The 286,241-nt window shown below is 37.4% G+C and overlaps 30 protein-coding genes and 1 non-coding gene across 37 annotated transcripts; 15 read left to right on the forward strand and 16 right to left on the reverse strand.

Moving 5' to 3' along the window:
• Positions 1-551: 551 nt before the first annotated feature.
• On the reverse strand, positions 552-3,092 carry LOC141901378 (E3 ubiquitin-protein ligase TRIM71-like). The gene has a single exon (XM_074788584.1). It carries the CDS (start codon positions 3,090-3,092, stop codon positions 780-782), a length of 2,313 nt encoding a protein of 770 aa, XP_074644685.1. The 3' UTR covers positions 552-779.
• Positions 3,093-3,926: 834 nt separating this feature from the next.
• Positions 3,927-7,652, reverse strand: LOC141901034 (coiled-coil domain-containing protein 102A-like). The gene is made up of 8 exons (XM_074788105.1): positions 7,598-7,652; positions 6,328-7,371; positions 5,891-5,999; positions 5,704-5,820; positions 5,399-5,602; positions 5,144-5,314; positions 4,833-4,936; positions 3,927-4,751 (listed from the first exon to the last, which is right to left on the reverse strand). Exons 2-8 carry the CDS (start codon positions 7,347-7,349, stop codon positions 4,640-4,642), a joined length of 1,839 nt encoding a protein of 612 aa, XP_074644206.1. The 5' UTR covers positions 7,350-7,371; positions 7,598-7,652; the 3' UTR covers positions 3,927-4,639.
• A 25-nt stretch (positions 7,653-7,677) lies between these two features.
• On the forward strand, positions 7,678-14,393 carry LOC141901033 (uncharacterized). 3 transcript variants are annotated; one of them, XM_074788102.1, is made up of 7 exons: positions 7,678-7,699; positions 8,418-8,694; positions 9,085-9,222; positions 9,524-9,717; positions 10,089-10,278; positions 10,528-10,709; positions 12,807-14,393. In XM_074788102.1, exons 2-7 carry the CDS (start codon positions 8,442-8,444, stop codon positions 14,094-14,096), a joined length of 2,247 nt encoding a protein of 748 aa, XP_074644203.1. In that variant the 5' UTR covers positions 7,678-7,699; positions 8,418-8,441; the 3' UTR covers positions 14,097-14,393. The 3 variants fall into 3 exon arrangements, with proteins under 3 accessions (XP_074644203.1, XP_074644205.1, XP_074644204.1); XM_074788104.1 differs by lacking the exon at positions 12,807-14,393 and adding an exon at positions 11,228-12,254; XM_074788103.1 differs by lacking the exon at positions 7,678-7,699 and adding an exon at positions 7,732-7,784.
• A 7-nt stretch (positions 14,394-14,400) lies between these two features.
• LOC141901149 (uncharacterized) lies at positions 14,401-18,475 on the reverse strand. Its single transcript, XM_074788248.1, has 18 exons — positions 18,354-18,475; positions 18,084-18,223; positions 17,876-17,968; positions 17,628-17,766; positions 17,492-17,532; positions 17,350-17,419; positions 16,946-16,982; positions 16,802-16,865; positions 16,580-16,720; positions 15,954-16,077; positions 15,708-15,847; positions 15,494-15,586; positions 15,280-15,418; positions 15,157-15,197; positions 15,002-15,071; positions 14,875-14,911; positions 14,732-14,795; positions 14,401-14,650 (listed from the first exon to the last, which is right to left on the reverse strand). Exons 1-18 carry the CDS (start codon positions 18,388-18,390, stop codon positions 14,492-14,494), a joined length of 1,629 nt encoding a protein of 542 aa, XP_074644349.1. The 5' UTR covers positions 18,391-18,475; the 3' UTR covers positions 14,401-14,491.
• Positions 18,476-19,244: 769 nt separating this feature from the next.
• LOC141901032 (cleavage and polyadenylation specificity factor subunit 1-like) lies at positions 19,245-65,010 on the reverse strand. Its single transcript, XM_074788101.1, is given in 36 exon segments — positions 19,245-19,397; positions 19,488-19,626; positions 19,707-19,836; positions 20,071-20,232; positions 20,320-20,367; positions 20,459-20,525; positions 20,609-20,785; positions 20,870-20,953; positions 21,032-21,100; positions 21,181-21,322; positions 21,553-21,728; positions 21,962-22,231; positions 22,574-22,795; positions 22,878-22,986; positions 23,049-23,155; positions 23,244-23,313; positions 23,404-23,496; positions 23,579-23,739; positions 23,937-24,109; positions 24,393-24,534; positions 24,635-24,808; positions 25,366-25,464; positions 28,266-28,421; positions 61,426-61,520; positions 61,751-61,802; positions 61,880-61,990; positions 62,260-62,441; positions 62,570-62,680; positions 62,766-62,905; positions 62,985-63,128; positions 63,201-63,352; positions 63,434-63,514; positions 63,872-64,005; positions 64,093-64,111; positions 64,203-64,380; positions 64,990-65,010. Coding segments are annotated over 35 exon segments (4,383 nt in total). The 5' UTR covers positions 64,347-64,380; positions 64,990-65,010; the 3' UTR covers positions 19,245-19,349.
• LOC141901049 (FMRFamide receptor-like) lies at positions 44,308-45,476 on the forward strand. Its single transcript, XM_074788124.1, has one exon. The coding sequence runs from the start codon at positions 44,308-44,310 to the stop codon at positions 45,448-45,450; it is 1,143 nt and encodes a 380-aa protein (XP_074644225.1). The 3' UTR covers positions 45,451-45,476.
• A 179-nt stretch (positions 65,011-65,189) lies between the features above and the next one.
• Positions 65,190-66,788, forward strand: LOC141901036 (putative peptidyl-prolyl cis-trans isomerase). Its single transcript, XM_074788106.1, has 4 exons — positions 65,190-65,273; positions 65,617-65,818; positions 65,913-66,032; positions 66,126-66,788. Exons 1-4 carry the CDS (start codon positions 65,229-65,231, stop codon positions 66,359-66,361), a joined length of 603 nt encoding a protein of 200 aa, XP_074644207.1. The 5' UTR covers positions 65,190-65,228; the 3' UTR covers positions 66,362-66,788.
• A 562-nt stretch (positions 66,789-67,350) lies between these two features.
• Positions 67,351-69,441, reverse strand: LOC141902700 (uncharacterized). Its single transcript, XM_074790541.1, has 4 exons — positions 69,058-69,441; positions 68,511-68,705; positions 67,803-67,934; positions 67,351-67,658 (listed from the first exon to the last, which is right to left on the reverse strand). The coding sequence occupies exons 1-4, from the start codon at positions 69,352-69,354 to the stop codon at positions 67,515-67,517; spliced, it is 768 nt and encodes a 255-aa protein (XP_074646642.1). The 5' UTR covers positions 69,355-69,441; the 3' UTR covers positions 67,351-67,514.
• A 607-nt stretch (positions 69,442-70,048) lies between these two features.
• On the reverse strand, positions 70,049-73,017 carry LOC141901365 (actin-related protein 2/3 complex subunit 4). The gene is made up of 6 exons (XM_074788559.1): positions 72,930-73,017; positions 72,153-72,271; positions 71,636-71,747; positions 71,460-71,555; positions 71,190-71,372; positions 70,049-71,004 (listed from the first exon to the last, which is right to left on the reverse strand). The coding sequence occupies exons 1-5, from the start codon at positions 72,930-72,932 to the stop codon at positions 71,196-71,198; spliced, it is 507 nt and encodes a 168-aa protein (XP_074644660.1). The 5' UTR covers positions 72,933-73,017; the 3' UTR covers positions 70,049-71,004; positions 71,190-71,195.
• An 81-nt stretch (positions 73,018-73,098) lies between these two features.
• On the forward strand, positions 73,099-73,172 carry Trnai-aau (transfer RNA isoleucine (anticodon AAU)). Its single transcript has one exon. It is a non-coding gene; the product is annotated as a tRNA-Ile (tRNA).
• Positions 73,173-73,459: 287 nt separating this feature from the next.
• On the reverse strand, positions 73,460-80,720 carry LOC141902494 (uncharacterized). The gene is made up of 12 exons (XM_074790252.1): positions 80,655-80,720; positions 80,173-80,277; positions 78,429-79,881; positions 78,041-78,132; positions 77,827-77,936; positions 77,699-77,751; positions 77,508-77,614; positions 77,317-77,425; positions 76,961-77,079; positions 76,399-76,762; positions 76,092-76,157; positions 73,460-75,731 (listed from the first exon to the last, which is right to left on the reverse strand). The coding sequence occupies exons 1-12, from the start codon at positions 80,670-80,672 to the stop codon at positions 75,538-75,540; spliced, it is 2,790 nt and encodes a 929-aa protein (XP_074646353.1). The 5' UTR covers positions 80,673-80,720; the 3' UTR covers positions 73,460-75,537.
• Positions 80,721-81,495: 775 nt separating this feature from the next.
• On the forward strand, positions 81,496-86,509 carry LOC141901151 (cilia- and flagella-associated protein 54-like). Its single transcript, XM_074788254.1, has 16 exons — positions 81,496-81,689; positions 81,841-81,946; positions 82,123-82,266; positions 82,350-82,521; positions 82,601-82,659; positions 82,864-83,007; positions 83,085-83,198; positions 83,296-83,397; positions 83,696-83,897; positions 84,181-84,404; positions 84,492-84,669; positions 85,093-85,313; positions 85,389-85,566; positions 85,885-86,075; positions 86,164-86,365; positions 86,442-86,509. Exons 1-16 carry the CDS (start codon positions 81,496-81,498, stop codon positions 86,507-86,509), a joined length of 2,499 nt encoding a protein of 832 aa, XP_074644355.1.
• Positions 86,510-86,611: 102 nt separating this feature from the next.
• Positions 86,612-103,623, forward strand: LOC141900958 (cilia- and flagella-associated protein 54-like). Its single transcript, XM_074787988.1, has 45 exons — positions 86,612-86,711; positions 86,790-86,972; positions 87,049-87,141; positions 87,231-87,413; positions 87,682-87,972; positions 88,056-88,211; positions 88,300-88,422; positions 88,499-88,603; positions 89,023-89,227; positions 89,299-89,391; positions 89,466-89,592; positions 89,683-89,806; positions 89,993-90,022; positions 90,965-91,069; positions 91,145-91,242; positions 91,322-91,539; positions 91,615-91,814; positions 91,891-92,124; positions 92,348-92,574; positions 92,790-93,043; positions 93,448-93,603; positions 95,716-95,907; positions 96,279-96,366; positions 96,453-96,818; positions 96,973-97,197; positions 97,513-97,633; positions 97,809-97,960; positions 98,050-98,180; positions 98,251-98,421; positions 98,509-98,701; positions 98,925-99,115; positions 99,197-99,372; positions 99,458-99,637; positions 99,720-99,904; positions 99,983-100,107; positions 100,185-100,293; positions 100,381-100,540; positions 100,787-101,030; positions 101,213-101,338; positions 101,546-101,787; positions 101,968-102,145; positions 102,424-102,688; positions 102,775-102,943; positions 103,105-103,221; positions 103,301-103,623. Exons 1-45 carry the CDS (start codon positions 86,646-86,648, stop codon positions 103,427-103,429), a joined length of 7,506 nt encoding a protein of 2,501 aa, XP_074644089.1. The 5' UTR covers positions 86,612-86,645; the 3' UTR covers positions 103,430-103,623.
• LOC141900959 (N-acyl-phosphatidylethanolamine-hydrolyzing phospholipase D-like) lies at positions 93,752-95,407 on the forward strand. The gene has a single exon (XM_074787989.1). It carries the CDS (start codon positions 93,833-93,835, stop codon positions 94,880-94,882), a length of 1,050 nt encoding a protein of 349 aa, XP_074644090.1. The 5' UTR covers positions 93,752-93,832; the 3' UTR covers positions 94,883-95,407.
• Positions 103,624-111,919: 8,296 nt separating the features above from the next.
• LOC141902543 (uncharacterized) lies at positions 111,920-129,516 on the forward strand. The gene is made up of 6 exons (XM_074790322.1): positions 111,920-112,054; positions 123,003-123,051; positions 125,015-125,183; positions 125,628-125,770; positions 125,897-126,041; positions 127,953-129,516. The coding sequence occupies exons 2-6, from the start codon at positions 123,015-123,017 to the stop codon at positions 128,212-128,214; spliced, it is 756 nt and encodes a 251-aa protein (XP_074646423.1). The 5' UTR covers positions 111,920-112,054; positions 123,003-123,014; the 3' UTR covers positions 128,215-129,516.
• A 2,779-nt stretch (positions 129,517-132,295) lies between these two features.
• On the forward strand, positions 132,296-142,948 carry LOC141902387 (uncharacterized). 2 transcript variants are annotated; one of them, XM_074790088.1, is made up of 6 exons: positions 132,296-132,688; positions 139,977-140,036; positions 141,216-141,405; positions 141,530-141,672; positions 141,745-141,871; positions 141,980-142,948. In XM_074790088.1, exons 2-6 carry the CDS (start codon positions 140,000-140,002, stop codon positions 142,389-142,391), a joined length of 909 nt encoding a protein of 302 aa, XP_074646189.1. In that variant the 5' UTR covers positions 132,296-132,688; positions 139,977-139,999; the 3' UTR covers positions 142,392-142,948. The 2 variants fall into 2 exon arrangements, with proteins under 2 accessions (XP_074646189.1, XP_074646190.1); XM_074790089.1 differs by lacking the exon at positions 132,296-132,688 and adding an exon at positions 137,295-137,369.
• A 2,572-nt stretch (positions 142,949-145,520) lies between these two features.
• Positions 145,521-147,489, reverse strand: LOC141901152 (uncharacterized). The gene is made up of 2 exons (XM_074788255.1): positions 147,387-147,489; positions 145,521-147,312 (listed from the first exon to the last, which is right to left on the reverse strand). The coding sequence occupies exons 1-2, from the start codon at positions 147,442-147,444 to the stop codon at positions 145,529-145,531; spliced, it is 1,842 nt and encodes a 613-aa protein (XP_074644356.1). The 5' UTR covers positions 147,445-147,489; the 3' UTR covers positions 145,521-145,528.
• A 1,462-nt stretch (positions 147,490-148,951) lies between these two features.
• LOC141901153 (C-type lectin lectoxin-Phi1-like) lies at positions 148,952-150,870 on the reverse strand. The gene is made up of 3 exons (XM_074788256.1): positions 150,636-150,870; positions 149,843-150,025; positions 148,952-149,166 (listed from the first exon to the last, which is right to left on the reverse strand). The coding sequence occupies exons 1-3, from the start codon at positions 150,868-150,870 to the stop codon at positions 148,952-148,954; spliced, it is 633 nt and encodes a 210-aa protein (XP_074644357.1).
• Positions 150,871-155,477: 4,607 nt separating this feature from the next.
• Positions 155,478-159,647, forward strand: LOC141901044 (dihydrolipoyl dehydrogenase, mitochondrial-like). Its single transcript, XM_074788119.1, has 12 exons — positions 155,478-155,612; positions 155,790-155,850; positions 155,950-156,026; positions 156,396-156,534; positions 156,755-156,855; positions 156,938-157,081; positions 157,395-157,718; positions 157,867-158,003; positions 158,148-158,209; positions 158,448-158,713; positions 158,944-159,033; positions 159,111-159,647. Exons 1-12 carry the CDS (start codon positions 155,568-155,570, stop codon positions 159,174-159,176), a joined length of 1,512 nt encoding a protein of 503 aa, XP_074644220.1. The 5' UTR covers positions 155,478-155,567; the 3' UTR covers positions 159,177-159,647.
• Positions 159,648-159,770: 123 nt separating this feature from the next.
• Positions 159,771-163,260, reverse strand: LOC141901602 (slowpoke-binding protein-like). The gene is made up of 13 exons (XM_074788943.1): positions 163,065-163,260; positions 162,826-162,896; positions 162,635-162,732; positions 162,481-162,558; positions 162,251-162,399; positions 162,068-162,178; positions 161,315-161,496; positions 161,128-161,234; positions 160,954-161,051; positions 160,820-160,873; positions 160,670-160,735; positions 160,426-160,553; positions 159,771-160,344 (listed from the first exon to the last, which is right to left on the reverse strand). The coding sequence occupies exons 1-13, from the start codon at positions 163,098-163,100 to the stop codon at positions 160,080-160,082; spliced, it is 1,443 nt and encodes a 480-aa protein (XP_074645044.1). The 5' UTR covers positions 163,101-163,260; the 3' UTR covers positions 159,771-160,079.
• A 274-nt stretch (positions 163,261-163,534) lies between these two features.
• Positions 163,535-168,497, forward strand: LOC141901384 (bromodomain-containing protein 7-like). The gene is made up of 15 exons (XM_074788591.1): positions 163,535-163,744; positions 163,874-164,073; positions 164,181-164,416; positions 164,625-164,769; positions 164,847-164,957; positions 165,078-165,238; positions 165,883-166,073; positions 166,342-166,452; positions 166,544-166,679; positions 166,761-166,872; positions 166,961-167,032; positions 167,126-167,216; positions 167,387-167,554; positions 167,642-167,682; positions 167,983-168,497. The coding sequence occupies exons 1-15, from the start codon at positions 163,651-163,653 to the stop codon at positions 168,325-168,327; spliced, it is 2,214 nt and encodes a 737-aa protein (XP_074644692.1). The 5' UTR covers positions 163,535-163,650; the 3' UTR covers positions 168,328-168,497.
• Positions 168,498-168,661: 164 nt separating this feature from the next.
• On the reverse strand, positions 168,662-171,059 carry LOC141902451 (E3 ubiquitin-protein ligase RNF212B-like). Of its 2 annotated transcripts, none has more exons than XM_074790182.1 (11): positions 170,860-171,059; positions 170,663-170,727; positions 170,460-170,534; positions 170,293-170,349; positions 170,023-170,099; positions 169,880-169,940; positions 169,759-169,781; positions 169,596-169,662; positions 169,227-169,336; positions 169,006-169,140; positions 168,662-168,810 (listed from the first exon to the last, which is right to left on the reverse strand). In XM_074790182.1, the coding sequence occupies exons 1-11, from the start codon at positions 170,966-170,968 to the stop codon at positions 168,798-168,800; spliced, it is 792 nt and encodes a 263-aa protein (XP_074646283.1). In that variant the 5' UTR covers positions 170,969-171,059; the 3' UTR covers positions 168,662-168,797. The 2 variants fall into 2 exon arrangements, with proteins under 2 accessions (XP_074646283.1, XP_074646282.1); XM_074790181.1 differs by having other exon boundaries at positions 168,670-168,810; positions 168,987-169,140.
• Positions 171,060-171,571: 512 nt separating this feature from the next.
• LOC141902639 (high choriolytic enzyme 1-like) lies at positions 171,572-173,841 on the forward strand. Its single transcript, XM_074790461.1, has 10 exons — positions 171,572-171,917; positions 172,033-172,063; positions 172,167-172,231; positions 172,323-172,392; positions 172,635-172,761; positions 172,842-173,020; positions 173,101-173,194; positions 173,313-173,425; positions 173,513-173,641; positions 173,777-173,841. The coding sequence occupies exons 1-10, from the start codon at positions 171,867-171,869 to the stop codon at positions 173,794-173,796; spliced, it is 879 nt and encodes a 292-aa protein (XP_074646562.1). The 5' UTR covers positions 171,572-171,866; the 3' UTR covers positions 173,797-173,841.
• Positions 173,842-175,135: 1,294 nt separating this feature from the next.
• LOC141901414 (mitochondrial inner membrane protease subunit 2-like) lies at positions 175,136-202,117 on the forward strand. The gene is made up of 6 exons (XM_074788628.1): positions 175,136-175,193; positions 175,818-175,952; positions 176,188-176,306; positions 201,049-201,114; positions 201,312-201,414; positions 201,531-202,117. The coding sequence occupies exons 2-6, from the start codon at positions 175,833-175,835 to the stop codon at positions 201,708-201,710; spliced, it is 588 nt and encodes a 195-aa protein (XP_074644729.1). The 5' UTR covers positions 175,136-175,193; positions 175,818-175,832; the 3' UTR covers positions 201,711-202,117.
• Positions 177,317-180,445, reverse strand: LOC141901050 (leucine-rich repeat neuronal protein 1-like). Its single transcript, XM_074788125.1, has one exon. The coding sequence runs from the start codon at positions 180,206-180,208 to the stop codon at positions 178,097-178,099; it is 2,112 nt and encodes a 703-aa protein (XP_074644226.1). The 5' UTR covers positions 180,209-180,445; the 3' UTR covers positions 177,317-178,096.
• A 549-nt stretch (positions 202,118-202,666) lies between the features above and the next one.
• LOC141901154 (uncharacterized) lies at positions 202,667-206,777 on the forward strand. Its single transcript, XM_074788257.1, has 5 exons — positions 202,667-202,753; positions 203,295-203,539; positions 205,244-205,564; positions 205,646-205,731; positions 205,810-206,777. Exons 1-5 carry the CDS (start codon positions 202,667-202,669, stop codon positions 206,775-206,777), a joined length of 1,707 nt encoding a protein of 568 aa, XP_074644358.1.
• A 288-nt stretch (positions 206,778-207,065) lies between these two features.
• On the forward strand, positions 207,066-211,121 carry LOC141901455 (sodium/myo-inositol cotransporter-like). 3 transcript variants are annotated; one of them, XR_012618832.1, is made up of 16 exons: positions 207,066-207,226; positions 207,339-207,410; positions 207,498-207,602; positions 207,680-207,739; positions 207,953-208,054; positions 208,203-208,308; positions 208,389-208,469; positions 208,554-208,762; positions 208,847-208,982; positions 209,382-209,489; positions 209,638-209,788; positions 209,865-210,037; positions 210,123-210,169; positions 210,259-210,334; positions 210,421-210,553; positions 210,793-210,925. XR_012618832.1 is itself a non-coding variant. In XM_074788693.1 (15 exons), exons 1-15 carry the CDS (start codon positions 207,149-207,151, stop codon positions 211,008-211,010), a joined length of 1,944 nt encoding a protein of 647 aa, XP_074644794.1. In that variant the 5' UTR covers positions 207,066-207,148; the 3' UTR covers positions 211,011-211,121. The 3 variants fall into 3 exon arrangements, 2 of the variants coding, with proteins under 2 accessions (XP_074644794.1, XP_074644795.1); XM_074788693.1 differs by having other exon boundaries at positions 210,123-210,334; positions 210,793-211,121; XM_074788694.1 differs by lacking the exon at positions 207,066-207,226 and having other exon boundaries at positions 207,368-207,410; positions 207,521-207,602; positions 210,123-210,334; positions 210,793-211,121.
• On the reverse strand, positions 211,091-213,331 carry LOC141901456 (high choriolytic enzyme 1-like). Its single transcript, XM_074788696.1, has 9 exons — positions 213,247-213,331; positions 213,134-213,167; positions 212,975-213,030; positions 212,818-212,890; positions 212,602-212,728; positions 212,124-212,302; positions 211,687-211,780; positions 211,492-211,601; positions 211,091-211,378 (listed from the first exon to the last, which is right to left on the reverse strand). The coding sequence occupies exons 1-9, from the start codon at positions 213,301-213,303 to the stop codon at positions 211,260-211,262; spliced, it is 849 nt and encodes a 282-aa protein (XP_074644797.1). The 5' UTR covers positions 213,304-213,331; the 3' UTR covers positions 211,091-211,259.
• A 1,021-nt stretch (positions 213,332-214,352) lies between these two features.
• On the reverse strand, positions 214,353-219,213 carry LOC141901155 (guanylate cyclase soluble subunit beta-2-like). The gene is made up of 12 exons (XM_074788259.1): positions 219,205-219,213; positions 218,831-218,904; positions 218,564-218,664; positions 218,087-218,270; positions 217,918-217,994; positions 217,190-217,717; positions 216,130-216,304; positions 215,718-215,863; positions 215,314-215,462; positions 215,094-215,240; positions 214,857-215,011; positions 214,353-214,774 (listed from the first exon to the last, which is right to left on the reverse strand). Exons 1-12 carry the CDS (start codon positions 219,211-219,213, stop codon positions 214,399-214,401), a joined length of 2,121 nt encoding a protein of 706 aa, XP_074644360.1. The 3' UTR covers positions 214,353-214,398.
• Positions 219,214-221,991: 2,778 nt separating this feature from the next.
• LOC141901107 (glutamate receptor ionotropic, kainate 2-like) lies at positions 221,992-228,973 on the reverse strand. The gene is made up of 15 exons (XM_074788190.1): positions 228,413-228,973; positions 227,897-228,055; positions 227,460-227,714; positions 227,139-227,353; positions 226,908-226,961; positions 226,663-226,815; positions 226,315-226,458; positions 226,070-226,165; positions 225,875-225,976; positions 225,590-225,796; positions 225,118-225,460; positions 224,824-225,041; positions 223,151-223,382; positions 222,813-223,075; positions 221,992-222,283 (listed from the first exon to the last, which is right to left on the reverse strand). Exons 1-15 carry the CDS (start codon positions 228,483-228,485, stop codon positions 222,155-222,157), a joined length of 2,643 nt encoding a protein of 880 aa, XP_074644291.1. The 5' UTR covers positions 228,486-228,973; the 3' UTR covers positions 221,992-222,154.
• A 602-nt stretch (positions 228,974-229,575) lies between these two features.
• Positions 229,576-232,877, reverse strand: LOC141901157 (glutamate receptor ionotropic, kainate 2-like). Its single transcript, XM_074788261.1, has 9 exons — positions 232,734-232,877; positions 232,192-232,284; positions 231,946-232,050; positions 231,652-231,861; positions 231,187-231,529; positions 230,894-231,111; positions 230,580-230,802; positions 229,933-230,195; positions 229,576-229,703 (listed from the first exon to the last, which is right to left on the reverse strand). Exons 1-9 carry the CDS (start codon positions 232,875-232,877, stop codon positions 229,587-229,589), a joined length of 1,716 nt encoding a protein of 571 aa, XP_074644362.1. The 3' UTR covers positions 229,576-229,586.
• Positions 232,878-286,241: the final 53,364 nt, after the last annotated feature.

A 286,241-nucleotide genomic window follows, 5' to 3' on the forward strand; every position in this document is an offset into this window, starting at 1 on the left:
TTATACACTTTTTTTAAACCACCGGTAATAATCGAATATCCAAGCAATCAAATTACGATACACAATAATATCTACACATTATCTCAGGTCACGTAAAAACATCCCAACACCTTCGCTGACACCATAAACAAGCCAGGTCACAAATATAGAAAAGAGACAACTTTTGAAACCGGGTATCGTTAAAAACTGCATTTCTAAGGGTTAAACCCAAAAATACTACAACAGGAAAATGCCCAGAATAATTAATCGGTAAAGAATCTAATCTATCCTGCAGGATCAACACGTGTCCATATAAAGCAATTATCTGATATAATGCAGCGTTTTTTCCTCCTCCATAATCTAAAATTAACTAATTTTGCACCGGCTCTAGTCACATCATAGATTCAATAAAATAGTGTTCAAATTGGCAACGTAAACTAGCGCAATGACAAACCAACGAAATATTTGATAGATTACTGGCATAGTGATAAGCGTAACAAAATCGTCAACAAATATACACGATATATGTATATGTATATATATATATATAAGGCTATTGATTATTAGAGTAATGTCATGGTAAATGTCGAGAAATTAAAAACAAACGAAAAAACGCGACTGATCAGCGAATCAATCATTTAGAATCAGTATAGGCCTAACTGATTTACTACGAGGTTAATATGTAACGATAATATACCTATCCCCCCTTCTCTCTTTCACTATCTCTCCGTCTTCAACCGACATTTTAACCTATCCCTGAGTATAATACCTGAGCAAAATCATCACGAGCACTAACTTGTCTAAAACAGATGCACGCGGTTATTACCGAAATCAACAACCGCGATCAGTCCGTCCGGCGTAACGCAGATACCCGACGGACGATCCAGTTGTCCGCTGCCGGGACCGTGATTTCCAAACCTGCACAAAAAGTTGCCGTTCGGATTAATTATCTGAATACGATAATTCCTCGAATCAGCGACGATGATATTACCTTCGTGATCGATAGCGACGCCCTGCGGTCGCATGAATTGAACGTTACCCGAACCCTCCGTGCCGAGAAAACGGGCTCCTTGGAAATCCGGTTGCAGAACCAACAATCGATGATTGTTAAAATCGGTAATAATCGCCTGGCCCGAATTATTAAAACAGACGCCTCTCGGAGAATCAAAATGTCTCCACATCGGGCCTTCGAATCCGAATTTGTTTAGAAATTGACCGTCGGTCGTGAATAGTTGTACTCGATGATTGCGAGTATCGGATACGAGTATCTGACCCTCGCTGTTAGTCGCCACATCCCACGGATAGTTAAACTGTCCGTTTTTGTTGCCTTTCTCGCCGAATTTCGACAGAAAAATACCGTCAAAGTTGAATATCTGGATGCGATGGTTATCCTTATCGGCGACTATAATACGGTGTAAGTGGTCGATTTCGACTCCCGCAGGTCGATCGAATTGACCGTTACGCGAACCGGGCGTGCCGAATTTGCGCAGAAACACGCCTTCAGCGTTGAATATCTGCACGCGATTATTACTACGATCGGCGATTACTAAATGACCTTCTTTCGTGCAGGCGACGCCCCACGGACGACACAGCTTTCCGTCATCTTCTCCTTCGCCGCCGAACGTTAGAACTGGATTTAATCCGATGTTGCCGTAGTTTCGGCCGCAGCGAACGTTCACGCTGAACGGACTGTCGCAGATATGCTTGCCGCGGATCGTCACGGAAAGAACGTGTACGCCCTCGGTTTGAGGTCGATAGCTCACTCCGTACGTGCCATTTTGGCGATCGACGATTTCGGCGTGATAAAGGACTCCTTCGGGACTCTCGACTACCGCGCCGACCGGATCACCGCCGATCATACGATTGTCGCCCGTGTGATCTTTAGCGTGTACGATTATACAGGCGGCTTTGCCTTTCAGCGCCCTCTTTATGCCGTCGCCGGACGCGACCGAGAGCGGAGCGTACGCGCTGCTCGATACAAAACCCATCTGACAAATAGCGACGTGTAACGCAGCGTCGGGAGGCGTGAATAAAATAAAATCATCTTCATGAGGTTGGAGGTAGTTTCGCAGATGACGAATGTTTTGCATTTCGGTTACGATTTTGTCTTGAGTTTTAAGTATTTCGACGTCGCTACCCGTATCGATAACAGTTTCACAATGTTCAACAGTTTGAGAGAGACTCGCTAGTCCCTGTTTTAACTCTTCCATTTGCAAATGAAGAGTTTTTCCTTTGGCCTGACGTATTTTCTCGACCTGTCGTAACAAGTCGTGTTCCCTGGCTTCGAGAGCGGCCATGTGACGATGCGTTATCTGACGGATCTCGGACGCGACCCCCTGCGAACGCATCTCGACATGTTCAGCCGTTACCTGAGACAAAGATATGCTCTCCTCCAACGCTTTCATCCCTGATTTAGCGTCGGACAGAAGCTTCATCGTTATTGCCTTTGAATTCTCGACCGCGTCTTGTAAATAAATGAAGTTGTGTCGTTGATGAAGATTCATCGTACATTCCCTGCAGATCGGCTTCGTACACGTATCGCAGTACAGCCGTAAAACTTCAAATTCGTGCATTTCGCAATAATTACACGGACGATCGATACCGTTATTGATGTTGAACTGGTGAAGATTATTCAAAGCGATTATCGAACTGTTGTGATTTCGCCCGTCGAATCGGATGATCTCATGATCCCGGGTCAGACGTACTCTTTGATGGGCGTGTACGCACTTATCGCATAAGTACTCCTTACAGTTGCGACATTGAGAGGTAGCTTTATTTCCGTCATCGCACGAGTTACAGCTCTGAATCGCCGTATCGTCGAGACCGTCGTCGTTATTACGCAACGGTTCGTATTCTTCTTCCTGAGTTACGACTACGTCCAAAATATTCGAGATAAACGAATTCGACGGTAAACTTTCCAAACCGTCGTCGCCTAACTGGACCTTGTGGCCGCACGTCGGACATCGTAAGATACTCTCACCACATAGTTCCCGAGTTAAACACGGCCTACAAAACGTATGCAGGCAAGGCAGAACTTTCGGATCATCTAACTGATCAAAACACAGCGGGCACGAGGGCTGGTGGTTTCCTATCGGAGTTGGATACGCCGCCATCTCATCATTTAAACATGGACCACACTGCATCAGATAATCGGTTATTTACATTTATTAGAAGAACGGAATTACTCACAGCTGATTTATGTAACCCGCTGACTGTCACTGCTGACACTGTTGTTGTGGAGCTGCACTAGGATTGTCCACAACTTTTTGAACCATCGGAATTACACCACTGATTACAGGATACCTCACTCGTTTTAGCGCACCAATCCTAGGCAGTCATCTTATCTATGAGGTAGATAGGTTAAAATGATATGAATCTCTCGCTTTTAGTCCATTACATCCATCGTTTGCGAGCGCTTCTCGTGAAAAATGCATCTTGTGAAAGGGGCGCCATCTTACTATAAACATGGGCGGAGTTTACTCGTTCAGCCAATCACAACGCGCAGAAATGGCTCAGTAATTTTTATCAATCAACTCTACGTAGTATCGTCAACTGCCAACGCAGTTAATAGATGGCGGTATGATCTGCGATGCTGGTTCATGTAAAAGCCGATAGGTGGGGAATGCATCGTGGCTTCTCGCTTAACCTATTCTGCGTATCTGTCAAAATTTATAATTGATAGATTTTTTTAATTACGGACTATGATTTTCTAAATTACGGACCAACTCCAGTTATAGTCCGAGTCAACTCAAAAGAAATCAAGACTTTTATTTTACGCCAAGAACCTCAGACTTGTGTCTGATGTACCACTAGGATCGTAGAGTGACGGAGATCACTGTGTGGGGGGAGGTTAACTTTTTCACAAATAATAACAATAAAATCAACATTATTAGTTTAAAACATAACTATATATTTTTCCATGATAATTTAACATATGATCATGTGTATAATCAATTGAAAAAAAAAAGAATTTGTGCAAATGTGGCATTAATGACACCATATAAAAATAAACAGGCGAAAATCAAACTGACTATATTAATTGTAGCGACCAAATGTAGGAAGACAAATCATTTCATCCTTGTTCCCTTCGATTCAGAATTTCAGAAACGCTAAACAGAGATTCTAACTATTCTTTACAAGATATCATTAAAGTATCACAGTTCTAAACAGAATATCACTTGGCAAAGAATCTTCAATACTTTCCTTCAAATAAGAAACAAGAAAACGTTCTAGCTTACATAATACAACGGGTATCCTATGATGATTTATAATGAAGGGACCACAATTTCAAGAAGATATGTTTGAATAATGGCAGCATACAGGAATAAATAAAAAAATAAAATGGGACATATCATTAATTATATAACAATTATACATTGTTTGCAGATAAATATATATCAAGACTATGTGTGAAGGACTCACAATAAACTGAAAATTCGTCAGTAATTGGAAACTACAATGCAAGCTATCCGGCCAGATAACGTGATGAGTTCTCAGTCGAAAATTGTCAATAATCGATTTGTGAAAAAGTTCATTTGCTCAATTGAAATGAAGAATAAATTGAGCTTGGATGAATGAGTACAAACTACTATTAACACCTTGTAGATCCTTGCATGCCATAAGTGGAAACGTCCACAGCAGCGTTTGAGGTTCCCGATTATCAGATCTGTTCCTCATCAGTCTCCGGTTCAGTACCGGATACTTCGATATCAATCATATCAAATGATTTCATACTCGATGAACGAGGTAAGTTTCCTTCAGCACGACGTAACCTATAAAACACAACAAAAATATTCAAATATCACATCATCAAATATCTTAGTGCTTCAATTTTTAAGTATTTCAAAATCTACCTCGATTTAGCGTGTTCGAATTGCACTTGTATTCCTTCCAATTGTTCTTGTAGTTCATCATTTGAACGTTGAATTCTACGCGCGTTGTTAGTTTGATTATCCACCTGGGGAAAAGAACAAAAAAAAGTTTTGGAATTAACATTTTGGTTGTTTTGCTGTTGACGAGTGCCTCAAGGAACTCCCCATATATGGAAGGATATCTAATAATCTCATCAAGCAATCTTTAGTAAAGGGTTAGGAAAATATCAGGGAATTTTTAATTCCACGATCCATCAGAGCCCTGTATCTATTGGGAAGCACATGCCACTCACTTCATCCTCGGCATTAGCCAGGTCTTTACGCAATTCTTCAATTCGTGCGCGTAGTTTTTTCACGTCGATCTCGTACTGTTCAGCACGTCGGCGAGCGTGTTCTAATTCTGTAGTTCGTTCTTGTAGCAGCTTTTTACACTTATTATGACTATGTTTCAGATCTGATAACTCCTGAAAATGACGAGTCAAATTGAAAATTGAGACATACGACGGATAAATTGTCAATAGATAAAATGTAGCAAATTACAATAATACCTTATTCTTATCATGTAAATCCTGTTGTATAATTTTCATATCATTATCCATTAGAGTCATTTTGTTACGTTTGCCTAAATTCTCCTCCATTTCCGATATCGAATGACGTAGTTTTTTGTTTTCTCTTTCTAGAGCTATTTTTTCAGTTTCTAACCGTTCTCGTTTGCCCCATTCAGCCGCATTCTCCGCCTGAAGACGTTCCAACTATCAGAAAACAATTGAAAAGAACAGCTCTTACCACATCTTCGAGTTATAGACTTCAGACAAAATTAAGACTCATTCTTTCAGGTTCTCAACTAACATACCTCTTTCCTAAGATCAGAAAGCGTTTTATCCATGTTGAATCTTGAACAGGTTTCATCTTCTAATTCTTGTGTCATTCTACCCAACTCGTGCTCATGTTCATCGCGTAATTTGGTCAGCTACAAAATATTTCAACACGAATTGGAGAAAATTCTATCAAGTTGTAGTTTACTCAATCAATCGCCCTACCTCTAATAGATTATCTTGATTTGAAAGTTTCAGGTCGTCATACTTAATTTTCATCGTAGAAAGTTCTCTTTGTAGTTCGTCCATCTGTTTGGTAATTTGAGTTTTTTCGCTGAAAACCGAAAAGAAATAAGCTTGAACTAGCGCACGGCCAGAGCGAGCAACCACCACAACCATTATCAATCAATCGACTTCAAAATAGATTGTTAGGCTCGCAAATGCATACATAATCACAGGACTGATGAAATATGGATTAAATTAATTTTTCTATTCAGTGACTTATTTCCATTGTATTATTCAAGAGAAAACCTCATTTGAATCCAACTGAAATGTAGGAGAAATTGAAGGCGGAAGACGAAGCCACTACTGGTGACACCTGGTGGATCCTCGCCTGCCCTGTAATCAAGAACTGCAAAAGTAGAATCCCTATCTATACTCACTCTCTTTCTGCTTTGATTGTTTTTTGAGCTTCGTCGAGTTTCAGAGAAACTGCTGCGATCTTCTGTTCGACTAATAATGTATTGTCTATAATTAAGTCATCTTTGCCCTGAGATAGATTACTAGCGCTACTAACTGCATCGATATTATCAACCGAATCAACCGCTGAATTAGTCACTTTATTTTCATCTATTTCTGATTGTGATAGTTCTGTATTTGAAGCTTGTGTTTCGCTACAAGCTTCCTGCACAGTTTTTTCTTGTTCCGCCGTCGTTCGACTGTTGTCCGTATCGATATCTTGTTCCGCGGGAACGATTTGAATCTGATGTTTTAATTCTCCGATTTTCGACTCCAGTTCGGATTTCTCGCGTTTCACGGCGCCGATCTCGTTCAACGCGGCTTCTAATTTCAAACGTAAATGCCGACAATCTTCGCGCGCTTTGTTGCGTTCGTTTCGAACCTTGCTCCATTTTTCGCGCCAGTTCGCCGTGCAGTCCGACCACCAGCGCATTGTTTTTTCCATCTGAGCGGCTCGTGCTCGCGCCTCATCGAGTTCTCGCTGACGGATTTCCTCACGAGCGTCCCAGTCATTATCCATACCCATATTATGTTGCGGGGCCGGTGGGTATGACACGGGGCGTTGGTCCCATAATTTTTCCGCTTGGTGCTGATTTGACGAATGATGCGATACCGGGGTCGATATGAGAGATGAATGAGTAACGTGCGGAACGACGGGAGTGTGCGTAGGTGTTGAGATTAATCCTAGATGAACGACAGGTGTTCGTCCGCCGTGAGACATTTCGAACGGTCCCGGAGTATCCATACTACACAACGATTGAGAATCATAATCGTAATGAACTGGAGTAGCTCTAGGGGTGTGAGGAACCGGACTAGCTGCTACCGATCCTTGAGGTGTCGGATTATTAGATTTCGAAGTGACGCCGACGTACGAGACATCACCCCCTCCTCCTCTATCTCCTCCTTTACGATGATGATGTTTCTCGGGTTTTGACGACGGGTTCATCGCGTTAAATTTCCTCCATTTTCTGAATTAAATGAATAGTAGATGATCAAACTTGGTCTGGGGAAAAAATATAGACCTCCAAATGAAATGGGCTGAATAAAATGAAATTGTATTAGATTGAATTTTGAAAGGCCCCGCAAAATGAACAGTACGAGTTTAAACTGTTGAATGCACCAGAAACTATTCATCTTATATTCTATAGAACGCTTTAGATTTATCTCATGAATCAGTTTGATTGATAAACTCACCTTTAAGCGGAAAATAGTGAAAAATTCCATTAAATGATCAAGCCGGAAGTCGATCGAACGGCCCACAATGCACCGTTAGGCTTGGGTTTGATTGAAAAAAAGGTTTGAATTTCAGTCAGTTTTTACTCATTTTTCGTATTCAACAGGATTGAATTATTGATTGTCTGTTTAAACCGGTTGATCGGAGGTATTTTTAGCGTGTCTATTTTTAATCAGATTCACGCGTTTTATTCAAACAGAACGAAAACGACAAATACTGATAAATCAATCCAATTCAATCAACTTAATTGATTTAACATAGACCTAATGGGGAGTTGTTACTATGCAATAATTTCTAACCTAAGATTTTTGGAAGAAAATGAACATCAATTTTGAGAAGGTTTTTATAAAAAAAAGGCCTGTTGTGCTGTTTCCTTTTTTAAGTAGATTTTTATAAGAGCGAGGCTTAAAAAGGGCTAACGTTGAAGTGTTAGGCGTTTCCACCAGTTGAGTGGGTGTGAGCGCATCTATCTACTTACACTAGTCTAGTATCTAGCTGTTATTCCTCACCGTAACAATGTCTGGTACCGGTATTCAGACCTCTACACACTCATCATCAGCCATCCTCCCTCCTCGTAGTCTTAGCAGGGATTTGAACCTGGCTGCTGATTGCGTCGTTAGACTGTGTCGTGGCTTGAATCACCGTAGGCGTAAGGTACACACCTGTACACTTGGGCTAATCATACCACGCGTAGAGTCTCGCAGTGTCATCAGGTTCAAATCCTTCTTGGGACTGCTGTAAAAAGGAGATTGCGTAATACTTTCACGGTAATACTTTCAGGAGCGTGTGTAAGATATTATAGTCATGGACGTGAGCACGTCAGAAGAAACAGTTATACTGATTGACAGTCAAGATTCACATCAGAATATTGAAGACAATTCTGGTAATACAGCAGTAGCAGCTGCAGCTACTGCAGGTACTGCTACTAGTGTTGAACAACCACAGTACGTAACGCTACAGTTAGAAGATGGAACTGAAACTCTAGGACAAGTTGTTCATGTATCTGAAGATGGTCAAGCAACTGTCACATTTGTACAAGAAATCAATGCCCCACCAGGTTAGTCACTTTTATACCTAACCCAGACTTTCTTTTATTCATTATTCACTCTCATCAATGAAAGCAGTATAATGATGATTTATTACTTTAAAAGGGCTTTACATTATGAATTCTCACAGCTCTACAAAATATAGAGAAGTATTTAAAAACTATTCCTGAACTAATTAATCAATGAAAAGCTTCTCTGAATGAAAAATCTTTTAACTTTTCAAAGCTGGAAAGGAATCAATATTTTGTATTTGACTCGTTTTTGGTTCAGGGCTTTGATTTTAAGTAAAGCCCGATGGTTAGCACTACATATCCCTTGTAAACATAGCATTGATCATTCATTTATGGTTTACAAGATATGAAAATATTTATGCTAACTTTCATTTTTCATTTTCTGTGCAGGTGAGCTGAACATTTCACAGGAACAGCAACCAATCGCTGATACATCATTAAAAACCTTCGATGAAAAGACGTCAACCCCGGTGTTGGATGTTTATCCACCATATAGTGTCGTTGAGCCGAAAGAAGTTAATTTTCCAGGTACCGCGCGACTATGAAATCAAATATTTGCTTGTTGTTTGTCTAATTTATTCGATTGTACAGTCGAATTCCAGTAAACCAACACTTCGAAAGAAAGACTAATTGAGACTCCCAACAAGATAGAAAGTAGAGCCAGCACAGCTCAAGCCAGTTTGAGCCATGACATAAAATTCAACAATAAGGAGGAAAATAATAATATAATATAATTTGATGTTTGGACTTAACTAATTCTAATAGTCACCTTCAGGAATGGACTGAAAATGATTTTTGATTGTAATCGTTAAGCTGATTGTTTTTTTAGAAGATGAGGAGGAAAACTTTGAAGGAAGTCCACTTCACAAGGTTCCGGAGAAACGTACCCCCGGCGGTGCTGTGATAATCAGAGCTGAGGATTTAGATTTGGATTCTAACGATGTCGGAAATACTGATATAGACCAACATACAACCACTCAGATCGTCCGACAAGCAGTTAAAACTTACAGAGATGGCGATACGGTATGTAACCAATAAAATTGTGCTCTTCCAGATGTGGAATTATCTTTTTTCCCTTTCGATTGCTACGTTTGAAAATTGCATTATCTCTGAAACAGATATCTCCTATTGGGAGAAGAATGATTGGTCCACCTGAAGAGAGCACAATCAAAAAGGGCCTTGTAGCTTAATGAATTGATTTCAAACTTTCAATGCACATTCAAGTCGTCGAAGCTAGGATGACCATTATATTGACAAACTATCCAAAAGACGACTTAGTAAAATATATTGGAACTACAAATTGAGACTCAAAATAGTGACGATTAAAGTAGTTTGACGACTTATCCAATGGCGGCTTAAACAAAATCACTGTAGCGTTGCTCTATCGTTTGCAGGAATTTTCAAAAACGTATCTCAGAGATTATCAAAGTCTCATAAACTTAGTTCAGAAATGTAAAGAACCACAATGTGGCTGTCATAAATATCACTGTCCGATGTGTGATGTCCAGCGATTTAAGCCAGCATTTATGCATAAACTAACAAGACATTTGAAAGTACATTGGGAAAATCGGATTAGCTATAAGGGTAAGTGGTATGTACCGCATGTATGCAATATGAGCATCTACATCTTCGTGGTTCAGAGTGATTGGAAAATGTGAAATATTGATGTCTGCTTAAAAATTGTGAAAACCTGTGAAATCATCAAAATGTGTAACAAAAATCTATGAAAAATGTCTGTAATAATATTTTTACAGTTCATCAATCTGACATCTACATTACTAATGAACTCTTTTCGACAATTTTTTTGTTGAAATGTGAAATTTGTATTTGCAGATGGAGGTATTCTAAGATGTTCCAGATCTTGTATCGAAGACCTACGAGGTGTGATCCACTACCACTGTCCCGAGTGTCCTCGACTATTCAAGAAACGCAAGAACATAGTCATCCATCTTGTGAGAGTGCACGAAGCTCCTCCATCTATTCTACGCAGTCAATCTCAGGATGAACCGACGAAGGTAATTCAATTGAAAGTCATTCATATCTGGATTTTTAACAGGCTAGCTGCTAGGCCCTGATCAATGTTCTCCATATGCCAGGATTTCAGAGGGGCTTCATTGATTCTGCTGAAGTAACTAAGCTTCTGGTCTCCCAAAAAATGTTAAAAATTATGCATAATTTTGGAAAGATCTGCTATTTTTGCAGTAACTCATCACTTACCGGTAAATTTGTTGAGTACATGTATTCAAAGAATTTACATCAAATTTATATGTAGTAGAGGCATAGAAGATATTTAAAAGGTGGTGGCTGATTTTCAGAGAGGTGGCCGCCCCTTTAAAACCCCTTGTGGAGAACATTGAGTTTGACACTTAGAATCAGAAAGTCTGTTACTGATAACAATAATATAACCAGTCGTCTGTAGAGTTTGATGTGGAGTGATTTGAAATTGTTTGAACTACTTGATATTCATTCATATTGCGTAATATTCATCTTAATTACAAAACGGCTGTTTATTTTATTTTGTTCTTGGTCATAGACAACGACGAAGTCACCTGCAGGAAACTCCACCGGATTGCTCTCTAACCCTATCAGTTTCGGGAATGAAAATGGTCGAGGAGGGAAATCGGCGAAAGTCAGCAGCGTTCCGTCGGCTAAAGTTGTGTCAAATCCAAAAATAGTTATTGGTGAGGACGGGATCGCGAGAATAGTGTCACTGGGATCATCTTCGAGTAACGCCATCGTTAAAAATCTCAATACACTCGAGGCATCCGCGTCCGGTAGTTCAATTATTGAAAAGAAAGGTAGTTACCTTCTATTGCCGGTACCTAAAAAATCCGGCAATAGTAAACAACAACTTACAAATCTCTCGGTACCACTGCACGGCGAATTCGGATTAGAAAGCGTCATCAGCAGTGAAGGAGATTTGTCATCGGAGACCGAACTTTCTTTACCGCGAAAACGTAAATTAAGCGAGAAAGATTCTTCTGATTTCGCGGCGAAGCTAATTTGTAAAGAATCGATGATTGATGAAGCCGAGGACTTGTTGAACGCGGTTTCAGACGAAAACAGCGGCGCCACCTTCGAGAATATCAAATCGAATATAAACGATATTTTAGCCGATTCGGGACTCGACGATATTACAACCGATATGTTGTACGACGCTATCGAGAAACCGATCAATACTTTAAACAAACGTATTCAGAGTTTAGAAAAGAATCTCAACATCGCCGTCGAACGTCTGAAAAAGATCGAACATCAGTGAAAGATTGATGATTTATAACAGTCAAACTGCGCTGACTCATCATTGGATAAGTGGTCACATTGAGTCCTAATTTGTATTTGCAATTCATTTTCAAATGTCGTGTTAGTTATCAACGCGACTATCGTCCCAGCTATGACTGTATAGTCAAACTCAAGCCCTCAAGTAAGTCATGTAATTGTGACAACTTACCCTATGACTAAAGCAAGTTTGACCATATATTATGTGTAATTGTTGATTTGTTATAATTGTATATATATATATATATATTAATTACATCATTATGTTCAAATAAACTTTTAGATGCGATGTCGATATTTTACAGTTGGTTTGTAAATAGTTCATTATCTCAGCTCTAAGATACCAGTTTAGACATCGACCAATTTAAATATTTGGAAGGGGTTTGTTCATTTTTGGTAAACGAATCAATCTTCTATTTGTAACTTGCTTTTATATTAGATATCGCCGACATCATGAATTTGTTTTCACACATCATCTCAGTGCATTTATAAATAAAACGATTATTGTATTAAAATAGTACTCAATTTATCTCTCATTTAATTGTCGATTGTGGTGCTTGTGGATGCTTTTTCAAGATAAAATCCATTCCTCAAAATTGTAGCCTGTTAAGATCCAGGGGCCAGTTGCATAGTCATGGCTTAGACTTAAGACCAGTCTAAGACCAACTTAGTTCTATAGCTAATCTAACAACTTAAGACCAGTCTTAAGATTTAAGACCACTTTTGGACTTAAGTCATGACTATGCAACTGGCCCCAGATACTATACATATTTCCAAATGTGAACATGTGAAGTTCATGAACCGCGGTATCTATTTTATCATTTGTTTACTTGTAGGTATTTCATACTGTAACGGCTACTATTCTACAGACAGTACTTGATTATATCGATGAAAAGGCTACGGATCTGATAGACTTCATTCAGCAGCATTACAACGTAACAGTTTCTCATATCGATGATAAATACATTCTAGAAGGAAACTTTGATAGTATTACGCAAGCGCATACATATATAAACGACAAATTAATGAAAAAGGTTGCGGCTAAAGATTTGGAATTGTTAAAAGAGATGGAAGAGGAAGATGAAGATGATAGTAAACAAACTGAATCGAAGTTTCGGTATAAATACACGCGAGCGCGAAGTCGTTTTACTTTACCGGTTCAAATAGAACCTGATTCAAACATAGAACAATCTAAAAACAACGATGAACAAAGCTCTAATGACGTGTTCGTTGAAATCGTTAAAGATGATATTTCCAGTGCCGTAGATGAGGAAAATTCAGCTGAGAAATCGTCAAAGGGCGGTTATCAACTGAAAGATCGAACGTGTAACATGTGCGGTGAAACGTTCCACGGTTTGAGACGATATTCGAAACACATTCGTGAAGTCCATAACGTCAAACGAGCTCCGTCGGAAATGGTCACGTGCGAATTATGCGGAAAATCGTTACGTAAAAAACATTTGAAACAGCACGTGTTAAACGTTCACAAAAAACAGCGTCCGCACGTGTGTCAAATCTGTAATCGAGGTTTCACCACTAATTCATATTTGCAGTATCATTTAACGACGCACAAAGACGCCGACGAACGAACCAGGCCGTATTTATGTCCACACTGCGGCCGAGGATTCTACCGAAATACACAATTACAAGATCATATAAACGGACATACGGGTAATAAACCGTATACATGTAAACTATGCGATAAATCATTCCCGTATCGTTCCGCGTTACATAAACATTATTCGGTCCACGAAGAGAAACTGTTTCGGTGTTCGCGGTGTTCAAAAACGTTCAAGAATAACGAACACTTAGAGGATCACATGCGTTCACACGAAACCGATTGTTATCCGTGTTTGCAGTGTGGAGAAATGTATGACGACAAACAATCATTAACGATTCATACACAGAATCATTGTACAAATAGTATAACAGCATCGCAGCAAGATTCCAATCAACCTCAGTATATGTGCGGATATTGTCAGAATATATTCCCAGATCTGTCAACTGTTCAGGAACATTTGATCGAGCATGTCTCCGAGTCTTTACAACCCACACAGACATTACTGCAGTCATTAGCTACTTCATTTGATGAAAGTTTAATCAAACAGCCAATAAATCAATCGTAGTTGAGCGATGGACATTTGTTGCCTTCGTACCAGACAATTCATTTCTTACTACAGTAGACTATGCTCGAGTCAGATATGGTGAATTCATATAAATGTTTAACTCATATGTTTGTTGAAATATCTTTCTGAACCTGACATAAATTTTTACGGTTTATAACTGAACAGATTTATACAGTCCAAAGATCTGACTGAAGCGGAGTCTACTGTAGAAGGTGAATCAGAGTAGAATACCCGGTAGTTAAAATCCAGTACTCGGTGAAAAATCAGGCAAAAACGAATGAAATGTTTAAAACAATTATCAGCCAAACAGTTTAATAAATTCTACAAAATTATATGTTAAATCATTAATGATTTGTTTAGCTCATGGAGTCCATATATTATCATAAGGAATAGTTTTATCTCGGACAAAGAGCATGTCTGCCACCATCAATAGGAATTGAAGCACCAGTAATAAATGACGCAGCATCAGAGGCTAGAAAGGTAATAGTTTTTGCTACTTCTTCCACCTCCCCTGGTCGTCCGAGCGCGTGAGTTGTCTTACAATGCTCCAAAAACTGAAATCAAATCAAATATATCAATGATCAGCTGTGAGTGATCGCGATGTAACGACATAATTATGAATGTACGGTTCTTACATTTTTGTATGCCTCCTCATCCATGCCTCCACGTTTGTGGATTTCTGTTTTCACAACGCCAGGACTGAAATAAGTTGCATCATTTCAGATAAGTTGCATGAAAAAGAATATCACCATGTTTTCAATTAGTGGCTTTAACTTACTTCACAGAATTCACCCTCACTTGTTTAGAGGCAAGTTCTGTAAACAGAATAAACATTCGATTAATGATTATTCGAATAATTGAAATGGTTTTCATTTGTAAAGGAAACAATAGCAACTTGAAATTACCAATAGCGGAACATCGAACAAACTGATCGACAGCTGCTTTAGACATACAGTATCCGAGAACATTAGGAAACTGCAATGAAATAGCATACATAGATACAGCAGACAGTACAAGAGGATTCTACCACATTTATTCCTCAATAGATTATTATACATACCGATCTTATACCATTCACACTTGAAACTACTACTATATTCCCTATTGATAGAAATGAAGCATTTATTAGAAGTTAGTTCAAGACTTACAGAAATCAAGGCTTTTGTGTCAATAAATTAATAACCTTTCACTTTAGTGAGGTAAGGAGTTGCTAAGTGTGATAAATAGACTACAGCGCGAGTGTTAACTCGAAATTGCTCATCATATTCATCCATAGATAAATTCTCGATGGAGCCTTTATGAAGTAAACCTGCATTATTCACCTGAAAGAGGAAATGAAATCAAAATGTACGCCATATATCTGAGAAAGGGAGGAGACACCTGGGTGAAATACTTACAAGCACATCAATCTGACTGAATTTAGCCACACATTCATTAATAATCTCCTTCAAGTCTTCATCTTTACCCATTTCAGCCTGAACCATCAAAACCTTTAAAATAACAGTGAAAAATAGTTAGGCCGGTGTGTCCTTGGAAATATTCCTCCATAACTCATCACTTGTCAAGTTTTAGAATGATCTGAATCTGATTGCTTTATCTCTTCTAGGCTACCTCCGATTCTTTCAAGCCCTCTGCAATGCAGGAGTCGAAGGTCTTTTTCAAATTTTCCATATTGCGACCACATATGACTAGTTTACTTCCAAGTTTAGCAAATTCAATTGCTGTTTGACATCCAATACCTGAACTGGCACCTGGAATTTAAAAAAAAACAAATCATGGCAGATGCAGCCCCACTATCATTTTTATTTGAATATAATCTCAATAATGAACTATACACTTTCATTTTTAAACGCTTACCAGTAATGACAACAACCTTTCCTTTTAACGATGCCATTATTTTCAATGAGAGTTGCACAGTAAACGCCAATTTACCACTTGAGAAACCAGGAAGTTGTGGGTGGTGAGCGGTGAGCAGTAGTGACTTTTTAAAAAAGTTGTTTGATGGTAATGTAACAAATTGACCCTGAGGTTTCGAATCCCGATCTCAAGTAGAAAATAAATAGCGGAGTACTCCGCCTATCCTCGCTTGCCAGGGGTCCGGTATCGCTATTATTTATCCGCTCCCCGAACTCACTTAGCGTAGTGGGTTCGAATCCCTAGACGGGTGGAACCAAATAAGCCCTTAATATTCCGTTCTCACAAAAACTACGGCGAATTGTTGAGACTCAGTACGAAGCCATTTGGGTCAAATTGATCAAAACAAAACGAATACCGGTATTGTTTGTCATTAGAATTTAATAAACGAGAATCTGGCCCGCCCCAGGCAGAGTGAAAATGTTAGAATGTTAAATCATTTTTATTACCATAACATAACGTTGAATCCCTGATAACCTTTTGCACATCAAGTCTATATTATGAGGAATAAATAAACTTTTGGTGAAATCTAAATCTTCGCTATTTGTGCTTCATCGTGGACAAGAAGCATGTCTACCACCATCAATAGGAATTGAAGCACCAGTAATAAATGATGCAGTATCAGAGGCTAGGAATGTAATAGTTTTTGACACTTCTTCTAATTCTCCTGGTCGTCCCAGCGGATGAGTGGTCTTACAGTGCACCAAATACTGAAATTAAATTGCACACATGATCGGCATCAGTATATTAATGAACATGTATAATAATATCTGGCTGATCCCGGTACTTACATTTCTATACGTCGCTTCATCCATGCCTGAACGTTTATGAATCTCTGTTTCTACCACCCCAGGACTGAAGTAAAGAAAAAGCGCAATTAACTCTCAGATATTGGGTGAATGATTAACTCGTCAAACCATTCGATTTTCGCTTACTTCACTGAATTCACCCTTACTTGTTTCGATGCTAATTCTGTAAAGAGAATGAAGATGGTTGAACGGCTGTTGATTTGAAAAAAAAGACAATTTACATATTGAATTATATACCAATAATAAGTTAAAAACCCACTATCTACAGATTAAAAGAATTTTAAAACCAAGAATTTATCTATTCGAACAATCTAAAATATATAGAATATACGACGTTTCGATCTCACCCTAGAGATCATCGTCAGGTGGATCATCGTCACCTGACGATGATCTCTAGGATCGAAACGTCGTGTATTTCATATATTTTAGATTGTTCGAATAAATAAATTCTTGGTTTTAATCTGTAGATAGTGGGTTTTTATCTTATTATTCGTTGCACCACGTTTGAGTGTGGTTATAGTTCTATATACCAATAGCTGAACATCGAACAAACTGATCGACCGCTGCTTTAGACATACAGTATCCAAGAATACCGGCGAACTGCAAGATGAAATACAGCAGGGTAAAAACATTATTACTCAGTCTTAAAAGAACAAGAATTATCATACATACCGATCTTAAAGCGGACACACTGGAAACAACAACTATATTCCCTATTACCGGGTAATAGAAAATTTAAACCAGTTAAAAAATTCAGTAGATCTGCAGAGCAATCAAGACTTTTGTTTTAATGAACTATATGAATTACCTTTTACTTTAGTGAGGTATGGAGTTGCTAAGTGTGATAAATAGACTACAGCGCGAGTATTAACTCGAAATAACTCATCATATTCATCCATAGATATCGACTCAACAGAATTGTAGCGAAGTAAACCGGCATTATTTATCTGAAGAAAAAATGACTGAATTTATAGCTCGAAAGGATCGTTCCAAAGATCGTCTGGTGCCAACTCGAAAACTGACTCTGTGAGATACTTGGATGAATGAAATACTTACAAGTACATCAATCTGACCGAATTTAGCCACACATTCATCAATGATCTTCTTCAAGTCTTCATCTTTACCCATTTCAGCCTGAACCATCAAAACCTTTAAACATACCAGTGAATAAACAATTAGGCCGGTGTGTCCTTGGAAGTATCCCTCAATAACTCATAATTTCTTGAGTTGATTAAGAACGATCTGGTTGGTGAATCTATACTACCTCAGATTCTTTCAAGCCCTCTGCAATGCAGGAATCGAAGGTCTTTCTCAAATTTTCCATATTACGACCACATATGACTAGTTTACTTCCAAGTTTAGCAAATTCAATTGCTGTTTGACAACCAATACCTGAACTGGCACCTGGAATAAAGACATATGAAGTCTGAGATTTTCTGGAATGTTTAAGTCCAAATACATTTAGTATCCTCACAAGCTATGCTACTTCATGCAGGGCGGAAAATCATGATTACGAATTAAGAAATGACCTTACCAGTAATGATGACAACCTTTCCTTTTAACGAAGCCATTATTCTGAACTTAAGTTCTATGTTCTAAGACAAAGAACTGGCCTGCGTTATACAGCAAGGAACTTTGGCCCCTATCGGCTATGCTTTTCTATGCTTATCTTATCATCTCTATGCCAACAAATGAGAAAAATGACAGTAATAGAAGTAGAATTGTTTGATGAAAGAAAGTGTAAGTCTTCGGAGGTGTTAACAACGAAATCATATCCTTGACCCATCTTTAATTTAAACTAAAACAGAATAAGGAAGTATTTCCATATTGGATTATATTATCCTACGTACACCTTCTTGCACCTTCCTTGGATCTCAGGGGACCAATAAATTTCTTTCTTTTCTTTCTCCTTTAATAATTATTGAAAATCTGTAAATTGAATAGCTTGTTTTTTCTCTCTCATCTCTGCATGACAAAATTTGCACTCGAACCTTGATTTTCTGAAGTACTAAATAATTATCCGGCATAGCGACTGTCAAAACCAACGATTATCCGTCCAATGAGATCTATCACATTCACAAAATTGATGATTATTTAGAATGGCTACCTGGCCTCACACAACAGGACTACAGGACTGTTGTAGTAATTTTAGGGTTTCAAAGGTAGTGACTTGAAGTCCAATGCTTGGAAGGCAGGGTGTATCCTTTCTTCTTATTAATACATTTGATAAGAAGAGATCTTTTTGTGGAATAAAGAATTAATTGTCTTTGAGAATCCCTGTCTTCGAGTTGCCCTTCTTTTTGTCAATTCAAGGCTAAATTGTTTTCGAATCCTCCACTTAATTCCAGCTACTGCAGTGTTTCCTCGAAACATCGAAAGAAAAAACACAAAGAGCGTTTAAGAAATTTACAAATTTATTTGATGATCACATATACGGTATATACACATGTATGGTTGTTTTTTACAACAGTTAAATGATTGATTAATGAACTATTTGTTGAGATGGTTGTCACTCATGATAGCATTAACTTTAGAAATGAGCGGTGACACGGTTGACTTCGATTAGATCTTCATAAATCTGGTAAAGAAGAAAAAGAACCCAAAATGAATATACCGCGGTACATGAATATCTTCATCTGTTTTACACCTTTAACAAATCAGTTATTACCTGTTCTTGCGAAGTACCAATTTTCTTAGCCAATTCTACTCGATCCATAACTGGTAAATTGATATACTTCCACAGTAAGTCACCATCTAGTATATTCTTCTGTGCATTAACCAGCATTTTGAAATCATGTTTCACGGCCCTTTAAAAACGAATTTCATAGTACATTTAGCCCGTTTGTTCATATATTAGACAACCTGATCAGCAAGTTCCACTACTAACCTATAAGCTTTTGGATTTAGTCCAGCTGCATGAGAAAGTTGGCTAGTGAGGAAATTCTGCAACATTTGTAGACGCCTGTACACCTTTTCACTTATAGGCAATAGAAATCCAATTCCACCATCTAACGTAGCTGTAACATGAACAATGTCATAGTTAGAAAACTTTCAATCCATTTCATGAGAAAGAAATGTCAGTTTGTTGTTAGAACAACTGACTTTCAGAGACATTGTTTATATCAAAAGCCGGAATCGCTACTGATCCAGAAAAGGTAGCAGAACTCCACAGTTTTCTAGGTTTTACAAACAACTACAGGTAACAGCTGTTCCATAGCTGAGTCAGAAAATAGATAAATAGTGATATTTACCGAAATAAGTAACGTGTCTGTTGATGAGATGAGGTGCCGGTTTGACACCAGGATTCGATGGGTCGTTCATATTACAGTGAATACGGAAGAATGTGTTGATATTACTACCTGCGTTGAAATCAGCACGACGTAACAACTTCTGTCCTCCGTGACTCTCGCGCACTGTCGAAACAAACAAACAAACAAACATCATCAAGACTAGAATTCTAGATTCGGTTTTGTCTATGGACGATGAATAAATATACTTACATTCTGGCAGATAGTTGTAGACTAGAATATTCTTATCTCTGTCGGAAACTGCAATAAACCGTAAAAACATGTAGTCAGCATTAGAATATTCATATATACATAATACAATCCAATGATTAATGGAAAGAAAAATATTTACCAATGAATCCCAATTGTTTATTGTCTACTAGGTATTCACAGGAGTAAACTTCCAGGGGACGAGCATCCTTCAAAATCATAACATTTCAAACATTCATAAAGGTTTTATGGTTTGATGAAAAATTCATTGATATCGTTATGTGTAACTTACTTTACTAACAAAGGAAAGAACTCGTACATCTTCCTGGAATCGCAGCAGTGATATACTCTTCATGATATCAGCAGCTAATATCAATCCTTTCACATTCGTTAAACAATGGATGTACACTTGTGTGTCAATAAATGCAATACCACTCAGATCACTGTCTTTCAGTGACCAGATATAAATCTGTATAAAGAAAGAGATTAGAAATTCTGTAACATAGAAATCAACAAATACTGATCACTTATCATAACTAAGTAAAGCTCATACCTTTTGCCCAATAGCTGATACGAGATATCCATTCACATGGCACATTGCAGTAACTGGCCCCTTCTGTTCTTGATCATAGATCACCTATTTTCACATGAAACATTGAATTATTGTAAATTCTGGTTTCATTCAGCAGAGACCAATGACTCAATGTACAGTTACCTTTATCTTATTTTTTGTCAGCGGTTGACCTGGTTCGGGCACAACTTCAATGATATCCAAAATCAAAATCTGAAATGATCAATGATACATACAGGTAGATGTTTGACATCACTAGGTGTATTTATTATATCATTTGCGAATTTACTCACCCTGCCTCGAGCGGTCACCTCTTCCCCATAAGCTACTGTCGTTCCTAGTGCAAAATAACCTTTTAACCCGCTGACGGTTTCCTCTGATTTCAGTAATACGTGTGTCAGACATGTTATATGTTCCCAGTCTTCCATATCAATTCTTAATGAGAACAAATAATCATCATATATAACAGAATAATACTATTCATATTCTCAACATCTCAGTATATAACATTTTACTTCATTTCAAAATCAGTTAAGTCGTCATCAGAAAAGAGGTTATATTATTTGAGACTTCATCACAATTGAAGTGTAAATTATCATTTGAATAAGTCGTCGATAATGACAGTTCTGTCTATCACGAGTTAAGTGAGTTTGATAGTATCATACTTCGTATTAGGAATCGGTTCCCAGTTGACTGGCGAGAAAAGCTGGACGGAAAATTTCTGCATCTGTGGCAGCAGAAATCTGTCGTCTTTCTCGTGCGTCTCAATTTCTCTTTCATCGCCATGAAGTCGAGCGACGCGGTTCGTAGTTTCAAGAGAATTACTCGCAATGCCATACGTCTAAAATAACATACAATCAATAAATTCATTTCATAGCATTCCTAGTGAAAATTGGTTACTTTTCATTGCAATTTCAATTAGATTTTTATGCTTCTAAATCCGAATACTATCAAACAAGTCATCAAATAGAATAGATATGAGATTGACTTTCTCACTGAGTGTATGGTATAGATATCACTGAAAATTGATTTAATAATTAGAAAAGTTGTTAAAAAAGATTTAGATTTTCTCACCTTGCTATCGGGATGATAGGCAATAAAACTCGGGGTGCATCTCAGAGGTATTTTACGCACAGGCCAATGAGAATCGTATGTTAAATGCGTCGGAAGGGCACAAATTCGTAGTTGTCCAGCCTTATTGAAATATAGAAATCCTCGTGGACAGTTGATATTGTGGAATGCAGCAAATGAAGTCACCGAACCGTCAATACACATTGGATGTAAGCGAAGTTCTCCACGTGATGTCATGAATATCCAGTGTGGATAGGGACCACATACAAACACCTTCAAAAATAACAAATTCTCTTTAACATATATGCTGCCGACTATGAGATATCTTGTAGTTTCGGATCGGTCATCATTGACACTACGAGTTATCTCGTAGCTGATCCTTCTTATTCACTGTCTGATATTTGAACTTTGGCACATGGGAACGACACAGTTCCTGATTGGCTGGCAATTTGAACAAACTCAGCTTCATTCTTTTCTCAATGCCCAACGGTAAATTTTGAACAATTGCAAACGTTATCTCGTAGCAGCAACTGGGGGCAGCACTGTATAATCAGGGTGGTATTGAACGATAAGAAACTGTTCATCATGGCCTTCATATAAAACAAATCAACTTACGCCGGAGTAACCAGCAACATCAGAAAAATAACGAAGCATTTTCACTTGAGTTGGTTTTCCATCCAATTCTTCATCCTTTTTTTGAGATTTTGTCGCGTTTTGACGTAGAATCAATGGATGCGCAATACGCTTGAATCTAAGCCTCAGATTGTTGTCATTAACCGTCATCGTTTGGTGGAAAGTAAAAGCTTCGTAAATTAAAAGATCTTCATCCACTTGCGCCTGAATTATTCGAAATAGATAGATTAGTACCAGGTATGAAGTCATGGGAAATGACACTAGAATCAGCAGAACTACAACTTACCATGAGGAACGGTCTTCTGTTCTTATTGCCTAACCCTACCAATAGAACCTCCTTCAACAGTGGCATTTCACTAGGTTTTTCAGATCTGAAATAAAGTTACATCCATGTACTGACCATTACGATAATCACCTGCGATTACATATTCAATGAGTTAAATTGAATTGCATATACCCTTTAGTAGTAATATCCTTCATATGACCGCTATCAACCAGTACTTTGTTTCCCATTGGGAAATTCTTCACCAGGAAACATAACGAAAAATCCGGAATACTGAAAATCTAAATGAAAATACAAATATAAATAAACACCATGAATGGTGAATAAGAACAAGTGGTATTCATTCATCGTGAATTCTAGGGTTTTTACCTCAAGAACACCATTTTCTCTCGCTAAAGCGCACCAATACGTCGGTTTTATCTCTTTATCACTTTCAGCTCTGAATTTTCAATCGTAAGCAGTTGAAATATAGATGAGAATGAACATATTTACTTTAATGGAAATTAATTCAATAGAAGAAATAACTTACGATTGTGTCGGTTCATCAGTCTTGAAACTGTTATCAAATACAGATATGTCACTGACTCCGTATAATAATTCATCTTCATCATCAATAGTCACACTTAAATATAAACCAGGCATAAACGATTGATTGATTAACAGCTGAATTTCTAAGAATTATTTTTCCAGTAGTCTTAACTTACTCTTTATCGAATTCAACATTGATTTTGAGCGATTCAGCGTTATCAGATTCTGCTGGTGCAGTAGATGGCGCCTTTGTAGTGTCTTCATCTTTGTGAACAGCTGCCGTTGTAAACATACCACTGACGTCTTTATAAACGCAATACGTCAACACTTTCGACTTCTGAAATAAATTAAAACGTGTTGTTCTCTAACATTCCATTCCCAGAAATATTCATATCTATAATCAATAATTACTGATTTTAGGCTGTAATTAACAGAGTTGTGTATATCACGGTCGTCAACTTAATCAACACCGACCCTATAACACCTTATTGATAATCATTACTTGTGACTCAAATAATACTATTAAATACAAACCTGAGTCAAGTTTGGTTTAGTAACGGACAGTCTTGGACCTAAATCTTGTTCTTCAACCAAAGTTAACATCATGACGGTTCCTTGCTGGCTCATTATGACGATATAAGGATCCGCGACGGAACACTGAGTTATGGGTGAACCTACATCTATCGGAATATGCTGAATCTGTTTGACTGAAAATAAGCATAACAAGACATTTGTTCATTGACACATTGAAAATAACAAATTTTGATTCGGGCCTGATCTGCGCCGATTTGGCCCGGGCCAACTCGTATGCGTGTGATGGCGTCTGTATAGTAACAATGAATGAAAACATGTTTGTAACCATTTTAACGGTGTCAAAAATATCTCCATTGGAACAACACTACTGCACTGCCTTCTAGGTTTGATTGGGTGAGTCAAGGGACCAGGCCTGTTTCTGAATGATAACAGTTCGTTTAAAAGAATGAAACGCACCTCCATCTAAAAGTCGTATCCCCATAGGAGAAACCTGTAGTATATACTGTTTACTACCGATATTTCCAGCGAACACTGTTGGTGCTTGAGTACTAAAACCGCTGTGATCGAGTTCCATTATTTCTTGTCCCGTCTCGAGAACCTGCGACGGAATGAATAGAAAATCAATCGAGCACATCCAGCAGTGACTCTTAAAACGGGGGCAAGTACTTTTCAATAAAACGTCTAACGACAACACTTACCATACTGGAATCATCTCTACTGAGAATCAGAAAATCATGAGCATTCTTCGGATCAATCAAAACGGATTCTTCCTCTTCATCATCGAGCTTCTCACCTTCCTCTAATTCGGCCTCCGCCTTTTCGCGTTTCTTCCTTTTTTCTTCAATACGTTCATTTCGTTCTCTCTCTATCTCCTTTAATTACGTAACAATTCAACAGGTAACAATTATTCCGATTTTCACATACATATATATTATTGGATTAGCTGGTGGAAATATTTTCTATAATCCTGATTCATTGAAATAAACTTCCAATGATATACCATGAGACTGTGATCTTTAAGCTTTTTTTATGATCATGGCATTAACCTATTCGATGAATGATTATATACAAGAAGGATAGTACTTAATAGGTTAACTAGTTCATTTGAAGTACAAGCTTTCGCTACTAGTGTATATAGTGAAAGCTCGCACTTCAAATAAAGTAGTTAACCTATAAAGTACTATCCATCTCGTCGTCGTATTCAGGACTCCTCTACAAATCTTCTCATGATGAATAATTATCAAATTATCTATTTATGATCATGAAGGGTATATTTATATTAGTTTCAGTCAACAACATCTGACATAAATGTCAATAGAAGATGCATCCATCAAAAAGCGATTTACTAATAAGATGAATCAATGCCAGGACACGTTTGTTAAATTCAAAATGTTCGATATTCATAACCGTAGCATTCCGCATAATTTACCTCATCTGACTTCGGAGGACCTTTAACGGTCCACATATCGTAACAGCCGACCAGCTCACCGGCATCAAACGTCGTGACAACCTGAGGTCTGATACTTCTCTAAAAAACATCAACATTTTCAAAATCAGCAGAGATATCGAGGTAGATGCACGCGATATGACTAACTCTGACAGCGGGATACGAAATAACTATTTAACCACTGCCAATTTGCCAGTAAGATTTCGTGTTCAAAGGTAAAGGTAAACCAGACCCGAATAACAATAAATCAGAGAACCATCTATTATCGGAGCAATATAGCAGCCCATTAGCTAACAATAGGGTGAATGGAGAACATGCAAGACTGCACCGATGCGGTTACTTTCTATAATTATCTCTTGGCGTTAATTTCCGGGTATTTTTATAGAATCACGTTATAAACGAGACTCTGGAGCTGTTGTCGATTCTTTCTAACACTTCATTTTCAATTTGCAGCTGTTCAATCACGTTACGTGGATCCGCCGGTGAGAGAACCAAACAATAAATTAGCAACATGAAATTCGATTGATATTCTAGTAATTGAAAACTTTCATCTTAGAAGAAAATGAACGAATCTCCTGCGTGGAAACAACTGTGCAGACATTTCAACTCGAGGCAATGAAAGGAAATGGTCATCAAATAGATTTTCTGCTTCCTCAACATTTGAGGTTTTGATGTTAAATGACCGCTTCATAATTATTGATAGTGTCAAATAAGGGATTGAGGTCGAATTCTAATCGTTGGACGCGGATTATCTGATATCAACAATTTGCTCAATCATTTCATAAAGATTCATTCATTCAGCACTTTTCAAAGACCTAAAACAAAACCCGAATTCAATTCCAATAAAAGGTTTTGATAGAACTGTAAAATTTTGCGAGATCCTCTTCGAAACCCTTTAAGCCATTTTCATTGACAAGACTTTAATTTCCTGTACGATGAAGCTTTCGATACAGAATTACTCAAAAGGTTAAACCATCAAGCGCAGCACGTCTTAAACTGTAGTGGAGATGAACAAATGATCTAAAGGATCAACCAAAAGGCTCTTTGCAAAAAATTGTATCAATATATTTCAGCTAGGAGGCTGGTAGATGATGCAAGTCAGATTCCTGTTGTATGGTTGTCACATTTACACGGAATGTGATATAAGAGTGAATTGACAAATTGATGACGATTCTGGTTTTATAAACCATACGAATCCCTATACATAATTCAAATGGCTATAAATCATAGGGTTGCGTGACAGGTTTCCTTCTGAGATACATTCATCAAATCCCGAACTGAATATATCTCATAATAAGAGCAGGCAGTCACACAGAACAGCTGTTTACACCCTAAATAGATTTCAGATTTGTGTGAAAAGCCATAACGTGGATCACTGTATTCGCGTGAAAAGCTTTCAGTAAACGTAAATCTTTGAAGCGATTTCAAATTTTGACCAAAGTTTGTTCGTCGCTGTCTCTTGCACTTCGTTAGTTTAACTGACATCTGATCAACTGCTTTCAAATTGCCAGAATTGATAAAGCACTCGTAAGCTGAAGGGTGAATCATAAGGCTCGAATTTGAATAATAGAAGACCTTAGCAGAATGATGGATGAACTGCGACCAGTAAATCAAAGATAAAATTGTCCGGTATCTCAGCTGATCAGTCAAAATCATTGATTACTCTTAAAATGTACTACTTAATTAGACCGCATTTGGAGAGAGAGAGAGAAGAGAGGAGAGAAGAGAGGAGAGACAAGAGAGCTGTTCAAGATCGCACTATCCAATATTGTCTGAGAATTCTATGATGAAAATATTGATATTCAACGTTTGTCAATTATTACAGCGATTAATATGCAAATTACAACTAGTAGTGTATTTCTCGCTTCCATTATTACAGGTATTAAATTAATGCCCATTTTCTCGCAGCAGTAGCCGCGTATCCCGTAGCCCCTTGGGGCTCCTGCGCGTTACAGCGATGGGTATAGAGTCTATAATCAATCATGAGGTACAGGTGCTAGCGCCGAGAGTGATATTCATGTGAAAAGCTCTGATTCGATCTCGTAACAGATGAATGATTTAATCAATCGTAACAAAAACGCAATGGATCTAAACACCTGTGAGATCGGTATGCAACGACCGAATGAAAAGAAAAAAACTAATTATTAATTATTAATTTCATTAAACTGCTATTCATTAACTCATTGGGAAATGCACTTTTTTCATCCTTTATCAACCTTTAAGAGCTTGATAGGAAGCAGGTGCGGATCCAGCCAGCAAAGTGAGCCTTGTACAACACCCTCAAATGTTTTGAGTTGCCTTTTTGGGAATGAGCTCTTTAACTTTTTACTGTATTATTTGTACTTGATCTTATAAACTTCGCTTGTAATTGATAGGATAAGGCAAGCTTTCTAATTGGAAATTCTGTAAAATGTATCAAACTCATCAAAAATTTTCAAATGCAAGACCTTAGTTGCTAATACGCCTCCAACTATGCCTTTTCAATGATCAAAAATGCCATTTATAAGTCACAAGACCTTAAAAGTAGCCCTTGAATCAGCCCCTGGGTAGAGACCCCCTCCCTAATAACATGGGCTAGCTAATCATAGCAAAGAATTGCAGGACACAGCACAAGTTAATATGGGGAAACAGCCCTGTTTCCCTCATATTGACAGCAATTGATAGCATTTTTCAGATTCTGGTCACCGATGTAATGCCTTTAAACTTAAGCGTCTATCTAGTAATACGTGCAACAAGTGTAAAAAGAGCATGATTAAATTGAATTAGCAATCGAGTACTAGTGAATGATGAGACAATAATTCAATCAATGTTCGTTGCTGCTTAAATCGCCTGCTTCATTAGAAAACCTGTCAGAACCGAACAAAACTAGATAAATCATTTACCTGTAACACGGATAATGCACCATTTTTAGCATAACCAGAAGTTGTCACCAGCTCCAAGTCGGGTTCGTCTGGATGACTCAACTCATCTGACAGAAATGCAGGCTCACCCATTTTCATCTGGCCGCAAGGTGCGATATTGATGAGACTATCGGCTACCTGAAAATACATAGATAAAACTAATGATATCATCATCACCATCATCAATTGAGAGGGGACTGTTTTGACGGTCATTCATTCTGTTCCGACAGATATTCTAGACGTTTACCCTGAGTAGTGGCTTTCGTTCCAGGCCCGTAGCGCGACTAATTTTATTAAAATGAAGACATTTTTGATGGACAGCCTGGATTCTACATCTCCCATGGGAATAAATTCCATTTGTTGACTATAATGTTAGTATAAATTCATTTGAAAAATGATATTCGATCGTGATTTTCAAAATAGAAGGGGTAGGTGTGAGAGGTTCCTATCAGAACATCAAATCGAAAGCATTGACAAAATACCCAACAAATAACTAGGTGTATTTTATTCATAAGTACGGAAATAGCCGTGCCATGGTGAACACCATACGGGCAATAGTTGTGAATCCATCATCGTTAGTTGCCAATCTCACCGGAAAAACCTGCCATAAAGCACAGGTTTTTTTTGTCGAGCTTATCGGAATGAAGAGACCGACGCTCAACGCTCGACGATACATCAACACATGGCTTTGATTTCATACGAAAACGAAGATATCCCGTCACCTTGAACACACAGTAGTTTGCTCGTATAAACTATAGGTTTAACGTGACAGTGATGATCGTCCGATCAAACAATAAATACACATAACAGCCGCGTAGGGGTGGACGGTTTACACGGAAGTGAGGGTCACTAAACAAGAGAAATAAATACACATCATGGTCGGAATAAGAATTACTGCAGTCACGACTTTCCCGAATAGACAGAACCCGAGTGGTCTCGGTAACTCGCTAGGATAAGGTGTGATGCTCAGTGACAAGCGGGTTCAAGTCCTGTCTGGCTGCTGCCGGTTAAATAAACAATCCAAAAGGGTCGGGAAAGGAAAGGTTCGATTCAGGGAAAGCAAGATCCGAATGACGCATAACAACCCGGAAATATCAGACAAAAACCGTAAACATGAACAACAAGTATGTATACGTGCTAATAGCATGTCAGTGAAATTTGATGGCTACAGAGATCGAGGCAGTGGTATTTTTCAGTTGGCAATCAGAAACAATTATCTCAATTATGATGGGGAAGTGAGGAACGGCAGTTTCGCTTCAGATGAGAGATTGTGTCAGTTGTGATCTGAAACAAAATGAGAGCCTCGCTGAGAGTCATTGTCACGACGACAATGTTCATAATTATTCGACGTCGCGGAAAAATCAAATTTTCTACTCGGTGAAAAATGCACGGAGAAATATGGACAAAATAGAATCATCGGAATCTAATGATGTTTGATTACTAGATCTCATTATCAAAAACAAAGAGCTTTTCGAGTCTAAACGTGGTCATATTTCGTGAGTAATTTGCAGAATTCTCTTTAAATCATCGAGATGGAACAACTCAAGTTCGTCGATCACCTTCGTTCGTTCGTTCGTTCGTTCGTTTGTGCGAGTGGAAAATTCTTCATGATTATCTACAGAATCACCTGCGACTTTAATGATTCAAAAAAAAATACCACCTGAGATACATAGCAGCTACATGATACGAGGAACGAATGAGGTCACCATGCGGGCAATAAACTTACAATATTTTAAAAAAAATTTCGAAGGTCTTTCCATTCTCGCTGACAACAATACACGATTTAGAGAAGGAACCAAGTTGGTCGTGCTTCGAGACACTTTTGTAACAAAACAGGATCTAATTCTACAGTTCAAACTTAAACTCAGTACCGCGGTCCTGGTAACACTTACAGTCGCAACATCGCAACATTCCCATTTTTCATTATTAACGTAGGATTTTTCATGTGTCATCGACCTACGCACACTAGTAACTAGAACTTAAACGAGTCAAAAACTTCTGGTTCGTCCAGAAGTCAGTTTGGGTCAAACCGGCTACGGTTGTTTAGAGTCTATTCAGAACCTTTACAGATTCATATGAAAAAGGTTTCTACAGGTTGATATAAATGGCCACCTAATGAAGACCTAATGAACGAATGAAGACCTAATGAATACTTGTAGCTCTCTGGAAAACTTGTCAAAACCTACACTTAAATCTACATCCAGACTCATTAGCGCTAATTGTCAACTTATAATGATGTCTAGGTACATATGAACTACTACATAAAACAATACAATCTACCTCCATATATATATATATATATATATATATATATATATATATATATACATACATACTTATCAACAGAAACGGAAAAAACTGAACAGGATTTTTAATTTACCTCAAATTACTTTGTCACATCGACAACAATTTTCGTATAATTAATGTTCTAAATGAAAGCAACTATTGACGGCAGGTAATATCGGTGTGTGTTTGTGTGTGATTGTCAGTAGACAGACATTCCCCAAATAACACATCAGTATTGGCAAATACAACCTGCCATTAAGGGAGACAATGATGATGGGCACAAATACTTCCATCTTCCATCCCGCTTCAGGCATTGATATATAGTAAGTAGACTCGCAGGAGTTTCATTCCCGGGACTAATGGTCACTCACGGGCACACCTCAATAAAACACTGTAATCCCCTTTAAGAATAACACTAAAAAGCGTCGCAATCTTTCATCTTCAGCTATCAGTGGTATTATCAAAAGGCCAAAAACTTGTCGGAAAATCATAAACATGTTGCCCAATGTTTCATGCACGTATAATAAGATACATGTGACAACTGAAGATGTCGAACAGCCACAAAACACAAAACGAGTATCGTGACTAAGCTGCATCATGGCTAAGCTCAAACATATCATATACATATACTGTTTGTAGCATTTGATATTCATCTACTCAAATCCAGACCAAAATATCTAAACTTTCATGGCTACTAAATGAAGCTATATGTTCACTAAGGCAGAAATGAAAGTTTATGAAAATAAATACAAGGTATTCGTTACAAAAACCACAAGGAAAAATTATTCAGATCATATTTTCAAAAATTCTGAAGCTTTTACAACAACTGAAATTTCAAGCTATGAAAAAATAATTAATAATTTCCATAACTTTTCCAGGATTGTACGAATCCTAACATATTCATCATAGCTGTGAGACCCTGACTGGAAGTGAATCAATCAAAATATCTAGTTTTCATCTCAAAGGTGAACACAGAGTTCAGGTAGAGAGCGAGTTGTGTGAGTGATTAATTTAGAATCTGTCACAGTGAATCCTATAACCATTCATTATACATTGAAAAAATACATGATTTAATCTAACAATGGTTTAATCAATGGCTTCTGATATATGCACAAATGTGCTGATTTATTGAACAGTGATGAGCCGCGATCGCGAGTAGATGATTTGGAACGGGTCAAACTGGGCCAGTCAGACCCGAGCCAAATTTTGCCAGTGCCTAATTTGAAGGCGCTTTCACACATAAATCACTCACTAGTTACTAAAACGTTATCAAAATGTTCCTGTTGCAAGTGAAGTCACTTCCTGAACCAAGTTAACATTCACAAGCAATAATTTGACTAGGCTAAAATTTGTTAAACAGACCTGGTCGAACAGTTGGTCAGGTAGGGCCCTGGTTGGTACTAGTATGAATGGTGGGAACACTCGTATGATTACAGCTATGTTCTAATGTTCACAGGACACAGGAAAAAGATAGGTGAAAGTTAACTCAGAAACAACTCAAGTTCTACGATTTATCGACTTAACCCACCGACCTCTGACAAGAGATATAAACAAGAGGAAAAACATGAATTTGATATCATGCAACTAGAAATAACAACCTATAAATATTAGTCCATTTCCTTATTGTTTTACAATATAATCGCGTGACGACATGTTGCAGTATGGCTCGTGGCGAAAATAAATTGCTTTATAAAAAACCAATTTAGCCAATAACACACTTTGTCCAATCACTAACAGAAAATTGAGTTATGTCACCGCATGACGGGAGTCTTACTATAACATGTTACACGCACAGTTCCTGCTCAGCCTGAAAATATCTAGAAAAATACTTCAAAGTAAACATCTTCCCGAGGGGCGAAGCTAATTTCATTTTTTTCTGACTAACTGCTATACTTTTTTTTTCGGAACTTCAAGTTTCGTAACATGTTCGGATTTAACGACGTTAGAAGATATTTAATCATGTTTAAGAGTAGTCAGAAGAAATTAATATTTCATCCATCAATTTCACAACGCCTTAAATCAAAATATACATAAGAACCGGACTCTGGTGGTTATCCTTATGGATTTAGAGAAATACATGTTTCTTCGACACCAGAGACTGCGACGATGAGAATTCATTCCGAGCTGTGTTCACTCTTCCTTCAGCCATCTCAATGATTCTAATAGAATAATCGAATTATCTTCCGAGCTCAAAATCTAATTTTCTCTAATGAATCACTGGTATTCGTCTTTAAAAATTACGAATATAATATCACAAATCTCTAAACGCATCCGTGAATCAATTCTAACCTACGGAAAACATGTACTGCACGTATTTGCCTTCTGATGCCATCGAATGTCGTAGATTTATAGTCGTAATAATAAATGGAAATTAGTAACAAGAGGGATAATGATACAAGGTCAGCATCTAGGCAACTTAATTAATGCTGTGACTTGATGCTAATTAATGTATTAAGCAATAAGAAATTGTGTCTACAGCACCTCGTTCAATACATGCCTTCAAATATTTGCTGAACGTCACACTACGTTCTTTAGAACGATCTAAATTCGGCCCGTTAAAATTCAGTATGGACCAAGTGTTCGCACTAGGAAAAAGTCCTTTCTAAATTGGTCAGCCTTCAAGACTGATCTAGGCCCATTCCAAATTTTGGCCCGTTGCAGGTGCGTACCTATTTGGAAAGGTTTAACTGCGTGAATGAGGCATTCATCTCTACACATCGCTGTTAATTTCAATCGTAAATAGAAAAATGTTTTCAGACTATCGAACGTAATCCCTCTTTTCTTTGACTAGGCTTAGGCTTAAAATCATTTCGCGCAGTCATAAAGATTGTTAATCTTAGCGATGTCTTAGTTGAAATGTTCGTTGTATCGATGTGAATCAAGCAGCTCCTCTTCGGCGGTTAATCCTCTCTAACGCATTCATTTGCTCATCCATCTATATCTATTACAAATTAAAAGTTTTCTGATCTCGTCTCGACTGAAACAGTTGACTAGACGCCGACCGTCATTTCCAGGCATGTAACGAGTCATAAGTTAATTGCGTATAATTACTATGAATGTATGTATGTATAAAAGAGACTGATTGGTCTCGCTTCAATGAACAGCTGGAGACAATTTTACCTGGAACAGACCTCAGTCAAATTTGGCCCACGCTTAATAAGAGGAGCTCATTCACATGAAAATCATTCACTCATTACTATCAAAATGCTATAGACGGACATTTTTGTGTTGATTGACATCAGGAGTAACGAACTAATTTCAAAATCATTCTCATAGGCTTCCATTAGCGAATACAAGGCAGTAAAAGAAGTCAGACCCAGGAAGACCTCCCTGGTTGGACATATCCAAGTAATTACAACTATGCGATGAGCAGTCCAGGCAGGTGGATAAATTAACACAAATTATGATCCCTAGACGCAGGCTTATTAACCTATGGTTCCTTAGTGTTTGAAGCAGTCACTCGAATAAATTCAAATCCTCATTTCACAAATATCGTTTCTTCAAACTAAAAGCTAGATGTATGAATATTGATGTAAGAACCTAGATGAGCTGAGTAGGTATAGATCAGGGGAATGTACGGGATATGAGAACGTGCAGTGAATTGTGAGCAGAAATAAGCAATCAACGCGAATACACTATAATCATCCACCACAAATGGAAAATTACAAAAAGTTGCCGGGATAAATCGTATGACACTGTTTTTGTCAAGCACTGAGCCTTAACAGTGTTGATTTATATACGGTCGGTTGCTGCTGCTGATGAATCTAAGATGATAATCCTCTCATCAGTCTAAAAACATTGCCACACAAATAAGTGCTTTATCTTTTTCAGATATAGGATTAATACCAGTCAGTCGTTAGCGAATGACTTTTCTTCCGTACAATCTTACAATCTTACAATACGACGACCTTTTTAAAGCCTAAATCATGTCATCGATTTCCATGGCCGAAGATATAACAGGGTTCTCTATAGCAGTGGTCGCACGGAGCTCAGGTCAAACTGGCCTGGACCAGAACTGAATCAAATTCAGCCCGTGCTTAAGTAGAGAACGCATTCGCACGCAAACCACTCACTCGTTACTAAAATTCTATCAAAATGATGCTGTGACAAGTGAAGTGAGTCACTTTCAGAACCAATTAGCATTCACACGCAATTATTTGACTTGAACCACAATTTGGTATGGGACTGGTGCGATATTTTTGGTCGGAACAAATTTGCCCCTTGTGAAAAAGGTATGGAACCATCTGACACCGAATATGAAAATTGCTCGGTGTGATCACGGCTTATAAACGATGACTGAAGGATTGTGATGGTTTTTGAATACTATCGTCTTAAGAAGAGATGAAGAAATCTCAGTTGTAGTAAATTCTGATTTAACAATGACTTCATGACGCACGAATCCTATAAATATCAATGTTATACGTGATAAAGATACAGATGAATGATGAACGGTAAAAGGATGACCTGAGCTATCGCGTTATACTTATTCATACCTCTCCGTTTACGCGTGAAAATTATTTGTTTGAGGATAAGAAACTTTATTTTCAAAAGCGAAAACTATTGAAATAAGAAGATTAGTTCAAGAGTTCCTACATTAACGTAGGTTTTAATTAAAGGACAGCTGTTATTTCCTTCTATATCATTAATGCCTCAATGATGAGTTTCTAGTTCAATGAATAATGGAGAAATATATTCATATCTCATGTTATAAGCTGTAATAAATGCGATGAAACTGTAGTGATAGCAGCAGGTTGCATATTGATGAACCCAACAATTTGTACATGGCTCAAATTTTTCAGAATGAAATACCAGGATTTTTCACACTTTCTTACATAATATACTTTTTCTAGATTTTTCATATTTTTCACTTCAAGGTAGAGGAACATAAGCAGTTTCTGATCCCAACCTGAACTCATCGAATTAGAATTTCTCAAAACTTTAACACAGCTTGTAAATAAACTCTGAGCTTTGTGGTTTTACGGCTTAAAAAGGGCAACTCGAAAGACAACTCATTTTGAATTGTCCACACATTCTCGATGGTTTTTCACAGATTTCTCTAATTTTTCACATCAATCTGACCGCCTTTATAGTAGAATATGATATTCAGTATCTAGTAATCGGAGCTGCAATAAAAGTGAATTCATACGATGAATGAAAGAATCATTTAGAAGATAGCGTTGACAGTGAAACTGTCAGTTGTTGTGATTTATTATTAGGCAATGAGATCAGATGTCAATGGTATCAGTAAACAAATATGGCTACTACTCAGTGTAATCAGTCAACTACAGTTTTCTTGACGTCGTAAAAACCATTACAATAATGTTTATATACATTGATATGTGTTATAAAGGGGTTCTGTGTGAGTCGATGTGCACTACGTCATCAATATTGGCGTTTCAAAATAACAATTACAATTGTGAATTTTTTCATTTACTTTGAAAATGCTACTATGCATTATTTAAGTGGTTCTGTGTGAGTCGATGTGCACTACGTCATCAATATTGGCCTTTCAAAATAACAATTACAATTATAAATTTTTGCATCAAATATATTTCATAATCCTTATCTTATTTTTGATAAATTCTATTCATTATTTTCTGAGAGGATCAATATATCAATATATACATCATCAATATATCAGGGTAAGACTGGTTGCCGGTCTTCTATTCAATTCAATTATTGATTTAATCCAAAATAACTTCATCGATCCTTAATCTATATCACATTATTCATTGTCCACAACATCAAGCGATATATCTGCTATTTTTCAAGGCGTTAATAAACTTTTAAGTTAGTTTTCTTGTATAAATTTTGCGAATGAAAAAGTATCATACTTTTTTTTTAAAGATTAAAGATTATTGAGACATAGTACATGCAGTTCATGGGAATGGCCATTCATAGCACATCGAATTCAATAATCTGCCTGAATCTAGTCATCATAAAATCAATGGATTTAAATTATCACGCTAATGGAACATTTAAAACGTGACTAGCATTACGACTGACTGAGTTCTAATGAATAGCTGTGAATGAAGCTGGTAACAGTGTAATTGTCTTACAAACACCCATCCCTTATACCGCAGTCTTATTAGCAGAAATAAAGACTTGTAACCGGTAGAAAACTATTCATCAGAAAATGATCTATTTCCTGACCACCTAGGCAGAATAATCAACTATCAAATGATCATTAAATGTTGTCTTAAGTTGCCTCAAATTGTCTTGTTGTTTCGTTAAAAATAGCTAAAACCATGTTTCTAACATCGCTGGTTTAGTTTACCATATAGAATTCTCTCTTTGAGAGAAAAACATTTTCATTTCATGATACATTCATAAAGCCGAACGTATAATTAAGCAGAAGAATTTTTAAGCTTTGATGAAAGAAAGTGAAATTTATAGCTTTGTACTAACGTCACACGGCACAGCCAGCTGATTGGATACTAGCATCCCCCTGTAGTCAGATAGCAGTACTAACTACAACCAACCAGCTCGCTCTAACTGTTCACAGAATGTGAAAGTTACTGGTCTGAATAACCAGCAAAACTCCTGCAAACAGTTTAATGAGACAGGATTTAAAAATGTAGAAGACAATTTGCGAAATTAGATGGAAATTGTGATATAACTAACTAAAGGTAAGATAAATTTGTCATTGTGTAATGATGGATTAAGTCGCTTATCGATAAAACCACGTCTAATAGTTGGAAGTCACGAGCTTAAGTTGTCAAATAAAAAAGAATCAGAGCCAAAATATTGCATTCACCAATTCATCGCGACGAGATCAATTTACGTAGTAAAATAATATTGATAAAATGGCTTATTACCGTTTAGGATATTGTTGAAAAGCCTTAAAAATCCGATGTATTTGTGCAGCGAAAAAGACTCGCAGTATGCGAAATATAAGTGTTTATTTTAGAGTATCTGTTTACAAACGAGGGAACGTATTTAAAATGCAATTATCTCGCTATTAGTGCGGATTGCGTGCAGTATTAATCACTCTCTAAATCAAACAATTCAATCTACATCAAAATCGTGAAGGAGATAAAACTAATGAAATTCATGCGTATTCCGACGGTAACAAACGACACAAAAGCAAAGATAAAATTGCTTTCAAAACGCGACAGTAATATCAATTCTATCTTTCGAAATGATGAAACATTTTTGCTTTTATCATCATGCCAGAATAGCTCGACATTTCATCGGACTCATCATCCACAGGATAATTACTGTGAAGATATCACTGGAAAAATACCACAAACGCGACTTCAATTGTGTCCTCGATTATCGCGTTATATTTGTTAAAAACCTAAAACAAATACGAAGATTAGATTCGGCATCTGACGAGTGACTCATTTTAAACTGGCAAATATTTTCAAAATGATAATACCGTTTGATTTTGATAAGGGAGGCAAATACGTTTATTTTGACGGAAAACATTTTCGGTTTTTTCCCGAACAACAACGCGTTTCTTGTTACATACAGCCAGAAGTCACCAGTTTCATGATAACACATCGAGCCTTACAATTATTACGAATTTATGCCGTTGCTTTCAACTTCAAACTACTGACTTTTATGACGTTGATATTTCAAGACTTTCATCGCAGGTACATAATTATTCGCGTTAATGAGTAAACCTTTGTAGAAATGAACACTCATTAAGCCACTCTCGAGAGAAACATAATATCAAGCCTTCAGTCAGACGTACAGTGGCATCATTTTTTACAAACCAGATAAAAAACACTTCTCTCCACATGAAAGGAAACGTTTATAAGAATATTTGGCTAAATTAGTGGATGTCACGACGAGGTGGTGGCTTTTTCATTCGGTCATACTCGCGTAATTATATAAATGGATCTGTGACAACTTTTTGGAAAGGATCCAATCTAAAGACCGTCGAGTCAGTCGGTTGATTAGTCGACTGCCTCCAGTCAGTGACTGAATATCACGACTATCGTTCCAACGATGAAAACACCAACTATGAGATGTTGTAGCCGCGCATCTTTGCAAATTGTCACAACTTTGACTGCGACGACGACGGAGCTGGTTTCTAGTGTCTGGTGTATGTGTTCAGTCACTACTGCGGCGAAGATGACACAAAACACAGCCAGAAAATATGTGACGAGGAAAAATATTCACAGTGGCTTCTCGAATGCCGTCAATTATACTGACTCGAAAATAACCAGCACAATTTGGCAGAAGTGCGCAATAAATGATCTGAAATCACAAATAATTGTTATTGCCATATTTCATCATCCTAAAAGTTTACACTACTAGAGATTGTGGAAACAAAACTCCTTTATTTCTGCAAACCGCTGTAGTTTGAAATCCTCTGTTCCCTCTCTGCAATAGACAATGGTAAACAAAGTATCGAAAAACGGTGACGCTCGATTGAGCTCGGAATTGATCGATTTCGAGACAGCGGGATAATTTATTGAAATCGATATCGTCCTATATGTCTGGTGTCTCTTATTGACATATATCTACCCATAAACTACGCAATAAGAACCACCACGCTCGGTCAAGTATGAAAGTGAGCAGTTTCTAGAAATGATAATAGATAGGACAGGAAGAAGAATTCTACCCGGTACGTGCTCTCCTGGTGCTCTAATTCTGAACTAATACTAGATATCAAAGTAAAGCTAGAAACTACTGTCAAGACGCGATAGTCATTATCTTCTCTGCTAGTGATTGCCTTTACTTAGGTATGATAGGAATTATCGGGTAGTCCATTGAGATGTTGTTTGAGGATGAAATGATAAATCACTTCAAAAACGAACTAATCGCAAAGTCGGCTAATTTCAGTTGTAACAGCACTAGAGAGAAACCTGTAAATAGTGTAGTATTTTGTATCATCAATCACCGTTACATAACAGATACAATCACAAACATCAGACAAAAACAATTTGAACAATGTTCAACATGAAGTTAACGCCTTAGAGATTGAACGGATGTACACGAGCAGTTTATGAAACCTTCTAATGTATCCTGTTCTACTGAGGATCAGAAATTGTCCACACCTACATTGAAATACAAGGAAAAATTAATCGAAATGATACCAGGACTCTAAGAGTGCCAGTGTAACAAGACTGCAGTTGACGGCATTCAGATCTCAATGGTCACTGGTAAGCTGCTACATATATCGACGAATTAATTTAATTTGATTTGATTTAATTGAAGACAGCCTGTGTCTAGCCCGAATTTTGATGATACATAATGCGCACATCCACTCATTAATCAAACTACACAAATGTTATTGTTATATTCAAAGGCCAATTTTGACGATGTAGCGCATATCGACTATACCCCTTAAGTGACGAATAGTAGTTATCAATATTTTTAATGGTCTTTTGGCGTCAAAGATCTAGACGAATTTTTTTCCTGAACAAGTAATCAACGAAGGCTCCTGAAGGCCAGTGTAACAATAAGTTAGAGGAATGAATGATAAGTGTACTGCATCCTTCCTGATTCAGAACTCATTTTGAATTTACTTATCAATCTACTTATCAATCTATCTAATCAGAATTTAACAAAAACTACTTCATGTGTGTGATGCGGCTGATAAAATTATAATCTAAGGTTATTCACATCTCAAAGGAATTAAACTTCTCCATCTCAGAGGGAAAAAGTTCCGCAAAATTAACCGCGCAACATTCTCAATAGAGATCACACAGCACTATAGAATGTGAAGATATTTCCCTTCGGATTTGGTATTAGAAGCATTCGAAACAAACAATGAACTCCAGTACAAAACATGCATTCAACTAATTAATCAAATGTACATTCATGTTTTTAAAACTTGAATATTTCCGAGTTCAGACGTTTTTTAAACCAATTCCAAAGTATCGTATACAGACATAAATTGGATTGGACTTTTTGACAGGGACCAAATTTGGTACGACTTACGATGTCAGATGCCAAATTTGACTCGTATCTGATCCTGGCCAGTTTGACCCGGGGCAAATCTTTGTCGCGACAAATGTCACTGTTTTTTCAAAAATTCAATTCGTTTGGAAACTTTGTACAAAGTACATTATACAAAGAAATGTATTTCGAAAAAAACCTAACATCTACAAAATATGTAACGATGAGTTTTGAATTGTGAGTTTCACGTCGATGTAGCTGAAACATATGAGTGATTATCATGAAATGACCAGGTACGGGTTTAAGCTGCTACGATGAGCCGTATATTTGATTTGGCGCCGACATTGATCGATGTAATATAAAACTAGGTGTTAGTGAGACTGGAGACATTGATGAAGATGAAGACAACATCCGTTTGAATTAATAGAGGATTTCGGCAAACAGATTATTGTTTGATGATTTTAGTTTGCGCCGAGCGCGCTCGTGTCTCTGGTCTGTATAGCATAAAAAACAACGATAAGAACTGGTAAAAAATATAAGTTGCACGCAGGAACTCCTGACACTAAGCTGCTGCTCACGAATGCAGATTTTTCACGATAGGAAATTGTCTTAACAACCAGCAAGCCGGTGATGTAAATGTTTAAACGAAAAGTCAGGATATTAGGCGCACTCAAATTTCTGAGAAAACACTGGTTTTCGTGATCTGAATTAAATGTGAGCCATCAGGAAAATCATACACTTTAACACAAAATCCATACAGATATTATGAAGAGTCCATCTAAACGTTTAACCGCTGCTTCATCGCAAAACTCACTACGTTAAAGAATTGAGAATGATACATCGTACCACGAAGCATGTGAAAATTGATACGAAGCGAAAAGTGGTCGCCGTTTCTCTCCAAGAAATCACCTCAACTATAATAAAAGTTATGCACCAAAATGCTATTCACATCTAGACCGTTGTCACAGATGTCGATACTTTTTGCGTGATTTATATGCGAGAATGAGTACATTTCTATTGATATTCGCTAAGAAATACTCAATACACCATCATCAAACTGGCGTTATCATCTAAATAATAAAACAGAGACCACTTGTACTGTGCACTCATAGACACTAATCAAATACTGGTATAAATGTCCTCAGTGATACGTCCACTGGCTACTGTCGTAACTAATGCAATAAACTTAAAATATCAACTTGTATGTGGTTAGTTCGGAACGACCGCACGACTCGTTGAGACTCGTAATGGTGAAATGACATGTTGGGAGGATTAGTAAAAATCTCTCCGAACAAACTTGTGTTTATAATTCCAGGGATTATTTGACAAGTTGTGACCATCTTTTAACGTCATACGCGGTCACTCAACAACCATGAATCTATTGACAGATCACTTTATATTCTGTAGAAAACATATTGAATAAGCAGTCAACAAACCACTCGTGGTAGCCGTCTACGGAAATGGTTTACTATGACTTCGCCGCGGCAAGTACTGAAAACGGGCATAAGACGAGGTGCGAGCGATGACTTTCACACGACGACGCAGTCGAGTTATCCGCAATATACTTGACTAAAACACATGACAAGTCGACTAGGGTACGTTATTAATGAAATACCTCATATTTATTCCATACAAACCTCGCCCTCGCAGTTCTCACTGATGTGTTCTTCACACTGAAGTAATTTATACATTGGAATTTTATGCACATCTGATTCCATGTATTCATATTTTGCGACATCAGTTCATATTTTGGGACTGGAATTAGATTCATACATACATACACACATCGTCGTGAGTGATGCTAATAATTATGATTTGTATTGTAAGATCCAAATACATCATCAATCAAACAATATACATCGTGTACATACATCACTGAGACACACGAGGAATATGAGAAACCAATAGAATAAACCATGGACAGTTAACTTGATTGGGACGGTGCCGATGGAAAGAAGATCTAATCGTGTTGGTTGGCAGAACACGTCTAACTGACTACCTACACGTTCATTATACAACATATGTGGGAAAGGAACCACTGATCAGTCATCCAATAACCATTAGCCTTGCAACTCCTGCTACTCCCAGCAATCGGCTGGATTTCTCATAGCTTACACGATTCCATTTGAAAATCTTTCGGTTACGATCGCGCGAGCCATCACCGATTCATCACCGATTCGTCTCCGCGCGATTGCGGCTTATATTACAATTTTATTTCGGATGAAATGAGTAAAGCCAATAGCACTTCATCTTCAGGTAATGTCGTTAGGTACATGAACACGCACACACCATTAATTCTATAACGGAACTTTTATTATCGAATTACTCGCAACTACTTCCTAGATATGGGATGACCCGTGAAATAAGGCTAGTGGACGGGCGAGGTGCGGGCGACGTAAGTTCATTAAAGCACCGCACTGGCTACCAGTCAACCCATTATCTTGGATTAGAATAGACAGTGTAATTTAAGCGTGAGGAAGCAGGGAATCGAGGAATCTAATGATGCAGTACTGTGTTTATACGTTGACCGTTCACTTCTCTCACATTATGAAACGCCATCTTTTCATTAAGTCGCAGTAATACGTGGTCGGAATTCTACCGACGATCAAACGGTCATTTCTAAAGATTATACTCTTCTCGACCCCATCAGTGAAAACCAATGGTCATAACAGTGTAACGAGGGTCTGGGGAGACAGTGCGCGCAACACAATTCATTCAAATGCGAGAGAATCAAATTCATCTCGCGATCAGAAATTCAGTTCCCCTGATGAACGTACAACAGAATCATCAATTAAAGCCATCTTGATTGTGATGTCGCTAATTTCTGGATCTGGTGTTGAGTCTATAAACAAATCATTTCATTAACAGTTGTATGAATTGATTCATATATTTATATTCATGTTCTGAAGTTCAAGCAATTTAAAAGTCTAGACGCAAATTACATCATGATATGGAGGATTCTCTAAGGTTTCATATATAAATGAATCAAATGAAACCAAATGGAAGCTGTGTTGTCAATTCATTAGTTTGTCCTGATATTAGGATACAATCATTTCACTGGTTACATTAATGCATGATGGAATAACATTGAAGATAGAACTGGTTGACATGATGAATATCACAGATTAAACTGATCAAATTACATTGATTGATTTCTTCACACCGTTTCCCTTCATCAGTGCAGATAGTTATCATCATGAATAATATTCATACACATATCTGTTTTAGTAAAAAATTGTAGTTTTGGTTTGAGCAAATATAAAAGCTGATTCAATATACTTAAACAGTTCATTAAGTTCACTGTAGTACAAACATATTTATATCATATTCAAGCACAGCGTTTATAAGTTTCAAGGTGTCACCAATTGAAGTTAGAAAAGACAACTCATTATATACTTCAACTTAAGCATTTTTTGTTGGAATTCATCATCAGCAACTTTTATTGGGAACGAATAATCCAAACACATAATCATAGTTTATTGACAACGGTAGCATTGCCTTTAGCTTAAAGGAAAACACAGGAAAACTCTAGACCACGGCAGGTGCTCATGACAGGTTTTCACCATGATATAATGTTTAATTTTAGCGAGCGCTCGGAAGTCTTCAATGATGCATAATGCATCCATTTCAAAAAGCCGCTATATTGAATATTCAGTAGAATCTGTAAATTGTGCGCTTGTCTATTTCAGATAACCGTGAAAAGGTCAATCGTTGATTTAGAGAAGTTGGATAGAGCGAACTGAAGCGAGATGGAGGTTCCGAGAAATCTCGAAACAACCGACGATGTCAACTATCGGCGCAACACGACTTCATTCTCTATAACTATATCGGCATAATACACAGGACGAACACGATGTGACCGTAAAATACCAAACAGATAAACATGGCGTATTCAAATTACGATTATTCGAATTCAACTGTGGAATTAAATGTTAATGTCAGTAACCACACAGAAGCATCTGTCGGCGACGCAGGATTTCATTTACCAAAGTGGTTCCCGTTGTGTAGTTTTCTCATAGATGTTGTCATCGTCGGAGTGCTTATACTCATAGGATTCATCGGTAATACGCTTTCATTTATAGTTCTTCATAAAGACAAGAACTGGTCAACGACGCATTTTCTACTACAATGTTTGTCAATCGCCGATACTCTGTTTCTCGTCGGGTGTTTGTTGCTGCAAACATTTCATTCCATTTACCCGTACACGAAAACGTTCGAAATCTACAACAACAACATATTTCCGCGTATGTTCAAATATCTGTGGCCGTGCGGATTAACGGTGCAAACGGCTCGTAACTGGATTACCGTAACGGTCACCGTCGATCGGTACATCGCCGTACGGTTTCCATTACGAGCGAACAGAGTGTGCACCGTCAAAAACATGCGCATCGTCATTTTCTTCGTGCTTTGTTTCGCGATATTATTCAACGTGCCGAGATATTTCGAAACGACGTCGGTCGAGTTTCTCGACGCGGAGACTAATATCACGACCGTACAAATCAGACAAACATCGCTTCACGTTAACGATGTATATAGCACCGTTTATGGAATAGTATTATATTTTATATTCATCGCTATCGGGCCGTTGTTGATGCTCAGCGTATTAAACATCAATTTGATGATAATCGTACGCAAGTCGAATTTGGAACGAGCGCGCATGGCGCAATGTCGTAACCAACAACAGAAAACGGACGTAAATCGAATGCTTCTGTCTGTAATAAGTGTATTCATAATCTGTGAAACCCCTGCCGTTGTCTACCAAATATTACTTATGTCTAAAGAACCGATAGCCAGCGCTATAATGCCCTTCACGAACATGCTAGTTACACTTAATTCATCCGTGAATTTCTTTATATACTGCCTCGCCGGGCAGAAGTTCCGCAAAATATTGCGTAACATCTGCTGCGGGCATCGTCGCCGTCGGCGATGGGAGAAACTTAGTAGAAACGGCGAACTGGAAAAAAACCCGTCAACCACGATCAGTCTGATGTCGACAACAAGATCGCACAGCGCAAAGGTATGGTAATACAGAGCTACCGTGCGAAACGTTGTGAAACATTAACCACACGGGTATGACACCCCGCTGATCGGTTATTAAATCTTGTTGTCATTTTAATGGTATGAGTTCGATGGTAAATGACGGTGTGCGAGATATGAACTGTATGTAATGGTCAAACTCCGTCGTTATTGGATAAGTCGTCCCGACACTTAAGTTGTCACTACGATAGTACTTATTTGTATTTCCAATTCAATTTATGAAGCTTATGTCGACTCATAATTACGATGCCAGCTACGACGACTAACGCCCAATGAACACGAAACAGTGAAACATGGAAACAGGAGACAGAAACATGTGTCTGAATGTTTCCCTATGTTGCGTGCATTGGGCTTTAATGCGAGTTTGACTCGGACCTAACGTTGTGAACATGTCTTTGGACCTATCAGTATCCTCTTCCTATCTGTCATTTCTTTCAAACAAATCTTCGGATATCTATCATAAAACTACAACAACTAATGATTTGAAATGGTACTGTATTTTTCTTCAGTTTTGACTATTTTATCGAGCACACCAGTATGAGTAGTATGTACCTTTCAACCAAGCTCCATTCGATTTAATTTGTGCGTATCGAATTCGAAAGCGCATTAGAAGAATAGATCAGAATTAGCTTGGTTGTCGGGTAATTTATGTGTTGTTTTGCACATAAGTGGTTTGATCTTATCTCTTTTACGTCGGCTGATCGTGAGAATGAAACTAATATTCAAATTATTCTGTGTAATATTGTTGATGATATTTTTTGTATAAAAAAAGGTGTTTCTACGTACAATAAACCAGGCTTCTCTAAGGCCTACGGTAAACCATACATATAAGAGTAACATCCAGTTTTATCAAGTGCAAAAATTTGAGAGGTTTTGTTCGCAGAGAAGATAGATATATTCAATAATACGAATTTAAATGATTTCATCTCGGTTACCAGAAAAAATCTCAAACGACACGTATTAAGGCAGGCATAGGTCGAGCACAAAGGATCGGTTGCAACTGGTCACAAATGGGCGTAAACAGTGTGTGAGTACGGTGTATGTCTTGCAAATGAAAGGAATGGTCATCACGTGTTTCAATTCACGTGCGTCTCATTACGGTTAGCCTCACTGTCACCTCGCAGGTCTTTCCAATGAAATCATGGCTGGTGGTTTCAGGGAACCAGTTTCTGGCAGCCGCAACGCTGACCTATGCCTGCCTAGACGCGGTCTTTTTTTGTAGAAAACTTGAAGAACAACTATGTAGTTCGTTCGGTCCACCAGGGTTTACAGAGGGATTCAAAACCTGTGAATAGATTCCGATAGACAGGCCTCTAGCGTAATGTGACAAATTCAATAACTCACGGCAAATGAGTTTTAAATTTTAGGCTATCAGCGTCTCTTAAATGGAAATGTGCTTTTAGGTTTCTTTTCATCTGGAGTCAAAAGCGATTCTCGATGGTTTCCCAATATTCACCGTATAAGTTCTTTATGGCAATCGTATCCGATAATTGAATTTCCCTTCCGGCAAAAAGCCAGATTTCAGATGATTGAAACAGGTAGATCTCTAAATAAATTCTACAATATACAGTATTTTAACGTCGTTACGAATGACGTTACCCTCCTAAACTATCAAAACGCCGCGAAACTAATTCGTGAGAATTTCTCCTGCTGCGAGCATCTGCCCGGGATATGATTGAGACTCCTCAGGTATGTCTCGTTCGAACCTGTCAATATAAACCAACAAACGTCAACTGACAAAGAAACTGCTATTCAATTTTGCCGTTCGATGTATTTATGGAATGCGCCACCTCGAGATTTTTTTCTATTAAATCTGAATCTAACGATGACTGTAAAAGTTACGTACTTTAACAAAATAATGTTAAATCGATCTCTCTGTTAAAAGTTTTGTTAACTATAAACGGAATAAAGTATGTTGAAAGTTGTTGTAAGATTCTGATTGTTGTTTCATTCAGAGATTGATTGGCATTTGACCCAGAACGTAACACCCGAGAAAAACTGTTTTTAATAAGCTAATCGTTAAGATTCGCTCGGCGAGGAAACAGTTGTCAGATTCGGTGGCAAATTCTTCGCATATCGACGTCACTGATTATTACATCAAAAATACATCAAAGATGTCTTTGAGCTATTGATGTACATCAGAATTTAGACACGTTTCAAGGCAGACTTTGAAGTGGCGAAGTCAAGGAATCAACTCGACGTATTAACGCGTTGTGGAAGGCTAAATTTTTACGTACAAATCAAAGGCAGTTATAAAACGTCTGTATCTTCAGAGATCGGCTTAAAAACATCAAAAACAATATTTAATTCGGTCTATACTAATGATTTAAGAGGAATTAAAGAGATTAAAACTAGCGATTCAAGTTCACGTTCAAAGCTTTTATAATATCAAACAAAATCAGCGTAACCGGCTTAAACTAATGATTCATACAAGAATTCCTCACAACTCCACATTTACATAACATATTCATACGGTTGGTTTTCTATCTACCGGGTTAAAATATTCCTCACTACATTCACTGGCTTTATAGGGTTTCACATCAATAATTCATATTTCTTTGAAATCACAATAAAGAGAAATAAGGAGAGTGATGAGTGAGGCTGTAGTGTGGTCAATGAGTTTGAATTATGGAACGAAGCCAAGCGTGATCCAGACATTTTTTGAACATCATCAATCGAGCAGTTGCGATTCAGAACCGCGTCGCTTCAAAGAACCGCTTACGATTCTCTGATTCTCTGTACGAAAAAAAAATCCGATCCAGTGAAAGCGCTGTTTATTCAGACACTGCTACATCAATATACCATGACAATCGTACAATAAAGATTGTCCGATTTCTAATCTCGCTAATAAGATGGAAACGATCTGGGAAATTGAGAAAGTTCTAGTCGGACGTTATCTTATAAGGGTGTTCGCTCGACCATTCTGTCAATACTTATCTTTATAATGGTTTCATATGAAATACACAGGAAACTGCGCAGGATATGACGCACAACAGAAGGAAATTAACATAACCAACGTGTCGTTCAATCGACTGCAACATCGAACAAATAGTCGATAATTCGATACATTTTTCCGACGCGCGTTCAATTATCAAGTGGTTGATTTTCATGCTTCCGCAAACCAGCCACAATCCGACTGTCGCTGAAATGCAATTATATCTGCGCGATACGAAACTCTGCGACAATCCGGTGGCGTAAATTCGGCCTCGGAGGCCGATATTTCACCGACTAAATCATTTCCACGATTCTTCAGTGACTACTAATGATTCTCAGTTAGTTTCGGTCAATAATTGCGCAGCGCGATCCGTCGTTCAAATTTCACCGTATGCCCGACACACCACAGCGCCGGTATACCGGTTTAAAGATATCACGGTTCTTACGGGTTTCAGTAATTTCATTTTACATAACTTTTTCATACCTGGATTATGAATTTTCCATGCCCCTAAGCCACCGTAGAATAGGCAATGTAAGCCTGTTCAAAATAAATAAGTTTTAATTATCAATATTACCAAAAATTCATAAAGAACTTTTTTTTATATCAATGAAAAAGTGTTTTCACATAAAGTTTGTAATCAATAATGTGTACATTTAGGCCTATAGCCTAAAATTCAAAAAAGGAAAATTTCATTTCTAGGCCATTTTCTGATTTTCCATACCTTTCCATAGCTACAGAGAAAAAAAAACAAAACTTTCATAGTTTTTCAAGGGCCTGGAAAGAGATTCAAATTTTCTAAAAATTTGGAAAACTTTCCGAAACCTGTAGAATCCTGGCTAGCAATTAAGGACGAAACTTTGAGCGCAGGCGTTATCACGCTGAAGCACTATAATTACGAGTTAATTTAAGTTAGGGGTTTGAATGATCTATAAGAGTGAAAGCTTTCATGTAGCCTAATAAAAGAAAAAAAAAACATTTCCTTCTTAAAGAAGAAATAATGTCACAGGATATTAACACACGCAACATACAGCGAACAATTCACAATTGATCATAGGAAAATATTAGGGAACGTTTATCCTGCACAAGCATTGACTTCGAAATCATACTTCCTTCCGGTGTTAATGGTATAGACACAATATCATACGTTTATTCCCGAAAGATCGCGTGAAAATGTGTCGGTAACACAAGAAAGCTTTTATAACGTCACAAATAATAAATATAATGACACACGCAGTCAGTGAAACTGGACACAATTACATCATATCGGACTGAGAGTCATGAAAAATGTGAAAAGAGTTTCATCGAAAGACCTAGCACCTGATACAATCACGATAATGAGTGTAGAACGATTTCTTTTGAAGGGTCTGTATCGATCAACCAATGTGTGCCTTCGATGAGGACCACGCAATCATACTGTCACAATCAAAGACTCCACTTATGGCCACCAGGTGCCACTGGTCATTTGATGGTCATCTGCACTTCAATTTCTTCTACACTACGAATCAAGTCAATCGATTATCCATGGAAACTAGATGAAACACAAAAACTTAGATAATTGAATGTTATATCCTCTAGGCGACTTGTAAGGCATTTGGAATCGGGAGCCTAAAAATTCAGTTGAAGATAATTGAATATGAATTATTCTTAAAAAATGTATGACCAAATTTTTTCTTTGTTGAGGTAGTCAAAATTGGAACCTGGATTCATCGTCCTTGGCACTAAGTACCGACACGAGATCCAGCATCCAACTGAAAATCTCATCTACTCGCGAATTCTTAGTTCTTACTTCGACCAAACAAAACAATTTCACCGACAATACTGCCATCAGATATATCCACCACACAAACACTATGAGTTCTTCCGGGAATTTTGACCTGTGTTGATTTCTCTACAACTTTGAAGCTGTGTTTATCGAATTGCGATGTCGCTGATGTGCCGCGTACATGACTTCTTCCATTCATACTTACCTCAAAGGTAAGACAAAATGAGATTAGCGATTCTACTACAACGCGAAATCGACGTCTGCATACGAATTGTGACAACACTGTTAGCAATCAATCTGCATCAATTACCGGCTAAATCTAAAAATCGCTAAAGTCATGACCTTAATCAAAAAGTCGTTAAAATCTCGTAATCTAATAACGCTCAAAGTTGCAGTTTACTCTCGAGGTATTTCATGACTTAATGGTGAATTAATAATTGCTAGTTTGCTACGAGGAATACGAACTACGTGAAGGAATGAGCGAAGGTGAATTCAATGTTGTTCTCGAGCAACAACACGTGAAAGTTGATGACGAAACTCGAGCATCGCAAAGTCTCAGGAGAACAATCTCGAGTAAAATTAAACTCATAAACCCCGAGCGAATAATCGTATCATCAAGATTTATGCTTATGATCAATTTTATGATAATGCAAGTGTCCTTTGCTGCTTCCTCAGTTCCTGATCATCTTATTAAGTAGACAACTTGAAAATAGAAATTCCGACAACAGCCCGACATTGTTCATTAAACAGTCGGCTTCCGGGAGAAGTCGTAAATTGATCTACAGCTGATTGTAAATATGAAAGCATGGGATGATCTGAGATTTCCAACAGCAGCACATAGCTGCATCCTAAAACTTTGTGCTACAATCCATCAGAGCGTCCAAGGTTAAAGCCAATCACGCCTGCGTAGTTAGACCCGACCAGGAATAATGTTAATCACTGCGGTATCAGAAACAATTTGACGGAGGTTAAAAAATAAGTGTCTCGCATATACGCGGAAATTGAATGAGGGTGTCTGAAAGAACCAGTGTTAAGCCAGGCACTTAAATCTCAATCAGTGACATGGAAACCGACAAACTCGATATAGCCCACACATCATTCAATTTCTCAAAATTGCCTACGACGGAATCATATTTGCCGAATGCCTGGAAATCGTAGCTTTGTGATCTAATATTCATACATTTTTGGTCATCTGTAGTCAATAGATGTATCACACGTATGCAGTGCGTGATGACAAAAAAATTTGTCACAGACATTCCTCTGGCGGTACCGGACATTAATCATAGCAAATGAGCGAGCTTTACGTTGTCATCGGTGTATCGAAATGCAGGTCTATTTAATGCCTCGGTGATTTTCACTGATCACTGAAAAACGCATGCAATTTCTACTAACGAGTGTAACTCCAAACTGGGATCTCTATGATCTCAAACTGGGGAGCCAATTTTATTTGACTAACTTTCTCCCTGACTATTCCCTGGCATGCGCGTTGTTTTCTCTGACTTCATCTATTAAGGATCCAATCAATTAACACAGTCAAATACATAAAACATAGACACTGTTTGATTTCATGCACATCTAGCAATTTCATCAAATTTCCCTGATTCGAAAGCTTTATAACAAAATTCCCCGTATATTCACTGAAGAGATGTCCCTGATTTCCAGGTAAGTGCCCCCCCCCCCCCGTGTCAAGTGAGGAGAGTAACTTCCAGAAACAATTAGTATTCATGCAGAATTATTTGACCAGTGCTTAATTTGGCACAGACCTGGTCGGACGTATGAGGTCTGGCCAAATTTAGCCCGCGTCAAACAGGGAAAGACCCATTTGAAACCGGTGTTAAGTGGCCCGTGTGAAAAGCCTTTGTGTGTTCATGTTTTATAGAATCTCCAGACTACAAATGAAATTTTATGATGATGAACAAACTTGATTAAATTCATTCGTTCATTCGACAAACCTTTAGTACATAAACAGTAAAACACATGTACACTATGAAAACATCTCAAAAGATGCTTTCCGTCAACTCGACATGACTCGATCATCTGAAAAAGGGCACATTCTCATTGACAGCCTGAAAGTGGTCATGAATAATACTACCGACCGCACAGTGAATTCATTCTCTACATATTGCTACATATGAAAATTATTAGTCGCACAAGTATCTTGACAAGTGAAATGTTGACGGCAGCCGCTCCGACCAGAGACCATTGTCCACTTCCTTATATACTACGCAAAATGTCATGAAAATGACGAGTAATAGGCAGGAAATTGACCAGATAAACCGACGCATGAAAAACATGACCACAAAGGTGAGAGGGGATGAATATAGCGCTATCAAACACATCATGTGAATGACAAGGGTAAGAGTTGTTTGGAAGCCAAACAGGAAATGGCAAGGTGAGGCGCTATATGAAACAGAGAGAGAAAGTTGATCTCGTAATAACACTCCAAAGAAGAACATCTTTTAAGATGTTTTCTCCAAAAATATGTTTGTCAAGTCCCCTGTTGAATCCATGGAAGGCTTTGCACGGTTTAGTCTGTCTAGTGTGAAAACACTGTTTTATCTCAAACTACTCATTGTAATGTTCATTATTGTATACGAACACCACTGGAAAGTGGCGTATTTTTAAACATGCCAGAAACCTTTAAGAGAGTCTAACAAATCTAACCAATTTCTTCAACGGGGAAAACAAGATTTTCTGACTGATTTTCACGGCAAAGCCGTAATTTTCTACGCATATCAGCGGAAAACGCATATCAATTTCGAAAGGCTTCACGTCCTTGGATCTTGAAATTTGAGATATTCTAATTCATTTTGTATTTAGGTAAATTGTATAAGAAATCCGACAAGTTCATGGCAAGAAAAGGAACACCTTGCCGCGAACACTCCCTTAACACTGCTGAAAATAACATCACCGGATGAAACATTACAAGCATACGCAGCTAACCAAATTAAGGATACCCACAGGAAAAAGCATTTTAGCGGGTCGCGCGGCCGACCTGATCACGAATGATGAATCCACGCAAGCTATCAATTGAAGCTCAATCAAGTCTGCGATACCGAAGAATAGGGCTAATACCGATTGAACAATCAAAATGTCTTGCGAGCAAATATTGAAAAAAAATTGCAGAAATAATGAATGGGGAACTTACGTTAGATATCGAGTTGCTTTAGTAATATAAGCTGTTAATTGTAGGAATATTGGTTTTTATGTGCTCAACCTCAATAGATTTTTAAAGATGAAAATATTTCATCAAGCACAACATTAAATATTCTAAGGAACAGCTTTTGTGTCATAAAGCAAATACAAACATTTGATGAATAGTATAACATTTCTATATACGTCAGTAATATGAGAAATGTATTTTTCCTTCGGCTTTTATCGCAGTAATTGCAAATCAACTTTCCTGTTGATTTTCTTGTGTCCAGAGACAAGTTTCCGAACAAACCATCGCCATATCTCATAGCCACGGTTTGTTCAAACAGATCCGGTGTTCTTCGGGCAAAATAAATACTTTAGCCAAAGAAATCATTATCTGTGTAAAGAGGTTACGCTGTACGTTTGTTAGGTTCAATAATCATCTTAGAAATACGAACCCTTCAGCATTAAATGACCTTATACGGCATTGACCTCATCAATCGAAGCAAACAAATTCACGATTTCAAACGAAAGACATCGGAAACGTTTTATTAATGAATTGGTCAGCGTCGTAGTCGAAAATGACGATGTACTGGAAAGTTCTGTCCTGTAAGTCTCTGCGGTAATCGCATTACCCTAACAAAGACGACGCGCTTTTTCTACCTTTAGCCGCTATCTGACAAACTATTGTGATGGTAAACACAGCAGCAACCAGAGATGAATACATAGTCTGTAGGAGAAAGTGCAGGGGCGGATCCAACTTCAATTTCCAAGTACTGATCAGTCAAGTATAACGGCACCACTATGGGGGGTCCTCCTCGGAAAATCTTTAAATTCTACAGCCTCCAAAAACAATCTGAGCATTTGCGGGACGTGAAAACTTAGCCTTCCAAACCTACCTCCAAAATAAGTGGATTGTATATTAGATTTTCGTTGATCGATGTGGACCACTGAAGTGGTAACCGCAGCGCGCTGGATCCGTCCCTGGAGAGCGACTCCCATACATTTCTGTATTACTAGACAAGAAGCTTTTTGTTTTTTCTGATCTCACGGTGGCTGGATTCGTAATACATGACAATCTCGATCAACCGGCCATTTGCAGCAATTACACGGGGCCACGCGTCCGTCCGAGCATTAAGAGAGGATCATAAACGCAATAGATAAGAGTGTTCAATCTGCCAGCAACGAGACGAGCGAATTATTCACATTCCACCATACACACAATCCATTATTAACCATGATCACAGTCAAACTGGTCTGGACCAGACCCCGAGTCAAATTTTAACTGATCAGGGATGCTCCGCACTAACGAGTTCAGTCACTTCCACACCATTCACGCGCAATAATTCAACCAATGCCAAAATTTGGCATGGCCTGGTTTGTTTTGGGCAAAATTTGAACTGATATGGACTCGTTTGGCACCGGTGCGAATGGTTGGCTGCGGCATAATCTGGCCCGGGAATACTTTAGCCCGGGTCAAAGATGCTAATCGTGGCTTATATGAAAGATCGCTGTTCGGGAATGATAGCGAGAACCGCTGACGATCGATCCACGGGAATGATTCTCCATCGAAATCTGATCTATATCTACCTCTACTTCATCATAGGCTACAATTACAAATAAGTGTATAGATTTCACGCGTGTAAGATCTCATGGAGATCATCATGTGGAAATTGATAATCAGCGTTTTACAAAACACAAGCCGATTATTTTTCTGCGTTTTGTTGCGGCCTATTTTGAACATTTCCATATGCGTCGTGTGACTAATGACTGGAGCAATGATAAGATCACACCACGTGATTTATATTCGAATTAAATTGAACGTTCGTTGATATGTTCACGGTTACGAAGTCGCGCTTAAAATACCATCAAAATCTCATAATTTACCCCGCAGCCTGACAACTGAATATGAAATATAGCCCCGTGAGAATACCGGCTATAGAGAACTTGTACCCATCACGGTCACCCTCATTGTTTTATAGATGATTTCATTAGACGCCGGTATTTCTGATTAGAATTAACGATAGTAAATTAGTTCCGTTTAAATCGGCAAAGTTTTCACATGAGCAACTTAGAAAAAAAGGTATTCAAAATATCTATACGTTAACAGGGTGAACGCTTTCCGCTCTTTTACAAATTTCCAGATTTTCCATGTTTTAACTCCACTTCCCATAGGAATTCTAGTTTTAAATTGTTACAATTTATTCATTTTTCACGAATCACATATCGATAAAGAAATACGTGGTTAAAAGCATTTCCAATTTCCCCGAGTTTTCCAGGTTCTTAGAAAAACCTGTGAAATTCCCCGAGTTTCCTCTGATTCTTTTTCTAGATTTTTTTTTGATTATCCAGGTCAGTGGCTAATTACAACTGATGTTTTCAGCATTGTTTACTTCGATACCGATAAATAGATACAGATTTCTGCTAGAACGAAACGTTCTATATTTTCGCGTTTACTATAACCACATTTCATTTGTGTCAAAAAAATTTCTTTTAAATCGTGGGAAACTTCACGAGAGCGCATTTAAAACCGTCGTTGCTCGATACAAAACGGCAACCGTCTCAACCGTGTTTAAGAGCGGGCAATTTTTGAGAAGAATTGAGAGATGACTCGTATTTGATAGCTCCCTCGATGCAGGTTTTACAGCAATTTTACCTGTCATAAGCAATTATTTATGGTATCGCCGGCAAAAGGAAATAAACTGATTTACACGACTTTTACAAATCCCGAAGGATTTCTGGTAAACGAAACTGCCTCCGTATTACACATCGGTTTAGCTTCACAGTATGTTCTATAAGGGTTGTAAAGATATACGCTATTTCATACATTCTTACCCATTATCTGTACTATAATGAATTACTATACGAGCAATAAAGTTTATAAACAGCGATGGTGAAAGATCAGATATTAAAATGGTCACGATACTGATTACTGATTTGCCAGATTGTTTCTGAAATCCTAGTCAAAAATATTTTTCCAACTTATAAAATCCTATTCTAGTTTAGCCCAAAAAATGGTCCTTTCATGGATTAAAAACCCCCATTAATTGAAGTATGATAAGAAACCTTTGTAACCAAAGATATAATGCATTGTTAGTGAACGAAGTATTCGACAAGCCTGACTAGTCACCACACCAGACTGGTCACCACGCTGGCCATTATTAATCTCTAGGACACAAACTTTCCAACTGATTCAATCACCTTGACTTGGTGGTCTAGTGGTTAGCACACTGGGTTTGAATTGTGGAGGCCCAGGTTCCAATCCTGGTGGGGTTTAGGGCAAAGGGGTGAGGGAGAAGTGGAAATGAATGATTTTTTCCTTTTTTTATTATGTTGAAACATGATTTTCTCAATTTTCCTGGCAGCAATTCAAGCAGAAACTTAAATATCATTTAATGAGATACTTACCAAAATATTCTTTCCTCATTCAAATTATTTCAGTTTTGCCTTGATAAATGCTTTTTGGTGGAAACGGCTTTCCATTTTTCAGTTGAAAATATGCATCTTTTCATATGGACTTTTAACATTAATTCACTTTATACATTTGATACCGAGTTGAGAAGACCATATGAAACAATACCAAACGTTCCACTTGGAAAATGTAATTTCATAAATTTGAGAATAGTTGGGATTAAATGTTGGTCTGAGTAAGGTGAGTTTTCTACTTCCAAAATCCAGTTTAGAGACAGAATTTATTCGGAAAATGAATGATAAAATTCCAGACCTCATTATTCCCTCCGATAATGCGATGTAGACCGATCAATTTTACACGGTATTATTATCAGGCGCAATTTTTTATAAATTCAATTATCTCTGGGCATTATTCTCGTACACAATCACAGCAGCAAAATACAGTATGATAAATAAGCGAGATGTGTGTGTGTGTGTGTGTGTGTGTGAGTGTATCGGGGCAGTCTTAGTAATAGATCCGACCCTCGAGACCAACGTATCACATATCAAATAATATACAACGCTTGATATGTCACTCTCAACCGTTAGACATGGCACATTAACAGCCAATTATACCAACACTGCTGAATACTAAAGCTTTGCCGGACCATTCGGCAAAATAATCGCAAATTGTACGCCACACTGAAAAAATTTCAGCGACAGGCTTAATTACGTATCACCCGACGGTCAGTGAGAGCAATACGGTACGTTCTGCTTACGACTAGTGGGAAATCATATCATACTTTTTAGATTAATCAGTTTGTTCTTCACCAGATGCTCACCGAACAATTGGAAATATATGAAATGTTTACTTAGTATTTGTGTCGGATTTTTGCTTATTCCTCGTGGTACAAATTCCTAGCATATTTGTCCGGTTCACTTGAAAACGCTGTAGTGTTTACATGTTGAAACGGTTGCGTCTTAATATTTTTTGTGATTCGCACAAGCAACAAATAACGAAAAATTTATAAATGTTTAATACAATCAGGAACCGGTGTCACAGTTCTCCATTAAGACTCTGCTTGAGGTTTATGACGTTTGAAATGAACTGATTTTAGTAACATCGGATGAAATGATAATTTAAACCTACTCGTCAGAATTCCATCACACCTGATGACGGTCTCTATTGAAGTTTTTGATTTTGATCTTATAAAACGTGTTTTAAAAGTTTTCAATTTATATAGGCTATAGTGGATTTGACGCGAATGCCACCATCATAGAAACAATGAGAAACCATGGTAATAACTGAAAAATTCCCAGGGATTATTTTGATGTATCTACATCATCTCTGAAACTCAGCGCTAGAATTTTTCTAGAATTGAAAAAACAAACAATCGCGTAACGATTCAATTGACTTTAATTCTAAATTCAATTCATTTGAAGCCGTAATGAAACAAGAAATCTGTTTATGGATCAGTTTATCTGCAGGGTATAGAACAGTGAACTGTTGCAGCTGTTTATATTGAAATCAATTCAACACAGATGTAACGCTTCGGCTTCAAATCCAAGAATTAAAATAATTCTTCCGCAAGGAAAAAACGAGGTAGTGACTGATGAGGGAAGCGCTTCTCTGACAACTCGCGAGTGAAACAATCGGACAATTCAATACTCAACTCGTCGGACATGCCGTAGAACTGTTGGGGGTAGATTTAATTAAACATCTCATATAGTCTCGGCTGTACTTCTATGAGTCTCATTATCCATAAACGAGACAGATTCTTGTAAAAAAAAAACCATGAAAACAATATTGATCTCCTAACGATGAAACAACATCTACTGCACGATAATGATGAAAATTAATGAAATATCTGAAATATAATATTCACTACCCTACAAACCCATCCCAACAGCAAAAATGCGATGAAATGTGAAAAGATTAGATGATTTTAGTAATCTGAAGTCTGTAATTCTGCACGGAAATAGTTTCAAAGTTAGAATTCATTAATTTGTTGATTGTTTAACAAAACGCAGTCGATTGTTTGCCGACAACCGCCAAACAAGTTCCCGATGATTGCGAAATCTTAGTTGAGAGCTTGTAGACTTTCAAATTACTAGATTTCAGCGCAAGTGAATCCTATGATTTCCCTCATTGACCGTTAGCATTGTGAGAACCACCTGACTTACATTTTTCCAAATCGCTGAATATTTTAACCACAAAATCAATGAATACAGGTCTCTCTAACCAACGATATCACTAAAATTAATCAACTCGTACATGTATAGCTTCGTTCTAAAGCGATCTATTTCAAGTTCAGTAGGTACAGTACATTTCAGTTGTTCATTTTAAAAAGAACATCACTTGTTTAACAACACAGAGAAGGGTGTTTATCAGTTCTAGTGAAATAACGCTGTACAAACACTTTATTTCCTACACAATTTATCCAAGTGTTCTACAGGATGAAATATTTCCTAATCAGTAAGTTACGAGGGTCTCTTTCTGCGGGTCTCCTAGTCTGCGTGTACTGGCTATAGCGGTATACTGTATTGTTTCGTTAGAACGACAGGTGAATTCTTCATCGATTCATTTCAATGCTATTACTTTAAGTCCTCTCAAAACCGCTATAAATCCATCACTGGGAACTGAATAAGCTACCATCTCGCTTCGGAAAAAAATGTGCAACTCCTGAGGCTAAATCCATTCGATTTAAAAGCCTGACACTTTTGAAATTTCTATGGTAAAAGTGATAGGATACATTACTTACAGCACTTTATCATATTCTAAACAGGCCAAATCTGCCCTTAATAAACGAAGTATCACGATGCTGAGTGAATGTGTCTCGGAACAAAATGGAATTGAAACCCATCGGAGCAAGACATAAATAATAATGGAAGGACTTTGATAATTAATTCTACCCTGGAGAGATTTGATACAGGCTCAAAATGGATTTTCATATTCTTCAGTCTGTTTTATACACATACGAAGCACTTATTGTATATAATACAGCTTTGTAGACTGTATTGATCTTTACCTTATCTAATGAACAAATACTTTTTAAAAATATTTGTCAATAAGTGACAACTTGTTACCAGATTTGACAATCTTGAATGGAATTTCCTCTTGTTTGGAAAACTACTTTTCTACCAGTGGTTTAGATTTTTTATATTCCTCATCGACACCACTACGAGCATTATTTGGCAGGTTTGATATTTTTCCCCGATAAAAGAGGTTCTGACCCACGGACCTAATATTGATGAGAAGAAAATTAAAACTACTCAACTACTTCTCTCTAAATCGTCTCTTTCCAAACAGATATAAAAGATTTTAGTGCTGACGGATAAAAAAGATATCACGCTAATTAATGTTCACAGTTCGATGAATTTCCAACTTGACAAATCTTCAACGCGACGTTGTTTGAATTAAAACAGCTAAATTACTGCAGTAGAGTGAATAAACACAAACCAAGATGTAACATTCGACACGCGACTTGGACCAGAGGTATCATACAGTCAGTCAGACTTTACGCACAGATAGAACCGGTATCAATTTTTGTCACATTAGTGAAATTGTAAATTGTATCAAAATAAAGGTTACAGTTAAAAAATGTATACTCCAGTGTTCAGTGCGTATTTAACTTTGTTAACTTTTCTGCAAGAAACAGTTTACAGATTCATATCGTAATTGACTGTTTTACGTAGAACATATGCTTATGGTATAATTTGTATTCGATCGAAAAACAATTAATTTCTAAATTGATGATGTATGAATTTGTTGTCTAATGAGTCGTAATTGATGCGAATAAATACAACATCTAATTGAATTAAACTGTTACATCATCATTCCTCATCATGGCTGACATCTCAACAAATAAATACTCTTCCATTCTTCAATCCGATATTCCCTTTAATTCAGAGTAAAGTTTGAAAATCTTTCTCTATTTTGTAAAGAGCTTTGAGGATTTAACAACGCAAAGCGCTTTTAAGTAATAAATTATTTTCATCATTATCGAATATGACTCAATCTGGGAGAAATCCGTAAGCCAGTTTCCAATTTTCACATCAAAGAAGCTTAGTTTTTTTTTTGAGTACCTTCACGACAGGATTCATTTGTTTGCATGACATAATTCACAATCATCTCGAACAGTTCCTGATAACAAATCCCAGAATATGCACACAAAACTATAACATATCAAACGGCAAATAATCGGACTAGGATTTATAGCCACTGTGCGACAGTACATGAGACAAAACAAATGATTTTTACTGAATAGCCGTGGATCGTACTGATATAATGCCGGTTTATTTCTGACATGTAACGCCGAAGGGATATCGATTCAGTGTGACCTCCCTCACAAAGCTGAATATTGTTTATTACCGACGTTGTGCAACAAATTTTGACGCCGACTACTGAGGAAATTTCTTCCTTATTTCGTACAATGAGCGTTTGAAATAAAATCTACCCGAATTAACTTTCACATTTTGACATCGATGAATAAAATCCTCCAAGGTTTCTCGATGGCTGTGAAAAAAGCTCCGCGAAACAGGCTGAAGTGGAACAACTCAAAACACGTTTTCAGCGGAAATTGATTTCCGATAAATGATGAATAGAATGCAGTGTTTCTCACTAGCCATCGAAATAAAACAACTATTGAATTTCAGGTTACGCAGGTATATATTAAACACAGACGAATAGAAACTTCCTGAAACTAGAGACAAACACACATACAATACTTATAAATAAATACCTCAAATGTATAAGATGTTATTTGAGTTCCTGTTTGTGCCTCACTTCCATAAACCTCCAATTCATCCATTTCATCCATTTTTGATATATCAGATGCTGTTGATGAGAATTTAAAAGTTTACTTACAATGTTCACAAAAGTTTAATGCGGTTAATTTTGATACAATCCAAATATTATTTACTCTCATCTGTATATATAGTCAAAAATTCATTGTAGTTGAGACGATCATTATATTGATTTGACTTACGCATAGTAAAATTAGTGATGACTTAAGCGAGTTTGACTATAGATATATACGGGTTAGATAATCGGATCTCAGAACTTACCCATCCAATCACCTAATGTATCCAAACGTTTCTTTTTACTCGGAGGTTCCTCCTAAAATATCGACCAATGATGTTATGAACATGGAACTATAATTCGAGCCCTTTTCGATGAGGTTTACATTAACCTACCTGTGTCTGGATACCAGTAACAGGATCGCTATCTTTCTGAGTGTATTTCAGCAATAGCGAATTGCCAACCCGAGAACCTAGGAAAATATAGCCATTTTCACAGTCGCACATCTGTAAAATTTTAATAAATGATACTGGAGTTTTTTTCTTTTCATGACTGCTGAGCAACATTCAGGGTACTATTAGCGGGTTCAACAAGGAGATGAGGCCAGAGAATGAGTATGACATAGTATCAATGAGAAAACATGGCCCGTATAAGCTGTAACCCGAGGCCTAACTAAATTCATTATTCATTTGAGTTTATTACATGTAGTTAATACCGGTCTAATGTGAATGAATTAAATATAGATGACCTAAGAATAACAATATTGTATATTTACACATGTAGTTATGACACTGGAAGCTGCTTTATCGAGGTTTAAATTTCGCACACTTCTCATTCCATCGACCAATAATGTGACTACGTAGATATCGCCATCTTTCAGCGAAAACACCAACCGATCGTGACTAAGGAATGTAGCTTGAGCGCAGTCTAAACTCAGTTTCACTCCTTCTTGCATTTCTGAATAACCGAAATGGAATTAGATCATAAGATAATAAGATACGGGTATACAACTGGTAGACTGATATTTATCTTTTGCTTGTATGTTAATTGTCATTCTATGATAGAAATTGATGAAAGAAACGTACTCAATGGGAATGATGTCGAAGCTTCGGCGATGCTGTTCAAAGACACTCCGTACGGCGGGAAACTTTGGTTTAAATATAACATCGAGTTTACAGCACAAACTAAGACTCCACCTATCGGAAATATAACAATGAATCAATCAGAGAATTCTAGAATTGTTAGCAAAAAGCATTTCGATAATAACAATGTTCCACAAACCTATAGGTTTAGGGACTGGTAGTGCTTGTGTACAATCAAAGGGAAGGTTTCCGAGGGACCAGATTATCGGATGAACTCGTTCTTGGATATTCAATGATATGGCAACGATACTTTTGTTATCCTGTCGGACTGCGACTCGACTACAAAAACAAATACAACATAATATTGATTTCTAGAAATTGGAAATATCGAATTACACATCAACACATGTACACGTACCCGGGCCATGTTCGTAGTGGTTCATACAATATAAATAGAGTAGGTTCGAAATATCCATGAAGAAACTGTATATCGACGATATTATCAATTTTCTCATCAAGTTGATGCATGTCTATTGTATACGATGATAGTATTGGTGATTGCCTGAAAAACAAATTCAAAACGTCAATCACAAAATTTCCGATTACAGATGACGCCGATAACAATCACGCTTACATATTTGTTCCTAATTTTTCGAAATCATCGCTGATTCCTTCTTTACGAAACGGCAAAACAACCAAATGTTCGCCGTATATCAAAGAGACGGCACATCGGTTCTCCGGGTCAACTCGTACAATAGGTAGAAACGGATGCTGTACCCGACCAGCCTAGAAGAAGCATTTCAAATATATCATTGTCATCTTTCGAACCACAAAATACATTTATACCTGTGACAATGTGCGACATACCTTGAGATTTTCTTCTTCGAAATAATGAAGCGACGAAGTCTTCAAATCATGAGTCCCAGGATCATATTCGACAAGAGATACCTAAAATAATTCGCAAAACGACAATTTTCAGAAATTTAATGACTCATCGGACATGATATTAAGCAATAAAAGAATCAATACAAACTTACCTTAGCATAAATGAAGAAATCCCACACTTCGAATTTAAAATTATACGATCAAATTTATTATTACGAAACCACAACGTTTCGGCTGTTGACTAACAGCCATCATCAGGTGTTTTTCTGGTCATTCCACCTGATGATGGCTGTTAGTCAACAGCCGAAACGTTGTGGTTTCTTTATAATAAATTTGATCGTATAATTTCAAATTCGAAGTGTGGGATTTCTTCATTTATCTACAGTTTACACGGATTATAGTGTTTATTCGACAACTTACCTTAGCATCTTTGAAACTAAGAAGCAATGCATCACGATTAGCTCCAGAAAGTCTGACAGACTGAACTGAAGCACAATTACCAAAGAATGAAAATACGCCTAAACATTCCAATTTTTTCTTCTTAACTTTAAGTTCTGAAATTGAGAATAGATTTTTATAAATGTATTATATGTTTTCAATAAGTCTACTTTAATAAAGAATATAAAGTCTACTACGCTCACCTGCATTGATGTCTTTGCTCTGAAAATGGTACGAAATGAAGATAGAGATTACACATGAACAAATTCAGTAAATATAGAAATCTTTTCATGGCATTTACGAACTGTTTTACCTCAACTTCTGAATTCAGTCTGTAAACACTGAGCTGCGATGAACCAACTATCACTAAATTCTTTTCTTGTGTCGAGAAGAAATGACAGTATAAACAGTGTTCTACTGCAGTAGGGGGGTGAAGCTGTCGGTATATTGCGTACATTATTCACAACTTCACACAAGATTTCTGTGAAATTCTAGAAAGACAAGACAATAAAAGGGTCCAGATCAGTCATTCTTGGATTTAGAGTTTTCAAGGAGAAAATTTCAAATTTCTAGAAAGCGTCCCCATCACTGAAGTTGAAGTTAAACTTACAACCAATGATTCTAATGTAACGGGCCCAAAAATGTGTCGCAAACCTGACCAACTTGAACCTACCCTCCTCTTTTTATGCACCAACATCAAACAACAAGAGGTTTTAGGCCTACTTTAACTTTTTTAGTTAGGCTTTTTAGTAGGCCTACTACAGCCTAATTCATTCTTCCTAGGCCTTTCACAGAAAAATAGCAACTCAAGTTATGCAACTTGGTATTATTATAGGAAAAGACTTAGAAGGCGCCAAATCTTGATTTTGATGCACCTTTACCGTAATTTAATTTAATTTGAATTTGGATGGAAGTAATTCTTTGGAAGCTATTTCTACAAGTTTCGCAGTCAATAAGTGAATGCCAGTATTATCAAATAGAACAAACTGTATTCATGTTTTAGAGATAAACTGTATAGAGGCTGTCAGATAACGTACAAACGCGTTTGAAGCGCCAAAACATCAAGAAAAAGCAAGAATTTTAAAAATTGGGTCACTTACCCGGCTCCACAATTTACGACATTAACACCGACCGTTCAACAATGAGAATGAAAATAAATATAATATCCTCAAATCTAAATTCTTCTTTGCAGTATTTAATATCGAATTCAAGAAAATAAATATTTTGCTTTTGTACCCTTATTCATTTTCATCAATCGTATTTTTGTTAGTTTTTACGACTATATTTTTCGTCGTCGTGGCAGAAAACAGTTTACGGCAAGATCTGACACGAAACGAAGATGAATCTCCTCGCAGTATTTCCACTTATCGTCGGTTTTTGTCTGGTAAGTTAACTTTATTAAACATCTGAAACCGTCAATTTATTGGATTCAATCTCGAGAGTATTTAGATTATAGTTGTCATGACTTTTTATTCGAAAATATCATGTTTGAACTGCTTGAAAAGTTTAGCTCTATCGAGCACTGGCACGCGAGAGCGGTGGCAGCACTAGTCGGTCGTGAGTTAGCGCGAATAGCGGGCCGGCTGTATGTACGCTATAATTTTGTAAATTTATTTATTTCTTTCTCTTTTTTTTGATTGTTTGACTTGTAATAATGTAACGCTCTCCTGTGAAAATAAATTGAAATTGTAAAATGTAACTAGATTGTTCGTATTCTTATCTTTTAGGCCAGTGAAACTACCGTCACGAAAAAAGTCTATTTAGATATGAAAATTGGTGATGAGAAAATTGGACGCATTGTGATTGGCTTATTTGGAAATGTAGTTCCAAAAACATCGGCAAACTTTGCACAGCTAGCAGCTGGGACTCCAGGCTACGGTTACACTGGCAGCAAATTTCACCGCGTCATCAAGCAATTTATGCTTCAAGGTAAAGTATTTTAACTTTTCAATCTTTTTTGCATCGATTAAGAAAGAAAGTGAATTTTGAAACAAATAACATTTTGCTGTTATCATATTTTTAGGTGGAGACTTCAGTGAAGGAGATGGTTCCGGAAGTCAAAGTATTTATGGAAAATATTTCCCTGATGAGAACTTCAATCTTGATCATTACGGCGCTGGATGGGTTAGCATGGCTAATGCAGGTCAGAATTTCAGCAGCAGTGATAACAAAATGCATTTGATTCATTAAAAAGACCTCGAATATTCATTTGAAATTCGGTCTTTAATCGTTTCAGGCAAAGATACAAATGGTTCGCAGTTTTTCATAACGACAGTCGCTACTCCGTGGTTGAATGGTCATCATACAGTATTTGGTAAAGTACTGGAAGGAATGGATGTCATAAAACAGATTGAAAATACCCGCACCGATGAAAAAGACAAACCGCTACAAGATGTTGTCATCGCTGATAGTGGAGTCATCGAAGTAGATACACCTTTTCAAGTAGATAAATTAGGCGTAAATGAATTATAATTATGTCCTGAAATATGTCGAGTTTGAGACTTTTTAGATAGACGAGTTTGAGACTATTCGATATACCTACCCGTTTGAGATTATTAATATCTGTGGTTATTTTGAGATGAGATTAAAAAGTCTTTCAAAATCCATCCATCGGAACTTAGTACATAATGCTATCAAAATACTAGTTGTTTGATTCTGATTTTGTAGTCGATATATAATAAAGTTTAGCTATAGAAACATGGTGCTATATAAACCTGCATTTAAGATTATCCATTGCCTTCTTATCAATGTTTATTATTCTTTGCTTAAATGTTGATGTTATTCATATTTCGCTGTATACGGCATTTTCATTGTATTGTTTTATATGATCTTTTTGTTTTATTACAAAATTTGTACAGATTTTATATGAAATTTGCAACGGAATAAAATGATAATCACTGAAAGGCAACCTCGGTATATGTATATATTTTATTGATTTATCTGCTCATTTGGAGGATATCTTCACAAATACATGAGATCATATCAACTTGTATCCAAATATATAAATCCTTTATGGACAACTCTGAAAAAAGTTTTCACACAGAACTTGTGCGTGGTTTGTGTGATGAATGACAATAAATATAGTTATGTATATCTGCATTCCTCGCATGCTACAGAAGAATAACTAGGCTCCGTAAAAGATCTTAGCCGTTCAGTGATGTCGAATAACGATAGTGGAATTTCTTTTAGGGGATGATATTCTAATTTTACCTGAAACTTAAGCGCTAGGAATTCAGCGCTAGGTCCATCAGTGGGTTCTTGTATCCTTTTGATAAATCAATAAGAATGTTCCGACTTAGCTTAACACGCTCTTAGCCAAGGTTTTCATTCGTGCCAATGATTCATTTTACGGATAATACGAGTTGAGGAACTTTTGGGGAGGGTTTGTGACAAAAATATAAAAGTATAACATCGATATTTATGTATCAAAATTTGAATCTAAAATGATACGATGTTTCGGACTTTCAATGACGATAATGTCAGTTTAAGAAATAACATTTCACACAAATCAAATCGACGTTACGTGGTTTGCTTGCAAAAAGTCTGACCAGCAAACCGAAGCTAATACAATATACAATACAACGTGCTGCCATTTGGAAGAGTTCTGTAAATTTGGAAATAAAATTCAGACGTTTTCGACGTTTTGAAGTCGCTCGAGTCTCTCCAGTTCTTGCAGTCGGAATCGTCTGAATTGACTCGATCCGCGCCACCGTCTGTAACCATTAAACGCGGACGCCGCGCACATGCACATACACACGTAGCCCAATACCTGCAAAAAAAGTTTTTCCTTTTTCAAAACGAACGTCTCGATATTTATTCTAAGATGCAAACCCCGAAGAAATGCTATAAATTATCAGCCCGCTGCTTTTATCAAATAACCGATAAGAATGCTTTTCTTCATGAGTTAACGTACCGTGGCAACGATTAACTGTTGTATGATAGACTGTCGAATTATTCCATCTCGTTGATACGATACGACAGCACCGGCGATCAAAGAGGCAGCTACTAGATACATGAAGGTGAACCATGAAAAAACAGCGAGGTCCTGTCAAAAATGAAATATATCAATTAGCGTACTGCGCAATTATCATTGATGTAGAACAACATCAGTTATACATTGGTATCATTGAGATAAACCCACAATCTACTTTCCTAAACGACTGTTAATGTTTTTTTTCTTAAGTTTCGAGCGGAATCACTTTCTTCCAACCACTTTCAGAGTTTATTTGAAAATGAGATTTTGAAATTTTCTAAAATTTTCAAATGGAAAAAATGAAAATTTCAAATAAACTCTGAAGATTTCGAAGAAACGTAAGAAACTCTCAAGAAACGTAATTAAAAAAAAAAACATGCAATGAACAGTTATGTGAATTGATACTGTGGGTTTCTCTAGATGATAATCATCAAGACTTCGAAATAGTGAAACCAATTATTTACATCCAGCAGACCTTATGAAAAAAATGTTGATTAAGCGGTACTAGCGTTCTCTAATTTAGTCACACTATCAATTACTTTTTATTTCATCGAAATTATAGACACTCTTCATTATCTGCTATTTAAAAAGTTGGTAGGCACGAAACTTCATACTTAGACATTCACACATTGATGCTTAGAAACTTACCACGAAATGCCAATTAAACTGGAACATTTTAATAAGTCCTGTTGTCTGTAGCAGCAAGAGAACGATACATGTCATAAAACAGGAAACGGTGACGAATACATACATGCGCATGTGTGAATCCATCGGTAATAAAAGATAAGCACCCGGGAAATCACCGACACATGTCACAAATCCTAATCCAATAATGGAAGTTACCTAAATACAAATTGGAGAAAATAGATTCATGTTGGATACGTTATTGACAAAATATTGTTCTAGAGAGTTTTTGTTCAATCAGAAAATGATTTTAGCCATTTTATGTTTTCGTTTTTCGATTGCTTGGTTTGAATTGTTATTTTTTCAGACTTTGCTAGAATAAATTTTCTGCAGCTGTTTAAACCAAACGGGCGGCTCAGTCACGTACACATTGCAATTGTTACAATGACTAAATGAAAATATCATCATAATCTAATCTATACGAACATATGATTAAAAAAGAGTACGAATATGATATTCAATCTTCCAAAATACATGCATCTCAGAAATCTTGTCGATGCAGAACACTCACAGCGAGAAGGAATTTAACAATCCCAGGTCCAGTGCGTAGATATCTATCATCAAACTTCACAATGACTTTATATTCTAAATTCTCATCGGAAAGATGGTTTTCCATCGCTGCAGAATTGCGATCTTGTGTAACGACTCGATTAGGGTCGGTTTTATTAACGTGTCGTCGTTCTAAAGATTGTACGTCGTCTGCCATCTTGGTTTCGTGTCGCAGCTGCTGCTGCTGCTGCTGCTGTCTCTCGGAATAATCATCTAACAGCATCACGCGTATCTCGTTCAATAGCGGCGTTTGATGCATTATCCAGAGCTCTCTGTCCGCGAAACAGTCACGTTCGCACTGCAGTTCCTCAGTACAGGTTTCATACAGGGTCGATAGCGCCGACAGCTAGTAGCTGTCATGTGAAAACACTGGAGAGTTTCTTATTTACACAAAATAACTGGTATTTTCAGTATTACATATAGCATAGCATGGTTTAAAAGTAGTAAGTAAGCACTTCTTTGGTGCGAAAAAAGTAATCATTAGCGCATTAGCGATTGCGGCCGGCCTAGTGTCTTGTGAAACCACCTGGACAGACTGACCCTGAACACGAATTATTCTCTTTCTAACAAAAATCAAACAAATCATTTCTATTGAAGATTCGGTTTTAAAACTTATTAGAATAATTCCATTAAATGAAGCATTTGTATTGATGGAATCGGTGATAGAAACAATTCGCCCACCGCGGTAAAAATAGCGAGATCAGCACTTAAACGTCTAGTGCTGCCTCGCTATTCCACTGTGGCATGCGAGGATATTTTTGTAAGTCAAGTTTCGTTTTTTTTTTATTTACTACATGTACAAACCTATGAGGTTTCCTCCTGGTTTGAATGAAATAAACGCTTTCCAATTCTACTTAAATCGAATCGAGTGCGAAAAATGGCACTCCATGCAATTGCAACTATGAGCTTTCAAGCCTCAGAAAACGAATGAAACGAAAGAGTTTTTATTTACACAATTGTCTTGTTTTATTTTGTCCTGTTGTATATAAAAATTACTTAATCACTGCATTAATGGTTTTGTTAAGTTTATATTTACAATGTTAACACAAAAACCGTTACTACTACAATATAATATTGCCTTCATAAACAGTAGTTCAATTCTACCTTTTAGTCATCATCGATCTATGGTTGAAATCCTTCAGGAGAGCTCAGTTCTGCAGGCGTTTAAATTGATATTTAGGGCATGGCTTTGAATATTTGTTAATCCTATCGCTTTTAGCTTGACTACAACATCGAGGATTATATTGATTCTAAAATGCAGATTCACTTAAGCTTCCACAACAAACTAGGGACGACTGACTAATAGGTAGAGATCTAATTACATGTCTCTCTAGTAGAAATCAAACTGCTAGATTTAAAGTAAACTGAAGGTGCATCAATTGACTTCGTAATAAGAATATTAATAATATAAATATACTTTTAACCGATGAAGATAGTAAATATCTTTTTAAATCATATAATAATTAAACAATTTAACATGTGTCGAAGAAAGATTTTGAAGCGATTGTAAATTCAATGAACCACCTGCTTAAACCAGAGAAACATAATTCAGTTATTAAACAATCAAACTCAAAATTTATGACGAAAACGTAATAATAATCAACTGAATCAGTGATGAAATAATGTGACCAAATAAATGTGTACGTAAAATAAATTTGAAATAATGTTGTTATGAATTTCGCGGTGCAAAAATTTCTGCTTTACTTTCCTGATTAATAATTATTAACCACCATTTTATATTGAAAGCTGTTGATCATTGATTAAATGAATATCCATTCAGAATGGATTCATACAGGTGCGACACGTCTTAAAAAGTTTATTTCAACGAGAAAGCACCCTTTATTTTATCCACACTTTTATAACAGCAACGCCTTATTTTCAGATGTCATTTTTTTCGTTTTTCAAGATTCTAAAATGCGAAAGAGAATATGTTTAATTTCATCCGAGTCAATTCAAAATGAGTCATGACCCCATTTCATGAAAAAGTTTAACTCATATTTTGTTACTTCTTTTCGATGAGGACAACAATTCAAACTTAACAGTTTTAAGCTTAAACTTTTCCGTAAAACTGGACCCGGGTTCCAAAATACTAACGTCTATTTAGAAGTGTTTGAGAAATTCTTCGGCTGATATTCTTGCTCTTGCATTGATTGCTAGTTTCATGTTGCTGATTTCTTTATCTATTTCTTCCATGAAATTGATAATAAAATCGACCAACTTGTGTTTATACATTTGTTCAGTGTGGAAATTTGTTATTAGAAAACTAATGTCGTAGCCCTGTCGAAAAGAAACAAGATTGGATTAATTGAAAATTTGCATCAACTTCTATTTCATCACAATCACTACTGGTAATCAGTGATTTACCTCTATTGGTTTTCGTCTCAGTACAACAAAGCTTTCAGCTCGCATCATCATAAATCGCATAAACTTTTTGCATAAAATTCTTTCAAGTTCGTCGGCCTAAGAAATAAATGAAAGAAATAATCTTTAAGACTGTAGATTTTGCAGTGCAGTAAACCCAGCAGATCGGTAATACATACCTGTTTGATGGCAATACTTATTCTAAGGGAATTTATTGATCCTTCAATTAAAACCTTTTCTTTTTCATTTCTACTAATCATAACGGGAGTTAATAGCAATTCTTTACTACTCCTAAAATATATGTAAACAACATGGTATATTGCAATTGGAATAAAGTAAGGACAATCAGAATTGACGGGGCCCAGTTCTCAAAAGCTGGTTAGAGTTGAACAATGAAGTTTTAATTGTCATTTTCTAAACTCTCCACTGGCCAACTTCATTCGGATCTGACCCAAATGGATTACGCCGACCTTTGAAGTGTTGCCAGCATGCTGTAAGCAGCTTCCAGCAGGAATTGAACAGAACCCATCACACCCATCACGCTGAACTACAGAGGTGAACTTCAACCAACGTTTGAGTAACTGACCCGAAGTTCCAGTTCACAGTTAAGTTTAAATCATTAAAGATAATCTGATTTTAACTCTTAACATAAAGTCAAAGCTGTGTCCTGTATTCAGCAGTTTATCACAGACGCACCTAACTTCAACCTCTGGTTTGTTGTGTCGTTCGACTACTTGAGATGAAAAGTTTTCTAGACACATCGCTGCTGTTAGAGTGTGTCTGACTGCATTCAGGTATGGTTTAAGGGTAGCAGCCTGAAAATAAAATCACATCAATAATGTTTTTTGCATAGGCCCAATCACCAAAACTATTATGACACCCCAGTTATTTATTAAGAAGTGGATATTTTGCAGACACAACATTATTTTAGAAACCGCTATGGGTTAGGTTGAGAGCTATGTAGTTAAAACATTCGAATGCATCAACGGGCTAGATAATTTGGTGGAAAGACTCTTTTCTCAACTCTTGTTGCTTCCCTGAATTTGGTAAGTCGCCCGCTTTGACATGCACGGCGTTAATCAGCCAAACAGAACGAGATATTAGCAATTATAATACTGCATCTCCAAATCGGCTGCCTGGCTATGAATGATATAGGGCTAAGCACAGCCTACTCGTCTCAGGAAATGAGTAACCAAATGAATGTGACCAGAGAAAACATAGTGATTGATTAACATGGTCAACCTGGTTCAAACTAAATATGAAAGCAACATCAAAACGTCAATAAATAAGGTAGCCCACTCCTCGTCAGTCCACTCCTTGCCTACAGATCAGGAGTCTGAGAGAAATAAACTCAGACTATCAAATCAGAGATTTCACTCGTTTCAGGGTTTTTGCTGTTTAAAGCAAGTTTTAAACACGATCGAAATATTAATTACTGATTTAACTTTAATAAACAGTTAAAGTCATACGTACCATTTTGTATTTCGGGGCTCAAACTAACAAAAATTAACCAGGAAATACAGGAATGATTAACCGGGCACCTTGCAACCCGGAAGTAAATGGACCTATTGTAGTGTGGCTCCGCCTGCTGTCAGTCAATGCGATGATTTATATAAATACACACTTTCCCACTTTACCAACTGGCCGGTTAGCTCAGTCGGTTAGAGCGTCGTGCTAATAACGCGAATGTCGTGGGTTCGACCCCCACACTGGCCAATGGTTTTACCAATCTTTAACTTTTGGTTTTTCTTTAGCCAGTGACCTCTTCCTCAACAAGAGTTGCAACACCAACTTCATTGAACCTTATTTGAGAACTTCTTGGCACCAGAAAATTTGCGTTTTATTCGTTGTATCCAGTCTGTATGAAATTTTCTTGGGACGAAATTCTGTATTTGTTATATCCGATGAATCGTTGTAACGACGTTCCACTGTATGCATCATGATATACCAAGTCAAACAAGCCATTTTTTTATAATAATAATTTTATTAATGAATTTATCAACATATCCGTTGTATATTCACAACAGGAATGCAGACCAGCGGCGAGAGGTGACAAGCAGCGTTTAAACTCGGGAGCTGGAAATGATGACAGATGTTTATTTCATACATAGTGACTAGGTCATTATTGATTACAACTAACTAAAATTACAGTGAATTGTCTTTTACATATATCTTACAAATGTAATCTATCTATTCACGATATTAGTCATTTAGTTCAATCTAATATTTATACATCTGCCTGTTTTCAATTCTCCTAGTCCTCTTTTCAACAGATCCATAGTTGAACAAAACATTGATTTTCAAGAAATACAATTTTAAGGTCCATGAAAAATGAAGGACCCGGAACCTGTTTCATCAGTCATCATTCAGTGAAATTGGCTGATTATTGAAATTTTTATCCACCAAGGTCCAGGATCATGAAAAAGTTAAACTCAATTTTTTTGTTCGATCACTTCGTAGTTACTTCCATGTTTTCAATGAGGAAAACTATTCGAACTTAACCGTTTTTCAGCTCAAACAGGACCCTTGGGTCGATCTATCATTTCTGGATAGAACTAAGATTAACTGCAAGCCAGGGCCAATCTCACGCGATGCAAGTAACACTGGATTATAATTAGAGCAAGCTAGAAATTTCTATGTACAATTCTTTGGAAAAAAATGCAATAAATGATATTTTGCACATAATACACACATGTAGTCAACTCGAGTACGAATGACACATTTATGTAAACAGTGTAAATTCCACAAGCCTGAAAAACCAAACCCTAAATATTGGCCACATTCTGCCCATATATATAAATATACAATGTAAACAAATATCAATCTGTTATTACAAACTAAATATTTGCTCAAGATTTCCAGGACACATCTACGAATAACTTAAATAGATGTTACAATCATATTTGTATGTATTCACCTGCAGGATTCTTACATTCTTCCAGAATCACATCAAGATCACATCAAGTTTATTGATCCAGCACTTATCACTTACGGTACACAGAAAGTTTGGGCCCAGTTCCCGAGTTCTGAGTTTAGATTTCACTTCGAGTTATCTCATTGAAAATGAACTCATTTAAACTCAAGACTAACTCACAACTGAATCGAGTTCATTCGATTGATTACAATAAAACTCTCTATCAATTATGAAACACACATTGCTTCTTCAAATCTTTTCCAGAGAAGCTACACAAAATACGTTAACTTTTAAATCATCGAAATCAATTGATTCAACACTTTTATTTCTATCTTTAAATAGACATAGCTCATCAGTCCATGGATGAGACAAGGTCTTCTTATAGACTGTTCATTTTCGTGCATTACGAAATGGCCAACTCAACTTATTCAACAGAATGACACCCCCTGCACACCTGTGTGTGTGTGAGTGTGTCATATAATATATCACATTTATTCAAGCACATACGATGTACATTTCATTTTACCGGTTTAATCAAAATCTATTTAACGGTAATTTAGTGGTAAAAATGCACGTTTAAATCTTTACCCCATCTAAACACTCATGATTGTACATTTTAGTTGATGATGAATTAAGAGGAAACACTTCATCAATTTACTAGAAAAATAAGTAAAATGTCGCTAATTCACAATTTCTCTTGATCTTTCATCATATCACTTCAAACACACTACGATTATCCTATTAATACTGCATCGTCATCATCATCATCATCATGATAAATCTATATATCTCTGACCTTCGGTTAAAACGGCAGTAAGTTTACAAAACCAACGGTTGCGTCAGTAATATCAGGACATATAGTTTGTCTCTAATGTCTCTATATATAATAGAGCAAGAATATTTTCAACGATTCGGTGGCAATATACTCGACACTAAGTAATTATTCCCTTCAAACTCACAGCACAATCAACATTCAAATCGATTTTCCCATTTTTGAAATGGCGAAAAAGTTCAGTTTAGTGTTTTATTCTGCTCTCCTAATTCCATTCAATCAATAGTGAAACGAAGATCTTCATTCGAACGCGATAATATACACACATATCTACACAACACTGACTCGAATCTGTGGCGTAGGAAAATATTCGCGTTTATTTCTAGACAACGTATCTAACTAGTGAGTAGGTCACAGCGTCTGTAGTAGAGTAAATACGGTACACGTCCTGTGAACGGTTTTAGAACTTGAGACAGCGGTATCGAATGAACCATGCTGTCGTCGATGTGAACCCATCCCTGAATTCCGGGATGATAAACATCCACCGTGTAGTGACCACCGGCTGCATTACGGCCGTGGTGATATTCCGCTAAAAAATAAAGAAATCAAAATTATTACGATATCGTGACCCCTCCGCGGAGAAAATAACATAGGGTGGCCATGACTTTTATTCAACTTGATTTTTCCCTTGGGATTACTCCCCGAAATGCACGTTGTTTTCCATGACTTGATCAGCTAAGAATCAAATCACGTAACACAGTCATATATGTACAACTGAGATGAAAAATTTTCGATTTTAAGCGCAATTAAGCAATCTCAGCAAAGTTCCCCGATTTTCAGCTCATAAATTCCCTGATTTTTTTAAAGAAAAGAAACACCCTCCACTTTTCCTGATTTCCGGGTAAAGTGGCCGGTTCCCTTTAACAGTGCATGGAGATTTCTCACTTACCAGCAAATAACTTATACGACCTTTGGGTCTGGGTTAATTTAGATTTTGTGCTAGGAGACAGCAAATCTGTAAAACAAGAATGTGATTTTCACAATAGTTGCTCCGAGGCTTCATACAAACCCACATTTTGGGACCTAAAGTGAACCCTCGATGCCCGGTTGTTTTCAGATAATAATAACATTCTAATATACAGCTTGTTAAATGGAGAAAGAAATTGTGAAAGGTTGGAACAATTAGAGAATTTCGACACTATTGTATTTTCCCTCCATTGAAAATTCATATTGAAAAAATTCATTTTCGCTCTCACCTTTGTTAATCTCTAAATCAACAGGATAGTCGATTCTTTTCAGAAGTTTTTGACAACCTCCATCTTTATTGAAAATGAAATACTTCAAATGCAGGATCAAAACAGGAGGCAACACTTCCAGCATCATACGTCGAGAGGCTTCGACTTCGGTTTTAGTTTTCGAGCAGGTGTAGCCCTGGACGCTTTCACGTGTTAGTAGACCTTCCAACGCATCTTTAACCGACATCACTCTCTCTGATTGTATATCGAGCTGGAGCGTGAAGAACGGCTGAAGAGTCGCCGATTCTCGCGAGCCTGGTTGATGCAGAACCGAACGCATCTGACCGCAGAATATAGCGGAGATCGCGGAGGGTGTAAATTCGGCCTGAAATATCGAATAGTTTGCAATTACACGAATGAAATTCGAAGTATCAGTTCCAAGTTCATGCGTCTAATGGAAACAATTGAAATTCAATGCATAATAACTTAAGCAGGCTGGCCACTTATATTTCATAGGCTTTTTCCTTGATATTTCCCCGACTCTAAAAACAAGGCATCTTTCGTAATTTTTTTTGTCACATACCACTCTAGTAATCATGCTTTTCTTTTTAGGTCCGACTTGCTCCCAGCTTTCATCTTCTTCATTCTCATCTGCAGACTCTGCTGAGCTGCCGTAACCATTTGCAACCTCCGTTTGGTTTTCTATGCATCGAATAAATAAAATAACATCCGAAATCAAAACGTTCTTAAATTTACAGAGAAAACATTAAAGGGATTATTAATAGATTATCTCTATTTCGACACCCCTCCTTTCTGTATGCAGAGATCACTTTTTTCATTACCCTTGTGTACTGTGTATGTATTGTCTTACTACTGAATTTCAGGTATCAACCCATCCACCTCTTTACGGAGTTGCATCGATCCTAAAAGACAATTTACCTTTAGGCGCCGATTTGTCAGACAATGCTTTCTCCGCTGTTAACATTTCTTCATGGATTCCATTTAACAAATACGACAAAAATTCCTCGGCATCTTCCTGCTTTCCATGCTGCAAGTATAAATCATACGCAAGAAAATTTAGCCACGTGATATAAATATCAACACAGCTGAAATGATGAAGAAATGTATACCTTGAACACATCAGATTTGCTCTGTAACATTTGATAAACATAAACTGGTTCAAAACATGGACCGCAACTTATGTCTTGACGAATGTTGTCTTTCTTTCCCTTCGATCCTGTAACATCAAGCATAAGACTCATTAAACCACGAACTTTGGTAAAAATTCCTTTTAATGAAACAATGGCGATGAATTTGTTACCTGAATGGTAGGATGGGAATTTCATAGCTATAAACTCATTGACGAATTCAACACTGCAAAATGAGGATCAATATATCATGAATTAATATTTGATTGATAAAATTCGAAGATATTTCGAACATACTTACATGCTGTCGATGACTGGTGTTGAACTGGGTCCTTTTATTAATGCAGGATACGATGGCAGGGATTTAATCAAATGGTAAAATGGGGGGCAGGCTAATAAAGCTTGAAGAGTCTGAATATTCATCGGTAAAAGAAAACAAAGTCGATTTTCCAACAATCGTATCAAAAAATATTAACATTCAAAGTGCAATAATCATTATTCATTTAAAAGGATACAGCATTTACATAGCACCAATTTCCGCGATTAGAAAGTCCTCTCGGTTGAAGACTGATTGGACGGTGGTTCAATTGTAGGTTGAGCAACAAATCTGGAGATTAACAAATTATTTAGAAAATATACTATATGCATTATTAAAGATGAAATAGATCTCCATTTACCAACTTTAACAATTTTACCAACTCAAGTATGATGATGAGTCTTTCGTTACACGCAGTTCTCCATGTATACACTGGGAGTTTTTAAGAAGGGCTGTACTCATTTTTTGAGTACCCTTGTTGACAAAAACAGTAATTACTAATAACATCAATACACCGCAGTGCAGTGTACTAGCAAAGCCATCACTATTTATACTATTTAAGGTAAATATCTCATGGAAGTACTTACTTCCGAGCTGCTTTGTAGCAGTGATTTCGTTAATGTTCTTATTCTCTTCCTGTTTATCACTATTCTGAAAGTCAGCCGGTTGTTTCTGATCGTTGTCACCGGACATGTTACTAATAATATCACTCGTCGCCAGGTTCGTCATCGTCGTACGTGACGAAGCGCCATCTTTCTTTTTAAACAGCGACGCCCACGAGAACGACGCGATTGAACTCGATTTCGGTTTCTCGATATTCACGTATTCAACATCGTTCGTAGATTCCTCGGTGTAATTAGTCCGAAGCGAAGCGGTGTCTTCGGATATATTTACAATTTCACCGACCGCAGGAGAAGCAGCAGCAGCAGGAGCAGCAGCAGCAGCATCGGGGAATACTGTTAATACAGTAGTGCAGTCATCAGTGTTTAATACGTCGGGACAACTGGAATCAGTATTTACAATATCTATACAATTAACATCGATATTTGCTACATCGTTATCTTGTAAGAATTCTATTGTTAAACCGTTCGTTCTGTCGATATCGCAATCTTCAACTGCTCCGATTATATTTCGCGTTGTCGTATCACAGTTAATTCTATTGTCATTGTTTATCGCGCGATTATTTTCTCCGACGTCTGGTTGAAGAACCACGATATCTTTATCCACAGTCGCTTTATCGTAATTATACAAACCGACCGGTTTGCTCAAATCCAGACCCTCGATTCGCCCTAGATCTGAACCTCGCGCCGTTTTGAACGAATGGTCATTTTCGACGAATAACTTTTCGTTATTAGTTCGAATATCGACACTGTCAGGGGGGGATGTACGAATATCGACGCAGTCAGGGGGAGATGTACGAAATTCCGTATGATTCGGAATAATGCATTGCGATTGCGAAATTGCGCCGCGTTCATTAATCAAAACATTCGCGCAATATTTGCTAGTTACACCGTTATCGCTAACGAGCGTTTCCGATGTAGGATTGTTGTAAACAGCGTCATAGTAACCGGGTGGTCGCTTTTTTTTATTCCGTCTTTCGTACGGTTTACGATCGTTTGAAAGTCGACGCTCACCGGACAAGGAATATTCCGAGGCATCGGGTTTTTTATTTTCTAATTCGAGCGGTTTTTCATTATTATACCACACTAGCTCTCCCCCGGCTGAAGAGGCACACGCTTTCTCTCCTCCAACTGAAAAGGAAGACACCTCCATTCCCCTGACTGAGGAGGCACACGCTTCCTCTCTCCCTGCCAAGGAACACGCCTGTCCCGCGGCTGATGAGGAACAGGTTGCTGATGAAACAATGTCACATTCCATGTCGATAACTACAGGTGAATCTCTTTGCGAAATACCGCTGGTTGCAGTGGTCACATGACTAACGACACTCTGCTGTATACGAACTCCAGCGAAACTCTCCGCTATTTCTGTAATTCGATCGACTCCAAAACTTAAACGAAATTCTTCCTCAGACCACGGAAACTGTAAATAGACAAGTCACTATTACAATCATCAGCATAAAAAATCTGGGTGGCCAATTTTTTACTTGCTTTTCCCCTGACTATTTATTCCCTGACATATCTGTAAAACCGTTTTTATCTAAAATGGCTTTAAGTGAAATTACATAATTACAGATTACATAAATAAATTGCAAGTAAATCAGTCTCATCAATTCACAGGAACAACTAGAGAAGGCTTCAGCAGTGAAATGGGGAATAGGGTTAGGGGTACATTTCATTCTTATCTTTCATATATCACGTAGATAATACAAACCTCAGGTCCATTTGGAGGCTGTGCCTCCTTCGGTCTCAATAGTATAGTTTTAACGCGCTGATTCTCTTCAGGGGTGAGACCACTGAAGTCACCAAATGACAGGCCCTAAAAATTAAAGTCAGAAGCCCAGATCATATATTTGGTTTTCATTTTCTTAAGAAGATACAGGAGCTGATCAAATCGATTGTTGAAAAACACAAGTTCAATCCATGAAGTAAAACCAAAATTTCCTATTTCTTTAAAGAATAACGTTGGCATTGCAATTATAAGTATAAGTTTATTTATTGGCAAAATTATCGAATACGAATACGAATCTTAAATAAAATGTGCCGCCATCTAGCGGTAGTAGAGATGATTTGCAGAATCTGGTGCAAGGTTCGGCGGCTATTTTATCGTATGTAACGCGTAAATAACCATGGCAATAGATCAATTCGATGCCCAGATATGTGGACTCGTCATAAAACATGAGAAATCTAAATTACCGTGAAGGAGAAATCCATGATTTAGATTTTAGATAACATCATGCCCGCCGACAAACATATTCGTAGGTGAAGGAAGTGGATTTTGACGCATGCGCAGATCCCATGTCGGGCACCGGTTTCGGAAATGTTCCACTTGAACTTGAAGTTTAATTTTATTGCTCCATATAATATACAAGTTACATAGGAAATGACATGCAATAAAATATTAACATCAAAACACAGGAAAAACAGTACAAAAGTGGACGTACATTTAATAACATAGGAATAGAAAATATTTGCAGATAAAATGTGTAATCCACTTATTCTGTGACTGTATGTAGTGCAATTTGGGTACCGCTGGAAGGAAGTTTAAAAGTCTAAAAGATGATTTATCTGGACTGCACAACTCTACTGATTCGATTTAGACCTATTTGAGCTATGCACACTCAGAATTAAGCGAAATATCCCAAAAAGATCGTGGACAATCAAAAATAAATTTCACAAATTTCACAGATACACAATTTCAAAAACATTGTTGGCTATTTTTATTTTCCATACATATTCCATTAATTCATATCACAATTTAATGGGAGATCCTGTAAGGAATAAGAGAGAGAAAAGTGCAAGAGGAAATTAAAAAAATAAACGATGTTCCGTAAATAGGACTCGAACCCCGGCCGGAGTTGCGACTCACACACGACCTTGAATTGCCATAGCAACGAGCTGTTTAAACATGGCGGCGCCCGTGATAAACTTGAAATGATTATTTTTTAGTTGAAAATTATCACTTATCTGATAGAAAGGAACTGCACATGAATATTCTCATATCACTTTCTAATAAATCACGCTCTGAAGCATCATTATGGCGACTATTTTAAGAGGAGCAGCCGCAAATGTCATCAATAAAGGGCCTCCGAGTTCGTTTTATGACAGTCCCGGAAAACCAAACCCTGTATTTCAGGCTCTAGATCAAGAAATCAAATCATACAATGCTTATATGAAGAAACGGTCATTACAGGGTTACATACCTCAACAAGATGAAGCTCACTCGCGGCCGTATGTATAAATCTGCAGCCTACCACTAACTACTATTTCATTCACATGTCACGTATTCAAATCAATCATTTAGACTATTAGAATTATTCAGTTCAGAAAAGCAAGATGATAGTAAGCCTATGACTATAAATAATGTTGTGATTGTTTGTAGGGCTGATACTTTATTTGATTTATGGAACAAGTATGAACCTAGATTGCCTTCACTTTATTATGAAGAAAAGCTATTGGAAATGGGTGATAACCTTGTCGCTCTAAAGGTAGAGTCAATTTAAGTTTCTGAAACTGCCATACTTATGCCACTATTGATTTTTAGAACTTTCTGCGGTTTCAATTTAGTGGAGCTAAGTGCGATCTCCCTATTTCTACCACGGTGTAATACATAAGGTATAAGTCTCTATTTTTTGAAATTCATAGACATATCATGCTGTTTTAGGAATATAATCTAGCGTTGTGGCAATGTTACGTTCGTTATCTGAAACGTTTCGGTGATGTGAATGTAGAGGAGATTGTCGATGTGGAAAAGTTCAAAGAAACGTATTTTCCCGATGGCTTTGAAATGGAAAATGCTGGATTGACTGTGAGTAATAAATATCAGGTTTCAGATATAACAATGATTTTCACTTAAAACATAATCATTTATATGACAATTTGATTTTCCAGTTTCGAGCGTTGATGGGTAAAAGTATTTGTCAGTATCAAGTGATTCGTTTGTCCGATCCTAAACTACAGAATAAAGAATCTATTGATGATAGCATTCGGTTGTTATCCTTCCTACGTCTGGTAACACAGGTCGTTTTGCCTCAGGAGAAACTTTGTTGGCTTGTCTTCAACGGTACAAATCTTCCCTTCTTTGTCTATTGCGAATGTCTGTAAAAATATCAAGTCAATTTGATTTTTTAATCTAATTTCAGGAACTGTCCATATCTATAGCGTTTCCAGGCATCTCATGTCTTTAGGTCATTCATCTAAAGTGAGTATTGCTCTGGGCCCAGTTTCACGAAAAAGTTTAAGCCTAAAACGGTTAAGTTTGAATTGTTGTCCTCATTGAAAATGTGAAGTAACTAATAGCGATTACAACAAAAATTCCAGTTTAACTTTTTTGTGAAACTGGGCCCTGATCCATTTCTCATTAGCTCATTTCTGATGTGTTATAGTGAATACATCATTTCTGTAGGTACTTGAGTATCTGTTATGGGCTTGTATGTGTATGGAAACTTCAGTTCCGTTGTTAGCTGTTCACTATCTGCAGTGGCGTTCTACCCTCTATACAGCTGTATGTCAATGCTACTTTGACTGTAAACAAGGCCAGCATGCTGAGGTAAGAATGAATTTTACAGATTTTCATGAATTTATAAACAAAACAAGAAATTACTCTACATGGAATTTCTCATTCAGGCTTTCGCTCGTCGCGGATTATCGAAGATAAATGAGCTCAGTCAATTAGAATGTGTCAGCAGTTCAAAGGAAGATGTTAATACTGAGCTCAGCTTTCGACAAGCTACAATCAGGGTAAGGGGCTGAATGTAACCATATCATGATTATCAAGTACTTTGAAAATACTCATATAAAATACTAATATGAAATTCTTGTCATTATTCTCGTACAGATGGCGGTTATGATGTTCAAGAGATCCGCTTTTGAAACCAGGAAAAAACCGAAGGGTATACTCCGTCCAAAACAACGAGCTAACTTAAAGGATGCACAGGGTGTAAGTAACAGTAAAAACCACAGTTTTATCCGGCACATTATTCACTCATTGCTGCTAGTGTTACTGTAAATGAATGAATATTCCAGGGTCAGGGTACTCATAGAGATTGGAGAGTGAGTAATGCCTGGTGTTGTCTGCTATTGGATTCATGATGTGCTTCGTTTTTATCTCTGTTTTCAGTGTCCTTCTATTTTAAATGTCTGATCGCATTCATTTGCACTTATTTCAGGGTTTTGAGAGTTAAAAAGAAATAATTAAATTTTCGAATCGTTGTAATGTTATTGTATTATGTACACAGTTACCCTGGCCGCGAACCCCCAGTGAGAAAATGTTGGCAGAAATGTTTGAAGGAAGCGCGTCACAGTTTCTGTGTATAATTGAAACGCTAACGGACAGCAATCGTAGAACACTAGTAACATCACCTCCGGCTCCTGACAGTGAAGTCGAAATTCTCGATGTTTTTGCCGAATTATTTCTGGCTGCTCAAGAAATCCTCGCTGGTTCGTGTTCATCAAACACAGGGTTCTCCTCGCAGATCAGGAAAATCATGGATTCCTGATTTATTTTTTCCTTCAGGGAATTCTGATTTTTTCTTGAAAGTCAGGGAATTTGAACTTTTTTTGTCTCGTTATTCTTGCTCGTGATGAGTGGCACAGGGAATTTTTGGCTATGGGTCTGGGAAATATTGGATATCCTGATCTGTAAGAACCCGGTAAACATCTCCATTGGAAATGTTTGTTTGCTTCGATATGATTTTTTGATAATGTTCACTTTTCATTAAAGGCGGAGGAGGTAATACTCAACAGACAGTGATACAGCAGGGCAATTCGATCAATACAAATCGTTTATCTGCAGTTATAGAAGGAAGGAGTTTAATTCAAATGGCCACGCAAGGTGAAGATGGAGTTCCGATCGGTGCTGTTGTCAAACTGATCAAGTTAGCTTATTGCTATGAGCATTGGGAGCTGTATGATGTAATTATTGATCCCGTTCTGTATCAACTGAAGGTACGTTGTCGTCCGTAAAAACTACCGATTGTGGTCATAATCATCGTAGCGTATTAAAGTCTGGCCTTTTTTTCGCCCTTTTACTAGGAAATTGGAGAGGAGAAATATGGACCGGATATCAAAGCTTTAGAGTTAATCCTCGCCATGGAGAAAGTGAATCCGAATCGTAAACATTGTAAACGAATCGTTCAAGATGATTCGAATTTTGTGGAAAAAGAACCGAAGACAGCAGGAATAGAATCGTATGAGAAAGATGACAAACAAGGTACCTACAGGGGCGGAGCTAGGGGGTAAATCTGAGGGTCTTCTCAGAATTCTAGGGGCATATCTCAAAGAAAAGGGCAACATACTGTTGACACTGCTTCCCGCTGATAAATTTTGAGATTCCAGCAGTGATTTGAAGCCATTTACAGAACTAAAAAGTTAGAAAAAGATAACCTCCACCCTTCACCCGGCTCATGCCCCCGACTAAAAACTCATCGATGTATAGTATAAGACAAATAATTTTTTTCAGAAAAACTTTAAAAAAAATGTTTGCAGGCAAAATTGTTTGAGGGCACTTAAAAATTTTGGGGGTCCTCCAGAAGACCTGTAAGAACCCCTCGATCCGCGCCTGACCTATTGTATAAACAAACTGCATTCATATGGATGAGGAAGATATCTATACATTTATATCTATAACTGTTAGGGAGTATCAAGTCTCAACCACTGGGAGATGACCTTTTGAATCTGGGAGAAGTTCTGCTGTCTATCACCAATGGTCCGTACTCACAGGAATTGATCGACATGGATATGATGATGGATGCTGTGCTATTTTTGTGGAATAAATGCAAGGCAGTTTTCCAGAAATATCAAACCGGATCCATTGATAATACGCGCTTCTTGCAACGCATGGAAAATCCATCCAAGGTATGAATATGACTATAGATTGTGGTCGAATAGAGGTAAATACAGGTCAGTTATTTGTATTTCATTTGATTCCAGTGGGTGTCAATTTTACACACCGTCCATCAAGTTTTGGGTTGGTGTGAGATGAATATCATTGATCCAGCATTGACGGCTGAAGTAGCGCTTCGTTTAGCATTAGTTATTGAAAGTTCTGCTCTTGATAAAGGAAAGAAAAAAGGACGGAGAACAGTTCCAGAAGTTGACTTTGAAGAGGGTGAGGAAATATTTCGGTCTTATCTTAAATGCAAAAACCGTTGATTAGAATATGCTACAAAACAATGTCATCATTTCAGAATGGCCTGTACTCTCAGATGTGAACAAAATATAAGATTAAAACTCACCTATACAAATTTAAAAGATTAGAAACGAAATTTATTTATCTAGAATTTAAATCATAATTTAAAAACCACAACGTTTTGGAATCTCTTTAGAGACCATTATCACCTTGATGAATAAATTTCGTTTTCAAATTATTCTCTAATCTCCTTTAATTTGTATGAGTTTTAATCTTAATGTTATAATTTTCCTACAGATACAGCTCGTGATGCTGCGGCGAGTATTTCAGGTCAAAACATCAACATTACAATTCTAAATCGCACTGAACTGGAATTATTAGTCGAAGCTCGTGATATATTGGAGTTAGGACTCTTTAATGTTTCAATCGCACGAGAAGCTACTGCTCTTACTGATGGTAAATCTATTGCGGATATTGAATGGGTTCAGGTAAGTTTGAATATTCGACGTTGAATAGTATGAATCATTTGGCAGGGAGTATTCGTTAATAATTTGTACAATGTACTTTGTTTTACAGGATTTAAATGCTGATTTATTCAAACCAATGACCGATGACGACGAATCGCACGAAAACTTAGATAATTTAGATTTAGCTGCTCAGAATGAGAGATTGAAACAATCTGACGCAACAGCTGTCTGGAACACAGTCAAAGATTTACACCTGGAACTAATATTCATCTATCACAGAGTCTGCCTGAAACTCTCACAGCTAGGGGAAGGTATTTCTTTGCAACCACAATTTTATTACAATGTATTTCTTGGTTTTTTTTTCAATATCCAAATATCTTTTTACAGATTCTAATTCGAAGAAACACACTCAATTAAAGAGACGCAAGAGACCGCAGGTAAGGACAATCTTATGACATGAATGTAGCACCTTTATCTTGAAATGTTCATATTTAATTTGTTATTTGTGCTTTCTAGGATTATCCGATTGTATCATTTGATGAGCTGGTTTTACAGTGTAACAAAAGTTTGATATCTAAAGCATTGCTGAATATGCAGAGAGCTTTGATGTTAGGAAGTGATAAAAATGTAACCAAAGAACAATCAGCTCTTCTCGGGGTGAGTCCTATTCATTAGGTTAATTAATGTATGATTGTATTTTGATTCATTAGCTAATTATTGCTATTATAATAAAAGGATGCGTTGAATATGATCGTGAAAACTGAAACCAGTGAACGGAATTTATACATCGAGAATATGATCGACATCGACAAAAAGTTGGATCCGAAATCGAAGGTACCACCGTCTCCGATTCTACTGTCGAGAACTGATACAAAGATGGTATTTAAACCCGGACCGTTTGAACCGGTCAATCAGAAGGTATGTCGATTCACTTTTTCACCTGATATTCGAAGTCTATCTATATTCTGCTAATCGAATGAATTGATACTTGCAGGTGGCTTGGTATCGTCTATTTGGAAGACCGTCGCGTGGTAGCAATATTAAAGTCAGACTGAATGATTATTTCTTGCCCGGGACTGGCCAACAGGTGCGACAATTTCACATCAAATAAAAGTGAATCCCGATATCTTTGTTTGTTTCTACGTCATGATATGCGATGTTTATTTATAATTTTAGATACCCTCATTCCGATGTGAATTGTCTGTTTCTGGTCTACAACCCGGAGAGCAGTATGTGTTTGCAGTCGCTGCTTACACGGCTGAGGGTAAACTGATCGGAGAATCTATCGGTGAAACTAGTAAACCGATCCTAGCATCGCATCCTCTACCAGTTCTTATGACTTGGGCTTATTTAAGTCAGGTGAGTGCCGTGAACGCAAACTGAATGAGAAAGGGTCCTACGATTCCTTAAAAACTCCTTCTGAATGGAAAATGCTTTTGAAACTCCTTAAATTTGTACTGATTTAGGAGGAGTCTACTATAATTGGGATATGAAAGTGATGCAATTTTCTCCTATAAAACACCTTGAAAACTCCTTATATCCAGGAATTGGCTGATCTGTAAGGACCCTGCGATAAATCTTCGGTAGAGAGTTGAAATATTCATATTGTTGATAATAATGTTTGCAGGTTGGATATCAAGTAGGTTGTAATGATATTGCGCAGAGAGCGTGTGAAGTATTGTGGAATCATTTTGTCGGTGTACGCCCTCCACCTGATGCAGATATATACATCACCAGTAAAGACGTCGATACTAGTTTGACTTTGTATAAACTGAATAAACGCGTAATCAGTTTAGCTTCACCGGTTTTATTGAGACAGTTTCTCACCAGTATATTCATTAATGTTGATATTGATGTCAGACAAGGACTGCTATTCTGCGACACACTTTGCGACCAGGGACCGCTACACAACGGTCAGGTATGTGTGTACATCATGTATACGATAGCTAGGATACTGTTCAGCTCTCTTATTACATTTAGATGTTCTATTATTGTTTGTAGATGTCCAGATTGAGAGAATGTGAAAGAATGTTAGTAGCGATAGAATTAGCTGGCTGGTTGAACGAGGCAAACTTGGCCTTACAAGCTATTGTACAATGTTATGGCCTGACAGCTCCACTAATTCAGTTCAAGATTCCATCACTAGCTGTGATTCAGGTAGATCAAGGAAAATGTTCAGGAATACATAACAAAACATTACATCGATATAACGTGGCTATAAACTATTGTTCGTTGATGATTTTAGATATTGCAATACTGTCTCGCTGTGTTATTGGAGATTCCCGTAGCGCTACGTCAAAGACGTCAGGCCAGTATATCTGAGAGTTTGCATCATATGACTGCCTGTATGACCTACCATATGGCAAAGGTAAGAAGGCTGATACGTACATGTATGCTAAATTAGTAAATGGTGCCAATATTTCATGCGTTTTGGATGATTACAGGTTTTGAGGACCTGGGGACAGAGGCAGCTAGCGAATCATATGAATGACAATGGACGTCGTTTACTTGCCATCGAGTCTACGGATTCTTCGCCTCAGAAACAGAGTGTAAGTATTGGTGGTAGTCTGAAACAGCGACGAGCCAGTAAAATACCACCGATTGCCACTGCAGAGTCAAATACTGAGGATAAACCATCAGATCAATTAGAAGAGTCTGTAAGTCTATGAATTGAATTGATTAAATGTCTGGTTGTGGGCGCACCTCGGGTTATGTAAGTTTTAGAGAAGAACTTAGAATAATCTACCTGCAATGTTTGTTATAAGCGCACAAATTGATACTAATCAATGTCTGTGAATCAATGGTAACTGATGAAGTATACTAACTACATGTAGTTCTAATATCTGCAGTGATGAATCAGCTAATGAAGTAAAGATAAAGAAAGATCTTAAAAACCATATAATCAATTGTAGAGATTACGCGCTGGTAATTGAATCAGTGACTGGCATGGAAGTTTATTCGTTTTCAGGATAAACCAGTTCAAGCTAATGCGACACCAGCTGAAGAGAACGCGGAAGAAACTGCCCCTCCGGAGATTGGTGCTTTGACTCTCGCCGGTCTGAAGAAAAGAAAAGGCCGCAATAAGATATTCGGTGGCAAAGACGATGCCGATGGTCCAAACAATGAGGAACTCAAAGCTCTTGAAGCTCATATATTGAGGCTTTCGAGACAAGGTATAATTGTTTTTTTGCTGTACAATTCTCAGAGCTGTCCAAAGATTAATCGTTATGTTAATGTGTTTTAGCTCAAAGTGAACATGAATTGATTGGTAATGAAGACCCAAGCATACTCTACGCCTACATAGCTTATCTTCCCAGTAGAATCGCTTATAAGGAAGGTCAGTCTCATTTCTACGCAAAGTTTATTCAAAATATTCAACACACTACTGAGTAAAATTGACTATTTTTTCAGTTGTTAAATTCAAGCGCCGAGCTCGCTATATTGAATTCTTTGTGCAAGTAGCTGTGAAAGCCCTAGCTGAAGGTTTAGCATCCAGTGCTCTAGACTGGTGTGAAGAGACTGCTCAATGGCTCAATAAGTGAGTAGTAGCATCGATCATATTTTGTGTACACAGGCATCAGTCAACTGCCTGCCTTCAATATGAAATATCTCTCTACTCAATTTTTAGACGCAATGATCAAATTATTGGACCGAAAGTAGTCATCAACAAACAACCAGGGGCTGTTACAGTTGGAGCCACCGATGATGCGAAGAAGTATGCTGTAACAATGGTGGAATTCAATAAAGAAAAGGTATGATTTTTACATCCAAATATTTCATTTTTTCTTTTTAGCTTACCGGGGTAAGTATCATTGCCTCGCCTGAAACAAATACCCCTCGAGCTGCGTTTTATGACATCCTCATAAATTTTACCAAAATATCCGCTAGAAAGTTTGCTTCCCGTGTTCAAGAATGTCATTTTATCTCCCATTGATTAGAAAACTTTGCCTGTACATCCAAAACGTGAAGTAAGTTGACTGATGAATGTACCGTACCTGCATAATCTCATTAATCGATCCATCATATTACCATATAATTCACACACAGTCACAGTCTGATATAACATACACCGCATACGCATTAGATATCCCGTGAAATCCTTTTGCTTATCATTGCTCTCCCTTGCAACCCTTCTAACTGCAACTAGCTTTCATATAGGACAATTTATTGCAGCCTCAAGGAGACGTCACTCCAAAAGCTAAACCATCAAAAACTAAAAATAAACCGAAAAATGCTAAAACAGATCAACATGTCAAGGTAAAATAGTCGTCTGATTTTCCGACGGTTTATTGTACTTTACTATTTCTCATGTTGCTTTTATTTTAAATTGGTTGTTGGGAAGTAAATATAGACATAGATAAATAGAGCAATTGTTAAGACTTTTCAATGAAATGTTAATATTTGCTTATGTTGCCTAAAACAGAAGAAAAAGGGAAAAAATGAAATTCTGACGGTAATATCTGCATGTTTCCTCGGCGTTTCACCCTGTTTTTAAATGTGACACATTTTTAATGAATCATTCCCACAACATGTTTGTGTTTTCACTTGACGATATTTGTTATTTTGTTGTAATACAACGATTAATTTCAAACTGCATGACGTTTAATACTTGCTAGTTATATGTATATTGTAAATAATGCACACGTGTTCATACACATATCATGCTTATCAAGCCAAACGCTTTTTATACTTTAATTGCATTCCCTTCAATCTAACAGCTATGGAAATCTATAATAAGTCAAACAGTGTTACCTACTCCAGAACAAGAAGAAACAATACATAGAGTAAGTACATGTATAGTGATCTACTGTGGGTTATGTAGGTGTTTTATTTTTTCTTTAGTACAACAGTTTGATGTCGTTGCCTCTCAGGGATAGAAGCTCATTTCATTTGTTTGGTAATTTCTATAGGCAATGGAGGTACTGACTAATTACCTGCCTGATATAGTTCACAGCTATTTACGACGTAAGAAATTGAGAAAGGTTTGCGTTGATGAGATGCCATGGAGAGCACAGGTAACTGATATTAGTCACTCTATAGTGATGACTCTTAGGTTTCGACCAATACTGATTGTATTTTTGTTGTTGCAGTTGAATAATCTTCAAGGTTTGAGCCAATTTGGAGTCTTCATGCAGAAACTGGAACTGATGGAGAAAATGGGTGGCAATATGAACAGCAATTCCTACAGGTCAGGAATGGATACATTTTGATAAACAGTACATCAAATAGTGAATCATGTTCGTTACATGTGTTAAATGTATTTCTAGGACATCGTTCCTTGATTTGGAATGGTTTACTCTGGAAACAACTGGAACATTAATTGTTGGTTGGGATGGTGGTCCCTCGCGACAAGCTACAAAAATGGATCTATACACTGATGATGTTCCTCATATTATTCCGAAGAAAACAAAGGGCTCCGTTGGAAAGTTGAGTGATGGTCCAGTCAAAATGTCTGCCGTAGAGAGGGCAGCTGCAATTTCTACTGGTATGTGTAAACCAGCATTATCCTAGCTTACCACGATTTCTGGTATAATTCATGATTTCTGGTTTTATATTCTAGGAATCTTGCCACCAGCAGCATTCCCGGTCATCGAGGAGGGAGAGGAGACACCTAGGACTTACCGATCAGAGGAGACTGTTAGCATGCCTCGTTCGCGGAAAGCTGATCCTAAAATCGACATGGATGCCATCAACATATTGACACCAAAATCAGCTGAAACGATGCTTAAAAAGACATTCAACTTCTTCCAGAGGTCTATTGTAAGTTTAAAAGAAGTGATATAATAAACCCCGCATTAGAATGAATGAAAGGATTAAAGAATTTCTTTTTCTTAAGGTTCTCGCACATCGTGGAAAGCATTGGACATCGCTACAAAATGCATGTCGTGGTTTATGGAATTGTGCTCACAATGCTCTACTGCGTACAGCTCAGTCATCTCAAAATCCAACCGGTCTACTGACATTCCAAGCACTTCGTTTGATCGTTTTACCAGCATTTTATACTGCTGCCGATTGCTTGCTGGAAATGTTAGTCACATTACAGAACGACATGGAAGAGGAAGCTGCCAAGGTTTGTATTAGGATAGAAATCAGATAATCTTCAACTTTTCACTCTCTCATTGTTGATATCATCACTGTCATTATCATAATTTTTAATCTTTATGTACTTCATTTTACTGGGCTCCTCGACTTCAGCCTTCTGGCTTGTCCATTGTCCTTTCCCTTTTTGATATGAATTCTACTACCAGTATTGATTTTATTATCAATTTGACAATGAGTTTTCTCAATTACAGCCGCGGAATAGAAGGAGGTCGGTTGTAGTGATTGAAACATGGATGGGAGGTATCGCCGATGAGAAAGGTGGCGCCAGTTTGAAATTCGAAAAACAACTCGATGATATAAGTATCGTTGATACTCGTTGGGTGAGAAGAATTGTATTAAGAGTTTTGGAGTTGTTATCGTTTGAACGAAAATGGGAGAAACTTGTTGATTTAGCTCTGAGATTCAACGCTGTTACATAGTAAGTACAAGAGACTACAGTTGTAAAGAGACAATTATCTGGTGTGACACCAGGTTTGACACCTGACAATGTTGTCTGCAGTCTAGAGAAAGTTCAAACTGTCACCGTCTTTTAATTTTTGATGAGTAAATTTCTTTTTTTTAATTCTTTTTCTATCTTTTGAATTGTTACATAGTGGGTTTTGATATTATTGTGAATTATTATCTATCTTTCAGTGATCGTTATGCGACACAAGTTTGTCCATTGCTCATTCATGCTCAACATAAGTTGATTGATCAAGTGAATACGTATGGCGGTGAGGAACCTCCTCAATCTCATTATCAGTACGTTGAAACTCAGATCAACGGTCCGGTCACAAGCCGAAATTATCAGGATATACAACTGAAGGCTTCCTGCGTCTTAGAGAAACTTTCATTCAGTCTCGATCCGGGAGCTCAACTCGATCCCGATAATTATGACTTATACGACGGTAAGACCATCGTGTAGATAGTAAATACGTCACATTGATGAAAATGGACAGAATACAGGCTCTTGTCAAAAAGTATAGAACACTGTGAACAGTGGATTGAATGAGTGATAACTGGAAACATGATTATATAGCTTTAATCAGTAGAAAACAATTGAGCTTTATAAAACGTCAAATTGATATTGACGTAGAAACAACATTGTTTTAACTTGTTTAATCGTATTCTCAAATCTGATTTCACTCCTAGGTAAAAAGCTTGACTTTCAGGGTTGATTGCGGGGTGGGGGGTATCCCTGTAGCGGGTTCCCATCCAGCAGCACAAACTTCTCCACGTCTGATAGTCCAGAAGAATTTATTTCTATCTTCCCAAGAATTCTTTTTCTGAATTTATTTGATTGTTGTTTAAGGCGCTGTAAGCGCGAAGAAGAATATTCGTGTTCCTCTGGATATTGACGGAAGCTTGAATGAACTCTGCACAGCGTTAGACAAATCTCAGTACACTGCAAGAGCACTTCAGCACAGTCGCAAGTTACTAGTTCTGTACTTAGCGGGTCAACAAAATGGTAAGTCTATTGACTTCATATAAGAAATGATAACATTTGAAAAAATAAATTGTAGCGCGCGGATAAATAAATCAGGATTCGAACCTTTAGCTCCATGTTTCTCAACGTTTTATATACTTTGAATCATGCCATCTAAACCTAACAAATGGGGAAAACCAACTAGCGTAACATTTTTACTTCCTGATCGTGATTTTACGTACTTTCTGAACTCAAAACTGACTATTTAACGATGGATTCTACCGAGGAAGTTGATATACTCGACGGTCATCATCCTAAAAAATCTCAAACATTTCCATGGAGTTCGTTTAGATTCAGTAATCCGTGGAAAACATGGAAATTCCCGACGGCTCTGAACGCTTTATGGTGGAAAATGTCGACAGTAGGTCGAGTAGATATCGGTATTCCATCGGATAAAACTGAATTAGATTCTAAATTACCGGTAATAAAACCTGATTGGGTTGAGTTGGATGGCGGTGTGAGAGTAACGTGGTTAGGACACGCGTGCGTATTGGTTCAGTTAGACGGGTTCACGGTTCTGACCGACCCGGTGTTCAGCGAACGCTGTTCCCCGATCGGATTCATCGGCCCCAAACGATATCGCGATTCTCCGTGCGAAATCGACGAACTGCCGAGGATCGACGCGGTCGTCATCAGTCACAATCATTACGATCATCTCGATTTGAACAGCGTGAAACTGTTAAACGCGCGTTTCGGGAAAAAGTTGCAGTGGTTCGTTCCGTTAGGTCTCGCCTCGTGGATGCATGACTGCAACGTCGATAAAGAGAATGTTACAGAGATGTGTTGGTGGGAGGAAAACTCATCCGTTTTTCCGAACAGGATGAAATTTATTTTTACCCCGGCACAACATTGGTGCCGACGCGGTGCCGCCGATACTAATAAAGTTCTCTGGGGCAGCTGGTGTCTGAAAGGTCCGAAGCATTCGTTCTTTTTCGCGGGCGATACCGGAAAATGCCCGGTGTTCGAAGTGATCGGGAAGAAATTCGGGCCGTTCGATTTAGCGGCAATTCCGATCGGGGCGTACGAGCCGCGCTGGATGATGAAAGCTCAACACGTCGATCCCGAGGAAGCCGTCGAGATTCATCGCGAAATCAACGCTCGATTCTCGGTCGGTATTCACTGGGGTACGTTCGTACTAACCGACGAGCATTATTTAGAACCGCCGAAAAAACTGGAAGAAGCCGCGAAACAAGCGAAATTAAGCGACGGGGAATTTTTCATTCTCGATCACGGTGAATCGAAACATTTACTTGACGACTAAAGACTGGTTTCTATTGATATTTCTTGAACTGTGACGATTACTATGCTTGAATGCTTGAATACTTGAGTAAGGAATGCGCAGTGATCTGCTATTGAATATAAACTGACTTACTATGAATAACACAATTTCGAATGTGTTTGTGTAAACTAAATGGGCACAGAGTGATTATATATTTAGATATAATAATTGATCGTTTAAATGTTTTATAGTATAATAATTATAGTATAACTTTAATATGAATATACCACTTTATTTATGGATAGTTGAGACTATTTCCATTCTTGATGGATATCGTTAAGAGAAACCCACAATATCAATTGAAACAACTTCAATTGTTTTTTTCTTGCATTTCGGGTAGAATCCTTCCAGCCATCTTCAGAGTTAATTCGAAAACCTGAAACATAAGAAAAAAACAGTAACAGTTTGATTGATATTGTTGGTTTTTCTCGATGATATACCGCTGCATGTATGTTATTTTAGCCGCACGTTTATGAAATATTTTTATGTATTTGTTACGCAAAAATATATGAATGTATTTTAACAAATTTTACGGATGTTTGTCTTGAATTCGTCTTCATCATTATAATCAAACGTATCGTGGATGTGAAGTCTGATAGAACGATAACCACACTCAAACGTGGTGAACGGATAATAATCTAAAATATATAGAATCTAAATAAATAGATAGAATCTCTAGGGTGAGATCGAAATGTCGTGTATTCTATATATTTTAGATTGAATAAATAAATTCTTGTTTTTAAATTCTTTTTATCTGTAGATAGCGGGTTTTTATCTTATTGCGAAGTCTGACATTTCTATTGATCCTCTTACAGCGAATCAGGATTATGATCTACCTCGAGAAGTATCTAAGGTAGATTTCGCCGTGCCGGTCACCGCTCAGCCTCAGTTGACGATGCCTCCCGATTTAAAGGTTGAAGATTTTATGAAGATGGACGACGTACAAAATGCCCCGCTTCCAAAAACACAGATCGGTGTTGTGGTTGCGTCGTATATTAAGACTATAGGTACGTGAACTAAATTTGATCATCTCCCTCTTTATGAATGACCCCTAAAGCCTTACACACATGGCAAGGAAAAAACGCTTGAACAACTGAATATCCAATCAGGGAGCATCACTGCATCACATGACATGACAAAATTGATGTGAATAACTGAGTTCATTATTGCACCATGGACCATAGCGCAACATCTGTTATCTATGTGTATTTGTTATGCCGTGTTCGTTGAACGTTTTCTAATTTGCGGGTAAAACTTTTACTCAAAACATTTTATGAAAAAGGTGTTTTCTGTTTCGATGAAACTAATGTTTTGCCATGTGCGTTGGGCTTAAGTATTGCTGTGCGCAATGAGTAACCTTAATTCCTGTATCATATAGAACTTCTGAAAGCTAAGAATCAGAAGAGTGTCGCAGCTCAAGCGATGCATGAATTGGCTAATCTTTATTACCACGCCGGTAATATCAAGTAAGATAAACTTCATTGTGTTATTCATAGATTGATCGAGAATATTAAGACATACTCGTAAGATTCATCTGTTTCATTTTTCTCAGGGGCGCGTATCAGTGGTGGTCCGATTCCTTGGATATTATCATGAACATAACTGATTCACTTCACAAATGGCGTGATTTAGTAACTGGCGACAAGAATAAAGATATCAGCACAATTCTTCAGGAGAGATATGGACTGTGGGGATGTCTGTTGGCAGGTGTCTTATCGTCTAAGATAGCTCAATATGTTTTAACATCAGATCTCGGTTTACGTATGGAGACGTGTTTTCTATCTGGCTACTGTTTTAAAGCTCTGTTCCGTGCGTCCTTACCGCATCCAATAGCTGACCGAGACTACGCTCTTTATGATATCGGAGAAGGCTGTGAAGTGACGAATCTTGTGCCCGGAATTGATCTATTTTCAGATAGGTTAGTACCGGTATATCATTTACCCATCAGGGTCCAGTTCCAAAGTTATGAGTTAGTTAAAATTAGTTCATTTTCAATGTGTTAACCATCTTTAATGGTGTTGAAAATGAATTATTATCCCTGAAACTTTTATCTCTTTATTCTGTGTACATAGGTTTCGGTGTGATGGTCGAACTGTAGTGGCAGCGTTAAGATGGGTAACTGAAGAACTCGCTCGCGGTCGACACAATCTGTTCGTTTTACCACTGCTCAGTTTGAATCAATATTTCACCACATTCGTGTGCCGTGATTTACAAAGAAGCGTCGATGGTCGAATACTGAAAGTACGAGTTCTTACCGATCTCGGTCTTTTCACCGAAGCATTCATCATTCTTATGAGGTGAGCAGATTGTGATTTATAACCAAATCAGATTAATAACAATTGATCAGACGCTCTGTCAGTGTTGTTACAATGATATTAAATCCTACACAAAATGGTTCCTTTAGCTTGTGGTTTACTCAACGTTTCGACTTTATCCTAATAGTATATTCCTGAAGATGAATGACTTATAGGATAAAGTCGAAATGTTGAATTTACTACTTGCTCAAGGAAACATTTTTGACTTTTCATTCTTAGTGTGAGATGTTATATTTAATCAAATCAATTGATTATTGTTATTGAAAGTTTAAACTGTGATATTGATTTCTGTGATAGATTACTTCACGGTGAACGCCTGCCTCAAACAGTTGACAGTAACTTCCGTCAAATGGAATCAAAGATGAGTCACAATACATTCTGCACCAGTAAACCAGTTTTGGATCCCAAAAATCTCCAGGTAATTTCATCCAATATTGCGATGTCTTTGAATACTGTCATCGAGGATTGGATTTGACATTCGTAGTGAGTTGAAATCAGTTCATTTTCAATGAGTCATCTCTTCATTGAGTGAAATCCGAACTCAAAACTGTGGATCTGCGTCCTGTATCTTACTGATTTGTTATATTCGGCAGGTATTAGAGAATGCTATTGATAAGCGTTTGTCTTCGAATCTCGGAACGTTGTATGGACCTCATCTGACGTGTCGTTTGTCTATAGTTCAAGCTCATTTACTGAACGCAGTCGCTCAAACAATTCCTGTTATACCAGACTTCACTGCGGTTGTGTAAGTTTATCAGTTTCATTGAAGATCAATGAAAAGGATAAATACAGTAGACTCATGATTTCACAATCAATTTCTAATTGTTTCCATAGACTTCCGAGTGGACCGACAGTGAAAGGCACCAGTGTTAGTATGGATTCAGTGGGTGTGCGTTTTGGTAGTAAACGTTCAAAACCTGCTACTGTCACTTCACAAAAACCAAAGAAAGATGATGCAGTTATAGGTATGATATCCTCTGCTATCCCCGAGACACTATTATTCACATTCTAATGTATTAATGTTATATTGAGCAGTGAAAGGAGACAGCGATTCTGATGATTCTAAAGAAGGAACTGAAAAACGGTTTTCTCCTCGAGACAAGAAACTATCAATGGAGTATGTTAAAGGTACATTGTTGGGTGCTGCTGATAAAATGATGACTGCAATATCTGAGATCATCCTCGAAAGCGCGGAAATGGATCAAGGTATGAAATTTATTCCCAATTTCGCAATTTTTTTCTTTTCATTTCAACGATATGGACCTGATTTTAATAAACCTTAAATTTGATCAGGTACTGAAAATATCCCGGCAGCTGAACTGGAGTTGGTCGTTCTGGCTAAGCTCGAATTAGCCAACGTTGCACGTCAGCGCCATCACGCCTCAATGGCTGCTAGATGTGTCCTAGCTGCGATGAAACTTCTACAGAATTCAGAAGTTTACAGAGAAAAATCCGAAATAGGGAGATTTGATACAGTAGCAGCAAGGTAATGCATCTCATAGCTGTTCCATATGTATCCTCATAAACTAACTGAGAAACACAATATATTCACAGTGCTTTGTTGTCTTCTCTCCTAATTCCTAATGTTTTACCTCATACTCAGTGGCAGTCTTAGTGCTATAGTGTACATTGTTTAAATCGATCTGTAATACGGTACATACTCAAGTGATGAATAAATCATCGATACAAAAAATGCATGAATTTTTCAGGAATTCATCGCTGAAAGGAGGTCGTACTGAAAAGACTTCTAAAGTTCAAATAAAGGAGACTGAAACGACGATGTTCCAATATCAGAATTTCCAGAGTCGCGCTCGTTTGGACACTCGATTGTGGCTCGATTGTCGACTCTCATTAGTTGAAAGTTTAATGTGTGAATTACGAGGAATGGGAGAAATTAAAGGTAGTGAAAATTACGTTTCATCCACTTTTTGTCAATTGTAGATGAACCGTCGAAAATATTGAAATATTTTTTCTTTTCAAGGGCCAGAAAGGGCAGTGAAAGTAGAGCTAGCAGATTGTCGTCTATATTGCGCAGAAGGGGTAGCAGAGGCTGAAGCTGTCGGTGATACTGAAATGTTAGCCGAGTTCCTCATGCAAGCAGCTTTATTAGACATAATGGAAGGAAAATCTATTGCCAGCACAGAAGAAATACTACAGGTTACAACGATGTTTAAAGCGGTGAAATTTTGAAATATCGATGAATTGAATCTTCTAATGATCTATTTCACTTTTAATCAAACAGGAAATATTAAAGATATTGTCCGGTGTGTTGTGGTTATCTCCGAGTGGACAGTTACTGCGTGTCACCGCTATGATTCAGTTAATCGATTTAGTCGCCGCCGGAAAATCATCCTCTGATGAACCGATTACCGAGAAAACATTACTCGATTATCTCAATGCTCAGAAATTGTTACTCGACCAGGTATAATCATAAATTAACAAATTTTATCATCACTTCGGTTTTGAAATCGTATAATCACAGTTTATGGTGCGTTTATTTTTAGTTCCATTTGTTCGGAGAGAAGGTTGAGCATCATAACGCGATCGGGCGCCAGATACGAAGTCAACGAGATGGTCCGGTTAGTCCGATGCAGAATATCTATCTACGACACGTCGCGCTGTTAATTCAAGTGAAACTGCGTATAGGGCACGCGATGGCTAGAAACGTGACGAGATATTCTAAAAAACAGTGAGTTTATCGTTGATCACTCGAATCTTTCCATCGCTTATTGAACTTATTAAACTTTTGAAATGATATTTTGAATAGCGGAAGTGCTGATGCTGCTGAAAGATGGACCGAAGTTCTCGGAGTTTTGAGTTCCGCTTTAGAATTGAACAAAATATCGGCAAGGAGAACTGCTCACTTAGAGGCTGTGATACTACTAAATATCGGTGAGTTTATTTTACGCCACAAATTCCTGTAAAAAATTACTGTATTGAGAATGAATTCAATGAAATTGTAATTACAGGCAAAGTCCAGCGTCAACTCTGTAGTTTAGGCAGCTATAAACATCGCGCTGTTGCCAGTACTTTCCTCGAGGCTATCAAAATAAGTCATGCTGGATCACATGATCTCGGGTATGTACCCGGTAATTGTCTCCGTAGTTTAGTTATACTGTCAGATATACCTAATAAGTGTACACATATGGTAATTTCTTCATTCAGTTTGATAAGACAAGCTTATCTGGAAATTGCGTTGGTGTATTTGTCGAATACCGGAATGATGGGGCGGGATGGTTCACCTGATCCAACGTCCGGGGCAGAAAGTGAAACTGATGCCGGTTCAACAAGTCCTACTCTAAAGAGGAGAGGAAAACGACCAACTGTAAGTATTACTTTGATGAATGTAGCTAGTCATTGTAAATACGTATGAGCTGGTGTGTGTAGCATGGGTGAGTGGGCCTTATTAATATAACTTTGCGTGTTCAAGACCCTTTCACTTGTATGGTAGCATGAATATCATACTCTTAATTGTATCCTTTATACTTTAAATTGTACAATCTTGGGAAAATAAAGTTATCATTCAAGGACTAGGGATGTAACTGATAAATTATGCGATTGTTTTGTACAGAGACGATCCAAACAGAAACCGAAAGAAGAAAGTGAAATGGATAAAGAGAAGCGAGCGGCGTGGTTGAGTATCCGATGTGCTGCAGCTGTCGGTCAGTCGATGAGATCACAATCTGTTTTAACCGGAGATGTCACCGTTTCGAGCGTTTTAGTCGATGCTAATTCGCAATCGACGATGCCCGAATTCGCTGTGCTCGATCTCATCAGTTCTTATGTTCTCGGCGAGAAAAAGATAGTATTCAAAAGTGAGTGAATTTTCTAATCGATTCGTAAATAAGTACAGTTAATCCATGCGTGAGTCAGATGTTTTTGCACTGGAGGGTTTTCAATCTCTTTAACGAAAACTGCAGCTTAATGAAATGGGAAAGTTCTGACTTTATCCAAGTTACACAGTGTTTACTGGAGTTTATTGGTGATATATTTGTAGATGAGATTGAAGAAGAGTTGTCTACAATGCCTGAAGCCCAGGATCCGAAAATAATTGAGAGTTATGAAGAACAAGTTCAAAGAACACGTGAATCAGCAGCTGATATCAGTTGGGTTCATTTGTTAGGTAGATATTCATTCTGTGATTTTATAAAGGTGTATTGATATTAAAGTGAAACCCACTTTGAAGGACCTATGAACTCCATCTGGTTTATGCAAATTACCGTTTAAAGCCTCATATTTAACATGCCTCTGTGATCGGTGAAACACAGATATTTTGAGTAGAAAAAGCTGTATTTTCTCTTAATTCAAATAATACGAATTTCTATTTTAGGATACCAGTCGTTATTACAACGGATTTGTAGCACGGCGACGGTATCACTATCGAACAACCACGTCGGCGATGTCCAAAAACCGGCGAGTGACGATAATGCGGAACAATTCGATCTGGGATTCGTCGTTCATTCGGACACTGAATATACACCAAACCACGACGTCGTACGCATTCCACTTCACAGCGATACATGGGCTATTAGACTGAATCATATGCATCGATATTTTACTGAGAATCTTCCGGTAAGTTTACCAATCCAAACTTTATCATTCTTAGGCATCTTCCCAGTTAAAACGGACTTCTTACTTGGTACCGGTGAAATCGTGAATTTCTCTTTCATATTTGGATGAAATATTTTCGAAAAGAATTCAACTCGTTTCTGATAAACTTCTAACTACAAAGTATCTGTGATATTGTTTCAGGTGTATAAAGCGACATGTGTAGCTGTGTATCCGCCTGCTGGTCTGATATTACCTCTGATTGACTCCACCGCGACTGCGACCACCGAGCTACCGATATTTATACGAAAATATCCAGACAATATGTTGACTCTTGAACTTCAACCCGATGGATCATTCCCGGAACAGCCCCTTCCTCCTGGTCAGTATTCTCAGAAAAAGGGTGAATCAGAAACTCTTAATAGAATTACAGTAGACTCCATTTACCCAAGACTCGAATGCCTCAGATCATTGTGGTACAACAGACAATATATCTGATTCATCGTAATAATGACTGCCCCGGAATTTTGTCACCTCAGAGAGCTGAGGTGGGCAGAGTCTACTGTAGGGAACTTTCATTTCTACCGTAGAGAACTTTGATTCAGATATTAACTCCATTTCAAGTTTTTGAAAAGAACCCTTTAATTATATTTTCAACAGGTTTGAATCCAGAGCCTCATAAACCTAGTGACAAGGAAATTACAACGCCTTCGAAAAGCGACTTGATCGTTCAGTGGTATCAGCCCGTCATGCAAGAACTAGAAGTCTTTAACACCGAGTTGAACAGAGCAGAACAGAAACTGATGATGTTTTACAGTGTGAATAAGAAAAACCCGAGGAGTAGTTCAAACCTAGCTGAAACAGTTCAACTGAGCTGTAACATGATGTGGATATCACTATCGCAAATCTTAGAATTACACGATAGGTAAATTATACGAAATTAACTTGAAAATTGCAACCGAATTTTTACATAAATAACATTATATTCAATGATTGATCGATTAAATTCAGACTGACTCTACTGGCTCAACGCGCTGAAATATCACTCGCTGATCCACCGTCGAAGCAAACAAAACCACGTCCGGATTCGGTTCAATCTGTAACCGGTCAACCGAGAACGAGGAAAGGGCAGCGTATTAAAGCTTTATCAGCTACTGAAAAGAAGGATGATCAATTAGAGGTAAATTGATTCTCACTAAATCTGAAGATCCATAAACTGATTGCTGCATTCTTATAGATCTTCAAATATGTGAAGTCTCTACCAAAAGTCATACCAAATCATTAACAATACCATTAGTATGCTCTTATTATGTTGTGCTCTTATTATGATTGAAATTGCAGGCGTTTCTAAGGCAGTGTTTAACTGATATACAAACTTTGTTCGGGGTCGTGTTAGAGAAATCTGAACCGGAAGATGTCGCTTCACAAACAGCATTATCTGAAGAAGGTCCGCCATCGGTAAGTGTACAAATTACATCCCCGACTTGTCTTGCACCAATCTGCGAACAACTGATTAATCATTCATTGTTTTTTTCAGATACCTTTTGAAATGACAAAAAGCAACGTTTGCAGTATCGAGAAACTCTTCAATCCTAACTATGGATTCATTCTGAATAATAGAGATATGTTTAAATGGTTCTCGATGATATTCACGAATATATCTTAGACTTATCGTCGCTGATATTTCAATAAAATGATAAATATTGCTTGGTATTGACTGTTGAATATCAGATTTCATCCGTCCTATGAATTATAGTTTATTATGATTATAACATTTTGATTTTATCTATGTTAATGTTGCACCACAGTGTGTGTCTTATATTTACTACGAGTTGTTAAAGTGTGAATATTTATGTCTGATTTTCGTCCATTATTTATACTTATAAACAAATACTTATATTTGATTAGTTTAAATGAAATAAATGCTGTTATCATTATCGCATGTTTAATTGTTTCGTTCAATGTTGGTCATAAGAGGACATGTTCCAATCATCGACAGCTCCAAAAAATCCCTGAATGACTCTGAATCCGTGTCGAACTCTAGACATCGTTCTTTAATCTGTATCTGAAGACATTAAATTCTATCAATGGTTCAGTGCAATCTTGGCTATTGTCGATTCCGGAAATTTGATAGTTCAGCTAGATTCCAATAGACAGCGAAGATGTCGCAATAGGAGGAACTTTTCCCCCCAATGTAATATCACGCATCCATTGAACATTTTAAACACTAGTCTGAACATTTCCTTCCTGATTTCTGTTCATATCTCAAAATGCTTATGATTATTTTGAATAAACGCTCTTATTTTTGTCGCGTATTTAATTGTTTTTTGTTCAATGTTTGCAGAGAAGAGTTTCATCCACGACCACGATCCTTTAACTGTGATCATCAAAGTTGGAATCCAACCCCTGCTACCTTTCAATTCAATAAAAGTTTCTAAACCCATTGGAATTCACTTTGACACCAAACAAAAGATTCGCCCTTATTGGACTAAGAACATAACACCGGTGGAGATATCTATTGGGTGAAATTGATCTAGCTATTTCCTGTTTGATCTTTTTCGATTGTTAACTTAAAATAGAGACGAAAAAGCCGCACGTATTAAGTCTGTTACTCGTCTGATCATTTTTATCTGTTTTTGGATCGACTATCTTCTTAGATGTTTCGTTTTCTAATAGAGGGGAATTATCTGGTCTGTAGTGTGTGTGAAAACTGCAGCTTGATTGAACGAGTATATCGCCGACAGTGAGCCAGTGGTTATTTTGCGTTCACCTATTGACAATGCAATTAAGCCCGAAGGAAACAATTTGAATCAATTATCCAGATTCCATATGAACACTACTGTTTCCTGCTGGGACATCGCTATCGGAAAACGAAGTGTCTATCAGAAGAAAATTCTATAAAGGCCAAACTAGTTTTAAAATTCGTTTTTTCCTCTCGCGCAAAGCTCTCATTTAATCAAACCGAAATCAAATTTAACGCAGCTCATTTTCCGATGCGGTAGAATTCCTCATGGTTTGGAATTGTAACAAATATGCTCGTATATCCGACGAGCGCATGGACATCCTCGGCAATCTAAATTGGGATGCTGACTATACATGTCAATAAAATCTGCCACAGGGTGGTTTACATGTATGTTTGGTATGTATGTTGTCAGGAAACCTTTTCGATTTTAGCTCCAAGAAAATCGACTGCACGGATCATGAACGGATGTTATACCGGTTCTCGGCTTCGTATGAAACGCAAATATTGCGAAAATGGAAAAATGTCCAAAAACGTATCAGCGGCGTTCTACGAAGAGAAGTCGCGTGAGAACTATTTGCCGATTGTTCGTGGCCTAATTGTGGCTACAGCTGCTTCGGAGACGATGAGCAATTTTGAATAAATATTGAACGCGACGTTGATTCGACGATAAATACCCGGATAAAAATTCATATCGGACACATGTTGCATATAGCGTGTATAAAGCTGAAATAACCGACTTAACGGATATTGTAAAAGCCCTAACATCTTCCTTTATGTAATATTTATGAACAAACGGAACTGTGTGTGCAGTCTGTGGGGGATATTTTATCTGACGATTGTCAAGTCTGAGTTATAGCGTTCTATCTAGTAGTAATGTCATAATTAAAGTTGTCAATAGCAAACCCCGTAACCAGAAGGACAATTGTTCGTTTTGCTTCACATCGTTCTGTTTTTGGTTTGCCATAGTCTATGATCCTAGGGATGACGCCGGACGGGCTTTCAAGTATTTCCTCGAACCTGAGAACTCCATTGTCGAAAGTCAATATGGTTACCACAACGCAATGAAGTACGTCGTCTCTGGATGCCCGAGATCACTGTGGGCCTATCATTCCCTGAATATAAGCGTTCAATAAGCGGGCCCGTTGCGAAAAACGTCTAACTGTTAGACTTCATTAATATATCATAATATATATCGGATGGAATGTCACCAGAAATTCCAAAGTTGCAACCTCTGAAAATTGGAAAAGATATATTACGTAGCCTGTAAATAAACTGGCAGCAAGTGCATGCGATGGCTGAGGAAATCGTCTTCCGAGAGAAGATCGAACTGGGAATCGAATTAACGTTCCTATACGTCAAATATTGTTACAGATCTGTCAAGAATGGATGAAATAGATCGAACCAGTTCGCAAAAACACACGACCCGACCGCGGTTTATTGCATAAAGCTCAGAGCATTCGATGTAAGCTTATTAACGTCGTATGTACAGTTTTCAATGAATTTATGGAGGAAGATGGAAATTGGAAAAAGGTTTGAAATCATTTCCCCTCAAGTATTTAAACTTACTTGGAGCTCGCAAACTCCATTTTCTATATGTACCCGAAAGACGCACTCAGTCCGTGCGGCATTCATCTCTTTAAGTACGTCCATTACATTTACTCTTACGTCAAACTCAACTAGCCACGTCATGATCTGCGGTTTATTGGATTGGTTCCGTATCAAAGGCACGTATCATCAGATATTTTAACCCAGTAAAAGTCACTCTCTCTTTCTCTCTCTTCCAAAAAACCATAACTCATAACCCGAATCCCGACGTGCCTTTAGTTCGCTCTTTGAGTTGGGTTATTAAATTTCCTTTGGGACTCTTAGCAAGCCATCGAGAGTAGTAGATAGTCGGCTATTAGTGTCAGAGATGGTGGAGAAGCTCCAGTGTGAGCTAATATAAGCTGATTCGAGCTGACACTGTGATGAATGGACGGATGAGATTTTGTTATAGACGGGATTCAACCGATTTTCTTCACCACTGGCGCATGTTAGAAACGAAGATGTCACTGTATTTGATACCACGCAGTGATGAGAAGATACGTGCGGTTGATGCAGTCGCCTGGCATCAGTTTGCTACTGATACCACGTCACATTTTGTCGTTATCCTTTTTATGTGTCAGGAGCCGTGATTGATCAATCAGAGAAATGACGTCACCATTGCTACAGCGCCAGATAACAGCAAACCTGATGAAATTGGACGCGGATAGCTGAAAATGTAAAAATATGTTAAAGAAATTGAAAATAACAGGCAGGAAATATCCTGGCAGTTGAAATAATGTAAATGTCTTCATTCTACATGCTTTTAACACTCTCCCTATAGACCTTGCTTATCTATCATTCATAGAAAATTGTCGTCTAGTCTTTTATTTGGAACGTTATTTGAAGGTGACCGTTTGAACTACACGAATTCAACTGGGATTCGGATGCAGTGGAAATACCCTCTCATTGAAGACTAGAAAAATCTGAGAAGCATCAATACAGTCACTATAGATAGTCTAGTCTAGTTACTGTATATGTTTATATTACATCAGGATAGTTATCAGTCAATTTAGGCAGATGCAGTATGAAATTATGTCATCATTTTCTAATGTAACATTGATTATTCTAGCTAATTTGTGGACCGGGCGGCTTGATTAACATGATGACAATGATGACCGTTTTATATGGTTTATTTATCATCGATGGTTGAATTTCCAGATTGGCGATTTGATTGGCCACTTCGTCCGTAAATGTATTAACTTATTACTCTATTATAGCAAAAATAAATGATTATGGTAAATAGTTTATGATTGATGCATTGGTTTAATGAGAAAATGCATCCCCCATCCCCAGCGGGGTTATTCTTTCAAAATCAATTTTTATTTCAACTGAATTCATTTGTAAATTGAAATGTATCCGTTCTCACTTTCCATCCTTTCTGTAAGCCACGCATTAATAGATAAACTATATAGTCGGTGGAATCCTGATTTATTTTATCGACGGAATCCGTATCGTCTCTGTCGATCGGAACCGCATCAAATAGCTGCTACTTTCAGTTGGATCTGCTGCAATTTGTTATTGGTTTGCTGATGACCATCCCGGCCTATTTAGCACACTTTACCGTTAATACGATACGATACGCTCTTCTACTTTATCGTTGACCGATCACAAATCTACCGCCGTCGCTCGTCAATTATCCGCGGTAAAAATGAGCAAAACGCCCCGCAAAAACCAGTCAGTTCGTAGGCTTCATTACCCGATACATTTACACCAATTCTGCCCGACAGCACTCCGGGGACACTTAGCAAAGAAGAGCACACTATTAATCAATGTATACGTCATCGTATATCGATAAAACACGCAGAAATTGATGTCTAAACGTTTCTGGAAAACTGACAAATATTGAACAGTGAACTTGTTGTTTATGAGTAAAACTCGGAAAACGTAAGAATTTCTTATAGATTTAAACACGCGCTGATTCAGTTGTACATGTTATAGTTTGATTCGGTATAAACTCGTAGTTCCATCAATTTTTCTTCATTTGATAAACTGTAAATCCCTTCACGCGCCTGGGTCGCTGTATATCAAGAGAGTATACTGTAAAATGCATGGGATTTTAATCTCTCAGATTTTCTACAGATCGTCTGTTCGCCGCGTTATTTCTACAGTGACGAATTTATCGTTTGTCATTTTTGAAAAGGCGATTCTGTAACGAGTTTATTTGTTTATTATGACAAATAAGATTTTTCCATTATAAATTGTCAATAAAATGATGTTGAATATCGATCCAAAAAGACTGATTGGAAACTGTTGCAATAGTGAAGATAAACTGCTCTCAAATTAAAATGAACCTAGTTGTTACTTTTGAGAAGACAGTCATCAATACTTATCGGTTATTGATCATCATTTCATATACTGCGCAGTATTCGAAAAGTATCATAATAAAATGAATTATGCTTTTTTTATAGTTTTGTAGGACTATTTCCTATCGAAATCACTCGATATAAATTCTGATTCATTTCGTTGAGCGCCACAGCGAAGCGCAAATAACTCTGATTAAACCACAACGATTTTACTCTGATTAGATTTATCGAAAGGCAGAAAAACGAAATATCATCAACATCATCAATTTATTGATAAATTCAAGTAAATTAAAATGCTGGTATCACTGCACTGTCTCTTCCGGCCCCAGTGGGTATTATAGTAATTGGTGTTAATGGCATAAATGAACGTTTCCAAGGAATATATTAACAGTCTGAAAAGTGCCAAAATATCAAACAAGGTGCTAAAATCTGACAGGAAAATGTAGGCTATTACGGCCAGTTTGACATTTATCAACAATATGTCATTTATCAAAATTCATGTTCAAAGGAAAATTCATAAAAATCGTAGACGGTAGTTTCTAAATTTGGGTAATGTTTAGTCTCGTCTTACGACAGTCACATGGCTTCACATTTTTATTCATTGGCTTACCAAACAACACTCTCTAGACATTTCTGAATAATAATTTCAGAACAACAGGACATCAATATGGCCATGGTTAATTGGGCCACGTCCTTTTGATTTATATCATCGATCACGATCTCACGATACCCAAACACCTTTTTTAAATGATATATAAAATCTTTGGAAGCTTATAATAATTCCCAAGAAGCTGCAGAAAAATCGAATTGAAAAGACATAAATGATAATCCGCGAGGTTTTGATGGACATCCACCTCGAGTGTTAATTCGTCGGGAAAATGGCCACGGCATAAATAGAAAAAGAGAATTATGTGGTCTGATCTTTGAAAAAAAACTACGCGGTTTCTCACATAATCTCGGATCTAAAAGTGGAGAAATAATTACCAATCTTCATACGTGCTGCATACATGTGCGCAATTTCCACGAAAACTTGGGTAAGTAATAAAGGGAAATGTTGCTAATGGCGTCGTGAAGAGGACAAAAGGCCTAGTTCTGTCAACACTCATCTGGATAATCCAGCCTTGCGTCCTACAGTATTAATAAAACCAATAATCCTCGCACCAAAAACTACTAAACGTTGAAAGAGAAAAAAACATTGGCATTGATGCAGCTGAAAAACTAGCTATATATATTTTTCCTTTGATGGTTATAGTGTCGTTGACATGGTTAAAATTCATACGATTTGTCTTCACTTGGAGTACGGTTTAAAGACAGACAGTTAAGGTATCATGTCGACCAAATATTCACTTTCATCGCCATTTATTTTTGTGTCTTTTGAAATAATCTTCAAAGTTTTCAACGTCAAAATACTTTAAAAAACTCTTCGATCGATTCTGTCTCCCTCGACATCAAACCATTATCAATTAATGAGTAAATTGGTACCAAAATAGTAAAATTGAATAGCCCAGGGCCGTTTTTCGTTCGTCGATAACTACTATAACGTACTTCAATTATCAGGGGCGTGCCTAAATTAACAACAGAAAATCTTATTTTCTATTTACTTCTTTTCATTTCGCTTATTCTTTGAATTGCCATATTATTTCATTGTTTTGATCACGGAAAAAGTAATGCCAGACAATAATAAGATTACTTACAACTAGGGTTCTAGTCTGGCCGAATATGGTGTACACAGTCAATTTCGAGGCCTATAGAGCAGCGATGGAAATATATCGATGATTGCGGCCGCGGTATTTAGACTAGACCGATCTTTATTAACGGATATATAGCTAGTTTCTTTTGTAGCACTGCTAAGATCAATTTATCAGCGAGGAGAGGGAACTCTCATGCGAAGAGTAGGCTAACGATAGAAAGTACGTATTACTTGACTTGTCATCGCCGTCGTCGTAGAGTTTCCCGCTCAGCCTCTCTGTATGAAACGACTGAGGCCTCGAACACGATGCGCAAAGCTCTTTTTATAATGAAGATTTATGGAAGATTATTTACGATAATTAAACATCATAAGATTGGCTTATGATTCCGAGTGCTTTAACGTTTGACAATTGACAGATTGTCAAATAATATTTCCGCATCAGGAAGCAACTGCACAATATCGGAATCGGAGAGGAGGATTATCAACAGTTATAAAATCAGTGCTTCCTGCGCAATTCTTTTTTTGGCATAAAACAAAATTAACATTAAGTTTAGAACTAGAATTCACCAACGATAAAAACATTTACATACAAGGGTTTTAAATCTCGCGGCCAACAATTTCATCTGCCGGTGTTAACTTTAGTAGAGTTAACACCATAAAACCGGCCCCTGAATTTCTATGCATATTTTTGTCTCTGAATGTTGGATATATGAACCTACGTTTCCAGAGAAACTTATTGATAATCTGATTGTAGAAGGATCTATATATATGATTGGAAATCGGCAAAATTGTATTTGATTCTTGTTAGTTTTCTATCGGAGGTGTGCAATACGATACGCGATAAGTGTCGTACGAAACCATTAAGATGAAAGTAGCTCGTCGCTTGTTATTTCTCACAAATCAATGTAAAATTGACATTCGCTCGTGTCCTGTAATAACCGCACGATAAAAGAAACCTCGCGAAAAACGGTCATTATCAAGATCAATTATTAAATCGTATAAACCGAATAAAACGGCTCCCGATGCGAACAGAATATTGCTTACATTTCTAGAAGTGATAACGCACATAACCATATCATTCATAAACACAGTATATAGCTATTCGGGGAGGTCTTTCTGATTTATTGCATAATCTATACAGTAACAAGTAGTAAATGTAAATAAGAGTTGTATAATGTTTTGTAGATATGACTACCATTTCCCAGTCCACTGAGGCAGTTTACCCACCAGTGGTATATTTCAGCTAAGCGTCCACTTGAATTTCTGATGCCGTAGTGATTCTTAAGGTGTCATTAAACTTTCAGATAGTTTTGTTTTGTTATTCTACGCAAGCTTGCCACCCGTGAAGTGCTAAAACAGCAATGTAATGATGCTTATTCGCCACTTGATTGCGTTGTATTGCAAAAAGTATATTGCATTTGCATCCAAGTTATCATAGAATATATCTGTTTATTCTTTCATTGTATCGCTGATGCAATTCATAAATAATTCAGCGGACCTATTTTTTTGAAATTATCTATGAAAACCAACAAAGGACAAAATCGATTCGGAGTAATATCACCGTACAAACGGTTCTCTAAAACGAGTAATACGACAAAAAGTTCGAATGGGATTTCCATGTTGGGATTTAGCCGATGAAGTCTGATAAGCGTTCACCGTTGTTAAGATGCAGCATCAACCCGACAAGTGAAACTAGTGAACATTTTTTCCAAACTCTTCTATCAGTTTATCCGGGAGCTTTCGTAGCGGCGGCGAAATAACCCGGATGTAATCGGCATACTCGCGGTGTACATAAACGGACGCGAGCCAGTAAGAGTAGTAACTCATCACTGCAACACGCGCGCTGATGACACCCAGTGGAACATGACGCTTTCAGTTTTGTCCTTTTGTGCACGGGATTAATTTCGAGACGAACACACAAAACATTTCGTCGATTTCACTCGAATTTTTCCAATAATTCTGGTTTATTAGGTAAGTTAAACCGCTTTTAACTCCGAAAGTCGATTTATTTACGAATTGTTTAATGATGGTGAAACTGCTTTCATCAAAAACGCATATGATGAATTTATGCAGAACGGTGAAAGCATTTATCAGTTTAGATTCTCCGGCGATGCTTCGTGGTGACATTCCCCAGCTCAACTTGAAACATGAGCTGCGTGTTTTTTCTACTTCATCCATTTTCTTAAGAAATGCGAGTTTTATTTTCTGTAAATTGCTATAGCATTAGAACTGTACCTAACGTATACTCAAATACTGATCTTAAACCGAAATATCTTTCATGAATGTTGGGTATATGTACTTCAGTACTTTCAACACTTTACGAAGTTAGTCTTTATCGAAAATGAAGACGCTTAAAAGGTAAAGGAATAGGCCTCTTCATTAGGCAACTAAAAAGAAACGGAATTCATTAATCATTCGTGTTACTCGCAAACGAAAAATATGATGATTAAAATAAGGCTAACTAAAACGATGATCAAATGTTCCGTGTTTGCTTTGATCATATTAGGTTTTATCTGTGAACCTCACGTCACAGTCTGAGAGAGAACTTCTAAAATACACGGTCGAAACGATGACGAATATCTGAAATCCTTACGCATCAACCACAACTCGGTGGGCGCTGGTTCTTTAACACAGCGCAGATAAAAGGGTTCTCCGCCGTTCACCGTCTTATTTTGACTTAGGAACTATCGGGCAATAGCTGACAATGTAAAGATAATATAGACCACGATATATTCATCTTCAGCAGTAATTGGCAGCCATAGTCGAGTCGAATGTTTGATGATGTTGATGAGGCAGTTTGTATTTGAGTAGTATATGTCGCAGACCGATGAGAGCGGAAACGAGTATGTCAAATATAACATCCGTTCACCTGTGACTACACGCCGTCGACGATAAGTCAACACTCATCGATCGCTCAAAGAAACTTATCAGTTTTGTCATGGTTAGAATCGATCGTTCGACCAGAACAGCGTAAAACCAATTTCGCATGCAAAACCACTCGCGGGACCGCTCCATGAGAATTGGTATTAATTTAAATGGGTTCATTAATGATAGCAATGTTGAAATAGGCTACAGACACTGAACGCCTGAATAAAACAACAATTGATTCCGAAGCATTCTTTGAAATGGTTTATGAATTTGCTGAAACATTTTGGTGTTTCCACGGCTGCGCAAGACTATTCTATTCATATCTACTGTATTATGGGTTTATCGATATGTAAATTGAGAAGCAATGCGCAAATCAATTAGATTGGTTGCGTTCATTACAGTTCACACCGAGATTGAGACGAGTTTTTTTGTAACCTGTACACAACAAACAACAACGAACATGTTTAGAGCGATGGAGAATTTTACACTGGTCCCAGTCGGGTACATCTAAAATCTGACATTGATTACTCTCACGGGGCTCATATACTATAAACAGTTTCACCGCTGTAGTACTAGACGATGAGAGCTTCACACACGCCGTTAATTTCTCCCGCCAAAATCAAGTTACGATCAGTGCTCGACGCATAAAAAAATCTAAGACTTTTTTTTCAAACGAATGCAATATTTATGTGTAATTCGTCTCTACCCTGGAAAAATTCATTCACGCGTTTAAGTTGTACACTGGCGATATTCATTTGATAATCTTGTATATAAATCATCAGTTGGTTGCTATAGACAACGATATAAAGATAGTGTCCGATGACTAATCAACTGAATAAATATGAACTTTTAGAATAAATTATTTCGATCGTCGAAAGGAATGAGTATAATAGACAAGAGTTAATCAGTATTTATGTGGCTGCACGTGGCGCCGCGGTTCTATCAGTGAAATTGATATTTCATATTTCGGTCGGATCTCTGTTAGACGCACCTATGAAATTACGATTCCATATTCTTTGAAATATTGCGTTGCTCGAAATTTAATAGCGGCATGTGGCGACAAAGTTATCGATCAATTTATTCCATCCTTGCAGGAATTGGCGAATTGACTCCGCCAGCCTCATTTAAGACAAAAGTTTGTCGGTTTCTATGGCAGTACGCGTTTCCCTTTTTTTCCAAACTGAAAAAAACCCCAGCAGATAATCTTTTCATGCGACTGTTTTTCACACGAGATCTGGAAAAATAATCGAAATCCGTAACTAAATCTAATCTGAAATGATCAACAGCGCGATACAAAACAATAACCCATCAGATTCACGGTTTGTTAGGTACCGCAGACGTTTCCGTGTATGTATTTATTTCGTGTTGTTCCAGTTGGTTGGAAGTAAACGTCTGGCTCATTTGATATCGTATTTTCTTGGCATTTCTTCTTGTCTCTTTTCGAATGTCGTCGCGTTGTAAAATGTCACGCATTCTGACACGACGCTCTCTGCGTGCATACGGTTAGAAATGCGATGCCGGGGCTACACGGGGTTAGATATGAATCTCTCACTGGCTCGTCCCGGATCGAAATTTAAAGACGTTTATTCCAATCAATCGCAATGAGACCTAATACGATAATCCCGTGACGGTGCATCGAAACGGATAAATCTAACTCGGCTAAGATACTTACAAGACACCGTCTCTATATTGACAATGAGTGTGCCATATACGCCAGGGAAAACAGGCGAAATTGATTTATCAGCCAGTCGACCGAATTGGTCCAAATATGATCCCCAAGAGTAGAGTAAATGCCGGATATGTGGTTATTTCTATTAGCGAGGAAGCGAGGTCCCACATGCGCTAACAGCCGTCAAATGGCCGTCTGACAATCACAGAACGACGGTCAATATGCCCCAGGACTCCGCATCTATATATCCATCGAGTATTTTGTTAGTTGGGCGTTTTTGTAATAGTCGGATACTCTCATATATTATGAATAGATATGAATATTCCTACTGAAGTTTCTCAGTATCCTTGTGGTGTACATTGCACGCAAAGATACTAACTACTACAAATGAAAATTCTGTATTTATAGAAATCGAATCATTTTTTACTTTTCCATTACATCGAGAGTGTGTTATCTAAAATGACAATCTTGAGAGCCTCAAATAATAGGAAAAACAAGTTCTCTTTGTGATGGCCGCATCAAGATTCCGTGAAGCAATGTGATCGCAACTGATGCACTTTCCACGAGGATTTACGACAAAATGCATTTAGAAAGACAAAATCCGGTGTTTGATTACTTCGTCTGAATCTTATATCATTGTAAACCTAACAGAAGACCACAATCAATGACATCATGAATGCTGGAAGAATAAATGATTCGGATTCAGCTTGACCCTTCATCACATTTTATTGTCGGCTGCTGTTGGTAAAGCATCGATTAAAAGGTTTCGCCGGTTTTTCATTAGAATCAAGTATACGGGTATACATCTAGGGCAGTGTACGTCTCCGTTCATTTTGCCCAATTAACACGTTGCTTCCTTTAAAGATGAAAATCAAAACTTTACACGTCAATCGGTTTTTTCGATCCGGCCAGGTCGCGCCATCATCCGTTATCGAAAAATCAATGCTTAATGCTGAAATCTGATAGCAGTTTTTGAGGCTGCACTTTCATCGTTGATCGAAAAAAAGTTTACTCCGCGCTATTTTTATTACTAAATTGAGCCACGTTCCCGATATTGAAAACCTATATCTATCTACCCACGCTTCTGTCGCGATCTTGTCCTTTTATTACGTAGGCCTACGAGATCTTCAACTGGTTGGCTCGATCAAACATGGTCCTCTTCTCGTCAAGATTCTACATTTTTGAGAGCGAGAGATATTGGAACAATATCGATAAACTAATAAAACCATATCTCATTATTTAAGGCGAAAGGAAGTCGTAAATTTTAGTACCGGCGCAGTTTTCGATTTTTCATTCACGCACAGGAAATATTCACTTTATTTTCTAACCATTGATTCACACAAAATTGACAGATACATGCGCGTGCGCGTATATAGAAATACACATGTGATGGTATCTAGTTTGATGATCGATGTCGACCGATAAGTCTCGTCTTATTAAAGTTTTAATGGTTAAAGTATTGAACCGTTGTCGTCGTAAGTTTGATTATAGGTAAGGATATTCATCGTACAAGTATTAAACGATAGTCGTTGGTGTTGGCTTCATATTACATTAATCGCGGATGAAGTTAAACCGCGATGATAATAATTATTGTCATATACACGTCGATTGTACACATTCTTCAATTAGTAACGTAACCTCATATTCGCAATTGAGTTTCGCCACGACAACCTTGGCTGCCTAGGAGTCCTAATATCAAATGAAAGTCAATAATCATTGGCACCCCGACTGGAATAATTACTTTGATCGGTTTAATCGCCTGCAGTTATCCGCCTCTGATATAACTAGTACTGTTAGTATCGGAATTTAGTTTGTATGTCGAGTGTGGGTCGGATGACAGGGTCGGCAAATTTTCGCATATTTCTAGCCCGGGGTTATTGACTGGGTGAATTACTGAAGTGGTCTATACAACCGGGTCATATCAAATTTAGTCATCTTGAAACATCTGTGTACTGTGTTTATCATACGGCCAGTTGCACTCACAGCTTCTCTACTTCAGGGTACTGAAAGTCAATTACATAACTCGGTTGTCACATACCATTCAAATGTATTCGATAAAGAAGTTAATCCAATAGTGGAGACAGCCTCATGCATTCTACACAATAATTCTAACGGGAAATATGTATGATCGATATACGATATTTGAGAATCTTCGAATTCTTTGATAATAATAATGATAGTTTGTTTTCTCAATAAATTACAACAGGTCATAAAGAGATATGCGGAATTATACAAAATATGTGACATTTTGATAAAACGTGGAGCAGATTATACACTTTGTGTATATGTTATGTAGAAAATGTATTTTCTATTTTCTAACGTTGAAAAATTTGAATTCCAGCGAAAAATTCGACGCGCATATCGATGCACTTTTTGAAACTGCGACTCGGGGATTTGTGGCGTATCTTCATCGATTTATACGCAATTATATCATCTGTTCAAAGATAATCAATTGACCGCGCACTCACCGCTGCCGCTGCTGCTTCTGCTGTTATACATTTTCACCGGTTTTCAGGCGAACGTCGCGCGATTATTATTGACGAAAAAAAAACACTTATCCATCACGAGCGAACGTCAAAGTTTGCAAGAGATAGGATCCAGTCCGGCCTGAAGCTATTCACACGGTATACAGGTCGATGAGCCTGCTTCCATTTTGAAAAGAAAACCGAAATAAATTGACTGGAAATTCTGGTAATAAGAAATATCAACATAAGCTTGAGACTCGTCAAGCGAAATGGATAAACGTCTCAGGGGCATAGTTTTTATACGTAATGAACACAGTATCAGGCTGACAGTTCATTTTCGTGTCGGGACTATTCATCTTGAAAAAAGTTCATCGATAAAACAAACATCTATCAATCAATGTATCGATTGATGAAGTTTTGGACCCGTGAATACTTGTTTGCACCATCCAATCCTCCTAAGCTAAGCAGAAAACTACTAGGATATACCTACAATTCAAAACTTCGTCAGAATTTCGAAGATGGTTGTATTTTTTCAAAACAAACATATATTCTCTGAATATGTAGAATAATGTATAGTATTAATGGAAACATGGAGTCTACGAGTGTTGAGATAATTGCTCGTAGATGGAGTGTAACCAACTGAGATGGTTATACCGTGGTAAGCGGTGACCTCCGCAATAAAACGCTGTCCTTAGAGAGACGATATGAATGGCTTCTATAATAGCCTTATCCATGACTGAGGTAGACTTAATAATTAACGTAGTCAGACATCTATTTGAAGTATTTATCAGCCAGACTGATGCATAGAAATCTAACTTGGTAAACTAATCGTGATCCAATATACCGCCATGTCCGCCATGGAGAGCAACCATCATTTTACAAAATGGATATCTTCTTATATGCAATTAACTGGGTAAATAAATACGGCTGGTTTGACGTTGGAACGGGTGGGTAATTGATGGATGTTACGTTCAGAGGTGTTTCAGCCCAGTCAAGCGTGTAGAAATGCAGTTTCCGATGCGTCCAAGCATCCTCTCTCGCTTTCATCATTCAGATGGTCCGTTACAGCATATAGATCACACAGTATTATTGATTAAGTTATTTTACCCAAGTGGGGCTAGAACCGCGTGATCTTTTAGTGCTCTCTCGATGCCCGCGAACCACCAAATGATCACATTTATGCTCGTATTTTTAATACGACTATTTAGGTAAAAAGTAGAAAAGCTCTATAAATATTCATGTAAACGTAAAATTAAAAAGCTTCCCCGTCGGTGATATAATTTATATGTAATATCAGTGCTGTCTTAGTCTCTTCTAAATGAGAAACTCATGCATATTTTACATGTATTTCTATGGCTGGTGTTTTATGTGAGACTGTCAATAGGTTGTTCCACTTGACGTGCGGTCGTCGGAATTATGTTTCAATTAAGAGACGATCGAGATGACTTACAGAAAACTACCATTTGATGAACCCTAGAGCGCTACTAATCTTTTAAATGATTCCAGTTAATTTCCCTCGGCGAAATGTGACGGTGATGGTTGATATGTGTACCGAAGGTTTTCAGTAGGTAAAAGTCACTTAATTCACAGGAGGGTCTGTGGTGTTTTATACTCGGTTACGTTCGAATACTGTGTTTTTAGCACCCTTCATTTCCACTACTATGGATTCACGCGAGCACTCTTTATTGCAATTCATAAAACGCATCAAATTGACAGTCATGTGAACTCATGCTTCTATTAGCAGCTTGCCTATTGACGGCCAATGTGACGTACTGTGACGTCAAGTGAATATACCAGTCTTTACTTGTTCATATAGGTCGCAGGTCGACATAAATCACCCGTTACATGTCTTGTGTGGGTAAAAATGCCTTGGCCGATCCCCGAGTCTTTGGTGCCTGCTTCCCGCAGCACCTAAAAAACCAAATCTGACCAATAAAGTAAACATCAGAAGACCCGATAAAGCGCTGTCGGCTAGGTTCGCGCTACCATAAAGTCAATTATGTTATCATCATGTTCTGGTGCCGTTGATTTGATCACGGATGGTCCTTATGCACTTGCCGAGCCTGTCATCTGAACGTGATCGTTGTTCGCTGCCCATATAGCCGCCCGGTAACTTGATTTATAGCGTCGGGTCATTTGTTTATGAACACCAAAATCACCATTTGTCAGAAATTCAATTCCAGCAAAATCATAAATCAAGCTGTATATATGTATATAATTTATATATCATTTCGAGTTTCGTTTACTTTTCATATTTTGGTCGTCATTATTAAATCACGTGATTCAGTTCGGGCAACATTACGTAAATTGACGTCGCGACAGGAAAAAAGAACTTTTACTTTTTAATATCTGTAACATTTCTGGGTAAACGCGTGAACGCTTAGGATGTGGTTTTTAAAACTAAAACGAACCCGTTTTCTCCATTATCAGAGCATATCGACGTAATTACGAGATGAGGTGACTAATTCACAATTTTACTCTCGTTTACTCTTACAATATACACAGTTTCCATTAACTATCGCTAACTGTAATTCGACGGGGTAATGTTTTAAAAACGTTCGTCATCGAATACGCCGACACAGAATCTCTTTATTCATTTGTTAATTCTCGATATAACGTATTTCCTATGAATCATTCCCGTGCGACAGGGACCTAAACGACAGTCGGTTAGTTCAACCTAGCACACATATTCTACACGTCCATTTCTGATGTGATATAGATATATCATACCGCGGAAAAAAACCGCTAGCCTCGGTCATTATTTAAATATCGTAGAAGTCGGCCACCGTATAAGCGATATTTGCGCTGTCCATCATTCCGTTAACGGCTCAGCCATCTCATAATGGATACCGAATAATAACATCATCTGTGGAATAAATACCATCAAAAATTTACCAACGATCTATAGTCCGTACGTCAGTCACTTCCAATAACGTCGTTGTTCGGACAGTGGCTCGAATTAGTCAAATCATTTATTAGATGCTCTCGTTTGTGGCGGAAAGAAAACAATTTCCATCGATTTCAATTCGAGCAAAAACGAACGGGGTTTGACAGAGATGAACCTGAATTGTCAGCTTGGTTCATATTTCACGATCAATTATCGACACGATGTGGCACTCAACACCAATAGATTTTCGTAGCATTTATTTCCATGTCGATAGTTGACCCTCGTTGGTGAACCACATATTTGTCAGGGTTTTTGCTTTTTTCTACATCTCGACGCAGTTTCTACATTCAGTAGGTCAGCAAGTAGATCGTAGTCGTCGCGAAACCCGACCCTGGATTTTGTCTACAATCAATTTGACGTCCTAGCAATTTTTAGATTTAGAAAAGAAAATCATTTCATTTTCATTTCATTAAACCAATGGAGAACATTTAATTTACATATCTAGTAATACATTTGTTGGTATACAGTATATGGTCCAAACATCTGCTTACTGTTTTTATAGATACAATGTGTGAATCGCTTCTTCGCTACAGAACATTCATTTTCTCTGTGACAAATGTCACCATCTCATAAATTGAAGTTTGCCGTAATCAAGCAATTGACCGATTTATCGAGGCATTCTTGTGTCAAATCGATTCTCACCCAATATCCAGTATTCGCATCTCTATTCTCATAAGTGCCTGTCTTTTAAGTTTAACACATAAAACGATGTTGTCAGATCATGAAAGCGATGACACTCGTTCCTGATAACATCAACGAAGCCTCCAAACAGTAATTTCCACTATCTGCAGTTCCGAGTCTTATTGCGGTGGTTTACACAATTAGTTAAGAACCGAAAAAATGTGAACAAATGTTAATTGACATCATATCTACAGCCAAAACGGACAGCCCTAAGATTTAGTTTCAAAATACTGTCATTGAAAATACCTTTTAATGAAATAAACCGCACACAGTAATATGGAAATTCAATTAAAAAGCAGTTTACTTGTAAAATATAGAAATAAGTGACGCGCTGCAACAATGTACCTAGAAGTGGGTAGATTTTGACGTTTGTTCGATGTACAAGAGCTGTATTACACGTTCTTCATTATCTCCAATGGTTTAAATGATAAACGAATAAGAGAGAGCAGACAATACTGTAGAGAATTGAAGCTTAAGTGCCGTAAAGATAGGACAAAAATAAAATCGAACGAACTCCATTTGCACTACGTGTATCAGATCGTTCTACCTCAGATATGTTTATCAAAAAAGGCGCGCATGAAATGACGAACCTTGGAATATTTTTGGACTATTTATGGGCACATGTGAATAGTCACGTAATAGTCAGGTCGTTTCAACTATATTGTGAGCAAAACGAATGAATCGCTAACTTGGAGTAAATAGTTGTCGCTTCCACAAATACCAAATTGCGATATATATATATATATATATATAAACTCAATCTGAGACAGTGTAACGCGATAAACAACACATTGGACGAAATAACATCAATAAACTGGCGCCGTTTTCTCAGTCTACATCATTCTGATTGCAAAATCGAACACAATATATTTCATTTTCTCGACAACGTTTATTTTGTCTTTGGGTCGTTTTCACAATTGACAGTTTTTGCGATATCCGCATGAAAATAACTAATACGTGAACATGACAATTTTATCTTTTTCGCGTGAATAAGAAAAGTCTCCGCTTGATAACAATTGGTCTCAGCGGGATGTGCGTCTGTGACTTACATGAAAACTCGTCAAAATTAATGAGCTCAACTATAACTGACGACACTTACAGCTTTACTAGAAACAACTTATAATGTCACTGATATATCATTTTAATCTTATCTGTCGGATAAGCTTTTATCTAGTTGCACGTTTTATTTAATTATCAATCTTTTCATAATTTGCATATTCAATATACATATATATTAAACCGTTCTAGTTCAAATCATAAGCACTCGGCCGAAATATGTCTGTATTCAATCATACTTCTAAGGCTAGCATTATATTTCATATAAAACCAATTGGAAAAAATGGTTGCTGGAAAACGTGATAACAATAATTTATTTTTCATTTAACTTACATTCACATGGACAAAGATAACGGAGAAAAGATAAAATAGTTCAATAAAGATAGCAGTGAGAGCCTAAGGGCTGTACAGGTCATTGTGAATTTTACTGCGTTTAATATTGAGCTGTGGTTTAGAGTTAGCTTTCGTGGCTCATTCTTTAAATATTCAAAAATTTATTCTACTCGTTCACGCCCGCTATGTAAGCAAACATGATATCAGAATTTATGATGGAAGAAATAGATTAAATACACAACGAAAACAGGCAATCAATAGAAACAATATTGTCCCAGTTGGCTGAAAAGTCGAGGCAATTATTTAACACCAGCTTGCAGGTATTGCGGCAATAAACCGTTATCTGCTGGAAGCTTGATTGCACGAATTTCAGTCAATTTATAACGCTTTAGTTGTTCCAATTAGAACAAGCCTGTGAAATCAGTTGACGGAAATTGGCTTTTTACCGGTTTGATTTTTGAGATTCTCTCGACACGGCTGGTGCGGCTATAGTTGTTCATCATAATGGGTTGCAATAGCTTTTCAATAGCGATCTTCATTAGACGACTGAATGACGATCACTCGTCGTAAACCACGCGCATTATTGTTATATCATTCATGTCACTGTTCTCTGTAATACTGTCACTAGAAAAAACCGATGAAAAAAGTATTCTCACAAAACAATCGTAAACTTTCAGGTGATGTATGTCTTATTCGACAGAGAGTATCCGCGAGATACGCTGTCGTCGAATCCAGCAATTTAATCAACAAATCATTTCCTTGTATCTATTTTTACCTTTAAAAACAAGATATGAATTCGTATCATGTTTTTTATTGTCTATTTATACCAAAAACAATACGCCCTATTCTTGACTGTCCATGTCGTAAGGGTTTGATCATTTTTTTCTCTTTCTATTTCAGTTTTGATCCATTATGAATCAGTTACTATTCTACACACTCTCACTGCTAGGTGAGTATCACAGGCGGCCGTTTCACAGACGACTACTTGAAGCTTCCTTAAAGTTCCATTTGTATCGTGTTATCAGGACTAATAGAACGTTTTCGTTTCGACGAAGCGGCCCCCATTTTCACAGATAGGAAGAACCAATGTATCTCTGTGAATGTTTTTAACTTTATCCAAAGAGTGAACGAACTGTTGAGTGGAAACTGGTCTTTCTGGCTGGAAACTGGATTCAACAACTGATGAGCTAAATCCCTGTCTGTTCGGGGAAATACTGTAACTGAATCGTCACCATTATCACCATATTATATTCACCTGTAAACGAAAGTATGGTCATTGATGAAAGCGAAAAAAAACATTCCACTAGACAATTCATCATTCAGTCGGATTTAAGCTATAGTTTACTGAATAATTCAACGCGCACACGTGCGCTGAATAGTGACAAAAGTGTCCTTAATATCACATTCAAAAACACCGTTCAAAATAGATTTGTAAAACGTCCTTCAGTTTTGCGATACGCGATGAATATAACGCTTTTTCAATAATGAATCGTTTTAAAATAACTACACCGGATATTCATATGTAAACCAATAGGTGTCCATGTATCGTCGACAGAAATCTACACCAGTACCTGGTGTTACATAATAACGATTTTTATTCGACGCAGAGACTTACATCAATGAACCGCAGCCCAAAAATACGCGCAATTATGTAGTTATTTATTGCGAAATTTTTAATAATGACAAATGACGAAAGCGCGAGTGAGTAGTGAATATGTAATTTTGATGCGCACGGTGTTTAGTCTGCGCGAAGACTGTCGGTTTGATATAATATACTTGACAAGTTTTGACAATCATGCCATCCGAATAACTGAATAGTGATAGTAATTAGTTGAACATGGCAGGCACGAAAAGGAAGAAACGATGCCAATTGCCCGTATTCAGACTTATTTATACACTCATTGTGCGCCTAATTATCCTCACAATCAACTGACAAAAAGCAATAAGCCATCGACAAAAGAATCTACCAAGGCGGAAGATTGTTAGACCGTATCACCGGCACGTCAAGAGGCCCTTCTTCGGCGACAGCTCCGATGATATATGAGTTGCTTATTAATGAGTCATTTTAATATTTGACGATATAACAGTTTCTTTGCTTTCTGATAGTTAGGAAATTAAGCTGCCGTTTTCTGTAACGAAGAGGCCAGACTTTCGCTTGTGAATGTTTGAATGTGCGCTATCGTTAGTTGACGTAAAGGTCCATCCATCAATGTCTTTTTCGAAAACGGTCAGAAGACCATTTATCTCAGCAGTCGAGGTTTAAGTCCGGCCGATTTACAGACGATGAACCGTGCTGCCGAATTTACATGCATTTACATTTGGAAGCGATCGAATGCTGGGAAATTGATCATCTCACTACGAAAGGATGCGAAATAAACCGTCCTGGAATTTCCGTGCAATTAAACGAAATAGTTTGGAATGTCGCGTCCCTCAATAAAAATATCACATCAATGGCATCGATAAAGTAAATCTTCCTCTATACTATACTCATTGGCGATTTCTCCCGTTTCTATGGGGATCTATAAGGATTATATACTGTATTGGGAGGTTAGCTCATATTACTGGTTCCTAAATCTCTATTTCAGTTTTAAGCCCACCAAGTTATGACAAGATTGCTAAGATGACCTTTTAAAGGCACCGCAGTGAATTTCAGGGAAATTCATATCAAAAATTCATATTAATCAGCCGAGTATTTGAAAAAAGGCATTACATCGCGATTGAACAGTCTTAAACGAGTCCATGGCGAGCACTTCTTATATCGACATGCATTCTTACTAATTAATTATTGAAACTATCAAGGAAACCAATGGGATTTGAACCGCTCTAAAATAACTATTGTTCATTTAACTGCGACCTGTGCTTCACATTTATTTCCGATAGTATAAAAACTTCATACGTATATACATTTTCAGCGTTAATCCCGATGTGTATTTCAAGTGGATCTTGCCCACCGAAAATGGTTCGGAAAATGATGTCATGTTTGGAGATTCTACCTAAAGTGAGCGGAGACGCCTCATTTTCTCGATCAGATGTACCGGTTATTGGTAACGCCGACCCGGAGGAAGTCGAGCGTCAATGCAGGTATCTCATCTCCAGAAGTGTTATACATCTTCGAAGATGTTTATTAGTGAATTTACACTTCGTGTAGGATAAGTGTTTACAATCACGGTTGCTATTATTGATCGCCTATCGACGGTTTTGAATTTATCATCAATATACAGATTGTTCTCTGTTTCTGAAGCATATTATTACATGTAGAATTCGTTGGATTTAATGACAACCTTTCCGGGAAATATCGCGACTATCTGAGCTAATTTATGTTTCCGGAGTTGCATGAATGATGTAGATTATGAGAATGATGAAATCCCGACCACTGCTCAACCCTATCCTCATATTGTATCGATCTATAATTAACTACGGTTATACAGTCGTCTAGAGACCTCTTAAAATTTGCACCCGAACAAAAGTCATATCGGTGCGGATTGTTAATTTTTGTATCGTAAATTATATTTTTTGTTGTTGTAGAGACGGTTCTTATATAGCTGCAGTCGAGTGTATAGAGAACGCTATATCATCTTGTTCGAAACAAATTCTCGGAATGATAAGCGAACTGATTGATACATCACAACTACAGAATATGATCAATGAATTCTGCCAAAATACTAACGGTAAGACATCTGTGTGCATGCGCGGGTTGTATCATCCCCGCGCATACACCGGGAAATATCGATGCACAAACAGCGATCCCGAAAATTAATTAATGATATAATGATGTGATGCGTTTTTATATAAAGTCTATAGATGGGGATCGCCGTGTTTGAGAAGAAACAAAGAAGGTCTACAGAACTGCTCGAGAAAACAGTTGGAGATGCAGGACCAAGCGACTACAAGCTCTAAAGACAAAAAGGACATCAATAAGATGCTAGACGCCATCTGCGGGCAAGTCCAATTGATTAACTTTTTTGTTGTTTATCCAGTTTTCAAATTTGATTCAAAACTGCCGTCACTGGAAAAGCCGCAGAGCTTTATGGAAGATATCAAAGCTTCTTGCGAACTAAACAGCAGAATTCATCATCAAGACTAAGCCATGTTACAGTAAAGATCAAAATGTTTGTAAGCAAATGCGATGAGTTGGGTAATACATTTAAATTTTAAAAATGCCTTTCATATCGCGAACAAGCGACATGGCGGAACAAGTTGTTATCTCAGTCAACAACTGAGCGTTTGCTTTTGTCACAAATTTTAATTAGACTCGTAACGTGTCGGTTCATCGTCTCATCTCAAATAGAACAGCTACACTGGAAACACTAGAAACGCTAGACCCTTCTTTATACTTGTCTTGTTAGTTGTGGATGACGTTAATGATAAACGATGCATACGATCGCTTTTTAGCTGAAGGTGATATTTTTTTTTCGCTTCGGCTCGTAGAATAACCTCTACAGAGATTGGATATCGTCAAATTCGGGACCACACTCAATCCAAAATGGTTTTGAATCATAAGACTGGAAATCAATCGTTTATAGAACTGTAGATTTTGCTGTTTGATATTAGCCTTGACTGTGCAATTGGCCTCGCGTCATCTTTCCTAAATTTAAAAGCACTTGATGAATATTACATTTTCGGAATCTTAACGGAAACTGTAACGATAGAGAGATAGCTCATATTGTCACCGCACAGTTTTGCTGCTGTTATCGAATCTGATTCATAATATTTGCATAATATTTGAATGTTAATGATAAGATACGGGTGAAAATTGTCCTCGTGAGAGATTTTTATATCACTATTCCATGTTTTCTAGTCTAAATACGGCGCGCGCACGCGCGATCGCTCAATAAATCCTTCCATTTTTCAACACCACGTGATTCGGTTGTGCTGTTTATTTGATACGCATCTCTAGGTTTCACAGGATCTATATCAGACACGCGTTTTGATCATACCGACGTATATATATATATATATATATATATATATATATATATATATATATATATATATATATATATATATATATATATATATATATATATATATATATATATATATATATATATATATATATATATATATATATATATATATATATATATATATATATATATATATATATATATATATATATATATATATATATATATATATATATATATATATATATATATATATATATATATATATATATATATATATATATATATATATATATATATATATATATATATATATATATATATATATATATATATATATATATATATATATATATATATATATATATATATATATACTTTTAGTTTGCCATTAATAAAATCCTTCGTGACGCCGTTTAAAAGCGATCGAAACAAAATTTTAGCGGCAGTGACGATACGGTTGACTATAAAATCTGACAGTTTTACATCCTTAAGCTATCTGTTTCTATGTGACGAGCATCATCAACTAATGGACAAACATTTACTCCGGCTAATATCGACCGGGAATGAAATTATAAAAACCAGTCACGGATCGCGAACGAAAATGGCAGTCGAATAAAATCTGAATAACAATCCTCACAAATGTGAATAGCATGAGAAACATTTGTTTGCGTCTGATGTCGAATGTCGAATGTCGAAGTCGAGCAGACGGCAGTGTCACTTTTTCCTTTCCTTTAAATCAAAAGGGAATGATTAATCAATATATCATTGACAACGAGACAATTTTAAAAGTATATTTCCAAGTTCGACTGGACAACTTTCAATTTAAAAGCGATTACTGCATTTTATTTTTTTTATATCAGTTTTCATCGAAATGATTCCTAAATTTTCTTTGTGATTTCCACTTTAAAGATTTTTTACCTCTTATTTATTGTTTTTGTAGCGCTAACGCGTTTGGGATGGAATGTACGTATTCGGTGCTGGTGAAGAACTGTGGATCGCCGATTGCTAACTTACTTCAGCACCTATCGAAGGCGCCGTTGTCTCCGAGATGTAACAAGGTCTATGACCAGTTCGTCTCACGAAACGAAAAAAGTCAACAACTATCCTCTCCTAAAAGTCATTCACCCACAATCACGTATAACAGAGCCTTATGGACGACAGTAGCCTTGATCGCCGTTCTGAGCTCGATATTTCAGTCGTAGCAGAAATCGGCCCATTAATTTTTGATATTGTAAATAATTCAGTTTGTTTGCGTTTCCCATAGAAAAATTATCGTTAATCTTAATAATAGATATGCGAAGCTATACGAATATGTTCTAGCTTCTAGTTCATATCCCTAATTCGTTTTTTTTGTTTCCTTGCTACGAGATGTGTTCAACCGGGTCCTGCAGCGATGTTTGCAGCGATATATAACATGATATGTGCTTAAGTCGTGTATCAAATCTCTCATTAATTGAAATTACAGATCACAAAAACTGTTAGAGTATATTTTATGAAATGGCTCGCTCGTTATGATGGCCGTGTATATAAACTACAATATCTATATACACGATTTTTGTTAAGTTTTGTATAAAGCGTATTTAACAGAGTATCTGTGTGATATATATATGAATTGATGATATTGGAAATATCAGTGCCTACAGTATAAACTGAATATGTTTACGAATAAGTTATGTTTATCATTTTAAATAGTAATTCATTGAAACACTTTCGCCCTTTATTATTTCGTGATTTAAGCAATTTGAATGCGTGAAAGTGTCACAACAGCAATAATCTTGCATTTCGATTACTCGAAATCCATCTGCGTTATTTCAGAATCAAATGAGTTGAGAAATTTGTATCATGTCGTTGCTTGTATGATATTTTTGTACCGTGCAATCCACGGATGAAGCTATTTGTGATAGAAGAATTCCAATCATTATTGTATGCATATACCACAATCTCCTAGAATAATCAACATAGCCATCTGAATTTATACAGCTATCCTCAGATTCGCTGGTTGTTATTGGCGATTCAGTATGTATCTTTTCGGATGACTTGTATTATATAGTTTAAGTAATTATAAATCGCATCCGAGATGGCGGCTAGATTTTGGTGCACGTTCAAATTATTTCAACCTTTGTTGTTCGGTGGCTGAATATTGTATTTTGTGCCAAACTATATGATCGTTAATGTGTTCCTAATGGGTGCTTCAGTCTCGGGGTGTTTTGAACATTAAAACAATCTTTCTTTTGCTTAACTAAATAAATAGAAAACTAATAGAAGCAATAATGTGAAATCAAATAACAGCTAAATAGAAATGATGATTTTGTAGTGGGATATATTGGATACATATAGATATATATATATATGTTCATGTCATTGAGATATGAATAGTGCCACAGACGAGTACCATTTAACTATCCATTTTTTCATGTATTCGTCACATAAGTTGGAATATTCAGAAGTCGTTGAAAAAATTCGACGAAGATTGGAAATAGTTGAACACAAAAGTTAACGATGGCCTGATTGTTTCGTAATAAATGTAATTATGATTATCCAAAAATGATGTAGTATAACTAGTGTAAATAAAATTCTTTTACAAAAAGAAAAATTACTTTTATCTTCTCATTCATGTTTTCGTCTCTGTGGTTATTGAGATCAGCAAGTATCCATTGAAATAAAAAAAAAGAGTTGAAAATGTGAGTATCGAATTAGCGGGTCGGTACCCGAAGGTATGTTCATGTGCTTTAGGCTCGCATGAACGTCTTACGTGAAGACTAACCCGACTCGCCATGGCTCACCCCGATAACAGTACTGTCATTCATAGTAGCTGATTGTTTTAACAGGAAATGGTGCAATACCGCACAACGAGCGCGTCTTTCAAATTGATATAATTCAACTTGTTTTATACAGGTAGACGAATGTCGTAGACGAACTACATGTTGAAATAGTAATAGCTGAATATAGTTTATATACGAAATGTATTGTTATTGCAATCTTAGTTCTGCTTATATCATTTAATCCTTTATCATGATACATGCAAACTGGATAACCTGTACTGCTATTCACGCCTGGTTGTACTTTGAAATGTATAGCTATATAAAGGGAAATGAAGTTTTAACTATAAGTTCGCCATGAGAAATAAGCGTTAATGCTGTTTGCTGTCGCCCGAGTTTTTTTTTATTGAACCTGGAATATTAGATAAGATACGAAGCACGTTATTCATCGAATCACAAAGATTATCTAGTCTTTAGATCGTTTACAGGATTATTACAATTGGAAAGACATTTCAACGACAATATACTTATCTATGTTTTTTTTTTTGTATCGAAAAACAAGTTGAAAGTGCGCCCTATATGAATAAGACCATCTATGTAATGCGAATATTTATTAGAAACGAATGTCAGACCTCACTTTCAAAGACTTGTGTCTGCGCTCACTATACCGCGAAAAACAGCAAACGTGGTCTCATGTCAAAAAAGAATTCAGAATTTTATCGCTTAAATCGGTAGAAATGAAGTTGAATCGACGAAATATCTTATTTTTTGAGTATCAAATAAAAATGTTACCGACCAAAAACCTTTTTGGGATATGATAGCATAAAAGAAACAATAGAGGGTGTATGCTTGTGTATGTATACAAATAGACGGATGAGGGTATGGCTCACGGTTTTCAGGACTTGAGATAAAAATGAAATTTGGTGTTGTGTCTTCGCTGAAAAATAACCCATCTCAATTCGACAAACTCATATTCTAACAATATCAACACATTAAGCGTATCGTTTACAATGCATTGAGAGAATGATCAATGTTGTGGTGCGATCATAATATTATAGTCGATGATAAGACGATGATTTGTCAACTCTGTTTACATTTTATTGATCTACGTCCTGTTATGTTAGATTTATGGTTGTCCGGGAGAGGAGGAGAGGAGGATGTTATTTTCTCGATTAGGTTTATCTGATTGATTTAAATAATGTATATTACGCTTCGTTGCTATCAATATCCATTAATGAACGAATTAACGAATTGAATGACAAGTCGTGTATGAACGAGTCTTTTGAAGTCGATACGAATTTCACTTCACAGTTTGTGAAATCAATTTGGTGGACATTATGCAAGAAAGAAAAGATCGCACTCAGATCTGCCGGCCGTCTTATCCGTTCGGCCACGCTGAGTAGAATAATTGGATTTGTTTGATTTATGGTGAAATAATATTTGGTTAAAGCCTATGTACGGTAGTTAGCCTGTATATACACAAGTCATCGCATTATTTTGTACTGGGATCGTTCCTTATTCAGAATATAACTTTCATTAACGAATCATTACACAACACCTCTAGCAAATCAAAACGTGATGAATAGATTTCTTTTAACTTCTCTCTTCGTCGACAAAAGCATCCATATGCTTCATTTATACACAAATACGCACTGGCGTCGGTACCCGGGAAGGTTCATTGAGCTGTGCAGTGACGCCGTATCGAAAAAATGGATGGATTCCCTCCCTCTCTGTGAGATGTTCCCTCGTTTAATGGTTCATTTTATCGATGTATGGGTTTTTATCAGGATGATGATATTGACTCGTCGCTCTCACTGGTCGGATGGCAATTGAATGAAACCAAGGACCGAGGAAAGTGTCTCCGATGAAGCGCAATTATTCATATAGAAATCTACCACACATATATAAAATTGGTCGTATATAAGTCTATAAAGAAATATTGGATCTTTTTTGTGATATCTTCAAAAGCTTCTATTCTCCTTATTCACAAGGCCATCGATTCGGGTGATCGACACTGATATGAAGATGTATATCGAGAAAGAGAAATAGTCAAGAAAATTCTGAAGTTTTTGGTAACGTCTTATAAGATTCTATCGACGTGGATTATTATTATGAATAATCGTTTCACCAATGACTAGATCGAATTATAGTTTGAGTTGTTCGGGAAAATAGGAAATGTTTTCGTCAAGAATGAAATTTCCGATTTCGATCGTAGTAGATCTTCTATGCGTGATTACAATTACGAATACATGTATTCTAGAATTGCATCTTTTCCATGAATTGAACAACAGGGTTTTTGTTTAAGCTAACACTTCATTCTACGAACTTCCTTGACATTCGCGAACAATTTGTATTCGAGAACCGAAAGAACGCTTGTTAAGTGCGGCAACCTGATATTTGTGCAAATACACGATACGGGTGACGCATCGGTTACTAAACCTTAAGTGAAAGATCAAATAAACGTAAAGACATGTCCTCGAAAATTACCTGCATAGAACTTGTGTGTGTGTGAGTGTGTGTGTGTGTGTGTGCGTGTGTGATGTGATTGGTCTGAAATTTTATGTGAATCTTAGTTCGGTCGGTTGCCAGTATATTTGCGGCTGGAAACCGGAATAAGCATCTATCAAAATCGATTTGAAATAGGCAATTATAACCGGCGACTTGTAGTGATGTGTAGTTGTCGTAGTAGTAGTAGTTTTGGCGACGCTAATATAACCGAGACCTGCGCGACGCCGCTCGCATGCGGAATCAGCACGCCATAGAAACTACACTTGACAGCCGCCGTACTCGGTGAGATGATGCCAGTGTACCGGTCTTGATTGCCCGTGGTTCTTACTGTCAACGAGCACACAGTCAGTCACACACGATCGCTACGAACTACGAGTATGTATGGAATACCAGATATCCATTAACAAAGGTACGTAGGAGAAAAGTATTCTGTGTTTTAATCGCTTTGATTCGCGTCAACTTTATTCTGGAAATTCTACACAAACATCTCTTGTTTGTATTCAATGATACGATGATTTTATCTTAACAAAACGTACCAATTTTCGATTTTTGTTTTAATAAAAATCTGAGCATAACGCGTTAAAAATCGTTTTTAATTTGCATTTAAACAAGCATTATGGCCTCGAGATGTCCCGTTCCAAGTCGACAAGTCGTCATATTTATGTCGACATACCGTGATATATCGCGTCAAGTCGACATGAATATGTCGACATATCGTGACGTTTTCACGACAAATTTCCCTTTTTCGCCCATTTTCCACGGGACAAGCCGTCATTTGAAGACATGTGTAAATGTAAGATGAGGACACCAGTAATATGACGACTGAGTTTCAAGTCGTCATGAATATGTCGACTTGTCGCGAGGAGAGTCGTCGAGAAAACGAAATATGTCGTGAAAACGTCACGATATATCGACATATTCATGTCGACTTGACGCGATATATCGCGATATGTCGACATAAATATGGCGACTTGTCGAGTTGGAACGCGACATCTCGAGGCCCCTTATCGCTTCCGTAGGTAAGTACAAACCATGGCTGCGGTTTTTAGTACGCTTAATTTGGAAAATCTATTTCTGCGCAATCTTCGGTCAATCTAAAATAATGCAACCGCCTGTATTCATAAAAAAGGTCATTCGTTACATGTTAGCATAAACCACTCGATATCAATGTAGATAGCAATTTGTTTTAAAGGTAGAGCTGCCTGTCACGTTTAATCCAAAACACGCAAAGCGGTTATGATTTAGGCGTTAAAGCTACGTATTTCTATTCCGAGCGAATGATGGTTAATTGTAGGATCAACTAGAAATGCTTTTACGACCATTTACAAACACCCACGCCAGATTTCGGCTAAATAACAACTGTCATCTGATGATCATGCGCTCTTTCGATTATTCACATCGATCACGTCGAAAAAGGACGAATGAAATCTACTTATAAAACTTCCATTTTTCTAATCCTTCTTAACGGATATTTCTGCGATCACATCGGGTTTGATCTTTTCGCGTTATTCCCTTTATAAAGACTTTATATCCTCACAGAGAAATGCAAAGGAGGAAATAGTGGTAATTATTGGCGCTGGTATATTAATTCATTTGACTAATACCCACGCACGCCAACTCTGTGGATACATCAATCGAACATGGATCTCTAAATGCAAAGACGGAATGAAATGTTCCTCAGTCTAATCCTCGACCGTAGGCGCTGAAATTCCACATTTTACTTAATTTTTTTCTTCCATTTTATATCGCACCAGGTCATTCCAATTAGATAGTTACGAAAACGTCATCCACGACCAAAGGCAGACGGGTCTTTCCAAAAAAACATATGTAACCATGTTAATCTTACAAAACTGTGGTAATAACCGGGGCTTGATTTTCCTGACAACGTCGGAAAATTACCATCGAAAATCGCGTGCATTGTCGTCATAAGACAGCTTGGTATTTGTAATAAACAATCTGAACTATAGAGCTTCGTTAGTAATACGTGGTAAATCAATGGAAATTAGACGAGATTTTTGATCTACGATTCTCGATCTTACTTTCAGTTCAGAGCTAGAAATTTTGTACCATTATATATCATTAGGTTCGTTCTTATCACACGAGAAGCGAACCTTCCTCCAGCCCTCGCATAACCTCTTTGTTAAATCGGTTTACCGGTGGCAGCTATGATGTTTATGCGACGGCGACTCCGAGTTGCAGGATTTCATCATTACATAAACTACACATCAGATAGATCGTCAAATTTTGCTGGTCGATCAAGAACAATTGCGTGATTCTCAGACATACTAGATAAACAAGCACGTTCGATTTACCAAGAAATGGTGGCGATTAAACTTGTCTTTATCCTCCAGAATCAACCAACGGATCGCGACCAACCATGGCGCTAACGTAAGAATCTCTCGCCCTCTCGCCCTCTCGCCCCTTCCCCTTCTCCCTCTACGCGCTCGCTGCTACAGTACATGACCGACAGATACATTTGCATAAAGTCCTTATCCATTGATGTGTCGAGTTAGCATATTATATGCATGTCGTCTATACGATGTTTTCAGGGAAGCGAGCAAACTTGTGTCACTGTAATCGCTCTCATGTTATCGTGATGTCTAGTTTTTACCACTCCCTCGTCGTACTAATACATATTTCCTCGCGTAATTAAGTTAGCATTTATTGACACACGTGACAGGATTGGCCTGAACGACAAGTTGCATCCTTTTTCCGCCGAACCGTTAAAAAGTTAACGGCGTTATGTCGTATGCAGACTTCGTACTCGAAATGCCAACTTATTGCCATATTTGCTAATTAGCCCCTCTCTACTTGAAGCTGTCAAACAACTGTGAGAATATTCAATTTTTGGAAATGCAACGTAACATGATTTCCGGGCCTTCAGCAGACATTCGTTCCTGTGTTACCTTACAATAATCACGAGTGTTACCTTACAATGATCTCATCGATAACATTTATTATATCGAAATAGGGAATTGTCCCTCTTACTAATTTGATCGATGAATTCATTTGCGACTGACTGGTTCCGCCTGAAATACACACAATCAAATTTTAGTCTTTTCCCTATTGAAACACTCTAGATTTGTTTAGAGTTTCATATAAAGAGCCATATTATACTGAACTCGTTCCAAGACGGTTTCTCTGTATACTGTTGTTAATGATTATAAGACCCAATCAGTGTTGAATTCCCTAGGCTCGCATCAACCATCACATTAACTCATAAAACCATCATTAACACCTTGCAGTATATCTGAGCCATTTCTTCGTCGTTTCTTTGAAAAATATCTCATTCGAATATCTCGGAAATTTTGTATATGGCTTATAGATTCCCCGATAGCCAGATCGAAGATTTCTATCATTTCATTGCGGCAGTCTTCTGTTTGTTTGATATATATTATATATATATATATATATATATATATATATATATATATATATATATATATATATATATATATATATATATATATATATATATATATATATATATATATATATATATATATATATATATAATTTATAATTTCTCAGAAAACTCGATTTCTTTTAAATATCATCCATAAAATCTGTTAGGATATCGAAATTCATATATATATATATATACATATATATATATATATATATATATATATATATATATATATATATATATATATATAAACTACTAAATAAGTCTTCATCTCAGTTCGGCCTGTTCGACGAGCGTTACTGTGAAATATCGGATGCAGATTTGCCGAAGTTCTGCGTTGGAAATATCCCGAATTTCGATATCCTAACAGATTTTATGGATGATATTTAAAAGAAATCGAGTTTTCTGAGAAATTATAAATTTAGTGCTGAGAATGCCTTAAACTATTTATTTGTATTAAAAAATTATTTTGTTTTCAGAGAGAAATATATTTTTTCACTCATTAAGTTTTTCAATCAACAAACGCGTTTTCAATCAACAAACGCGTATTCCGTTATTATGTTTATATCTCTTGACTGCTGTAAAGTGTGCAAATCGGTTGATGTTATTGCACGGCTCTGACTTGTTTTGTGAATGGACGTTGTGACGATATCTATTGCGAAGTGACCTGTTTCCTCACAATAGAACTCTCGACTGTGAGATAAATATATATATATATATATATATATATATATATATATATATATATATATATATATATATATATATATATATATATATATATATATATATATATATATATATATATATATATATATATATATATATATATATATATATATATATATATATATATATATATATATATATATATATATATATATAAACTACTAAATAAGTCTTCATCTCAGTTCGGCCTGTTCGACGAGCGTTACTGTGAAATATCGGATGCAGATTTGCCGAAGTTCTGCGTTGGAAATATCCCGAATTTCGATATCCTAACAGATTTTATGGATGATATTTAAAAGAAATCGAGTTTTCTGAGAAATTATAAATTTAGTGCTGAGAATGCCTTAAACTATTTATTTGTATTAAAAAATTATTTTGTTTTCAGAGAGAAATATATTTTTTCACTCATTAAGTTTTTCAATCAACAAACGCGTTTTCAATCAACAAACGCGTATTCCGTTATTATGTTTATATCTCTTGACTGCTGTAAAGTGTGCAAATCGGTTGATGTTATTGCACGGCTCTGACTTGTTTTGTGAATGGACGTTGTGACGATATCTATTGCGAAGTGACCTGTTTCCTCACAATAGAACTCTCGACTGTGAGATAAATATATATATATATATATATATATATATATATATATATATATATATATATATATATATATATATATATATATATATATATATATATATATATATATATATATATATATATATATATATATATATATATATATATATATATATATATATATATATATATATATATATATATATATATATATATATATCCGCAGGAGATGATTCACTTATATAACAACAACACTTCTATTGAAATTCAAGTAAATGAAGTAGGAACATTTTGATGTATCGCCAGATAGGGCAAGGTTTTACTTCACGCACCAGAAAAGATTTTGAAGACTGTGATCATTGGCATATCGCCGGAGGTATGAATTTACTTATCAAGCTTCGAAAAAAACTATTAGTTTATACGTATGTTGATTATAATGATTGCGGTGATTGATGAGAGATAATGATAACTAAAATATCATCACACCTTCCCACTGATGATGCTTGTCTAATTTGGAGTTATTAATTTCGAAATCAGCACTTACATATTTACCACTCCTTGTAATAAATGGCCCCAAAAATAAAACTCGTAGGCGATTCGTAAAAGACCGATCGAAACATAACGAAGATAGTCACTCGATGTAAAGATGTTGCTGAGAAGTTTCATTCCTGCTATTCAACTACATCGATTTAGCTTTTACTGGAAATATCCTGTGAGTAGCTTACTTATTCGATATTAAGGCTTGGCTCCAGTCAATCGTTCACCGATTCATGTCACTAATGAATGAATTTGTGCTACCACACGAGTCCCATTTGTCGAACTAAAATGCGTAAAATCTTGATCAAGAGAGTTACAAGATTGTCGATACTATATAGGGGTTAGCTCTCCGGCGTTTTATGTAACCATTACTTTGCTTTTATGATCCACTTGTAAATTGGCGTTTTTTCTAATGAATAATCTATGGTCATGTTGCCCAAGTCCTGCTGCTGCTGCTGCTGCTGCTGCTGCAGCTGCTTATATTTGTTTGATATATGCATTAGCTATTATAATCAAGGAGATTTTAGCCGATGAACGAACGCCGTGGACTCGTTTTTGTCGATGCCGTGCATGGAGGCTTTTTAAATGTCATCTATCCGTTTGAAAACTTTAAAATGGCATCACAACATCACGTCACCGGGCTTTGTTGACATTTTTCCGACTTTGGAAACTGCAATTAAAAGGATTTAATCAGCCGTTATAATATCCTTGACATTAAAACTGCGTCGGTACATTTTTAAATGTCGTATCCGTTCAGACAAGATAACCATGTCTGTTTATCTGATATAATCCTTAAATCATTGTGGAGTTAGTTTTATACTTCTTGATCGAGTTCTATAGTTATGAATTAGAGATAATTATTCTATATCATTGTTTTAACTCCAGGGCCCAGTTTCACAAAGAAGATTAAGGCCTAAATCGATTTAAGATAAACTGAATTAATGAAGAAATTAAATCGATTTAAGAGTTAAACCTTTTTCTGAAACTGGGCCCAGATCTAAACTTACAACCACGTGGTCCCAGTGAGCATTGTTATCTTTGATCTTAAAATTGGGAACCGTCCCTCTATATAGTTGATTGATTTGATTCGATATTGTGTTAACTTTTAGCGTGTTCCTTACAAACCTCCCACACTACACTGGGAACGAAACAAGGGGTTTGGTTTTTGAAATCGGAATTGGAGTGTGAACATTGTTGGATGATCAGTCGAATTTACATAATTTGCTTTGACGCCATTTTGGGTTCCGGTCGTGTAATAACATACGTGATGATATCTACTTAATTAAAAAAAACATCAAAATAAAATACGCCACGAAGACAAAACAAAACATGACATTCATAAACGTGACGATTTCTTGCATCGGAAGGTTTAACTCAGATTTACGTACACGTCACTTTCTACCGGCGCACCTTTAACGCTGTAGCCTATACAGCGTGTGTTTGCTTAGCTTGTGGTATTTTCCATGTAAATCTGAAAGAGCTGCGCGCTTGTCAAAGGAAATTCTCAATCGATTGCCGGCCAAATAGCCATATTTACGCCTGTAATTCGTTTAGCGAATCCTATAAGTCTTCTTACTGAACTCATCACCGGTGAGTATAAGATGGGCAGTGATTTCATTAACGTTCTCTGATTGATTTTACATTTGGGTCGTCTGCTGGGCGGCATGGAAATACGATAGCTACGCGTATCCGTAGTATGAACCTAAACTGATCTCCGTTCACAGATTTATAGTATAATCATCCAAACATAACCCTTGCTGAATAGAATTTCATATATTCATGTGTAATCCAATTGCGCGTAAATTCGATAGCATCAGTTTTCTCCGCGTTAGTTCGGCAAAATGAAGGATAAACGAATTCCGTTGATTTTTTTCTCGCTTATTTTTATGAACATGGAAGTCTAGCTTGCCTCTTGTAAGGAGGGAAGTTACGAAAAAGCCAAGTCCCCGTGTGTAGATATTTCGAAATTCTAAAACTGCGGTAGATTTCTGACGATAAGGCGCGATGAGAGTTAGATGATATTGTCGTCTCGTCGCATCGCTAAAAATTCATTCACTCACACTGGATAATGATGGAAAATCGTAGTCTAGATATTATTCAGATGCTGATGAATCATTTACACACGATGCAGAGTTTCATCCATCGTCTGCTCGCGGCTGCTTTTCGCTACAAGTACAACAACACATCATAGTCGCTCATATCCCGCCGACTTTCATCTGTGAGGCTTCAATGGATGTGGATATCATCACAATCAACTTATGTCGATGGAAACTGTTTGAAATTTTTAAAGCTATGAATAGATTATCGGTTGCAAAATGCCATCGGTTGTGTATTAAACTAACAATATCATGCTCGTTAATGCAACTTATTAAATCTAATATTGCAGGGCATGTTCTATAATAGATGCAAGAGATACTCAATTTCAATTTTTCTTATTTTTCAACAGGTTTATAATCAAGATTAATCGCGATGCTTTCATTGACCCTGCTTATATCTCTTTATACATGTAAGTATCCGGTTAAATCTTTGGTCATTTTTCGGATGTTAAGAAGGACGAATAACACTGACCGTATAGTCACGATTAGTATCTAAACCACACGCGGAAAAAAAAACTTCGTGCGGAAAATTGACGCTACGAGGGTAAAACATACAAAACACGATATTTAAAAAGTATTTATCATTAATGAATAGAACGACTAACGAACGGTTGGTAAATCTATTGATAATAGACCCACGGGTAGTTTCCTACGACATGATTTAACGATATATCATTGATTTACTTTACCACGACAGAGAGCGACGTATGACTGAACAAAACAAACAAGTGCTGCCTAATATTTCTGTTCTTATTTCGTGATTTTAGGATATTCGGAAACCTGTTTTTCGTATATATGTACCAGTTAAGGTCACTTATTACGCGAAGGTCAATTTAATGCTGACGGTCGAGAGACTGGTGAACTGTTTACCTAATCATTGAATATCTGACGTTGGTCCAACAACACGCGACACTATCTGATACGACCTAATACTGCAGCACTTCGGTTTACTCGACAACGAATGAATTGTAAAACATTCCGCGTACGTTACGACATGACGTATAGATTAGCTCATTAAAACAACTCCCGTATAATAATAAAAACCAAAATTTCAAGAGGATCGTCTCTCAACATTTTTGCCAGCGTCGCTATACTTTATATTGGAATTCTTCTATAAATTATCGGATTTATTCCATGCGCACATCAAACACGCTATATCACGATTAAAGTGATCTGGAGACACACGCGTATAACGCCTCACAAGAGTTAGTGCGAAAATAACGATACTAAAAACCGCACAGATAAGAATATACGCGAAATGGCTATCAAAATACTGTCAAATCTTTATATATAGATATTTGCCGGCAGCACCAAACGTTTATATGCGTTATCAAAAAAAAAATCCCGACAAGGACGTCTCTGCTCTACCCAAAGTCAATTTAATCTTAGTTCTACCCGAACCCCAGCTTTGGGGAATATGAGAATTCCTGTATCGGGAATTGACCATGGATATCCATCACGACCCGATAGGATATAGGGCGCATAGGGAACATCATGAATAATGGGTAAACAAAAATTCATGTTTTAACAAACAAGATATATTGAGATGTACTGAAAATGTCACAGTTAGCTCTGAATGCCTGTTTCAGTGCTGGCGTCAGTGGGATCATCATGTCCACCAGATATGCTTCTAAACTTGTTTCAATGCATGGAACAGTTACAACCCACGAAGTTAGATGATGGTGTAATCGGTGATTTCGGTGGAGATGCCTCTACTTTTGAGGATATAGTCCCAGTACTCGGAAATGCAGATCCAGATATTGTAGAGCAACAATGTAGGCAAGTATCTGAAATAGATGCTTGGTGACTAAAACCTCCGAGTTAATATATGGTGCACCGCGTACAGATCATGTTTATGTAAAACTTATGTGGCTTCTTTTTATTTCTAACGATTTTTTTCTAGAGAAGGAAAATATCACGATGCCGTTGAATGTATTGACAGAAATATCCAAGATTGTCACGAATCATCTCTCGGAAAATTTAAAGAAATATTTGACCCGACTGCTTTGAGAGCTTCAATTGGTTACTACTGCAATAACACTGCAAGTACGTTAGATAACAAAACATATTCAGCCGAATTACTGTGATCATTTCGAATGGTTTTTAATTGTTTTTCAGCGTACAGAGCGGCATCACCTTGTATGAAGGAACATCGGTTTGCGATGCAACACTGTGTACGACAGGAAATGCGTGAAATGCAAAGAGCATCGGTAACTAGAACTACAGATGTAAACGAAGTGTGTAGGTAAGAATATCCCGGTAGCCCCACCCTTTAAATGCGAGCTATCTGAGATCGATTTTTCAGAGCCAACGTATACCAAAAATAGATCGAATTCGAATATATTTGTTACAGATTGAAGATGATGGGACAGGAATGTGTTAATAAGATTCTGAAAGCGGAATGCGGCGATGAAATAGCTGATCTAGTACAGAAAACCGGCGATGCACCACTATCACAAAAGTGTAAAGCCGCCAAAACCGGTGAATCATTCAAAGTCGAATATAACCCGCCACCCGTCAAACCGAAGAATGAAAAAAATAGAAAAATACGCCACAGGAAAAACAAGCGCACGACACCGGCCACAACACGAATTCAGTCCACTCCGTTTCCCTCTATCGCGACGCTTGATGATGGTGTTCGAAAGGTTGTACTCGCAGTTAACAACTTACAAATGCCCGACAAAAACAAAGCCACGAAAACGTCCGGGTTTCTCTGTTATTTCGGTGCATTCATCGTAACATCTATAGCATCCATTATTTCATAAGTACGAAAAAGTACTTTGATATAAGTTGGACTATTTTTGTTTAAGGTTTTACATGTTACATATATTCGTGTTGGATAGATTACACACCTATGTTCATCTCTTACTGCAACAACGTGTGCTTATAAAAACACGCTTTTTTTCAATCGAATTAATTTCATCCGCTGATTTTAATCGTTGAAATTCTACAGATTTTTGGACTTGGTCGTTTTAATTCACGAATACGTTTAAACGCATGATATTGCCTGTATTTTCTGGTCGAATGTTTCTGTTCGTTACGACTTTCCTGAAACGAATGTTAGAATGCCCTCATCTGCCACCTGTTGTTCAATGATTCCTCAATACTTAATTCCTTGTTTATGTTGTTCGCCATCTTACGTGAAATGGGATACGCCATGGTCTATACAAACATTAAAAAAAAAAACCAGTATCGATAATGTTGATTGATGTCCGTGTATGTTTTCGACGTTTATAAGAATGCATAGAATAAACAAATTTCAAGCTTCAACAACACTGTCGAAAATTGTGATTGTTCTACTGAAAAATTAACAATGAAATAAATAAAAAGGAGTTTTCCCGAGTAGAATTGTTTTAAAATGGATTTTTCTCTGGATTTATGTAGTAAACTTCTGAGTTTGATTGAAATTTTCACTGTAGTGACACAGATTTGTCGTTCTCCTGAATAACCTCCTCGATCTGATCGATATTTCACTATCGTGGATAGATTGCCATATGCAACCGTGTAAAGGACAGCCTTGTGATTTCATATCATGATGATTATTTTTATGATTTCATCTAATGATCTGATGGAAATTGTTGTTGATTTTGGTGATGGGATTAATGTACTGTATTTTTTATAATCACAATTAACCACGCGTGATAACAGAATATTCTAAATACGTGCACAAAGTTGCTTCAGATGACGTAATACTGTTTCTATCGACCGCAGATGACATTTCACAGTTGATTTCGATGTTAAGTTCAGCATGATTTTCTATTGAGTTTCGCAAAGCGTTATTAATGATAGCGCCATGTATGGGGCACATCAGTAGGCACATATACGATTCATCATATTCTGATGAACATATATTCAAGTGTTTATAGCAAGACTAGTCGAGATATAGATAGAAATGACAAGATAAAAGCGAACACGATGCGTAAGTTTTAAAGTAACGAGCTTATAAAAGGGTGAATTTTACATAACTAATTAATATTTAAAAATTGTCGCACTAGATTTTAGATACTTGTCGCATACGCCTGGCTTTTTCTCGGGTTGTCACGATAAACTATTTCGTATTCTTTGATATCATTTCATTCATTCCGTATAAACTGGTTAAAGTAACGTAAAAACATTAAACTATGCCTTTGCATTTCTGATGATTTTTAGATTTTGGGTGGTTGTATGTTACTTTATTGTGTAGTACAGCGTGGGCGGCTCCGACAGGTGAATATATTGCGAGAACCTGCTTACGATAGTTATTCTTCATAAAGATTTTATATCTAATAAATTTATCATATTACTTTATAAAGGATATTTAGGGGTTGAATCATACAATAATCCCGAAAAAGAAGATATATTTCGTGATTCACCAGGTATAGGACACGTTCGATCATTCAATTCGTACGGAAGCGATAAGGGGCCTCGAGATGTCGCGTTCCAACTCGACAAGTCGTCATATTTATGTCGACATATCGCGATATATCACGTCACGTCGACATGAATATGTCGATATATCGTGACGTTTTCACGACAAATTTCGCTTTTTCGCCCATTTTCCACGGGACAAGAAGTCATCTGAAGACACGTCTAAATGTAAGACGAGGACGCCAGTGATATGACGACTGAGTTTCAAGTCGTCATGAATATGTCGACTTGTCGCGAGGAAAATGGTCGTGAAAACGAAATATGTCACGATATATCGACATATTCATGTCGACTTGACGCGATATATCGCGGTATGTCGACATAAATATGGCGACTTGTCGAGTTGGAACGCGACATCTCGAGGCCCCTTATCGCTTCCGTAAATTCGTTATGTATCTATCAGATAATTCAATTCAGTAATCGTTCTTTGGTCAGATTCTCCGATTCGAGTTCGCTATTACCAGTTTCATTACTGTCTGGCTCCCGATAACGGTACGTGTGATCTGATAGATGGCGTCGTTTTGAGTTGGTTTCGAGCCAATGACGATATATCGTGCACTGCACCGCACATGAAATTCCAATACGACGGGACAACTATTCGTCATACGTGCAGTAGAAAAATCATCTGTATCGAAGGTCAGTGGAAGAAATGGATATTTGTTTCCATTAGTAGAATAGTCCGTACACTCTGACGTGAAGAGTAGATAATGAATATAAAACCTGCAAAATTAAAATCAAATGACACGACGTTTCGAGCCTCGTATCATTTGATTTCAATTTTTGATAATTGAAATCAGCTTTTAACTTTTTAAACTTTGTATATAGTGGGTTTTATACTTATTCGTTTCAAACATCTACGTCGTGAAAAATCGTTGCATAAATCGAGCTAAAACAAAGACCATCTGTAATTACACAGGTAACATTGAAACGTTCGATACTGAACTCGTGATACGGAACGAGTGTAAAAAGACAAGAGCAAGTTTTATCAGGTCGTGTATTAATAATGTCTGTCGTGAACATTGATTTCTATCGTCAAATATAGTTATAACCAAATTCACTCATAATAATATATATGTGTTTATAGAACGGACGGTGGTCTATTGATGATGGAGTACCGTGCAGGATTCTGCGTCCACGCCAGAGATCCAGAGGCTTATAAACAACTATCCGTTTTCAAAGGATGCAGCGGCAAAGATGCTGATTTAAACATCGACTTTAGGAGCATGGTATAGCAAACGATTCGACTGAGTTAAAAAAGAAAAATTTTCAAATGCACTCTAAATAAACGGATGCTGAATCTGAAAATTCATATATTTCTGATATTAGTTCTGAATAGAGAGTACATTGATTTACTATGGCAATATATCAAATATCTGAATAAATATATATATAGTGAAAGATGTAGATAGATCTAGATATATCTCGATGCAGTATATTTGTCTTAATCAATAACACATTAATGAATAACATATTCGAATGTTTCTGCCGGGTTTATTCAATCATACATCGTATCAGTAACATGCAAACGAATTCTAGGGGCCACTTTTTTACATTTGTATATAATCTTCCACAATATACGACCAAACCGCTCTTCGCATAAAATGGCCGCGTCCAAACGCCTCAGCCATTGGACAGTTTCTCTGACGTCATTGGTGATATTTGCCTCGACTGACATCGCGGCAATCAGGTAATTCACTAATAGTATCGCGGACATGTAGAAATAGGCTACATAGGCTAAACCGTCCGGGACCATCACAGTTGTTCCTATATCAGTAACACCATTCTCCAGAATGAACATCGTATAGAGTCCGTTAGTTGTCGTGTTAAATGACGAGTCATCGCCGAAAACCTGCTGGAAATAACCCACTTGAAATACCAACTTCACCAACACCGAAATCAAGATGAAATATCCCATGATAGCGATCATACGCTGTAGAACCATCGCAAATTGTCCAATGAATGGCACCATTTCAACGACGTACATTAAACTGAGAAATATCAACGGAATGTATAAAGCCTTCATAAATCTGAGAAAATAAAGGTTGTTTAGATTCGTATAGGCGGCGATCGCTGTAAGGAGGCAGATTACATTCAAGGCCAACTGGACGAGGCGATAGAAATATGTGAACGACAAATAACCGCCGACAAACGGAATTCCTAACCCGGCATAAGCTAGCCTTCTGTCTCGGTCAAAAACTTTCACAATGATTTCAACGACGTCGAAAAATAAGAAAAGTCCACACACGAACAGGATACCAGCCATTGAAATGTTGAACTGTACAGTAAAACTGTCACCGTGAACATTGCTACAGTCGGTGTATTTAGCTCCAGTTCCGCTAACCTGAGACGTATTCAAACCACGACAAAATTCTAACTGAGGCATCAAATTCAGCACTCTGGGTTCCACTAATATCAAGCATATCAGAAATGCTATGCGGATCAGAAACCATATAACCAGAAAGGGGACATTTCGAATAATTTTGAATTTCATCCACTTGTTCAACAAAGCATTTTTGTTCATTTTATATTTCAAGAACTTGTCGAGGTTGTCTATTTTAGTGTAAACCAACATTCGCAGCGGGGAACGAATTTCGCGTTTGTAACTCTGAAACGATTCGTATTCGGTAAGGTCATAGGTGAGAGTTTTGTACAAACCCCTCTCTCCTCGATCAACGATATACAACTCTTCAGTTTCGATGATAAGTTGGAATAGTCCAAATGTTTGCAATTTTGCCGCGAGTTCTAGTGGACGGAATTTATTGATATCTTCGCCTTTCAATAATTCAATTCTTTCGGCATGCGTTATTTTCGCAAACAGAAATCTGTAAATATCAATCATGATATCTTCTTGAGACGGACAGTGTCCAGCTGTTATGATTAAGGCATGAATACAATTCATATTACAATGGCCTCTCGCTAAAACATTGGCGCCATCTTGGATCATTCGTTCGACTACATCCTTAGCGCTGAAAACACAAGCTAACAGTAACGGTCGCTTGAAATCGCCCGGTTGGTCGTCAATTTTCTTTTTCTCATGTTCGAAGAAAATTCCGTTCAGAAGATTATCGAATTGATCCTTAGAAATGTCTCTTTTTAACTGATCGTATGCATTGACGTCGTTATTCTTCACTATTTCGTACCAACACCTGAATCTATCTAACAGTAACTGTGGCTCACCGTCTGTATTGGTAAGAGGTGGTACCTCCTTCAGAGCGTCTTTTGTCTTATCGACGCATTTCTTTGTACCAGCGTAGTGTCCTGCCAGCCATTCTAGCGTATCTACAAAACGACAATTATAACCAATAGAATTCACATTCAACCAATTGAAATTTCGTTACCATCAAGAATCGTACCTCTCGAATTCGTGTTGTTTCGACTTTTCAAATCTGTGATAGGCTCAACTTCGGTCATTGTTTCATCGGAATAAAGACGAAGAAGTTGATATCAAAATTAGGGAATTATTTTCCTTGTGACGAGACACAACGACTGTCGTTGATAGCACCAACTAGTGAAACTATACTAGCAGAAAATGTCAGTGCAAGTAATAATTTCAATAGTCTCCTTGAAAACAGTTGTTGTTTGAGAAGTCTTTAACGACCCCTTTCTTCAACAGGGACTGGTTTTCTAACGTACGGAATAGAAATAGGGACCGGTTTTTATTTCTGAAATTATGTATCGTATTCTGATGATTACACTCTTTATCTCAATACCTACATATACATAGGTGTAGTCATTCTTATAAAAAAAAACTCATTACGCGGTTTTATAACGTCATCGTCTATTGATGGGGTATGACACTGGGCTTTCAACGTAGGATCTTATGTTTTAAATATAATATGATAGCTGGAAAGTAGTTAGTTTGAGTTGATTCGGTGTTGGCGGTGTGAATGAGTTGATTCATGTGTTCCACAGTCGTCTCTGCGATCACCACAGTGGTATTATCTGTAATTAGAACACACGAGTACCGATCCGTCGATTTGGAGCTGTAATCATCACTGAGACCCGATTTATTACATTTCAACCTCAACGCCAGATTTCCAACGAATTACATTTAACGCGGTATAAAACGATCCAGTGATCCCCTATAACAAGTAGCTACATATAGCGCAAACATTTTATTCATTACAAATTCATAGATTGATTCAAGAAGAAATATACAAAAAGTTGTCAATCAATTAACATAGATCTATATTAACAAGGCGAAAGCGTAGTATAAGATGACAGCAAGTATTGCGAGTACCGCGGCTCAAGGTAAATCAATGGGGCATCCATCTACAATTCAATTAGATAAATCTTTATTGCTCTTTATCTTTACAACAACATATCAGAAAACTACAATAAAGAAAGGGAAATACTGACACAAACATGATAATAATAATAGACTAAAATCCACATAGCTTATGAAATATCATACATATTCATTTATTCAAGGTCAAAAACGTTGAAGATAAACTGATTCGCTCCAGTTAAGGCCCAGATCGCTAGATTTTGTAGGTTGGGATTCACTTTATGAGCGAAATGGACTGCAGTAAAATGAGTCAAAACTCACAAATAATGTATTTGTTTTATTTATTTGTATTGTCAATTTGGGAATGAAAATGAACTAATCGCTTAAATAGGTGAATGATCCCGAAAACGTTCGTGTTAATAATGCATATTATATATACTCATTAGTAAATGAGAATTATATTTTTATCGCTTTTATAGATTTCCGGTTATCAGAACTCCACCTATAATCAAATTTCCGTAAATCTATTGACGTCACGCCTACTATTCGCATGCGTTAGGTCGGGTGCTCAATTGTCTTTCCAGTTTTTACGTTGTATTTTCAATAATCCATTTTGTTCTATTAATCCTCATTCCGAAATAAAACGTCCAAAAACTTGAAATAAGAAATAAATATTTGAGTAATCGACGATTATATCTCGCATATAAACAGCAATTTGTCGTTGCAACTAGTATCATTCCATTGAGAATTATCCTCTCTCATTTCTACACATCGTTCGGAATCGTGATTTGGTTCACCAGAATCCCAATCAGAATTTTGAATTGGCTCCATGTCAGATATCCAAACCCAAGGGCCTCTTGATGACGTAGCTGTTTTTCCGTCATAAACACCGATCCATCCTTGGTCTGAATAAAAAAGAAAAAAACATAAAACATGAGGACGATACAGAAACAAGATAAAACACTGAATGAAATGTATTCTCGTTTTTTCTAAAAGGCGGCCGCGTATCGACTTGCGACTGCTGTACGATCATGTGATGCGATCGGTCCCAAATGCTAGGGACAGACACGTCGCGTTACAGTTGTGACTGGTTTCGCTGATAGTCGCAAGAAGACATTCGCCCGGCTTAATGTGATGTCCATTCATAAAGTTTTAATTTGATATGAATATTGTACTGCTATCATTCAGTTTATATCAAATATAGTTGATCCAGTAAACACAAAAATGCGAAACAAGAATTGGAGGCAATGACGCGGGCATCGATGGTAATAATATTTTCACAAAATAAATTCATTCGTTCATCCTATTGTAAACTGCAATTAGCTCAAATTGAAATATTATGATTCCCATCGATCTACAGACTTACAAAAGTATGACAAATGATTTATGAGCAGGTCTCGAATGAATAAATCGCATTGTTTCAGAGGAGCTGAAATTTAATTTTCGAGTTGCAACGAAGCATCGCGTGAGAAAAAAAAAACTAATTACAAACATAGTCACTATATTCTAGAGGGTCATAAATTATCGTCGGTGAAATATGAAAAAACTTAACATTACAATGTTTTACGCAGCCATGCTTACAATTAGAATATTTCATTCTCATGTAAATTCGTAGCGAAACTTGTAATTTCTTTGACTTTGGTTCAGCCAATTTCCAACCATTCTCTTTACAATAATCCGTAGCATCTGTGAATGACTTCTTGTTCTGGATCAATTTATAACAAGATGTGAACTTTTCGAAAAATCCAGTTGGACATTTGCGGTCTGGAAAATTTGAAAAAAAAATCATGTTGAACATACGCATTAAAATTGAGCTGGCAGGATGCGCGAAATTACTGTAGACTAATTATCAATTAGCCTTAATAATTCACGATTCGACGTGTAAAAAATATGTATGAATATCATTATGTAATGCATTCAACACGCCTGCTGCAGCATATATGCCAGCGGCGGATCCAGGATCTCAGGAAGGGTGGTGCACAAATTAGGAAGGGACCCCCAGAAAAAATTAGTTGCGTGGAGACGTGTTCTATAGGCACGAGTACGTTTCTACTCGCAAATTGAATAACTTCCCAAAATTTCACTCTTCACTCTCAGCTTCCTGGTTCATTTGGATTAAGTTCTGAAACTGAGAGCAATTTTGTGTCTGAATAAATTCTAGTTCTTTAATTTTTCAAAATGATTTTCTTTCATTAAATTATGTGGTTAATTGATCGTTTTAGCCATTAAAATCAATATGTCCCAAGATGAATTTTGTTCAATGTCCCCAGGACGCTTCCGTAGATTTTAGACATATGAATGCTAGTCAAAACTACCCGATTTATATATTCTTACATTTGTGATAAATTATTTTCAGTTGCTTGAGTGGACTTACCGAATCGATATATTGACCTTATATTTCCATCAATTTCGTACCAAAGGTTATCATAGAGGTGACATTCACGAGTGGACGCGGAGGCCACCGAGTCGAATCCACGGCAAGTAGCAATTTCCATGCTGCAAATCGACGCGCATTCTAAACGGCTGTAGTTACGATCCGTAAAAACCTTGTAAGGAGTTTGTTTTGAGTCGATCGTAGTTTTAGTGAATCTCCGATAAGAACCGGCCATTGACTGCTCGACTCCAAAATATATCAGCCAGAATGAAATACTTGCGATACGAAATAAAGTATTCATTGTATTTTACTATTTTCAGCCTTCTCTTTTCATTAAAATTAACGAAATATAGATAGAATATCAGTGTTGATCGTGGTCGAACGATTTACGAATATTCGTTGAAACGGAAATCTTTAGCATCCATTATTCACTCCGGCGTCCCCCGTTCAAACTTGATGAATATAAGCGTCTAATTGATAACACGATGAGCGTCAATACGAGCGAATGTCGGGATCTCTCGGGCGGATGATGGGGATGCGGCTTTTATTATTCCCTATTTCATCTGTAATTCATCTGGATCACCATTAAACAACCGTCATCGATTTAATGGTATAGTTTGGGAGTAGTAAGGCGTATTTTTATATGACGCGTGTCACTGAACCGTGTCGAGAATTCATTGATGAAGCTTATTTTCTAAAAGCCGTCGCAATGCGGCAACCTCGTTTTGCTTTTTTGGTCATGAAAGTCTCAGATCGGTTCACTGTTGCCTTAATGCTTAATCGGCGGTTCCTATTCATAACAACATCCGTACAACCGACGGTTCGCTGCGCAAAACCGGCGAGTTGGGAATGTGGCTATACATCACAACACGTGTTATTAGACTGGAATAAGAAACCAATGCAATTATAACGGTTTCTCTCGCGACGCTGAAATAATTCACAGTTTTCACGGCGTGGGGACTGAATCGATTAAATTACACAAACCATGACTCGCTGCTTTTATTGAAAACTGGTGTGAACGTCTTTAGTTAATACGTCGGTTTTAACTAGAATTTGAAACGATAACGAACAGGTTAATGGACTGCGCTTTTATGCTGTTTGAACTATAATTCAGTCACATTTTAAAGCGCAGCCACCTTCAAACTAATCATCAAATTAATCATGTTTCACGAACGCGTACGTACGTAGCATGGTGACCCGCAGCAGTTTACCTAACACTTCGATGATCGCCAAGCCTCATGTGGTAATAACGAATGCCCCGCTTGACCCTCAAAACACGTAATATCGTTCCAATTCCAAGAATAGTAGAAAGAAATGGAAAACTAGAATGGTCAAGGAAGTAATCGAAAGTACCTTTAGAGCATTTATCCCGACAAGGAAGAGGGAATTATATCATTTTGCGCATGATAATCAAATATCGAATAACCAGCATTCACGCAAACATGAAATTACTTCCTAGTTTCATTCAGCATTTTAATATAAATTTGTTATGTTCTTTAAGAACTACACGCAGTATATGGATGCACGATGCTGGGTCTCAGTACGATGTTTTATATCATAATTCGATTATCATTACTAATCTTAACTGAGTGTCGATTCAACACAGCGGAGACAAACAGAATAACGAACAATCAAACATTGGACGGAGACATGTATTGTAAGTTTGATCTATCGGACAGCGTAATTGCAGAATTCAAACGAAACGTCTCGACTACGAAATCGACTTTTACTTATATAACATTAAATGGGATTGAATTCATAGAGAGACGTAACGAGTTAAAGCCGTTTATAAATCCACGTAACTGGTATTGGACATTTGGTAATGAAACAGTGACTGGCTATCCGAATTTGCGCTATCCATGGGATACATATAAATTGTCGTTTGGATTAACACCTTATTACTATGCTAGTATCCATTTAACACCACAGCTGCAACCACCCGGTTGTACGAAAAACAAAAATCAGACACAATTCATGACTACAGTTGTGTCTAATCTCTTGCATCTACTACAGAATGTGAGCCATACGAAATACTTCTTTTGCCTAATGGTCAAGAACCCTAAGTTCGGTTTCCATAACCGAATCGCGCATAGTGTTGGAGTAATGCAAGGATACGTGCTATATCGGTGTTGTTCGGTTAAATCTGCTGCAATTATAAATTGCACGTTAGAAGTGAAACAAACTGAATATTTAAGTTTGAGTAAAATAACTGGCGTTTTATTGTTTCTCTTTTTGCCACTAATCGTAATCTGCATACCCGAACAACGACGCCATAGCGAGAAACTTAAAGCCCCGAGGGAGCTGACGGACTGCATCGGTGAATTTAGAATATTCGACGAAGCCTTAAATGACTGGATACCAGTGGATAGTTATGAACTATTAGGGTTAGGTTACATATTACGGACGATACTGCTATTCGATTCGCCTTCAAATCTCATATCCAGGTTAAGAAGGATTTCATGTGTTGTTTTATCACCGATTGTATTATATATTGCCATTTATCGATACAAAACAGACGCGTATGCAATGGAAATGTTATCTGATATGTTAGAGAAAGATCTACCTATCGGGCCGTATGCCATTATGTTTGGTTTTGAAAAAGCATATGATAATTGGAGAGGATTTTGTGGAGGCCCACATGTTTGCTTTGCCTTTTTCATTATAGGGGCTTCGGTTTTGCTTTGCATACCAGTACGATTAGCAGAATTGTTGACAAATCATCTTCGCGTACCGGCCGTTACGAGCACGTTTATTTTCCCGTCGGCCGACGATGTGGCCAAATTTGGATCCCATACTTTCACTAGAAAAACATTCGGATTTGAAATACTGTTCCATTACTTCGTGGCACAAATACTGATGGTTCTGAACCCGATATTTTGGTGCCACTTTGCGCATGTGTGGTACTCTCGATTACTTGCGATAGTAAATTACATAAAAGCTAATTTCCCGTTGCACAGTTGTTCGCTCATGATTGGTTTGCTCAGATGGAGTTTCGTGATTGCTGTTGTTGCGATTGTTTTTCTGGTTGCGTTACTGGAAGGTTTAGTCACGTTTTTCATGCATCTCATTCCCATGCTTAATTTTTACCCGTTCCTCACGAAGGCGTATGCATATTTCTTTTACGAACAATTCTCAATATTTTTTCACCGAGGTAACCGATTTCGAATGATGAATGTAGCTTTGTTGCTCGTTTTAGTGGCTTTGGCACTTGGTTATCTGGTATCGGTTTATGTTGTCATATTTTTACACTCGTTTATCATTTCTTGTATGATTTTTGTATTTGTGTTTGGAGGGTTGCTTATCAATTGTAAAAACTACCTCGTTATTGGTTATGCGACTATGATAACTACTACAATCTATTATCTCTCAAACAGCCTTGTGTCTTTAGCTAATTGCTATAATAATATATTTTTAGACACTTTGAAAGCTGCTAAAAGCGAGCATGTCTCGAACAACGTTCTCCGCCCGCCACATTCCGCTATGCAAAGTTTATCAAAGTTCTTAATTCTCAACGTTGAACAAACAGAACGAAATCCGATCGAAGTTCTTATGAACGGAGTCCGCTTTATTCCGACGCAAGAATCTTTGAATGATGAAAGTGAGATATATTCTCGCCCTGCAACGAAGGTTTATTGTTCTTCCTGTCTCATGTATCGTCACAATATACCAGCAATTTCGCGAAATCTTTTTGACCACGTAGTAAGAAACGTCAGGCCTTTACGCCGTGAAATAGGGGTTTCTGTCGTAAAAATGGCCGCCATACTTCTGTTCCTCTACATCGCTGTTACAATCATCCAAGCTTATTGTTTTGTGTATAAGTTGTCTTATATGGCCCAAGTTGTCGGTATGTTGACTGCAACTGCGATGCCCGCTATTTTTCTAATGCTCAGACCTGCCGGGTCACGTCAGATCTCTAAACTTGCGCAATATCATCACGTCGTGGAAGAGGTACGTCAATACCATTATTTACATAATACCATATTGTAGAATATTGAAGTCAGATGCTTCATTCTGAAGTCGATCACCGTCTCGCTTTCCAGGGTTTGGTTGCCTAGCTCCTACCGATGCTTTGCCAATTTGTGCTGGCATGAACTTCGGCGGGGGACCCCGAGGGTGCTCCAAAGTCTATATTATGATAAAGCGTGATTGCACTCAAGACTCATAAGTATTAAACTAGAAATTCTGTGTCATAGATAACCGGGCCCGACAGGTCAACCCTCCGAGGACTCGTGTTCTATAAATATTTTTATTTTCTTATTCTATGTAACATTGTGTGTGAATCTGATTAATCGGAAAATAAACAAAAAACATATCAACTAAATGTCTCCTTGTCATCTACTGGGGAATCGGCACTGTTGTCCCGCTCGAGCTCATTGGGAGATGCTGGCTATGTGATCCCGGACTGCAATAAATGATTTGGAAGCCGAAGGGTGTTGGAAGCAGGTGGCAGTTGAGGGTTATAAGGGTATCGGAAATGACTATGTCCGGATTGTGAAGCGATTGTCCGAGGCGGGTTTGTAACGGATTTCGGAGTTGGTGGCAATGGTGAGATAGGTTCGGAGCCCCGGTCCGGTGTCTCAGGCCACTGTCGCCTCCCCCACCGCCGCCTTGCACTGAATCAGCACGATAAAAATGTATAATTTTGGAACACCAAGTTCTTTTTGGCAACGATTAATTTGTCCCTGTATTAAAAGAAAACATTGTTCAAAACGTTTAAAATAAAAGGTTCGAATACTGAACGTCGGCCCGGCGCGCCCCCGCTATCACACTCGATGGGTGGCTCCGAGAATATCCAAGTTAAAGCATTCAATGCGCTCCTCATCCGTTCCGTATTTGACTTTATTTCCGGTGTCCTTGGTTTCGCCGATTCCAACACGAATTCTAACGAATTACAGTAAATCAACTAATTAAATAATACTTATCAGATTGAAAATGCTTTCGGCAAGTTGCTCTAAGATAGCCAGGACTGTTTGTCGGGTGAGTAATTATCCGTTGATCTCTTTAGGGCAGTATTCTGTAAATGTTCATTGTACTAATTACCGAAATACACGGTACTCAGACCACTGACAATATGACAAGACCAGTGTGAGTGATACGGTTGAAATGTAATTGAACTATCTGGCTTTGAACAATCTACCGCATAATATTTTTCAGGTTTCCCAAAAACAGATTCTACCCGCATTACAGCAGCATAGATGCTATTCAGACAGATCAGGTATTTGATAAATTTGCCACCACATTCTTTTTAGAGGTGCATTTAATTAAAAAGAAACAAATGTCAATATTTTTACGAGCATGTTGTTTATATGAATAGATGTTGATTTGGTTGTGATTGGAGCCGGACCCGGTGGATATGTAGCTGCCATTAAAGCTGCACAGCTCGGCATGAAGGTCAGTATTTAATATGGCATTTAAGTTGTTATACAACCACTTCCTAATTCCTTATGAAATCCTCTCAATTGAACAATTATTTTATTTCTAAAAACCCTTGAATCTCCTCTAATTTTGAGCAATTACTATGAAAACATAGTGAAACTCCTTAAATGTTTTGGGAAAAAATCTTGAAAAATGTCAATGTATGTCCTGTCTGTGACAATAGGCCCGAGTTCAAATCGTGGCTAATTCATAAAATATGAATATTAGGCCTGCCATTGATATCAAAATTTCTTATTTTCTCATGAATACTCCTCTAAAAACTCCTCAAATTCTGGAATGACATAATATTAGAAACCCTGTATATAGATAACCATTCATTTCTAGACTATCTGCGTAGAAAAAAACGAAACGTTAGGAGGAACGTGTTTGAATGTTGGTTGTATTCCATCTAAATCTCTTTTGAATAATTCGCACTACTATCACATGGCAATAGGAAAAGATTTAGAAAACCGTGGAATAGAGTGTAAGTCATTTAAAGTTTACAAAATCATCTATATTTAGTGATTAATGAGACTTGATTTTCGGTGATAATTTGCTTAAAATTTCTTTGCCCCAGATTTTTGGGGACATGTCAAGATCTGAATGACGTATATAACCCAAAAATTAATGCAAAATATCACAAAAAAATGTCCGTCATCAATTAATGAATAGCAGAAGATATTTGAAGTATGATTTCATTTCAGTTGATAATGTTAGATTGAATCTAGAGAAGATGATGGCGCAGAAAGAAGCTTCAGTAAAAGGACTCACTGGAGGAATTGCCCATTTATTTAAACAGAACAAGGTCAGTTTAAGATGAATTGAATGTATAGAGACAGATGGATTTTGAGAAAGTAAATGAAGTGTACGGAAATTGTTGTTCTAAGGTTGAATGGGTTAAAGGACATGGCAGCGTTAGTGGAGCTAATGAAGTAACGGTCGCTTTAACTGACGGAGGATCAGAGAAAATAAACACGAAAAACATCTTGATCGCTACCGGTTCCGAGGTGACACCACTTCCAGGAATTGAGGTATTTAATCCAAGGTTTCTTATAGATCAGGGAGAATCAGGGAATTCTGATTCTTGTCTGGGAAAAGCAGGGAATATAAGTTTTTAGTGTCTTGTTGTCCTTGCTGGTTAATGAGCACATGATAAGCCTCTCGATAAGACTCTCTTCAAATAATCAGGGAATTTTTGCCAGAGTCAGGGAATTATCAGAGAATGTTGGGTTCCCTGCCTATGTAGGAGCCTTGTATTCATCTTTCTTCATTCTTGAAGTGCGATGAAGTTAATTGAGATATTTGTAAGAAATCAATCCATGAAATTTATCTTTCATTCCTCAGATTGATGAGAAGACTGTAGTTTCATCAACTGGAGCTCTGTCGCTGGACAAAGTACCGGAAAAAATGATAGTCATCGGAGCTGGTGTTATCGGCGTCGAGTTGGGATCAGTTTGGCAAAGACTCGGGGCTGATGTGACGTGCGTCGAATTTCTAGGTCATGTCGGTGGTATGGGTATAGATATGGAAATCGCGAAGAACTTCCAACGGATATTGAAGAAACAAGGACTTAAGTTTAAATTAGATACTAAAGTTACTTCAGCCATGAAAGACGGAGATAAAATCAAAGTCTCAATCGAAGGAGTGAAGAATGGCAAAGCAGAAGAGGTGAGTTCAACCTTTATACGTCATGTCTCAATCATCTGCCTTAGATCCCCTCAGATATTAAAGGTCATGGTCAAACGTAGAGCCCTCATTACATGTATGTAACAAGAATATGATGTGAATTGAATGGAATAATGATATCTGTTTCTAGTTGGAATGTGATACGCTTCTTGTTTGCGTCGGTCGACGTCCGTATACTGATAAACTTGGATTAGAAAGTGTTGGTATAACTACTGATGACAGAGGTAGAATCCCTGTAAATGGAAGGTTCCAAAGCTCTGTGCCGAGGTAAGCCTTGATATTAATACTACCTTATATTGAAACCGGTTTCATTATTCTCCTCAAGTGTAACCTTGTTAATGAACTTCTGGGCACCGGAATATGAGATAAATTGTTGCATCCAAGTTCTTTATGATGTGGTGTGCATTTCAGCATTTACGCTATTGGTGATTGTATCCAAGGACCTATGTTAGCTCACAAAGCTGAAGATGAAGGTAAGAACGTCAACAAAATTCTCTAACCAATTAAATTAAGATTATCATCTTCTTTGGGCACCCCCCATCATTTACTAGTCTCTAGACTTGGGAGTGTTCTCTCAATGAATTACATTGTGTTAATGTTCTATATTGTAATTATGTAAACCATATACATATTCATAGAGAAACAAAATTAATTCATTCAACTAGAAATATGGCTTCACATCGAATTCAATCGATTTATAAATGATTTCAGGAATAATCACGGTAGAAGGTATGTGTGGTGGATCTCCGCACTTGGACTATAACTGCGTTCCATCTGTTGTCTACACACATCCTGAAGTTGCTTGGGTCGGAAAGAACGAGGAACAACTGAAAGAAGAAGGCATACCGTACAAAGTTGGGAAATTCCCGCTAACCGCGAACAGCCGAGCGAAAACTAATAATGACACGGATGGTCTAGTAAAGGTTCTGGGTCATAAGGAAACAGATAGAATCCTCGGTGTACATTTTATTGGTTCAGTAAGTTACACTTTATAATTTGACTGTTTTTACCTCGGATATTACAGGACCAATAGATTTTCTATGTGGCAAGCGAATTCTGGAGCAGTTTGGTCCTCATGGCATGAATATCAGTAGAAAGATTTTGTCCAGGACATGCGATAATCTGAGGCATAGACCCGGTCATGGCAAGCGAATAACTTAGCAAGATTCTGGGACTGAACTGATAGCGCTGTTGTCTATATTTCTAGGTCGCCGGTGAACTTATAAATGAAGCTGTTTTAGCTTTGGAATACGGTGCGTCTTGTGAGGATGTAGCCAGAGTATGTCACGCACATCCAGTAAGTGTTTGATCGGATGGTTTCAATTTTCGAACTGTGATATCGTTGTATGTAACACTTTGACTCATATTTTTCAGACTGTATCGGAAGCCGTGAGAGAAGCTCATCTCGCCGCGTATTGCGGAAAACCGATCAATTTTTAAACGAATGGATTTAACAGACACTCTGAATTTCAGATGTTACTAGTGTATTTTATGTGCTGAGAGATGAAACCCTGTATAGAAGATTGTTTGTGTAATTGTTTGCACGGTGATTATAATTGTAAGAATCCTAGGTGAACTCGAGTGATACCTACAATACGATTCTTGAATATGATTGGAGTTTTTCGATATGATACAGTAATACATTAAAAGCATTGCCGATTTGTATCATATATCATATCATGTAAAATGGCTGATAACGGAAGAGTTTTCTTTACCAAATATTATTAAATGTTGTTTTGCGAGAGCTTTAAACATTGTGTAGAACAGTAATGCATATTATATACTTGGCGTTAGTGTTACAAGTGTACCGACCCCTGCGAATAGGTACATTCAAACTTGGTTTACAAGCTCTTCTGTAACTAATCAGTTTGTCACGAGTTGAAAAAATTTGTATTTATAAATAAATTGTTGATAGATAAATTATTCAATATTCCTTCTTATTTCTGAGGCCTTGTGATTTATTGTGCGGGTTTTTCGGTAGACTCTCTCGGTGAAATATCAGATACAAGTTACTGTACTCGCTAGAGAAATAGTTTTACAAATAGTTATATTAATCTCAATTTATTCATATCACAGAAAATTACATACCGAGTATCAATATAAAATCGTACAAAATAGATATCAATTCGTAATTCGACACGTATGCATAAACCAAGTTTTTTTTTTACATTCGATACTGCAGCACATTTTGACTTAGGCTTCATATATTCAGCACAAGCATTTGATGAAAATTAATCACATTTCTATTTGCATGTTCGATGGTTTTCAACGTTATTAATTGGCTAAAATCATTTCTATAATAGCACAGTCTCCAAAATGAACTCTCATCAAAAAAATTACTGACTAAACCTTCGGAGCACTTCGGTCATTGGTCAGAGTCTTTTTCAAGCGAAGTCCGGTGCGAATATCACCGAGTAAAGCTTGTCTGCCGGATGATGATGATCGTGTGTTGGTCACTTCGGGAACAGAAGTTAATGATGGAGTAGATTGAATACGCTGTATAGGTGGGGGTGGGGGTGGGGGTAAAGGAGCTCTAGTTTCACCACTGCCTGATTTTCGCCTTCGTGATTCAATACCTGTAGAACTTGATCTTCGCTTTTTCCGAGTTCTGAAGAAAGAAGAAATATTTCAGTACCCAATAAAATAAGAATCACCGGTAAGTCTGAAAAATAAAACTGAAATATTTTACCTGCCAGAGTCAGTTTCATCTTCAGTACTTGTATATGCAGGGGCTGAACCTTTCCTTTCCCGAGGCTTGTAAGCTTTCTTTGATCTCGTTGACTTCAGCAACTGCTTCATGTTCGCGGTCAAAAGAACCTAGAGTCGAATCATAAGGAACATCAAATGCCGTAAAGTATTAAATGAGAAATTAACACGAGAATACAGAGTAACAGATTTTCATCGATTGTGGATCTATGAGAATGTCGACTCACCGGAGCAGGGTTGAACTTTTTCAAAGCTTGAAGGGTTACATCTGCGAAGAATGGATGGTTAATTATCTATAAGGGAAATTAGCAGACAGTTCATACAAAGAAACTAGAGAGCATAGATGAATTTAATACCGGTAATATATGAAAACAAACCTCTTTTATAGTTGGGTATTTTCTGCTCTCATTCTCAAATATATAATTTAGGAGCTGAAAAAATATTCAAATTATTATCAATAAGAATCGGTGCCTGAAAGAGAAAGAATCGTGAAGTGAAAATATAAACTCACTTCAACAATAGTTGTATGTTGAATGTGTATGATTTGCTGTGGTTCAGGATGGGCAGTGCTACATTCACAACCAGCACTCATCTCAAATATCAAATGACCTGCGTAGAATTATCGATATCGATTAATGATTATTCGATTCTTGCAGCCAAGAAAAATAAATCTCTCAATTCCTACCGAAGCACAAGGTTTCGATTGCATCCCTGTTATCTTTTAACTTCTTCTTGACGAGAGGAAAGATCTTTGGCGTGCTTCCAAAAAAGTTTGATTCGTACGCAGCAATTCTAGAATTATCAATCAGGACACATTTCATTAAATTCAGATTACACCGTGAGTTTTTTATCATATAGCAGATCTTACTTACTTGCAGGTCATATTCTGAACCATGATATTACCAGTATGCAGATGGGCATGTGGGGGAAAACCTTTCTCGCTCAAAAACTGTAAACCTTTAAGTATTTGTAGACCAAACATTTTCACATGTTCTATCGGCAATCCTTTAGCTCTGAACTGATATTTCGCTTGATAACTATCCATACAGCGACTCTAGATTGAAATATAAAATTCATAGATAATATGAATTTTTGATAATATCCATGGACGTAATTTCAATATCAAGATAAATAGTGATGTACTTATAGATCTTAGGAAGAGAGTTCAAATATCCGAATAACCATAGAAGCGATAACATTAAAAATCTCATTTTCTAATGAGTAAATACAGTTTATTAACACGAACGTTTTCGGGATCATATCCCCTCATCAGGTGAAATACAAGTGAATCAAATGATTAAACTACAGGTTTATATACAACATAAGTTACAAAATTACAAGTGCTAAATTCTAAGCTAATTACAATTCTAGACAAAGGTTCATCTGATCTCGACTGTAAAATTAGGGAGGCCCTGTTTATTAAAGCGCAACGACCCTCTTTAAATCAACAATTATTTCAAAACGGCTCATCCTTTATCCTAAATGTATTCAAATAATTAGTTTGTAATTAAATACTTGGTTTGTAATTAGCTTAGAATTTAGCACTTGTAATTTTGTAACTTATGTTGTATATAAACCTGTAGTTTAATCATTTGATTCACTTGTATTTCAAGTGATGTACTTACCCTGTAAATAACATCTTTAAGACTTCCACCTTCATTGTACGACTGGAACAAGGTGATAAATCTTTCAGACGTGCATGCATCTACTTCAAATACTGGATAAATGAACGGATACTGAAAACAGATAAACAAACATACCACAGATAAATCATAGATATTACAGTAATTAGCCTGGACTGAACTTACTTGCAAAGAGTGCAGCAAATCATTCAGAACTTTGTTTGTAGGACGGTCTAGATTTATCAAACAATCAACATGTCGTGGAGACATGGTCATTATCAGTTCAACTTTCTGACCAGATTTTACTAAGAAATGACTGCAGTCAAGTCTATTACCTGTAAAAATAAAATTACGCAAATCCATAATTGGCTCAACTATTGAAGATCTAATTTCAACATTAAGCTTTTTTTACTAACCTATATCACCAAGTTGCTGTTGGAATTTATACTTTTCATTTGATCGTAAATAAAATTGACAATTCATCAAAGCTGTGTCTAAATGAAATAGAAGGAAAAGTTAAGAAGTAGATATATGATGTGAATTCAGCTTTTCATACTTCAAGTAACTCACCCCTGAATTCATTTCTGGCTGCTTGTTTTTCCATTTGAATTTTATGTGGCAATGCAAGGTCCTCATTGAGCGCAGTATAATCATATCTACGATGACGCCTTGAGAAAAAGATTTTGAAATAATTATGTACTTATTATTAAAACCAATATTGTGTGTGGGTTGAAGGAAATAAAAAAACTCAGTTCAATTACCTGCACCTACAAATTAACCAAACAATAAGCACAATTAAACATGTTCCCACAATACCAATAAATGCAGCAACCTAAAATTGAACAAATATAAAGCATGTAGAAAAAAATTGGTGGACTGACAAAGCGGGATTCGAACCTATAACTTGACAATTCTTTAAATCACAAGACCGTGACATTTTGACTGAACAGAAATAAGTCTAGGTTTGCTCCTCGGTAAAAATAAACAAATATAATATTACCCAAGCGTTATCAGCAAAGAATTCCTTGATTCCCATATCTAATGCTCAGTATTGACAGTTACAGTAACCAATTCGTGCATTTTGGTAAGGATTCAGGAAAGAAGAAAATAACGGGAAACTACGGAATAGGGAAAACCCACTTCTGATTGGGACTGGCATCTAGTCTAGTTACCGGCCTGGGACAGGCAACCAGTCTAGGCAAGAAAAGTTCGGCGAGCTAGATAGCAGCACCGTACGGTCACCTAGCGGAATTTCTCAGAACTAATATAATACCACAGCTCACTATTGAGTTGCGAATTAAGAATAAAACTCTTTTTCAACATCTAGTGCAGCAATCCTAACTGTCAACGGAAAGGGGACTGTTAGATCGCTGTTTGTTTATCCCATGTTCTAATTCTACCCCACAAAAGACATTAGTTCAAAGAAATTCCGCTAGGGAACCGTATGGTGCTGTCACCGTTGCGCGATAATTCTGAAGGTCGTAGAATGATTATTTTGTCTTTGTTAATTTCTACTCTTAATTTATTCATAATTAAACTGTTGAAAACCCGGTTAACCCGAATTGCTTAGATTCAGTGTGTAAGATATGGGTAAAAAGCACAAGAAGCATCATAAGCATGAAAAATCTGAGAAACGTTCGAGCAAAAATAAAACTGACAGTGATACTGAATATGAAGAAGGTATTTAATTTATCAATCAATTAAAAAGTCTGCTTTCCCTTGCTCTTACGGATGGGGATGCCTGCTGACTGGATCTACATCAGGCTGCCATAGGACTTAAGGTTATATTCTAAAACTCGTGTATTTCAGAACAAGAAAAAGATGAAGAAAAGCCATTGAAATTAGTGTTGAAAGTCGGAGCTACAACAAGTAGTCAGGATTCGGATCAGGTTTATCCGAGTGCAGAACCGTCATATCACGAACGAAAACACAAACATAAAAAGAAGAAAAGGAAGAAAGATCGCAGTGAGAAAGAAAAAGAGAAACATCGTCATCATGAAGTTAAGAGGGTAAGTAAAGACTCGCTGTTGAAAATTGAATATAACTTATCTGAACCAAGAACTGAAAATCATTGGAAAAATGAGTGTGAGAAAATTTTGAAACATTCTTTTTTCAGGCGAAACGGAAATATGAAGAGGATGGAGACGAGGATGAAGAAGATGATGACGATGATGAAAATGATGAAGATTATAAAGGTGAAATCGATGCGATAGAGGAAGATGAAGATCTCGTAGTACGGAAGGATGATATCGGTGATAAAAAGTTACGTGAACCGCGTAGCTGTACGATGAAAACTAACAGCGACGGTGCTTTACCTGTTTGTCTCGATTATATACATAATCTCTGTCAAAAGTAAGTTATTGTAGTTCTACATCTTTAAATAACAAAATAGTCAACTATGGCACTAGAGGATCACACTTGTCGCAAGAGCATGACTGATTTATCGTTCCCCAGATTCAACTAAAATCTATCCGTAATTTTCTTGAATTCGATGAAATAGTTTCTTATGTGGTAATTCAAATGTTGATATATCACCGAAACGAGATTATCTTTTTGATAGGAAAGACGTAAATGGATTCTTTGCTTTCCCGGTCAATGATGTCATCGCTCCTGGTTATTCGTCAATTATAAGCGAACCGATGGACTTCAGTACCATGAAAATAAAGATTGATGATAGCGATTATTCCAATGTGATGGAATACAAGGTAAAATCTTCATCGTTTCAACGTTTAATCGAAGCGTATGAAATATTGACTTAATGAGTTTGTATTTTCGATATCAGCGAGACTTCAAATTAATGTGTGAGAACGCGATGACCTATAACAGACCGGAGACTATTTATTACAAAGCTGCCAAGAAACTATTACAGAGTGGTTTGAAAATTCTCAGCAAGGTTTGTAAACTAACTACAATGGAACCTCGTTTTAACAAAGTATCGATTATAATGAACATATTGTCCGCTCGCCTGAAGTTCATTGTATTATGATTCTGTTGTCACTGAAATATTTTGCAGGATAAACTCGTACAAATGAGAAGAAACCTATCATTTTTGGCGTGTATATCCGATCAGGAACTGGGATTGGATGCACCAGATCCTGCACCTGATATTGAATTACAGCAAATGAAAGCGGCTGACAAAGAAAGAAAGAAAATGAAAGCTAAGATGAACCAAAGGTAATGCTTCTAAGACTTCTCAGTTTTTAATGACATGCACAAGCATATTTCCAGGGATCCTGCGAGTTTGTTTAAAATAAAAATCTAAATGAATTCACAAATTTGTATAATATCTCATAAAGGGTGTTTACTTTTCATATAAAGATTGCTTTTTCTTATGAATCTGCCCTTAAGAACAGGGTCCCTACAAGTCCTTGAATCCTTGAAAACTCCTTGATTTTTGAATATATTTTTCAAGGTCCTTGAAAATCCTTTAATTTTGAGAAATATCCATAAACTCCTTAAATTCTGGGAAAGTCCTATTAAAAATTTTCAAAAAGTCCTTTTCAGAAGACAGTGTATTCAATTATTCTTCATTGTGTGACTTGTGAGTGAAAGTTGTTTCACTTTGAGATTTAAAACATTTAAACATGTAAAACCAAAACGGCACACACAACAACTGATCAAAATTTGAGAAAAACATGGATTTTGTTTTTGAATTTTCGACTTTTTTTCCTTATATATGACCGCGAAAACCTCCTTGAATTTTGAAAATTACTCCTTGAAAATTCCTTGAAAAGTCCTTGAATTCTGGATACCAGTAATTGTAGGAACCTTGAAGAACCCTTTGATGGTATTCCTAACACATGTTACGTTCGTTTCAGTTTGAGTAAATATGAAGCAGTTCCTGACAACTTAACAGCGAATGAGATTTTAGAACAAGCTCAAGCAGCGTCGAAACATGCTTCCGATATGTTGACTCTGCGCAAACCGAAGACCAGCTTCGGATTTTTGCGACGGCAGAAAGATGGAACCACGACAATGAAACTACTTAACCACGAAAATGATGGAATATGTATGTTTCAGATTTTTTGAATTTTCGCAGTCAAAACCGCTAAATCTGGATCATTTGGGACCAATGAAATCCATCTGTTAATATACTTTCTAATTCAACATCATATTTTACATACCTGTTACATGTATGTTTACATAGATGAATCATGAATTATATCAGGATCGGGTCAAAAAAAGTATTGAACTGGGTAATCCTGATTAGGTGGCTTTGGCTGTTTTTATGAAGTAAAGCAATTAAGTAATTTAAAGTATGTTTTACATGATTACAGTGAATGAAAAGGAAAGGGTGGTAAATATGGGGTCATTAGTCGGTAAACTGACAGCTGGTAGTGGAAGTCTTCCTGGGTTCAAAGAAGAAAAGCGTAACCAAGTAAAACCAGGTATTTAACAAGCCCTATACGATCAATGATGTAGTTTTGATGATCTGCTCGGTGTTCGCTTTATACAATTGTGTTTGTGTCTATTCTATAGTGAATTATTTGAATTACGGTCCATTCAGCAGTTACGCACCGATCTACGATTCCAGTTTCGCTTCGTTGAGCAAGGAAGAATCCGATATATTATTATCTTGCTACGGAACTGAGACTTGTGTCAATTACGCTACGAGGTAAATATAAACACAATTCATGTATACGTCAATAAACACGATTGTTCGTATACTCTGCAGAAAACAGTCCCATGTTTTCAGTTTACAAGAATTTGTCGAAGATTGTGGAGATTACACTGTTAAAATGGTTGATCGAATGCTCGATATTCTAACAAGAGGTGAACATTCTAAAGCTAAAGCTAAAGTGGATGAGGTATGTTTTTAATGCATATAGCATATACTGCTCGAGTTGTATACCGTGTGTATTTTACTTGAAGAACCTTGTACTTTTGTGTGTTTAGTTGGAGAAGGAAATTGCGGCTAAGCAGAAAGTTGATGAATCTTTGAAACAAGCAGCACCAACCACTAGCAAGGTAACTGAGTCCACTCGTGCCTCATTCATTCTTGACATCTGGCCGGTATGAATTCCTACATTAATATGTTGAAATTTATGAACAATTTTTCAGAGTGAAGCTAATTCCGACAGTAAGGTTGACTTTAATAACCTGCGAACTCTTTCAAACATCGGAATCGACACATCTTTCCTTGATACATTTGGTAAGAGTTAATAATAACAGTGACATTTTTTTTAAAGTTCATTTCTTATGAGATGAGTTGTATAAGTGCTGTGATAACCTGTGTCAAATCAGTAATGTGAAACTCAAGTTCTTTATTACTAACATATCTGTCTTCAGTTTTCCGTATTTTCGATAATTTTTTGTTTTCAGAAAAAGAAATGAGGCAGGAAAATAAAACCGAAGTCGTTCAAAAGAAATTGGATGAAACGTCAGGTTTTATTAAAGATCTAGAACGAGTACAGAATGAACGATTGAGTAGACAACCACCCCCGCATTTATCCTATATTCCTGGGCCTTCTCCGACTGAAATTCAACTAGGTAACCACAGATTTAATACATGTTTGAAAACAGAGTCAGTTTCAAATAGTTATTCTTTTATTGTGTATTACATTTATTTTGTTTCAGCCGAGAAAGTAACCAAAGGATTAACAGATCTGACTAAACAGGTAAAATATGTTTTTTTTTAAATGAAACATAAGGGACCATTCATTAATTGACCTCATTTCCCAAGTGCATAATGCTTGTGTGGAACAATCAGGAAATAATTGGACAAGAACCCAGGGTCCAGTTCCACAGTTGTGAGTTAAGATTTGACCCTGGGTTAAAACATCGAAAATGAACTAACTTTAACTCTGAGTCAACTCTAACTCACAACTGTGGAACTGGGTCCTGAGTATTTTGCGTACATACTTCTACTTTGGTTGATGATGCGGAACTTCATTTCATAATGATTCAATATTTTGTAGGTGAAACCTGGGGATGTTGTATCAGCAACAGGAGTACGTAAAGCATTAGGAATCACTGTAGACCAAACATCAGACGTTCCTTCATCCAGCGATGATGAGGATGATGATGATGATGATGAAGAAGACAAGGAAAAACGAACACCGCAATCACTGACACCAGAGGACGAGGAGGTCGCTAGTCCCGATGTAGAAATGGAGGAGGATAGAAACGTCGATGAATTCAGCGATGAAGCTTTGAATCTTCAGTCGAGTCAGAGTCCACCGACTACAGGAGACGAGAAGGAAAGTGGGACAGCTGATGAGTTAAATGAAAATGATGATGATGTAGAATCTATGGAAATCTAAGTTGAACAAATTCTCTACTTTAATGAATTGATTTCTTATTTCTCTACTAAATTTATGAGGATTATATTGCGTCTCCAAGTAAGATGTGTTCTCTTGTAAAAATTTATGTTTAACCTTATTTATGTATGTTTCAATTACATGTACATGTACGTGAAACATTTGTACGGAAATAAAATACCATTCATTCATACATATATCATCTATTTACTTGCAAATCCCTTCTAGTTGTCAGGGTAAATGTACCAAAGATTTTATGGGACACAGCGCCAATTTAGGATAAGAAGATCACCAAAAACAACTGATTAAATTACGGATGAATGTCAACAATTGTTTTATTATCCTCATTATAAAAACAAAACTAATAAAAATCAAATCAAAATTAAGTTCTAATTAAACAATAACTAATTGAATTCGAGTAACAACTATTCTTGTGTAGATAAGATGTCACGTTCTGTCTCTGGAGTGTTATACTACTTCACAAACCTGAAAGTAGATCATACAGTACGTGTTACAACAATGAGCAATAATAGGTGAACCACAAAATCATTCTATTCAGATATTAAAGTAAGAAGCAGTTCATCAAATGGTCACATTTAAATAATTTGTCCATGTATTGAATGTCCAAGCTCTATTAACACTCAATGCAAGTTTTACTGTACTTAATGAATGGTTGCTAACCCTTTCAAATGATGAGGGCTAGTCTGCATCGGAGAATAAAGCACTTGTCGAACGCGTGGAGTTTCAGGGTCGTATGGGTTCGGCGTTTTCACTTCTTTCAGTTTCAAATCAAACATGTACGGAGATGATGCCGGACTAAAATGATAAAATCATTCTCATACTACATAACTGAAAGTCACGTATATTTATCTATAATGATATAATCATGCATGTACACCTACTATTTGCCGTGATAAACAGGTGAAGGCGTTCCCGGAATAATACCTCTTTTACCATGATACGGTGGAGTCCTCAATGAAATTCGATGGCTTGAAATCTGCATATTCTGTTGCTGAATTCAAGATTGATGCAAGATGATTTTTGTTATCGGTACGAGTACAAAATGTTGTTACAGTTGTTAATCTACAATTCTACGAAATTAGTTTGCCATGTCATGAATTGAAAAATGATGTTGAATGAAGTAGAGGCAATTGGCTCATGGTAGCAAGCGGAGGCTACACAGAACGTAGAAATATCAACAGTTAAATTACTTATGAGCGCGAATTAAAATCAAACTCAAATTTAACAAAACTGAACCACTTTTTACTTACTGAGCTGGTTATTTGAGATGATTGGGACATAAGTCGTGATGCTATGTTGTTAATTTGTGGACTGGACCTTACAATACACAATAGTGAAACAGATTTGTAAATTTCATGGAAATATATTTGATTAACCTACATAGATCTATGAGGATGGAATGGTATAATATACCTGGTATTAGAAGGGCTCCCACCCTGAAATAAAATCCAAATAAACTTTTTAAATGAAGATTGATGTCATGCGATAAAATATCAAACACAAATAAAAAATTTAGAAACGAGAATGATTTTACTCTGCCTCCTGCTATCGCCTTCTTCAAGTATGAATTCTCTTGCCTCAGAAGTAGAACTTCCCTGAAATAAGAAAGAAATCATTTTGAGCAGTAAATTTTCAGTGCTTACCCAGCAAACTAAACATTTATATGAATCAACTCACTTTTCAAGCTTTTGTATTTGTTCACCAGCTTTCTGAAACCCTTTCACTTTATCCATAATTGTATTTTGTCGGCTCAGCTACAAACAAGGAATGAAAGAACTTTTTTCCTCATTGGTTTATCAAAGGTAAGAAATTACGCGGAAATCACAACAAAATTTCGTCAAAGTTTTGTAAATTTCACATAGTTCAAAGAAATTTCAACAATTTTCACCAATTTGTCACATATATTTTGCCACCACCACTACACAAGATAAAATAATTATTTCTTACCAACTGTTTACGATGACTGTACAGTCTGAGTCGATGGTTCCTTTGGAATTCAATCACCTTTTGAAATAGAACATTCAAAATCAATTCATGGGTTCACTAAAAGATAGTTCAATCCAGCAGCAGGCATGCGCTGCTCTGGCTGGTAGTTTAATGTTTCCTGCATTTACCTGCACAATTTGCTTGTAATTCTTCTTCAACAAATACAAAGGATCAGAAAAGAAAATTTCCACTTCTGGTCTCATCTAGAAAATTGGAAACGGAACTTAATTTACTCCGCCTTTGGGGACAAATTTAATCTAGGCCGAGCCAAGTTCGATGTGTTAAAACACAAGTTAAGCGTTGGACAATTAATACCGTCATTAATACTAACCTTGTTTGATATCAATGGGGTTGAAGTGCAACGATTCCCACAAATTTTACACTTTTCATTTTTTTCTACATAAAACAAGAGATAACCGAAAAAATTAGCAGGAAAAAAAGAAAGGGGCATCTTCGATCATGATCAGTGACCGTGACAAGTGTGACTGGAGTCAGTAAGTAAGGTGCACACGTGAGTGAGATAAGTACCACCATTCTGCAAACAATCATCACAGAACACATGTCCGCAGCTAGTCAAAAAGAATTTTAATCCATCAGGTTGTCGGTAACATAAATTACAATGCACCCAATCGGCCATCCACACGCAGGGGCAAGGTACAATTTATTTACAAATTTAAGACAATTTTCAAAAAACAAAGTATTTCCGCGTCCACACACGCATGCCAATTATCGCGCGACACAATAGCCACATTTAGGTTCGAATCCCATAACAGAATTTTTAAAAAGAACTCGCGGTCTTGAAAAAAGTTAACTAAGTCATCTATTTCAATGCAACATATCATATATACAATTAACCAGGAAAATGATGTGCAATTACAAAAATATGAAACAAAATTCATAACAAAGGCTACAAAAGACCGGATTAAAAGGCTCTACCGGTTTTCCATTTCTTGTGGCCCGAATAAGTATATCCCATTGCTCACGCGCCAAATTATTTAGCTACTCATTGCATAATTCATACCCCAATTTGTAGATGTATGTTTTGTTTTGCCTTCTTGTTGAAGACGATGGAAGCAGTAGTATGCTGATGGTACCGCAGAACTCTCGTCCCCAGTAGCCTACCCGCGGCCCTGTTTGATTTATGCAATTCCATCATAAATAAACTATACGTAATATATAAAAAATACATGCGATAACCAGGATGTATTTTTGGTTTATATTCCTAGTGTAATTTCGCGTTCCATTATTGAATATCGTTGTGAAAGAAGGAAATTAAATCAACAGAAAAGAATACTTAAAATTCAAACTGTTTACGTGACCGAGACACGGGAAACGTCCATCAGTTGTCACATCTTGGCTCAGCGGGTTCACTGGTTATCTCGAGGTCATTTTGATGGATCTAATCACAAAATGTTTATATCAGTTTTATATCCGCTCAAACACGGCAAACAGGCACAAATTATTCGCTATATATAGCCTATCATACGTTTATCCAGTCAATTCACAGACATTGAAGTCTTTTAATCTGATAATTCATGATGTCGATATTTAGTGCTTTAGTTATAGCAGCATTGATTTCGCAACAGGTAACAAATAGCTAGTTTTTGTTAAGGATCAAAATAGGGAATAAAAAATGTACTTAATGTATGTAAGGCACGACACATTCAATATTGGATATATATATATATATATATTTTACAGGTGACAGGTTCATTCTGGAATGCATATAAAAGTAAGTTTTTGAAGACATTAGTAGTCTCTACGTTAATATTTAACAACTGTTTTAAAATACTGTTACAATGTCTATTACTTTTTATTTGGTGTAAATATTTCAGAAAGTAATCCAGAAGAATTCTCCGGTCAATATGACGGTGACATTTTGTTGCCAAAGGGATTTGGCGTAAGTTCAACGTCAACAAATCAAATTAAGATAGACTACAATAGGTAATTTTGACACGTTTCCAATACATATATGTAATATATCTTTTCAGTTCAGGAATGCTGGATTATATGCGCGTAAATGGCCGAACGGTATAGTTCCATACGAAACGGAAGAGGTCGGTAAGTTGACGGACCATTGTGATGGCTGTTATTAGAAGGGGAATATCACTGTGTGATGACATTTTCATTAGTAATGATTTGCAAATCTCACAGACCGTTCGACTATAACATTTTGCGTTTGGGTTGCCATATTTAGAAGGTCGATTGTTTTAGCCATGTGTAACTATAAACAGTATTGCCATGCATTGTCTGATGACTATATGATCAATTCTCAATTCATCCGAAATTGTTCCTACATCCAGGAGCTTTGTTAAGAAACCGAATAGATCGAGCGTTACGATGGTTAGAAGATGTTGTTGGTAGAGACTGCATTCGGTTTGTGCCGAGAACTAACGAGAGAAATTACGTCAAAGTATTTAGCGGAAGTGGGTAAGATTAATCTGTGGATTATTTTCGAACAGTGACGTGAAAATCTGTAAATACTAAATGAATTATTTTGTCATAATTAGTTGCTATTCATCTGTTGGAATGAAGGGTGGAGCACAGAAACTCTCTCTGAACCGCCTTGGTTGTTTTGAACATTCAACAATTCAGCACGAGTTTCTCCATGCTTTGGGATTTTGGCACGAACAAATGCGCCAGGATCGAGACAAGTACCTGCAAATAAACTGGGATAATATCAAGGAGGGTAATTGTACAAACTCATGCTTCAGTCAAATAAAAGTATAGTTCTTTTTTGCAAATATGATAACACTTTCATTTACACAGATATGAAGTATAACTTTAATAAGATCACCACAAATGACCTGAACACTCCTTACTACTACGGATCTATCATGCATTATGGTAGTTTTACCTTTAGGTAAGTTCAGTTCCTTCATTTGAGACGCATGTAAACATTAATCTGGTACAACTCGTAGCATAATTTCACGAACTTGTGGAAAATCGATGAGAGATATGTAAACCCCTTTGATTTGTAGCAAGAATTTAAGAAAAACCATGCAACCGAAGAATTTGGAAACTAAAATCGGTGTTCGTAGAATCGTGAAGGAAAATTCCTGGGATGCTAAACGAGTCAGGTTGTTCTATGGATGTACGTATTGTTATATTCACTAGAAATAAGTAATTTTAATGAACACTGAAATGCATAATGAAATAATGAACCCGATAAATATTTCAGGTGATCCTCCGCTCAAGTATTGTAAAGATGATTACCCAATGTGTAAAACGGTTGACCGCAGTGACTGCATCTTCAATCACGAGATTACCAGTAAATGTAGAAAAACATGTGGTGTTTGTATTCTAAATGGCAAGTAAACACCTTGGATTATCATAGTATAGAAATCGTTTTTATGAAATTGTTTTTAAAGTTATTGACAAATAGGTTCTAACTAATATCATACATGTGTGGCCACGTGTTAATATATTCATCTCTTTTTTCTAGAAGAGAATGTGAAGCCGTAAGAGACGCGATACTTAAATACATTCCGTTCTATTCATGTATCATACGATAATAAATTTTGTGTAACAAGTAATTGATTTTTTTTTGTTTTCAATGTGTTTTTAATATCTTTGAAATGATTCATATCATGAAATGACTTAACTTTTATCATCCGAGAAAAACATTTTTAACCACTTTAACATCTGATTTGATATAAATGAATTAACTAGATATTTCCAAATAACTCAGAATTAGAGGGTGTCAGAGTCCGCTTTGTAAATGTATGTTTTTAGTTTTGGATAATGAAATGTGTTCGATGAATATCTGGTTTTTACTTTTATACTTGACAATATTTTTCACAATAAAAATTAATAGGATTATCACACCCGAGAAAAATATCATCTGATTTACAAAGTGAAGCGTTGACTCGGAGTCGAAGGATTCAGGAGTTAGAGAGATTGTTTCGAAAGGTTTTAAGAGGATTTAGATCTCGGAGCGCGGAAGCAGCTTTCAAGAGGCCGGCGTTGTGGACAGATCGGAGCTGGTCTCGACATGACGGATAGTAAGTTACCAGTTATCGTGCCGTTGGTGGTAAGCTTTTATAATCTGATGGGCTTTGATAATCCGATCGTGAAACTAAACCACGGAAATGTTACTGACTAATGTCTATTTATTAATTGATGAGACCTGTTTTTCTGGGATATTTTGCTTACTTTTTGGGGTACATACCTCATTTATGTCTTAACAGAATGCCAAAAATCGCGGACAACAACTGAATATCCGATATATTTCCAGTTCTGTACCAATTAGATGGATTGGCAAAAAGACTCCTTAAGTCCAGTTGAATGAGAGAGAAAATCCTCCATTTTGTCAAATTTCTTGGATTTGAACATTGTTACCATGCCTACGCCACCCTGATTTAGTTGTTGAGACCCCACAAGAAAAATAACTTCATTTCGTAGGCATGGTGACAATGTAAAAATTCAAGAAATTTGACAAAATGGAGGATTTTCTCTCTCATTCAATTGGACTTAAGGAGTCTTTTTGCCAATCCATCTAATTGGTACAGAACTGGAAATATATCGGATATTCAGTTGTTGTCCGCGATTTTTGGCATTCTGTTAAGACATAAATGAGGTATGTACCCCAAAAAGTAAGCAAAATATCCCAGAAAAACAGGTCTCATCAATTAATAAATAGACATTAATCGACAGATAACTGAATTCACGTAGAGCACTCCAGTTTGAATAACCTTTATCCGGAGTCAATTCCGCTGTCAGTGCCAGCTTTAAAACCGTTATCGGTATCCGTCAATTAGGGATTCCTGTATTTTCAGGTTAGAAAGAGCATTATTCCAAGGTCGCCGCCCAAAACCAGATTTACGAATTTTAGGATTTTGGACGTTTTAGAAATAAACTAAGTGAGTAGTCTTACGCTGTTTATCAGTCAACGATTTACCTTGTCATCACAGCTTTCTTCAGATCACCCCTCATCAGTCTCGAATCAAAGAGTCAAGAGGCTCTGCTCCTCAGCTCCGTCTGACGATCCACTTTTGTTTGGGTCTGCCCCAAGTTTATTTAGTTTCATTCATAGAAATACACAGAGTGTGTTTACAATGGTAGGGTTTTAACAGATCTCAATCTTCATAATTCACAGACACGTGACAGTTGCCTTATTTGCAGCTGAATCTGTCATAGATGTTTGTATGATATAACCCCTTACCGTACCCTCAGTAAACTTGCTAGTCTTCTTGTCTGAAAGATTAATAGGCCCTGTGTAGTGCGTAGAAACATATATTTTTGGTCAGAATAAGGCGGATCTGTAGATGTTTTCAAATTATAGACACTGTTCCTGTCCTTCACTGAGAACCTTAGTACCAGTGGTATATCGCTATCTGGTTCACGCGAGCTCTTTAGGACACGCAGTATACGGAGCTCCGCGAACCGGCCATTCTCAGGACTGGGTCAATCCTTGTCACTGCTTATACAGGACTGGTTAGTTCGCCAATCATTGATTATAATGATTGAAAGATATTCTTTTCCAGTGGAAATCTGTTGAAATGACATCCATCAGGTACATTCAGATCTTTTTCGGAAGCGTAACCTTTGCGATACCCGTCTCAATTGCTTGTATGGACATATTTGGTTATGTGGCTAAAGTAGAGGGTTCGTCAATGCAGGTAGAGTTTAGTCAAATTTTCGAAATTAATATTGTTGAAAAAATAACTATTCACTGAAATTATGTATTTTCACTTAATACAAAACACATGGATATTTGTTCGTATAATTTTTTGACGAGAAATAATTTGGTTCATTTTTTCTGTTCACATTTTTGTAAAGCGAAATGGATATCAGTACCATCAAACAAGAAAAAATTTCCTCATAGAATATATTGATATTTTCAATTCTTTTCAGCCTGTTTTAAATCCAAAGCAACAAATGCAGAAACGCAGCCCGACCTATGACTATGTATTGCTGAATAAATGGAAGGCTCGTAATTACGATGTCAATAGAGGAGAAATTGTTAGTCTTATGTAAGTTCATTGAATGTCTTCAAATAAGCAGCTTATTAAGAACGAAGCATGTTTTATTCATACCTTTCTAAGGCAGGTTTAGGGGGTGCACCGATCCACCCCTTCAAAATTCTTATGTGTCCTCCAAGAATTCTTGAAAAATCTTTTTGCGAAGAAAACTTTGAGAAGATGAAGAAAGAACCAAATGGGCCTCAGAAAGGCCAGAAAAGCCCCTTTTAGTCCTTTTTTTCGTTGGAGGGCCACCAGAACTCCCATCTATGCCTCACGCTTGCAACCCTCGCATTGCCATATCTAACCTTTTCAAATTAAGTACCCACTCAAATTTGCAGGTCCACCCCATGAAAAAATCCCAGATTGGCCCTGCCTTAAAAAAACTTGACTAGAAATATTTCTATCCTAACGCTAAAACTTGTAGATGGTGTCTTTGCACCTATGCGCCATCTTCAGGATTTGATGAATAGCACCAATATTCAGTTCGTTTACTAATGCTAAATGTTCTTTAGTTCGCATAACTAGTGCGAATATTTCGAGTCATTGAGTGAATATTCGACATCGAACTCATAAATCTAATTCAATTCTTCCATGTGATTATTGCAACATGTCATTCATCTTTTGGAATAAGTCTTGCTGTCTTCATTATGAAAGGCTCAAGAATATTATGGTTCGTAGTCGCGGGGGTAATTTTCTCATTATGGGCAATTTTCTGTCATTTCGTGCACGTGTGTCTCTCGGCAGTAAACCAAAAGCTAAACTGCTCTACTGTGCCCTTCAAATGCTGTATGCTCCGTACATCACGAGATAATATCGACAACAATAACAAAATGGAGACCATGGATTGAAAAACTTCACAATTTATTCATAGAATTTATTTATACAGCAATTATTAACGCAATGATTTTTTTCGTTCAGTGTAACTCTTAAAACTTCGGTATATATAATAATTTTTACAACGTAATAGTTTTTTTTAAATATAACACAACGACTATTTAAATAGATCATCTAAACTCTCAATCGTTTATATCCCATTTAAGAAATGACTTAAATACATTTGAGATTATTACGAAGAAAATGAAAACAAATATCGACTTTTTACGATAATCACAACAGTTTGATGGCTGGTCGCTAATTAACTAGATGGCGGTAAACAAGTCGATTCCTGTTCTCTACTCCTAATAAAGCATTCATGAAATACCGGAAATATCTACAGCTCTTGAATTTTACACCGAGTATCAAAATAGGTAAAAAAATAATACGAATCTGTTCGGAGATAATTCAGTGACCATCGCTGATCATTTCTGAAGCTAGAGACTCAGCGATAGGAAACTATTGAGAAAGGGGCACTACGTATTTTCTATAGTGTTGTTATCAGGATGAATCTAAAACCAACAGATGAAGCTATGAAGCTTATATCGATTTTATACTAGCAACTGATAATTATACGAGACATCGCTTTCTAGCTCGTGGAAAGAAAATATTCGTCTTCGCTCGTTGATTAAGGTCTGCAATGAGCCATTCAGTTCATCGATGACGTGGTGTGTGTGGGTTATTTGGTAGATTGGATACGGCGCTGAAATATGCCCTTCTCACTTAATGACAAGGATTGTTTAATGTTGTCTTAATGACTGTCCACGCACAAACACACACGCTGAGTCTTGATTAGTTTACCTCCAGGCTGCTCGATTGTGTTATGAGTTTAGCCTTGGGTTTATTTATTGAACTGTACTGCGTCTGTTTGTGATATAGATGATGCTGCTGCAACATCTTCAGCTTCAGAAATGATCTACTCACTGTCAAGCGCTCGCGTGCATGTTTGTAATCAAAGATGTGGTGGATCCACAAATTGGCGTACTAGGAGGGGGGTAAATATTATCGAGCGGTATTTGCGACATGTTCTCGACTTTGTTGTCCGTCGGACCATCTGGATCGGCGTATGACTTACGCTTGTGCCATCGTCTGATTGCCGCAACAGCCATACAAACAATTAGCACCACTGCAATGGTCGTAATTAGTCCTATTATAATAGCGATACTGCTGAAATGACGAATTCCAGTGTTTGCAAATTTATCGTCTAGCGTTTGGATGACTCGACAGTTAATTGTATGAAGTTCGCCCTCGTGTTCGTAGGCGATACAAAACTCGTAATCAGTCACAGACTTCAGGTTCATTATAGTATATGTTCGCATGTACTGTCTTAAATGGATTTGCTTGTATTCGCTGTCAGTTCCCCATTTTTTATAAAGCAGCATATATTCACTAGTTTGGATCGTTTGACCCGTACCGTTCCACGTGACCGTTATGAAATTTGAGCTAACTCCCGATGGTATGATACGAATGTTGTTGCTGTGAACTTTTAGATGTGTTATACGTGACACTGTTCCGGCGTCGTTGGTCGCCCAGCACGTGTATCTACCACCGTACGGTGCCTTTATCCTGCGCATAACCAAAGTGCCACCATTTACCAGTTGAATACCGCTGTGATTAGATGTACCATTAACCGTTCTTCCATTAGACAACCCCCAAGCGATATGAGGTCTCGGTAGTCCAATGGCCCGACAAATAAACTCTATCGAATCCCCGATTTGTTTTTGGTAGGTACTGTTGAATAAAGGCATTATCATCGGGGGACATTCCTTTTCAATAAGAGATAGAGATAAGTTCTTGAGGAATTTTCCCTTTATACCGCTGGGTATCGAACACTGATATTTATTACTATTGATGAACTTCAAGTGAGTACTGTTTTCGCCTGCTACAGACCTAGCAATGATCGCCTTGCGAATCCATCTGACATTACAGTCGCAGTTGATCGGGTTGTTGAAGTAGCTGATCTCAGTTAAACTCGGTAATTCGTGGACCATCTCGTACGGCAATGTCATCAGTTTATTATTTTCCAGATAAAGATGGCGCAGCAGTGGCACGTGATAAAAAGCACCAGGGTCGATATAAACGAACTGGGGGTTATGAGTCATTGATAAACTTTGTAAATACGGCATATTCGTAAAGGCGTATCGGTCGACCATGCGTAATTTGGGCATTTTAGAGAGATGTATACTCCTGGCATTCATGAATTCGAAAGCTCCAGTACTTATCATTCTGATCGGATTACCGTCTAATATGATCGCGAATATGTTGCGAAAATCGACGAAAACCCCCGGCGGAACCTGCTCGAATCTGTTATTTTCCAGTGAAAGATATGTGAGATTTTCGAGATTCTTGAAAGCGCCTTTTTCTATGCGAAATAGTCTGTTCCGTGCGACTTGTAAGCGCCGTAAATTCAGCAGTTGTTGAAAGACGTTTTTCGATATAACCGAAATTTTATTGTCTTCGAGTCGTAGCACTTCCAGATTACTCATACCGAACAACCATTCCTCTAACAGCGTCTTCAGATTATTCTGGCCGAGGTTGATTGTTTTAAGGCTATTAAGTCCTCCGAATGCGTGTGTTTCCATGTTTTCGAGATTGTTATCCGAGAGATCGAGTTCGACGAGGTTAACCAGTCCGCTGAAGCTGCCATGATACAACATTTTTAGAGAATTTCGGCTCAAACTGAGATATTGTAATTTAGTCATATTTTCGAATAGCGGCATGTAGCCGAGGTTTGATATGTCATTGTCGGATAGATCGAGCTCCATCAAATTCGTCAGTTTCGGAAGGTGTTCGCTGATGACATTGATAGCATTACCTTGCAGTAATAATGCCTCGGCGTTGCTCGGTACGTCCTGTGGGAATTTCCGTAGCTTTGCTTTCGCGCAGTCGATGGTTCTGAGGTCTTTCAGCAGTCTATTTGAGTATTGGATGTTACATGTACATTTTTGTGGGCAATGTTGTGTCCATATAGAGCCTACAACGTTTAACAAATTCAATAACAAAGCCAACGTATATCCTTTAGATTTGAAGCGACACATTTTGAGTTATAACAAATATCACCGGGGCATGGTAATACGGATATACGCTTAGATATATCGTGTTAGATGGTAAGCTTTATTCAGATATGAGCTGCAACTCGATGAACAACATGTGTCTCTCGTAATATCAATATTTTATCGACTTGTCTCGTTTTACCTCCGTCAGTTCACGGTTTTATTGGTCGAAGCTGGTAGCAAATCGATGCTTATATGATTTCGCGTTTCGGAATTATATCGAGTATCAATCTGGACACTTTACAATAATCCAATAGTGGCGAAGATTAGCTGAATGTTTGCTAATGCATTCGTGTGCATTGTCGCAACTGCGGCCTGTTGTCGATTCCGTGCTCAGAATATCCAACGAACTGATTAGCTTCTAGGTTTCTACCTTAAGATTAAATACGCCATGTCAGGAGTAAGATAAATGTCTACCTAACTGTATTACTTGTTCAAGATTCTGAAGTTCTCGCGCAGACTGTGCGTCTTATGCGTGTATGTATTTCTTCACCGTCGATGCAGTTACTTCAATGACTAAACGCTTTTAGACCAAAAGGTTCCTGCGGTTTTATAATCCGATATTCTAGTTGACATAAGCTGTTTATCACCGTTCCTCGTAGACCTTGTACATCAAACGAGAAATGTTAAAATCCAATTTTACGTCGAACCATCGCGGAGTCTGCTTAAGGTGTGTACGTTCTTTTGACATCTATTGGAATCTAAGACGTCGCCAGTCACGTAGAGTACAGATACTGATACCTGTAGTGTGAGTGTGTGTGCGCTGAAGTATCGTTCTTAACATCGTTTATTTACGGATATCCATTTCTGAAAATGAGGAAAAGTGAAGATGATGATCGTATTGTTACCGAAACGGACAACGGGAAATTTACATAGAATTATCAAGATTAATCCGACACTCGAAGACGAACGACAGTTTTGTGTGCAGAATCAGTTCAGTCTCTGTTTCAATAACCCGTCATATTTCATTTTCTCTATCATTGAAGGGATATTAATCTTCCGAATCTACTTCATCCGAATTTGTATACGTAATCAGGAAAGTATTTTGAATCCGCTTTTGATATCACTTAAAACGTGAGGAGTCTTTTGCTGTGCTTTGTTTTTCCGTTCACGTTTATTCACATCGGTAACCAACGAAATGAACATGTTCTTCAACTCTACTTGGATTATTAATAGAAGCGAGGTTTCGTCGGAGGCTAGATATTTTTTGTTGTTTAAATTATCACACTTTGGAATATTATCGGTATATATATATATATATATATATATATATATATATATATATATATATATATATATATATATATATATATATATATATATATATATATATATATATATATATATATATATATATATATATATATATATATATATATATATATATATATATATATATATATATATATCGTTATATCGTCATATCGTTACTTACGTGATTTTCTTGAAGACCAGGTGCAATGATGATGCTTTGGCACAAGAAATGTTTCATCCGAAGGAAGCAAACTTCTGAACATTGACGTTTCCATTTATATTCGTTTCCTACTTTTAGTTTCCATGCTCTGAAAAACATAAACGATCGCTTCGTATCGTAACTGATGAATATTTATGAAAGATAAACAAGACGATTTTGAAGATTTTCTTCTCGTTTGCATACTTTCATTCTCTTTACCTCATTTACCATATTACGAATGATGTAATATGGATATTAAAGCGCAGAGGTTTGTGTGAATCTGTTTGTTGAAAGTGAATATACCTATAGCCACTGGTATAGATATTCACGGGTGAAAGATTTACACAGATGTTTGAACTTCAAGTAACTGCAACCACGCGATGTTATCAGATACAATATCATCCTTTATTCAAGGTGGTTTTACCTTCACTGCGAGCCTTCTATTTTGTTAACGGTAACTATTGAATATGTTGTGTTTACGGGTTTGTTAGATGAAATAAACATCGCAGTAATAGAACGATGACCACACTCAAACGTGGTGAACGGATAATAAGATAAAATCCCACTATTTACAGATTAAAAGAATTTAAAAACCAGAATTTATTTATTAAATCTAAAATACACCTGACGATGTACCTGATGATAAATTTCCATCACACCTGACGATGATCTCTAGGGTGAGATCGAAACGTCGTGTCTTTTAAATATTTTAGATTTAATAAATAAATTCTTGTTTTTAAATTCTTTTAATCTGTAAAAAGTGGGATTTTATCTTATCGCAGTAATATCATGAACCATTGTCGAATTACTATTAACCAGACTTTTTTCCATTGAAACTGTATATGACAAAAGTAATCATCAACAAGTAAAAAGCTTAAGACGCTTCAAGGAAAACGAGTGACTGAGCATCAGTTGCATTCTTAAATTAAAACACAAATTATGTATGGAGTGGGAACCTAGTTTATTCCCTGACGAATCACTTCAGGATAGTTGCCTAGGATAGAACATCAAATATTCATATCTTATTCCACCGTGGAGCGTTCAGTTCTATCTCACTGCACAAAAATCTAGCATTTTTTGCTCTTTTTCGCTTCTTTAGTTGAATCAGAGAAGTCTTCTCGCTCCTCACCGATTCAATTCAAATATTTCAGCCTGAATTTGATTACCAGAAGGATATTCGATTACTAAAGAAAATGGCACATCTCAAAATATTCCGTTTGGATATGTACAGAATATGAAATGTCTTAGGACATTCTAGTGGCATCAGTGCGCTGAATAAATAAAATTCTGATTACGTCTTGAGCCTTATTTTGTCAGTCATTATGGAAGAAATTAGACAAACAAATTGCAGTTATGGGCAGCAGTTCGGAGGGGATTACTTCCGTTTGTCATCGTTGTTATGATGTTATATTCAGCGGATGTAAGTATAATGACAGCAGCGAGCGAGTTGCGAGTTGATGTTTCACGTTTCACGCCTGCTCGTCTGGCAGCTCAATCACGAATGATTTGTGCTCAATTTCACACATGATCACACCATAACTGCATCCAACAAGACACGCAGCAATCTACTTACCCCCTCGAAAATGAGCTTCATTTTCATCGCCCGGATCGGCGTTGTATTTCCTTTCAAATGATTGAAAATCTTGTCTTTTTTGTGTGCGTGTGAATAGACGTGAGTTTTAATGAAGAAAGTTCCAAGTTTATTGTTGCGGATGAAAAATGATAGATGATTTCGGTTTGCTTTTGATGGCGGCTGTGAAAGGAAATGTGTGAGAGACTTTCGACGAATCTTTACAAAAAAAAAAAAAACGCTTCCTTATAAACAGCAGGTCCTTGAGAATATTCTTTCAATACTGATGAGATTCATCATTTTCTCATCATTGTCATCGTTGTTATGATGTTATATTCAGCGGATGTAAGTATAATGACAGCAGCGAGCGAGTTGCGAGTTGATGTTTCACGTTTCACGCCTGCTCGTCTGGCAGCTCAATCACGAATGATTTGTGCTCAATTTCACACATGATCACACCATAACTGCATCCAACAAGACACGCAGCAATCTACTTACCCCCTCGAAAATGAGCTTCATTTTCATCGCCCGGATCGGCGTTGTATTTCCTTTCAAATGATTGAAAATCTTGTCTTTTTTGTGTGCGTGTGAATAGACGTGAGTTTTAATGAAGAAAGTTCCAAGTTTATTGTTGCGGATGAAAAATGATAGATGATTTCGGTTTGCTTTTGATGGCGGCTGTGAAAGGAAATGTGTGAGAGACTTTCGACGAATCTTTACAAAAAAAAAAAAACGCTTCCTTATAAACAGCAGGTCCTTGAGAATATTCTTTCAATACTGATGAGATTCATCATTTTCTTTGCCGATATTTGGGTGTGGTTAGTAAAAACTATATGGTTGCTAATTTGTAACGAATGTTTGTCTCTCAACGCAAACGAAGTTAATTTCACGTTACTTCAACGGCTTATATACCTGAAGTTGATTTTCTAGGATGGTTGTATGATCTTAATGAAACATTCGCGATATTATATGATGAGATGCCGCGATACAAAAGAAAAAATGAACTGAATGATTAAACTGGTTTGTTCTGGATTATATTTCATAATTATTCTTGAAGACGATTTATATCGTATATCGTATGTATGTCGAAATAAACGGTAGTTTTAAAGAAACTTTTCGGAGTGGTTTTTCTATCGTATTGTGAGGTTTAATCGCTGCATAGTTATTGATTACTGCTGCAGCTATAGCTTGGATTAATCGTTGCGGGCCTCGGTTTGAACTCTACCCTCAGCGGTCATCGTAAGCAATCACGCTGGATTGATCGGTGCTCGACTCGGGTCGTGCTTCCGTCGCTTCATCCAATCATGAAGTTTATACTCGCGCTAACCGGTGTCGATGTGTCACGTGATTTATTACGGCGGCTCGGATGATGATGATGGTGATTAATCTATACCTGTGAAATAAGCGGTGATCCCTTAGAATACCGTGAACATCGTTCGGTTGGTCATTTACGATGAATCATCACCGGCACATTCAAAGAGTTCAAGGCCACGCCTGAAAAGCGAGTTGCTCGAAGGTTTACGGTAGAATCCCTCCTGATGATAAATACCTTAAGTTTTTATCGGAAAGTACGTTTCAATGCGTTAAAAAACAAACGCTGAACAACGCAAACAAACGCTGCCAAATCGCTTGAATTCACTGGAATGATTCGGTGCTGTTCGTGACCGCAGCAATGTCAGTTCATCCGTGATATTTCTCGTACGTTTCGACATTGGTTAACTTTAAAAACAATTGCAAATCGACTAAAAAGTTTATTGGAATGAAATGATATATCGGGTGGTTACAACCACTTTTCGTCAGTCTAAAATGATATTTCATCTGAAATCATATCATTTCAACTAATTCTTTTTAGTTTTATTCCTATACTACGATGATTTCAAATGATTCATTGATTAAGTTCGTTCATCCTTGTCTTAAGAGTAGATGATATATTTTTTTTCTTTCCAAATCTCTTAAAAGAGTTGGTGATCCAGTGAAGTATCGATTTTGAATAGTTGGATACCTAAGGATAGTAACATTGATTGTGTGTACTGTTCAGTCTAGTGGACATGAGAACGGATCAGCTGTTTCACATTAATCACAATTCCTGTAGTACAAATAAAACGTATAAATTCAGATGTTGGGCCCTTGATCAAGACAGGTATTTCTTTCTAATCTGGCTTCATTTTTTTAGTTCTTAAAGGTGGATTATATATAGGCCATCTGGGGTCCTTCGCGCAGTAATAGCTCACCAGTTATATTTCATATGGCTTTGATGATGAATAGCTTATAATTTAGCCCGGAAAATCGTGTGTATATAAATAAATCTCTATCAGCTGAGATATTTATTATCTGTTTACGCAGTTTGGTCAAGTGTATCTGGTAATCTAATTTATTTTATAGCGGCTTACGTACTGCCGTTTACAGGTGCAATGCTAACTGAAAACTCTAATTAGATTTGGTTGCAACGAGAAATAATTGTTGCTGAGTGTTGGCGGTGTTTTAGGTATAGCGCCGGGTGAGAAAGGTTGGGCTAAAGAATCTTCCGTTCTTGCATTAGCACCAGGTCGTTTTCTTGGTGCTATTCTCACCAAATTGATCCAATGATGAAACATACTACGAGTTGTAAGCAGATATTATTTCATAAAGACTAGCGTTAAAAATGAAAAATCGCTATCTGACGATATATCTTTTGGAATTGCTTTTTTAAACATTAATTGTGTTTACCAATAGATAAAAGTCCCGTGATTCGTTTACGAAGTTTTTTTTTTCAAAGTAATCAGCTGATTCGATTTTGGTTAATGGTAGAATTAGGTGATATTTTGTTGTATATCTTTTGACAAATAGTGATAAACGATAAAATGAAATTCCGCTGATTTTATTTTTGTGTTTGTGTATGAACACGTTCTGGGTTGATATATGTTCTGCTGTGTAACTGCCGCATATTTCTCTTATGTATTCTTACATGTTTGATGGATAGATCGGTGTTTGAGAACACTGTTTTTCACTTTGTGTATAGTTCATAGGAGTTTATACACAGAATCTAGTCCCAAAAACACGAGTGATCTCTGATACAACGCGTCCACTTACGAAGTAATGGTTCCCGTCATCTTTTGATTCGTCGCGAGTTGTTATTTTTTCCGGCTCTTTTAGCGCATATCTCCCTCTGCTAAAACCCGGGGCTAGGAGACAACCAACACTTTGAAGCTTTTTATCGCCCGGTTTCAAAGAAGCGTTAATTTCATTAAAAGTTTACAGGAGATAGACGCGTGATTATCGGGCAAAGTCAGCGTCAAGATTTCCCTAAAGGCATCAGTTTTATGAAACGAGAATTAATTAGCGTACATCATGCGCGGCTCATGAGGCATGTCAAGTTTTTCGCGACATTTCATCCTCAGTTGCATTTGCCAAACACCTAGACAATTTTTTTCCCGCATTTTAACTCGACAATCTCTTTACTTTCCTTCATTGAACTTATCATTGACGAGCACAAGTTTCATATTATCCAACTATTAATTATATACGAAATCAAAAGAAGTTCATCAGAAAAATACTACGTAATTATTCGAGCACTTTTGTTTCATCGAATTTACATAAGCCGCTCCGACAGTAAGATGTATAAATAATTGATTTGTTCTCGTTGATGAAGACAAAAGAGTTTTATGTCAATATCCATTAAGAAAACCGACATTGTCAAATTGAATTTTGCAATTTATCTTAGTCATTCACAGAATGAATGAAGTATCTGTTCACATTAAGCAATGAGTCTGTTGTTCGCAATAACGAAGTTACTAGTGGCATATGCCGCGTATCTAATGTTCATTTGGGGGATTTATATAAAAATTATAATTCAATTGCTTTACAGTCAGTTTCCTAATTTACACCATCCTTTTGGCTGTTCGGTTTTTTGTACAATGAACGGTCTAAATGTTTGTATATACGCGTGAATTATTCTGACGTGATGTCGATTTCTCAGAAAAATTCTGCGTTACAATTTACGTCTTGCCCGAACAGTTTATATCATAAGACGTGTATGATTTATTGGATATTACTAGCAGCAGGTGGAATGTCTCATCGAGCTAGTAAAATCTTATTACACCCGCGCAGGAATTGACACATTCATTGGATAGTATGAAATGTGTCCGGTTTTTGATGATTTGTGTGTGATATTTATTGGTAGCGCGGAGTGGAGAATGTCGTGTGTGTTCACTATGCGTGCACTGATGTACTCGTATAAACCGCCCGAGCGTCGCTCGGCCACAACTCAATCAATTTATCTTTCTCTGACCGATCGGTTGAGTTGGGCTACGGTTGATCCAATAGCTTTATTATTTGGTCGTCAGTTATTGTGTATTTAAACAGATGGATCCTCGTCATCACTTACCGATGATAGATTGCTATATGTGATAAACGACGTTTTCTACCGATACCATTTTCGAAGATGGTCATAAATATAACGTTTTCTTCTTGTCGTGTTTGCCGAGACACAGGTTTATTTGCATTCATTATTTTGTAGAAAAAAGATTTTCAATGAATTGGCCCTTACCGAGATGAGGACGGTAGTTTATCGATGCATATAATGCTTTTACGATTTGTGAGAGGCATAAAACTAGTAATCTGTAGAAGACCTTACCTGAACTAACATTTCCTGATTGAAAAAGGTATATTGATGAGGTTTGAAATTGAGCCTTTAGGGGCCGTAGGAGCTTGTTAACTGCACCTTAAATCTTTAATGCCTTAGCACGACTCTGAATAGGTTCTCTTGAAATGTTCTCAGAATTACCAGTAGGTTCAGATATTTTTTCTTTACATCGGTTTTTTAGATTAATTAACGTTGGAAAAAACTCGTATTGATTCAGTTTTTTTTTTTAAATTCTAACGTTTTGTTTTAGATGCTTTGCCTTGAAGTCTTAGAATACCTAAGAAAATACACTGTCAAAATGGTTTCTCGAAATATTCTCAGAATCATCCGATCTTTTATTTAAACGTCTTTTTAAAAATTCTGAATAACGTTTAAAAAGCTCGTATTTATTTAGACATGTTTGCTGCTTCCAGCGGGGTTTTTTCGGCGCCTACTAAATGAGTTTGCTACGACTGGTAGTTTTGATTGATTACACGGTTATACATACCAGGAGACGGTCTTATTGAGAGCAAAGACAAATGACCCGCCGTAATCATGTTCATGATTTGCGGCTAGTTTGTGGACACTAGGGATACATACGACCAGACTCTCTCAGCCCATTAGTTACTGCGCTTACTGCTTATATACACAACATTAATCCTTATCATTCGTCATATGAAATCATCCGTGTTTTTAACGATCATTGATCCGGTAGTGAATTATTGTTTATCATCGGTTCAATAGCCTTTCAAATCGTGCACATTTCCGAAGTGTAACGCCGAGACGGATACTTCATTGTTCGACGTGACGCGCAGAATGTCTCGAGTCAAACAATCGCCGTGATGTAACATTAGCCATCTAAGGAAAATCTTCATTTCTTAACATCGAAAAAAGTAAGCACAATTTCCTATCGGAATGGTTTCTCTATATCAGCGTTCTAGTTCGTATTGCGACAAATATTTAAGAATCGCGGGATGATATTTAATTTATATTCGAAACTTTCATTGTTTATTTACCTTTTTCTTACCGAACAACGCGATTAATGACTGTAACAGATCACAAACCTTGATTAGGGTTTGAGTGAGAGTAAAATAGGATGTACACTTACCGTTCCGTGAAACTCTTCCAATCATTGTATCCAGTGATGCTGCTTCCAGTCTCTGAGCTACTACTGGCATCACCGTCGAAGCTGTTTAGTTCTCTTTGCTGCTGCTGCTGCTGCTGCTGCTGCTGCTGCGAGAGGAAGAGAGAGATGGAAGAGGGAGATGACTGAATGAGTGGCGCTCTCGCGACGCAACGGCAATTAGACCCTGGTCTTATAACTGATTTCCCATTATGATAATAGTATTACCTCTATCAGACACAAGATTGCCCGATTCACTTTCATATTTAGCCCTAACGTTGACATTATTGTAATGAAATTCAGAAGATACTCGACACAATTTTTTCGTCGATATTTTAGAGTCAATCTATATACATAGAATCCGTATACAGAAACATTTCTCCGAATTTCCAGCAAAGCCCGAAAATGTCACACGAACCGAACCTCCCACATACGCAGGCGTTAGTTTTCACGTTTTTCCTTCATTTTCGTCGTCAATAATACATGAAAAAACACCCATAACATTTAGACGTAGCAACCGTTCATCTTACATTAATATCAAGTTTCGTATATTTTGTCAATATTTTTAGAGGCGCGTGGACGCAGAGAAGACAACGTTCAGCCGCAATATTTGCCTCTCAAATCGATACAAACGTCTCTAATGCAACATATTGCGCAGTTGATTGATTATGCCGATGTATTTACGGGTTTAAGGGTTAATATTTACTGATTGATTATCAGCGAGGTCGCGCGTGGAACCCCAGATCAGATTAGACGACGTTGCGACGTGATGTATAGGACCCATCGAAACAGTAGCACCAGGCCCGTTTATCCGCTTCGGTTATTTCAATTAATAGTCTAATAGGTTCGACTTAACCGAGTTCTCTTATTCACGATGGGAATTTATATCGAACGTTAAGAGAGAATTAGTCGTAGCCCTAGTTTACTATATTTTCCATTAGAAATTATATGCCCGATTTATAAGAGAGCTGCCGTAGAATATGTTTTATAGTAAGACGCATCATACTGAGTTTAATCCGCGCAGATGTTTTAAACTGTAAACATAACACTGACGATACACATGATTGAATTTCAATGTTTAGCGAGCACCTGTAAAGCATAGAATAATCCTTTAAGGGAACTTTATCCATCTCCACCTGTTAAACACTGCATGAATTTACTCGTAATCTGCACCGAGCTGGTGGTGAACGAAGGCGTTCGAATATTAACAATATTTCGTCTTATTGCGAAGAATAAAATCTTTTCATAATTGCAAGAAAATTGATGAATCGAAGAATCCTGAAGACATTGCGCCAAGTTGTTATGTGACTTGTAAAAAAACGTTAAAGGAGCTAAAATTGTGTTTGAAGTGAATTCAAATGTTTGGAAAAATGGAGAAACTACTAAATAATCCTTTAGAAATGATTAGATCGGTAATAACGATGGTAATGTAAAAAAGATTTTTTTCTTTTGAAAGATAACGATGAAAACACGACCGGGGGCGAAAGAATTAATGGCGTTTTTTAGCGGAATTGCCGGCATCGAATCCGTGCTCTGAGTAATCAAAATACCTTATTGTCAGTATCAATCACAATATTCACAAAGTTCGTAGAATCTATTCGGCGAATAATCGTATATCAAACACTAATTGACAAATTTTGATTGTTTCGCCCTGAAGCGGTAATTCTGCTTCGTGAACAAGTTACAATTTCGCTGCAGCTCTTCGCTGTCTACCATTCGACACTCAGAGCTATTTATTAAAGTTACCTGTAACTTTGATGATGAAATTTGAATCGCGTTCTCGTTGATTTGATATTTAGACGTAGTTTCTACCAGTCCCGAAAGCCATTATCTCGACAGATCCCTCAGCAATAATTTTACTGTCTGTTCATTCATTATGCGCGGAGAGGTTCAGCTTCGTTTTGACGTCAAAACCGTAAATGTCGACACTACGGGGAATATTAGTTGTTGCTATTACATTATGCTCGCGTAGCCGTTGCGATCTGAAATGATGCAGAAAATTAAACTTCTTCCGAACGTGAAGTAGAAATCAAGATAAGTTGGACTCCGTTAATAGACGGTCGTCTTTCGAGATAAGACATTCTGATGTATGGTATGATGGTCAGTATGACTGAGATACAAAACCGACCGGACTCCTGATCATTTATGCGTGTGATTTCTCGAGACAACTTCCCCTGCTTCGTTGCATTATGTATTGAGCTAGAGAGGGATATGTTGATATACGACGTGATGAAATGTCTTCATCGGACAGACGAACATAGACGAAATGCTGACCACACGGAAATGTCAGCAGTCACGTAAGCGTGAGGAGGAAGAAAACCGCTTGCAAAAATATACTTCTTACCCTCTATCGAATTTCGGATCAAAATCAGAATTGGGCCATTATGCTGGCCTATCAGGACTCTGATAGGTGGTTGGTGTTTTCTTATTCTCTGACTATCAGTGAATCCTGTGCATGGGGGCAGAAATCTTGTTTCATTTGGTGACACAAGGAATAATGCCACTTTTGGCAATGTTATTATATTAGCCTTTCAACTTGATTTTAGATGAAGTCAATTGGCGTTCATAGATTGCCTCCTTGGCATTCATCAGACGTTGTTGTTTCCCAGCGCTTTATAAATCAGGTTATGTCCAGATGAATTGAACGATTTCTGCAGGCCTGCAACAGGATTAGATGCCAAATTACCCGACAGCCAGATCTTTCTAATTTCATAAAACTGTAACGCAGTCTCATAATTAAATGGTATTGTCCCGAGGCACGTCCGAGCGCTTTCCAAATTAAACCAATTCTAACTCGATTCATCGTCGAGAAGGTAGAAGATTTTACAACCTCAGACATGAGACACATGCTCGAGTTGAAGTTCGATCCATATGTAAGATCTGAGAAGCGTAGCGAGGGATCTTCAAGGGTATTCATGTATTCAAACCTAGAACTGGTTAAAAGAATTTGAATAAAAGTTCTTCCTCCGATATTCGAACCTGGGATCCCCAGGTTCCTAACCCAGAGCACTAACCGCTGGGCCACTATGCCGTAGTACCAGATGTACTGGAAGTTAGTTTTGTATGAGACCAGTGGTCAATGAAGTGACCGTATAGCTGTGATGACCAATCAGGCTTGGCGACCTTTCGTCGAGTGCTCCTACTTACAATCTTTGATTATAAAAGTTTCTTCTTTATCAGGTCTATTACAAAAAGGTCTATTACTTTCATTCCATAAAGGGTAAGCACTTCCTAACCAAAAAAGGTCATATTTAGGGGGGACTTACAGAATTAGCAATCGAAATCGTAAGATTTCATTCACAGTATATGAATCAGTGTCGTAATGATTCTGATGTCGTGCAAGACGTAGTCGATAATGGTCACTTCTGTTTGGACGTTGACGACATTATTTAAATTCAATAAACTGCTCGTGGAATATGATTCGTGAAGGTATCGCATTCAGCGATGTCGATCATATGATATGCCGGTGTTATTACACCAATGTACGCAGTTTGCTCTCTAGGTAATAGTTAAGCGATTGAAATCGATGAAAAGGATAACATTGCTGATGAAAAGATTTCTACTCATCAGGAAGGATCTTTATCCGTCATCAGTACCTGCTGAAACTGACAATCACGCACGCTCCTCGTCTCCTGTAGAACATTTCATCAAGCGACGTATTAGCGAAAATGGAAAATGGAATGCGTATGTCTCAGTTCTAACGATCTTCTCTAACACCTGTAAACATTCTTAGCAGAAGATGCTTTTCTCGACGAAAGTAAACGAACAATTTTTAGTTTCGAAATTCTTAATATCGTATGAGGTAGACATGTGTAACATGTTTCTGCGGATTATTTCATAAGTTTTTTAATACTCATCGTTCATATAACGGCGCCCTGGATATCCTTCCTTCATATCAAGTCTCTGAAACATTCTCTGTCGGTCTTAATAGACAAGCGATTGTCTGACTCAATTGAAGAAAAACCAACGAAAAACCCACAACAGTATTTGATGTTTCGACTCGCCATTTTCAAAACAGTTTTTAGGAGTTTGAGAGGATGTGACGTTTCGACTGATCTCTATGAGCCATTTTCAAAACTATTTTAAAAATAGCCCAAATATTGAATCGAAATGTCGAATGGTCTCGTTGTTTTTTCAACATACTGTGGGTTTTTTTCAACGGTCTCTATATATTGAATGTTGTGAGGTGAATACATGTATATAAGTATGTATGTAGATTCAAACTAATGCTTATATACGACGTAAAATTGATTGTGGAAAATCCATGTGCATCTATTTGAGAACTGTACATAGCTGTTCTCAGCTGTAGGCATTACTTCTATTAATCAGAATTACTGGTAATTAGTATCGTCTTACATCATCCATTAATGATGTGAAACTTTATCCTATAAACTACACCGTCAATAATCCGCAATTCCTCAACTTTCTGTTCTGTAGACAGACGTTCGGTTGACAAGATTTGATTTAAAACCCAATAACATTTCGAAATTGTATGCTCAGCATTTTACATTCGGTAGAAACTTATCTATCGATTTGAACAGATGATGTGCACATTTTAGTGACAGTTTCTGCTCTACACAGCAATTTTTCATGGTTAAAATGTCAAGTGTAGTTAAACTTGACAAGCAGGAAATTTTGAATTTGAATAGCACCCCCGGAACTTGACCGAGTTATGTCAGTGCGACTTTTTACGTCATTTGACAACCCGGATATATAAGGGATGGACACAAACTGTTAAATTCTAACGATGAAAGTCAATCAGGTTGAGAAATTCGAATTGAGAGTGATTTACCGCATTTGTCGTTGTAAATTTCACCATTCAGAAACGACAGAGTAGTTAGTTTTGTACTGAGAAGTGAACGTGGTCTGTTTAGTTAAACATCGATCGTAACTCGCCTTGATTGGCCCTCCAATCAGGTAAATGTAGGATGTACTAGCGACTGATTGAATCAGTCAATTTTTCCCCGTCGTAAAACGTATTTCTTCGCATGCGATGCTAAAAATATTCCCTACGACAATTCTTCCAAACGCAGTCGATGAAACTACTCATGCTATTTGCCTATTTTATCATTAGTACGACGACTAATCTTATGAAAACGGATTTTTGATATCGCTATTAAGTCGTGTTGATTTTAGATGTGCGTGTCATTTTCCAATCTCTGAGACTGATTTCATGCTATTTTCATTGTCATAAACAAATGTCGATATTCATTATTCGTCCGCGGCCTTTTTATCCTACCCTCTCGTGACCATTAGCCGTGTACCCATTTTCGGTCTTGTCTGCGAAGAATTTTTAGTGTATCTCACACATTCTTCAGACAGTTATCGACAGTGTCATACATCTTATGGTTGTCTACGTGGTCTCCGAACAGATGGATATTACTATTTTCTAATATTCATGTCCGCAGTGGGCCTTATCCATATCATGTCTATGATATCAATTAGAAGGGCATGTTGGCTCCATGCGAAATTGGCATAATCATGATTTATGGCTCGTTTTCCCAAATGGCTTAATAGGGTCATTTCTACAGAATAGTCTCTCCCGGAGTCGTATCTTTTTATATATTTTCGTGGCAATATTGCCGACATATTTCTCTTAGTTGATGTTATGATTGTAATGTTGATAGATCGCTGGATTTATTGCTATTTCTCAGCAGTCTCCAAACAGTTATTGATGTGACCATCAAGTATAAATAATGGAGGAGGATGCGTATATGACTGGTACGTCCGTGATGAAATACTCAGCGTTGTTTCTCTAGAAGGCGGTGTTGCGTTGTGGTCGGGCAATATTTTGAGAAAACAGTTGACAAGTTTGAACGCTTGAAAATAGTTTGTTTTCATCGTGAATTCGTAGCGGAAAATTGATCCGATGTCGACTGACTTAGACTTGCTCCTCAATGACACGAGGGCATTGACGAATCTGTCAAATATGGTTACAACTTAATCCTTTTCCTGAACGAAGATAGAAGCGTGCGCTGGTCTCTCGGTGCCATTGTGTATTCCAGTGAAGGGTTTCTGATAAATAGTGACTGACAAGATTGCAAATTGTCACAATCTGGAGATAGCATTTCCTTCTCCGGGTAATTGGTTCTTGATGCATGAATTTTGTCCAATTTTCATTCCTTGGGGGTTTACTTCGTTCTCAGTTGCGTAATGGGATTGAAGTGGTATTCTATGTTGTTTTTATCCTCGCTGATAAGACTCGTCGCTAACAACTGAACATAGTCTTGTTTGCTGTAAGTATTACTGCATTAACGGTCGTTGTTGGAGAGAGAAAATGACAGCTACGCACGGATTACTTGGCAGACGCGTATCCCCGTCACAGGAATGTATATTTAGTCGCTCGGTGGAGAGAATGAGAATGTTAATGCGGATTCCTCAAGACGGGAGTCGCATCTCATAACTGGTAATGAGAAGATGAATCGGTCATAATGTAAGATCTACTGTATGCCGTTAATCCACCTTGACTTTGGAAGAGTAAACTGGGATCGACGTATACATAGGGGCTTCCCGAAAACTGCAACTTTACTGCTTATCGGAATGTATAACGTTGACAGTAGATTCTCTTTTCCCAAATACTTGTTTTCAGTGAAGAATTCGATACTCAACTAATAATGACAATCTTTGCTAGTGCGGGTGCTCACAGAGAATCGACTCGAATTCGTCATAATCTATTTGAAGGATGTTATCCGATATCTCCTCAATACATCGACCGGCTTTACGACCATCCGCAAGGACTAGTCCTTGGTCTACCCAGTATTTGATCGCACGGCGGCCATTGCTTTTAATCCTCGGCGCGTGATTCAGAATTTTCGTAAGCCATCGTGTTTTCTAAATATTTGTCGAGCGCGTTTCAGCTACAAGTATTGACTCACGGCGAATGAAGTGTTGACAGTTTGCCGCTAGGGGAATTCATGGCATTGCTAGATTGTGATTGCGAATGCTGACTGTTTTTCCGTGTTCGGCTCCCTAATCACGATAATCATATTGCGGTATAACAACCTTCGAGCAAAATTTCATAATTGAATTTCTTCGCTGTCTGTATCGGGAATACCGACTGTAAACTGACATTTTGTTGCGCCGTTGCCAAAAACAGAGGATTATAGAATTAGCTTAACCCCCGACCTATTATCAACCCTTGTTCTCGGGCAAATCGATATGCGTGATGTAAAATATGACGAGAAGTAGACGCAATAAGGTTATCGTAAATGACTTCTGCCAGTTTTCCTCTTTATGTCGGCATTTACTATGTTAATGTCGACAAGTGTACGGCAAGATCGATGTAGCGCTGATCTGCGCGAGAGTCATCTCTGAATTTATGGAATTGCCCCCAAAACTCAAGACTTTATGCCTGAATTAATGTCTTACAGTTTAATCAATCCAGTTTTTAAACGGAGGTGTGGTCTACTGAATCATGTTTATTATTCCTCGAGGGCGATGCTAGTTCTATTAGCGCGATCGAGTGTATCATCTCGAAATTGGTTGCGTAAATCATTAGCGAGTATGCGCAATACGAGGGTAAGGGGTTTAATTCTCCAATTCCTATGCTGCTCATGTCTACTCTTCACACTTCATGAATAATTGGGAGTAGTCGCAGACGCGTGTGAGGTAATGGTAATCAACAGTGGTGAATTCAACTTCTTCAACACGCTTTATTTCATTGATAGTTTCGTGTGAAGTGTGCGCCAGTTTCAGTCGAATGTATCATCATTCTTTTTATTTAAGTTTGTACATCCTCCTTGTTCTCCTCCTCGCGGGTGAGATGATGTTTCTGATTGAAGCAATCGCTCTCCACACGATGTAGGGAGGAGATATGTTCGCTAACAGTGAATTGGTTGTTGTTAGATGTTTCCCTGCCAATCAGGCAATATCAATACATCTTAAAACGTTAATCCCGCAGCAATACGTGTCGTTTCTAAGAAAAAGTAGCATACGCTTCATATATTGCGCGTGATGAGGATAGAAAAATGCGTGGTTTACCGCTGTAAGACCAGAACTGTCTCTGACTATGACATCAGCTAAAAACTACTTTCTCCAATAACGCGTTGTGGGCTGAAGCTGGGAAAGCACCGAGTGACATTTAAACGTCGTGCATAATAAACAGCGCGCTGGCATTCCAAAAAAATAAAACCGTCGAAAATGGACATATTCATCTCGAGCATTGCAGTCATTCTCCTCATATTGAATATTTCCCATCTCCTTCACCGCATAGCAATAAACATGAAATGAATTATTATTAATAAGAGTTGCTGTTGCCGGCCAGTTTCAAGGGCTTACTACGGGTAGATTGGCGTTGTAACAAGACCTTTATTGGCATCTTGACACTGGTGCTATTGGATTGGTATTGAAATATACGGATAGTGTCTGTCTCATCGATATGGTAGTCACACACGTATTCCAGTGATTTCCTGTTGCAACGTTTCTGGCGAACATGGCGGCCGATCTAATCAGCTATCTAATCATACGTGTGATGGGAATATTTTGTGTGACCCACCCCTTCCCCTCACCTGCAGTCCACAGAACATTAGGCATTTTGATTATGCGTAAGTATATTTTCGCTGTTGCGCGACATGCTGCTGTAAATGGGAAGGCAAACGAAAGGATCGAAAGCGAAACATACCAATAAACCAATACAAGTAGCTAGGAGCGTGAATAAAAATGCAAAAACGTGACTGCAAATGTCTTCGTTTACGAATAGTGTTTCGTGTTTTGCGGCGAGGTGCTCGAGGAATCAAGGAATTACCGCGTCGCTGCTTGTAGAAAAAAAAACTTGCTTCTGATCTTCAGATTATCGACGAATCTATTAGGATTCGGTTAATCAATGAGCTTCTGTTATAGTCGCTCTTCATCTGTCTCTGAATTTCTGTCGATATTTCTGCCCGTCGATAGTTTGATGGCTCCCTTGAGCTTTCAATTTCATTCATCAAAATGAGTCATTTTAAGAAAATATAAAACAAAATCAATAGTTTTACACTAGAAAATGTTGGATTTTGTCCGTCGATGATGGCATTTCGAGTCTTCTTTGTTTCATTACTTGTTATTCAAAGTCTTATCGGTACACGTTCATCAAAGACATGTTTGTTTTTTGCTCAGCACATAAGAATGTCTTCTCTATTCAACACTTCTCTATCCAATACAACGACAGTCAGATCCGTGATTCAATAACGATGTTCAATAACCTTTACTACTCTTGTCATCAGTGTTTATCTTCCAAGACAAACTGTGCTCGGCTTAGATTCCCTACGTCACCATCAAATAATATCCGTCTTCGTGATCAGTATCAGCCAGCGGCGCACGAACGCAGTACAACATTCTCTGTGTCTGTTTTACTAAGCCGAACGTGCCACTTGTTAGAAATACCGAATGTTACATTGTTAGTGCCATTTTTTTGTTTTATGTCTCATATTCGTAACATAAATTCGAACGTTTGACTTTTTAATTGCAAAGAGCTGGAGAAAGTGTCGCCAGAAAGTGTCACTAGAGACGACCTTGTTAAATACAGGCAACGGAAAGCTATTAGCCAGTGTCTGCTTTCTGTATTAATCCCGGATAAGGTTTCTGTATTGCAAGTGGTCGTCTTGTAAGGGGATTTTCGTATAGACATTTCCCAATAGATAACTTCTTACGGCATAATCTCAATCAGATCCGTCTGTTGAATTCACGGTGGGAGAATTTCTTCCGCTTAACCGCTGTTAATGTTCATTCCCAGAAGTTTGTTGGCAAGTTACGGTTAAACTCGTACATTGTCCGGTCAATTCCTGCGTCGACCGGAAACTGTACTGCCATTTTCCGGTCAGATTACTGGTCGTTCACATGCATCCATACAACAAAACGTCTCAAGTGAGAATACTTCGGATATCTAAGTGCATTTCTTTCAGTAATCAATACGTTATTTAAGTACTTACTCAGGCAATAAGGACAGCGGCTTTTATACGGATAACCTCCTCGGCTGTGTCCTGGTTTCATACTCCCCGGATAATGTGTTCCATGTTTGATTTCTAATTCCCTCGGGAAACTCATAAATGATATCGTCAATTTCACAATTGATTCTCGGTTTCCAATCAGCAAAACCTTTCAGTGGATATCAACAGCGCGTCTGCGTGCGGTTTCTATCCGGGAAACAAGCAGTGATTTTCTGTTCGATCTCGATAAACCGCGTTATTTAATCCTTCGAATTTACTGCCGAAACAGTTTCGTGTTATTCCGAAAGCTTCATTCGGTTACAAGTCATTGAATTATTTCTGTTTCTGTCGGCGGAGTGGCGCAGATTTCATTTGTAACTCTTCTCTCTCGAATAAATCCATTCGAATCAACGTTTCTTATTCTGCGTTTCTTTCTATAAGGATTGAATACATCGTATCATCAGTTGATGATCGATAATCGTCATCTCTTGAAAAGGCTGACAATGTTGTCTTCCGGTTACGTTCGTTCCTTCTACCGCTAACTATCCGAAACACATCTCACTCTGCATTCACTATGTATTTATCTTCATTCTTCGCGGATATTTAGTGCATGCGGCCAAATCTGGTGAATCTTGATCGAAAATAAATAATTAAGTGTTTTATCGCGGTACGATATGATATTGACTGCGTTTTGCGAATCGTCACGAATGGATCGATTTAACGCCAGTATTCTGTCGGGGTGGTTCAAACCGGTTCCCGAAGATTACTAGAAATCAAGCGAAAAGATCTCGCGGTCGTCGAAATTCGATCATATTTTGTGTGGTATTACAGTACGATGGTAATCAATGATGCGTGACTCGGTAATGATGCAAGAACCATCAACAGACAGTTGGACGGTATCATACACAGACGTGTAGAAAAATCCTCTACCGTTTATCGGCCATATTTGCCGAGGACTGGTGTTTTAATAGATTATCAGAATTTTGCCACTAGTTCTATACAAAATACGGTAAAAATTCCACAATTAAAAGAAATTGTCTTAAAGGTTTCCTTAAGTTATAGTAGAGCAGGGTGGCCACTTATACCTGGGCCCAGTTTCATAGACTGAGCATCGAAGTTAGCCCTAGGGGTAAATCCTCAATCTGGGTGACAACCACCCATAGTAAACAATGAGAAACCGTGGTTATAACTGACGAATTTCGAAATATTCGCAGGGACTATTTTTCTTCCACATCTATGAAACCCAGCCCGAGATCAGGGAATTTTCAGTTCTGGGGGAATAGCCGGGGAATTTGGTAAAAATAAGCTAGAAGTCAGGGAAAAGTCGGTGGAAACGCAATTGCGATAAAAGTGACCAACCTGCACAGTCCACTTTAACGTCTTGACTATATCCTAATAGTCATCTTTTTTCTTTTACCGTTTGTCTTTAATTACACGGTGATTTGCAATAGAACGCTCTATTTTTCTCATACTCGGCCGCCGTGATAAGAGATTTAATTGCTTCTGTAAGGATTTTATTATCAGTCCTTGACAGACGCGACGACAGTTATTTCGCTTTCGCTCGAGAAAATCTGTTTTTAAGTGATACACGCGCGGACAAGTGTAAACGATCAGTTTTATACGTCACTATTATAAATGGGACGAGTGTTCATTAATTTCGTTCGGAAACGATACTTTCGAGGATGCCATTCGCAAACACTTTGACGCCGAAATTGGAAAGTTTATTAAATTGCTCGGGTTTGGAAATTAATGAAAACGTGGCAGTGCTCGTCAACGACGCTGAAATGTAGTGGCAATAAATTGACGGGTAATTTGTTATGATGTCGGATCACGAAACGACAAAAGTATCCGTGATTAAATTAAACCAGCGAAACAGTTCACTGAAGTGTGCACATATTCCGCGCCAATTTGATTTTCGTGTAAGCGAATTGATAAAGTTTGGCGAAACACGTTAAAGCGATTCGTTCCTAAAAGCAGTTTAAAACTTGTTCCGTTCGTCATTCATTTCTTTAATAACTCGCTGTAAGGTTATTGAAGTCGCCGTTCGGTGCAGTGAAGTGTGTAATGAACCTCGCAAACTCGTCGACGATAGACAAACTTCGATCGTTTATTGGAGAAAACGTGTATATCACCTCGTATAGTCGCTTAGAACTATCAACATCTCCTTCTATTTTCAGTTCACCAAACAATTCAGACCAGAAAATAATCAAGAGAATTATAGGATTACAAGGCGATGTAGTCAGGTAAATAGATGAATAGAACTGAACGATAATTAGACTGAATCCAAATACGATTCTGTATCCATTTCTAAAGTTTGTGGGTTAGAGTTAGCTCTTGAGTTAGAGTTAGTTCATCATTTTCAAGTTGATGTTAATCAACTCTTAACTATGAACTGTGGAAAAGTAGACCCTGATTCTCGATTATTTCGATCAATTTTCAGCACTTTACATTATAAAACCAATTACGTGAAGATACCAGATGGTCAGTGCTGGATAGAAGGAGACCACCATGGCCAGAGTCTCGATAGTAACTACTTTGGAACTGTACGTAATGATTGAATATTCATTAAATACAATGACTGGTAGACTGGTATTAATCGCAGTCTTGTTAACAAATACAACCTAGTGGGCATTCAAAAAATCAACTACTGTCTTTTCAGGTGCCAATTACACTTATACAAGCGAAAGCGACGCATATCGTTTGGCCGCCATCGCGATGGAGTCGACTTCAATCGGAGGCGAGATGGGATCGTGTTTTTTCTAGAATACCACCCGAAGATGTGAAAGAAACTCTGAACTCTCCTAGAAAACAAAGGAGAGCGAAAATTATAGATTCATGACATAAAACGATATTAGGAATAATTTTCACGCTCAGGACATTCGATTATCGATCTTCCTTGTAGGAAATAAAGTATATTTGTTTTTGTACTAGTCATATGTGTTTTTATGATCGGAGATTGTTTCCATTTATTAACATATCATACTGTCCTATACAAGCATCAGATTTACATGTATATCGAGTAAAAACAATCATGAGCAACTGTCAGACAACATCTGAAGATTTCACGTGGTTTCATGATGAACATTAGCATTTAGTTTATCATGTTTGGGTCCTGAATATGTGTTGTAGATGGCCCATTTTTGCTTTCAGACTTTGTCAATGCTGCGATAAACTAAACTACAAATAGGGCTCGGGTAGCATGCTGATTAGGTAACTAGTTTCTATTGCATGGTTGACAATCCACTATTAGACTGGTGTAATTTATATGCGTCGTGATGTTTGAAATGATTGAAAATAAAACATTATTTTGTAATGATAGAAATATAGATTCGTGTCTCTTGTGGTTTATAAACGTTGATGGATCAGGATCAGATGCACACTGAGGATGTTTGTTGAATTTTCCGCACAGAAATCATTCCCTGATGGATTATAAACTCGCCTATTTTAAGTAATTTTCCATTAGAAAAAGTAAATCCTCAAGAAACATCTGCTAAGCATCTTACGCACTTTGTATTTTCAGCTATTCGCCATTAAAAGACTAAAGTTCGATGTAAGAAGAAATTCCTTTCACTTATTTAGAACCAATCTGTTCCATGTTACTATATTCTTTTTATCGTCGACGGCATCAATTACAGCACTAGCTATAATCGCGTGGTAAACTGCCTCCTTGCTGGGTTCTAAATATAAAGCACCTTTGATAAGCGTTCAACTGGGTCTCTATGTACGCAGGATGTGTCGGTATTAATGCGTAATCCTGTGGCTCATCCCGAACTTCTCCTCGCTTCGCTATCCGTAATGGCTGAAGAAATTAGCAAATTAAAAGCATATCCCGGCATCGGAGGCTTATTCACTGGCTATGATATCGGAACGCATATGTTACATGTACCTCGACGGAAAAGATGAGTAACAAGTAGGAATATGCAGTTTTATGTTGTGTTTTGTTGTATGGTGCTGATGCTATATACCATATATACAGGTTCGTATATGTTTGTACACTGTTTGTATGTTTACTATAATAGCATCCACTTGTCAGTTGCAGCAGTCCGGTGATAACCAAAATGATATCAAGCAATTGTAGTTTATTGTACTAGAGGACCTAGTTCCGTAGTAGTTGGATAGAGGTATATAGAACTTTGTAAGTTCGATACATTTTGGTGAGATGTGGAAATTTAGTCCCAGTTCATTCACATTCCCTGTAGAAAATCTTCCATATCAGAACCGGAGATTGACAAGAAAGTCACTAATCGTAGCCATGATTCGAACCTGGGACTAACCTAGTGCGCCGGCCATTTCGCCAATATGTCGTATTGCCAGCTCGTTTTGTATAAGATCAGTAATAGACGGAGTATACAAACGGGCAGTTTTTCCCCATGACCGCAACCATGAAATAGTTTTAATCATTCGAACTTGTTAATCATTACAGATATTTTTTGTACGCCGACCTGTCCGCAAAATCTGTGTCCAGATAACTGTTCATGCGTCGCTACAAGCGATGGAAGATTTAGCTGCATTAACGAATCAAGAACTGAAATACACGATATTTCTCAATCGGATCGATGTTCCTCGCATCCCTGCTATGACAATGACACGTGTTTTCAAAATTCCGGTCGTGCTTTATGTTCCTGCATCAGCGGCTTTCACGGGAATTATTGCCAGTTTACAAATTGGGTTTGTCTTACAAATACTTGCAAAAATAGCGGAAATTGTTCACCCCGAAATATAAGCGAATATACGTGCGAATGCCCACATTCGTGGCAAGGTAAAACCTGTCAAATCTATTACAACATAAGTTGCGAACTCCAGTCGTGTTTGTGCAATGATACTTGCGAAATAGATTTAGAATTAAGAAGCGGCGAGAAAATCGTCGAGTGTTGTTTCGACTCGGTGTGCAGTTCTAACCGCAATGGCGGTGAATGCGTTAATCTACGGGATTCTTACGTGTGTAAATGCGTTCACACATCTACCGAGCAGAAATGTGAAAATGACGTCCTTTCTACCGCTAGTCCCTTATCACAACCTACCCCCTGGATCGAGGTAGAGGTCTTTCAAAATCGTGAACATTCCAAAATTACATACAGTCCGTCCACCGAAAGCATCCGCACTGGAATAATCCAATCGTCCGGATTGGATAGCAACACATTTCAATCAAGCGTTTATAAGACTGGCATTATTTCTATTATTGCAACGGAAACAACAAATGTGTTTGACAGAAGTTCAATTTCTACGTCTTCGGTCTTCAAAAATACGATTGGAATGAACAGCGATGATGTAGTGACATCATCTCGACCAGTTCTAATCGATAACGTTCCAAATATCGGCAACTCGGAGGAGAGGTATTTTTCCAATATAAACTCGAGCTTCGAATCCCATAAAACTATTTCTATCTCATCAGAAAGCTCTGCCTTTGCTAAAGAGGGCACATTTTTTCACAGCAGTGTCACTCCGCACTTATCGAGTGAGTTGATAGATGAAATAACTGATTTTCACGTTGCTAGCGCAGGCTCTTCACCGTCACCTACGAGAATAGTCAACTCGGCATTTACACAGATTCCTGCAATACCAAGTGATCATCTAGACAACTATTATAGCACTGCGTTGGATCAAACAACTTTCCCGATACCTGAAGCAATTACAACACCGGTTCCCATTAATGAGCAGAGTGCTTCGACGAAAGGTTTGTACCAGTAGAGACCTCGAACATTACATGATGTGCAAGTGCATATTTTTGCAGTTTACGGTGCAAAATCATTTTACTAATAATAAAAATGGAAAAAAGATGTTTTGTACAGAAAATAACGAAGTGCTTCGGATTTTTAGGTAAGGCGTTGAATTGTAGTGAAATTAACTGCCTTAATAGTGGTGAATGTGAAATATTGGCCGACAAGTTTAGATGTAACTGTCCGGTCGACTACAGCGGAATCTACTGTGAGATACTTCGGAGGAAATGTAATATAACACTAGAAAAGCATAACTATGTCGAAATAGAACATACATAAATACATATGAAACCTTATATAAACAAGTTATCAATTAACTTTCTTTTTTTAGTGATCGCACTGTATATGGTGTCGCTTAGATTAAACGCTCCGTACCATAATTCGTTAAAGCATGATACTTCATTTCAATCTAGTTTCGTAAAAGCTGTGAGTATATTCATTCAACGTTAAAGATGATATCGTTTATCTGTGCGTTATTTTCAATTCTATTACAACCTAGGTGAAAGGAATTTATGCAGAAATTGCGTATGAAGTGGAAATCGATGTCATCATTGACGACATTAGGTACGCAATATTCGATATGGAAAATGTTTTACACAAGAACATACAAAATCAGTTCAATGCTACTACGTTCATACAATTTCAAATATTACAGGCCTGGGAGTATCCAAGTTGATTTTACATTGAAACAAACCCAATACGCAGACTCCGATCAGTTGATCTATGCATCCGATATGGAAGCAGTGCTACATCACGCGTTACTACTGGGAAGACTTGGAAAATTTCCGACATCGCTGCACGGATTTACATTCAACGAAATTGTGGTTTCAGCTCACAGCGTGCGACCTGGAGATGCCCGATATACAATCTATATAATCATTGGAGCGGTTCTAGGAGCTGTATTCGTCCTGGTAGTTGTATTAGTCGTTACTCTTCTCATATTCAGACAGAAACGCAATTCGAAACTAATTGACAGGTATAGAGCCAACCGAAATACATCCGCTTACTCGATAGGAAAATAAGGCGTATTCTGTATTTTCTTTTATGTATTTCACAGGGAATCGAGTCGTGATCTTGACCAAATACCTAACATAAATCAAAACTTCAACTACAGATCCTCAACTAGACAAAGCCCTTTAGAAGGTACAGCTTTAGCGAATTATATAACTAAGATGAACGAGTTTTATAGTTATCAGTACGATTGAATGTTTTAATTTTTAGATGGGTTGTACGCGGATCTGAGGAACGAAGGTTCATACTCGGTATCGATACCCGAGGAGATTCTCAGGCCACATTATGCAACTCCTGGCCCATGTAGCAGTAACAGCGGTGATGAGGTCGTCCGCGGAGACAACTACCTGTGTCTTCAGATACTAGAAAAACAAGTCAAACTACACATATACGCCGAGGTAGAAACCAGTTCCGATGGGGGTAAAAGGGGTCGAGACAATCCCGCTTTTGAATGCGATACATTGACCGCGAAATCGGCGAAAATTCCACCGAAATTCGTTGAATCCGAGTTCAACGATCAACATCCATCTCAGAGTTCCGAGAAAACACGTAGCGAAATTCAAAATACCGAGGTATTACTGCATCAGAAAATCGAAACGCGTTGCGATGGTTATAATCTAGATAGAAAAAATTTGAAACATTCCAACAGCGAAGCTGATATAGGAAAGAAGGGTAAAATCAAAGTGCGACCCGCGAGTACTTCTTCGCTTGGTTCCATTAGCGAAGAGGTCGCGTTACATAGCGGCGATAAATCGAATCACTTGTGTAGGACAGCCAGTACAAAATCACAATCGACAAGTTCCTTACCGACCAACCTGGTGTCGTATTCACCACCAGAATTCATACGTTCTAGAAGCAAAGAAGAACTAAAGCGATTTGTAACTGATTCACCAAAACCGTTGAAACCATCGCAGTTAAAACGTGAACCTCGAGACTCGCGAACCATTCTTTACAGTAGTCTTACATCCGCGACTTCTCATGTTTACTCGGAAAATGTATCAGAAGAGAGAAAATGTGATTTGAATAATACTTTCGTTCTTCCAAATCTAGAATTCCCGTTGATCAAAGTTGATCATATAACAATCGATCAAAAACAGAAGTCGATTCCTTACAGAAAACAACAGCAATTGTACATTTGGCAAAACGAAAGGGAAAGATTACAACGAGAATTTTTCTAGGACAATAATAATTGCATCTCTTTTGTAAAATATCAATGCAATGATTTATGTATAGACATTCTGAAAAGAATATATGTATGTAAATAAATCTAATGTACTGCGTTTTTGGTTCTAATTTCCTTCCTATCGGGAGCAGAAAAAAAAATCTTGAAAGGTTTTTATCGTTTCAATTCATCGATTTCAATATTATCTTATCAGCAGAGTTCATTCGCGTACTCGAGACTGTCGACAGGAATTTACGTCGAAAGTGTATCGCGTTTTTTCACGTATTCGTTTATTTCACACACGACCACATTGCCACTCATTGCGTTGTCTTTCTCGTGTGGCTTTACTTTTTTGGGGAAATATTATTCAAACGAACGACATCAGTTATGTCTACGGCGATGGTAACGGGGGACTGGATAGCGGTAGGATTTTACTTTGCCAGTGTTATTGCGGTCGGAATCTACGTGAGTTTCTGAATCTAAAATCTATGATATTGACGCTAGAAATAAAGTGATTTTTAATGAATATACCGCCGTACGATATCTAAATTAAAGCATATATATCAACGATTTATAGGCAGTTTATCGAACCAAGAGAAGCACTGTTGATGGCTATTTTCTGGCTGAAAGATTTATGACATGGCTACCGGTATGTAACTAGAATCTCAGATAACAAGAGAAGAGAGGATTTCGGGTTCAAATCCCAAATGAATGAATATTCGCTATATAATTCTAGGTCGGGGCATCGCTTTTCGCTAGTAATATCGGCACTGAGCATTTTATCGGTCTAGCTGGGTCTGGTGCCGCTACGGGACTTGCGATGGCAGCGTATGAATTCAATGTTAGTAGCATCAATAGATGATATTCAAATGAATCGGAAAGAGGGTTAAGATTTTCAATGTTGTCATTATTTCGCAGGCATTGTTCCTGTTACAAGTTCTAGGATGGATATTTCTACCGGTGTATATCGCAACGGGCGTACGTATGCTCTCGCGGGCAAATATCAACAACTTTCCGTGAAATAAATTTGAACTTAAACTTGATATTGAACATTATATATATACTAATTTACATGTATATTTATTTGCATTGTACGTAAACCGGTTTATATAGTAAAACAATCTGTCTCATACAAATGTTGACCCTGACACTTTTTTATAACCTTGAGTATTTTTGCCTTTCTTGTTTCAGGTTCACACGTTACCCGAATACACTAAACGACGTTTCGGCACTGAACGAATTCGAATTTATTTGTCTTTACTCAGTATCTTGTTATATATTTCACGAATATCGGTACGACAAACACCTGACTGGTGTCGATATATCACTATTTATGAACCGGTTATCAAAAGCAACCTACATCAAATGCTATAACCTTTTGAGCGTTTCAAACAGAATCGCAAAAGATTCTATGATATTCTTTTTAATTAATCATTTTCAGACAAATTTATTCAGTGGAGCAATATTCATTCAACAGTCTCTAAAATGGAGTCTGTATCTTTCGATATTATTGCTACTGGTAATTACCGCCCTTCTTACGATAACAGGTAGATCTCTTGAGCTTGTTTGAAATGTTCTTGCTGTTTTCAAAAATCTCGCAATTTGTTGATTTATTTTTCTTACGCAGGTGGTCTCGCCGCAGTTATCTATACGGACACACTTCAAGCGTTTATAATGGTTATCGGTAGTACAATTCTCATGATAATCAGTAAGTGATTTGAGGTCATAGAAAGAATTGTATGATTTCCTGATTGATTTGATTTCTTTCTTCTACTTTTTATCGTTTTTTCAGGCGTTGTTAAAATCGGTGGATATGAAGGACTCAAGGAGAAATATCCGCACGCAATATCAAATACAACACTTGTAAATAATTCAACATGTGGTTTGCCCAGTGAGAGGGCTTTTCAGATGCTTCGACCGTCGGACGATCCAAACATGCCCTGGATCGGATTCATTCTCGGGGCAACTCCTGGTTCAATGTGGTTCTGGTGCAGTGATCAGGTAAAGAATGTTTTTTTTCTGTTGCGCCTGCACTACTACTTTCAGCTGCCATTGGGGAACTGATGTAGGGTATGGTTATTTCAGATGGTTGTACAAAGGGCTCTAGCCGCGAAGAGTCTCTCGCACGCTCAGGGTGGCACCCTGTTAGCGGGATACCTGAAGATCTTACCTATGTTTGCTATGAGTATTCCTGGAATGATAAGTCGAGTATTGTATCCAGGTAATTTGATTAAATCGTATATATCTTTAGTTAGAAGTGGATACCTACCATTGTGTCATTAGAAATGGCTGGAGTTGCGGATTTTAATGGCACTAATTCTTGCGCAACTGGAAAGACACTTTTCCCCTCAAATTTGCGTCCAAAATAGAATAGAATGGAATATTTTATTGCTCAAAAAAGTACATTTGCTTAGAGCAAAAAGACAATACAACATGAATGTCAATACAATATCAGGACAATATCAGAAGCAAAATTATGTTGTATTTTGGATAGGTGATAGCCAAGGCTAATATAAGCCGCGGTCACACGTAGACTATTTGGCCCGGATTAGGCTCGGGCCAAATTTGGCCCGTGCCTAATTAGAGAGTATAGTACAATGCACTATGTTGTTCATCTCAGATGAGGTTGCCTGTTCTGATCCGGATGTTTGCTATTCAATCTGTGAAAATCGTCACGGCTGTTCAAATATCGCTTACCCGAGACTAGTTCTCGGGATCATGCCGCAAGGTAAGTCGTTTATACCCCTTACACGGAAATCTAAAATCTCATGTGCGGTGAATCCCGCGTTTCACAGTCGTTGGTTGAATAATTCCGTTTTTTCAAAATTATTACATTTTCAGTGATTTAACAAATGAAAACTACTGATCTATAATAGGTTTAAGAGGTGTTATGATGGCTGTGATGTTGTCCGGATTGGTAAGCAATTTGACGTCCATATTCAACAGTGCATCAACTCTTTTCACTATGGATATTTACAGGAAAATACGACGTCGACCTAAAAATAATGAACTAATGATCATTGGACGGTGACTACATTATTACTGGGCTTCTTTCCTTAACGTATTTCGACTGTTCGTCATGTCTTCGTGTATGTATTTTCAGAGTATGCGTTATAGTTATGGTCGCTATCGGGATAGCTTTAATACCATTGATTAAAGAATTTCACGGTAGTCAGCTTTTCGTTTATTTGGTAACAGTTGAATCGCACATTTGTCCGCAAATTCTCGTCATATATCTACTGGCAATATTGTGGAAAAGAACGAACGAAAAAGCAAGTATTTAACCATCGATTTTAATTCATTGCTGACGCGTATAATCAGGTTTAGACGGTCAGGTTTTCTATTCCACTTTTTCAGGGAGCTATCTGCGGACTCGTTCTGGGGTCGTTGTTCGGACTCATTCGTCTGGTAATGGTATTCGTATACCCACCTCCTCATTGCGGAGAGCCGGACACTCGGCCAAGCTTCATTTCGAAAATACACTTCATGTATTTCAGTATAGTACTGACTGCGTTTACTACCGTTGTTACAGTTGGTGTGAGTTTATGTACGAAGCCCCCAGCCCCGTCTCTGGTAAATATAAACACCTATAGTATCTGGAATGAATTCAGGAATACTATAGTTGATAAATCTTTTTTTTTTCGATGCGATCGTTTTAGCTCGTTCACACAACGTATTGGACCTGTTGGAATAAAACTGAACTACCCGAACAAAAGCCCGAAGTAATAGAATTACAGGAGCCTATGATCAAAACACCTACTAGTAATGCTGAACACAGGAATGAAGGCGCAGGTTAGTTTGTAGACCCTACTTTTCTCTGCGGATCTGGCGACACCCATAGGTTTCCCCCAGACAAATTGATTCCTGGGCACTGGGAGTGACGATGGATCGCCATCGCATGTATTTCAGTAGAAAATTTTGAAAAATCAATTGTTTCTGGCACGCGATGATCCGAGGCTCCGTGTCAAGCGGCCCCCACGTTAGCCCCCGAACTGTCAAATGACATATTTCAGAGTCTTCGATCGTTTCAGATGAAGGATGTCGACTAGGAAGAGTTTGCTGCAAGGCAACAATGTGGATATGCGGCATTAACGAGGAGAATCAAGTCGTACAAGAACAAGGAAAACAAGTGAATTTGAAAACCTTAGAACAAAGTTTGCGAATGAAACGAATTCTTTCAACACTTCTGGGATTAGTTTTAATTTCGGCCGCTTCGATTTACATATATTTTTCATTACCGACGCATTAAAATTTCGAAATAGATAATGACGAATATGTGTAATTATAATGATTATCGGTTGAAAAGTATTTCTATTAATCTGATGTATATTTTAGAAGATTCCTTTTAATAAAATGAACTAACAACGATGATGATTACATATGGATTTTTTAATTTTGTGCCTCTGTTCACCTTCTGTTGAAATTACGAGACGGATTCACAAATCTGTAAAGTTGTTGGAATACTAAAAGTAAGCAATTCATTTTATTTTTATTTGCTTTAGCACTTTCCGCATGTCTTTTTACAATATTTGATAGCTAATGTATTAGTGCCGCATTGGGATGCTAATGTCGGGCATTTCTCGAGTAAATCCTTGCACTTCGGAAGTGGAGGATCACCTGCAAAAATATAACATCAGAAATCATAAATATCTAAATCCTATCAAATCGTGGTAATGTTAAAATCATTTGGTTCGAATCAAATAAAAATCGTATTCATCGTTTAAACTTACAGCCATACAAAAGTCGAACTCGTTTAGCGTCTAAAGAACCCTTTTTTATGCCAGAGTTGCGTCCAACTATTTCAGGATATTTCGGTATGATGGTTGGTTTTCGATTTTTACTACAATCATATGTCAGATGAATTATCAATTTTCAGAGAAATGTCCTTCAAATACAGCATTTACGAAACATTTTAGGGCAAATACCTGAATGCATATTTGCCATAGTGCATGATGGATGGATAGTTGTATCCAGTTCCCAGGTTATTGGTGTCGGCTTTGTGGAAATTATAGATATTTGCTGCAAAAAATGTATCACCACATTATTTTATATACATCTCAATGGCTGACAATTGCTTTAGATAAACTGCTTTATCTACATTAAAATGCGCTGCGTGTCTTTTTCAAACCTAGGATTCGTATTTGTACCAAACATGGCATATGTCTAACGGATGACGTTAACAGAAAGTTTCTGAAGATACAGTCAAAGCAAACCGCGCTGCGTATTCAGTCCAATAGAGGAGCCCCGGCAAGTGTGTTTGCATCGTACGTAAAAAATGATGGGGGTTCGGCCGAGCAGGTTAAACAGATCTAACGTATCGTTATGACGTGGCAAGTATCTGACACTGAAAGCGTAGGCCTACCTGGTTCGATGTTTTCAAAGTGTACTACAATGAAATCGTCTCTATCCGAACGAGTTTGCTCGTGTTTGAAACCCATAGCATGAAGAAACTCATGTTGCATCGTGTGCTCTCGGAAACAGCCCCAACTATTCAACGATAATCTCTGCGCTCCTCCGACCATTCCGACAAATGACGAACATCTAAAAACATTTATTCATTAAACATATTCTCTGAACAAAGAACTAATAAGATAATCTAAAAGTTATGTTATAAGGATAGCAAGACATTTCGAAAAGAGACGATTCATGCTACATGTGATACATAATGAGGACTCCAACCGAATTTTGCTCAAACAGTTAACTCAAACAGTTGGACATAGTGTAGCATTACATGAATGCGCCATCTATCTTTTTGTGACGATAGTACAGTTGTAATTCAGAAGTCCAACACAGCATTTAGTTTGAAGTCAGATCGGATGTACACTGCGTCCTCAACCTACCCGGATCCGCTGTATACACTGATGTAGTTTTGCTCGTTGGTTCTCGGCACAAATCTAATACAGTCAGTACCTATAGCCTTTTCGAGGTATGATAACGCCCGTCTAATTTTCCATCGAAGGAGAAAATCTGATGGCGAAACGAAGCAAGAACCAAATGAAACAACAAGAAGATAAAGAGAGATTTTCTGAATGTTTGCCGGATGTCGTGTCACTTACTCATTTTGCTTACATCGTATATCACGTTACCACCTGGCCATAACTTAGCACCCCGCAGTGCGTTCCGAAAGTTCTGCATGCAAAGTAAAGAAATCGTTTTGATTTTTGGAGGTTAATATCGGTTGATTATCTTTGAATTCTAGGTATCTTTGCATACCCCGTTTAGAATGATATCTCCTTCAAATCCACCTGAAAATTCCTCAGGATTTTCGGCTGAAATTCAAAATCTTTATTAATTTCAATAATAACTAGCGCGCCCCTACAATATCGCTACATCCATTGATTCTTGTCGGAATAAGAAAGCTAAGTACCGTACCCTTATATTTTTCAAATTCATCTTCTGTCAACTCCTAAAGATTATCAAGAATCGTGTTAGAAATTCAACAAATTGATTGTATTTAAAATCATGTCATACAGTTGTTTTTATACCTGACTAATGACCGTCACCAATAATACAGATACTAAACATAGTACGTTTAGTGTCATTGTCCCAACGTGCGTTTTTTAAATCATTCTCATCAAATTGTTTGGTTCTATTTATTCGTTGACTTTATTTTGCACCTGTCAAAAACACACCATCTCACGCCTACATCTCTATAGGTAATTTGTTTTTTGCCACTATTAACGTTGTCAGATAAGATTATTAACATATCTTTATACTGCAGCTAAAATCAGTGGCTCCATAAATATATAAATATCAAGATACCCATTAAGCCACCTTTGCTTGAAAAAACCTCTTTTAGAGCGTTCAGTTATTGTATATTTCATCGGAGGCTTTTCTTAGAAAACCGTTAATGTTATATCGTGAAGTTAGACTTCACGTGAAGTTACTACTAAATCAAATCAATTCGAATGTCCACCGTAGGAAATGTCAGATGTTTGAAGAATGTATATTTCATATCTTGGAATAATGAATCATGGATAGCTACGGATATTTTTGAAATATGGAATTGGTTATAAAGAAGGGTAGAGAGGTCTGGGCGATACGAGTCTGTGCGACAGTGATCCAGTGTAACCCTTATTAGACCGCCTCGAATATAATTCTATTCACGGGGCTTCTCCGCATTCCTCATTCGAAGTCCACTCGAAGCCCGCTTTGGCAGTCGAGGGGTGCTGTGGCGAATTTATCGAAACGTACTCAATTTTCTGAGTACCACTACAAGTATAGTTCTCGACACATTTATCTAAAGGTGCACTCAAGTTTGGGTACTGTACTTGCCTTACCACGCGCTAAAGAGCATGGTAATTTTGAGAATACCCGAGAAAAAAATGGCGGCCACTCACATGCAACTTCGACCATGTTGCAACGAAAACCAACATAACTTATTTATCTACAAAATTGATTAAAGCCCTATACTTGTCAAGTAACCTACCTGAAATAAGGTAAATCTCGATAAATTCGCCATAGTGGTGAATTCATCGTACTGTCGCACTATGGGAAGTTCATACACAACTAATGAGACCTGATTCGAATTACGTACGATCGGTGCCAAATCGATTGTTTTATTCAGCCATTTTGATTAAAATTTCCTGTGAGCAATTAATAACTTTTGATTAATTAAACATAAACGAAATACATGACTATAGAATAATACACAGTGAACTTATTAACTTTTCATCTTCTACTTTTTTCGCTGCATCCATGTCTACTTTATCTGTTGTCTCCGTGTCTACTTTCTGCGCTGCCTCCGTATCGACTTTATTCGCCGTTTCTGTTTGTCCTGCATTTGATTTGTCAATAGATTGGTGGAATTCATCGTAATGTTTATGCGTTGATTCAAAAGTTTCAGCCGATTCCAAACCATCCGTCGACCCGTCCGCTAGTGTTATCTGAATATCAACTTGTGGAACCGGATTTTCGGGACGGCCAATCAGAAAATACGTGCACATCCGGCCTTTCCCTTTAACTTCGATGACACCACGACTTGTTAGACCATAATTCAAGTCGGCGATGCGGCTGTAAATGTAAGATCAGCATTTCAATTATTCACAGGAACGTTGGTTTCTAGTCGCATATCTCATCACGGATATTTACTTACGTTTTTGTAGTCGGACTCAGGTGAATTCGACCCGGCTGACCGTGACTTTCCATACGCGACGCTGTATTTACCGTATCGCCAAATAAACAATATCTGGGCATCTTATCTCCGACTACTCCCGCTACGACCGGCCCCGTGTGAATTCCAACTCGAATCTGCGCGAAACATTTCATAAAACGATTACAACCGAATCCATCAAAATGTTATTCGATGTTATAATTAGCCAGTGTTTTTTACCTGCAGTGGTTTACCGGTTGCTGGAGAGTGGACTTCCATTGACTTTTCTATCATATCGAGGGCAAAATTAGCCACTTTCTCCGCGTGGTTCTTTATTGGTTCTGGTACACCTCCTACCACCATGTACGCGTCGCCGATAGTCTCAACCTATCAAAACAATCAACACCATTATTCGAGAAGAACTAGCAGATTTTCAATGATTTTCAGATATAATAAACACCTTGTAAACATCATGTTTAGTCGTTAGTCTGTCAAATCGTAAATACATAGCGTTCAGCATCTTGACTATATCCAATGGAGAACACGCGGCTGCGATATTCGTAAAAGTCACAATATCACTGAATAGAATCGTCACCTCTTCAAATTTCTCTACAGAAACAAACCACGAAAACGATTGACGGAATATCAAATATAGCATCATTCTATAGAATGAAACTGATCGTTCTTTCATAGACTATTTGAACTACCAAGAATTTACTACTTTCGCGCCAAAAGAGATGTGGCGGTGAAAGATGTAAAAGTATATACAGTTCGAGGGCTCTGGAATAAACGACAGGATACAGAATAGTCAGGTGATAGTTTGTTACGTATTTAGCTACTTAAGTTCTAAGATTAATACCCTACCAGCATCGACTTTGAGACCATTGCGCAGTTGTTCGGCAACTTTTACGGGGAGCATCTGATGAAGTAACGTATCCGTTTTTTGTTTCTCTTTTTCCAGAGCGACCGCAGTTTTCTTCAATTCAGCTGTAGTTTCATCTAACTTCTTACTGTAATAAATACGACCAGATGGTCAATGTAACTAGATTATCTATCGAATATATTGCGGTTATTGAACTCCACATGTCGCGCACTGATGAAAGCATTGTTTATTTGATTGATCGGAGATAACGCTAAATGGCGTTATTCCCCAAATTCAATATTTCTAATGAATCTTATATCTATACTAAAATGCTATGTCACCACTAATGCTGATTACTCATTTTAATGAATTATAGATTTTCCACTATCATTAAAATTACGTGTATCGTCTAACCTAATCTCAATTTCGGCGATGCGCTGTTGATTCAGCAAAACCAGTTCTCTCGTAACATCGTATAAAGGTATATCGGATAGAAAGACGCCTTTTTCTTCTAATTCATTAAGACTAGATAATCTCGGTGATCCGATGAACATCATGTGCTTCGTGTCTTTCATCCACGACATTTGACCTGCAGAGAACAATTTGAAAGACGCGCTCGTTTTGTGGTATTGCACCATTTCCTGTTAAAACGATCAGCTACTATGAATGACAGTACTGTTATCGGGGTGAGCCATGGCGAGTCGGGTTAGTCTTCACGTAAGACGTTCATGCGAGACTAAAGCACATGAACATACCTTCGGGTACCGACCCGCTAATTCGATACTCACCTTTTCATTTTTTTATCGTGGATTTTCTCAATACGATGTAGAAAGTAATTGTTATGTTGAATATGTAGTGATTATTATATCGCTATCATATTGACTAAAATCATTCATATTCTTAGATTATAAGAAATAATCAATGAATTGCAAATTCAAAAAGAAAAAGCAACCTAATTAGAACCTCGATTACTCAGTTAATGGGACGTCGGATGCGATATGATGAATAATTGATGAATCGCAAATTTAAAAAGAAAACGAAAACCTTATTAAAACCTTAAAAAAACCATTAATGTGATATGTGAATGCGGTGAAAACTAATGTAATATTATGCGAGACTCTAACTTGGAACCTTCGGTTTCAACAAAGATTAATAAAGTGTTAACTTAATTGAATTGGTCTCTGAAGTGACCGATTCGGCCACGGTGACCAGACGATGACTGAACCCGGTCAATATTCACGATGACGTAGTGCGCTGATAGTTACACTACATCCACCCCCGGGGTTCAGCGGTGGAGATTTAACAAAAACTATTTCAGGAATCTATGAGTTAAACGAATTAACGTATTCTAATTAATGTCGAGTAGAAATTAAGAGCAGTCAAAATTTTATCGAAATCTGACATACTCCGACAGTTTTAATGAAAAGAGTTAAAGTGCGTTGGAAGAAGGAAGAATATGATATACTTCAAGTACCTTTCAGTAATACAGTGTGTTCGTTTCCAGTCGATGCATGTTTCGATTCGAGCACGAAAACTGCATTAATAAACTTGTGGATGTTTTCAATGGTAATCGGCATTCTAGGTTGAGAGAATCGAAACACGCAGTCCAGGTTTACTGACGGCGCCTGTAGTTGGTGTAATAATTTCTGAAGAATGCACCCGCTTTGTTTTATTTCGAGATTCTCGTCAAACACGATGTGATACGGGAACATCTTGCAGAATTGTTGGTTGCTGATGTGCGAATCCACAGGGCAAAACGGCATGAACTGCTGGGGACCTCCGATCTGCGATGCAGGCGTACACGGTCTAGAGATGACACGTAGATCAGCTACTGAAGCGGATTGGTTGTTGTCGACGCCCAGTTCGTCATCGGTCAGCTTTAGCAGGAAGACGACGTGTTCTTGTGGTTTTGCAGTTTCATCGACGAGTTCTTCGTTGACGGACACGACTGAGATCGTTAGACGAGTACCGAACAATTCAATAGCAACTGCTTTTACCAAACCTATAATGAATAGCAGTATGGAATTCACAAAACAGCGGTTCATTTCACTGCTTATATATGTATGCATTTAATTACGGAATAGTTAATGTATATATGTTAGAAACCCTTAGAAAACCCTTCCAACAAATTGTTTTTGACGGGGTCTCATGCATATATCCATTTTGTGATTTTTGAAGTGAAATTTTGAACTAAAAACTCACCGGATACAATAGGATACAATCCAGGGCGAACTGTATAATAGTGCAGATTCAACGTCCCGTCTTTATTTTCGTCGCATCTGTTAGTGAGGATTGAACACGGAAAATCATTGGGAAACTGTTGAAATATCAAATTTGATGGTAAATGTATTGTGCGGTCTATGTTCCATACCTGAACGATGGGGCTTCGATATTTTTGTAAGTCATAGCCAGTAATGCGTGGAGGGAGTCTAGATTCTGAATGAAAGTTTTGAAATCTTCTCCTAACGTACGCAGCATCTTATCATAACCATGTTCCATGCAGTAAGTCAGAAAATATTCACCAAAAACCTCCAGAACTGCCTCAATGGGAATGCCTTCGTTTTAGAAAGAAAATATCAAAATGAAAAAAGTTCATTATTTCGATTGGTGAAATCGAGGATTGTTTTGTTTTCGGTATTGTTTTGACAAGAGTCACTGATTTGATACAATCTAACGCACTTCATTGCCACAATCACGTGTTAATCAAAAGAGAACGAGGTATGGCCAGTTGTTTCAATACGCTTATTGCAGATCAGGAAATAGTACTACTAATTAGAATGAGTTCACGAGGAAGTCATCTTATTCGAAGGTATCATTTCTAATTCCAAACACTCGATGTAATGCTTACCAAGTATTTCACCAACCGAACCAACAAGTTGGAAAGTAAGACTATCGTCATATCGGTGAAATATCATGAAATGATCCACTTCATCGAGTCCACAGTTCTCTCTAACAATAAAAATGTTTGGACATCAGCTCTCAGCACCGACTGCGGTGGCTGATTCGGGCAATCGTGAAAAATACCGAAAAGTTTACACGACGGCCCGAATCATCAGCCACAATCAATATTCTAATGAATATAGAAGCGAGAATACTTTTCTAAAAACAAACCTACATGATTTTCTTCCACGTGGTTTCTCCGAATTTCTCCAGCACCAATTTTCGAACGCAAGAATGAATTTGACCGTACTGTAACGTTCAGAGCCATAGAAGGAAAACAAATTTAATCGTGAATCAATCATCGGTCTACAGAAATCGGTCCCATCCATCAACCCGTCTCGAAGCATCGAACATCGTTAAATACATCGATGCAAATAGAAAATGAAAATCCTCGCAATCCAAAAGGAAAAAGAAAATGGATGGTGAGTGGTAATCGTGCGGAGGTTTACAGGTTTTTGTTTAGGTTTGCTGGTCCAGTAATCATTAGCTGAATCGGTATGAATGCTACATGTGTCTCCAGCGTGTCCATATCAAATTACCTCGCCTCACATTCAGCATATTGATACCACTACATTTTGATTGAATCCGGAATAATACTTCCTATTCTTTGTTAAATCTGAGCTTCATATTCACGTTTCATATGCGACCCTCGAGCTTTGTAACAACAGGTAAATCTAATCTCGACTCTCATATATCAATAAAGAAATATTGAGATGTGAGTTTTGAATAGGTAAGGCGAATTATAAGTTGCGATGGAAAGTGTAAGGATGGATTGCGTATGAGGTTTATCTGAGGGCTTAGAGAGATTTCATACAAATCTCTTCATCGATAGAAATGATATTGGAGCATCAATTAAATATGATATGTTATTTTTATACGTTTTAGATTTTCTATCCACGTTTTGTGACTCTCCTGAAATAACATATCGTGATTTAGATTTTTGACGTTTGAAGTTAACAAAATTGTGTATGGGCTTTTAATTGGCTACTAATGAGCGTGGGTTATGGATCGTGTATGAAAAGACTATTCACAGTAAGACAGGAAATTAAAATCAAACACAAGTTTGATCAGGGCACCTCCTAGTTTGATCTAAAGATGCGATAGCTTAGATAACTTACGTATGGAATTTCAATTGATGTATTAATTGCCTCCTGGCTTAATAAACTCACAGGTATATCGGTCTTTTTGAATGGATAAGTTTTTAGAAAACAGATCCAGCAATCACATGCTCTTGAACATGAGTTATGAATATTCGCCATATACACGGAAAAAGACAAATTGAAATTTCGTTCAATGAAATATTGTGCGTGCAAATTTCATCGTTGCTATAGTCTAATAGGCGACATCTGGGACGTAAAACACGGTTGTTTATGAAGTAATAAAAATGTTTTAGAATTAATCAAATTTCAGCTACATCTAGTTCCCTGGAATGTAAACAACGTATTTGTCAAATCAAAATTAATGTAAGTTACAGATTTTCGAGATATCTTCTATGGAGAATTGAAGGTTACCAGCGAAAGTCTGTCAGTATTAAAGATTATGAAGCCAAGAACGAAATAGTTAATATGACTTACCATTGTCCCTGATCCGTTTGAAATAAAATTAAATTTATTTGTTTCCGTAAATAGTAAGTCCCCAGCACCTTTCACAGAGCTTCCTAACTAAATATCGAAATACAGAGTCAGGGCAGATGAGAGTATTTGCCGTGTTTCAAAATTAAATCCTCCAATCACAGTGACATAGTCGAACGCGCATCCACCTATTTAGATAGGTACATTGATTGGTAACCCATAAAATGAAAATGCCATGTTCACGTGTCGCATTCATCGTTACTAAGTGCCAGTAACCAGGTTGTGATCGTGTCGAGTAATTAGCAACGAGATAGATGGAGAGGTGGCGCGACAAATGAAAAATATATTCACATCTCATAATTGTTACAATTACGGTAAAAAGACATGAAAGTTGATTAACGTCAATGTTTCGAGGTTGATTTGTTGTGTACATTATCATCGGTGTAACGACGCCAGGACGACATTGATGAACCGCGAACTAAGCAATAAATGCTAATCTAAGGATTCATTATTTGATCGATGATGGCCATAAATTCATATTTTCTATTCGTCAATTTTGCCGTTGTAGCGAAAGTCATAATGAATGGTAGTATTATCCGATTGTAGATACAGAGTAACATCTGATTTGATTTACGAATAATTTTTTCGACCAAGTTCATTGTCTAGATTTCTAACGGTATCACTTCGTCGAATTGTTACGTTTTATTTGTTTTGAATGATGCGGCTGATTCCTCGAAAAGATAAATTTGTTTAAAATGTTTGATCTTAAATGTGAATTGAAAAATGGTGATTTCTAGTGATGAAGTAACGATTTTTATTGTTGACTTGAAGGTGATATAAATTTAATAAACTATTTTACCTTACTGATTGTAGGGCTCGGGTTGTAGTCATGCCCAACTGCGATAAAGACGTACCGTTCTGGGAAGCCCAATGCGCGGTTGAATCCGAATTAAGGCAACTATTTCATTGGCAAAGATTCTACGAAAATCGTTTTTTCAATCCACACATCGAACACAAAGGTAAGGCGTTAGGTATAATAACGGCTACTTATGAATTACGTTGTAGATCTATATAAGAAATAGTTTGCATTCTTTCAGCTAAAGACGTGAATGCTGCTCTACGAAAGTCTACAAATAGTGTGAAAGTTAATAGTCGTTTAGGAAGAAAGCGCAATGTAGGCTGGGGTTACCACTGCGCGGGAGAGTTTTCGACATACTTTCCAAACTTTTCTAAAGAAGACACGCACAGAAAAAACTACACATTTAAGGTCGACTCACAGGCAACTACCGGAAAAGGATTAGGAATTCCTAAAAAACCGGACGAATCCTCGAATAAAGAGATATCGACACCGAGTCCTACACTAGTATTTCCCAGAATACCACGACAAAGTCCATTGGGTAAAAAACTACTTTCTACTAAACCATTACGAGTAGAGGCTAAGGTCCAACCAGCCGATTTAGACATGATTCTAGATGCGCAAACAAATCATATTTTCACAACGATTCCGGATCCAGATCCGTTTGAAGATGACGATTTCTATGAAAAGAATTTTCCGCTCTTGCTAAGACGCATTGACTGTAACGAGATGTCGCAAGCTGAAATAGAGAGACGGGAGAGACTGAAGTTAGCCACGCTTTCACCAATCGCATTTTCACCATCGATAGAAACTTTCCAACACGGAGGAAATAGACGACTTTCACAATACGGCGCTCAATACTTCAATTTCTAATTAAATTCAAATTTCAACTGCCAAAAGACAGCTCATATTTATTACAATGTATCCATCCATTCAACCCCAGACCGCAACATAACATTTATATGTACAACATGGCGTAAAATAATCAACATTTTTACAGACTTCTTTCCGAAATCAATCCATTTTCATACAAGAAAAAACATGTCTCGTGATTTCACGGCGATTGATCTCATCAGGTGCGTGATTCTAAATCATTGCCACTTGTTATCGTATATTCAGAGTTTTTCACCGGTCTCGTTGACGGACCGCAGCATCGAGCAGCTCGCCGTAATTCAGCTAACATTCTACGACAAAACGATTCCTACAACGAGAATGAAAAACCAATCAACCCCAGTTTCAATCTCTAATTCAGCCTAATGCGTCAAATTTTCATAACCTAGAGTGAAATTGTATTTCACGATGTTAAGGCCTATCACACTTTTGTTATTGGCTAAAAAACCGATCATGAAAATCTAATCAATCATGCTATGAGAGAATGATACAATAATTAACCGTGTTTGAAACGATTGATCGCGTGTTGCACGCGAGGTCTTAATGCCTATCATCCGTCTTCAAATTTATATTATTTGAATAGCGGAACCGAAAAATGTTTCGCAAATAATCTACAAAACTTGAAAACGAGTAGATTTGAATCGTAAATGGCTTTTGTCTGAAAGTGGATTATGCCCATGTATACTACGGTAAAAACCGCTTTAGAATAAACCGGTTTTATTTCGAACTCGCTATGGCAGGTCGTTCGTTCAAACTGCTTTCCTCGGAACCGGTTTTAGATCGGTATCCAACCAGCGTCTACGCTAGACACTGCAAGCGGTAGATGGAATTCGCAATACCTTATCCTTCTTTTTGTTTTTGCGTTCCTTCCACGCGAACTCGGCTAAAGCGACCACTATCGATACCGTCGTTCCCGCGAATAGAACGACAAACACTCCGGCAACGTTCAGCATTCCCAGTTCATCTGCATCTTTCTCAGATTCATCTGTACACGCTCCTGCTCCTCCTTTCTCCCTCCACCATTGATGATACAAAGTTGTTATCTGTTCATTCTCTTGTAGTTTCAAAATGCTGTCCGATAGAAGATCTCTGTACGGCGAACCTTCAAATGGAATTAACAAATCGCATATCAATGTCGAATGAATCACAACTTGTGTCTGTTCAAATAATCGATTACCTCTTCGCAAACCGATGCCGTAACCTTTGGAATCAAGTCTCGATCCTATTTGTACGAGGTCGCAGTTTCTTTCCCGAAAATATTCATTAGTCGTAGATTCTATTAGAAACGCGTAACCGCCCTTTTTTACGCGATTGACGCCCTCTAACGTCGAGCCTACCATGACGCTTTCCGACCGGTTGAATTGCCGCATGAAATGCCACATTCTTTCGTAGATCGGGTTTTTAGAATTCTGTAAAAGAGTTCATTCGAAAATTAGGATTGCGGAAGATCCTCTTTATGGTGGCTGATAAGGGCCATAGCGTAAAATTCCTGGTATGTAAATGAGGGCGCCAGAACGCCAGAACGCCAAAACGAAAAAAAAACGTCCAATTTTCTCTAAAAGTTCGTTTTGGCGCGCCAAAACAAAGAAATTTCCGTTTTGGCGCCCCCGCCAAAACGAACTTTCATTTTGGCGCCCCCGCCAAAACGAACTTTCGTTTTGGCGCCCCCGCCAAAACAACGAAAAACGTCCAATTTTCTCTAAAAGTTCGTTTTGGCGCGCCAAAACAAAGAAAATTCCGTTTTGGCGCCCCCGCCAAAACGAACTTTCATTTTGGCGCCCCCGCCAAAACGAACTTTCGTTTTGGCGCCCCCGCCAAAACAACGAAAAACGTCCAATTTTCTCTAAAAGTTCGTTTTGGCGCGCCAAAACAAAGAAAATTCCGTTTTGGCGCCCCCGCCAAAACGAACTTTCATTTTGGCGCCCCCGCCAAAACGAACTTTCGTTTTGGCGCCCCCGCCAAAACAACGAAAAACGTCCAATTTTCTCTAAAAGTTCGTTTTGGCGCGCCAAAACGGAGAATATTCCGTTTTGGCGCCCCCGCCAAAACGAACTTTCATTTTGGCGCCCCCGCCAAAACGAACTTTGGTTTTGGCGCCCCCGCCAAAACAACGAAAAACGTCCAATTTTCTCTGAAAGTTCGTTTTGGCGCGCCAAAACAACGAATATTCCGTTTTGGCGCCCCCGCCAAAACGAACTTTCGTTTTGGCGCCCCCGCCAATACGAACTTTAAACCACGTAAAATAATTCTATATATACGTAAAATATTTTCATTTATGCAAATTTATGCAAATTACACACAAGATCAACGCGCCAATTTGAAAAATAATTTTACAGTGGTTGAATGCTTGTTTTGGCGGGGGCGCCAAAACGGAAATAACCGCGCCAAAACGAACTTTTCTTTGTTTTGGCGCGCCAAAACGAACTTTCAGAGAAATTTCGACGTTTTTCGTTGTTTTGGCGGGGGCGCCAAAACGAAAGTTCGTTTTGGCGGGGGCGCCAAAATGAAAGTTCGTTTTGGCGGGGGCGCCAAAACGGAATTTTCTTTGTTTTGGCGCGCCAAAACGAACTTTTAGAGAAAATTGGACGTTTTTCGTTGTTTTGGCGGGGGCGCCAAAACGAAAGTTCGTTTTGGCGGGGGCGCCAAAATGAAAGTTCGTTTTGGCGGGGGCGCCAAAACGGAAATTTCTTTGTTTTGGCGCGCCAAAACGAACTTTTAGAGAAAATTGGACGTTTTTTTTCGTTTTGGCGTTCTGGCGTTCTGGCGCCCTCATTTACATACCAGGAATTTTACGCTATGGCCCTTATCAGCCACCATACCTCTTAGAGTCATTCGTCTAAAAATATATACCTTAAAGAATGTATGAGAAGAACCACCCCAGATCGAGCCGTATCTTATCTCGGTCTGTTTCGATAAGTCTTCGGCGCTATTTATTGGAGAACTAAGCTTTTCAATCGTGAGGAAAGCTGCCAAATTAGCAGTATAAGACGAGATCATAATCAGTGTAAAAAACCACCAGAATCCACTGGCTACACGAGTTGAGTTCGCTATTGGAGCTATCTCTGAACCTACAATACATGATATCACACATAGATATATCATTCCACTAATGCCATAGAATTTTCAATTTGAAATGTTACAGACCTTGCTGCATAAGTGACCCTATCGTAAACCAGAAACTGTTGCGAAACGTGAACTGATTTTCTAGTTCATCGGGATTCTGGTCACAGGGATGAGGATTCTGCCATTCGTACGGTGTAAATCGACCAATTACAAATATAATCAGACTAACAATAACGTATGAGACCAACATCAGCGCCCAGACATCGTTTGAAAAAGGCGAAAGGAAAGAAAACAAACTGGGATCCTTTTTCTCCGGTTTTTTTCCGAGGATCGTAATTCCGAGATTCATGAACGGTTTCGTAAAGTCGATTACTTGCTCTCTGTCATAGCTAATGGATAGTGGTGCAACCGCTAGATCAGCTTTCTGTAAACATACAGTACAAAACACAATCTTCTCATGTTTATTTTCTTGATAGGTTCTTGATTCAGTTCTGTGCAGTAGTCATTAGCGTGAACTGAAATCTACGGTACGCCGAAATATAGAATATCATACCTGATCCATTAACTCACGAACCATACCATTCCAGCCGTAATTCCTGACCGGGGCTCCGTATCTTCCATCAGCTACCAGTTTTATCGTGTAGTTGAAATGTAAATCCGCAGCCATTAATTTGAGTAAATCTACGCAGAATCCTTCGAATCGGTCGTTGCCTACGAGCTTACGACCTGGCGATTTCTTCAACATCATGAACGGTGCTTCCTGTGAAGAATGTGTAGAATGTTAACTTCGCTGCCATGATTTATTTCAAATATACATCGAAAATCACGATTCACTCACTAAAATAGTCGTAACAATGAGTGGTTTTGATTTTTGTCCCGGTTGAATTCTGATCTTGTCACCTTTGACGACGAGACCGATTTCTGGGGTCCAAGAACCAATCTGCATAATAATCAACCATCATTCCATTAGGATTGTGTAAACATTTCTAAGGGGATGCGAGATTATGAATATTCACATAGTTTCTATGCTTACTTCTTGATTTTTTGAATCAACTAATTCCAATGAAAATCTTGATCGCTTAAACGAATTGTCAAATTCCACGGTACCTGTCATACCTCGAGTTTGCGTCTACAAAATAATGCAATGAATTAATCATTTGATTATTCCTTATGAAAGAATAGATAAATATGATTTTCAGTTATCACTTATGGATGTTTCATGAGTTTCAGAATTTGAACATAAATCAATGATGTCATTTGATGCAACCAATGATAAACCTTTTCCAGATTTTTTAACAAAGATGCCCCTTGTGGCCAGGGAGCTGGCGAAGTGCACGACTGTGGATTCACACTAAGCGTATCAGTAGAATTGATGGCGGTTGCAAAAAGTTGTACAGCATCGTTTATCAGCGCAGCTTGCGTCTGAAAAGAGAAAAGAACGGGATTCTACAACCTACACCTAAACCTACAGTAATTATTTTTACCCGGGTCACCAACAAATTACTTCGATAACCGTGTTACATTAATTACTAGGATAAATACCGGGTCAGAAATATATAAACAGCAGTTAATTCTAAATATGTTATAGAGAAATAAATCGCTATACAAATAGTATATAATACTTACTGTGATCGAGGGCAAGAGTTCACTAAATGTATGGTTTCCTGGAAAACCTTTATCAATGTTTCCTGCGGGTGATTTGGGAGGTTTCATCATTCTGTAAAACCTTATCTTTCCGCCAACATCTTCGAAGTCACTCAAGTCAAATGTGTCGATGTCCTAAAAGAATTTGAATACAAATCATCTTTGAATGTTACCTGTAGGAAGGTAATGCCCCCGTCAATATGCCAGATATCACAGTTTTTGCTTACAAGCGTGGTGAAAATGTAGTTGTAATATACCGTTAACATTTCCAGCTTCAACGCCTAAAATAACAATAGGAATAGAAGATCGAATCTGAATAGATGTATTGGACGAAGTTCAACAGTACTTGATTACCTTTGTATTGCATTTAGTTTTTTTTTCGATATGAACAATGTTTCAATATGGTTTTGTTTATTTCATTATTGTAAATATGCATGGCTGAAAACAAACCAACAAACCTCTAATAAAAACGAGTGAACGTCACCATTAGGAAAATCGACGACAAAATTTGTTTCTCCGAGTTTTTTCATTTCTTTAAGCAATTTTCTGTAATCTTCATTTTTGTTTATGATAGCTCTTGTTGTAACTCGTTTGCCATCGTGGCCCCGGACCCAGGTTTTGCTAGACGCGTTATCATTCTTATTCTCAAACAACGAATTCAAAAGAATTAATCCTGAAATAAAAAACAACGTTATTTTCACGAGTTGCTATTGAATTGTTGGCAGGTCTTGTGTTGTCGACCATCGTTTAACAGCGGTTAGGCCATGAAACATGCATACCGTGGTTGTCCTCGTGGAATATTGTAAATCTTCGCCATTTTAAATATTTCACAAGATCAACAAAAGCTGCGCCAAGTGTTTCACTATCCGGATATAAGTTAACCGTATAAGAATGTCGTGTTTTCTCGGTTTCAAGTCGTACGTTCAAATGAGGAACATTCATCACTTCACACATTGACCCGACGTGTCGCGCTGATTCGCCGTTGTACATAGGTCCAATAATTGCGGCAATACCTTTACTAAACAACTCACAAGCTGCAAAAATACGCCGTGGTTCTTTTTAACTTATAAATAACATTGTAGACTGAATAGGCATTCCGGTAACGGGTTCTATCGTCTTATAATTTTGGTTACATGTATGTATTTTCTACTGTTTTTCCAGTTTTCCGTTTGAAGCGACCAACTGATGACACACGTTCATTCATATATCAACCTACCTTTTCCAGATGCTATGAAACTATTATCATTATCAGGCACCTCTACAATCTCAGCTACTAGTCGTCGACTGTTTTGCGCGATTTTTTTCGTATTCACCAATTCGACTGCCTTTTGGAAAACTTGTTTGTCAAGCTTAAACCTCTTTTCGAACAAACCACCTTTGTGAAATTATTTTGAATAGTTTAAGGATTTTTTCAAACAGGCAAACTGCTGGGCTTTAAGATTGTTTGTGAAACATAGCTATATTAACCCTCATATTTAGAAATTTTGCGTTGCAAACGGCTATCCATAATTTCTGATATAGGATCAACTTCAAATAAATGAATAGAGGGCAAACAGCCACCTACATAATTGTCATTCACAATAAAAGATTTACGGTTATATCAATGTTTTCATGTAATTAGGGTGTAATGTAGTACTAGAAATAGTGTCGTTACGTACAGCTGTATCGTAATAACAGAAAAGTGGTTGTTTAACTGAATGAAACATTTTTTTAAAGGAGATTTGATCCTTACCTATCTTAATATCAGCGGCGAAAGTGAATCTTATCAAAACAACCAGACACAGAACTTCCGTAAACTTTGACATGGCGCTACTTGATTCGTCCTATACTAGTATATTACATTAGGTTCGACGACATTTGAGCTGCACAAAATATTACATCCAGTCCTAAGGAAATCTCATCGTCCGAGTACTTCAACAAGTTGATGTTATCTCGTCTTCATTCGTGTCACAAATGTGGTGATAGTATGTGACGTGTTGTGACATACCCCACTAAATGTATTCATATTAAGTGAATAATAGTTCATATAATTGTCTCGTGTGCGGGGCAATTACTTTTACGCTTTGACGCCGGAGCAGATTGGTTGAATGAAAAAAATTGGTAAAATTGAATCACGAAGGTATAAAATCGTGTCACTGTTATCGCTGAGGCTGAAGTATCGCATGCATGATGTAACAGTTTTCAGTCAGTCAGGAACTATCGTGTTTTCCACAACATCCAGCGAGAGAAAAACACAAACACCACCCGAGTATCACAAGTTATAAGTATATACGCCTTCACTTTCGCTTTATCCCGATAAACTTCCTAAATATCATTCCTTGTTCCGTATCTTCAAGAAAACACAAGGCACAAATACGTATACACGAACTTTGAAACTCGGAAGGTTGAACAGTTACTGCGAAGTTCGCGTGAACTAACACGTGATGTAATGTACTGCAGTACTGTTAAATATGATTTATGGTAAATCCTTGGCAGATAAGACTTAGAACGTATGAGGGTAACATTCGAGAGGTAATCGCGGTCAGTTGCACCACGCACTCTCTTCGTTTCAGATTTCATGGTTGCGCGAGTATCAGATGATCATCAACTCGCCGCTTCATCTATAAATATCTTGAGAAAACGAAAAATGTTGCATTCCTTACGAATGGCAATTCCGAGAAGATTTCTAAAAGGTTTTTGATATTTCATCTCAAAAATCTGTTTATTCATCAATAGATTACCAACGTGTAAAGTGTCAAAACAATAAATTTATGAGTCATCTAAGAAACTAATTTGATTATCGAAATAGACAAGGAAACCTTACGGAGTCCAAACTAAGCGATATCCCGTGAAATAAGCAAAACGCCTACAATACTATACAGAAAATAATGGAGGAGCAAAGTTAAAAAAGGTTTCGCGGTATTTTCTTATTCGGTGCCAGTTTTATCGCAATCGGTATCCTCTGGTTCAGCAGGTCGTGTCGAGGATCCATTACAACGAGCTGCTATTTTCAGTTCGTTTAAAACGCTTTCACCAAGTGGCAACTGAAAAAAAATATTGACTATCAAACAATTTTTTTCTCTCCATTAAAATGACGTGATCGTCGAAATGTATTCGTGATAATAGAATATCACTCAAGTTCAGATGGTGAGATGCAAATTCCAACAAAGAAAATATCACATTTCATATCAAATTACGTTACGATGAAATATCACCAAACTTCTCAACTGTTAAATAAAATGCGAACAAATATCTTTTGATTTCTGTGCTTACCTTGTTTCCCTTTTTACTTCTACGATGGTGCCAGACGAATTCGAACAAAGCGATAACTATCGCTACTAAAGTTCCGATGAATAAAACGAAGAAGACACCTGCTACATTTAGTATACCGAGTTCATTGGCATCTGTTTCTGTTTGTTCATCGCACATTCCAGCGCCTTCACTCTCCCGCCACCATTTCTCATATAATTCCGCTAATCGTTCCTGCTCTTGCAGCTTCAGTATACTGTCTGATATGACATCTCTATACGGAGAACCTGTTTATAGTGGAAACTCTTAATAGCATAACATTTAATCATGTCGTTAGTGTCATTAGAAAAAAATAATGCAGACAATGCAGGCGTCCTTATTTGGGATATATTTTGGTCGTCTCAGTTAAAATTTATTATCCAGGGTCCAGTTCCACAGTTCCGAGTTAAGATTTGACTCAGAGTTTACTCATTGAAAATGAACTAACTTTAACTCAGTGTTAACCCTAACTCACAACTGTGGAACTGGGTCCAGGTTCATTCCGAGTTGAAAGAAACCTAAAAAATCATTTATTACTTAAAAAAGATTCATTCCGAGTTAGCTTACGAAAGTTTTGGAGCATTTGTTAACTTGATTTGAGCAAATTAGTTTACAAGTATCAGTGTCTTTACCTCGTCGAGTTCCTACCCCGTACCCCTTAGAATCGAGTCTGGAACCGATTTGAAATAGGTCGCAATTTCTTTCGGTAAAATATTCATTTGTAGTCGATTCGAGCAGAAAGGCGTAACCTCCTTTTTTCACTCGGTCAACGCCCTCTTGCGTCGAATCAACCATCACACTTTGCTCTCGTTTGAAGTGTTTCATGAAGTGCCACATTCGTGCATAGATCGGATTCTTCGAACTCGTTAAATACAGACACTTTAAAACCCACCATCTTAAAAATCAAAACATTAAGCTTAGGCCCGAAGCATTGGAGACAGGATACCCGAAAAAACAGGTGTGAAGATCCACCCCAGATGGTGCCGTATTTTATATCTGTTTGCTTCGATAAGTCTTCGGCGTCATTGATCGGGGAACTAAGCTTATCGATCGTGAGGAAAGCTGCCAAATTAGCAGTGTAAGACGAGATCATAATCAGTGTAAAAAACCACCAGAATCCACTTGCTACACGAGTTGAGTTCGCTATTGGAGCTATCTCTGAACCTACAATACATGATATCACACATACATATTTCATTTCACTGGTCCATAGTATTTTCAATTTGAAATGTTACAGACCTTGTTGCATAAGTGACCCTATCGTAAACCAGAAACTGTTGCGAAACGTGAATTGATTTTCTAGTTCATCGGGATTCTGGTCACAGGGGTGAGGATTCTGCCATTCGTACGGTGTAAATCGACCAATTACAAACGTTACGAGGCTGATGACGATATAGGCAAACAGCATGAGCGCCCAGACACCGTCAGAAAATGGCGACAAAAACGAAAATAATTTCGGGTCCGGCTTCGCCGGTTTTTTACCGAGAATCGTTATTCCTAGATTCATATAAGGTTTTGTGAAGTCGATCACTTGTTCTCGGTCGTAACTGATTGTAAGTGGCGCGACCGCTAAATCAGCTTTCTGTAAAACAATGCCACATTTTTCTAATCATATATATTCTTATATCTCATATCCTATTATTCTGGTCATTTACAGAAAGTCCGATGCTTTTCTCACGAAAACGTATATGAGTATACACAAACCTGGTCCATAAGTTCTCTAACCATTCCATTCCAACCGTTTTTAACGGGAGCGCCATATTTCCCATCTGCTACCAGACGAATGGTATAATTGAATCCAATATCTTCGGCAATCATTCTTATCATGTCGATACAGAAACCTTCAAATCTATCGTTTCCCGTGTAGTTAGCTTCACCGATATTCGGCTTCCTCAACATTACAAAAGGAGCTTCCTGAATATCAGAAATAGAGACACTACAAAATATTTAATTCCTGTAAAATCTTCAAAACTTGCATGAAGGAATAATAATAATAACCATAATAGTTGTAACGACGAGGGCTTGTGGTTCTTTCTGTAACGGCATCTTTTTCAGTTTGTTCCCGATAACAGCTAGTCCATTATTCGGGTCCCAGTATCCAAGCTGCAGAAGATTTCAACACATCATCAACGACTTTTGGATAAACAGTATTCGGTTGGAAAAAAATGGACTGAAGACATGATATATTCGTTTTAATGATATGGGTAGAAATTCGTACAGAAAATTAGCTCTTAATTTACGCACCACGTCATTATTCGCATCAACCATCCTCAGTGTAAACATGATTCGCCTGCCCAGGTCATCGACCTCGATTTGACCGGTCAAACCATTCGAAATCTATCAGAAATATTGTTTATAGAATAATTACATATTATTCACGTGATGTCTCGTATAGGGTGATTAATAATCGCGTCAGTTGCTACAAATCGTTTACGACGCAGTGGAGGATATTCACGAGTCATTTGATCGGGTCATGTCAAAACGGATAACAACTTACATTTTCATTGATAATTCTTTGCAGCAGAGAATTCCCTCGTGGCCAATGGGTTGGTGAACTGCATGATTGTCCAGTTACTGTAACAAGCGATTGGTTTTCAACTGCAGTTAGAGCTCTAGCCACTAGTTGGATGGCATCGTAGATAAGCGCTGATTGCGTCTGAAAATTGTGATATTCTGTGTTTTAAATTGCCTGAAGATCAAAGATGAATTCAAGTAGCAAACAGTTAGAAACAGTTGTGATACTTTTATGCATTTAACAATGATGGTTCTGTGAACTAGAATCTTACCGTCACCGCATCTGTTCGATTGTCAACGGTGTTTCCTGCAATTTTGAGACCTTTGCTTAGTTCGGGTATGAGTGGATGGGAAGGATCGACCAATCTGTAAAACCTGATCTTTCCACCGATATCTCGGAAGTCGCTGAGATCCATTACACCAACATCCTCGTAAAATATAAGTTATTTGTAGGTGACAAATATCGGGCATAAGTATCTAACAAGAATATATCATCATCGGTATTTATTTACCATAGTTGTGAAGATGAAATTGAAATAAACAGTCAGCATTTCCAACTTGAGTGCCTATTTTTAAGGAATCGGACAGACGGGGATTAGTTACTGTATAACTCACTGTCAGTGTTCATACATCATACGCATCATACTTCTGTATGAAATAGTTGCGACAGAGCAAATAACCTTTTACCTGCCTTACGAAGAGATTTACAGGCAAAACAATCTAGCAATAAACCATTTTACAGTTGCTAGCCGCCATTTTGTTAGGGTACTTTTGTCCCGTATTGTTGGGTCATTTTTTTCTATTTTTTAAAAACTATCCGTGATGCGTGTTGTATCATATTTCATCTGTCCATGGATGGATTTTGACAACTTCAGCAACATTCAAACCGCGTGAATCTCTAGTTTTCAGTTATGTAAAAATCATTTCTCAAATTTACAACAATGCGACATGAGAGCGATATAAAAATCGGTGGTCAGTTTTTGCCGTGCGCATAGAAATCAAGGGTACTGAACTTTGAAGTTCGTTATTTTCAGAAATAATTTTCTAAAAAATCCAAGCATTTCGAGAACTGTGCGCATAAATGCCCCATTTCAGGTGAACTTTGAAATTTTAAGATATCTTGCCTAGTTTTTTTCCTATGGCACTTTAACTGCAGCGCGTGTATTGTCATTCCGAGATTCGGCGCTGTTTTCTTTGCGTGTATTTCAGTATATGGGTGTTATTTTTTCATTTTTACTACACTTGTCTCTACGGAAAATGGTTTTAATTGTTGGTACGAGCATCAGGTTTTAATATTACGGCATTAATATTGTATTCCGTTCTCCGGCGCTAGTTCGTAATGGCTGTATTGGTAGCCGCTTTTACAGCAGGCAGAGGCTTACGTACATGCACCCAAGAAAACCCAAAATATCACTCTTTTGTTGTAAATGCAATCCACACACTTCTTGCGTTTTTGTGATGGTAGATGTCACTTTTTACTTTTTATCACCTGTGTCTGACATTAGGACTTGATACTTGATATGTCACCACCAAAGCAAGAAAACGTTTTCCTATATTTTCTTCCCAATCTAATCAATCTTGTGTGTACTTAATAGAAAGTATTCATAGAAAGTAGCTGAATATTTGCCCCAACCCATTTGTCCAGCTTTTTGACCACTTCTCCATCCATCTAATTTCAGTAGATTTTTATGTAAATTTATTGATAGACTACTGATTTAAATGGTCATCATACTCGATTTTGAGTGATATATTTCTTTTCTTCTTCCATCTCAATATAGGCCCATATATTCTCTTCCCGCGCGCAACTTCGAATACGTGATCAAAATGCCGTTCAGTCTCGCTGCTAAAACTGGTAAAAAAATCCCTTAAACTCCAACATCTCTAATGTCTTCGATCTATTATATTGCATAAATGACGTAATATTAAAACCTGATACTCGTACCAACAATTAAAACCATTTTCCGTAGAGACAAGTGTAGTAAAAATGAAAAAATAACACCCATATACTGAAATACACGCAAAGAAAACAGCGCCGAATCTCGGAATGACAATACACGCGCTGCAGTTAAAGTGCCATAGGAAAAAAACTAGGCAAGATATCTTAAAATTTCAAAGTTCACCTGAAAGGGGGCATTTATGCGCACAGTTCTCGAAATGCTTGGATTTTTTAGAAAATTATTTCTGAAAATAACGAACTTCAAAGTTCAGTACCCTTGATTTCTATGCGCACGGCAAAAACTGACCACCGATTTTTATATCGCTCTCATGTCGCATTGTTGTAAATTTGAGAAATGATTTTTACATAACTGAAAACTAGAGATTCACGCGGTTTGAATGTTGCTGAAGTTGTCAAAATCCATCCATGGACAGATGAAATATGATACAACACGAATCACGGATAGTTTTTAAAAAATAGAAAAAAATGACCCAACAATACGGGACAAAAGTACCCTAACAAAATGGCGGCTAGCAACTGTAAAATGGTTTATTTTGATGTCTCGTCAAACATATCCGACAAAATGTTATCGTTTCAAAGCGAAGGAACGTCTATTCTAAAATACCGACAACCTACGTGTAGTTATTAATCACAGTCATTTTTCTGGTTGTCTGCAAATTTGATGTTTATTACTACTGGAAACAAAACATCACGAAAGGTATAAATAATCGCGAATTACTACCTCGAATAAAATATCTTTCACGATTTCGCTTCGGCAATCTACGATGAAATGCATTTCGCCACTTGTCTTTAGTTCTTTCAGCAACGAGTTATAATCGTGTTTATCTGCACCAATACGCCGAGTCGTGATACGGTAACCATCTTGCCCCCGGACCCACTCATCTGATGTGTTTGCTTTCTTTTTATTTTTCAACAAAGAACTCAACAAAAATAGACCTAGAATAATGCATACGAGATATTGATAAGCTGTGAAGTTAGATGATTTTATATCCATATTCGAACGAAGCGTAAAGAGGCTTGGTTTGTTTACCGTGGTTGTCCTCGTGGAGTATTGTAAATCTTCGCCATTTTAGATATTTCACAAGATCAACAAAAGCTGCGCCAAGTGTTTCACTGTCCGGATATAAGTTAATCGTATAAGAATGTCGTATTTTCTGGGTTTCAAGTCGTACGTTCAAATGAGGAACATTCATCACTTCACACATTGACCCGACGTGTCGCGCTGATTCGCCGTTGTACATAGGTCCGATAATTGCGGCAATACCTTTACTAAACAACTCACAAGCTGCAAAAATACTTTACGATAATGTATAATGTATTCATCCGACAAGCTATCAAATAAGAAAGATGAAATACGTGTAATATAAAACCTTTTCTAGCTGTTATAAAGCTGTTGTCATCTCTGGATATCTCCGCAATTTGTGCTCGTAGAGTTGTTTGGGGTAATACGTCCCGTCGTGAGTTCACATCTTCAATCGCTCGTCGGAAAACATCATTCTCCGTCTTAAAATTCTTCTCAAACAACCCGCCTGTTTTATAATGAAGGTGTTATAACAGTTTCCTCATGAACTTGCCCTAAATCTCGTATACTTTCTTACGTTATAAACGTATTTGAATACTTATCAAAATGAAATCTGACCAATTTGAATATCGGCTGCCAATATCGATCCAATCCATAAAGCGGCAAATGATACGCATATACAACCACATCGGTATCCCAGCTTCATCGTGTTAGATAATTTCTATGTAGCTCACCTATAGTTTTGAGAATTAGAAATCACTATGTGAACTGTATTTGTCTCCATTAGAATCAATGTATGCAGATTCATGGTGAAAAAAATTTACGGCCTCACAATTAACTAATTCATTGCGATTTTATACTTATCATAATAATTACTGTTCTTTTATACGTTTGCAAGAAAATACACAATCATTCTCACTTTCAATCGTTGCACAAGCGAGGTCATCAAATCAGGCGACATTTAGACCTAATAATTGATAACCAGGACAAAGCGCTACGTACCTCGAAAATCTTTTGATTTTAGTCTATTTTTAGCTATTTCGTTACTGTCAGATTCGTTTTTTTTTGTAAAATCTGAACAGTTTGTAGGGATATTTTGACGTTTAGTATGTTATTTATTGTATGTTCTGAGTACATTTTCCGGAATTCTCTTGTTAAGAAACAATTGTTAATATCCGTTACCATAACGAAGTATGTATATATTACGAATGATACGTCGATTCGAATCGTTCGGGATATTTTTGAACAACGTGTACTCAATAACTCGATTATTGCTTTGTTTTTGTACTTTTGATCCCATACTGACATCTCACCTACATTGCATCTATTTTTATGCTAAATTCACTTGAAACTTACGTGAAAAATGACATAAAGTTTCTTGAACTATCGATATAAGCAATATATGAGTGTCTTACCTAAAACTGAAATAGAATGTGAAATTTTTTAGTTTAATTTGATTGATATAGCAATAATGAAATTTGTGACATACGAGAAAATATCAACTTTCGAATGATCTTTATAATATAATATATGGATACAAGATTCAGTAGATTCATACAAGATTAAGATTAGCAGTTTGAAATATAAAAATAAGTTGAATTAAGTTAAATAGATGAGAAAAACGACCATTACAATCTATGGAAAAAATATTAACCAATTATTTTCCTTTTTTCTTACCACGAACTTAGTCACTTTGATTAACAAAGATGATTCCAGCTAAAATCTATCTGAGATTAAAAGTGCTTAAAAACTGTTTCAGTTTTTTAGAACTAACCTTCAACGCTGAAAGGTATAAAAATCCTACAAACAGGTTGATGCGTTGACGTGAAATGGAGGTGGGTTTACAGTTTGCAGCGATGTTTCTTCAGAAGTATACACTTCAATAAGTGCAAGTGATTCCCTCGTATGTATTTTGCCATACGTGCAAATTATTGGAAAACGGCAAATTTCCTATTTTCTGCAAAATATCTATTACTGAAGGCAGTAATAGATAATTTAATCTGAATTGCATATGAAGTAAACCTAATTTCATAATGAATAGAACATTAACATGAAGTGTAACTGGAAACGTAAATTCTCGTTTTTATGAACTTCTACTAATTGAAATACCACAGAGGCTGGTTGAATCAGACTGTCTTTCGCTTGTCATCACATATCATCAAAAACCATTTATCGCTGCTTTGCAGCTACAATCATTTAATAATTTGTTAGATTAAAGACTGTCACCACTGAACGATTTACAGAACTTTAATGTGCATCTGTCTTGACAAGATTTTGTAGATTATGCAGTCTACTAACTGATTAAGTTATCTAGTAACTCTTATCTAACTGGTTTGATATAAATTTCAGCATTCCCTGACCAGTACCAGTTAGTATACACCATTATTACACCACATTTAAGTTAGAATAAACTTAAGTTGAGTCTAAATTCGTTGTTAGTGTCGTTTCATTGGTGAGTTTTGACCATGGCCGTATCATTTTTGAAGCAGGTGATTATGTAAGCTTACAGATGAAGTTAAAGACGACTGTCAGATGTTTTCTTTTCTAGGTATTCAGAGTCGCAGATTTTGTGTCGCAAAACGTTACCAGATGGAAATATTCTAATCAATTGTTCAGGTCTCATGTGGATTCATCATTTCGATTTATTTCTCATTTACGTAAGTGGATACCGATTGATTGTCACGGCGATCTATCATAACCTCGATTGTTACACGTATGATCCGTCACATATGTATAATTCCTTTTTCAACTGAATGCAAATTGGAAAATTCTACCAACATTAGTTTTGTGAGAACCATTTAACGAATATGTATGTGTAAATATAATGGAAGATGATGCATGCAAGGTCTTTAAAGAATACTAGAAGAAAATGCGAAATGAGCAATGCTAATAGTTTCAAGATGACTCGCTAGTCGAGCGATTGAATAAGACGTTAGTTTAGAGGTGGCGATCATCACACACGCGTCCGTTACGTGTTGTACGGTAACAACACTAGAACTTGAAAGCTATCAACTCAAACAGTTCTCAACTTGACCACAAAAAGTAGATGGATATACTTGATCAGTACGAAAAGTAAAACTACGAACAGGTGGAAGAGAAACATTTTTTTTAAACGGTGACTTGAATGAGGTAAGATGGGTTTTGCATCCATTATCTAACCTGTATATACTTAATTCTTAAAGTGAATTTTTGCGAAGTGTTATGTATCTATATATTAAGCCGATGCATGGATATTGATATTAAATGTTGTAAGACGACTGGCATCAACTATTAACAGCTTTCATTGACTTAACAGTTGGCCGACTAAACATGTGTTACAGAGCATCGATCCTGGAATATTTTCACCATTCATAAATCAGTTTTTGCTCTCGCATATCTCATATCTCATATCTCATATCTCATATCTCATAACTCATATCGATAATATTGATAGATCATATTTTTTGATAAACCAGAGATTATCACAAACAAGATTGACTGATAAGAATGGAAAATTGTTTTTCGCCAGGGACCTTTCTAGACATCCATCTAGCTGGTTTTGACTGCCCAAAATACTTGGAATCCTACTTAAACAATTAATAGTACTTATGTCGAAAACGGCGGAAGACGAGTTCTTTTTAACGGATTGGTTTAACTCGTTCATTGGGGGTATTAAGTCATTCGTTATATTTTACATGATAAACAAAATAAAATCGCTTGCTCCACAAATACCAATAAATATCGGCAAGAGCTTCTGAAACTGACAACAGCGATGACTGATTTTGTATCCAGAGATACATTAGCAAGTTATGAAGATGTTGCATATACTGACATGGTTATGTACAATGCTGGCCAGATATATTTACACATCGGAAATATTTGCCGTTAGAAATGTTTACTTTAAGGCAAATTATCTGCAACTTCATTAATACTCCGTCATGCCCAGCAGCAGCCATTTTGAACGAAGCCCAGAACGGAAATAGGTTATTACTAAACCCAGAATATCAGAATAACTTATCTGACATTTTCTTTCGTGGAAGATCTACGTTTGAACAAGTGTTCAATAGCGTGACCTGCCGTCGTAAAGATAAGGGTTCAATATTGCAGATTCCAGATCAGGACAAACTATTAAATGCATCTGTTACAAGCACTTTGACGTAAGTACTAATATCAACATGGTCCCCCTAATATATCTTATTTTCGCTAATATCGTGTATATCGTAAACGTCGAAATGCACTTATCTAATTCCGACGTGCTGTTACCGATATACACCATACAATCGACTCGTTACGAATAACCTTCGGCAACTAAACGTATAATAAAATGAATTATAACTCGGCGACCAGTTGATAAAGTGTGGTACATTAAGACATGGTCAGGCTCACGACGATAGATTGGCTCGCGAATGAATTTCTGCTTATTTTGACGACGGCGCGAAAGATTTGATTAATCTCGTGGTGAGGGAGATAATTGAACATGTGTCCTGAATTTCATGGTTACATCGTACGTAACTGTCGCGGTACTAGGTAATCATCAAATCTTACTACAGAAAAACAAGGATTGCAGTTTATGCACCGAATGAAGAACGTCCTCAAAACTTTTTATTCTGTTGTCGTAGTGGCCGGATGAATTATGTAGATTCTGTAGCGTAAATCAGATTAAGACTGAATGGCTTTAGGTTATCGACGTTTCTCCTCATGTCACCAAGAACAAGTCATCGGTCCGTTTATATTCGGGGTAACCACATGTTTCATTGGCACTGACCGAGAAGATTAATGACATTAACTTCATCTCAGTCATTCGGTCTTAAGCAAAATACGCATCATTGAACATGTAGCGAAAACCGAATATTGTACTTTATTTACCCTGGCACACTTAACGATTCCAGCATTAGATTTAAATGATGAAAAAGAAGGTTTCATTAGGGATACATGAGGTTGAAATGTCAGTGTACACAAAGCCGTCTAGATACACATTTTATGGCTGATGAAAACATGTTATTAGTTCGTAATCGTGACAACTAAAACGTCGCGAATGTAGATTAGTAATCCCTATATTCGGGCGTCACCAAAAACATGCGGAAATTGCTATAAGTACCTAATCAAAGTCTACATGTCTCATAGTATTTCATGTCTATGTTGAATATAGAGGAACAGTATCAAACGATATATATTTGATCTGCGTATAACGGAATTGAAATAACACAGACAGTTTTTATTGTAATATGACGTAATGAATTGTAGGCGAGTGACGAGCTAGTCGACGTCAGAGTACTGTAACCTCACAGTCGGAATACAGTGTGTCTGGCCCGAGGGATTAATAATACCCGAACAAACGTCTCCTCAGCTCCCAGCTTCACCTCAATAAATACATGTGTGAAGCTATCGATTTGTTTTTATTGGGTGGTAAGATTACGACAGAATTTTATGACATTTTTATGTTTTGACTCCGCCAGTTGATCATTGAAGTGACTTATTAAGAGGTCATGCAGTTCGTGTATAGAATAACGATGTGTCCTATCGCGTGGTGAGCATTTGCGAAAGTCGCTCGTGAAAAACCGATTGAAATTCCGTAGAAGCCGGTTTTCAAAAGATTGCTTCAGATGAACATTGTTCTCGCCCAGGCTATACATATCTACAATAGTTAGTCTACGGCTCTGATGGATAGAATTGTCAACTCATATTTGAAATAAATTTCATCGCATTACTAATTGACTAACACTCTGACACGGCATATACCAAAGAGGTTTTCTAAGCACCACAATATGACCACTTTAATGCGGTCCACTTTTTTCAGCATTAGCTGCGGCTTCGGAAGCGTTATTCATTTGTAGAGATACTTCTAGAGCCCTTGGTAGGTGGTATAATTTAAGAGGTTGTTCCCTACGATTTTCTGATTCTTAAACCAGAAAAGTACCAATTATCTGGCAACCTAATCATTCCCATCTATTGATTCACAAAAAGTCGCCTCAAAAAAATTCACTCACAGGCGCGATATTAACTCCGAAACTAATTCCTCGTGATACTACTATTCATTACCATTCATGATATTCGGCTTATTAGAGATGCCTATGCACTCTAAATGTCTTCATGTCTCATTTTATCAATATCGTGTATCGTATTAATTATTTCGTTGTTTTTTTGGTTACAGTCACCACTTGGCTCGATCCAAAGTTGTTACAGTCCGTGGGCTCTGCGACTGCACTCTCACTTATTTATGTAAACTTGCATCATATTTCTTTCATTCCATTATTATCTTTAAGTCAAAAATAAAATATTATCATAAATGGCATCTTCATGAAAATATCAATTACAAGAGAAAGTTGGTTCGCGAGGTGGCGATCACATGTCTGTGCCATGAAGGAATTATTTGAGGTATGATTGTGGGTCCCTCGATCGCACCTCCCTGATATCACCATCATCATTAACTAACCGATAATGAAACATGCCCATTTCACATTCTCAGAGTTACAGTTTTCATCTTTCCTGTCATGCATAATTGCATATCAAGACTTCAAGAGCTTCAATTAATTTGCGACAAACACGTTATGTATATTCCAGACTAACTTAAGTAGCAGAACTCAAAAAGTCGGCACCACGTACAATGTTGCATCACAAATGATGTGAGATAGTGAGAATGGTTTTGTAGGAAGCGTTTGTCACTAATTGATAATCAAAAACCTGTCGAGCTCATTGTTATGCAGTCTGACATTCCCAACTTTCGAGTAAGCGCTTGTTGAACGGTCGTTGCTTTTACCGACTGTAACACATGTGAAGTTAAGTGATAGTTTTAGTATGAAATGGTGTTAATGAAGATGCAAGATGACCTCGGTTCTTGACTCCGAGGGTATATATGTATTCACGTATACGTCTATTTGGTATTCATTGGAATCGGAATGCTGCACCAGAGCAAATACTTGTTATCTCGTGTTGTCATCCTCGATGGAGTTTAAACACCGAAATCTCGACAATCGACTTATTACTTATGTGGTATATATAACACTAGCTGCAATCGGATTTCCACTCGCAGATGAGAGGAACGTCAACCAGATTCCAAAAGGGTTATGATTACCGGGCTATGAGTGAGGGTTGTATGGGTCACCGATATTCTGAAGGATAGAAACTACGCATCGGATTGTATGCAATTACTCTGCTGATCTTCTCGAAAATATCTACGGCGATAACAGTTTTGCTGTCGATGAAATGATTTTCTTTTTCACTGGTAAAAATTGAGCGGCGCCACTTGATCCGATGTTCTTATATTCAGATATAGACAATGAGTCTGGCTGGAGTCTGGCTGGAGTATTATCTGTTGAATTAATGAATAATCGTGACGACTCGGATAATCTGCAACAATTACCGCGTACAAACACAGCGGTTGCGAAATGACAATCTATCGTTTCCTTTAATTTGTTTAATGCGTCGTCCATTTTGTAATCATTCGTGTGTCGACGAGAAACACGCAGCTCTCGAGTTCCAAGTTCAATCCATTTTCACACGACTAGTTGTACTTTCTACTTTCTTCTATTCAAGTGAGCGATCATCAAAGTTATTTAGTTGAAAGCCGATGATGAATTTGTAATTACAGATGTGTTTGATATTTTCCCACTTTAAGAGGATTATCAAAATCTGGATGAAATTCGAAATAAAGAATAATGATGATAATTTCTTTCAAGGTGATGAAACTTTTTGATGAGCTGCATCAGCCAAGATTAATACGACTCCATCTACGTTTAGTTTCGATGTAGCCTTGGCTTTGCATTGACAAATGCAGTCATCTCTCATCTTGTAAAATTACACATAAAACACATGATGCACAATGACAACGATCATCAAACAGTCTTTTGATTAGACAGTTTCCATGTACAATTACAAGGTTTCAACATATCGTGCTGTACCGTTATTTTCTATAACGTCATTTCCATTTACGTTATCATTAACCAACGTATACGATAGAGAGGGCATGCCCAAAGTTCTTTCGAAAATCCCTTTTGAACGTTCTAACGAAACGCCTCCACCTTCTACAGCGAAAGAAAATGAAAAAAGAGTTACAAGACGTTGAATTCGAGCACTTCAAAGATGATTCCAAATTGAAATCGACATCGCACGAATCTGACCAGGAAATAGGCTTACTTCCACTTACGAAAGCTATTATCATTTGCAGACTCGGAATTCCAAAATCCGATTCACGCTTTACGCACTAACAATTTACGTTTTCAGTAAGAAGCCTGTGGTATAATATACGTAGATTGACAGGTGAAACTATAGACTCCTGCCGTGTACCCTGAAACCTTTAATAATAACAGCTGTTATTGGTAACGGTAATGAACGAATTGGCCTTGAATTGTTCTACTACTGTTAATGATGATCATTCTTTGGTGCAAACCTCAAGAGACGCTCATTAAGCTCCCGCTATTTCAAGAATTCGAAATCTGAAAACTCTAGGTTTTTCGCGTTGCGCAAGGAATTCAATTCAGTTCAATTCACAAGGAATGATGGTTTCCACTATCGTTTATATCGTTACCATACGCAGTAGGTCTATACTGGCAACTCATTACCATCATTTGAGAATCAACAGATTCAGCAATCGCCGTTTCTCTTTATTATCAGCCATCATCAAAATTCTGAAACGCGACGTGTACATTGTTTCGGGATAAACTGAACGGCGGCCATTACAATGTAAGATGTTTTAATGGTAGTGGTAATGGTGAACTGAACAGTAGCGCTGAGATAGATTCTTAATGGAACATTCGACACATTAATATGTTCTCATTAAAGCAGGCATAAATTGTCGGCAGTGGACGGCGAGAATCGAACCGATCTAATCTACAGATTTATCATCGCGATTAGTCTCGCGTTTAGCAAATGTCTTTGGTCTAACCGTAGACGACGGCACATCCGTATTGATTACGACGAGGTCGATATCACCAAGCAGACCTCTGTAAACATTTTATAAACTTAACCCGCGCGACTGAAGAGATATGTGAAATATTTCCACCAAAGCCACGCAAACGGGGTTCAATTCGTGCTCGTACACACATTTTGCTAATGTCGCATATTATTGATTCTGCAACGGTGAATCTGCCCGAATTGACCGGAAGATGGATTTTAGACTCGCAGCTACAAATAACACGATAGCTATTCTTAACGATCAAAATTCCACATTCAGAAGATGCACGTAATGACAATATAATCGACGTTCCAAAAAATGGGCCAGAGTGTACGAAGTTTGGCGACCGACATCCAACGAAGTAAAAGCTAATATAAATTTAGTACGTGTTTTTATCACAAAAAAAAAAAAACTAGATCAAGAAACCAACTGGTGCGTGAACTTTAATTAGGAAGAATCTTTAATTGAATTCGAACGTAATTAGTAGGCTGTTAGAATCGGTTGAAGACTTAAGCGCGTGTATAATTTGCCTTGGTCCCGAATTCCGAGAGAAAATTTGATATCGTTTTATTAGACTATGTGCATTGGTTGCTTTGATGTAGCGCTCAGAGTCGGGATCGTAAATCCATGTTATATCAGTTGCCGGCAGCGTTAGTTCTATTCGGTTGATTATGGTGGAAAAACAATGTTAACGAAATCCTGGTCGCAGAGTAATAGAAAGATGACCGTGGGCTGTTTCGTGTTCGTGCAGACTTCGAAGCAAGGTTGCGTTTAAGCTAATGACATTAATTGTAGCCTTTAAATACTTTACCGATTTTTCCTTTAATTTTCTATCATATGTTACACGCTCCCACACTTTTATCGATTGTGGTTGAGGGGTATAGAAAATCCAGCCGCGGCACATCGATATATATCCAGTGGCTTAGGGCGGTATTTCATGACTTGCAAATACTTCAAAAAACAGACTAAGCGCGCTCTGCCAATGAATAATTGAAACGTATCGGTAGTCTCCCATGTGAAGACTTGTCACTATTCCAAGCACCGGTAAATAAAAGTTTAATCGAGTATACCGGAAATCCAGCTCCCAAACTAGTGACGTAGTAACAGTGTCTGTTCTACCGTAACGAAGAGGCATTACGATACTTTCAATCAATCACTTCATATTCGGTCCGAATTAATTCTTCTCCGGGTAAATTTAAGTGATTTTGTTTTCGTGTAAGATCCTCATTTATCCGTTTTGATCTGAGAATCCATATATCGGGTGATTTGAGTAACACTCGAAAGGTCAAGAGCGTTTTTACTTATTAATCTCGTTAAGCCAGTGTCCATATGGGTTCGAATCCTCCATTGAAGATTGTTTGTATGAACAGAAAACGAAATGACCGATTATGTCCTTCAATTTAAACAAAATTCTGTATAAATATTTATCTGTACTTCAATTTCCGATTTCAATAAATCAAACCCCCTCTTTCGCTCCCGGCAGGTGTGGTGGGTGTTTGTAATGAACACTATATCAAAACAAATGAATCGAAATCTACCAATCGTAGGGACAATCCATATTTTAAGATAAAACAATCCTTTAAAGGCTTCAGTCGAGGGAGCATACACACAAAACGTTGAATCTGAGTTTCTGGGTCGATAACGCTAAGAAATATAAGCCTCATGAATATTCTTTGTCAAGGAAGACGTACATGTTTTTGTTGATTCCTTTCCAGAGTAAATTATTTTTTCGTTGTGTAAGATCAATTCAATTTTTAATCCTCCCTCTATACACAGAGATATGCTACCATTTTTCGATAAATGTACTGAGGAGCAGTTTTTTTTTTCGTCGTGTCGGTCCTGAAGGAAAACCAGACGGGTAATTTGTGACGGTGACGTAGAGGAATCAACAGTCGTCTGTTTTTCAAATAGTTGGCATTCTACCCGTAGGGAAGACCTGAAATGATAGATAATTGAGGAAGCAGGTAAAAGCTGGTTCAGTGTAGCGAACGAAGTCACACTTCTCACCGGTAAATTGTTACTGCGACTGTGTTTCTGTGTGTATGTTTTGCATTATTCGGCGTTTTCGGAGACAAATGAACGCGAGAACAGCGTATCTAATATCAAACTAATCTTACTGAAATTTCCAGCACGACTTTGACACACCTGTATGTATTAATACACGTACCAATCCGTAATAAATGTCAAAAGTTTATTAGAATTGACAATAATTGATAATAATTAATGATGATATCTATAGCTCGTATCGCGGTGAACAACGCCAAATTAATGAAATCCAAAACATGAGACATTTTCGAGCCTCCTGAAACGACGTTAATGATGTACGATAATAATGAAGTCCTTTTGCGAGTTCATTTATACCCTGGGATTGTGTTGACCTCGATAACTTATACCTTACCTGAATTACGACCTGTAATAACAATATCTAGAGCTAAACCGAGCTCATCCGTTTGTCGTTAACTCTCGATAGTCGCAGCTGAGACTGGTATCTTTGCTCATCGTACTAACGTCATTAATAACGCGCCATTCTTTTTCTTCGCTCGACTCACAGGAAAATACGACGAACATCGTGTTCTTACCACCATTACGTATAATTTAGAGTAGACCGCTTGTCGCGAGGGAATGATTTACGTTTCCCTGGACAGATATAGATTATGAGTGATTAAAGGTAGATCCAACCATGTTACAAATCAGCATGTTATGAGCTGTAAATGTAAGGACATGATTTTTGTTTCACTCTGGGATGGTCGCTGTCTGCAAGGCAGTATAAGGTAACTAGTAAACTATTTTGCTTTTTGAAAATCGGAGTCGAAATAAGAGACGATGTCAGCGGTGAATTAGAAAATTATTCCAAAACATTGATTTAATGTAAATTACCTCTTTGCGGCGAAGGTGACGGCAAATTTAAGACGGATCTGTATCTTGTTTAATGCGGATCGTGAAAGAGAAGAAGGTTCGCCCGTGTAGACAATTACCTGTTGATGCGTGAAACGTGGACTGTAATCAGTGGAATGCATTAGACAGCCTGCAGCTTGGCAAATTCGATAGAAAAGAAAATACACAGGACGATTCGGTTTACACAGTTTGTGAATTAGTTTTGGTTTATATTTTCGTTATTTTCTTAGAGAACGTGGGGTTTGCTCTGTCCACGTGGAATAAATGCGCACAACGCAGAAAAGTATTTTTATCGGTCCATATCCGGTCGGTTACAAAATACATCAGCATTGAATGACCAATTGCTGCTCTGCATTTCTCAGCGATGACAGAAAATGTAAAAGGCCGTAGTAATTCAGTAGCCTAATTACTAAAGGTATCCATGTCATTTGTATGAAGCGATCGAACGCTAACGCTAAAAGCGAATGAAATAAGATATTTCTCATTTAACGGATGTGAACCAAACATATGCCCAGTTCATAAGCGCGACCCCGAGAGATATATGGACCACAAATTAGAACTTTTCAAAGACGTATGCGCCATTATTATTGAAAAAATTCCCGTGCAGCGGTTTGTAATTTTAGGTTAATTGCAGTTCACCGACAAAAATGCAAATCAATTCGTAAATGCATATTACATATATACTGGGTATTTTCATCACTTATCGAAAATGCAGGAAATCATGCCGTTTGGGAATACTAGTCTTTTGCAACGATTTTTTCCGAGAGAGTGCGGAATTTGCGATGAATGAATGATGGATGATCTGTACATGAATAGTCAATGAGTGCATGACAATTATATGGAAAGTGTGGAGATTTTACTGGTCGGAACAACGCATCACTTAGAAATACTTCATAAATACGAGTCGCTGACAAGTAGAACCCTGAGTTTTGAGGAAAAAATCCATTAGTTTGAAGAAAATCTAAGAGTGGTTTGGCGTTCGAGTTCCGTCCACTTCGGATCGAAACATTGAATACACTCTTAGTTTTTTTTCATTTTTGGAAGAAGACAGTCACTAGTCTTGTCGGCGGAAACCACCCTGGAAGTGTTTTCCAATACAATGTATAAATAATTGGAGTTTTATTATTTCATCTAGTGATCGTAGTATCGATGATTATCGGTAAATTATCTAAAGTATTAGATCGTATTTGTTTAGGGTAGGTTACGGTAACGAATTGTATAGCTCTTTGTAAATAGTAAAACTATTGTCAAAGGCGCTCTCCAGAAATAGATGATGACTTGAACAGAAACTTGACTTGATCCGTCTTAAGAATGCTGGGAGAGAGTCATTATCACGGAGAGGTGGGTCGGAGTGAGTGCAAATGTCCAAAATGCACGTCCACCAAATGACTTCAGACGACATGAATTGAACAGGATGGTCGTAGGTCATTGATTCCGGTACGACGGAAAGTACCATAGTGTCTTATCCAGTTGACGGTGAGGCGTTGTCGTAGAATTAATGTTGTTTGTTCGACGTAATTATAGCCTCGTCCCATTCGTGCATTACACGGTTATACATCCATTAATTTCCTTTTATAAGAAATTACCTTTGCATTATTTGTGTATTCATTGGCAGAAATACCCTTTGGCCATCTATATAATGTATGAGTATGTATTTCATATTGCACACATCGTGATGTGCACGGTATTAAAGTTCCTCGCCCAGATATTAAATGCTTCCCGAATGAAATGATATATTTCATCGTATAGGTCTATACAATATCAGCACCTTCAATCTCGTGGAAAATCTGAATATCATCCAATTCCGATCGAATCGACGAGATGAATATAACAGAGGGCTGAAGTCTACTCACGTGGGACTCAGTCGATATATGTTTTGATGTTTGACGAAATTCAATCAGCAGAGCGCCTTCCTCCGGCTGCGCAATCTGACTCTTCCCGAGGCACAAGGCGTTAGTTTAAAGGAAGTGTTTACCAATCAATCCTCCCAATACCAGTATCTGCTGTGAATACGGATCAATTTTTTCCACCGAACAACAACAGAAACTTTTTACGTATAACACATCACGAAATACGGACGTCAATCTCGTAATTTTCACACTAGCCCTGGGAGCGATGTGAAATACGTGTACGCGTATTTACGGGCACTAACTGCAGTTTGGATTGCAGTTGAAGAGTCTGTCTGCGATGCGTGACCGAATCAATCTTCTGGCGGAAATTACCGTCAGTCGCTGGTCCAGTGACGCTGATCTTGCACTGCTGCTATTCTGAATGTCGACTTTTGTGCGGACAACACGCGATGTTCTTCATCCCCATAGGCAAAACACGACGACTCGTTTTTTATGGAAAGTCTCGATTTTTCATTAAAAGCCCAGTATTATATATCTATTCACATACGTAGCTCGCAACTACAGCATCTATTACCATCTCCAGAGGTTCAATCATTAATATATGCGTGACGTCACTGCGTCAAAATTATTCAATATAATTATCAGATGGGACGATCTGAAGATGTGCGCTATGCAAAACGGGTCAAGATGTCGCATACTCAGGCAACCGACATCCGTCCTAGAGGTCACAGAGTGTTACATCCTCATATTTGTCGAGGATTTTGTATCCCCCATAAGGACGTGTACTAGTTGAGGTTCTGAAGATGCGGCGTTGTGTTGGATGGTTGGATGGTGACTTATTAAAGATTAAACCGAATAGCTGATCGTTATCGATTGGTTGATTGATTTGTCTGATTAATCGATTTCTTCGTCCACGTATATTACTTAACGAAAGCCGCCGAGGTCTAGCATTACTAGACCTCAGAAATTAGTGTCTATTCAAGCAGAAGTTAATTGTGATTTGATGCTTGGGTGTCGATGGATGACCACTTTGCGGAATATCAAGTTCCAGTACTCAATAACAGTGGAATAACAGTAGTCACATATTCCGTTGAGTTTTAAAGAAAATTCCAAATAGTTTGCAGCGATAAATGCTTTATCGACGTTCATACAATTCAATTCTTCGTTAAATAAAATTCAAGCTTCAATATTTTCAACATAAAGAACAGTTTGACTAAAAGTAATATAATTTCATTATCATATCCCATGATATGTCTGCGACTAATGGAATAATTATATCGTAATTAAAGTTGTCTAGTGATGTTATAATTACGTATGGAAAATTGTCCGCGCGGAATAAAGGAACGTCTTGCGCTTTATATGCCGTGACTGACAATTACGTCAAAGTTTTAAACTAAGAAAAAGTGATTACTTTAACCAGTCACGTCAAGCGATGAAAAGCGACCCGGTTTCCCATCACTATCCTCTAGACTTAGTCCGCTAAAAATTGCTTTTACACTCAAAGAAACTAATCAAGTCTTCGGATGATTTAAATGCAGTACCGAAACCGGGAGCGACTCTCGGTTCAAAGGAAAAACAATCGTCACTGACATTTCATCGTCTGAGTTTAGGGATGAGAAATATTGCATCTGATTTATTTGTTACATTTAGCTCGAAAACATAAGTTGATTACACGATAAATGTATTGTGGCGAGTGAAATGCATTCAACAGAGAAACGATTAGAGCAATGTGCATTGTATAGTATAATCCTGGTGACTGTTGGAAGAGATAATTCTTCGTTTTCATATTTAGTCTGATCTAGAAATAGGCAATTAGTTATTTCAGTATAGTTGGATGATCGTTCGAATTTACAGAGTTCAAACTAATTTCAACGTGGCTTTGAGTGTCATAGCATCATGCATTGGACATCGAAATGATGTGCTTAAATCAGCCAACAGAGCTCAGACCACTATTCCAAAATCTTCTATATCCTATAGTAAAAACAAGAAATTCGAGAGTTTAGTTCATATATAAGCGCGTAAATTCAGGGGAAATCCTGCTTATGGCTCATAGGCCAGCATCTTAGCTACGCATTGAAGTGGTTTTCGCCCCATATACCCAACCTAACTTTTGAAATAATCAAACCTTTAGAAAGGAGGGGTATCCCAGTACAGGTATGCCAGTACATCCGAGCCAAATATCTAAGGGAATCCCCCACCGTGTTTGGTACCCTTACTCCAAGCAAAAAAAGTCCAGGGAATCCCTTATTTCATCATCAAGCTGTCTCTCAGGATCAATGGATTTCATACATATAACCGAAATTCGTTACCTATCCCATTTGCAGAAATTATGGCAACATTTATAGGGGACCTCTTCTTCACTCTAGGTACTATTTTTGGGGTCCGGCCCTACGCATCTTCGAGCTACTAACCTAATTGTGGTCTGATGCCAACAATGGGATAACACATGAGTGAATCATTACACACCCAGGAAGAATGTTTACTTTAAAAACCTGTCGCATGGTTTCACCTTTCAAGTGTAGTTTCAGTTCGAATGTTTTTCTGAACATTATCGAAACATGATATGATGATTTGAAACTTTCACTCATTGCAAATAAAACAAATCCATTCGCCGTATTGAAAGACATCGTCTTCTTTTGTTTTAGGAAACGTGACGGATGGATCTTATCGTTTTTCTTTCTGTGGACCTTTGCCCCTTTGCTGAACTCGCCACGGTCTTTTCTGTATTAATGAAACTCGTGAAAGATATACCAAGGGAAAGTAGTAATAATTACATTTAGTGGGATCCGTTGGGAACTACAAGTTGTTTCGGGTAATTATTGGCCACAAGCGACCTTGATCAGTCAGTCGAGGAACACTAGCACGTCGCATTAGGGACTGCGAATGCAATAAATGTTGGTTACGTGCAGGAAAAAAATTCGATTGAAGCTACATTACCAATCGGATTGTTTCGTGTGCAAAATATGAAGAATGAATTCCCAAAACCTCGTTCGTTCCCTTCAAAAATCCGCATCCATAATTCAATAGACGTGATATATTCTATCGTAGTATGATAAACTAAACCGGTCACGTCAGGTCACAGCGGACGAGACGCACTTGAATTAGAAACTTCGCGTTTAAATCAGAGATTGATACCTTCTATCCTTAGATAATTTGAAATAATACGCAGTATGATTATGAAGTTTCAATAATGTATATAGGCTATATCTATAAATATTTTATACGTTTTTTTTATCCGTTCCGCTCTGAGAAGTCGCTGTATTCTTATGATAGTTGTTATTCTGTATATTGTCATATTTTGCACTCATATTGTCTTAAATGTAGACCTTGAGTTTGTCAAATATACTGTAATCTGTAAACTGTTTATAGGAGCCGTGTAAAAACCTTGTAACGTAACGAAAAATGATAGTACTTTGAAGGTTAACGTGATTTTAAAAAAAGTTCCAGATTTTGCTACTAGTGTATAGTATCTTAACTTGATTTACCTGAATTAGTCAACGTCTCCGATGAAGATAATAAATCTAGTTAACCTTCAACGAATTATTTGTTATCTTATATATTATATATTACGCTTACTGTATTTTACGGGGCAACATACATTTCTATGGACAACTGAACAATAAATATGTCGATATGTTATCGTAAATATGTAATTTCGAATTTCGAAATATATGAAGATCATTGAATAGTTGATACATAGGATATTCATTCATAATTCAGCCGATAGTTCAATTTTGGTTTCGCCTTCATAATTGGAATTGATAACAGTTTAGATATTGAAATTAAAAGTATTGTGACATGACATCGAATTGCAATTAAACTAATTTTGTGCACGCACCTAATTTACCTGCTAGCCCGCGCACGCGTATCACTTTTTAACTGGTTGTTAACGTGGCACGGGTTGAACGGATATGCTTGATGTTTGTACCTGGGAGATACATAATGATACTGATGTGATGTGACGTATAGCGCGCGATATATCGTGTGTCGCAGATGTCATTACTGACTGAAGATACGACGCACAACTTCAGTTCTTATCATTCATTAGCACCAAGGATAAGCAACTCTTTGCGGATTCTACATTTAGGGAACTCTTTTCAATAAGTGAGTAATTCAAACAACAACTTGTCGGACCTGGGCATTTTACCTTTTTACGTTGCATCTTTAATTAGTTTTAATTTGAGCTCGTTGCTTAAAATGAATTGAAATTTAGTGTTATGATTTTGCTCTTCTGGAAAATCGAATATTCTTCTCAGTAATGTGATTTCTGCCGTCACAGAGAAAAAAGAATCCAAATAATCGAAAAAGAGTAAATTCATCTTCTCGAAGAGTACAATATTGAAAAAGGCAGCACTTTCGGAAATCGTGCTTTTAACAAAATAGAATTTCCTCGTTGTTTGAAATGAAAAATACTGATCCGCGATCAGTATTATACAATTGAATTATATGCAGTAACACAAAGATTTTACTAATAAAATTGACGTTTTAGTTTTAATGCACCCGTATGCAGTATTGCCTCGCCGGTAAGTCGGTATGCAAACAAAGTACGTATGAATACGGGAGTATGGGTAATTGAGTGAACAGGTGTCGAAATCATTGAAGTCAACAGTGCAACGGATTGGTTGATTAATACTTCAAAAATTATTAACATAAAAAATATGGAATGGAAAAATTCGAATTTAATTTTTACCGTACATCGAAAAATAGAGACGCGTGATAGATATTCAATACATATATTATTATATGCATTACATATTATTCGCATGTTACTCATTTATCGATGTTATAATGTTTCCAATGAGAGTCCTTCAGTTATCCCGGTCCGTTGCTCATGTAAGTAGATATCAGGGTTATGTGTTATAACGTATAAATGAATTATAAATATTTATAGTCAAGGTGGCTCCCTAAAAATTGGAGACAAACTTCAAACATCAGGTTGATTTTCAAATTTGAATTCAAACACCACGTTGATTTTCAAAATTGGAATACCAATCGTGGCAAAGTTCAAAACAATATGCGACGCATCTGTACAGTCATTTATCATCATGAATTATCACAGCCATCTCTTACACTTTCTCGTCTCATTGACTTTTCTCTCTTCCTTTTATTTGTGTCTCCACTCTCCTGATAACAATGTCGAGAATCATCCCATCTCTCCGTCAATTTGATGTTCGTTACTGGCCTTTGAAATATCGCGACAGTTTCGCGTAAGGATCTCTTCATTTCCGCTGGTTCGCTTTGGATTCTGACGATTAAAGAACGACGTTCATCCCATCAAACTAGCGCAGGACAGAAAAATTCACTGAAAGGCGACGATCGTTATATTTTTCCTCTCGTCTTGAACATCGATGACAGCGGAGCATTTGAGTCATCCAAAGTACGTTTCAAATACAGTCCGTTATCCCCCCGCAAAAATCTCGGAAATCGTGCTTTTAACAAAATAGAATTTCCTCGTTGTTTGAAATGACGAGTTGGAGGGACCGTTCCGACGACTTGAAAGCTTCTTTAAAATTTCATTAGGATTGTGTTATCAAGAGTAATGGGACTTTCGTTCGACTTAAGAACGGGCCCTTACTCTCACGACTAATCCACTATTGATTAGAGGATCTAGAAGTGCGGGTGTGGATCGGTTTATACAAATGTCGGTGTCTGCTTTGATCAGTTGCCGGTGATATTGATACTTATCTGGTTCGATACGTTGATAACACTTTACGCGGGAACAGATATACGACCCGACCGAAGCATCCTGCGATAATGTGGCCTGGTCGATTCGGGTCCGTGGCGGCCATTGTCATACGAATAATATCGTAAAGACCGCTGCGAACGCAAATTTAAATCGACCAGATTTACATTCATCAAAGGATAAGAAAGGAATGAAATATGCAATTATTCATTAAGCTACCTCTGGGAGGCTGTTTTACGATAATACCAGGGTGTTCTGTAGTAACATCATTATATATGTAATGCAATCCTTCAAATTTCTTGGCACCTATCATTATGTTTGGTGTATAATGCTCGACTGACATCAGACTGGTTTTAATACTATGTAGCAGATGAGTCTATATACGTGTAATTAGCTGTCGATCATTCGCAATAACATCATTGAATTAAATGCGTGATAGGATACGTGTCAATAATGTTGGTAATTCATATCACAACTATTGTGGAGGTGATTGTAATGGCTGCAGACGAATCAGATGGGTTTTCATTAGCGCAAAGCCTTGTATTAGGTCAGTGAGGGATGTGACTCGTCATCCTACGCGCCCGCCAGCGACGCCAGCAACGCCAGTTTCACATGTTCAACTTTCTGCGACGCCACCGACATAAGCTGCTCGCAAATGACTGTCGCTGACGATCGTATCGCAGTCAACCTACGCACCCAGTTTCGACCAGTTGCAACCGCCTCGAGTAGTTCCGGGTCAACCTATATATACACCCGCCTAAATCGTATTCGTGATTCTAATCAACTCAACTCGTAGCTTTTTCGGTATAAAGGTTAGAAATTGCTCGAATTCTAAAATTCCTCTTTAAACTGATACCACTTGAACGTTTCACTTGATAACGCGCACGGTAGAAAGCTGATCCGAACGCATCAATCACCATTCGGTTTCTATAACCACATCTATCTGATGAAGCATCATTCAAATTTAAACACAAAGTGTCCATTTAGATCAAGCTATCGGCCTTTTCGGTTGCGATAGGCAACAGTTATGACACGGGGATGAATTATCATGTAGCAGAAAAAAAAAACGTCTAACAATCGATGTTTCTTATCGAATGGCGGTCAAAAATACGATACGTATCGTTAGGGTTGTGGTATGATCATATTTATCTTTCTAATTGACAGATTATATGATGGAGCAAATCGATTCTGTTCCGTTACTTATTATTGGCATCGATCACAAAGATGTAATCGGTTGCCTACATTTATACCACGTCAATCTTGACAAAACGGTTTCAATCATTGCAATTGAATTAAACAGAACGTTTTGTATCGTTTCCGATGATCATGTGTTAATTTACGCGTTATATATACGAAGCAAAATACGACACTAAATCGCTACTGTAACTGGTGATAGATAAACCTTTAGTGCCAGCCACGGCTTGGTCATCTAGCTTGTATGTGCGTATCTCAGATAATCAGACTTGAAATAGCCCGTAGATTCAATTTCCGACAAATTCCTCTTGAATAAACAATCAGCCGCCAGACATTGACTGCATATAAACATATGATATGCAGAGTCCGAACACAAAAATAGTGTCCACGAACTCAAATTCTTGATTTAAACTGAATATTGCATTGTCTTATATAATGTGGTATTCTAGACGTGACAGTTTAATTTCCTTTTTTTGCGAAAATAAGTTAAATTTCGCCTCGTCCCATTGCGACCTATTACTTTCCCAATATCATTCATTATTCAAAGCTTATTCTAAAATGTCTGTTGAGAATCGCGCAGGCTTAATCTCATGACTTCCAGATTTAGAATCGAAATTTAACCATTTGGCAATTTGAAGATTAGCCCGTAAGCTACATTCGATCCATACGTAAAAACAAAGAGCCATTTACAGACGCCATTCGTATAGATGCAAGGGACCGTTTTGAAATGGGTAGAAAATTAAAACTCCATTTGCAGATCTACGGGCTCAAAGATTTGTAGAAAATAAGATTACTTTCATTCATTCGGTCGCTTGATGGATCATTTAGTACGTTACATCTTATTCAAATGTATTAATTTTCCTTTTATTTTCTATCCATTTGTAAGAGTGCTACAGCTTTGTAACCCTCGCACGCAAACGGCCGGTAGCTTTTTATAGTGCCTTGTATTCCTTATGGGCAAATGACTTTCAAGTTTTATAGAAATCGTCGATACATCAGCGACAGAATGATTTTCCGGTTTTACTAAGCGGAACTTTCTGTCATTAAAAGGTCGTTTTGTAACTCGTAAAATGAAGAACGAAAATAAATTCAATAAAAACCGCGTCAGGAGTCTAATTTGTCATTACTTTGATGGAAATTGATCACACAAAACCGAACATTAATTTCTAATCAGTTGAGAAACCTTCCATCAGACTACCAATAAAAGTTATGAATTATCACGAAGGAACTCGATGGAGTCCATTTTAGAGACATTATGTCGCTAACGCTGGTGGATTAGTTAAACAAACGGAAAATATTCCGTCCGCGATTCTAGCAAAGTAAATACATTTCCTTCTCCTGGAATATCTATACAATTGCCTGGTTACTGAGAGTTGACCGAGCACTGATTCGATGCAAGATATATAGCAATACGGTTACTATCCTGTTGATAATACATAATAACCCTTGGTGTCGAGTCTCCGTGGCATAAATTGGGATTGATTAATGAAATAATATGACACGGTACTTTGTATTTGTGGGTATTTTGGCCGTCACACTCCCAGGGCGCTGACAAGATAATATCAGATGTTTTACGACATAATTTTACTACTTCCGCGAAACGAGATGGTTTGAGATCGGACGGTTCGGTATTATGCAAGAAGAAAGATATAGGAGCTGTCTCCGCAATCAGAACATTATACTACAGTCTGTCAAGCATCGCGCTCGTAAAAGCGTAATAAACCTTTTTTAAACACTTCTCCTATATTACTGCTCCTTTATGCGGGCACCGTAAACACATTACGGGGGATTATTTAAGATTTGGATTTGAATGAATAATTCCAGTCGACTTCGGATTTCTAGGCTGTTTTTCTCGAGCTATGGAAAGCTAAATTGTGTTCATTTTCGCCGATATCAGCTTCTCCTCGGTCATTTGAATAACTGTCATTAATTTCATCCGGAGGATTTCATCGCGGACGAGTTAGTCTTATGTAATTTACTATTCCATCGAACGTAGTGCGTAAGACCAAGTACACACGTGTGGCTTCCACAACTTCAAAAGCAAGATTAATTACCTTCGCTAATTGAAAATAATATCACCACTTCCATATTGGAAAATGATTAATCATCGAAATTTGATTTTTTTTACAACTTATACTGACAATGTATTCACCTCGTTCCGTTCCATTCATTAAGGCAACGTATTCGACATTTTACAATTTGACGCGTAGCTATCGACGATATCGCTTTTAATGATCAAGATCGCATCTGTCATATCATCTACAGGAAAAATCCTCAATCGATTCCACTTATAAATTGGGAAAACGAAACACGTCTTTAATTCAGAGAAAAGTTACTCGCTTCACTTGTTTGCAGACTATGAAATAAACTAAACGCTCAATTCGTCACAGCCGTTGACACTTTCCATTTCGTATTGTCATCCATATACATCTTGAGGCTGTCACGATTTTACGTCTAAATTTACATTGCCATTGAGATGCACGGGTGAATTAAGTTAACTAGATAGAAATTGATGATAGGGAAAAAAGTGAACCAGAAACGAAATGTCATCAGCTCGTTTGATTTAAGCGGTCTTCTCATCGTGCGAACACATATTTGAACATTCGATCCAACATTCAACATTTCTTTGTGTTTCTTAAATTGCAATCGTTATGAGTTATAATGGAGAAATGTTCTTGATAAAACGACGTATCACTTTTCAACCATTCAGCGAAGTACTATTAACTTGCGTTGAATTCCATCGTTTCCTAACGTAGAGATCCTACATTTTTTCTATGTAATGTATTCGTTTCTAAGTCCGGTAATTGCACTTCGACCTATTTTCAGGTGTTGTCCAATCGGATGGTAAGATATTGAGATGATCTTCCTGTCTAGCTGGGGTCCGTTCTGTGATGTGTTTTAATCGGAAGAGAAATCGAATTTCATCTACAGATTTTGTCGAGTCGCCCAGGCAACCCTTCAGACAACCATCCTATTACTTTACAGCTATTTAGTAGGTAAGCCATGATTCAATAAAAACGTCAACTACTGGAAAGGCCATGCGCGCTCTGACTAGCATTTCATCTTTTCTTTTTTGGCTTAGTCACCTGAGAAGCCGATGAAAAAGCTCGCTCATGCATTTTCTATTCGAATAGTGTGCCTTATCGAAGTTAGTTTTAATCAACCATTTTCAAGTAGTTTGCGTTCATTCTCTTCGGAATTAAGACGGTTTCTTTGCCAATATACTTTTGCGAGCTGAACTGTCAGCTTCTCTTAGACGAGAAGAGTTCGTTCATACACGTTATTCGCCTTTAGTTAGTGTATCCAATCCATCTTTATTACTTACAATCAGTCAATTTCCTACTAAGGTACAATCAGTTCATGTGACCTAGCAACCACATAAGCTAGCAGCCGCTAATCAGTCGCCTGAATTTGTCACCTATTCGTCTTCTTTGGTACGCATGGAATACCACAAGAACTGTCACATATTTTCAACAGGTTCACGGCGCCGGTCACTCTCACTTCATCTACATACGTCGCTTAAATGAGTCCATCCACATTTCGATGAATATTCCGTTCACTCCTCGCAAAACTAACCGACTTTCCTTACAAGCCTGAACAATTATTGTTTCGATAAATTCAAAAGGTACTTTTTGCTAAGATGAACAGTGCACAGGTAGAGTGAACCATGAGATTGATTCATCTCGGTGTATAGTGAAATGTAATAAAGTCATCTCTGCATCTAATTTATAACTGTAATCAACCATTGTCTAACTATCAAACCAAACAACATGTGATTTATTCGAACGATAATGTCACGGACGCAAGAATGTGTGACTAAATTAATATCCACCAATTGGTACGTAAATCATTGCCTGAAAAGGAAAAGTCCGAATGGCACCTTGGGACTATAGTTTGTGCTTTAAACGACTGAATTTATTTTCGATTGCTTTCGGTAAAAGGTTTATCTTCATCTAAAGATGTAAGACGCATCTGTGGTCATAGGATGTAAACGGATTTCACTTTGCCTCACTACAGAATGCTTCTAAATATGGCACTAACAGTCAGCAAGACGATCAATCTTCTTCGATAAAGTATTGTTTCTCTTTGCCCGTTATTGACAGAATTTTAGTACTAAGAATGTTCCCAGAATCGTCTAGATAATCACGTCCTGAAATGATATAAGCATTAATGCGTACCTTGCGGGTGGTAAGCCATCTGGAACATGGCGAATCTCCGGTACCCATTAATCCACCATGCATCCATATTTATACACCTAATATACCACGTAGATCATATGTATGCCTAAAGCATAGACATACCACGAACTTCAATGGGAGAGTAATAATATTTGATGTCTCTGCGCGGACTTAAGATGGATATTACATGTACGTATTATAAGGACAAAGATCTAGACGACAGGAGTAGTTCAGCTGCATTTGAGCTCGGTGTCAAAATAAGTATGATGAATGTTTATCTTGCGTCTGATGATTGCGCGTGACTTACCTGACCCCCAACTATAGTCACCAGTATGGCCACTTTCCGCCTGATGCCATTTTGAATATTTTTCCCTTAACGCATCTAATTTTCCACATCAACAGCGCAATCCGTCCGCAGGGATTCGAACCTGGTGGAATCAAAACTATTCGGGTACAAGGAGCTTGTGTGCAGCCAATCATAAATATGTTTCATTTTTATCCGGGGCATTACATTCATATCAAGTTTTAGGAGTGAATCTTAATTGGATGTCTGTCCCAGATTTTGACTAGCGAATAAGTATCTATGTTAGTGATTTAATACCTTAAAATATTTTGCAGCTATATATTTCTACATTATCATACATACTGACAAGTGAATATGGAAGGTGAAAATTCTGAGCACGAATCATCTCAGTGTGTGCGCGGCTATCTACTGATATTTGATCGTATTACTTAGTTTACCTTGGTTTATTTATGTGCACGGCCAAAATGATAGACTTTGTATCTTGTAGAAACTTCGTGTAGGGATAATTGGCTCTAAATCGGATTTTCTATCGGATGATATCATCAGGAATATTCGGAACGCTAACAGCATCTCACGGAAAATATGAATATTTTCATAAAGTGTTTTGAACTTCTGGACATGTTTGGTTATATGTTAGATTAAGATTTTTTGCCAGATTCATAACTTTTTGTGATTAAGAATGAAATTGAGAATGGTATATCGCTGTTGGAAAGCGAAAAATAGTCCACATCATGGATCGTATGCTAGCTTGAAGGATATTGCTGTGTGTTCGCGGTCTGTTTGATCAACGGACTTCAGTTTGATGAACAGCGTATTAAACACTACGGATGGCGGTTGACTAGTAAGCCCCTGTGATTGTGTGGAATACGTCTTCAGTTTAAGGAAGTCACGCGACAAATACATCAAAGTTAGCAGACAGACAATCGTCCGTGATTAATTTATAACCGCCTGTTTATCAAAGGAATGAACACACGTGCAAATATGCGACTCACGTGTTGGATTTTGAATTCCTTCTGTTAGGTCTATTTATTGACTCTGCTTCGGAGCATATGATTTTTCTATGATTATTAACTGACGTAAAAATATCAATCTTTCGAACGAATCCGATATGATTGATGACATAATCTACGCGTGAATCCCGTCATATCCATCATAGACTTCTAATATTTACATTTAAGAAGTAAATAGCTTTCATTCCGTTTCGTATTTGACTAGCGGGTTGGAATTTGAAAAAGGAAATAGAAACGGCATCAACGTTTTCAGCGTGTGACGACACAATTCCAATGCGTTGCGATGTTCATTCCCACGTACCTTTACTCATTAGAGCTGTATATATTGAATCGCCGTATTTTTATCATCGAACTATAATGGTGACATTCGTTTCTTTTAGACAGTACAGTGCACTACAATTAAGCGGTAGAATTATAAGGTTAACTCGGTTTTTATGTCACCCTCGGTGATTCGTGTGGACATTATTTAGATATTACTCGTTGACCAGGTATCCTTCTCTAGTGACTATTCATTACGCTGTTTTCGTTGCGGAAAGAATTAACGACGCATAAATATTTATCAAGCATCGCCCCGTTATTCCTGTAAGACCAGAAATTATCGCTTATCGTTGATAATTTGCCTCAAATCTATGAATAATTATCTTATACACATGCCAGGGGTCTAGTTAGCAGAACGGTTTTTCTGTCAATAAAACGAACAAAAGCTCCGGACAATGTTTACGAAATGACCAAACCGCAGACCTCTCATATTGACGCATTAATCATATATGAGACACTCGTTTCACAGAATTTGTCCATCAAAAACTGTATTAAATATGTATGATATCATCTGTCTGTGTTTACCTTTCTTTCGTCTGAACACAATTTTGTAAACATGACATCAAACAACAAATGTCGAGGTCGAGAATATGATTTCTGAACGCAGTGCTGTGAGCTATCCGTGCATACACGTGTATACACTGGTGCAGGTGCTCGAATATTTTTTTTTCGATTAACCAGAAAACAACTATTGGCCTTGGGTAGCAAATATGGTATCCACCTAATGTGGCATAGAGACTTTCTCCCTGTTCTTAGACAAGGTGTAGAATGCTGTGGACCCCATGTACACATGACGATGATGTCATACTTCGTGAATCTAAAATGGCCATTGAGGCCCGTGCCGATCTGGCGGGGGTTTTCGGAGGTAGCGAACGAACCCCCTAAAACTTTCGAAGTGCCCTTCGAAATCCGTGTCAAAAATTTGGATCATGATTTTGCGAAATTTGCATGCAATTTTCAGGTTTTTTTTCGGTAAATGAAAAGCAATCCATTCTCATATGATTTATTCAGGTACCCGGGCACTTCATATTTTAGACGTAACCTTTTTCAATAGGAAAGCGGCTCTTCTTATGGTGAAAAGTGCCATTTTTCTTGAAATAGAACTGCCCCTCAAAATGCTCGGCACGGGCCTGGGCATCGCTTACTGCAGACCCGACGACGACATACAATTCTTTCCATATTCTAGTTGTTATTGTTTGGTTTTACATGATATACATATATAATGTTTGTGTCGCTCAATAATGAGATTACGTGCCCGCGTAGGTTTACTAATTGTTAACTAATTTCATCCTATTATCGCCCGTTCTGCGTTTCGTCAATCGCCGTTGTACTGAAATAACCCGTTAAAACTATCACAGTAGGCCATATCGAACACCCCGGCGTCTAAATTATTCAAAATTCCAGAATATAGATTTTCAAAGTGATATATACAATAACAAGCTGTTGGTAGAACTTATATAGTGCGACGAAACCAGCTGTTTGCTCGATATTGAGAACTCGTAAAAATCTGTTTGGCAAAAATAGGAAAATATATCATATCACCATTGAGCATCGTAATGCGTTAGGAAAATATGTTGTGGTATAATGGTTATTCCTACACATTGTAATCTCTCATTCATAATCCACAGAGGAGCATTTGGCGATGTTATATGTACTGGTGATAATGTGACTTGAGTAGAAGTTGATGCAGCTGACGCCTGAAACTGCGCATTAAAACCTGTCCAAAAATGTCGCTTACATAAAATGTTTACACATTTCACGCTTTCAATTCTTAGAAAGTCGTCAAAGATACCGCTTTTCTCCACCTTAAACTCTTACATGAGAAGATCGCCCGATTTTGTAGGCTCCTTGACTGTAGGATCTGAGATCGAATCCTCCCAAACCTAAGTTAGGTTACGTATTTTCTATCTTATGGACTTATTCAAACTTGATTACGGTACGGAGCCAGGTATTTTGTTTCCGACACTTGGATCATTAATTCTTAGAAAAAAAGATATAACTTTCAAGCTTGATATATATCATAACCGGCTTGGAGATAACTAATGTGTAATCCCTAGTTTTCAACAAATAGGTAATTACTAGACGTCATTTATTTAATGTAACTGCCGTAAAAACCTTCACGCTCCAAAGCAGGTTGTAATGCGCTATCACGCTCTAAAAAATCCTTTTAATGTACTTAACGTGGGAAAACTGAGTTACTGTACTGTCACGCGAACGACGGCATTTCTTTTGTTTATGAAAACATTCGTATTTGCGGCCGATAGCGTTTTGGTAATGCTCGTACAACGACATTATACATCACTAATAGGTTCACATAATATTCATTCATCCGAATGCAGCGTATCTCTGTTGTAAAGTGTATAATTTTCACACATAATAATCAAAACAATTCGACACCGCGTAAGGCAACCATTAGCACATCGTACAGAAATTCTGATTCATCACATGAAACTGAAATATTGTATTACCGATGATTTAAGTATATCTTTAAAAATCTGAAAGTGAATAAATGTCGCTATTTATAGTGAATGTGTAATATCGGTGACGATCGGGTAATTTTACATGCCGACCGCAACGGATCATATACAGCTTCAGATTTGAGAGATTCATTAGCGAGCGAGAGTTGACATTGGAAATCCATGAGATCAGCTTCATCGGTCGAAATGTCTCACATTACATCCATCAAATTATAATTATCTGAAATATATACACTGAGTTCGAACTTCTAATCCGTTAGCTTCAAAGCAGAGCGAACTAATTTTTGTTCTTCGTTTTGACGTTGTTTTGAATGTTCCAACCCAGTTCGTAACCACCTCAGGGATTCGTCTATTTATTATCTCTGTATTTGATAGTCACTGGATCAGAACCAAGTTATAGGGGTCGGAATCCCGTTGATGTTTCTATTTACGCATCACGTTATATTCACCCTTCAAATAACGTAATAACCTTTACAGCTTGTGCCGTTAATTAACATTTCGCGTATCCATATCTTGTATAACATCAAATAGATTTGGAATATAAGAAATATCGCCACAATTTCATCGTCATCAGACTATAAAAAGAGAAGTCATCGCTCATGTTTCCAATTTTCCCTGTCAAGCGTATGTGAATAAATTCTAATATGAAACAGAATATTTTACGCATGGTTCACCAACGCAGGGCTGATAAACTCCATACATTATCAGCTAATCGACCATAGACATTTTCAAACATTTTTTAATGAGATTTTGCTTATTGACAGCGAGATACAGACAATCTTGCTATCAAAAATGAGTTTCTTTGATGGTAAGTCCTTTTATTTTTCTTTCGTTCTCGTCATTTTTTTTCAATATTTCCATAATTTTGTCAATGATTCTATACGTGAAAGAGAGAGCAATGACTAACGACTGCGATTCGAGGCAAAACGAAAAAGTGGCTCAATAAATCTCTGAGATAATCTGACAGTGATCAAATCATTGGGACCTTCTTCAAAATAATGAAGTACGTCTACTTCAGCTTTCCGTCGCCAATAAATGTTTATCTGACCGGTCGTATCATAGATCCTCGCAAAAGTGGCCGTCGCGAATTCAAATCGTCTGCGAATTGTTGCACAATGATTGGAGCTATCTATTCCCGAGCTGATGCAGTTTTCAGAGAAAAATACTTCACCCTATCGAACGTTTCGTCTTTGTGAAGACGTATACCAGCAGCGAACTTCACCACTCGCATTTTCTATTTGGTTTGATTTTTTGCCGCTATATACGCCACAAAAACAAAAGATGTGCGAATGACCAGTTGCCCATCAGCATTTTTGCGACAGAAAATGAAGTCCTTCTCCCGGCGGGCAACATAGCACCAACCGGTGGCGCCGCCCTCGTGCGATTAGCCAACCAGCCAATCAACGCGAAGTTAACATGTCCTTTTCAGTTCCGGAACTCAGGCGTATTATTATTTTTATTTCTCCTTTTTTAATCGTTGATTATCCTCTTTTTTCGTACTCATCCGATATTTTTGTATACCAAATTTTTAGATAGGATGTCTAAGAACATTGCTTGCTACATAATGTGTTAGGGATAGTGTTCGAGTCGATGTGTACTACGTCATCAATATTTGGGCTAGACTGGTTGCCGGTCAATTCAATGCGATTGATATTTTTCGTGGCGCTAATAAACTTTCGAGTTAGTTTTTTGTTCATTCTTAAGTTGTGCTCTTATTCATCGTCCCTGTTTAATGACACTAATGAATTATGAAACAGTCTTCATCGATTGATTGATCGATGCACTTAACACAGGGAAGCATTTTTGAAAACAAAGTCACATGCTGTTAAACTGAAGTAGGCTGCAGTCACCTCATCCTAGAAAATCTCAGTCGCCATCTCGTCGTTGCGGTGTTTACGTCTGTTTTTCCGAATGCGTCAGACATTCTTCACGCCATATTTATTCATTTAACACTTACCAATTTACCAGTAAAATTTTAACACCTATACGCCTCTGCAAGGAAATTAAACCTCTGCGGGGCTACTACGATTTAATGTGTACCCAGTTACATTAGTTCCATCAGGGGATGAATTCGGTTTGTAGTTAGAGCCGATTTGAATTGTAAGTAAACATCTATTCGCCTCCTGAAACTGATGTATTTTTGATATCGGGATTTCATCAAATCCTTTGATACATGAAAATGATACATAGATTTTAATCTATAAGGACGTCTTCGACTCAGTTGCCACTGGTTACTCCATAATCTACGATTAATGATATCTCCAGTGACAGTATACAACGCGTTCGGGATTAGAATTCGAATCTATGGTAAGATAATTGTAATATTTGAAAAATGAAAAAAAAAATGAAATCATTATCAAGAATTAAAATCAAAGTTAAAAGACACACCGCTTTGGACTCTTTCAAATAGCGGGTATCGGTCTTACTATCTAGTCTGAGAATAGTTATTCTGATATTTTGACACTCTATTCAACTCCTCAAAGTTTTAACGTTTTTGCGAAAATCTTATAACAAAAACACAACGATCTAAGCTCAAATTGCAGTTATTACTGATTAACACGAGTTGATTTTTTTCCATAGCAATAAACTGGGTCGTAGATATCTTTCAGCGTCGTGCAGCTTATTGACTAACTCTCGGCAAAAATTGACATGCGGACATTTGGCGCGTGATTAAATCCGATTCGGTCAATACAGATCACGAATCCGTTTATTTGGCATTAATAGACTGTTCGTCTTAAGTTTCAAGAATGGAACAGAGTCAACAGTAAACGACTGACACATGTCGGTTTCAGGCGTCAGTTGACTAATTATTTCTCCCAGATTTGATACCGCAGCATGTCTTACCAAATGGATTCGGGATCTACTATTTCAATTGTCCATTTTTAGGAACTTTATGCACAGATACCTACGATAGATAAGAACACGATAAAACCCCTGCTGGTATTCTTCTTTGACATTTGATATTGGCCAGTATTGAATTTCATTTAAGGGTAAACTTGTTTGTTTGGGGTGAATGGCATATCTATCGCTGAATGTCTGAATTGCGACTGTATCATGACGTCTAGGGTTTCATATCTGCTCTATGGACAGAATACCCGATAATGACCACGGTGAGATACGGTGATAATAACCGATAAACTCGAAAAAACTATCATTTCAGCTTCGGGTGAATCACACGGCATAAATTCATTTCAATTATCCTTTCATTTTACTGACGATTGAAAAGTCAGTTGTTATGATATCGAAAATCAACGGTTTCTAGCCGCGAGTTGAGTATCGATCTGCAAAAAAACTCGAATATTGTAGCTATGGTTCAATCAATCGAGTTCCTGTTTAGCAAACGTTTATTTCAGCTGATAATTCCCAGAAAAAAACATCAATAACACCTGTGATTCGCGTGCAACTACGAAATAAATATTAAGTCGGTATAGTTGTAATACTATTTGTCGCATTTACGTGAATATCTATCATCCAACGTGATATCACGGGTCATTCGTTGTTGGCGCGTATCTATAAAAAGTCGCTTAATAAACTATAAGAATGAACACCGCGTTACATGGATTCAGCTTCTGATTGCATTGACCCCGTATTCGATACCGTCCTCACAACGGTTATTTATGTAAAAGTAGACATCATAAATTGTAATCAAAACGAGCTTCGGAAATTCGCCGGTTTTTGCGACAAATGTTTTCTTAGTTATTGATACGAATGCGAATACACGACATATTAATCAAAATAAATTCATCGGCGAATTGTATAAATTCTATTCGCGCTGTTCGGTATTTGTTCCTAATTTCAATACGAGTTACAAATATAAACCACATCTATATTCTGAAATATAATTTCATGATTTTGATATAAAGATAGATGGAAATATGAGAATTTTCATTTAACGCGAGTCACTTAATATGTCGACTTTGTACAAATTGAATTCTGTGCTTTCGACCACAAACAAAAAATCAAATTATTCATTTCTGTCTGGGATACAGCTCTCGTGCTCAACGCTGTAAATTCGATTTCTGATGACGAACAGCAAACCTTTTTGATGTTAGAATCAGACGTTTTTGCGCTATGGTGTCGATTATTTTAGCTTTATAAAGTAATATGATACTGAAGTAGGTCCCGTGAGTCTGTTTAGAAAAAACTGCTCTTCGCGCATAGTTCGCCCTGTATATCCCGCTTGATGCGTTAATTCGAGGCAGAATATTCTGGAAGAAATTTAAAATTCTTCCACTAAAAACAAACACTTCCATTGACATCAATAAATTTTGAATAATTTTCGTATCATATTTCAAGTATCGTATTTATGTATCGTGAAACTTCGTGCTGGTGTTAACATTAATATGCACGTTTCATTCCCTTTTTACAACGAGTCATCCTAACCAACGAACAAACTATTATTTTCCCTGTTTACCCCGCACAAACAATCGGCACTAATTCGGGGCGAGATGTAAATATAGATTGTTTGTGATGTAATTTTGCCCAAAAATCGGCATAAATTGTCACGTTTTATTTGATTTCTTCTTGCTATTTTTTTCTCCTTTTTGATAAAAGAAACATATGGTGAATACGGGGCATTTTCCGTAGTTATTAAAGAAGGCTATGATTGAAATTGAATTTCCATACTGACTGATAATACGTCAATATCCAATTCTGCATTTGACATAAAAAATTCATTTGATCCCATAATCTGTGCTCATGATACGCATGCTCGTCATAGATAACCGAAACGTCCGTTGTTCGCTGCACTGTGGTTATTGAATTGAAGTACTTGTTCTATGTCGATTGGTATTGCATTATCAAGAGTCGTCGAATGCCTTAAAGTCAGTTATCAGCTGCATGTCGATATTGTACTTGTAACACATTAATATGTCAAATTTTTCGGCTTAAATGATGTTAATACCGTACAGAGAAGGATCACTCGATCGTATCGGTGTATGACGAGCATGACGAGCATGCCGAACATTTCATCAAAACCATCAAACTGAAATGAAAAGTAACCAGATACGGAGCGAATCAAGTGCAAATTATTTCCTTAATGATTAAGGAGAGAAAATAAATGTTTCACTTTTTAAAACTCATTTCGTGCTGGAAAATTACTCAGTTTTTGCTATTCTGCTGATACTTTTCGTTAAGGTGTTTCGACGATGCTCGGAACTGATTTTTTTTCCGCTCCGCTATAAATAAAACGAACCGATCAGTTCCACGGGTCAAGGACGCGCTATACCTCAAGAAAATTCACCGCGATGTCACGTGTTGTCATTACGGCGTTACTCGAGCAATCTAAAAACAAGCAAAATGCCGCACGTAAGAATAGCCTAATGCCGGATGTCATTTATCGTTTGTGGGCCACGATTGAACGATCAATGATATGTTTGACTGTCATCAGTCACTAAGATTTGTCTGTCACCGTCGAGCTTTTCTCCCAATTTTACCCTAATCCCATCCCATTTCCTACTCCTCGAATGACAATTCATGCAAAGCGCATTCAACGATGGCCGAAGGAGTCGACGCAACTTATCACGACTTATGTGTTTGGTGAAGATGTTAATCGCGCTCGACAGGTAATCTAATGGTTCCGCTAGACTGCAGTTTGTATAACGACAATTGTCTGCGGCCGGTAACAGTGATCATTCGGACTATTCGGAAAATTTACTTAGCCACATCCCGCAGACAACTTCCGAAAGCCGAGTTCGAGGCGCTGAAAAAGCGTCGCCGACCTATTTTCGACGTGACGGTTATCACCGGCACAGCGCGACTCCTCGCTACAGTCACACGTTCATTTGATGATTGAAATCACAATTTTCGCTCACTCGTCACAGAGACATGCAATTCTGTAAGTGATACGAGATTATATCCCTTTCGCGAAGGGAAATGTCAGCCATTGAAACCGTCCGTCATTCTCGGAGGTGATCTTCAGTCTGAATAAAAGTAGTAAATTAAAGAACTGTGTTTTCTCGCGTGAATTACCCGTGTCCTATTGGAAATTGGAAAATAAACGCAATGTTTGACGTGTTACTCGGCAGTTTTGCGATCTCTATCGAGACGTGAAAGATTCGTACAACTCACGCGACGAGGCTGATGATCTTTAAACAGCAGGCGAGAAATACCAAACAAAATCAACCATTATAAAGCACTAGATGCATTAAGAGAACCAAGTCCTCACTGGAACAAACAACTGGTTATTTTATTATAGGTTATTCCGATTTAGAAAAGAAGTTTTTGTTGTTTATTTGATTGGTAGATTTCGCTTGATTCGTTTTGATTCTGTATTTTTTACAAACCCGCCACACCTATCGGGAGCTAAACGGGCGTTTGATTTTGAAATCGGTAGTAACTGTGTCCGGTGAAGTCTACATCCAAACACCGATCAATGCCGTGGAGAAGTCGCGGTAAAACAGCTGCAGGAAGTTAGGGTATTAATCGAATTTGGAGAATGCTTTGTGTGATTATATGGTAATATTAACGTTTATGAGCTACTAATACCACTGTTGAGCGAGATTTCGACCACAATTCTGTCGTATTATCCAACCCTCATTACCACTGTGCTCAACATCAAAGTATAAATTATGGCCAGCTAATGTAGATACTTAAGGTGTGTTATGGGGGAGGCAGAACTGAGTTATGAGGTATAAACCGGTGACAAAGAAAATGCACAATGTCTGCAGCGTCAAGATAATTAAATAGCCAGGTAGAATTTATGCAGTAATCTCTTTTTATGAAGACTTTGCGGATTTGTGTAATGAGGCAAGATCACGAAGGCACCAGTATAATAATTATATTAAGTAACGTGAATTGATACCATACATCCCGTAGTGTTATGATATATTATGCTCGGTTTTGTATTACGAGAAGTGATTCTTATGAAACCGTACGGTTCCAATTTCTACCATAGAACGCGATATTTCTGGTAAATTGATATGGAAGTCAGAATATCTGACATGAACATCGAACACTACACGTATAGAATATACACGAGAGAAAAAAATGTTCTATATACATCTTTGATTCGATCTACTTGCCCAGACTTGTCAAGAAAATTTAGGAATTATCTGAGATGATTGTTCAACGTGCCACGGAAACCATCTATCTGCTGTATTGTCGGGTTTGCGATACCCGTAAGAATATCGCTGAATAAATATCAATCTAAATCGTTTTTGTGTGAATTACGAAGCTTTTCGCTGAAAACTACGTTATCACTCGGTGTAAAGCCAATTTCTCTACGCGTGTGGTCGGCATTAGCTCGTCGTTTTCTGAGAATTGATTAACCTAAATAGGTGAGTGTTGATTATAAGTGCATTCTTAAATTTTAATCATGACGACCACACCTCAACGCGTTGCAAAGTAGGTAGCTTTCAAGTATTTTAAAATGAATGCGTCTACCGGTAGTCGAGGTAACATCAGCCATTGGAATACAAACTCCTGCAAGTAGTAGACCATTGACACCCTGTTATACCTCTCCAGCCCCTCAGGTATAGATCATATCGGCTGAAGTCATTTGGAAGACGTATGTTTTGTACATTTTACACCCATCTTTTGGAATACCCTACCCCGACTCCTAAGTGATATCGACACTCTTTCAATATTCAAAGGACAGATCAAGTTATGTTCAAGTCATCACTTATATTTCCGCGGTGCATCTTTGATAATAGTTCTACAATTTACAACGCGCTATACAAATTCATAATCCAATCCGATCACAAAGTGTTTCGCATTTTATTCTTTAAATCGATTCAACTATTTCCACCTAATCGAAGACATTTAGATGTTTTCCATGATTTCCTGATTCGAATCTACCTCTAACTGGGATTTCAGTTGCCAGTTATATCCGATACCTGGCAATTCGGTTCCTGGCTTGCTGCAATTATTCATACTGAGAGGTAAAGCACCCTCCTCTATCTGTCTCATTTTTCAACCCCACAGGTGATTTTTCTTCGCCAGTGACAACTTTTTTCTGGGGACATTCAATTTCAAGCGGATACTAAACGTCAGGTGGTTGGTGATTAATCATGCTTTACTGAGCTCATCTCACTAATATAATTCTTATTCAAAAAGTGAACTGATCCAAGACTTTCCTGTAAAACGGTGAGAATCGGTGAAAAATGGTACTGGTAACCGCTGGTAAAATCTTTAATTGCATGCCACACGACATGATCGATGAAGGAATGCATGAAATGTCCTTCCTTTTACAGAATAACATCGTTGCATTGCCTTTTATTATGTCATTACGATTACAATTTTCAATGTAAAATTCTGCACTCGGTAACCCACTAGTCATTTCACCATCTTGACGACGATATTTTACAGCCAGTTTTATCTACGAGAACTTCTTCTTTTGGAAAAAGCGACAGTAATAACACTCGCTGATAATGGTGTTTCGTTTCTTCAATTCAGTCGTAAATTAGCGATAAATATACGGTACAATTCGTCCGACATTTATGTTATTAATTTTACCGTTTGAAATGCGATTCTCATGCGTTTATCAGACGATAGCGGTGACTAAATGCCTCGAAATATGACGACAAACTCTACTTCGAATGTTGGCGGTTTCTTCCGATATTCATCTGCGTATTTCCCGACGGTAATATTACAATCTATGAAATGGTCATTAAGACTATGTCTTGTGATCCGGTGTTTTCGCATGGCTAGATCGACACTTCAATAAAACTGCAAGATAAATGTACAAAGAGAAATCATAAATTGGCCGCCATGACGTGCATCCTGATTGATTACGAGCTAGAGTTTATCTTACAACGACACGGGCCGAGATTGTAGAAATGAATCCTGTTTTTAGGTAGATAATCTCGCTTATCTGTAGACTATATATACGGTATCGTGTTATATTTTACCCAATTGACCGAAAAATTCCTCGATTTCTTAAGATGCAAATATTCAGCAGTAAACTGTATACGATTTACCAGTTGTAAATTTCAAAAAAAACATTACGCCATTTGAAGTGACAATCTTGCTTTCTCTAACTTCTTTCTCTTTGTGATCCTATATTAGCACTGTAACATTGCCATAAGAACAAGAGAGCTCGTTTATCAGGCTCAACCGCGACACGTCAGAAAAATATCGATATACAGATAGATAGTGTGAGAGATTGTAGAATAACAGTAAACGTTAATAAACGGGTCTTCGATGTCAATCTGTCATATGAAGAATTTCTATAAAACACAATAATGACCATAGAGACGATCTCATATATTGTATAATTATTCCCAAATGAGTGTCCGATAAATATCTCAATTGCCTGCAAAATCCAGCCCTAGCTTGATTCGAAGGCTAATTGGGAAAATGAGGGTCGTCGGTCATAGAGCAATGGCAGAATCTGTTATTAGAATCGGAGTATGTGCATGATGCAATATGTTCATTTAGTTTAGTCATTTTCGACGTTTTACTGTTAAATTATTTACTCAAAAACGATATATCGATATTCTACGCTGCATTCGTAACTAGATATGAGTAGATATAATTTCGGCGTCGATACCAACAGCCAACCTGATGTGATAGAATTCTGTTCCTGTTATTCTGGGATCGGAAACGTGCGCATTGTATCAGATCGTTTTGTTGAGGGGAAACATATGTTTTCTCCTATGAAATGTCGACAATTTTTGTGTGATCGCTTTTTTCGATATCAATAACAACCATCCGCGAAACATCAACTTGCACTTTCCTGTGTTTGAAGATGTGATACAACGCTGTGTATATAGATCACAGAAAGATGTTACCGATGAAATTTTCAGGTTTTCAAACAGAGAACTTCTGTAACACGATGTAGTTTAGTGATTCCAGACTGGATGCGCACTACTGACATACATTCTTTCTAATCATTGGTTTGTCGAAACTTTGAGGAAAGTTGCTTCATCTCTGGTTCCAGCAATCTGTTTTTTTATGTTTTTTGAGACGGTCTCGATCGCACAGATATTAGCCTCGTTAGGTTCACGCATGACGCGGGACGGAATCTCCTGGTTCTCGTATAGCACTCGCGTCGCGTTTACGATTTGACTCATCAATTAATTACACACAATTTGGATGTCCACTAAAAATATGATGATTATCGGTGCTAACGACCCAACAAGGCACACGAAACAAGCATTAGAGTTATAGTTTTGATTGGTTGGTGAGATGTCGTTTGGCGCAGTGTAACGCGATGGTTACGCGTTGCTGCTGCGGCGTACGTCCTAACAGCGTTGAGGCTTTTTTCAGAACGCAACAGCTCACAGTTCAGTGATTGAGAGGATCAATTAACTTTCTTAGCTCCGTCATTACTTAAAACTTTGAATCACTTTACGGGTGAGTGATTCCATTGGATTTGTTTCATCAAAGATTTAGACCGGGATGGACTAAAATAATCGAGCCTAACATTTTGAATATTTTTGGGGAACGAGAAGTGTGTACTCATACTGTACAAGGTAAGCGAGCAAACCTGGAAATAAATCAGTTACGAATGCCATCAACTATTTTCTTTTACAGTAAGCCTAATAGTCGTATACCTAATATTAAGTATTTTTTCAGCTATCCATGTTATCAACGCAATCTTAAAAAAGCATTTATCAAATTGCGTCTCAACATCTCCTTGCACTCGCAGATGCATTTAAATTCCCATTCGGCTCAACTATCTTCAATTTATATCTTCTTGTATTTTATGGTTGATCTTCTATAGAGAATTGACTCGTCTATTAAGTGTCAAATGAAAAACTTCAAATAGAACATAAAGCTTGTTCGTTTTACAGCTGAACCGTGCCACAAATTAATAAACCCCTCAAAATTATGTTTCCCGCGAGATTCGCCGTTAAATATGACTATCACAATGCGCGGTTGTGTTTATTCAACTAGGAAATCAATCCAGCACGGAAAATATACACATAGAAATATAATTTTGCTTTTACAGAAAATTGACATTACAATAATCTAACTAACAGTTCATTAACGCTATCATTTTCATACTAGCTAGGGAATTAATTACATATATGAAAATACTGACAGTTAACTTGGCCGCTTGATTTTAATCATCGTGGATCGTTTCAGAAAACTCAAAAAAACATTTATTCGTCATTTCAAACTCAACTCTGATCATGTATGACCGGTTAACTGTACGTCTCGAAACAAGTCATCTCTATTTTGACTGACTTGAAGAATGGGGGGAACTCTCTAAAACGAATCAATTTAACGTTTAATGTTTTGTCAATGAGCATGTATTGCGTCAGCTTTTAGACGTGGGGTATAAGCGATCGCCGCACAATTTCTGTAAACCGAGCATCTAAAAATTTGAGAATTCACCTGTTAAAGGTATCAGGTGCCTCTACGGATTTCATTAGCAGCGAAACAAAAGATTGATTGTGGATATAATCCCATTCCGGGGAAACATACAGCTCTTAGTGGCCATTAATCATTCGTTTAAATCATTAGTTTAACAGGTTTCACCCTCGGTCCAATACAACATAAAGATCGTTTCTAGTTCCCGGAAATCGCATCTTTCTGGCGAAAAGCACGATTTCTTTTTTTAACTTGAATGGAACTTTAGAAACTTTCGATCACCGGCAGGATTAGATAAACTACAGTTACATTTTTCGCACTTAATCTTTTTATTCGGTGAACCTCGCATACATCACATACCACAACAAAACTAAAACGTACAAAAGTTTCGAGGCAATATCGTAAAAATAGTCGCAGAAAATCGCTTCCTGCATCGCAACAACCTGCGAAGTTGCAATAAAACTCACAGCTCGCTTGATAGTTTATGAACGCCTTACTGGTAAACTGTATTACCATCGGCAAATTGTTTTCTGGCTGGTGAAACATGTAACGAAGGCGCCTAATTTGAGTATTTCATCGAAAAATAAGTTTCGCATCTTCATATGATCAAATCACTTCCACTGGTCGGTTTTTACATTAATAACATATCGAGAAATATTGAGATAACGAACGTGCGCAGATAGCTCTGAGCCATGTTACAAAAAGCCACCGCTGCCCGAGACGGATACGCATCAAACAGGCTTTTCAACGGGATGAAATAAAGGTCGTGGACATCGAGTAGTCTTTTGGTCGTAATAAGGTTGAAATCAGTGATCGTCATTTTCTGATAGAGTTACTGACTGATCTACCTGATGCACCGACATCATAGATATAATGCAGATGGGTCTTAATGGTTCATAACTAGAAAGCATATTATGATATTTGAAGGGAAGGCTATGAGGTACATGTATATTAGAGAAACATCAACGGGATTGTATTCCCTTCCCAGCAATAATCCACGTACTGGTGACTGTTGAATGTAGATAGTTAATAGGAAATGACAATACTTATGGGTCTGAGTTGTATTAAACAGTATCTATTTACGATCTTTGGCGATCTAACTCGTTCAAATGATGGTCGTTCATCGGAGTGACCTTGACATGTGTGCATATGAATAATAAAGTAGCTTCGGGGGTATGGAATTGTAGTACCTTTCTAACAGGTGTTTAAACATACAAACGATACTTCGCGAAATTGATCTTCCTCTAACGATATAGTTATATTTGAAATCCAGACGGCATGTTCGCCGTTTCATAGACAAATATGTGAACCATAGATAGATATGTCCCGTCGGTCCATCGGGTAAATAGCATCTTGGGATAAAGGGTACTTTACGTATCGGCTCATGTTGACACAAGGCTGCAGTGATTGAATGTTCTAGCTAGAACATAGTCTGATCCGTGCTGATACTTTGTCGAGGCAGTTACCCGGACGGATTGGATCAGTCACGAAATGTAAACACCAGCTAGCAAATGATCAAACTGTTTCTGGTGCGTAGGCCTATCATCTCGAATTGAACGTGTGTTTTTTAGAGTCGCGACATGTGCATGAATACGTTTTCCAATTTCGAGTGGAAATCTATATATCGTATTTTTCACAATGAATGAATCTGTATCGGACGGATCAGCATTCATATCAATTTGGAAGATAGAAATCGAGTAGATTTTGACAGAGCCTTGTCCCGTGGTTTTCAATGCGATCACTCGTTCATGAATAAAATATCAAATTGAAGCCGTATCAGTCACTGCTGGCATGTAATATCGAGTCTCAATTGGGTCGAGATTAAAATTTATGGTTTACGACGTATACGACACACATTTTCTCAAATATCGGTATTCCATTCAGATATACGAGTCACCTCGTATACATTGCATGCGGAATACTACCATCAAAAATTCAATATCAATTTCATTTTAATATTAGTTTCACCATAGTTACCGAGGTCGACTGGGTGGAGGGTAAAATCGACTCGGGCGCCTGTATTTGTTTTTTTAAATTAATATTGACTTCAGTTAACATCACGTTTTGCTCATTTTATGACATGGATTTTCGAATCTACGAAGTTTTGTCAATGCTACATCGCGTAAAAGAAGTAAAAATTTGTCTGGCTAATTCCGTTACATTCTTTTTTAGCTTTTAGTCGACGCCAACGCGTCATCGAATATTCAATGATTCTTTATGTAAATTAACGATTTTCCCGGCGGATAAAAGCAGCTCAAACAACCTGCTCATTTCGGAACCGTAGCGGTGTAACGATACTCGATTTAATTGCGATGCGATGCATATAAAACCGTGGACAAATATTGTGGGAAATGGCATTTATATTGGCGAAAATAACACCGTAATTGTACTTCAGTATTCAGCGTAATGGAAGCTATTCCTTTGAAACTTCAATAGGAAATACATATATTGCAGGAACTTTTCAACTGAACGATGAACTTTCGGTCAGATTAATTCATAAAGGCGTGGATGACGCGCTGTTACAAAACAAACGCGAAACACGTGAAATATTTCATATTGTATTCGAATATTATTTTCTCTTTGTATTCAATACTTTATCGTGCACTTTTAGTATCGACATTTAATTATTCATCGAGTGATATGGATTGATGTACAAAATGTGCCGGAAAACAGAAGCTAAGAATCGGTTTGTCGAGTGAAAATGTTTACACGTTGAGGCACGTCTAAGAGTGAGCATCTGAACCTGGTTGATTATTTTTGAACGCTCTTTTTTCGACGTAATCAAACCGGGGGAAATTGACAGATGATACTATTCACCGGAAAAGTCTTTGATCAATGATTATTTCGTAAATACGCTACTCACCGTGCAAAATACTTACAGCCGTTTGCTCAAGTGGGAGTTATGTTTGAACAAACTCAGTCTGTTTTTATACGCAATATAAACATTGTCGAAAATAGTCGACTGTGGATGAAATCCGACTTGTTCTATACCTTTCAGTAATATGCTCTCTGCAGCCATTAAATGTGATAAATACCCGCTTTCCAAATCTTTCTATACATAAAGATAGATTTAATGGAGTTCTATAGTAAAATCTGAACCGATTAGAGATAATCGTGCTGCTTTAAAGCGCCATTAAAAACTAGAAAAAAAATCGGAGCTGATACAAGACACCTGAAGAAAATACAACGTATAACATGCTACTAGGCATTCCAAGCGTCTTTTTCTATCGACAAAAACTTTTTGCCTGTGAAAAGTTTTATATTTCTAGAAATGGAATTAAAACCATATTTGGATTACGTCGCGATCACATGCGAATAACGCGCAGTGTGATTTTGTTTGAATTTCAGTAGCGTACTATAAGGTTCAGTTTACCCGTTGAGATGCGAGATTCACGTGCTGAGGTGTGAGATAATCCCTGCTGGTTTTCCATATCAACGCGTCATTGGCTTTTAAGTAACAGCCGATCAATAAATAGGGTTAGAGTTGACCTTTCAATTAAATGCACAATTGAAATTGCAACACGTGTCTCTAATAATGGACATCTAAATAGATACAGCACTGCAGCGAAACGAGCACCAGGTGTCTAATAACACAGACATGTCATCCTAATGTAATTAACCATATAATTTCAACAGAAATAATCATTGGTTTGATATCAACTACTATTCTTTCGACGACCGCCCATTTTTTAGATCTCAAAGACGGCTTTCATAAAAAAGAAGAAAGTGAGAAGCCCTTTGAAGTCGACATGTTACCAAACTAAAACGTGTTTGTTCATATTGAAGTTCGCTCAGGATGTTCTCCATTTGGAACCAGCTGTGATATTCTGCAATTTCCATTGTCACGAGGTTCCACAGCGTATGGCGTGGATGCTTCTTTAATGACTAGTTTGATGTATGAATATTGGAAAAGTACACTGACCAAACTTTTTGTCGAGACTAATGCTTTTTTTCCGATGAATTCGATGGATTTCTTTGATAGATTTTGTTGGGAAAAAGGCACAATATTCGTTCTTCTATCAAAGCGTTCGCGTTTTTATACTGATGTGACAGCTGCACTCCTTGACGATTAAAACCAGACTTGTACGACCATATCGATTAGATAGTCTGAATGGAAGTTGGAATCGAATCTAGTGGTTATATTATGCGATGAATTGAAGTACTTCAGATAAAATTATCCGTTAAGGTCAACTGTGATTAAACATCGCTACTTATTTATGAATGCAACGGTATGTAATTCCACTTTTGCCAAGGTTGCAAATCGATGCAAAGTCTAAGTATTTTTTTATTTCATCAATTAGTGAACGCCATTCAATTCAGCTTTTCAATTGTGATTAACGGTCCATAGTTAAGGAAACTTTACGCGCGAGGAATCCTATCTTCACCTACACGTTTCATAGCGTGCATATATCTGAAAGATTTATATTATAAGAAAACTAGAATACGCAAGATTCAAATAACATTCGTCGATTCGTTTCACTGATAAGTGACATTAAGCGCTTTTCGTGAATACGTTTGTTGTATTTGGCTTGAAAAAAAGCGATCCATCAAAGAGAATAGAAACAAAGAATAAAGAATACGCGATGACAACTAAAAGCAACGAAAAGCCAAGATCTTTTCAACGTGTGTGATGAATAAACATTATAGACTGAAGCTCTCACATCTGAGCAACGTATTAAGTAAATTTTCGCACTAATGGAGATTAAGAAATCGGTAATCCTTCTTCACAAGACTCGAACATTAAAAGCCGGATTAGTGTTTATCTTCCTAGACAGGGTGAGAATAATCCCTTTTTTTCGAACGCACTATTTTACACTCGTTGTCAGTCCGTTCAATTATTTTTCGTACTATCTCTTGAATAAGACGCATGTGCCATATATCCCTAGTAAGTTAGATTTTCAGTGGGTTTATTGAAATTTCTGGAATCCTGAAGTGGCCAATTTGTCACGTTAAATGTGACAGGTCTGGAGAACCGAAGGACTACGTCACATACCTACAAACGTTTACACACACAAGTGTTACGTCAATTAGAATCACTGAGATCTTCAAAGCTCGATAAAATGTCAATTATAGTAACGCACGAATTTCAGAGATTTCTTTACTTGCTCTTTGTTAATGGCATTTCCGTGAAAAATTGATAACGTTTATTCATTACTCAAGATATACATCGTTTTCTGGCGAAAGACGACATTGATATATAAATATCATAACGTCTCGTGAATGAAAGCTAAATCCCGGTAGTTGTCAGCGTTGATGAAACCAGGAAAGGAAACTACAGATGAAATGAGCTCAACTCCGTGTGATATTTGAGCTCTCGAGTGCAGCATAGTTTGAGAACTCGCAATCATTGAATAAAAACTGCGTCTTAGGACGTTTGAAAAAAATTTGTTACTTAAGACGTAAAAGCAGATAAGCTGCTTCCGTCTTTAATTATAATCGTGAGAATATCATTCCATCAGAAGAAATTAATCCCTGATCTTCAGTAATGTTTCGAAGTCGGAAACAAATGTCGTAAGGCTTCGCTTCCCGAACGTGCGTCAATTTCTTATTTCTTTCGCTAACATTAACTGTAAGGTTTCACATCGTGATGATGTTCTTATTTTCTATATTTCGTGCATTAGAACCACTCTAAATGCTTCGTATTGTTTATTTGCTGTCTTCAAATGATGCTCACGTGGAAACCATTGAAAGCAGAAAATGAAAGAACTACGACGGCGACCGCTTATAAATACTTCACTAATAATGATGTGATTCAGGTACACAGTCAATCAGACTGCTGATAAATGATATGTCAATTTCAAAGGGTACGTTGACAACTACACGAATACTTGCATCTCTGTCAAAGATATGAATCGAAGTTTGATGTTATACAGTTACTCGTTTGAAACGAGCTCCTTACTTCGGGGGCATTCTCTACGGCGCAGTCGTGTTCACTGACGCAGCGCCTGAATACGTAATGAAGGTGGATATCAAGGAAAAAAACGCCACGGTAAAAATGACGGAAATATAAATGCCACAGCTCATGTCTGATGAATAATGCTGGAGGTAAAAGATATCGAGGGGTAGAATTTCAAAAGTGGGACGATGCAGTCGGAAGATATACGAGATCGTCAATATTTTTGAATGGTGATTGCATCTATGCAATGAAGCGGGACGCAATGCTCAAGGTGTCTGAATATTTATTGTCTATCATATATTGGTGTGCCTTCACAACCGGATGGGCAACAAATGGACCGTAGCTAATGGTTGATTATTGCGCGTAATACTAAAAAGGCTAAAAAGTACAGTTACTGAGTACTGTATAGACGTAGACGCCGTATCTTTGCGCAGTAGCTTCTGAAATGTCAAATGCACCAGTGGTCATACTGTGCACCGCATCTGACAATTTGGGATTCTTTATTGCCTCCTGATATACATATGTGTGTGACAAACTATTTGGGACCTTGATGAGATGTCGCCGTCTGCTGTATGCAATGCTCTTAGTGTATTGCAAATACGAGCTGTAAATCGCCGATCAATACGTCAATTATTCGTCCGAATTTGTATTATCTAACCGAGTATTAAAATGTGTTGGTATAATTTCTACATGTTGTAATGGTAATAAAAGTTTCCCAGCTGTCGCGTATGCTTTAGGAAGCAAAGGACACGATAAACCAGCCACGGAGAATGTCACGAAAACGTCGTAAAATTGACAAACTGCCGTAAACCGTGGATCGTCTGTTGGCTAATCTCATCAGTAACCGGTATCTGTAACGTGAACACAATTAGTGATTCGGCATTTCCTACTGATACAATCAAAACTCCAAGGAAAACATTGATCTAATCCAATTGTGTTTGTTTCTTGTTAGTGGAGTCCGAAGAGATTTGCCCCGAAAGACACTTATATTGTTAGACACAGTGCTGTGATCCTTCGGGAATCCCTGATAAAATGCACCTCGACAGCTACCAGTCTTAGTCACTTTTTCCCCCGAACGTCGTGGGAATAACAGAGGCATCACAGACCACCTGCAGCAAACTAACCTCACATAGAATGCTGGGTGCGCGGTGCAGGATGCGAGCTGAAAATCTCGCTAAAATATTTTGATATGTTCTTGTCTATTCACCTTGTTATTGGTTCGTATCATATTTCCAGGCCTGAAATCTTATTTACATCAATATTTCGTATGTTTTGATGATTTAACACGTAAAAGCTTAAAAAAAATTTTGTTGCGTACACACGCAACGCACGACGCCTTAATTTCAAAGCGAGAAGTCGTAATTGAACGCACGCCGTGTAAATAACTCGATCATCGTCTAAGACAAATTTCTAATCTAATAAAGTTAATGACTTGTTCAAGCGTTCGACAATTCCACGACTCCTATTCGGTGATTACCGTCAATATTTTCGCTTTGATCGAATCGAAATTAACTAAATAGATTGTCGGTAATAAGAAAATCCAAAATGTGAAAAATGACTTCAAGGATTTTAAACTCCTGAAGGTGTATGGCGAATATCGATACTTTTCTAGGATTTCTATTCCGGATACATTGTGACGTAGAGAATTACTTCGATGGTAAGTCCTAGCGGTATACGGAGCTGTTGTTGACATCGTATCAGTCACCTGCACGGGTATCAAGAGAATGGTTTCTTGTCTCGTCGGATTTTATGGGTTTCTCTGCATCACAACTCTTTCACGGTTATGAATTCCCGCCGGACTCGTAACAAGAGTTCGTACATTTATCAACACGTTAAACAAACACTTGTGTATAACGACATGTGTAATATGTCCAGTTTCTATCGTCCGTATCAACAATGTCCAAGAGGATATTGCTCTAACTCTTTATTTTGCCGCTGGAATGTGTACTCTGTGCGTCCATTACACGGGCGAATTCCGGATAAGGGTTGAAAGATTTTTCCGGTACTTTCTGCCGTTCGTACGGTTCATATTACTAATTCTTCGTCCTACTATCAAAGTACGATGTTATTCAAAAGTCCTCACTAATTACGGTTGTTAGCAACAGCCTTCACACATACGTGTAAGTGCGTCTAAGTCAAAGCAATAACGCAGCATTTTCGAAGAGCTTTAGTTGAACTTGAAAATATCGCGATAAACGAAAAACTCGAGACGGGAAGAAAATGACACGACAGGAAACTTTCAAGTGCGCGTAGTTTTCAAGAGAATGCGCGCAGTAAAAAACTAGTTACATTAGGCGGGATGTTAGATGATAGTTCTTATTACCCAAGATGTAATTACTGTAGTTCGACATATTTAGCGTCGGTGAATTCATTCTAGTCAATACTTGAAAAGAATGATTAATTACCTACAATATTGCGGCTTCACTACATTAGCTACGTACGATATCATTAATTTGTCCAATTCGACTATTTTTAAAAGAAATGGAACGTTATTGAAAAATGATTATGAAGCATGAAGAAATTGCAAATGAAACAGTGCATATGTGATTATAGTTCGTGGGTGAGGCTCGTTCTTGGACCTCCGGTCTGTGCTCAAATATCAAATGTAATATAACAGCGCTGGATTTCCTTTATAAGCCTAAGTATCAACATCGTGGGAGATGAATCCGCTATAGGCCTACAGGTCGAATAATTGCACTTAGAATAATTTTCACTTGAACCCACACAAAGAGTTTGATAACAACAGCGAAATTATATAAGTGTATATGATAATTAGAAAGAGGTGACAATTAATGGGTTCTGTGAAAAGTCACGTCACATGGTGCACATTGTTGCATCCGTTCTTCACGTGTTTAAAGATATCAAAATTCACAAACAAGTTCATTTGAATTGTAGGACTCGTCTAGGAATGGTGTATTCAATTTGATCAACTTCGCACAATAGGCATTACTGCTGCAGGCAAGTAATGAAAAAATATTTCTATTCACGTGTCTGAATAGCTGAAATTCATGGCGGGGTTTGGATGATTACGGGTGTAACGCGTGCCGCATATCTCTTATACTCTGAACATGTAAGTGTTAAGTTCTTCGCGAGGATGATTTTTGTACAGATTCAGTGATTTCCCATTTCAGACTAGTGGTCAATAATGCTCAATGTTCAGGGCAATTGTGCCATCAATTTGTAGCGATATGTCAGAGAATTAATGGGGTTATCTGTCACTCGTGGCTTAGGTAAAAATTCAGACCTCATTCACGCCAACACATTAGACATATGGTGGGTTCGGAACAATAGGCGATAACCAATAAAGCAGTTAGTTAAAAAGAAAAGAAATCCAATATTTTCGTAAAAATATTCTAGAAATATATGCATGTCCTTGAGTAAAAAAGAAATGGGATATTTAGTTTTTATGATGATATCGGCATAAGATGCCGCCAGTTAGGAAGAGTAATCTCTCATATTGTTGTTCCTCGGGTGATTCCGATGTATGTATATAAACATCGGATTGGTTTAATGACCTGTACTTATCCGAGGAGCTGATATCGTGGGCCATTTCGTGCTTGGCTTCACGGGAAAATGATGTAGATCTTGTTTGTTGCCTGCGAGTATTTTGTGATGGTGGCAAAATTACGCGATTATGTCTCCGTTGGTTCTCTTTGTGGCGGGATTTATCTGGGGGGCTGCATCTGCAGTGACATTTACAAAACTAACATAGGAATTTAGTAGTTGTCGAATGAAAATTGCCTTAAATAAGGGAATATTTATTTACCGAATGTTCAAATAACCTGTCTGAGTTTTGCCTTAAAGTCAGCGACGCGGCTATCTATAAGAGCTGTTCATTTCACTGGAATCTGATGTTCACGAATATTTCAGATCTCATATTTATTTTTTCTTCATTTTATTTCCAGGGTGTTTATAATAAGTGCATAAGCTTTCATGTATAACTGTGAATTTTTGATGAAGAATACTCGTAGGGTTTTGAAGAATAATCATGAAAATGTCTCTTAAGAGACGTTTCATGTTCTATAAATAAATGATATTGTTGGCATTTATGTAATAACATTTGGTCTACTGGTGTCATAAGATCTTGATGTCGACATGAAAAATATCGGCATTTTTTGCTGTAATTTTTCGTTAATCAAATATATCTCATGCATCTCATGGTTTGGCATCTACACATAAGAATAATATTTATTTCTCAAATATATAAAGATAAACAAATATAGATATAAGATAAACGTATATAGTATAAATACATGGGTCAATTGAATATTGTTATTATTGTCATTATCATCATCATCATTTTTAAGTGGAGCCCCGAGCTCTAAGAGAGTACTCGAAGGGGATCCCCTCTTTTAAAAATGTAACAATAGCGATCATATGATATAATAATCATATTCATGATAATGATAAATAATGATGATGATGATGATGATGATGATGATGATTGTAATAAAAGAAGAAAAAAAATGAAAATAATGAAAGTGATAGAATTATTGATAATCATGGGGAAAAAAAGAGAAAAAATATAATACAAAAACAGAATAAAAGCAACATGATTACTTTATGAATATGATTAAAAAATCATTAAATTAGATGTAACAGCATTGTAGGACAGATATACATAAATACAATACAGTACAAAGAATATTGTCAATGGGCAATGTAAAAAATACATTAAGATAATTTATGTATTTTTGGTATAATTCAAACTTGATTATCAGTATACACATTTATTTGTATGTGTGTGTCATTGAGTCCTATGGTATCATATGGTAAACCCATTTCAGTTATTCTACTGACCCGTTTCGTTTCTATGACGTTATATTTATTATTTCGTTAGGTGATTTTTCGATATTTTATAAAACCGTT

Source organism: Tubulanus polymorphus, chromosome 3 (genome assembly GCF_964204645.1).
Source record: "Tubulanus polymorphus chromosome 3, tnTubPoly1.2, whole genome shotgun sequence".
NCBI lineage: Eukaryota > Metazoa > Nemertea > Palaeonemertea > Tubulaniformes > Tubulanidae > Tubulanus > Tubulanus polymorphus.

Bases quoted from the DNA above. Each gene is read 5' to 3' on its own strand.
- LOC141901378 (XM_074788584.1), bottom strand. From the start codon at position 3,092: ATGGCGGCGTATCCAACTCCGATAGGAAACCACCAGCCCTCGTGCCCG.
- LOC141901034 (XM_074788105.1), bottom strand. From the start codon at position 7,349: ATGAACCCGTCGTCAAAACCCGAGAAACATCATCATCGTAAAGGAGGA. The intron at 6,000-6,327 runs GTGAGTATAGAT...TTCGGTTTTCAG, and splicing joins ACAATCAAAGCAGAAAGAGA to CGAAAAAACTCAAATTACCA. The intron at 5,821-5,890 runs GTAGGGCGATTG...AATATTTTGTAG, and splicing joins ATCAAGATAATCTATTAGAG to CTGACCAAATTACGCGATGA.
- LOC141901033 (XM_074788102.1), top strand. From the start codon at position 8,442: ATGGACGTGAGCACGTCAGAAGAAACAGTTATACTGATTGACAGTCAA. The intron at 9,223-9,523 runs GTACCGCGCGAC...TTGTTTTTTTAG, and splicing joins GAAAGAAGTTAATTTTCCAG to AAGATGAGGAGGAAAACTTT. The intron at 10,279-10,527 runs GTAAGTGGTATG...TTGTATTTGCAG, and splicing joins AAATCGGATTAGCTATAAGG to ATGGAGGTATTCTAAGATGT.
- LOC141901149 (XM_074788248.1), bottom strand. From the start codon at position 18,390: ATGGCTTCGTTAAAAGGAAAGGTTGTCATCATTACTG. The intron at 15,848-15,953 runs GTAAGCGTTTAA...TTTAAATTCCAG, and splicing joins AAAGGTTGTTGTCATTACTG to GTGCCAGTTCAGGTATTGGA. The intron at 15,419-15,493 runs GTAAGTATTTCA...TTCCTCTTTCAG, and splicing joins TCAGTCAGATTGATGTGCTT to GTGAATAATGCAGGTTTACT.
- LOC141901049 (XM_074788124.1), top strand. From the start codon at position 44,308: ATGGCGTATTCAAATTACGATTATTCGAATTCAACTGTGGAATTAAAT.
- LOC141901036 (XM_074788106.1), top strand. From the start codon at position 65,229: ATGAATCTCCTCGCAGTATTTCCACTTATCGTCGGTTTTTGTCTG. The intron at 65,274-65,616 runs GTAAGTTAACTT...CTTATCTTTTAG, and splicing joins TTATCGTCGGTTTTTGTCTG to GCCAGTGAAACTACCGTCAC. The intron at 66,033-66,125 runs GTCAGAATTTCA...TAATCGTTTCAG, and splicing joins GGTTAGCATGGCTAATGCAG to GCAAAGATACAAATGGTTCG.
- LOC141902700 (XM_074790541.1), bottom strand. From the start codon at position 69,354: ATGCATCAAACGCCGCTATTGAACGAGATACGCGTGATGCTGTTAGAT. The intron at 67,935-68,510 runs GTAAGTTTCTAA...CATTTTTGACAG, and splicing joins AGTTTAATTGGCATTTCGTG to GACCTCGCTGTTTTTTCATG. The intron at 67,659-67,802 runs GTACGTTAACTC...CTTTTTTTGCAG, and splicing joins AACAGTTAATCGTTGCCACG to GTATTGGGCTACGTGTGTAT.
- LOC141901365 (XM_074788559.1), bottom strand. The intron at 71,748-72,152 runs GTGCGTCTGTGA...CATATATTTTAG, and splicing joins AAACCAGAGGTTGAAGTTAG to GAGTAGTAAAGAATTGCTAT. The intron at 71,556-71,635 runs GTATGTATTACC...TTTATTTCTTAG, and splicing joins TAAGTATTGCCATCAAACAG to GCCGACGAACTTGAAAGAAT.
- LOC141902494 (XM_074790252.1), bottom strand. The intron at 77,752-77,826 runs GTAAGTATGTTC...CTCATTTTGCAG, and splicing joins ACACCAGTCATCGACAGCAT to TGTTGAATTCGTCAATGAGT. The intron at 77,426-77,507 runs GTATACATTTCT...TTATACTTGCAG, and splicing joins GCAAATCTGATGTGTTCAAG to CATGGAAAGCAGGAAGATGC.
- LOC141901151 (XM_074788254.1), top strand. From the start codon at position 81,496: ATGGCGACTATTTTAAGAGGAGCAGCCGCAAATGTCATCAATAAAGGG. The intron at 82,660-82,863 runs GTGAGTATTGCT...TCATTTCTGTAG, and splicing joins CTTTAGGTCATTCATCTAAA to GTACTTGAGTATCTGTTATG. The intron at 83,898-84,180 runs GTTCGTGTTCAT...TTTTCATTAAAG, and splicing joins TGCTCAAGAAATCCTCGCTG to GCGGAGGAGGTAATACTCAA.
- LOC141900958 (XM_074787988.1), top strand. From the start codon at position 86,646: ATGCAGAGAGCTTTGATGTTAGGAAGTGATAAAAATGTAACCAAAGAA. The intron at 87,414-87,681 runs GTGAGTGCCGTG...TAATGTTTGCAG, and splicing joins CTTGGGCTTATTTAAGTCAG to GTTGGATATCAAGTAGGTTG. The intron at 97,634-97,808 runs GTAATTTCATCC...TATATTCGGCAG, and splicing joins TGGATCCCAAAAATCTCCAG to GTATTAGAGAATGCTATTGA.
- LOC141900959 (XM_074787989.1), top strand. From the start codon at position 93,833: ATGGATTCTACCGAGGAAGTTGATATACTCGACGGTCATCATCCTAAA.
- LOC141902543 (XM_074790322.1), top strand. From the start codon at position 123,015: ATGAATCAGTTACTATTCTACACACTCTCACTGCTAG. The intron at 123,052-125,014 runs GTGAGTATCACA...ATACATTTTCAG, and splicing joins CTACACACTCTCACTGCTAG to CGTTAATCCCGATGTGTATT. The intron at 125,184-125,627 runs GTATCTCATCTC...TTGTTGTTGTAG, and splicing joins GAAGTCGAGCGTCAATGCAG to AGACGGTTCTTATATAGCTG.
- LOC141902387 (XM_074790088.1), top strand. From the start codon at position 140,000: ATGCTTTCATTGACCCTGCTTATATCTCTTTATACAT. The intron at 141,406-141,529 runs GCAAGTATCTGA...ATTTTTTTCTAG, and splicing joins ATTGTAGAGCAACAATGTAG to AGAAGGAAAATATCACGATG. The intron at 141,872-141,979 runs GTAAGAATATCC...TATTTGTTACAG, and splicing joins GATGTAAACGAAGTGTGTAG to ATTGAAGATGATGGGACAGG.
- LOC141901152 (XM_074788255.1), bottom strand. From the start codon at position 147,444: ATGACCGAAGTTGAGCCTATCACAGATTTGAAAAGTCGAAACAACACG. The intron at 147,313-147,386 runs GTACGATTCTTG...GTCGTTTTGTAG, and splicing joins AAACAACACGAATTCGAGAG to ATACGCTAGAATGGCTGGCA.
- LOC141901153 (XM_074788256.1), bottom strand. From the start codon at position 150,870: ATGGCCGGTTCTTATCGGAGATTCACTAAAACTACGATCGACTCAAAA. The intron at 150,026-150,635 runs GTAAGTCCACTC...CAAATTTTCCAG, and splicing joins AAGGTCAATATATCGATTCG to ACCGCAAATGTCCAACTGGA. The intron at 149,167-149,842 runs GTAAGCATGGCT...TTTTTTATTCAG, and splicing joins GAGAATGAAATATTCTAATT to ACCAAGGATGGATCGGTGTT.
- LOC141901044 (XM_074788119.1), top strand. From the start codon at position 155,568: ATGCTTTCGGCAAGTTGCTCTAAGATAGCCAGGACTGTTTGTCGG. The intron at 155,613-155,789 runs GTGAGTAATTAT...AATATTTTTCAG, and splicing joins TAGCCAGGACTGTTTGTCGG to GTTTCCCAAAAACAGATTCT. The intron at 158,004-158,147 runs GTAAGCCTTGAT...TGTGCATTTCAG, and splicing joins TTCCAAAGCTCTGTGCCGAG to CATTTACGCTATTGGTGATT.
- LOC141901602 (XM_074788943.1), bottom strand. From the start codon at position 163,100: ATGGGAATCAAGGAATTCTTTGCTGATAACGCTTGG. The intron at 162,559-162,634 runs GTGAGTTACTTG...TATTTCATTTAG, and splicing joins AGCCAGAAATGAATTCAGGG to ACACAGCTTTGATGAATTGT. The intron at 162,179-162,250 runs GTAAGTTCAGTC...ATCTGTTTTCAG, and splicing joins ATTTGCTGCACTCTTTGCAA to TATCCGTTCATTTATCCAGT.
- LOC141901384 (XM_074788591.1), top strand. From the start codon at position 163,651: ATGGGTAAAAAGCACAAGAAGCATCATAAGCATGAAAAATCTGAGAAA. The intron at 165,239-165,882 runs GTAATGCTTCTA...CGTTCGTTTCAG, and splicing joins AAAGCTAAGATGAACCAAAG to TTTGAGTAAATATGAAGCAG. The intron at 167,683-167,982 runs GTAAAATATGTT...AATATTTTGTAG, and splicing joins TAACAGATCTGACTAAACAG to GTGAAACCTGGGGATGTTGT.
- LOC141902451 (XM_074790181.1), bottom strand. From the start codon at position 170,968: ATGGCCGATTGGGTGCATTGTAATTTATGTTACCGACAACCTGATGGA. The intron at 170,350-170,459 runs GTAAATGCAGGA...CTATTTCAAAAG, and splicing joins ATTACAAGCAAATTGTGCAG to GTGATTGAATTCCAAAGGAA. The intron at 169,782-169,879 runs GTAAAATCATTC...ATTTTATTTCAG, and splicing joins AGGCGATAGCAGGAGGCAGA to GGTGGGAGCCCTTCTAATAC.
- LOC141902639 (XM_074790461.1), top strand. From the start codon at position 171,867: ATGATGTCGATATTTAGTGCTTTAGTTATAGCAGCATTGATTTCGCAA. The intron at 172,232-172,322 runs GTAAGTTCAACG...ATATCTTTTCAG, and splicing joins TGTTGCCAAAGGGATTTGGC to TTCAGGAATGCTGGATTATA. The intron at 173,426-173,512 runs GTACGTATTGTT...TAAATATTTCAG, and splicing joins AGTCAGGTTGTTCTATGGAT to GTGATCCTCCGCTCAAGTAT.
- LOC141901414 (XM_074788628.1), top strand. From the start codon at position 175,833: ATGACATCCATCAGGTACATTCAGATCTTTTTCGGAAGCGTAACCTTT. The intron at 176,307-201,048 runs GTAAGTTCATTG...TTCTATTTTCAG, and splicing joins GGAGAAATTGTTAGTCTTAT to TTCACCAAACAATTCAGACC. The intron at 201,115-201,311 runs GTAAATAGATGA...ATCAATTTTCAG, and splicing joins TTACAAGGCGATGTAGTCAG to CACTTTACATTATAAAACCA.
- LOC141901050 (XM_074788125.1), bottom strand. From the start codon at position 180,208: ATGTGTCGCTTCAAATCTAAAGGATATACGTTGGCTTTGTTATTGAAT.
- LOC141901154 (XM_074788257.1), top strand. From the start codon at position 202,667: ATGGCTGAAGAAATTAGCAAATTAAAAGCATATCCCGGCATCGGAGGC. The intron at 202,754-203,294 runs GTACCTCGACGG...TAATCATTACAG, and splicing joins TCGGAACGCATATGTTACAT to ATATTTTTTGTACGCCGACC. The intron at 205,732-205,809 runs GTACAGCTTTAG...TTTAATTTTTAG, and splicing joins TAGACAAAGCCCTTTAGAAG to ATGGGTTGTACGCGGATCTG.
- LOC141901455 (XM_074788693.1), top strand. From the start codon at position 207,149: ATGTCTACGGCGATGGTAACGGGGGACTGGATAGCGGTAGGATTTTAC. The intron at 208,470-208,553 runs GTAAGTGATTTG...TCGTTTTTTCAG, and splicing joins TACAATTCTCATGATAATCA to GCGTTGTTAAAATCGGTGGA. The intron at 210,038-210,122 runs GTATTTAACCAT...TTTTTCAGGGAG, and splicing joins AAGAACGAACGAAAAAGCAA to CTATCTGCGGACTCGTTCTG.
- LOC141901456 (XM_074788696.1), bottom strand. From the start codon at position 213,303: ATGACACTAAACGTACTATGTTTAGTATCTGTATTATTGGTGACGGTC. The intron at 213,031-213,133 runs GTACGGTACTTA...TTTGAATTTCAG, and splicing joins TGAATTTGAAAAATATAAGG to CCGAAAATCCTGAGGAATTT. The intron at 211,602-211,686 runs GTATTTGCCCTA...ATATGATTGTAG, and splicing joins TATGGCAAATATGCATTCAG to TAAAAATCGAAAACCAACCA.
- LOC141901155 (XM_074788259.1), bottom strand. The intron at 217,718-217,917 runs GTGAGTTTTTAG...TATTCATTATAG, and splicing joins ATTGTATCCTATTGTATCCG to GTTTGGTAAAAGCAGTTGCT. The intron at 215,463-215,717 runs GTAGGGTATTAA...TTGTTTCTGTAG, and splicing joins TGGTCTCAAAGTCGATGCTG to AGAAATTTGAAGAGGTGACG.
- LOC141901107 (XM_074788190.1), bottom strand. From the start codon at position 228,485: ATGTCAAAGTTTACGGAAGTTCTGTGTCTGGTTGTTTTGATAAGATTC. The intron at 225,797-225,874 runs GTGAGTGAATCG...CATTCTTCACAG, and splicing joins TCATTGTTACGACTATTTTA to GAAGCACCGTTCATGATGTT. The intron at 225,461-225,589 runs GTATGATATTCT...GTATGTTTACAG, and splicing joins TTCGTGAGTTAATGGATCAG to AAAGCTGATCTAGCGGTTGC.
- LOC141901157 (XM_074788261.1), bottom strand. From the start codon at position 232,877: ATGGATCTCAGCGACTTCCGAGATATCGGTGGAAAGATCAGGTTTTAC. The intron at 232,285-232,733 runs GTAAGATTCTAG...TATTTCTGATAG, and splicing joins ATCGAACAGATGCGGTGACG to ATTTCGAATGGTTTGACCGG. The intron at 230,803-230,893 runs GTATCCTGTCTC...ACGAGTTCGAAG, and splicing joins CTTCACACCTGTTTTTTCGG to AATCCGATCTATGCACGAAT.